We start from the raw sequence: 285,169 nt of genomic DNA on the forward strand, positions 1-285,169 counted from the left end.
AAAATAATCAGTGCCTAAATTCTTTTTATTAATAAGCTTAATAACAACTTTTGAGGCACTTTTAAATATTTTTTATTTAAGAACTTCTTTCTTCACCCTTAAGGCTGGCTTCAGACCTAAGGCTCAGCCCAGTTCCCGATGGTCTCGAGATTCAAAATTGTAACCAATTTTTGTTTTACAAAATTTAATGAATTACTTGTCTACGTTGTCCATTCTTAAGTGATAATTTTTCAAAAAATCTTGATTGATAAGAAATTAATTAGAGAAGTTAAGCCATATGGCTAAGCCTTAGGTCTGAAGTCCGTATAAGGGTTACATGGGTTAAGTAGACTAAAAAATAGGATATTTTCTTAATGTATTTTTGTTCAGTATAATAAAAAAATTAATTTAAAAATTTTATGAGCACATAAAAGTACGACTTTTGAACTATAGGGGAGAGTGGGCCCGGTTCGCACATAGTGAGCCTTCAAACGATGCGAATTTTCTCTTTGTTTGCAAAGAACTGGTTTACCATTTCTCATCTCGCCTTATGACGTTAAATTATCTATCTTATGGCTGAGAAAATACGAACTTACTCTTTGAAAACAAAGGTGAAAATTCGCATCGTCCGAAGGTGCACTGTGTGCGAACCATACTTACATTCCCCTACTTTCTGACATTTTCAATAAGAAATTTTAAATTTTAAATTCAGCCATTGAAACCGGATTTTTGAAAAACCTTTTTTGAAAAAAAGAATGCGATAGACAAGCTTCAAGATTACTAAAAGTAGGTTCATCTGAAGTAAAAGAAACCGAAATATTTCCGATTATTTCGATATTTAAAGTCATACTGGAACAGAGATATTTTTATTCTTAACTATCTTACATGTTCTTATAAAGCTTTACACGTTTTTCAAAATTGTCTAATTCTGTACTTATTTTGATGTACTGGTCTCTTTTTGCCATTTTGTAACATATTTATTACCTGGGAACAACGTTTCGCGTAAAATGTCCATTCAAACGCATCAATCATTCTTCATACCGGATAGGATCAAAAATATATTTAACACTAAACCTACCAAAACCCGGTCAAATTGACCGGTTTCAAATTAACACATATTTAAATGGTACAATGTCGCTATCAAACTTTATCAATTTCTTAAATGTAATAAATTTTTAGTGTTTAAATTTTAATGTTTACCGATCCTACCCTAACGCGGTTTGTCATTTGACCGAAAAACGAGCAAAAACGTGCGGTAGGTTTAGTGTTAGGAAATAATAAAAGAACTTAATAAATATTTAATAAATTGAAATTAAAATTCAAATTTAATATCTTGTTTTTTATGATGAAGTGCCCTGAAACGGTCTGCCTTGAATCATCTAGCCCTCAATAGGGGTTGTTGAGCAGATACATAGTGGGAAGGGGCTCAAATGGAGGCCTAGGTAAAACGATCTCGTATAAGAAACCGCTTCCACTGTAGTCTACCTCTAGTCTCACCAATCTCACTATTAGCCGTACTTTTCTTTATAAGAAATCGAAAGATTTCTTCATTAAAGTTAATTTCTTCATTAGAATAGGGTAAGTGTGCCAAATTCCGACCAGTTTGCAATTTCGGCCCTTTTTTTGTTCCTCGAATTTCCATGAACTTTTAGATTTTACGTACTCTAGAGATTATAAAATGCAAAAGAATAACAAAAAATGTAGTTTCGACAAACGAGATTACGTGAAAAAGATATTGGAAGAATTCCCGAAGGGCAAGGAACTATGAGAATGAAGGTGGCCGAAATAGGTCATCAAAGCTATGTCTATATTTTTATTCATTTTAAAATGTGTTAAGAATGAATGTAGGGTAAATGAAGACGGAAAACTCTTTACAAGGTTCCAAATACCACTCTTTCCGAAGAAAGAATAAAAAAATCAATTTGTATTTAAAATATTACATTTTAAACTTGAGACTTTGACGCCTGCATGCAACTACAGTAGAGTCTCGCTATAGGCCATCGCTCTATAGTCCACAATTTATCGACCGTTGATTTCAAAACACTGATTTTAAGTTAGGTTATGTTTTTTAGTATGCGACATGCATAATTATTTTAATATTTTTGGCAAACTTTATTAAGTAGTTGTGATAATTGTGATCCACAATGAAGAGAGCAAGGACAAGTACCACAATCGCAAAGAAAGTGGAAGCCGTCGACCAATTTCAATACTAAAAATCGTTGATAATTTTAAAAAATTACATGGACTATAGTGCGACCCAAGTGTCAAATTTCAAACCAAATATGGACTATAGCGAGACTCTACTGTATGCCGAATTTTGGCACACGTACCCTAAATTTCTCCAGTATTTAGAGAACAGGTTAAACCAGAGATAAGAGCTTTTCTTTAAATAACAAACCACTACACTACTAAACAATTTTCATTGCTTTTTTTTTTAATAAAATTATTTTAAGTTTTTCCGTAAAAGCTCGAGTTTATAGGACACATTGTGTTTTATACTCCTCAATTTTTGTTTTAACAATTAAAATTTTAAATTAATATTTTTTCAATTCCTGATGGTATTTTCTTATTGCCTTCTTTCGAATCTTACTAATAATCTGTTAACTGTTTGTAGCAAAAGAGGTGATCTTGGATCTATTTCAACTGGTTTGCAATTTGGCGATTCCAAGATTTTGAAATTTTTGATAATGCTCGCTATTCCAAATTTGAACTGCATCACGCCCAAGTTTTTTCCAACGCAAAGTCTAGGACCTTCGCCGAAAGGTAGATATGCGCACCTTGGTCGGTTTTTACGCTCTTCTTCGGTAAATCTCAATGGATTGAAGACGTACGGATCAGGGTAGAATTCTGGGTCACTGGTAGGAAATTATTTTAAAACTATTTACTGTCTTGATCGTATAGATTAAGAATTAAAAAAAAAACTTACTGATGGATGGCATAAACTGGAATAAGAACTGGTGTTCCGGGCTGAATGACAAACGGTTTTTCTTGTCCTGGCAATTGTGGCAAAGTATAGGGCTTCCTACACTTTCTATGCATTGACAGTATTATTGTATTAAGACGCATAGTCTCTTGCATTACCATATTGAGATACTCCATTTCATTGATTGCTTCATACGAAAACTCATTCCCATGCTTCTGCAAAACTTCCGAAATGTCTTCGTAGAGCCTCTCTTGGATATCTGGATTACGGGCTAAATGCCACATTGCAAAGGACATGGACGTACTTGATGTTTCATATCCATCTACAAAAGATCCTAGAGTATGACCTGTGAGCTGTTTCATGGACAATTTGTATTTTTTCTGAGAATTTAGTAAAACTTGGAACATATCGAGGTTTTCGACTGCCTTATTTTGACGGATTTCTGTAATATCTTTCACTAATTTTTCGATCCAATCTACTACTTCATCTGCAACTATTGATATGGCAAAAAGTTCGACGATATAGGGAAAATAGAATAGTAGAGTAAATCGTATTCCTGACCAAAATGATGCTTGAAATACTTTCCGGCCTATTTTTCGGAATTTCGAATTTGGATCATCGAAACAATTTGCTTCTACACTGAACAAGCACGCTGTAACATTTTCCGCAGAGTATTTTGAAGCTACCTGAAAAATAAATAAATATAATTAATTATTTTGATAAAAAGAAAATAATTTTTTAAGACAAGCGTACACTTTTAGCGTCAACATCGGTTTTAAGGTGTTGGTCAATATATTTAACGAGTTTATCACACGGTTTCAACATTTGCGGAAATAATGACTTTATCTGAAAAATAAAACATTTAATTAAGCTAAAATTATATCCGATGAATGATATTAATGTTAGATCATACTTTGCTTGCTGAGAATAATGAAGCCATTGCAGCACGACCTGTTTTCCATTTTTGCTCATCTTGCTGAGTGAAAGGATTACCCGATCCAATGTCTTGAGGATCATCAGACCCACTTATATCATTTGAATAGAATGATCCAAAATCATTGATTAATATATTCTTCACTAGTTCAGTATCATTAACCATAATTGCAGGTTTGAAAACTTTGTAGTACCCAACGTAGGGGAGGGTTCGAAATTTTCTGATTTTGAGAAAAACAGAATTTAAATAAAATTTTCAAAAATTGATGTCTCTGAAAATTTAAGAGTACTTACTTGTACCATTTGTTAGCCAAAAGTCCTATATGCTGTTTCTGGAAAATCACTGAACCAAGATTGCCCACTAAGAATGATGGATTTGGTCCTGGAACATTGCACCTTCGCCAAAATGAATATTTCCAATTTTTCCACAAATACACCACATTTACAAGAAGTAATATTACAATCAGAATCATGTTTAGTTCTGTATAATTGCGAAATAACTGAGAGTCTGTACCACGAAGTCTTTCCATTAAATATATAAGATTTATTTAAGAATGAAAAAAGCTAAGTAATTAAATAAGCGAAATTAGTAATAACTTAATCTTTTAGTTTATGCAGTAATGTGCAAAAATTGGTTCATATTTAATTGCTCGAAATAAAGTATGAGAATAGTCCATTAGTAAGACAAAAACGTTTGTGAGAAGTAGAATATTCTACATGGATCATTAAAATACTCAGTTCTTGCCAGTAAAATGTAAATTTAATCAGAAATATCATGACCGGTAGCAGCCAAAATCCCAAAAGCAAAAATTCCGAAAGCCAAAATCCCGAAAGCCGAAATCCCGAATTTTCAAAATCCTGAAAGGGATGAAATTATATGGAGGAAAATGTTTAGAATAATTTCCTAAGACACAGAAGATTTCAGACACAGAGTAGCTGTGACACTTTAAGAATTCGGGATTTTGGCTTTTGGGATTTTGGCGTTCGGGATTTTGGCTTTCGGGATTTTAGTGTTCGGGATTTTGACCGGGACCCAAACTAATATTATTGGTTTATCTGAATCTAACAAGTCATTTGCCTTTAATAACCCAATCCTACGCCACAATTTTTCAATAAATCTTGATTTATAAGAAATTAGAGAAGTTACGTCATATAGCTAAGACCCTAGCAGACTTAATTTTTAAGCCAAGAGTCGGTTTAGTGGGAAACTGATGAGAATGTAGTTTAATCATTATTTTGTTGATAATTACGTGAAGGCGTTTCTTGACTTAAGACGTAGGTCTGTTCAGTCCAGCTTATGCCCTAGACACACTTACGACTTAAGCCGAGAGACGACTTACACAGAAAAAAATATTTTGTAAAAATGTTCGTAATTATTTGTGAATTCTTATGGGGAAGTTACAAAATACTCGTGAATCGTATAACCCACAAACAAGTTTGTAAAAGTTTGTACATTTTTCACAAAAATTGTTCGTAACATTATCACTTGATGAGCATTTTTTGTACATTTACGAATATTTGTTTGTAAATGTTCGTAAACACACAAAAAATGTTGGTAAAATTTTATCATTTGCTCGTAAATGTTTGTTTTCCTGTCGAACATTTTATGAATATTTACGAACAAATGACAAAATTGTACGAACATTTTTTGTATGTTTACGAAAATTTACGAGCAAATGTTTGTAAAAGTACAAAAAATGTTCATCAAATGATCATGTTACGAACAATGTTTGTGAAAAAGGTATAAACTTTTACGAACTTGATTGTGGGTTATACGATTCACGAGCTTTTTGTAACTCCCGCATGGGAATTCACAAACATTTACGAACATTTTTACAAAATATTTTTTCTGTGTATTGGAAAATTATGGAAATGTAGTTTAATCATTATTTCGAATTGAATTATGCTAAACCGTCTCTCGGCTAATGCATAAGTCTGTCAAGACCCTTAGATCCGAAACCCGTATAAGGCTAACTTTTACTACTCGAACTCCACAAAGAGAGCAGTCATTCCTCAATTTGGAGATAAATTTTGACCCTTTACCCCTTAGGGGATTGCATTTTTGTAGAGTTTTGGAAATCTAAAATTTTGATTCTTTTGACGACATGCTTTCTGTTTAGAGAAAATTAACATCGTTTGAAGGTTCACTCTGTGCGAACCGTTCCTACGTTCCCCTACCAATTTATTGACTTTTTTCTATAATGTGAAATTAATTTAAAGTTCAAATTTTTATCAGTTTTTCAATAAGTTTAAAATGGAAAATGGATATCAATTTTCACAAAAAGTTGTTGATGTTCGAAAAATTCAAATTCAGTTTCGAATTTCCGAACTAAATTTTCGGACAAGACGGGGAACTATTGCATTAAGGAGCTGTTTGAAAGATTGTTGCTCTAATTTTTCTCACAACAATGCAAACACAGATACATTTCGACACACGAGACATTTCGAACTTCAAACAGGAGGTGTTTCAGCCACCATGCGGACGAATCGACAAGTTAAAATGTGTTTTCTTTGACTTTCGAAACCGATATTCGAATTTTGAATAAATAGTTTTTCGAAAAAGAAAACAGATTACAAAAGATAAAATAAAATCTATTTGAACCGTTTATGAATTCGCGATGTATCGGTGGATTATTTTTAACCGAAATTAAATCCTAAATAACTTACGCCGTTTTACGTATTAATCGAGGTGAAAAAAGGTGGAAAATGTAGTGTTTGTGCTGATTTATGGGTCATATAAGTCAGTTATGGACCTTTGCAGAATGCTAGTGGGATTGAAGTTATGACTTTGAGCATTTAGCGAAGACTGGGTCACTTGGCCACCTTGTTTTTGGTTATAAGAATTTACAAAAAGTAAAAATAAAGTAAAAATTTTTATGTACGTAATTTAGTATTACCAGCACTTGGCTATTAAGGAGATATATGATACATTTTATACGTAGAAACAAATATAATTATAGTAATATCCCATAAAATAAAATTAATATTAAAATGTTTTTGCTAGAGATTGCTTATAGTCATATTTATTTTAAACATAAAATTTCAAGTAAAATCTCATTTGGATTTTTATGCTTTTTGGCTGAGGATTGCGAATTCTGCCTTCAAGAGAACAATAGAAACCTCATGGAAGAGTTGAATGAAATATTTCTCAATTTTCTTCAGAAATCGACATTTTACTGTGATCATAAATTAAGTTTGAATTTATGCAAAGCAAAAGACAAAAAAAAATCTTGTGCGGGATTCTTTGACTGGAGAGTCATCAAATGGTCAGGCTATTGTACAATAAGGCTTTGATTTTTTTCTTCGTGCTATCAGGGTATATCGAATGAAACCAAATGGTTGGTATGTGGATTCTTGAGATGCCTCTCCCTCTCGTTTGAGAGTTTTCTTTGGACATGGGGAAGAAAAGCAGCGAAAGGAAGCATAGTGTATTGGTATTTTGCTAATAATTCAGCGTTTAATAGGTTTATAGATTGCATTTCATTGTTGTTTGTATTTTAACAACAATATGTTGTTTTTAATTGTTTTATGCTGTAAGTTGTTGGAGGGGCAAAAAAACATGATACAGATTGTAATGGTAATGCAATATTGCAAGTTGGAGGGCACCTTTTTGCATTGGCTCTTCAGAAAATATTTCAGTGTGGGCTTCATGTCAGAGTTATTGCATTCAGGGCACCAAGAGACTGGAATAAATATAGATTCACTCTGAGTGAGTGCAAATATCAAGACAAAATTGCACAAATTTGATTGTTAATGCCCATATCTTTTCCGGCATCTCTGGTGATTGCTTCAAGTGCAAGAATCTGTTGATCTTTCTTCCAGCAGCTTATGTTTTTCCTGCCATATACTCTCACCAATAATCCCCACCGTAGATTAAGGTATTTTTGCTGTAAAATTCATAGTTGGTAATTGGTCTTTTATAGCGTTTTCAGCAATTTCACATCAATTTCATATTACATATTATTGAATTATCACCATATTTAGATCATTGAGCAGCAATTGCCACAAATCTCCTCGACCTCCATATAGAGTGCTTCAATCGAGAATAATTTGCATAATCTGGCGGAATGAGTCTCTTGCAAATAGTCTCTACATATTACTGCAGTGATGCCCTCTCTGCAAATGTTTGCTCCAGAATATCTGCCAACTCCAATATCATGCCATCCAACACACAAAGAATGAGAAATGGTTGAGATGTAGAGAGTTGGAGAAGCTAAATGGAGCTCCCTGATTCGGTCGCGAACCTCTGGAATTTGCAAAAAGACCAACTCAATCGAATTGCAAAATATTCTTCTCTTTTTCATGATTCTCCTCACTTCACCAGCTAAATTCCTAGACACTGAGCAAGCCTTTTGGACCTTTTCATTATCCCACTAACGTAGAGTTGTGTATTGAGAATCATATTCAATGACAAGGATAATATCCAGGCTTGTAAACTTTTTATTCTATTTATTCTTAAAGACTAGCAAATAACATACCCAAGAAATTCAAAAAAATGGATCTAGGTTAGATAAGACGAGTGGCATAACCCATCCATTTTTCATACATCTAGAATAAAGGTTTCTATTTTTTCGGATTTCTATCACGAGGACATTTCATCCTTATACGAAAATCCCGTTGAATCATTCCTAATAACGATTTTTCAAGGTCAAAGGTTCAAAAGGCCCTAGAAAACGCATTACTCATCCGAATGGTATCATGTTTAGGCTCGTTGGAAAGGTCTTGGAATTTCTGACAATCCTGAACCGATTACAATCCAGTAATGAACTAATTCATAACTGATAAATACTTTTTATCTGAAATACAGTTAGGGGAAACTGGGGCACCACCAACACTGCGATTTTTTAATCGGATATTCGACTTCAGAGGATAAGACCTATAGGAATTTATAGGCACTGTAGGGATGCTTGTCCACTGAAGGAATGGTCGAGATAGTCCAAGTAGTTTAGAAATAAAAATTAGTGTTTGTTGGTACCCCGTGTTTGGTGGTGCCCCAGTTTCCCCTATACTATTTCTAATATATCTTGGGCCAACGTTTTGAGTGATTTATGATACGGTTCAAATCGGTTGTGAACCGATAAGTAATTTCTGGGCAATAAACTTATTTTAAATTCAAAGAACAAATTTTTCTTTCGTCGAGTGGGAGGAAGTTCACCCCAGAATAAAAATTCTTATCTTTGTCAGACGATCACCGTATTGGTTCTTTGAATCAATATCAACGACGGTTTCCTACATTCTTATTTTTAAACCTCAATTCCATTATCTATTTTTAATCCGATATGTGAAGTCTTTTGATCGATTTAAGAATTGGTTCAAATCGTTTGAGAATTGGTAAACCGTAAATGATGTGAAAGTAATTTAGAGGTGTAGCATCTAAGTTACGAGTTCGATTCTGTTCGAAATACTATTCTAAACTAGGGTATTAAGATAGCAGACTGCGACGAAAATTTTTAATATTTGGGTCTAAAAAAGACGAAAATAGGAACTTTCTAACGCTATGTATATAAAAACATCACCTAATGTCCTTTCTTTGACAATTTCGTTACAACTTTCCTTACGCAACGACAACTAACTGATTGAAATTGTAAAACTGCATAAATCCTGGCATATACGATCTATGATTCAGGGTTTCTGTCGTTTACCTGATGAGATCGGTCGTGGTAAGTCGGCGGCAAACACAACCAAGCATTAATTGAGAAGAAATATATAAATTGAATTGAAAAAAAAATTGAGTTTCATTCTAAAAAAACAAGACATTTTGAAACCTTGTAAGTTGCGTAGAATATCAATTTAGGAGAAAAGATAAAAATTAAAATTTTAGGCTAGTTCTAACCTCAAAAATCTAGGTCTATGAAAAATTTTCTTAATTGCCTTAAAAAACACTTAAAAGTCTGAAGTGACATTTTACACCAATCCACTTTTTATATTTTACTATAGCGAATAACGTATACTTAGCAAATTTTATTATATGGAGAGAATTTATTTGGCATTATTTTCCTATTTTAAAGAATGTTAAGTAATTTTTATTTAAATGTGAAATAGTGATAAAATAACATTTTTTGTCAGACTGTTAAGTGTAAAAATATTTTGATGAGCAACTACTAAAAACGACTAAACTACTAAACTATTAAAACGACCTAGGACATGGTGGCTGAATGACATTCAGGATCTTGCCTTGGAGCGACTTGTGATCGAACCGAAACGTCTTCCTGAAGTGACGGAGGGTCGACAGTCGTGAGCTGTTAATCTTGATGTCATGGGCCTGCGACCCCAATGGATGATAATGATGAATAATTTTTATTTTTCTCTTTGCAATTTAGTACTTAGGGAACGACCCCAATAGGGATAACTGGTTGAAAAATATGATGACGAACTACTAAAAACTGACATTATAAATTACTAAAAAATTGCATATATGTATAACTACTAGGTCAGATTAAGATCTATAAAATAAATATGAGAAAAAATATAAAACGTTTGAAGCCAGAGTGTATATGAACCCTAAAAGCCTTCTCCTATATATGTTTTTCAAACTTAGTAAGATGTATTGTCTACGAGTTTGCAATCCAGAGCAACACTGCAAGAATCCGGAAAGTAGGAGAAGGCTTTCAGACTTCGAACACATTCTGGTTTCGAATACTTCATATTTTTCTCATATTGATTTAATAAATCCTGCCTCGATTAATGTAAATTTCTTTTATATTTCTTGAGAGACTTACACATAATTATTAATAATTGATAATAAGCTAAGTAATATAGGTCTCTTAAAAAAAATTAAAGAAATTCGTATCAAATCGAAGGCGTGAGCTTTCTAAGGGGGAGTACTTGGCCCCATGGAAATATGTTTCAATAATTTGTCTTAAGTCACACAATTCCTGACAAAAATACTTCAGACTCATTAAAAGAATATGGGAAAAATATGAAATTAAATATATGGCAGTATTCGAAACCAGAGTGTGTACGAAATCTGAATGCTTTTCCCTACTCATTTGATGCGTCGACAGTAAATTTCAGAGTAATTCTTACGCAAAATTATATCTCTCTTAATATTGATATATTATACCTGTATTCACCCTAATCTTGAACTATGACAACTGACTGCTAAATAAACATTAACATATCTATATTGCAAGATTTTCAAATTCATTTTTAAACTTATGTTTTTTAACAATAAAATAAAATCATTTGAAATGTTAAATTTGTTAATATTTTGATTTTTCCTTAAGGGGTTACATGGGTTTCTCAGGTCAAAAAAGTCATTTTTAATTTTTTTATTTTATAGTATAACATTTGACAAATATTTTCTGAAAATTTCAAGTCAATCGGAGTAAAACTTTTGGAAGTAGAGCAGTTCTAGTTATGCATTCCGCTCGCGCGCGCGCATATTGTTGTAAAACTTTAAACGCTTTTTTTTTTCAAAACACCGTTTTACAATGCAGTAGTCAAGATTACTCAGAGTCTACTGAACCGATCTTTCTGAAATTTTTCATACTTATTTTGAGAAGTATTATCTAGTGTTTGAACGAAGGACTTTCACTTTCTTTAATCAGAACCATTTTTACAATACAAAATGTCTTGAAAAATAGGGTAAAATTCATACTTTTTTACAAAACTTTTGCCAAAAATCCAAATTTTGTTTTTTTCAAAAAATCCTTCATTCATTCAGAGGTCCAACTAATCCTATACCAGAGTATATTTGGTTTTTTTTTTTTTGATTTCAGATGAACCTCCTGGGAGAAATCCTGCCTACCGCAAGGTCTGTTTTTCGAGGAATGGTTCCGAAAATCAGCTACCAATGGTTGAATTTTCAAAATTTTTCAAATTTTCTTTTAAAATTTTGTTCTAAAGTTACTCTTTCATATCCCAAAAGTTGGAATTTCTAAAATATTTTCGACACAATAAATTATTATCAGAAAAAAGGCTTATTTTTTGACCTGAGATACCCATGTAACCCCTTAATGTAATATCCATTTTGAAAAGGATTGGGTGAATTTTATTTTTATATCAATTGTCCTTTAAGCATTTCACAATCTTCTTGTTATGATAGGTACTCGAGGGACGTTTTGTGTATTAATCATCAAGATTTCACCAAATTCAATTGTGAAAAGTAACAAGGTGACGTGAATCAAGATTATTTATGGGCGAAGATTACTTAGAGAATACTTTACCCAAGCAAGAAAAAACGTTAAAAACATGTATACCTACCAGTTTAGTAAAGAAAAAATATTAGCAGAAAAAATAATTAAGAAGTAGAACAGGACGATTGTTCAAGATCAAAGCCTCTTTTTTTAAATTGTCTTACCTAAAGAGGGATCAGGGTAGATGGATCATTTAATTCAATCTACCCTAGGGGGAAGTAGGGCACCAATGAATTGGGGCATCTTTGAAATATTAGGCTTTTTCCTCCTATTTTTAAATGAAACTGGATCTTATTATGATATAATTCAGCTCAGCAAACCAATTGCGAAGCTAAATTATATCGTGATAAGGCTTTATCCATATAAAAATAGGAGAAAAAAGCCCAAATTCAAAGGTACCTTAATTTAAAGGTGCCCCACTTCGCTCTACACTTCGTTGGTCGCCTGTATCATGTTTAACTTATTAGTAGTCGTTTCTTTACTTTTCATTGCTATCAAATAAAATCTTATAAATTAATTAATATGCCCAGAACATGATTTTCAAACAGTTCTTCCGTGTTCTTCTTTTGGCTGAGAAATATCACCGGAATATCCACCAAAAATTCAGACAGCTGATTGTAACAGAATCCATGTGAGTTCCAATAATGCAAATTGTGACCTAAAATCTTTTGCGATTCTTGCCAATTACTTGTCCAATTAATTCAGAAATCGCTAATTAAAGACAACAAATTTAGCTGCGAGGCTTTTTATATCCACACCATCCACATTCACTTTTGGCGCCAAAGTACTTCCACAATTATCTCTGCTCTATTCTCTAGCAGTTGGCAGTCGAATCGCGTAGCTGTTGATTTTGAATTCAAAACAGTTGGTGAAAATATTTGAGAAAATTATGCCGCTTAGGAAAAAACCTCGGAAGAAAACCAAAAAGAAGGTGGGAACTATTAAATTCAATGTTGAGGAATTTGCTGGTACTGTTGCTAGAGAAATTGGTTACTTGAGCAGTGAGAAAAATCGAGAAAGTGATGAGAAGTGGAGAAAATTCTTTGAAGAAATTCAACTTGATGAAATGAAGAAGGAAGTTGAAGAACTTCATGAGGATTTTCAGAGGATTTCGGCCAAGAAACTGTCGGATTGTGTGAAGGAGGTTGAGAAGTTGATCACTAGAAAATCCTTTGCTCCGGAAGTAATACCCAAAATTGCAGAATCCTTTGAGGAATCAATGAAAGAAATGAAAGAAATTTTTTTGAAGGAAAGAGAAGATATTTTGAGAGATATTGAGGCAATTCTTAAACTTCCTGATTTGAGAGAATCATTGGAGAAGGATAATCACAGATTAACAGAGGAAATTGCTATTCAAAATGAGACACTAAATCAGAACTTTGAATCTAAGTTAAATAAAATTTTACAAGAAAGAGACACATTGAATCAGAATCTGAAAATCGTAGCTGAAAAAAATTCAAACTGCTACAAAGCAGAAATTTCCAATCTTCTGATTGCTTTTGAAAATTCCCAAGAAAGAGCTAAAAAACTCGAATATATTGACAAAATCGAAGAAAAAAGAGTTCAGTTGAAGAATATTATTAATAATCGTCGAAAAAAGGATTTTCTTTTTGTTATTTACAAGGAATATTTTAAGAAAATCAAAGGAGATAATGAAAAGAAGTTAGACGCTGTTAGAACGAAACGTTCTGATCTTAGAGTAAAGCTTAACTCCATTAGAGAGCTTTTGGATAAAAAGACAGAACAAGAAAAGAAATATCTTGAGACCCTCACAGTCATTTCTACAGAAGAAATTGCAAAATTACGAAAAATTTTGTGTTTTGGGAACAAACTTAAGAAGATTCTAGAGAGCATCTTGAAGCCCAATCCTCATTTTTCTGAAAGCCCTCCTGAAAAATCTTTGATGAATAGAATTTGTGATTTAAAAGCAGATGTTATCTTTCTGCAGAGTGACAAAGATAATCTCCTGAGAGAAAATAATGAACTCTGTCAGTGCCTGAAAAATTACTGCAACAATAAAATTATTGACAACTGATAATCCGAAAAGTGCTTCCTTATCTGCACGCTTGACTTATTACAGAAGTACACAGCTGATAGAGGCGAAATTGTTGAGATATCGCGTGTGAAATAACTTAAATAACAGCTTCCAACTCAGTCGATCTCAGATATTCCTTCTCAAAAGACTGCTATTTCCAGTAGCAACCCCTGTTCCACATCCCTTATCACAGAAAAATGGCCAGTACTCCCGAAGTGAAAATTCCTGATAAAAATACCGAAATTAGGTGAATTGGTTTTGTGATATCTCCCAAAATTCCAATAAAAATCTTCAAATTTTTCAGTCAAGTCGAAAGATTAGAAGATGCTAAAATACCTTTCTGGAGGAAACGACGCTATCACGTCGTCATAATGATCTTTCTCGGATTTCTAAATCTCTACACTTTGCGAATAAATCTCAGTGTGGCTATTGTGGCAATGACAGAGAAAAACAACGTAACCCTCGATAATGGAACCATCGTCGAAGAACAAGAATTCGATTGGGACTCTAAACAACAAGGACTCATCCTAAGTTCCTTCTTCTACGGCTACATTTCGACGCAACTCATAGGAGGAATTCTGGGAGCTCGATTCGGTGGTCACTTGGTAAGGTGGATTAATCTAGATTTAATTGAATAGGAACTGCACGCGTGGCCTCTATTGAATTGTTATCACGATCCAAAATTTCAAGTGTCAATTGTTTAAATGTGAAACAGATTAAGTTGACTAACTAAATAACAACAAAACCTAAAGGACTGACTAATACGGAAAAACCCACGGCAATTTCCCGAAGAACATTTTTCAAAATTCAAAAAAAATTAAAAATGTTTCGCAAATTATTTTAAATCTAAAGAATAGAAAAAAATCTTATGAGAAATCCAAAAAAAAAGTTTCGCGAAATTCGGCAAACATATAAAATCTTTTTTTTTTTAAATATTTAAAATATTACCGGTTTTACGAAAGGGAGGCTTATACCGGCTTGAGGCTGGAGGTTTAGCTTAGTTCCCGAAGGTCTTTAAAATCTTAATACCAAGCAATTTTATTGATTTTTCAAAATCTAATAAATCATTTACCTTTAATATTCAATCCTAAACAACAATTTCCTAAAAAATCGTGCTTGACGAAGAATTAGAGGAGTTAAGCCAGATAGCTAAGCCTTAGGTCTGAAGCCCGTATTAAATGTTAGCAAATGATATGCAAAAGTGAAAGCCTTTTCATATAGATTATGGCAAAATTGAGGAAGCTTTAGAAGTTAGTTCTTTCCATAGGGTAAAATGGGGTAATTTAGAATCAGTTTTAATTTGGAATTTTGAAATTTCCTCACTGTATCGGAATAGGAGAAGAAGACCACAAAATAGAATAAAAGGAGCAACATTTCTTTTTCTTTTCTTTTTTTTCTTTTGACCATCTAAAGCCAGTGATAAGCCTAGATCAGTTTATAGAGGTGCGATTCCTTCATTGTAAATTTGGATTGTGGCAAACTCGAACGATATTTATACATAAATAATGCAAATTCCGTTTAATAATTCTTAAAGGAATGAAAAAAATTGGATGAGAGATGCATAGAAGTATCTGAAAATCTTTAAAGTCGATTATCTCGGAAACTATGTGAGATAGAGGCCTCAAACTTTACATCCGTTTGGAGCCTCTTTTAGGCTTGATATGTGCAAAATTTCACTGGAAAATTAAGAAAATTGGACGAGAAATGCATAAAAGTGTCTGAAAATCTTTAAAGTCGATTATTTCGGAACTTATGAGAGATAGAGGCCTCAAACTTGACATCACACTAGAGTTTCGTTTAGGCTTAAGAAGTGCAAAATCCGCGAAAATTTTAACGACCTGCGAAAATTCGCGAAAAATTTCGCGTCACTTGAAAATCCGCGAAAAATTTCGCAACCCGCGAAAATTCGCGAAATTTTTCACGACCCGCGAAAATTCGCGAAAAATTTGGTGGCTCGCGAAAAATTTCTTCGAGCAAAATTTCTTAAAATTGCAATCTTCAACTTGAAATATCTCGAGAAATCATGGAGCAATCCCCAAAACTTTTTCTCTAAATTGGTCTACTCAAGTAGGGCTACAACATGAACATAAAATGGTTCAAATTAAATAGGCCAATTTCGAGAAAACCTAGAAAAATCGGTTTTAAACCGGTTTAGAACTGGGTTTTCAAAAAACTAATAGCATAGAAATCGTCGTACGCGAAAGTTATGAAGATATCTCTTACCAATCCGGAGATATTGCGTACTACGGACGGCCAGACGGACGGCCGGCCGGACCCGAAAATGGCGGACTACCATTTTCGGCATCAGGGATGTTCAAAACATACACCCTGTGAATTTCAGCTCGATCGGAGAACTTTTAGCAAATCGGAGTATCACAACAGGTGTGATTATGAAGGAATCACAACTAATGACCTATGCCTAAAAAATTTTTTTTGATGCCAACTTTGGGGGGTCTATCTCTTCTAGTTTACGAGATATTCGCGATTAAAAATTTGCATACAAAATATGCCTAAAAATTTTTTTTGATGCCAACTTTGGGGGGTCTATCTCTTCTAGTTTACAAGATATTCGCGATTAAAGATTTGCATACAAAATATGCCTAAACAATTTTTTTGCACAACTTTATATCCGTTTAAAACCTCTAACAGCGACCCATGAAAATCCGCGAAGATATTCACAACCCACGAAAAATACGCAAGAATCCGCGAAAAAATTCGCGCCCCGCGAAAATCCGCGAAAAATTACGACCCGCGTAAATCCACGAAGAAATTCGCGACCCGCGAAGATCCGCGAAAAAAATCGCGGATCGCGAATTGTATATGCCACCTTACAAATCTTCGAATATAGGCTCACTTTGTAGAGAGAGAGAGAGAGAGAGAGAGAAAGGGAGAGTGAGGGAGTGCTATATACAGGGTGGCTGAAAAAATGCAGCAACTTTCAGAGCGCATAGCTGTCAAACCACAGGTGACAGCAGTTTCATATTTTGCGTAGTGGTAGTTCATTTTATTGGCTAAAAGCCTATAAAAGCATTTTCGACAATATTTTGTAAAACTTTTTAAAATCGTAATGGAACACAAACGTGACAATTTAATGTCGCTATATTTTGCAGGAAATGCGAAAGCAACTATCGTTAGGGCTCTTCAAAACCCTGAATGGAACTAAACTTTCCGTTTTTCGAAACATAACTTGGTACAGAGATACTAATAACATTTTAAAATGCTTTGGTGGTAAAGCTAAGTATTTGAATTATCTATTTCTTTATTTTTTGAAAATTATAAAATACATATGCACATTCCCTGATGGTACGTGTAAAACCCATTTTTTCCATGATCGATATTACAAGCATCGATTGATCGATATCTTTCCGTACAGAAGTAGATCTTGAAAAATTCGAAAATCTATTTGAAGATCCAAAAAAGAGACTTTCTTACTTTTAGATAATTCCGCAAGGTGGCTGAGATACATCCTGTTCGAATTTCGAAGTGCTCAAGTGTCAAAATGTGACGGTCTTCACATTTTTGTGAGGAATAAAACAGAACAACGACCCTTACTGTTCTTGTACCATTACTTAATCACTCCATAATCACTGAGTAACTCTTTTGCGAGCTTTTTAGTGTGATATTTGATAAATTTTCCCCACATTGTTCGAAAATTTAGTATGAAAATTCGAAATTAAATTTGAATTCTTCGAACTTCAACGACTTTTTGTGCAAATAGAGTTCCATTTACCTCTCATCCAAGACACTATTGGATAATCAAAATCTACTTGTGATCGGGCTCATTACATGCAAATGCACTATTGTAAGACGCAGAAATACAACTTTAGCTTTCTCCCAATATTTTTGGTGCTTACGCACCTCTCCCCAATGCCAAGTGGTGTTCTGCGTGGTATCTACCTCATAATTATAGCGGTTAGACACAGAAGTTTGAAATTAAATTTCAAATTCCAGTCGAGTCATCGATTCAACACTTCGTGTTGAATCGATCGATATACGCCAGTGATCGCCTGATGTCAGTCAGTGTGTGATCATGGCGCTGTGAGGTGGGCCACACAGTTCGGCCAGTGCAAAATCTTGGCCCCATAAGTGCTTTTCCTCATATAAGACTCCTCAAGTCTTATACTATGAAAAGTTTTTCGTCTTAAAACCACTCCAAAATATATGTATCAAGAATGTGAGTGGTCGATCTTGTAGAGGACATCTGCAAGATTGACTATAACAAGTTTTCACTTCAAAAATACGAATATATAAATGGTTTTTTGTTTGTTAAAGTTGATCATTTCCTTAACTGATCGATAATACCCCAGTCTACCTTAAGTTTAATAAAAATTAAGTGAAACAGAAATATTATTTTTCTAATTTCTAACATAATTTTATTGACTTCTAATGGTGAAATGTTTAGGGAAGTAGTACCTATAAGAAGCATCAGTAACTTTTAACTCGGAGTCTAAAATCTTTAATTTTAAAACTTAGTGAATAATAGTATGAGAATTTAAAGACACGTTTATATTATCTTTAATTTATCTGAAAATGTCTGGGAAAATCTTTACTATTTAAATAATATACTTTTAGGAACTCATGAATGAGTAAAACTGTCCCACTCTCCCTTAATAAAGTGTATAATAATGAATTTAAGTTGTCACAATTTTGCTTGAAATCTTAAAACACGCACAGGAAGACATTGTAAGACACCGCTGACATACAAATTGATTATTCATGAATTTAATGCAACCTTACTATTGAATTATTATCAAATTAATTATCGTCTAGGAAATATAATAACTTTAGCACTAACATCATCCTATAATAAAAAATTAAAAGAAATTTCTGAAATATTACTGAAATTCAAAACAGGATTTAATTTGTATATTTTAAAGATTAATTAATTTTTTATTATTATTTTATTTTTATTTTCCCGTTATAGATTTTCGGACTTGGAATAGGAATAACAGCTGTTTTGGGTCTTTTAACACCTATTGCTGCAAAAGCTCATTTAGCTCTGTTTCTCACCATAAGAATACTTCAGGGTTTCTTTGGCGTAAGATTATAGCAATTGTTTGAAAGTTTATGATTCTAATCACAAATTTTTACTAGGGAGTTGTTTTTCCTTCAGTGTTAGCCATTTGGTCACAATGGGCGCCTATTTTCGAACGATCCATTATGGGAAATGTAGCATATACTGGAACCTATGTTGGAACCATAACTGCAATGCTTCTCTCTGGAGTCTTGAGCGTTGCTTGGGGCTGGGAGAGTATTTTTTATGTTTTTGGTAAGTCCTTTTTGGGCTTATCATACGGCTTGATTTTATTTTCTTCCCTTATTTAGGTACAATCGGATGCATTTGGTATATCTGTTGGATTTTTATAATAAAAGCCAATCCAGGAGTTGATCCTTTTATAACAGAAGCTGAACAGAATTACATTTTGTCTAGTATTGGTGATCGAACCAAAGGCAAAACCATTAATCATCCTTGGAAGGATATATTGACGTCTTTGCCAGTCTGGTCAATTGTAGCAGGAAATTTTACAGCCATGTGGGGCTTATACACACTTCTGACTCAATTACCAATGTTCTTAAACGGTAAACATAAAATTTGATAAGGTTTATTGCACTTCTGTAAATTTTTTTATCCCAATGATTCCAGACGTTTTCGACTTCAATTTGGACACTACCGGATTTATGGCTGCTATCCCCTATATGGCGATGGTTGTATTGCTTTTTGTCTCTGGATATTTAGCTGATTGGCTTCAGATCAAGGGATACCTTAGAACAGGACAAGTTCGTCGATACTTCAACAGTGTTGCCTTCATAGTGCAAATGGCATTTATGCTACTGACTACTTTCACAGCAGATCCTGCTATAAGTATCGTTTTCATCACACTTGCAGTAGGAGCAGGTGCCTTTCCTTGGTCAGGATATGTTGTCAATGGATTGGATTTGGCACCAAGTCATGCATCAGTGATAATTGGGCTCTCTAATACTTTTGGAACTCTTTCCGGAATATTGAGTCCCATCGTTATGGGATACATTGTTACTGATAAGACCCGTGAACAGTGGCAAATTGTCTTTTATATCGCGGCTGGGGTTTATCTGTTTGGTGCGGTGTTTTGCTGGTTCTTTGTTAGTGGGAAACTTCAGGACTGGGCCAAAATAGATCGTGAAGAATTGGCTGCAAAACATGCCAAATACGATAGCGATAAAACAACTTCAAATAAATTATAGATTTTAACTTTTTCCTCGAGTTTTTGTATGATGACATTCATTGTCTATAGTTCTAGTGTAAATGAAGCACGAGAATGAACCAAGAACTGGATCAATTCAACGGAAGCCCGACACCGTTGCCTCTATCCGGACGAAGCAACTGAGTTGACTCGGTCATATGCACCGAGTGTCAGATGATAGAATCCCTAAGAAGCTACTGAATGCATAAATCCGGTAGAAGTTCGTTTGAGAGGACGCCTCCAAAGGAGCTGGCTGGAGATTGTGGAGGAGCGAGGAGGTCCTTAAAGCTTAAATAACTGTGTGTGTTGAGGCGTTTGGAGGGTTAACGCTTTGAATCACGGCAAATGGCGAAAGCTAGTGCAAGATGCCACGCTTCTCAATAGGACATAGGGCCACCTAAGTAATAATAATAATAATAATAATGCTGGCGCAACATTCCATGAAGGAACTAGGCCTTCCCACAAGGGGATTTCTAGACACGCATTATTATTTTTTCTTGTACGGGATGAGGTTGTCAGTCCCATGCCCGTGGAATCAAGTACAGTGAGGCTCACTGGATGCAATCCGAACACCTTTAACGCCAGAAAAATTCCTGGTGACCTAAAGGGGATTCGAACCCGGGACACTTGCATCATAGAGCGAGTGTTCTACCACTTGACCCATTGAGTGCCCTCCACCTAAGTAAGCAAGTAAGTAATTGACCAACTTTTTCCTAATTTTAAATGGATCTTTTCAAAGGTCCACTTCTATTTAAAAATAGACGAAAAAGCCTTATTTCAAAAGTGTCTTAATTCAAAGTTGCCCCGGTTCTCCCTATGGGTCTCGGTCAAAATCTCGAAAACCAAAATCCCGAAAGCCAAAATCCCAAATTCTTTAAAGAGTCACAGCTACGCTCACGATTGCACCCGTACTTGCTGGAGGCAAAGAGAATTTTTTTGTGCCTTGGGAAATTATTCTACAAATTATCTTCATTATAATTACATCCTTTTCAGTATTTTGAACATTCGGGATTTTGGCTTTCGGGATTTTGGCTGCCTCTGCTGAAGACTTGTAGCATTTCAGAAGACTTCTACACAGAAAAAAATATTTTTTAAAATTGTTCGTAAATGTTTGTGAAATCCTATGTAGGACTTACTAAATGATCGTGAATCATATAACCCACAAACAAGTTCGTAAAAGTTTGTACTTTTTTCACAAACATTGTTCGTGGCTTGATCATTTGACGAACATTTTTTGTACTTTTACAAACATTTGTTCGTAAATGTTCGTAAACACACAAAAAAAATATTCGTAAAATTTTGTCATTTGTTGGTATTTGTTCGTAAATTTTTGTTTGTCTGGCAAAATTTTACGAACAAATGACAAAATTTTACGAATATTTTTTGTGTGTTTACGAACATTTACGAACAAATGTTTGTAAAAGTTCAAAAATGTTCGTCAAATGATCATTTTACGAAAAATGTTTGTGAAAAAAGTACAAACTTTTACGAACTTGTTTGTGGGTTATACGATTCATGAGCATTTCGTGAGTCTGCCATAGGAATTTACAAACATTTACGAACATTTTTACAAAATATTTTTTCTGTGTAGATAGAATAGCGCCCCCGTATAATTTTGAATAAAAATATTTACAAAAGGTTACTTCTAATTTGTATTGCTCCTAATTTGCAATCGTTTTTTTTTTGACTTTGTATTTAACTTGATGAGATGTTGCTTAGCTTTACGGACTGAAAGCTCAGAACTGTTTCATTAAATCCATCTTTAAAAATTTAGGGGGAGTGGGACACATTCGGGATTTAGGCTTTCGGGATTTTGGCCCTTTCATGATTTTGGCGTTCGTGATTTTGGCTTTCAGGATTTTGGTTGCCTCCGCTCTCTATAAATATGCCATAATTTGAATTTTTGAATTTCCATCTTATCTTTTCGTTTTAAAGCTCAAAACTCTTGTAATTTTTCAAAAATTTGTGAAGATATTTACATTTTTATACACTTATGCTTGCACTTAAGCTTTAGTGAATTGAAAACCGAATATAAGAAATTAGTGCAGTTCGTTAGTGTTGAAAAAGGGAGAAGTTCCAGACACTTCAATAAAAATAAAACATATTTGCCAAATATAATGTTAAGGATCTAATGAACAATATTGAATCTAACTAATTTCGGCTTGTTTCCTTTGGATCAAAATTTTTATATGTAATATTTTGGAAAGTCATGTTGGTCTCAAACAGCCCCGCTTTGCTCTATAATAAATTCAGTTTGACCGGTGGTAACTTTTCTAATATTTTTCATAATGTAGATTTGTACGATAGCAGCAAATTTAGCAATAGGTGGATTGGTAAGAATAGTGAATAGTAAGAATGAATATTAGAGAATAGTGAAGTGTTTCCAAAGTAAAATTTACAAAATTGTGATTCATATTGAAATCTCATATTTTTGTGATTTATTATTTAACTGATCATTTTTTTTGGCTTTTGTAAAACTGGTTAAACACATTGCGGAAAGAATATCGTTTGAATATCCTTTATTATATACAAAGATTATTTACAAAGAAGAAAATGGAATCTTGATCTTGGGTAGTGAAAGGAGAAAATTTTAATAGGTTTAATAATCGAGAAATTCTATATTGTTCATATTATGTGAGATTCTCAACAACCTCATTTATATCCTACCAAAATTTCATGTCCTCCGATCGGGCCCAAACTTTTTCATAATGTGTGTTTCGCAACTTTCTGATCACGATTGTATTGGTGGCCAAGTTAATAAGGTTCAAAAGAGAATCCTTACAAAATTCGATCATTCTGTGATATTGCTGTAATTTGTCACATGGACAAAATGCCCGCTGTTTTCAAAAAACGTGTTCCATAACAAAGAGGTTGCATTATCTCGGCTACCGAACAACCGATAAGAGCAAGTTGAGGCCTAAATTATAATTCCATTATTATCTTTCTATCAGTTCATTTACATCCTAGATATTTTGATTTAAATAAAAAGTTTGCAATTTTTCAGAAATTTGATTTTAAATTGCTGAATACTATCTCTCATCTTTAGTTCCAAATCGAATTTTCATGCAATCCAGTTTTGGTCACGTTAAAAATATAATCTACAATAAGATGATCTGGGCTTATCACTAGTTTTTCTATCTGTGCATGCATAACAATAGGGGGTGGCGCTTTGAAGTGTAAAGTAATCGAATAGATAACAGATCATGCTCTTTAAGCAATAAAACATAACTGTTCAGATGTTTCTTGTATAGTGGGATAACAAAAATTCTCTTTTTTTGCTTACTTTATCTCGTTATCTTGACGTGTATAAAGATGATTACAAGGTGCACTGTAAAAGGTTCTAGTAACCTTATGGTAGCGAGATTTTTCAATAATGTCTTCCAATACATTTCAATTGGAAAATGTAGAACCCAAGTGACGTATCGAGAAGAGTGAAAGGCAGAGTTTGGGAGGTGACTGACTATAAATTTATTTGACCCGAGGCTTATATTACAAATGTCCTCAACGGGACCCTACCGTTACATGACATTCATCGAATATACTTCACTTCCCCCCTCTAAGATCTTCAAAACTTTTTATAAAATAATACTTAATTCTTTACAAATAATTCTCTACTAAAATTCCCATATTATTTTTATTTTAATAAACAAACTATCATCAAATTAATTCATGCAAAATTTAATTTTTTCTTAATCCTCTCACTGCGTCTTGGTATTGGTGTATCCTCCCTTAACTTTGCTCGTTTCCTCTTCTTACACTCTGGTTCGGTAGGCTGCGGTGGCGTGCAGAACTCTTCTTCCTCTGGTGAAGGCTGTTGTGGAGATCCTGCTGGCGATGACAGTTGAGAAGCATTCCTATCGACGATTACCTCCCGCCGCACAAATTTTTTTAATTGGTCGCGATGAGCCTTTTTTTTGGATCCATTAATATCGATTAAATATACAGTTGAAGTGAGTTGTTTGACCACTTTAGCTTTCGTCCATATAAGACCCAATGTGTCATAGTACAAAACCTCCTGGCCCGCGCGCAGCTCCTCCCTCACCTCGCTAAAAATCTCCTTCGAAGCAGCTCTGATTTTTCGCTCCTGAGGCACCTTCTCCTTCCGATTCAACAAGGTCGTCAGGGTCCGTGCGGTATAATTCATCATTATCGCATTCGGAGGTAACCCTGTCACTGTTGATGGGGTATTGTTGTGCCTGAATAAAAAATGAGATATCTTATTATTCAATGACCAATTCTTTTTCTTCTCATCGATCATATATTTCTTTAGAGCTTTTTTTACTGTGTGCACAGATTTCTCAGCGGAGCCGTTGGATTGAGGGTGATAAGGTGGAGCTGTTTTATGAACAATTCTATGAACCTTACAAAAATTTGCGAATTCTTTAGACTGGAAAGGGCTGCCATTGTCCGAAACTATTGCGTAAGGCAGTCCATATATAGCAAAATTTCGCTGTAGGGCTTCAAGAGTCACCCACACGTTATTCTTTTGAACCTGCCTAACATCGATCAATTTGGAAAAATCGTCTACGATTACCAAGAATGTCTTTGAATCCCAAAAGAAAAAGTCTATGTGGATTCTCTCATATGGGTAAACTGTATCTGTCCACTTTTTCAATGACATATTTCTTGGACGTGGAGCCAATAACTGGCATGTTTCACATGACTTTGCTGTCCTTTCCAATTCGCTCTCCAACCCTGGCCACCATACACAACCCCTCGCGATCGCCTTCATCCGCACCATTCCATCGTGCCCATCATGAATCAGATCTAGCACTCTTTTATGCAGTTGCTTAGGAACTACCACCCTGTGTCCTAAATATAAGATACCGTTTTCTACTGTCAAGGAGTTTTTAAATTTCAAAAAAGGACTTAACATAGGCCACTTAGACAACACACACTTATCCGAAGGAAAACCTTCTTTTATAAAATCAATTAAAACTTTTAAGTCATGATCTTTTTCCGTTTCCTCACGAATTTGCGATTCATCTAAGGCTACATCTCCCTTAATGTCTACGAACTTCACGATTTCATCGTTTACTCCAGTATCACACCGTAATGAAAATCGTGAAAGAAAATCCGCATTTCCATTATGCACACCCCTTTTGTAAACTATGTTGAGATTATACATGCCTAAAAATACGGCCCATCTCTGTATCCGAGCTGCCGCAATTGCCGAACTTTTACGTCCATCACCAAATAACTCCCTTAAGCATTGATGATCCGTATAGACTGTAACCGAACGTCCATATATATATTGGTGAAACTTTCTTACGGCAAATACCAAAGCAAGAGCTTCTCTCTCAACTATCGAATATTTTTTTTCACTCGCTGAAAGTGTGGATGATACCATGAGGATCGGTTTTTCTATTCCGTCTTTTAAATGGCTTAAAACTGCCCCTACGCCATCCCCACTCGCATCCGTCGCGATCACTAGTGGCAATTTAGGGTCATAATGGGTCAGCATATCACTCTCTGATAGCCATTTTTTACTTTCCCGGAAAACCGAATCACGCTCCTCATTCCAAACAAATGGTTCATCCGACTTTAAAAGCTGGTATAAAGGAGAAAGTCTGCTAGATAAATTTTTAATAAATTTGCCATAATAAGTTAACAGTCCTAAATATGCTTTTAATGACGTAAGATCATGCGGTTGCTTAGCTCTTTCAATCTCCAACAGCTTACTTTTCAAAGGTCGGATTCCATCACCGTTCAAGACATGCCCCAGAAAATCAACCTCTTCACGGAAAAAGACACATTTTTGTTTATTAACTTTAACATTAAAATCACTCAACTTTTGTAAAACTTTAAATAAATTTTCTTGGCACTCCTCTTTAGTAGCCCCTCCTACAATTATATCGTCTATATACGCTGCTGTTTTGGGAATTCCTCTTAATATACCATCAATTGTTTTCTGAAATATTGCAGGGGAAGAGGACAATCCAAACACTAATCTTGTGTATTGATAAAGACCAACATGCGTATTTATGGTTAGGAATTTTCGACATTCTGGTGCCACTTCTAACTGTTGATAGGCTCCAGTAAGATCTAATACACAAAAGAAACGCGATCCTATCAATTTATTAAAGATTTCCTGCAGAGTGGGAAGAGGATAGTGCGCGATTTTCACCACCTTATTCACGGTTACCTTACAATCAACACACATACGAATTGACCCATCTTTTTTTGGTACTACAACAATAGGACTCGCCCACTCTGAATGATCTACTGGAACTAAAATCTTAGCCTCAACTAAACGCTTAAGTTCAGCTTCCACTTTATCCCTTATTCCATACGGCACAGCATATGCTTTATGAAAAATTGGCACGCAGTTTTCTTTAACCACAATCACAGCTCTCAAATCCCTAATACACGCATTTTCATTGTTCTTAAACACATCTGGAAATTTCTCAATTACTTGCTTTGCTTCAAACAGGTGATAAATTCCCTTTTCTACACATGAAATTCCATGAAACATCTTTCTCCACCTTGGAAAAATCTCATCCAGCCAATCGCGGCCACACAAAGGTGGGAGAATTTTTGGTCCACTAAATATCACAATTCTCATTTTGTTAAATTCTCTCAGATTCCCATTAATAAGAACACCTATTGACACTACTATACATCCTAACACGCACAATTTATTTCCCGTGACAACACTCAAATTTAACTCACATCTCAACAATCTCTGATGAGGAAAAATTTTGCGAAATAATTTCTCGTGCATACAACTTACACAAGCCCCTGTGTCTATTTCAAACTTGATTCTCTTGTTATCGATAACAGTAATTAAATATTCAGCTGATACACTTTTTGTCTCATACTTACAATCCATACTCACCACGTTACCAATTGGCGCACTATCTCTTTTCGGCATATATGGCGCACAATCTCCAAGCTCTTTCTCATCCCTCACAGCATTCAAGAACATTGCACTCAACATACCAGGCATCTCGTCATCCTCCTCTGTCTCAGAGCTTTCCTGGTTGTAATCTGTGAACTGCACTCTTTTGTCACGTCCTCGATGCTTTTTCATGGGACAGTCATAGGCGTAGTGGTACCCCCATTGTTTGCACTTGTAACACTGGATCTTCCTCCTTTTGGCTTCACGCCCTTGATCCCAATGAACAGACTCTGACCCAGTCCTTTCTCTCTGACGTCGCTTCAATGAGGTCGATGACCCAAAGTCCCGTTGACGTCCTCTCCTCAGTGCATCAACTCTGGGCTTCATTGCGTCTACTGAATTGCTCGCCAACTCACTAGCCATGGCCACTTTCACCGATTCCTCAAATCCCTGATCCAATGAGAGTAACTTTATCTGGACATGGGAGTCTTGTAGCCCCATCACGAACTTGTCTCTGAGCGCACTGGATAGAAAGTCCCCAAATTCGCACGTCTCTGCCAAAATTTGGAGCCCAACCACATAGTCTCTGATCGATTCACCGTTTTCCTGCTCTCTCTTGTAGAACTTGAACCTTTCAGCAATGACGCTCTTTTCTGGCGCGTACTTGGCTTTTAACACCTCCACCAATTGTTCATAAGTTCTACTGTCCACGGTGTGCGGGTGTAGCGTTGACTTAAGAACCTTGTACGCTTCCTGGCCAATAAACCCGACCAAGTACCCATGCTTCAGCCGCTCACTCTCCACTTGGTTTATCAAGAAAATTTTCTCCAGCCGCTCAATGTAAATGACGAAATCATCTCCAGGAACATAGGGCTCAATATGGCCCACAAATCCTGTTGGCCCACTTCTCTCAGTACTTCCCGTACTTGTCATGGAAAAACTCACTTTTTCTCACTGCACACTTTACAAAGAACTTTATTCTCGTCGCCAATAATGACGTATCGAGAAGAGTGAAAGGCAGAGTTTGGGAGGTGACTGACTATAAATTTATTTGACCCGAGGCTTATATTACAAATGTCCTCAACGGGACCCTACCGTTACATGACATTCATCGAATATACTTCACCAAGTTGAAAATCGAAATGTCAAAATGTTCAGTTTCGAAATTTTGGAAATAGTAATATCAATTTAGACTTGTAGGAAAGAGTGACCATGCTTCATAAGATCCCAAGCTTCGTAATGACTAAATTTTTCCCATGTTTCTGAATAAATGTGACTCCGCAATATATTTTAAAAACTTACCGTACGCTTTCCCCCCTAGTTTGAAAAAATGGTTACAATGAGTTACATTTTAAGAAAAGTAGGAAAAATTTAGTCATTAAAAAGCTTAGGATCGTACGAAGCATGGACACTGGACACTTTCCCATATAATCTTTGAAAGGTCTCAGAGGACCTAAATAGACTCAGGCTGATCCTTGAGAATATTTAACCTGTAAATTTTGGCAGTAATGGATTAGGTATGGATTAGGATGACCCTATTATTGTGAATTAAATAAACTATTATTATTATTATTATTATTAATTAGTGATCCTAAGACCTCAGTGTATAACAGTTTGGAATAATTCTTTATTGCCAAATTTTACAAGCTTCATATTCTCGGGGATCAACCTGAGTCCATCTTAATCGGGATAGAGAAAACAATTTTTACAACTTTTAAAAATATGTTCTATCAAAATTTTGGTTTGATCAGACAATGTTACTATTCATCCCTGGCCACATAAGTTGTGATTCTTTATTATAATAGCAACGCCACAAAAGTGCGATTACGAAAAGTTTTTAGTACCGGTAACAAAGAGTATTCAGTTGACCAAAAGCTTTTCGAAGAAGGCGAGTGTTATCTTATTAGGCATTTATTTAAAAAAAATTGTTAAATAACTTAAAATAGACTAGAAAAAAATGACTAAAGATGTAGATTCAAAAAGAGAAGAGGTGAATGATGATGAAAGTGCTAAACTTAATAATTGCAGACCATCTGAAGACAGGTTCTAATTACTTATTCATATTTAAAATTTTAATGTGTTTTATTACAAAAAATGCTGAAATAGAATTTAAAAAAATCTAGAAACTCAGAAAAAATGAATTGTAGTCATATGATATGAGTTTATCAATCTAAGAAAAGAACACTTATGCTAGTAAAGCCTTGTTCTATTTAATAGTTATGCCTTTGAAGAGAGTCTCCTTGATAGGATCGTTCTAGAATACACCGATTATACTTATATAAGATCCGAATGAGATGTGTAAATAAAATACAATAGTTTTGAAGTTTATTGGAATATCTTTTGCACATAGCTAAGAGTAGTACACTGGGAGCTCTTTATCAATACTAATCATTTAATAAATGCAGAAGATTCTGTTTGTCATTCGCTTAAGACTGTTAACGAAAGAATCTTATCTCGAGCGTTATGTGTAGGTATTAGTAAAAATGGAGAAAGTAATCATCTAATTACACAAGAAACAGTGAAATCGCTAATTCAGTCGATCAGTGTCTTTTCCCGAAATTAGGTAGATTTTAAAGTACTCCTTTTATACAATTTACAAAAGTTTTAAGAAAATGTCTAGTGATCTTGAAGTGAAGTGCAAAGATGGGGATGACGAATTAAGGTGATTATCTCTTAGTTAGAAGCCTCAAATTTATTGAAATTATCCAGAATCTTTCCTGCAGAAGAAAACAACTGGAAGATGCAAAAATACCATTTTGGAAAAAGCGTAGATTTCACGTTATCGTTATGATCTTCTTTGGTTTGTTCAATTTAATAAATCTTCGGATGAATCTCAGTGTTACGATAGTTGCCATGACACAGAAAGTAAATGAGACCCTCAGTGATGGAACTACAATTGAGAAACAAGATTTTGATTGGGATTCGAAGACACAGGGCCTCATTCTAAGTTCCTTCTTTTATGGCTACATTGCAACACAGCTTTTGGGAGGATTTTTGTCAGCTAAATTTGGAGGACATATGGTAAGATCATTTTAAAATTTCTTAAAATTGAAAGTACACGAAGAGTAGGATTGTGGATCTTGAGTTCCCTAGAGTCAAGCATGAAGTATATCTACTTTTAATTCAGCAATTATGCACTTCTACAGTACTGTAAAGATTATTTATCAAGGTTTAAAAGTGCTGTCCATACTATAATTTGTTTTTGGAGATTCCGTATTGTCTGAAATACCAAGTGTTACACTTCCACTTAAGCAGGGTAATACACATTTTATGGTTCACTGATAAGTAAATGATACCAAATTGCACAGATGATAGGGTAAAGTGGTACAAGTTGGACAGGGCTTTTTTCTTGATAAATTTAGTACTTCATTTGTATTTGTATATTTTTAATGTTTTAGTTTTATAATTTGGTTTCTTTTGCTTAAAAAAGTTAGTACTGAATTTATCAAGAAAAAATCCCTGTTCAACTTGTACCGACGAATTGTCCAACTTTTACCACTTTACCTTAATTATTTTCGAAATACAAAATTGAAAATTTAGGGCAGAATCACATAGACAGTAAAATGCTCACCGTATTTCGTTAATTTACGCATTTTCATTGCAATTCTTACACAAACTCTCAATTATCGTATTACCTTATCTCATACTCGGTGGCACTAGGTGAAAATAATATAAGAAAATTGAAAAAAAGAAATGAAACGAAAATGCGATGGTGGGCAAAAAAACAACTGTACGAGAAATTAATCGTACAGTTTTTTACTCACCGTTTATCGTATTTTCGTCTTTTTTCTTCAAATTTATTACATTATTTTCACATAGTGCCACCGAGTATGAGATAAGGTAATACGATAATTGAGAATTTGCGTAAGAATTGCGATCAAAATACGTAAATTAACGAAATACTGTGAGCATTTTATTGTGAATGTGATTCTGCCTTTAACACTAAACCTACCGACCCTACCGACCGTTTCTGATCGTTTTTTCTATCGCGCTCGATTAAATGAGAGACTGCGGTAGATAGGAAACTCAACAATTTTTCTTGGAAAAGAGAAAAAGTTAAAACTTAAACACTGAAAAATATATTGCATGCATATTTTAAGAAATTCATAAAGTTTGATAGCGACATTGTAGCGTTTAAATATGTGTGAATTTTAAAAAAAAAAGTTTTTAAACCAGTCAATGTGATCGGTCTTGGTAGAATTTTAGTGTTAAGATCATACCAAAATTTTATATAGGGTCGGAGGAACGTCTGTTCGACAGGGAACCCCTATTGACACTTTTGTCAAAATGTTGAAAATTATTTAATGTATCTAGTAAAATATAAATAATATAAGTTTTTTTCTGTAATATACCTTTTACTATAAACAGAGATGTTCAAATTTCGTATCCCAAATGGTATAGAGTAGGGGGTCAATAGGTGCTGACACGACTTCTTAAAGTGTTAATAGACGTTCCTTTCACCCTAATAATTTTCATAAATTTAGTAATCTTATTAATTTAGGTATTTGGAATCGGACTTGGAGTAACTTCTCTCTTGGCTTTGTTAACACCAATAGCTGCTAAGACCCACCTAGGTTTATTTCTTACCACGAGAGTTCTTCAGGGTGTTTTTGAAGTAAGCCTAAATTTAGGTGAAGAATGTACGTCACCTAATTGCTTTTTAATAAAATTTAGGGAGGTAGCTTTCCTGCTATTATAGCAATTTATAGTGAATGGATACCTATCTACGAAAGGTCTTTTATGGCAAACACAGCACATACAGGAAATTATGTGGGGATCATTGGGGCCATGCTTATTTCTGGTATCGTATCTGTAGCTCTAGGTTGGGAAAACGTCTTTTATATATTCGGTAAGTTCATTTAGAAGAACTTTTAAGCTTCAACCACAAATTTAATTTTTTCCTTTGTCAAGGTGGTCTTGGATGTTTCAGCTACGTATGCTGGATAATCCTGGTCAGAGCTAATCCAAAAGTGGATCCATTTATAACAGATGCGGAAAAGAACTACATATTGTCAAGTTTAGGAGATCGAACTAAGAATAAAAATATTAAACATCCCTGGAAAGAGATCTTTACATCAACAGCAGTATGGGCTATTGCAGTAGGTAATTTAACAGGTAGATGGAGCGCCCTTACTTTTCAGACTCAACTACCAACATATTTAAGTGGTCAGTTCTTAGATTCAAACATGCTTGTTTGAAATGAATTTTATATAAAAGAATAACGTCTTTCAGATACCCTTGATTATAACCTGGACGTAACCGGTATTATATCAGCTATCCCCTATATGGTTATTATTTGCCTGCTTTTCGTATCTGGATATCTGGCTGATTGGCTGCTTAACAAGAGATATTTAAGAACTGGTCAAGTTCGTCGATATTTTACCTGTTTCGGAATGATTGTTCAAATGATCTTCCTGCTGCTTATCACATTTACGACTAGTCCAATTGTCATTATTGTGTCCATATGTTTTGCTATTGGCTTTGGAGCTTTCCAATGGTCAGGATATGTAATTAATTCTTTGGATTTAGCTCCAAGTCATGCATCTGTGATTAATGGTGCAGCTTTTACTCTTGGGACCCTGGCTGGTATTATCAGCCCAATTGTAGCAGGGAGCATAGTCACGGATAAAAGTCGAGAACAGTGGCAAATAGTCTTCTACATTGCAGCAGGAATTTATTTAGCAGGTGCTTTGTTCTGTTGGACATTCATAAGAGGAAATATTCAGCCTTGGGCAAAAATTGATCTCGATCGCTTGGAAGCTAAAAAGTCTAAAAATGAAAGTGAAATATGCACAAAAGTTTTATAACTTGCTAAATGAAAACAACAACTGGAATGATTTTCGTATTCAGCTTCAAATTAATCAGTTTTTTCAACAACTAAATTGAGTCGGGAGTAGCTCTTCTTATAATCTTAAAATGTTACACTGCACTATATGAAATTATAGAACTTTGTATTGTGTTCAATAAAAATTATGAGGGAAAGATGATATAATCTCATTTAAGCCATGCTGAAAGTTAGCTTAACATATTGAAAGTTAGGGTAATATCAAAAAAGTTCAGGTAAACTTATATACCGCTTTCAGACCTAAGGGCCTCGACAGACCTGAGGATTAGCCGAGAGACGGCTTAGCGTAAATATATTCGAAATAATGATTAAACTACATTTCCATAATTTTCCACTAAGTCGACTCTCGGCTTAAGTCGTAGTGTATCTAGAACCACCTTCAGACCTAAGGTTTAGCCCAGTTCCCGATGATTTCGAAATTCAAAATAGAAACCAATTTGATTGCTTTTTCAAAATTTAATGGATCTCTTGCCCATGTTGTCCAATCTTATGTGATAATTTTCCAAAAAATCTTGATTTATAAGAAATTAGAGTAGTTAAGCCATATGACTAAGCCTTAGGTCTGAAGCCCGTATAGGACATAAGGCTTGATCATATGGCTTAACTATTCTATTTTTTATCAATCAAGATATTTTGGAGAAGTCTAACATAGGAATTAATTTTTAAAGACAAATGATCTATTAAATTATAAAAGAGCATTAAAATTGGTTGCTATTTAGGGTTTTGAGACCTTCAGGAAGTGGGCTAAATCTCAGCCTAAAGACCGCTTTAAGCAGTGCACGGAAAAAAAATTTAACATCAAATTTATGTCACTTTAAACATAATTTATTTGTTCTTCTCGTTATTAAGCTTTATTAAAACCGTTAACGGAAGAATCTTATCTTGAAGGTAATGAGTGGGAATTAGGAAGACTAAGAAAGACGTCTACTTACAGATGATCAACATGATTTAACAGATAAGCACTGTAATAGATGAAGAGGACTTGAGACCGCAGACTTACAATTCAGTCGATTATCGTCTTTACTCTAAATTAGATCGTAAAGTATTAGTTTTATGCGACTTTCCATGTGATTAAGAAAATGTCCAGTGATCATGAAGTGAAGAGCAGAGATCGAGATGCCGAAATAAGGTGATTATCTCTAAGTTAGAAGCCTCCAATTTGTTGAAATTAACCAGAATACTTCCTGCAGAAGAGAACAACTGGAAGATGCAAAAATACCATTTTGGAAGAAGCGTAGATATCACGTTATCGTTATGATCTTCTTTGGTTTGTTCAATTTAATAAATCTTCGGATGAATCTCAGTGTTACGATAGTTGCCATGACACAGAAAGTAAATGAGACCCTCAGTGATGGAACTACAATTGAGAAACAAGATTTTGATTGGGATTCGAAGACACAGGGCCTCATTCTAAGTTCCTTCTTTTATGGCTACATTGCAACACAGCTTTTGGGAGGATTTTTGTCAGCTAAATTTGGAGGCCATTTGGTAAGGTTATCTGAATTTAAAGTGATTGCCTAAACGCAAACATACACTTAAGTAGGAAAGTTCGAATTTTATGATCCACTGATAAGTAAATGATAGTGAAGTTGTACAGACGACTACATATTTTGAAGATAGAGATATCAAGATCAAGATTATCTTTGTACTGACTTGCAATCAAGGTTCTAACTAACTAAAACAATTCAGGTATTTGGAATCGGACTTGGAGTAACTTCTGTCTTGGCCTTGTTGATACCAATGGCTGCTAAGACCCATCTGGGTTTATTTCTTGCGGCAAGGATTCTTCAGGGAATTTTTGAAGTAAGCTTAGACTATTAGACCGGCTTCAGACCTAAGGTTTAGCCCAGTCCCCGATGATCTCAAAATTCAAAATTGTAATCAATTTTATTTCCTTTTCAAAATTTAATAAATCACTTGCCTATGTTGTCTAATCTTTAGTGATAATTTTCTAATTAATCTTAATTGAGAAGAAATTAGAGAAGTTAAGCCATATGGCTAAGCCTTAGGTCTGAAGCCCGTATTAGTCTAATAACGTACCGTATATGCGGATGACTTTTCCTTTCGGGGGCCAACCTTTGCCACCCTGCTTCTCATAAGCTTTTCTTTAATTATAGTATCTTAATTCTTAGAATTAAAGAAAAGCTTATGAACAGCAGCCTGGCAAAGCAACCCACAACTGGTAGGTCAGCTAACTGTTTTAAATTTACATTTAGGGCGGTACCTTTCCTTCAATTATTGCAATTTGGGGAGAATGGGCACCGATCTACGAAAGGTCCTTTATGGCAAACATAGCTTATACGGGAAATTATCTTGGAATCATTGGGGCCATGCTCCTTTCTGGTATAGTGACTGTGGCTCTAGGTTGGGAATATGTCTTCTATATATTTGGTAAGTACACCTTTGAAGGATTTCAAAATGACTTTAAGTAACGGTTTTTCGTATTAAGGTGCTCTGGGATGCTTTTGCTACATATGCTGGATCATCATAGTTAAAGCTGATCCCAATACGGATCCATTTATAACAGATGCGGAAAAGAACTATATTTTGTCAAGTTTAGGAGATCGAACTAAGGATAAAAATATTAAACATCCCTGGAAAGATATTTTGACATCAACGGCAGTTTGGGCTGTTGCAATAGGGAACTTTACATCAATGTGGGGTACCCTTACACTTCAGACTCAACTACCAACATTTCTAAGTGGTTGGTCCTTAGATTTTGAAAAAAAAATTTTGAAAAAGAATTTTGTAACAGAGTAATATCTTTCAGATACCCTCGATTACAACTTGGACGTAACCGGTATTATAGCAGCTGCCCCATATATGGTTATTATTTGCCTGCTTTTCGTATCTGGATTTCTAGCTGATTGGTTCCATGTCAAAGGATATCTGAGAACTGGCCAAGTTCGTCGATATTTCAACTGTTTTGCCTTTATTATGCAAATGATTTTCTTACTCCTCATAACTTTCACAACCAGTCCAGTTGTTATTATTTCATCCTTATGTTTTGCTGTTGGATTTGGAGCCTTTTCTTGGTCTGGATATGCGATCAATGCCTTGGACTTAGCACCAAGTCATGCATCGGTGATAAAAGGTGTGGCTAGCACAGTGGGAACCCTGGCTGGTATTATCAGTCCGATTGCGGCAGGGAATATAGTCATGGATAAAAGTCGAGAACAGTGGCGGATAGTCTTTTACATTGCAGCAGGAGTTTATTTAGCAGGTGCTGTATTTTGTTGGATATTTGTCAGAGGAAATATTCAGTCATGGGCAAAAATTGATCTCGATCGTTTGGCAGCTAAAAAGGCTGAAAGCGAAAATGAAAGAAACACGAGAAATTTATAATTTAGGAATAAACATTTTGAAATTAATTTATTTTTTCATAACGTTGTTTATTTTTATAAAAATTATTTAGAGATTGTGGGGCCTATTTGACAATTATTGGTCCAGTAGATTGTCGAACCCAAGCAGATCGTATAATCTCCTTTGCCCCCTCCCGCCTGTTCAGAAAATGATGTATTTTTTAGATGAGCTTCAATAGGGCCAATGATTGTCGTTTTATAGTCAAGTGTGCTAATCCGGGCGCTTCGCTATCTGGATCGTTTATGACTAAACCACTTTAAATATTACTTTTATTTTTATTTCCGTTATATAGTCACTACAGTAACATAAAATATAATTAGGGGAAAGTACTCTCCCTTCGAACGTTCATGCTTTCGAATAATGTGAATTTTCTTTTATTTTTCATAACACACTTACACATTTCTATTAACTATTAGTTGGCTTGTCATCAATTATTGATAATTATGTGACAATCATGTAGAAATGTCTTAGGAAACGTAACAGAAATTCACATTATTCGAAGGCATGAACGTTCGAAAGGAGAGTACTTTCCCCTATTCAAGTTTGAGAAAAAGCAAAAATAATATTTTTATCTATTAAATAAGTGAATGTAATCGACTCATTTCAATCTTGTGCCATCTGGGTTCTTCACTAAAAATTTTCTATCAGTGATATTTTCGCTAATGACAGCTGGTTGATTGAAAACATTTATTTTTCTTTTCTTGTGAAAAAAGAATTTTAAATCCAAAGATTTAATTAAAAGTGAATTAGCGAAAAGGCGACCCAGTTAGGTCATGCTGACTTATTTCAGTATTATCATTATTTTATAAATTTTCTTTAATATTTTTGATATATTTTTTTAATATTATGTTTCTGAATGAAACAGTGAATAATTCTATGGATTTAGAAGAAGTAAAAAAGAATTTCATCAGTCCAAAAACAAGTGTTTAAGTAGCACTCTTCGGAAAACGAACCAGTTACCGCACCTTACTATGCAAAGTAATTAACTTTTGCTGATTCAACTATTTTCTTTTTCTCTGTGTTTAATGTACGTTAACTCACCGGTATATATTAAAGTTGGAAAAACCTGTCGTTTTGCTACACACCAAGATAATGTCTGAAAAGCAGGATTGAATGGTGTTACATACGCATATTTTAGATATATATATATTAAGTGTCTCATTGGTTTAGTTATTGATACTGGTTAATGGTTAGTCAGTCGGCTACAAACTATACAAGACATAAGTTCAACTTTGGCAACATTAAAGTAAATCAGAATATTAATCTCTTAAAGATTTTAACACGTGCGAACATTCCCTTTCTGCGACTGTTGAGTATATAATCAAATAACTAATCATCGAAGATAGAAAACCAGTCTTTTCCCAAAAGAGCCAGTGGTATAAGTAATTTAGGAATTTTAAAACTTACAGAGGAGTTATTAGTGGACAGTTTAGTAATGCCTAATACAAATATTGCATAGAGTTTTTCGCTGTGTATCATCAAGACTGGAATGATTAAACAAATTATGTGGAACTTGGCTATAAAATATTGCCTTCCAATTTAGTTGATCGTAGTCTCTTGAAGTCTTCACATACATCTGAAAAGACATTCTCAGTTTCGCGAATATGTGTAAAGTCTCTGAAATAAAGTGTGGAGATAAAAATGCAGATATTAGGTGATAGTTTAATCAATTATTATTATGAACTTTCGACTAAATGTTTTGCAATATTTCAGACCGATAGAACAACAGGAAGATGCAAAACTTCAATTTTGGAAAAAACGTCGTTATCATGTCGTCTGTATGGTTTTCTTTGGATTGTTCAATTTAATAAATCTGCGAATGAACCTCAGTGTTGTGATTGTGGCAATGACACAGAAGGTGAACATGACTATCGATGATGGAACAATTGTTGAAAAGCAAGATTTTGATTGGGATTCGAAAACACAGGGCCTCATACTAAGTTCCTTCTTCTACGGCTACATCACAACGCAATTTTTGGGAGGATTCTTGGCTGCCCAATTCGGAGGACATTTGGTAGGGTCAACGAAATACCTCTTCAACAGGCAACCTCTATTGACACTTCCGTCTGCATAGTTACTTGAACGGTGTCAATAGGGCATAGCACAAGTTCTTAAAGTGTCAATAGGTGTTCTGTGTTCATTTAACCCTATCCACTTCTTATTTAAAAATTCCGCAAATGTATTTCTTTTTTTTTTTGCAATGCAGACGTTTGGAACAGGCCTTGCAGTTACTTCAGTCCTGGCTATTTTTACGCCTATTGCTGCTAAAACGCACTTGGGTCTATTTCTCGCTGCCAGAATTCTCCAAGGCTTATTTGGAGTAAGATTACACAAATGTAAAACGGGCTTCAGACTACAGGCAGGGGCCTCTCGACATTTCATTTTCCCATACGATTTTGCATAGAGGCACTGAAGACTATTGGAAAGTTTTTTCCTAAAGTGAATTGACTTATCAGTCTGATATATTTCGAAAACGTGCATTAAAACCTATCTTAAAATACATATTTCATAATGTTCGCCAAAATTAGGGGAAAGTACTCTCCCTTCGAACGTTCATGCCTTCGAATAGTGTGAATTTCTTTTATCTTCCCTGATACATTTATACATAATTATCACGTAATATCAATAATTTACTATATAAGCTAACTAATATTTAATGGCATTGAATAAATGAGCAGTAAAAAGTTAAAATTGATCAGTAACAAAAAAATTTGAAACAGTGATATTATCGTCCAAATTTTGGCAAAGGGAAAATAAATGGCTTTTCACTCTATATGGAAATATTTTAATTGTTAAATATATAAATTAGGCCCAGTTTTGTAAAAATTTAAGTTTTTTACTGACCATAATTAGACATTTTACTGCTCATTTTTAATTTTTTACTGCCCATTTAGAATTTTTTACTGATCGTTTGGTTTTTGCCATATTTAATATTAATGTCTAAGTGTAAGTCTCTTAGGAAAAAATAATGTAAATTCACAATATTCCAAAGCATGAACGTTCGAAGGAAGAGTACTTTCCCCTATACAAGAACTACAAGCAAATTTGTTTAAGTAGCGGTGCAATAGCTGCAAAATTTTTACAAGAAAAGTGAAAAATAGCCTCACTTTTTATTAGGCTTGATGGGCCCCTGCTACGGGCCTAGCCTAGTTACTGAAGATCTAGATTTTTTTTAAAAAAAAACAAGCAATTGCAATAATTTTTCAATATATATTAAGTTAATTGCAATAAATGTACATTGTACAATATTCAGTAAAAAAATCCTAAAAATATTATATACTGAGAAGTTACAGTAGTTAAGCCATAAAGCTAAGCCTTATACGGGCTTCAGACCGGAGGCTTAACCATATGGCTTAACTGCTGTAATTTTTTATAATTCACGATTTTTTGGAAAAATCTACCTGAGGATTAGATTATTAAAGACAAATGATCTCTTAGGCTATCAAAAAGAATAAAATTGCTCGCTATTTAAGATTTTGAACCCTTCGGGAACTGGGCTTAGCCTCTAGTCTGAAGACCGCTTTACGTCTGAAGTCCGTATAATACCCTAAATATTGTTTTATTAATTTTTTCTTTAAATACATCCAGGGTGCCACTTTTCCATCTATAATAGCAATCCTAGGCAAATGGACTCCTGTCTATGAGAGATCCTTCTTGGCCAGCATCGCTTACATGGGAAATTATGCAGGAACAATTGGTGCAATGCTCCTTTCAGGCGTCGTAAGTGTGGCTCTAGGTTGGGAAAGCGTCTTTTATATTTTTGGTAAGTCAACAGCTTCCAAAATTACAAATCTGCTCAATTCGGAGATAAATTTTGAATTTTTAAATCGACCTTCAATAGGGAATTTGTTTTTCTGACAAAGATCTTTAATTTTAAACTAATTTTAAATTTCTAACTAGGTCTAAATGATATTTTTGACATTTCTTTATCTCATAATTTAGTGATTAGACTAACTTTGATTGTGTAATAATTTATTTGATTGCTATAGTTTAGTCAGGAAGATATTTTGCATATCCCTAAATCTATTTAACGAAAAATGCCTTGATGGTAAAACCATTCTAGTCAATAAGTCTTATTATCTCATTACAGTCTTTGACCTAAAATTTATCCATATGACTACTATTATAGTTTCTTATCAAACAACATTTTAGAATCTTAGGTATGACATTTTAAGCAAATATACCTATCAACTTTGAAAAATTTCCTCATACCTTCGGAAATTGTGCGAAACATTTAGTCAAAAGACCAGTTATAGACTTGATTTGGAAACGGATTAGTGTCATACCTAATCAGTCATTCCTGACTTTAGCATATGGGCTTAAAATTAGAACATTGTTTACTGTTTTTTTTATTTTTTTCTTTTTCCGATGATATTTAGGAAATTTCATATTAATTAGCCCGGTATACTCAAAGATGTACTCCTGTTTTTGGAGTCTGACGAAAACCTTGTGCCGTCCTCAATTCTGCCGCTGTTCGTCCGAAAATTTTCCTCTTTCAAAATAAAAGATTCAGGCTTTTCTCCAAAGCTTTCGACCCTTGGTGTGAGTCCTCTTCAGTTGGTCAATTTAGAAATTTTTAAAACGTTTTTCAAATAAATAAATGTCTCTAAATTGATGTAATGAAGGAGGCTCACACCAAGTGACCAAAGCTTTGGAAAATCCCTTGATTCTTTTATTTTGAAAAAGCATTTTTTTAGTTCGGTATTGTCATTCTAAAATGCATCAAAACTTACCCAATTAACCTAGTAATGAAATTAAGTAAAAACTGACAAAAACTTTATAAATCATCACGAACTTGATCAAATTTTGGTATTTCGCTGTATTTTTTGTGGTTACAAATTAATTAACTTATATTAAATTAACTTTATAAGATTATAAATTTAATAAAAAGTCTAGTGCTTGTATAGCAATCTTCTTAAGAGCCTCAGTGGATCAGTTGGTAGAGTAGTGTCTCTATTAGGCTATTTACACCGCCGTATTAGATTGGAATTGAACTGTTCTAAAATGGGATTTCGGATCATTAAGTCTCAATCTAAGGCCGCAATCTAAACGGTGTCATTCAGGTTATTTAGACTATAGCATTAGATTCAGACTGACCTGTCCCAAAATCCGATTTTGGGACAATTCAATCTCAATCCAATGCGGCGGTGTAAATGGCCTCTATGGCTGTAAGGTCTCGGGTTCGAAACTCTGCAGCTGCAGATTTTTCAGCAGCCGTATCGAATTAGTCCAGTGAATGGATGAAAAAGTAATGCTTAATGCATTGACTATGAATCGCCTAAAGAAGAGAGGCTGGTACAGAAACGAGTTCGTCCTAAAGAGATCTGTCGATAGAAATACACATTCACTGCAACTGATCCAAACAAGGCAGGTTTGCCCCAATATAGAAACGGCACTGTGTGTGTTCCTCAGGCATACAGAAGCCGGGATATGTAGCTAGAGGACCGCCTTGGGGCCCTTGGTGGTTAAGATAGAATGGAGTAATGGGGAGTGCATAATGGGCCCAAATAAGTGGCCTGGATGCAGCGGAACCGACAAAGGTTTAAGCCGACCCATCGAAAAATATCAATCTCAAATTGCAATCTTCTTGCGTCTATTGACAACATAACATATTGATCTAGGTTTGTGATGGTACCAGTACACATAACACTTTTCCTAAACTTATTGAATCCCTTATTTTTAAATAAATTAATGTTCGTTATCCGATAAATTGAATATCTAGCGAAAGAATCACAACACATAGGGTAAGTGTGCCAAATTTCGGCATAGTTGCATGCAAGCGTCAAAGTCTCAAGTTTGAAATGTAATATTTTAAATACAAATTGATTTCTTTTATTCTTTCCTCTGAAAAAGTGTTGCTTGGAACCTTGTAAAGAGTTTACCGTCTTTATTTACTCTAAAATCATTCTTAATACATTTTAAAATGAATAAAAATATAGACATAGCTTTAGTGCCCTATTTCGGCCATCTTCATTCTCATAGTTCCTTGCCCTTCGGGAATTCTTCCAATGTCTTTTTAACGTCATCCCGTTTGTCGAAGCTACATTCTTTGCTATTCTTTTGCATTGTATAATCTCTAGAGTACGTAAAATATAAAAGTTCATGGAAATTCGAGGGACAAAAAAGATTGCCGAAATTGCAATCTGGCCGGAATTTGGTACACTTACCCTAGCAAAGTTTTTAATTTGTTTTTAATGATTAAAATAATTTTTCCTCGTATTCAGGTTCTCTGGGATGTGTATGCTACATTTGTTTTATCTTCATTGTGAGAGCTAATCCCCAAGTTGATCCTTTTATAACGGAAGCCGAACAAAAGTATATTTTGTCAAGTCTTGGCGATCAGTCTAAAGACAAAAATATCAAACATCCCTGGAAAGACATCCTAACATCAACAGCGGTTTGGGCAATTACAGTAGGATGTATTACAGCAATGTGGGGTTCATTCACATTTCAAACTCAATTACCGAAATTTTTAAGCGGTAAGTTAATCAATATTTAATTTAAATATCCTGGCTGTAATATATTTCCACTTGCAGATACATATGAACAAAATTTGGATGTAACGGGTATAATTGCTGCAGTGCCCTATATTCTAGTTGTCGGTATGCTTTTGCTATCCGGCTACCTGGCAGATTGGGTTCGTGTTAAGGGATACCTAACAACTGGTCAAGTTCGTCGATATTTTACGTGTTTTGCCTACCTCGCCCAGATGATTTTCCTGCTACTCATTATTTACACAATTGATCCTATTTGGAATACAGTCTTCATTTGCTTAGCTGTTGGATTTGGTGCTTTTCCTTGGAGTGGATATGCTATCAATTCCTTGGATTTGGCACCAAGTCATGCATCGGTGATAAAAGGTTTAGCTACAACAATTGGAACTTTCTCCGGAATTATCAGTCCCATCGTCGCAGGATACATTGTTACTGATAAAAGTCGGGAACAGTGGGAACTAGTGTTTTACATTTCAGCTGGTGTTTATTTCATTGGTTCTCTTTTCTGTTGGATTTTTATAAGAGGAAACATTCAACCTTGGGCTAAAATTGATCTTGAAAAGTTAGAAACTAAGAAGGCCCAAGATGAACCTGAGAAATATATTACAAAATTGTAAAATCTTAGAATAAAAGATTTGTAAAAAAATTTATAATGTACTTTACTAAAAAAAGATTAATGATCGAAAGTCTGAATGATAATGAATATTGTCTGAAACTCTCAAGAGCTTAAAGAGCGGTTGTGTTCATTTATTAGCATAGATAATACACATATGGTTTCTTATCATCCTTCAATATAAATTGCTCATCTAGATCAACTTGAATTATCAGCTTCCAGGTCAGTTGATTGCAGTCTCTTCTCCTTTAAGCAACTATCCATACCTAATACTTACATTTAAAAAAAAACTAAGATTTTTCATAAATGATTAGTGATCAAGAGGTAAAAAATGATATCCATAATATCCATATTAGGTAATAAAATAAGTTTTATTTTTCAAATCAAACTCGTGCAAATTTATTTGATTCATTTTTAAATTTTAAAGATATAGAGAATATCAAGAAGATGCCAAAGTTCCTTTTTGGAGAAAACGGCGGTATCATGTAGTAGTTATGGTTTTCTTTGGATTGTTCAATCTCCTGAATCTTCGGATAAATCTTAGTGTTGGAATTGTTGCCATGACACAGAAAATGAATGTGACCTTAGAGAATGGAACGATCATTGAGGAGCAAGAATTTGATTGGGATTCCAAAGAACAAGGATTCATCCTGAGTTCTTTCTTCTACGGATACATCACAACCCAAATACTTGGCGGATATCTTGCATCTCGCTTTGGAGGACATTTGGTAATTCTTATTAATTGTTATCTTTCAATGCAATCCATAAGCAAAGCTTACTGACTATAAGCTTACTGAATACTGATAGCAAAGCTCTTGTACTCATACGTATATAATGAGTATTTGATTAGTGATAAAAGCGCAGCTTACCAGGCTAATTTTCAGTGATATCGGTCAATTACTTATCTGAAACATTGCTTTTAATCGGCACTTCAAAATTTTATTGACTGATATCAGTATATAGTAAAGTTTTTAATTCCGTAGAGTAAGCTTCATGAATATTTTCCCTACTTCTTCAGGTATTTGGAATGGGAATCGGTCTTACAGCAGCTCTAGCTTTATTAATACCAATAGCAGCTAAGACTCACATTGCCCTGTTTTATGCTACAAGAATTCTTCAAGGAATTGTTGGAGTAAGAATTGAAGAACAAAAACAACTGACGGTGGAAAGTTTAAAAATTTAATAATTCCAGGGAACGGCATATCCATCAGTATTAGTTATTTGGGCACAATGGGCACCAGTCTATGAACGGTCCTTCATGGGAAACGTCGCCTATACAGGAAATTTTGTTGGTATCATTGCTGCAATGCTTGTATCCGGCCTTATTAGTGTGGCTTGGGGATGGGAGAATATCTTTTACTTTTTCGGTAAGGCAATATATATCTTACACTTTAAAAATTTTGTATTTGGTCCTATAATTTAATTTTTCCAACTTTAATAAAATCTTTTATTTGCAAGAGTCAAAACTCAAAACTAAAAATTAAATTAAAAGACTCATTCATTTATTCATTCATTTTCAACCGCTTATCCCTATTGGGTTCGCGGGCCCATGGCATCCAAATTAGCAGGCCACGCTTGTCGATCCTCCGCCACTTCAGTTAGATGTTCGGGTTCGGTCCCAAGGCGTTCCAAGGCAAGATTCTGAATTTGATTCAGCCACCTTGTCCTAGGCCTTCCTCGAGGTCGACGCCTTCTCACAATGGCTTGCATAGCTTTTCTGGGGAATCTTAAATTAGAAGACTTAGTTTTAAAATTATGATAAAACCAAGTACCGTAGATTCCGGTCTTCCGTGGGTGATTTTTCCCCCTACTATTCGTAAACTTTTCTTTAATTGTAATGTTTAAGAATGATCCACACCGATCAGACATGGGAGATCGGATCGGTAAAAATCACACTTAAGTGTTAGAATTAAAGAAAAGCTACGAAAAGAAGGAGGGCACAGTTACCCACGTAGGGCAGTCATCTGCATTTACGGTACTTTATTATATATTAATTAATATATTTGACCCATAGCCCTATTCTGTAAATAAAGAGATATATAGACTTAGGCTGATCCTTGAGATTTTTTAACTCGTAAAATTTGGCTGTAAAAAACAGCCAAATCTAACATACACTGATTGTATTGGTTCAGGAATTAGAGATTCTTTTGGATGAATTATCATAGCTTGGTATCCCTTTTACCGCTAAAATTTGTATTAAGGTTTGTTTATAACGGTCTTTAACCTAGTGTTTCAGCCCAGTTCCCGAATGTTAAATCCTAAATAGCAACCAATTTCATTGGTTTTTCAGAATCTAATAGATCATTTGCTTTTTCATTCAAAATTTGAATTTTTCAAAAAAATCTTGACTGATAGGAAAGTAAAGGAATTAAGCCATATGGCTAAGATTTAGGATTGAAGCTCATGTAAGGGTCAGCTTAATCCTTTATTGGTTCCGCTCCCCATTTTTCCACTCTATCTTAATCCCCAAGCCGGTTCTCCAACTCTATATTTCGACTTCTGCGTGCCTGAGATACACAGTACACACACAGTACCAATTCTATAATACGGAAGACCAGCCTTGATTGGATCAGTTGCAGTGAATGTGTATTTGTACCGACAGATCTCTTAATGTCGAACTCTTTTCTGTACTAGCCTCTCTCTTGGTTAGGCTTGCTCATTGTTAATGCATTGGCATTACTTCGCATTCGGGTTTCGAAACCGAGGACTCACAGTGATAGAAACACTACTCTAATGCCGGCTTCAGACTGGAGGTTTAGCCCAGTTCCCGAAGGTCTCAAAAATCTAGATAACAAGCAATTTTATTGATTTTTCAAAATCTAATGGATCATTTGCGCTTAATATCCAATTCTAAACAACAATTTCCTAAAAAAATCACACCTCATAAGGAATTAGAGGAGTTAAGCCAGATGGCTAAGCCTTAGGTCTGAAGCCCGTATAACTCATCCACTGAGGCTCTTCCTCTACTACTAAATTCTACACGATAAATATTTTCAAGCATCAGCCTGAGTCAACTTGGTCCTTATGCTTACTTACTTACTTAACCGGCGCTACAACCAATTGCTGGTCTTGGCCTGACTCAGAACCCGTCGCCACTCGAGCCTATTACGCGCCACTGTTCTCCAGTGCCGCACCCATAATAACCTGGCGTCCTGATCCACGCCGTCGGTCCATCGGAGTCTGGGTCGGCCTCGTCTCCTCGAGGCATAGCCTGAGTCAACTTGGTCCTTATGATTGAGTTTGAAAATAAAATTCTAACCTATTTTGTGATCCTCTGTTCTAGGTACATTTGGATGTATCTGGTATATTGTTTGGCTCCTTGTTATGAGAGAAAGTCCAGAAGCGGATCCTTTCATCGCGGAAGCAGAGAAGAAATACATCTTATCAAGTATTGGTGATCGTTCCAAGGGTAAGGATATCACACACCCATGGAAGGACATCTTCACATCACCAGCTGTCTGGGCTGTCGTTGTGGCAAACTTTACGGCAATGTGGGGATCCTACACTTTATTAACTCAACTACCAATGTTTTTAAATGGTATTTCCCTCATTCAGGACCTAGTCCAGGACAAATTGCTTGATTTACTAATATGATGTATTTGTCATGTGTTTGCAGACACCCTCAACTATAACCTGGATACTACTGGAATCATGGCCGCTATCCCCTATGTCGTAATGGTATGTCTACTTTTTGTATCCGGTTATTTGGCCGATTGGGTCCAAGTCAAGGGATACTTAAGAACTGGTCAAGTTCGCCGATATTTTAATTGTGGTGCCTTTATTGGTCAGATGATCTTCTTACTCTTGACCACTTTTACAACCAATCCCGCATTGAGTATTATCTTCATAAGTTTTGGAGTAGGTGCTGGTGCTTTTGCCTGGTCAGGGTATATTGTCAATGGCCTCGATCTGGCGCCCAGTCATGCGTCCATCATAATTGGTCTATCAAATACTTTCGGAACTCTTTCCGGAATTATCAGTCCAATTATTACGGGATACATTGTGAATGATAAGAGCCGTGAGCAGTGGCAAATTGTCTTTTATATAGCGGCCAGTGTTTACTTAGCTGGATCAATATTTTGTTGGTTTTTTGTTAGGGGAAATCTTCAACCCTGGGCCAAAATTGACCTTGAAGAATTAACAACTAGAAATGTATCAAGAATGAATGAAAAAACACTTACTCCGCCAACACAATAAATTTTGAAGTTAAGGTGAAAAAGTTTAATTGCTCATGTTTTTGTACTGAGAAATTGTCGAGTGACGCTAATCTATCTGATTATGCTACTCCCTCTTTGTCCACCAATTCAGTCTGAAGAGTGATTTCAAGCGTAAAGCATGAGTTCTAGTGATAGTCCTGATGGGAAATTTGAGGTGTCTACTCAAGAATTGTCTCCAAGAGCGACACTGAGCCACGAGGCGTGAGTGATTTTGTGAATTTGTGGCTAAAAATAATTAATTCAGAGAGCCATTGACATTCTGCATATATATTTAGATACCCAAAAATGAAATTCAGTTGGAAATTGTGGAAATCTCGACGGTACATCGTCACTGTTATGAGCCTTTTGGGATTCTTCAATGTCTATGCTTTGAGAGTGAGTCTTAGCGTTGCCATTGTTGCAATGACTCAAAAAGTTAATGTTACCCTTGAAAATGGAACCATTGTTGAAGAACAAGAATTTGACTGGGATTCCAAACAGCAAGGACTAGTCCTTAGTTCATTCTTCTACGGGTATATCTGGACCCAGCTTGTTGGTGGGATTTTGGCTGCTCGTTTTGGGGGACACATTGTGAGTTTCGAAATAGATTTTAACAACTTCAAAGAAAAATGAGTATGTTTTTAGGTTTTTGGTGTTGGAACAGGAGTGAGTTCGATTTTGATGATGCTTTCACCAGTTGCAGCCAAGCAAGGGGTCATACCGTTGATAATTACAAGAGTGTTAATAGGTTTATTTGAAGTAATTAGTATTACAGTTGCAGGTTTCTTAGAGTAATTGTATTTGATTATTCTAGGGTGTATCGTATCCTAGTATTCAGGATGTATACGCTCATTGGGCACCGATTTACGAAAGGACTACCATTACTGGAATAGTACATAGTGGAAGTCAAATAGGAACTTTTACATCCTTCCTTGTATCTGGACTGTTTGCCCAATATCTCGGTTGGGAAAGCATCTTCTATGTCTTTGGTAAGTTAAGCTTGACCTAGGGAAAATACTGATTTCAAGTTTTCTGTCTTTGGTTTTATACCAGGGGGCATAGGTTGTCTTTGGTTTATCATGTGGATGATCTTCATAAAGAGAGATCCAGCAAGTGATCCACGAATTTCTCCCGAAGAAAGAGCCTATATTGAATCAAATCTTGAGGAACCGAATCCCAATAAAAATGTTCGACGGCCTTGGAAGTCAATTTTCACATCTTCAGCTGTTATAGCTCTCGTTACTACTAACGTCTGTGATACTTGGTCCACTTACACCTTCTTAACGCAAATTCCGACGTTCCTGAACGATGTATTAAAGTACGATCTTGGAACTACGGGTATTCTAGCAGCAGCTCCGTATTTAATGTTCATCATCATGGTCTTCATAGTTAGTCCACTCAGTGATTTTCTTCGGACCAGGAAATTTCTCACCACTCAACAAGTACGGAAAACCTTTATTGGTTTCGGTTTTCTCGTTACCGGAGCCTTCCTTGCAATTATGTCCAATTTGGACAATGTTACTGCTATTAGTGCCTGCCTTATACTAGCAGTTGGAATAACTGCATTTTCGAAAACATCGTATTTGTAAGTAGTAGTCAAATACTGAAAACCAAATTTCGGATTTGAGGTAATTTTATTTTTCAGCGCAAATCCTCTGGACTTTGCTCCCAATTACGCTTCAGTTATTATGGGGATCTCTAATACTTTTGGAACCGTTCCTGGAATCGTTGCTCCAACATTCGCAGGATTTATGGTTCAGAATGGAACTCAAGAAGAATGGAGAGTCGTATTCTACATTGCAGTTGGATTTTGTGTCTTCGGGACTATAGTATTCGGGATCTTTGGGAAAGGAACAGTTCAACCCTGGGCTCAGACCGATATTACATCAAAAACGAAACCATCAGAAGAAGTCCAAACATCCCAAGTGTCTAAAACGTTATGAAGAGAATAAAACTAAATATTTAATGGCTTGTTTAATGTATGTTTAATGTAATTCAAACGCCATGGCGTATTATTACGAAAGAAAAGAACAACTTTTTTTTTTGTAAAAACGGAATTACCAGTTCACAGCTAGTTTAAACCGGTTTAAATTTATTTGGGATTAGATGAAAACCTATTATTATTGTTCAAGATATTTAAAAGCGGACACGGCTAAAATATCGAAAGGCGAAATCCCTAACGCCAAAATCCTAAAAGCCAAAATCCCGAAAGCCATCCCTAATGTTCAAAATCCTAAAGAATATGAAATTATATGAAGGATAATGTGTAGAATAATTTCTCAAGACACAGAAAATTTTCTTTTGCCTCCAGTAAGCACGGGTGCAATCCTTGGAGTAGCGACACTTTTAAGAATTCGGATTTTGGATTTCGGGTTTTTGGCTTTCGGGATTTTGGCTTTTCGGGATTTTGGTTTCGGGATTTTGACTTTCGAGATTTTGACCGAGACCCTTTCTAAAGAATGTGTTTCTAATGAGAAAAGGTGATGAAGTACCGTAGATAAGGGTTCCTTGGTCTTCGAAGATGACTACCACCTTTCTGTTAATAAACTTAAAGAGTTTTGTTCAATAACAAAGAAAACCTTGATCCTAAACAAAGAAAAGTTTACGAACAACAGCGCAGTAGAACAGTAGCAACCTGCATCTACGGTATATAAAAAAACGAAGAGTTCCTTATAGGAAGGCACTAAGGTAAGACCTCGCTGTTTGGCATGTTATTTTTAAATTCAGCAAAACTTTTTAGAGCACGTAACACATGGACAAATAAAAAACATTGTGTATTTTTAACTTTTTAAATACGAAAACGTATCCCAGATTTGGACCTGGAAATTGCTGAAGAGGATATAATAGAGGGGTCCCGGTCAAAATCCCGAAAGCCAAAATCCCGAAAGCCAAAATCCCGAACGCCAAAATCCCGAAAACCAAAATCCCGAATGGGCCAAAATCCCGAAAGCCAAAATCCCGAATTCTTAAAAGTATCATAGCTACTCCCACGATTGCACTCGCGTTTCCTGGAGGCAAAGGGAAATCTTCTGTGTCTTGGGAAATTATTCTAAACATTTTCCTCCATATAATTTCATCCCTTTCAGGGTTTTAAAAATTCGGGATTTTGGCTTTCGGGATTTTGGCCCATTCGGGATTTTGGCTTTCGGGATTTTGGCCCATTCGAAATTTTGGCTTTCGGGATTTTGGCTGCCACCGATAATAGAAATATCGCAGAATACACACTATATATACAATTCCTTTCTATACAAGTATGAGTAATTAAAAATTGCAATTTATATAAAATGAGGAAGGGTCATCGAAGACCGGAAGTCGATATCTCTTACCGTTTAAGCTCCAGAACAGTGAAAAGTTGAAAAAATAGTCGATTATTATAACTGCTCTCTCTTTGAGTTCGAGCAGTAAAAAGTCAAAGGTAAATAAATATTTAACTAAAGTAAACAAAAACGTGCACACTTTTGTAAATACTAACAGGTCTTTAAACTTTGTGTTGAGTATTTGATCAACAATTTACAATCCTTTTTTAGTCATTGAATTTTGGGGAGAAAAAGTGCGAAATAGAGATTATATGACAGGGAAACACTATACTTTTAATGATTAATTAAAGTAACTAGTCATTTTAAGAATAAATTTAATTTTGTATCTGGTTCACTGAGTTAGTGTATAGACTGTTGTTGATGTTGAAGCATGGATAGAGACCGTCTTAAGAATACTTCTGAAAGATTTGAGTTGTCAGTTCAGGACGAAATACCACAGAATAGGAATGCAGCTTACACAGAAACGTAAGTGGAACAACAACTCAGACTTCCTAATTATTATTTATTTTATTAAATAAAGATCGTCAAACAAATATCAACTGAGCTGGAAGGTATGGAAATTTCGTCGAAGTATTGTGACATTTATGGGTTTTCTGGGCTTCTTTACGATCTACGCCGTAAGAGTAAGTCTCAGCGTTGCAATCGTTGCGATGACTCAAAAAATTAACGTGACCTCTGAGAATAGTACCATTGTGGAAGAACAAGAGTTCAATTGGGACTCTACAGAACAGGGATTACTACTCAGTTCCTTCGCCTATGGTTACATCTGGACTCAGCTTCTTGGTGGAATTTTAGCTGCTAAATATGGAGGTCATATTGTGAGTAAAAAAGTTTACTTCATTTAGCTTTTTTTTTCACGAATACGCTTACAGGTGTTCGGAATCGGAATAGCGTTGAGCTCTATTACTGCAATGCTATCACCATTTGCGGCTAAACTAGGACTATATTCATTGATTTTTACTAGGGTCTTGATTGGTCTTTTTGAGGTAAAAAATGCAACAAATTTGTTTTTGCAACTTTTCATGCTATGGGTGTTTAGGGGGTGTCGTATCCTAGTATCCAGGACGTATATTCTCGTTGGGCTCCTATCTATGAAAGAACAATAATGTCTGGAATAGTCCATATGGGTAGTCACACTGGTACTTTTGCATCCTTTCTTCTATCTGGACACTTTGCTCAGCATTTCGGTTGGGAGAGTGTCTTCTATATTTTTGGTATGTTAAGCTTGACCTAGGGAAAACACTTATTTCAAGTTTTCTGTCTTTGGTTTTATACCAGGGGGCATAGGTTGCCTTTGGTTTATCTTATGGATGACATTCATTAAGAGAGATCCAGGAAGTGATCCACGAATTTCACTAGAAGAACGTAACTATATTGAATCCAACTTAGAACGACGGAATCCCAACAACGTTCGACGTCCTTGGAAGGCCATCTTCACTTCATCGGCAGTCTATGCTCACATGACTGCAAACTTCTGTGATTCTTGGACCAATTATACTTTTACCTCACAAATTCCGACTTTCTTGAGCGATGTGTTGAAGTACAATTTAGGTACGACAGGAATGTTGGCAGCAGCTCCCTATTTAGTTTACATCATAGTTGCAGTAGTTGTTAGTACTCTGAGTGATTACATAAGATCGAAAAAAGTTCTATCAACTCAAAAAGTAAGGAAGATAATGATTGGTTCAGGTTTTATCATAAGTGGAAGCTTCCTGGTTCTTATGTCCAACTTGGTAAACATTGTTGCTGTCTTTATCTGCTTGATAATTGCAATTAGTGCAACGGCTTTAACCAGGACATATTTGTAAGAGTTCAATCGTTAATTTCCAAAAACAAATTTATTATAAAACATATTGTTTTAGCTCGAATCCCTTGGACATTGCTCCTAACCATGCTTCCCTCGTGATGGGCATATCCAACACTGTGGGCGTTATTTCGGGAATTCTGGCTCCTATGACTGCAGGATTAATTGCCCAGAATGGAACGCAAGATGAATGGAGAGTTATCTTCTATATTTCAGTTGGATTTTGTGTCATCGGATGCATGGTGTTTGCAATTTTTGGGAAAGGAAGTATCCAGAAGTGGGCAGAAAGCGACACATTATCACTTCCAAAATGTTCAGAAACAATTAAAGCTACTAAAGTTACAGAGACTTGAGCTACCGAGTCACCGAAAAAAGACTTTTTTATTTGCTGAGACAATACTACCATTAAGTTTTATGATTATTTACTTACAACTTTAATATTACGTCTGTCTTTATCAGTTAAACCGTGTTTTTCTCTTCTTTGGTGAAACCTGTGGTGGCTCATTATGTCTTAACTAAATGCTTTAATGGCCGTGAATATTCAAATCATCTCAAGATTGCTAAAATTGGGTTATTTAGAGTTTAAAGATTCGTGCCCTTGCTCAAATCTCAAAAACGCCTTACAGATACCGTGATTTTTCTATTATTTAAAATTTAAATAAAGGGTTTTAACCCTTTAACGACGAGACACTTCTTACGGACTGAAAATCAACAATAAAAATTAAACTGAGAAACATAATCAATGATAAGTTTTACATCTAACCTTGGAAAGTCCAATAGAGTCTTATTCGGTGTATTTTGTGTCTCTATGAATGATAGGGACAAAAATAGCCCAAAAATTTAAGTAATTTTTCTGACAATACCAATGAATAATATTTTACGCTTTAGTGAAAAATATTACGTGTGAGTATTTTAGTTTTTATTGCCAAAATAGTTTTGCTTAAAAAATATTAAAAGTATACAAAATAAATAAAATCAATTATGAATTTGAGAATTTAAAAATTCGTCATTTTTAGCTTAAATATTTATCATATAACAAATAGGTGAAGGCTTGCAAAAAATATCCTAGATTCCTTCAACCTTTTACTTTGCAATTACGTACAAACATTAGAAAAATAAATAACTTTAGGTAGTCGGGAAAAATTATTTTCTTTATGGGACACCGGTGTTTCAATCGTCCTTAAAGGGTTAAACAAAGGGGTCAGATTTTTATTTAATTTTATGAGCTTGATACTTCGTGAACGGTGGCAGCCAAAATCCCGAACGCCAAAATCCCGAACGCCAAAATCCCAAAAACGCCAAAATCTCGAAAGTCAAAATCCCGAAAGCCAAAATCCCGACACTTTTAAGAATTCGGGATTTTGGCTTTCGGGATCTAGGTATTCGGGATTTTGACCAGAATCATTCGTGAAGTGTGGCGTTATACGGGTTACAGACCTAATACGGGTGTCAGACCTAAGGCTTAGCCATATGGCGTAACTTCTCTAATATCATATCAGTAAAGATTTTTTGAAAACATTTGATTTAGGATTGGATTATAAGGGCAAATGGCATATTAAATTTTAAAAAATCAATAAAATCGGTTGCTGTATAAGGTTTTGAGACCCTCGGGAACTGGGCTAAACCTTTAGTCTAAAGACGATCTAAGGCTTAGTCAAATGGCTTAAGGCTGGCTTCAGAGCTAAGACTTAGCCATATGGCTTAATTGTTCTAAATTATTATCAATCAAGATTTATTGAAAAAAAGCTTAGCATAGCATTATATTAAAGACAAATGACCTATTAAATTCTGAAAAAGCAATAAAATTAATTGCTTTTTTGGATTTTTAGACCTTCAGGACCTTCAGGAACTGGGCAAAACCTCTAGTCCGACGACCGTTTAACTGCTCTAATTTTTTATCAATCACGATGATTAGGAAAACTTTAACTTAGGATTGGATTATTAAAGATGAATGACTTATTAGGCTCTCAAAAAGCAATGAAATTACTCGCTATTTAGAACTTTGAGAACTTTGGGAACTGGACTATACCTTCAGTCTGAAGATCGCTTTATATGAGCTTCAGATATAACGCTTAGTCTCATGGCCTAGACTCTCTAAATTCTTATTAGACAATATTTTTTGTCAAATTTTAATATAGGAGTACCTAGATAATATTAAAAGCAGATTATCCATTAGATTTAAAAACTAATAGTTGCTATTTAGGTTTTTATGACTTTCAGGAAATGAGTTAAACCTCTAGTCTGAAGACTGTTTTACAATTACTGTCTTTATACTTCCCTTCTTAATAGAATTTAGAAGCCAAACGGTTAGAGATAGCAACCTAAGGTTCTTACGAACCCCTCATAACTCCACTTTAACGCAATCTTCGTTCTTTTCAAATTAAAATCACAAAAGAATTTTATTGTTTACATTATAAATTTGTAAATAAAAACATTTCCCCATTGGTTTTGTTCACATTCAGACGGTGATAATTAAGTAACAATAAAAATGTGCGTTATCCGAATTGAAGTCGTACGATCATTTGTCGTTAATCTCAATTGGTGGTATATTAACTCATAAATACTTTCGTAAATTGTTTTGTGCTCGTATATAATGTGCATGGAAATAAAACTCACGAATGGAGAGTCTTTCTGCCACTTTTATCAAAACCTCTCCTCAGTTCATTCTCGACCGTTGTGAGAAGCAGTACAGCTTTCGAACAATTAACAATCTCATCTATTAGTTTGATAGAAATAATAATTTTTTTTGTGCTAAATGTTTAGATTTATAGTGTTTTCACTGCTGAATGAGGTGTTTTGATTGCTGCTGCGCAGACCATCATCTCTTCGGCATAAAACTGCCCACGGGATTTACCTGGATTCACGTGACGAAGTGCTAGATAATGAAGGAAGATCAAGTTGCTGAAATTCAGAAATCCACAGCCCAATTGGTGAATTCTCAATCAACAGACACTGTCAACAGGTGATCAAGATTAGAAGCATTTATTGCCATACCTATCATTTCAATGATAACGAATTTTTCAAAAAAAGAGAAAAAAGGTGTACTTACTCAATGCCACTTTGAGGCCACGATCATTTCATTATTTCCCTCTCTTCTGCTCTCAAGCTGAGAGATGAGGCAGAAAGTGTTTCACCTGGAAGTGCAATTAGGGCGAAACAATATACAAACTCTTTATACGAAATTTTACACAGAGACAATGTCGAGAGTGACGTCACATGGAAGTTTTGGAAGACCAGGCGATACATCGTGGTCCTTATGGCCTTCCTGGGTTTCTTCAATGTCTACGGTTTGAGGGTGAATCTCAGTGTAGCAATAGTGGCAATGACTGAGAAGTTCAATGTAACTCTCGAAAATGGAACAATCATTGAGGATCAGCACTTTGACTGGGACTCTAAGCAGCAAGGGCTAATCCTCTCCTCCTTCTTCTATGGCTACATCTGGACCCAGCTTCTTGGCGGGTATCTTGGTTCAAAGTTTGGAGGACACTATGTGAGTTTATTATTTGTAAATTCCTCAATTTCACTAAAAAGATCGCACGCAAACCTCACTTAATCACTGCGATCGTTGCGTTCGTATAATTTTGTATCTAATTATTGCATAATCAAATAAATTTCTCAAATATTCAATCATTATCTCTGGCGACCTAATCACCTGCCCCATTAAGATATGGTTTGATACAAAAGTGTTCCTGTTGCCCAAGGTAACCAAACGTGACTTTAAAAATTATAAATTTCAAGTCTACAATCTCCGACACGTGAATTTAAATAAAACAAAACGACGAAGAAACTTGGAATTTCGCGATCTTGATCTTCAAACCATATGTAAATTTCTTCCGAATTTGAAGTTCTGGTTTTAAATCTAAAATCCAATTGGAGAAAATTATTTTATATCAATTTTCTATCAAACTAGAGAAGGTTGGGGCATTTTCACGTAATATGTAAACATGATTTTTTTTGAATTGTTATTTTTTATAAAAACTATTTAGAGTAAGTGTGCCAAATTCCGGCCAGCTTGCAATTTTGGCCCTTTTTTGTTCCTCGAATTTCCATGAATTTTTAGTTTTTACATACTCTAGAAATTATACAATGAAAAAGAATAACAAAGAATGTAACTTTGACAAATTAGATGACGTGAAAAAGATATTGGAAGAATTCCCGAAGGGCAAGGAACTATGAGAATGAAGGTGGCCGAAATAGGACACCAAAGCTATGTCTATATTTTTATTCGTTTTAAAATGTATTAAGAATGATTTTAGAGTAAATGAAGACGGTAAACTCTTTACAAGGTTCCAAGCAAAACTCTTTCAGAAGAAGGAATAAAAAAAATCAATTTGTCTTTAAAATATTAGATTTTTCAAACTTGAGACTTTAACGTTTGCATGCAACTATGCCGAAATTTGGCGCACTTTTACTCTATACCTTAATTAGTTCTGTTTAGAATTTTCCATCTGAAAACAAATTGCATAAGTGAATTGCGTGTCATACGTTTCCTTCACAATTTTTGTATTAAAATTAGTAAAATCTAACATACTGATTTATCGAAAAGGTTTAGTCAAATCAGAGTATAAATTACGGTTTTTAAAATGGTTTAGCTTGGATTTATTCCATTATAAGCTTCCTACAGCGTATTTGTAGATGTGATTCCTTCTAATCACACATATTTCCACTTTCTTCAACATAATAAAATAAATTTACTTCTTGGGAACATAAAAGTGTAAAATTTTAACTATATTTTCTGAAACTATCATTTAAATTTTTTTTTAAATTCAGCCGTCTTCAACTTTACGACATATTTTCATAGGAAATTTATTCTGCGAGAAAAGGGAGAAAAGCGAGAAATGCGAGAAAAGCGCATTTTAAGCTTTTTTACAAAAAAAACAAACAAAAGACTGCAAATCGTTTCACCAATGCAAATAAAAAGCGGCGATACATGACATTGACGTTTCTTTTCACCGTGGGACATCAGAAATTGTTTCGGTTTTTGTTACTTTTGCTCCATAGGTTTGTTACTTTTTACCCCAAGTGGTCATTTTTAGTAAAAGGATTTCTGGAGAAAAGGATCATTGGAAAATACTCAAACGGATAGCGGATTTGTATTCAAAGAATATCCGGATAATTTGGGAAATATTCACCAGAGCATCAAATTTAAAATAAGTAGCTAATAATTGATATATTCTGCACGGAATATATTTCAAAAATAGGGCTAAAAATTTCTTGTTCAAATTCTAACAAACTTACGACATTGAAGAAGACCTATGGAGGCTATCTATGGAAAAAATTTTAAGCCGCTATCTTATTTATCTAGGAAGATATTGAATTTTAAAATTTTCGATTTGTGACTTTTTGCCCCAGTCTCCCCTAGATTAAGATTTCCATTTTGCAAAAAAAAATATTAGCATTAGACGGGTAGATATTTGAGTAACTAGGAGTTACTTTTGCTATTTAACTTTGGAGCTCCAGTAAGGCCTAATGAATTTTGGTTACAGCCAAAAAAAGACAATTGAGATGATATCTTTTTTTTAATTTTTTTATTTATTTCAACAATACATCCTATAAAATTTGGAATCCACTTATGCTGTAAACTGTGCCTAATTTAGAACATTTACAACAATTTAAATTTCGTAAACATGTCAATATTTAGTGACGTGATGGAACATCTTGTTCTATTCATTCTTGAAAGATTTTCTGATCTTAAACCTATTCGAACAGCTTAATTTCTTTAATTTCTCAACAGAAGAGATTTAAAACCTAATACAAGTCAAGGGAGAATTTGAGCTGACTTACGTTCTTCAATTTTTTCTTACAGTTAACGTACGAGAATTAGTAAAAAGTATAGTGATCCCAATATTAGATTTATTTAGATACAGTAGACTCTCACTCAATCGGCTCTTTTTCAATCGGGCGACAAATTTTGTTGACAATTTTCATGTTTAATTATGAAAATAATTCGCTCAAATTCGTTGTAGTTCTTCCTATTTTATCGTGATTATTTATAATTGAGTGCTTTTTGTGGAATTTACAAAGGCTTTGACGCTCAATTCTATCGCTAAACCGGATGACATTTTGCCCCATATTCCCGATTGAGAGAGAGTCTACTATAGATTGATACTTTATTCATCGAAAATTTTTAAAAACTGCAACAATATACACAAACGGTAATTGCTTTTCTTTCTATTGCGTCCACCACCGTCTTCGTTGGTGACCAACCTCCAGAGGCAAAGGAAGGAAAACCTTCTTCACAAGCTATATAAGTCGATTTATTTCCTTGATCTTTGTTCTCCTAGATTTTTGATATGAGTAAAACGAAACCCCTCAAAACTAATTAATTCAATATATAGTAAAATATTAATTTTTAAATTGTATTTAGAACCTGAAGAATGAGGCTATTTACACCGTCGCATTGGATTGAGATTGAATTGTCCCAAAATCGGTTTTTTAGACAATTCAGTCAAAATTTAATACGACAATCTAAATGATCTCAATGAAATCGTTTAGATTGCAGCCTTAGATTAAGACTTAATTATCCGAAATCCGATTTTGGAACAATTCAATTCCAATCCAATGCGGCGGTGTAAATAGCCTCAATGTCTCATCTAGGATTCACATATTTACCAAAAAAAAAAAATGAATGAAAGAACGTAAACCGAACCGAACTCCCTATTAACTGGTATTGAACGGCACATAGTCGACATACAGAGAAAAGTTATTTAATTTTAAAATGGCTTAATGTTAAAGGCAGATATTGTTTGAATACCTTTTAAATGACAAAATTTCGGATATAACTTTATTAATAAATTTTGAATAAAAGCTAAACCATAGGTCTGAAGCTCAAAATATAAATCGCTCTGAGCAAGATTGAGCTATTTCAAGGGAAATGTAAATACTTTAGACCTCTTTTGCTGTGGCTTATATAGTAAGACATATGTTGAAATTCATATGACTATTGTCTATATCGCTTTACGTTATCTATCTACAAAAGAGCTAACGATAGACAGTCGGTCGACGCAAAAGAACTTTTTATCGCGTTTATCTGCTAGGATCGAGAGAGAACAAACTCATATTCTCTACCTATATTAAAGTCTATCCAATAACATTTCTGTGTCTTTTGTAATCATTCAAGATCGGATTGATAGAATCATATTTAAATAAGAATTGAAAAAAGTGCAATGTGGTACAAATTTGCGCATCACTGTAATGATGATGGAATCTTACACGCAAAAGAAATAAAGTAAAAGTCTTTAGTGAAATGATATGATGATGCTTTTTGCGGTAATTGCAGGTGTTTGGAGCCGGAATTGGCATGACAGCCTTCCTCACTCTTCTCACGCCCGTTGCAGCTAATGCCAGCATTTACGTGATGGTGGCCATTCGTGTAATTGAGGGCATATTCGAAGGGGTTACTTATCCGTGTATTCACGCAATTTGGGCTCGTTGGGCTCCAGTCTATGAGAGATCCCGGATGTCCAGTATAGCTTATGCAGGAAGCTATGCTGGAACCGTGATTGCAATGCCCCTGTCTGGACTCCTTGCACAATACTGGGGTTGGGAAAGTGTCTTCTACGTCTCAGGTGAGTTATTTCTTCACAATTTCACTATTTATTTTAATTGCAAAATTTGCAAACAACTCAATTCAGTTCAATTGTATTTGATTTGTTGATGATAATGAGTAAACAGATTACTCGAGAGATTTTCGAGATAATAAAAAAATCAGAGCATTACTTCAAAGAACTCAATAAATTAGTTGCAATTTTTTGTTGCACAATTTTTTTTATTCTTGAAAATGTTTAATAAAGTTCTCAATAAAACTCTGGCATGATTTTCTAGGAGCTATAGGCTGTTTGTGGTGCTTAGCGTGGCTATTGATCGTTAAAGCTAGTCCTGGGCGAGACCCTTACATTTCTGAGAATGAGAAGAGGTACATCCAGAGCAGTATTGGAGATCTGGCCAGTCAAAAAATCCATCATCCTTGGAAATCTATTGTTACATCTACCGGAGTTTGGGCAATTGTTGCAGCAAACTTTGCAGAAACTTGGGGAGCTTATACTTACCTAACTCAATTACCTACGTTCCTTAGAGGTTAGATTCTGAATACTTAAAAACTAAGTATTATTGCGCATTTCTATAGAGAATCAATTATTTCGATTTCATAACAATTTTTTTAATAGCTATTGGCTATATTTTATTTTTTAAAAATATGAGTAATTTATTACAAAATGAGCTTAGGGTAAGATGGGGTAATTTGGAACACTGAAATTTCGTAACAGTTTTAGGTAGTAAAAGGAAAAAAAAACGAAGAAGTACTCTCGAATGCATCGTCTTGTACTTCTTTGTGGTTTCTCTTTTCTCTTTAAGGACCTGAAACAGTGATAAAATCTCAAAATCTTAAAAGAGACATTCTGAGTTACCCTATCTTCCCCTATGTCCAGTTTTATCTCTTCTTATCTTACAAGCGGAAGTAACTACCTATAACTTTTCAAGAAGTTTAAAGTATTTCGAAATATTTTTTTATAGAGCTTATTGTTGATAAGAAACTGAAGTCTTTTTTATTGTTTACTTCTACTTCAGACACTCTAAACTTTGATCTGGGATCTACCGGATTTCTAGCTGCCCTGCCCTATCTAATGATGATTTGCCTTATGGGACTATCCGGTTATGCAGCCGATACTCTCCAGGAAAGGCAAATCCTCAGGACTCGCCAAGTAAGGAGGTACTTCATCTGTTTCGGTTTTGTCATCCAGATAGCCTTCTTAATGCTCACGGCTTATCTGGTGAACCCTAATGGCGTTGTGGCTTGTATTGTGATTGCTGTTGGGCTCAGTGCCCTCACTATGTCCGGATTTTTGTGAGTGCAACTAAATTCGTCGTGGGAATTGTATTCAATTATTGATTCTTTCTTGATTTCCAGAGCGAATCCCCTTGATTTAGCGCCAAATCACGCATCAGTAATTTTGGGCTTCTCGAACACAATGGGCACCGTTCCGGGTATCGTTAGTCCCCTACTCACGGGATATATCGTCACTGATAAGACTAAAGAACAGTGGCGAATAGTTTTCTTCATCACGAGTGGAGTCTTTGCCACGGGATGTGTTCTGTATTGGCTACTGGCCAAGGGTGAACTGCAGCCATGGGCACAGCAGACCCATAAATTGTCCCACGTGGAAAATCAATCATCCAAGGAGGATGCAAATGAGACAGTAACAAAAAACGGAAGTGTTGAAGTGAATCACGCTTGAAATGAGAGGAAATAGAAGAACAATTGAGACTGATGTTGGTGTTATTTTCTCATAATTCAGAGCAGACTATTGTCTCATGATATGAAGTTATGTAGGGGATAATCCCCAAATTTCCATAAAAAATCTGAACTATACCTTGCAATACTTAGTATTTGCAAATTCATTATTTAAAACTAAGTTGTAATCAAATATTAAAAATAAAGTACAAAAGTTTATTTCTATTTTTTTTTTATTTTTTTTTTTGTTTTATGAGAAGACTAATAGAGAAGAAAATGGAGAAAAAGATTTCTTAGTTAGGAAGAACCTTGAAAAATAATTTACGATTAAATTTTATGACTGTTGTACAGTAAATGTTAGTAAGTACGTTAGGTTTTTATTAAATGTCAGCTGCTAAGGAATTTTGAGTAATTAAAATTAGTTTTCTACAGGCCATTTTACAATTGATTTTTTGCAAATAAAGTGAGGTACATTGTAGTCACTCATTCGCAGTTACGGAGATACAAGGGCATAACTCTAGTCATAAAGTTTCCAATGGTTAAATCAGCTCTAAAAGTATTTAGGGGGATATTTCCCCATGCCATTCATAAGATGTTCTTCAATTCTAGCGTTTAACACTTTAAGGACGATTGGAACATTGGTGTCCCATAAAGAAAATTATTTATCCTGACTATATAAAGTTTTTTTTTCTAATGTTTTACGTAATTGCAAAGTAGAAGATTGAAGGAATCTATGATATTTTTTGCAAGTTTCAAGCTATTTGCTCTACATTAAAAATTAAGGTCAACAATGACGAATTTTTAAATTCTCATAATAAAAATTGATTTTAATTATTTTTTTATACTTCCAATTTTTTATAACGTCCAAAATGGACGCTAATAAAGAATTATATATACTTCCATTTTTTTAAGTAAAACCGTTTTGGAAAAGGAAACTACAATACTCAAACATAACATTTTTCTTTAGAGTAAAAAGTATCATTCATTAGTATTGCCAGAAAAATTACTTAAATTTTTAGACTATTTCTGCCTCTATCGCTCATAATATATTAAAAAAAAAAATACACCGTATCAGACTCTGTTAGATTTTCTAGGGTTAGATATAAGACCTTTTACTGATATTGTTTATATGTTTCATTTTTATTGCTGATTTTCGGTCAGCGAAAACTGTCTCGTCGTTAACCCTTTAAGGACGATTGGAACACCGGTGTCCCATAAAGAAAATAATTTTTCCTAACTACCAAAAGTTATTTTTTTCTTATGTCTGTACATAATTGTAAAGTATAAAAGGTTTGAAGGAATCTAGAACTTTTTTGCTAGTCTCTAGCTACTTGCTATGTAGTAAATATTTAAGCTCAAAGATGGCGAATTTTTAAATCCTCAAATTCATAATTGATTTTATTTATTTTTTTATACTTCTAATTTTTTTTAAGCAAAACCCTTTTGGCAATAAAAACTACAATACTCATACGTAATATTTTTCATTAAAGCTAAAATTGCTATTCATTGGTATTGTCAGAAAAATTACTTCAATTTTTAGGCTATTTTTGTCCCTATCGTTCATAGAAGCACAAAATACACTGAATCAGACTCTGTTGAACTTTTCAAGGTTAGATGTAAGACTTATCATTGATTAGGGTGGAATAACCGGCTATCGCCATGTTTAGGAAAAAATTAAATTCATTTAATCATAACTTTTGAGTCCTTGCTACAAGATAAGTCAAATTTGACACAAAGTTACTTAGATGTATTGGCTCTAGATACGTGAAAACAATAATCCTAGAACATAACGCTGGACTACTTAAAAAACTGATTTTTATTAATAATGCAAAAATAACCATTTCGTCGCCACTTTTTACCACTTTTCGCCAGTTTTGTAAAATTTGTAACCACTTCTCGCCACCCACTTGAAAAGAACCACACTCGGTTATTTTAGGCAATGCTATGAAAAGAATACATTCACCATTTCTCTTTCCTTGTGATCACTTTATTATTACTCTCTTTAAATGATTTTTCTTCACTTTTATTTGAGAACTCAAATTATGGGGCTTTTGCAGAAAGTAAACAATGCAGATTTGACAACTGAGAATGTACGAAGTGAAGTTAGCGTCGCCTATTGAAAAGATATGGCGACAGGTGGTAAAATCAATTCCAGAATATTACCACTTCTCGCCATGCCTCATTTTTATACAAAAATAATATAAAATGAAATATTAATTGACTAAATATAAATTTTATGTATTCCACAAGTGCAATTAAATATTCAATAGACAAATTATTTACCCAAATAGGTATTTTTGGCCTGATGAAAATTTGACGACACTTAGTACATTTGATAAGAGATGTTGGATTCGATGCACTTGCTTAAAATATTGCTCTAAAAAGTGATCAAAATCGTGAATCCAAAACGAATAATTATTATTTTTCGATTCTATGCGTAGAAGCAGAAACAATACAAAAAAATTGCGACTTATTTATTTCATAAATTGCGAAAAATAGCGATTTCAATGTAAGTGGCGAGAAGTGGGGCACTGGCGAGAACTGGTGATTCCACCCTATGTTTCTCAGTTTAATTTTCATTGTTGATTTTCAGTCCGTAAAAAGTGTCTCGTCGTTAAAGGGTTAAAGGGTTAACCCGGTTTAATAATTTGGATCAAAATATTAGAAATAGTCCCAGTCCTGTGCATTATGCGCACTATTTTTGAAAAGTTCCACAAAATCATTCTTCAAGAAATGACTTGAAGAGCCTATTTCCTTTTGGACGATTTAGCAGTCAGTTGTTCTAAGCTATCATGAAGAAATAGAATACTAGTATTGTCGCATTTTCTTCCAAGTTCCCCTGAAAATTAATTTGTTTGTAATTTTGATTTGTTTTTGGTCATGCTTTTATTTTAGCACTACTTTGGAAATATTTATTTATTAGGACAATTTAAAACTGATTAAAACAGCAAAAATATGTGACTTGATATTTCTCGACCCAAGAACCCCTGATTCATAGTCATCGTGCTATCGTCAAGATTTGTTCTATAGCACGATAACACGATTCGCGAAACGTGCTTTCTGCGTAAGTTTACAAATAAGAGTGCTCTTACAAACAAGAGTTTAAAACACAATTAACTAGATAGTAGTAATAAATAGTGGTCAATAACAATTTATCGCTGCTTGATTAGTTCAGGAGAATCTGAGGATGCTCAAAGAATTTTATGAGATATTGTTTTTCTGAAATCTTTATCAATATTGTGCCACTTCTCATTGAATTCCTACACTTTATCGCCAGATAGCTTTCTTTTATCTGTGCCCTCTAGAAATCTCTCAAACGCCACTGGAACCGGCTAGGTTTACCACATAAACGAGTCAAAACACAAATACATAACTAACTATTTAATATTCTTTAACAAAAATAAATATTAACACACACCATCCAACTGGCTTCTATGAATGATGGCTTTTTCATTATTGGGAATCAGTTGGTTCTCAGCATTGCTCGTGTGAACATCTAAAATACCTGGGATCGAGGAGGAGTAATTTGTGAACAATGAGAAATGAAGAAAGTGATACGATCAGTGCTGATAACATTAATTTAAATTCAACAGCCACTTTGCATAGGTAAGATGATTTTGGATTTAGATTTGGATCATTGCTGACAATTATTTCATGATCAAGGCATGAGGATACGGGTCCACAAGATGAGTTGACGTGGAAATTTTGGCAAAAAAGACGGTACATCTTGGTTTTTATGGCATTCCTGGGATTTATCAATGTATACGCACTGAGAGTCAATTTAAGTGTTGGGATTGTAGCGATGACCGAAGTGAAGAATGTGACCCTAGAGAACGGAACAGTGGTTGAGCAGGCAGAGTTTGACTGGGATTCCAAACAGCAGGGTCTCGTTCTCAGTTCCTTCTTCTACGGCTATATCTGGACTCCAGTAATAGGAGGGATAATCGCTTCAAAAATTGGCGGGCACTATGTAAGTTATCATTAAATTTTTCAAACAATGCCTAACCCTGCTCTTCTTCTCAGCTGTTTGCGATGGGAATCGGGGTCACGGCTCTTCTGACTCTTCTCACACCGCTGGCGGCTGGACTTGATATCTATGTGCTCGTTGCTGTACGAATTATTGAGGGACTTTTTGAAGTACGTCTCAATATGATTAATCGCTGATTGTCAAACTCATAGTATTCTTATTTTAGGGAGTAACATTCCCATGCATACATGCTATCTTCAGTCGCTGGGCTCCTATTTATGAACGTTCCCGAATGGCAAGTTTCGCCTTTGCCGGTAGTTACGTTGGCACGGTGATAGCCCTACCGCTGTCAGGAGTTTTGGCTGTTAGTTGGGGATGGGAGAGTGTATTCTACTTCTTCGGAGCTGTAGGCTGTGCTTGGTGTATTGCTTGGTTGATAATAATCAAAGCCAGTCCTGAGGCTGACCCGTTCATCTCAGAAGAAGAGAAATTGTACATCATCCGTAGTGTAGGTTCTAGTGAAAAGAAAAAGATAAAGCATCCTTGGAAGGCAATATTAACTTCAACTGCGGTTTGGGCTATTGTTTCATCACATTTTGCCGAAAATTGGGGATTCTACACTCTTATGACTCAGCTTCCAACATTCCTGAAAGGTATTTAGTACTTAATCAAATTAAGAATTAGGTTTAGTAACTAGGATCTTGTTGTAGATTCTCTTGGCTTTGATCTTGGCGAAAGCGGTTTCCTTTCGGGAGTGCCATATCTTACTATGAGTTGTTTGTTGGCTGTCGGTGGATATCTGGCTGATTGGACTCAAGTTAAGGGATACCTAACCACTAGACAGGTTCGACGGTACTTCAATTGTACAGCCTTCCTAGGGCAAACAATCTTCATGATGCTGGCTGCGTACCTTCTGCACCCAGCTTGGAGTGTCGTCTCCATAAGCTTAGCCGTTGGTCTCGGAGCCTTTGCCATTTGTGGATATATGTAAGGAATACTAAACCGACTGAACCCATATCCTTAAGCCTTGAATCCATAAATCAAACTCTCAACATTTTCAGGGTGAATCCTCTGGACCTGGCACCTAATCATGCATCTGTGATATTTGGTTTTTCAAACACATTTGCTACCATTCCAGGAATAGTTAGTCCCCTACTTACAGGATTTATTGTAGTCAACAAAAGTGAAAGTGAATGGCAGATAGTTTTCTATATAACAGCAGCTATCTATCTGTTTGGATGTACGATATATTGGATTTTTTGCAAAGGAGAACTCCAACCATGGGCTCAAACATTTTCGTTGAATCAACCAATTGATTCATCGAAAACTAGTGTGAAAAATCCAGAAAATACCGTGTGATATTGTAAATCAAGTGCGACACTAATTAGGTTGACTCAATGACTTAGTGTGATAATGTTAAGCTGCAATTGAGTACTCCATAAATTGATATGGTTATCAAATGTGAAGTACTGCAGAGATAAAATTAGACACATTCCGATAAAGTCAATTAGATTACTAATGTGTGTTTTTGTTTTTTGTTTTTTGTTTTTTTTTTGTAATTCGTATCTACTACAAGGCTCATCCTATATCTCTCCGATTTTAATCGTCATGACCAATGAAGTAGAACCACTTGTTAAAGAAGAACAGTTAGAGATATGGACTTGTGGATTTTATTGACTAGATGTCTTAATCTATTCGGAAAGGATTTTAATTTAATTTCGCTAGATCTTATTTATAGCGAGGATCGGGTACAAATTTTAATATATTTGAACGTAAGATTATGTTGTATTTGGGAGTAGCTCTGGGAATGAATAATACCTTTTTGATTTCAAAAAACTTCCTTATAATGCTCAAACTTTGATAATGAAGATTTTTCGTGTAGCACGGTTTTTGGGACCATCACAACTTCATAAGTTCGTCTCTAATAACGCTAAAGTCTAAGTAATTTTGATGAAATCTTACACTACTACACTAAAAATTTAAAATCTTTTAATTAAAGTGCAATGATGTTGAACATTTGTAGTTCATCAGAGTAAAGCTAGAAGCACTTTACTTGCGAGAATTGTTTCTCTTATCATATTTTTCGTAATAGTGGAGGCGCTTGAAAACTAATTTTCATTCATTTTCCAGTGAATTTACATAAGTTATTCACTTCGAAAAGATACGCTCTAATTCATGAATTTAACCTGTATTTCAAGTTGTAGATCTTCAGGCGTAAACTTTCTTTTACAATATTTTGAGTGAACGACATAAGACATTCTCAAATTGATAAAATGAATTAGCTCGTCGGGGCATACTCAAACAATACCTGATTAGTTTAATTGTGTATCTGAGGAAATCCACAATGGCATTAGAAAGTGTGACCGATTCGCAAGATGAAGATGAAGTTAAGAACACGTAAGTATAGTTTTCACTGTTCTAAGCTATCAGCAACAACTTGTCCCTCTATTTCCAGGAATATCGGTTGGAAGTTTCTGGAACCGGTTCATTCCTGATTCAAAATCGATTGGAACCGGTTCAGTTTTATTCTAAAATCCAACACCTTTACAACGAGGCCAATCATGATAATATTCGGATAAGAGATACGCTGTATAGAACGTTTTCAATCTTTGAACTTGAAAACCCGTTATTATGAATGATACAACGATATTGTCGTATCAGGGCGAAATGTCCGTGTGGATAATCTCTAAAACATATTCAAAAATTAAAAAAAAAATCGCACGACGCATTCTCAAGTAATCCCGAATAAAATATAGTTTTGGAGGGGTAAGGCAGAGATTGTATGCAAAATAATAGGAATATGTCAACGATAATAATAATAATAATAATATTTATTGCTTTTATAGACTTTAACATTCCTATTATTTTGCATGCAATCTCTCCCTTACGCCTCCAAAACTATATTTTATTCGGGATTACTTGAGAATGCGTCGTGCGATTTTTTTTTAAATTTTTGAATATGTTTTAGAGATTATCCACACGGACATTTCGCCCTGATACGAAAATATCGATTTGAAAATATCTGATTCTTTGATCGAATTATGTGGGGTGGGTCCTCCGGAAATACTGAATCTCTATCTCTAAGCGTTTGGCCTCCAAAGCTGGCGACAGATGACCGAACAAACAGCATGACGCCATTTCTCAGAAATCGTCTGAAACGCGAAGATTTGTTGAGAGATGTGGTCTCTAGGCTTGAGCTAAAAGAAAAGCCGAAGTGAATTTGGTGGTGCCAGTTGGGATTTTTCGAAATGCCGCGAAAATTCACGTAGAAAAAATGAGAGGTTTTTAATGTGAAAATTGTTTAATTCTTTAGAGTTAAGTCATTTTCACAAGAAAATCCTTTTAATAATTTAGTTGAATATAGTTATTTGGGTTAATTGTAAAAAATTGTCGAGATTACAACAAAAACATTGGGATGAAATTTTAAGCTGGAAGACTGATATTCTTTTGAGCTGTCACAAAATTCAGGATAGGTTTGAGAAAAAACCTTTTTCTACAACACTATTTTGGTTAATAAGGAATGCAAAAGTACATATTACAAGAAGGGACTAGACCTGCTAATAAGGATAAAATAGAGAAGAAAATATTTTGTGGCATTTTAGAGATTTTTTGAAACCGCAGCGCCGCCAGAAGTGAGTTATTTGTGTCTCTATCTCTCTCTCACAGTTGAATTGCGCGCGATTTAGGAAGCTTGTCATTTGATATGATATTTTCTTTAAATTTCTTCATATTTTCGTAAGATTCAAGAAAAAGGATATGTAGTGAACAGCTATCCGTCTTCCGACAAAGATATCAAGAGGACAATTTCTTTCCACCACGGCTATCTGTAATTTCCATTAAAATTATCAACACAAAATTTCCGATATTACACGACTTTTAACGAGCACAGGTCTGCTCTAGGGGATAGAAGGTGTATAATTTAATTCAAAAATTTTGGGGGACTATATCGCTCTCTCTGTGGAGTTCAAGTGGTAAAATAGTCCCATCCTGTCTATTATGCCCAGCATTTTTGAAGAGTTCCCATAAAATCAATTATCAAAAAAATTCTTGAAGATCATATCTCGTTTTGAACGATACTACCATCCAATTGAGTTTTATGAATGGGTTTTCCATAACTGAGGAACAGTTGATTCTCAGCATTGTTCGTGCGAGCATCTAAAATACCTGGGATCGAAGAAGAGTAATTTGTGAACAATGAGAAATGAAGAAAGTGATACGATCAGTGCTGATAACATTAATTTAAATTCAACAGCCACTTTGCATAGGTAGGATCTTTTTGGATTTAGATTTGGATCATTGCTGATAATTATTTTATGCTAGGCGTGAGGATACGGGTACGCAAGATGAGTTGACGTGGAAATTTTGGCAAAAGAGACGGTACATCTTGGTTTTTATGGCATTCCTGGGATTTATCAATGTATACGCATTGAGACTCAATTTAAGTGTTGGGATCGTAGCGATGACCGAACTGAAGAATGTGACTCTAGAGAACGGGACAGTGGTTGAGCAGGCAGAGTTTGACTGGGACTCAAAACAGCAGGGTCTCGTTCTCAGTTCCTTCTTCTACGGCTATATCTGGACTCCAGTAATAGGAGGGATAATCGCTTCAAAAATTGGCGGGCACTATGTAAGTGATCATTAAATTTTTCAAATAATATCTAACCCTGCTCTTCTTTTCAGCTGTTTGGGATGGGAATCGGAGTTACGGCTTTTCTGACCCTTCTCACACCGCTGGCGGCTGGACTTAATATCTATGTTCTCGTTGCTGTACGAATTATTGAGGGAATTTTTGAAGTAGGTCAATATTGTTATCGCTGCTTGTTATATATATAATATTTTTATTTTAGGGAGTAACATACCCATGCATACATGCTATCTTCAGCCTCTGGGCCCCTATTTATGAACGATCCCGAATGGCAAGTTTCACCTTTGCCGGTAGTTACGTTGGCACGGTGATAGCCCTACCGCTGTCAGGAGTCTTGGCTGTTAGTTGGGGATGGGAGAGTGTGTTCTACTTCTTCGGAGCTGTAGGCTGTGTTTGGTGTATAGCTTGGTTGATAATAATCAAAGCCAGTCCTGAGGCTGATCCGTTCATCTCAGAAGAAGAGAAACTGCACATCCTCCGTAGTATAGGTTCTAGCGAAAAGAAAAAGATAAAACACCCTTGGAAGGCAATATTAACTTCAACTGCGGTTTGGGCTATTATTTCATCACATTTTGCCGAAAATTGGGGATTCTACACTCTTATGACTCAGCTTCCAACATTTCTGAAAGGTATTTAATACTTGATTAAATTAAGGCTAAGGTTTAATTACTAGTATGTTGTTGTAGATTCTCTTGGCTTTGATCTTGGAGAAAGCGGTTTCCTTTCGGGAGTACCATATCTTACCATGAGTTGCTTGATGGCTGTCGGTGGGTATCTGGCTGATTGGACTCAAGTCAAGGGATACCTAACCACTAGACAGGTGCGACGGTACTTCAATTGTACAGCCTTCCTAGGGCAAACAGTTTTCATGATGCTGGCTGCTTACCTTCTACATCCAGCTTGGAGTGTCGTTTGCATAAGCTTAGCCGTTGGTCTCGGGGGTTTTGCACTTTGTGGATTTCTGTAAGGAGTTCTGAAACAACTCAACCGGTATCCTTAAGCCCTAAATTCATAAATCAAACTCTCAACATTTTCAGGGTGAATCCTCTGGACCTGGCACCTAATCATGCATCTGTGATATTTGGTTTCTCAAACACATTTGCTACCATTCCAGGGATAGTTAGTCCCCTACTTACAGGATTTATTGTATCCAGCAAAAGTGAAAGTGAATGGCAGATAGTTTTCTATATAACAGCAGCTATCTACCTATTTGGATGTACAATGTATTGGTTTTTTTGCAAAGCAGAACTTCAACCATGGGCTCAAACATTCTCATTGGATCAACCAATTGATTCACCGAAAACTTGTGTGAAAAATCCAGATAATACCGTGTGATACTGTAAAGCAGGTGCGACACTAATTAGGTATACTAAATGACTTAGTGCTTTAAAAAAAATATAAATATTGATATGGTTATCAAATGTGAAGTACTGCAGAGATAAAATTAGACACATTCCGATAATGCCAATTAGATTATTAATGTGTGTTTTTGTTTTCTTGTAAATTCCTATCTACTACAAGGCTCATCCCATATCTCTCCGATTCCAATTGCCATAACAAATGAAGTAGAACCACTTGTTGAAGAAATACGCTCAGGGATATGGATTTGTACACTTTGAAATAAATCATAATGGTGACTAGATATCTTATTCTAATCAGAAAGGATAGGAAGTCATATCAATTTTCAAAGTTATTTAAATTTAGTTTTGCTGAATCTTACATTTACAACTAAAATGTATGAGACAAAGATGGGTCCAATGTACCATCCATTGGAGAACACCCACAAAGAGGTGGCAAAGTCCATCAGGACTATGAAGTAGCGGTCGTGATTTTAGGATCAGAATTGTATATAAACCCAGGAAGAAATAAACGTTTAGTTCAGTTCACCCCAAACCAACCATCAAATTACTTCCACTCGGATGCCACAACAACGAGGATCTGGTTGAAATTTTAAAATGGAACAGTTTTCATTGTTAAAGTTTGACAATTATAATGATTTTTTTTAAATTAAAAATGTATTATTCATACGCTGTGCTACGTTATCTTATGCCCTGGATACGCTTAGGACTTAAAGCGAGAATCGGTTTAACGTAATTATAATCAACAATTATCAGATACTATTTCCATCAGATTTTGACCAATTTGTCTCTTGGTTTAAGCCGAGAAACGGTTTAGTTAGTGGAAAAAACTGATGAAAATTTCGTCAAAACCTTATTTTTATCATAATTACGTTAAGCCGTCCCTCAGCTTAAGTCGTAAGTGCGTCTGGTGCATAAGATGATGTTGTATTTGGGTATAGCTTTGGAAATAAATAATACCTTTTTAGTTTCAAAAAAAATCGTTTTAACTATCAGATTTTATTAATGAAGATTTTTCGTGTAGCATGATTTTCGCACAGAGAAAAAAGAGGATGCGAATAACTTTTTTTCCTCAGAACTTTAACACTTTTTAGGTGTAAAAATACATCAACATTTTTTAATGTTAATTTTACACCTCTTTAAGGATAAAATTAACATGAAATAGAGTTACTTTAACCCCTAATATACCTAAAAAGGGTAATATTTACACCGATTTTGGATCAATACTGCAGGGTTAAATTAACGTTTCCGGAATGTTATTTTAACTTTTTCGGATTTCTCTCAGTGCGGGAACATCAGAGCTCCATGAGTTCATTTCTAACTATGCTAAAGTCTAAAGGACTTTGATAAAATTTTGTAGTACTACAAAAAACATTAACATCTTTTATTTAAAGTGGTATAATGTTGTTGAACATTTGTAGTTCATTGGAGTAAAGCAAGAAATACTTTATTTGTGAGAATTATTTCCCTTATCATATTTTTCGTAATAGTGATAGCACTTGAATACTAATTTCCATGCATTTTCCAGTAAAATATAATAAGTTGTTCACTTCTAAAAGATACGCTCCAATTCATAAATTAAATCCGTTTTCTTTGAGTTGTAGAATTTTAGGTGTTAAATTGATTCTTTGAATCTTTTGAGTGAACAAGATAAGACATCCTCAAATTGATAAAATGAATTAGCTCGTCGTGGCATACTCAAATAATACCTGATTAGTTTAATTGTGTATCTGAGGAAATCCACAATGGCATTAGAAAGTGTGACCGATGCCCAAGATCAAGAAGATCAAGTTAAGAACACGTCAGTATAGTTTTCATTGTTCTAAGCTATCAGTAACAACTTGTCCTTTTATTTCTAGGAACGTTGGTTGGAAGTTTTGGAAGACTAGACGATATACCGTAGTCTTAATGATCTTCCTTGGTTTCTTCAGTATCTATTCAATAAGAGTCTGCCTGAGCGTAGCTATAGTAGCGATGACTGAGAAATTCAATACAACTTTAGCAAATGGGACAATAATTGAGGATCAGCATTTTGACTGGAATTCTAAGGAACAGGGACTAATCCTTAGTTCATTCTTCTACGGATACATCTTCACTCAAGTTCTAGGGGGTGTATTGGCTTCGAAGTTTGGTGGTTATTATGTGAGGCTGGCATTCCGTAGATAAGCCATTTATGATAAAGTGTAATCTTCAAGTTCAAAATCTAATTTGAATTCTTCATTCAGATATACGTGTGCGGCGTTGGAGGATCATCTCTCATGGCACTTCTAATGCCAGTTGCTGCATCTTTCAGTATTTACATGTTAATGGCTGTTCGCATTCTAGAAGGATTGTTCGAAGGCATAAACTTTCCAGCGATGCATGCCTTGCTTAGTCGTTGGGCTCCGGTTTCCGAACGATCTCGTATGGCTAGTCTCTGTATATCTGGTTGTTATGCCGGAACTGTTGTAGCTATGCCTCTATCAGGAGTCTTAGCATCAACTCTTGGCTGGAAAAGTGTCTTCTATTTTTATGGATGCTTTGGGGCTTTGTGGAGTATTGTGTGGATTTTATTGATAAGATCATCTCCAGAAAATGATCGCTTCATCTCTAAAGAGGAAAGTCTGTACATCGTCAAGAGTTTGGGCAATGAAGATGAAAATAAGGAGATCTCACACCCTTGGAAGATGATTTTGACATCAACTGCCGTTTGGGCAATTGTGATATCGCATTTTGCAGAAAACTGGGGATTTGATACTCTCCTCACTCAAATGCCAACATTCTTTGCAGATATTCTCGAGTTCAACGTGCAAGCATCGGGGATCGTTTCGGCCATCCCTTACCTGACTATGAGCTGCCTTTTGGCAGTTGGAGGATATCTTGCAGATTGGTTACAAATCAGGGGATTTTTGAACACAACTCAAGTACGGAAATACTTTACTTCTGGAGCACTCCTTGCTCAAGGTGCCTTTATCCTTTTGGCTGCGTTTATTGTTAGTCCAATAGGGATTATTATTTGTCTGACACTAACAATTGGGTTGGGTGGCCTGGCAAATGTTGGTTATATGTGAGTCATTATCTTGTTTAATCGTCTTCGTGATCTAATACCATGTTAATTATTCAGGATCAACCCCCTGGACTTAGCTCCCCAACATGCTTCGGTCATCTTTGGGATTTCTAACACAATAGCCAATATTCCAGGAAACATCAGTCCCTTCCTCACAGGCCTAATTGTGACCGATAAATCGAAAGAGCAGTGGCAGATTGTATTCTTTATCATAGTAGGAATTAATGTGGTAGGATGCCTCTTCTACTGGTTCTTCGCTAAAGGAGATTTGCAACCCTGGGCTGTTACGTCATCAACCGCTCCTAGAAAATCTTCCCAAGACAATAACTCTGAGAAAAGAGATGCAATTACAGCAAAAACTTTATAATGCTATTAATTGTTTTTAATGTTATTATCAAACACATAAAGAACACGTCAGCTTAATAATTTTTATTTAGTTTTTGCACTATACTTCTAGACATGATATTCAGTATTTAATTTATTTAATACTTAGTGCTGTGAAAGACTGCTAAATATCAACTTCAGATGCTGTGGAAGTCGTGTCTTGATTTAGTTAGGCGGACGTCAACATCTCCATCAGTACAAAAGTGATAAAATTTGTTTAAAATAATAGTTTTGTAATTTGAAATATATAGCTAGATATTGGTATTGATATTTAGATTAATTTCGTAGGAAAAAAAATTAGAATTGACGTAGGGTAAAGTGATATAATTTGGAATTAGTGTTACAAGTTGAACAATTTGCCGGTACAAATTGGACATGGCTTTTTTTCTTGATAAATACAGTACAAAATTTGTTTTTAAGCACAAGGAACCAAGTTATAAAACTAAGGCATTAAAAATATACAAATAAAAATGAAGTACTAAATTTATCAAGACAAAGAGCCGTGTACAAATTGTACCGTTGTTCAACTTGTACAACTTTACCCTATAGTTTAGATATAAGAGTGTCTTTTCTCATTCAATAACTTAACTACTTAATCTACATTTATTTTCAGTCATATTGAATGTGATGAGTATTGTGATGTTCCTTTTTGGAAAAGAAAGAGATATTTGGTATTCATTCTAACATGTTTCGGATTCCTAAATATTGCCTTCATGAGAAACTGCTTTAGTGTGGTTATTCTGGAAATGACTGCGGAGAAAAACATTCAACTTGAGAATGGCACCTGGACGTTGAAACGGGAATTTGAATGGGATTCTAAGATGCAGGGCTACATTCTCAGCATTTTTTCCTACGGATTCATAATAACTCAATTCCTAGGAGGACTAATTTGTGCGAAATTCGGAGGGATTAGGGTACTTTCAGCAGGTGTTGGTATGACTTCGATTATGACTCTGGCTACACCTGTAGTATCCCAATATGGATACAAATGGGTCATGGCGTTACGTTTTCTTCAGGGACTTTTGGAGGTAAAATCGTAAAATTAATTATAGTATCGATGATGAGTTACCCTTGAGTGTGATATAACAGTTTGCAAGTAATATTTTAATATATACAAAATTGCTTTTTCTCTTAATATCCTTCCTAAATCATAATTTTTCCAAAAAATTTACCCAATAAGAAAATAAAACCATATGGCTGAACCTTGAGTAAGACCGGTTTAGGGGAAACGCGCTACCTTCGGACGTTTCAAACTTCGAACAATTAATTTTTTTCAGTGTGTTTTAAATGAATTTGGCCCATTATAGTATTATATTCTAATAGCTAGTCCAATGCTTCAAATTTTAAGAAAAAAACTAGGGTAAATGTCCTAATTCAAAACCATTTCCAGACGCTTTAACTTTGACAGAAGATTCAACACATTAAGTTCTTATTTTTTCTGAAGAGAATTACATAAATTTGCTCCTTGACTCTTCTAAAATGTTACTGCTTAGTGAAAATTTTTTAGATATCATTTGAAAACTTCTTAAATACAAGAAAAATACACGAGTGTAAAATGCTTCTATTGGAAACAAATTAATCCAAATGGAGACAAGGGAAAGTTTCTAATTGGAGACAAACAGTGTAAGTGAAACCGCGACGAAAGGCTTCCAAAACCTTGTTGAGTGGCTCTTGAGTGCAGGATTTGTTCTTATTCCTAGTCTTTTCTCCTTTCCCATCTAAAACAATGAAAAAATCTCTCCAAAAAATCATATTTCCGGGGTTTCCTCTTGAAGCATTTGCAGACACTTCAGAAAACCCTTTTTGTTCACGAAATAGGTAATTATTTCATCTGAAAACTTTACGTACCGTTAACAATAAAGATTAGCACTTAATTTAACTAAAATTAGCCAGAAATGTGACATAAATGTTAAACAAACGCGAAAAAACGAATAAACAACAGTCACCTCATTGTGTTTTTCATTAGAAAACATAGTCGATCGATAAAAAATTCGATGTTGAAAAGGTACACTTTTAATTTTTTGAGAAATTAACAAATTAAAATTTGTGTATATGAATGGATTTTCGCTGTATTTGGAGCAAAATTAAGTAAATAATGAAATTGTAGTATAGAAAATATATAAAAATAATAATTTGGTACTGTATTTATCATGAAAACAGTGACGTTTCCATTTGGAGTACCGAAAAATTTCCATTTAGAGCAGGTTTTGAATTAGCTTATTTACCCTATGGGTGGAATCTATAAGGAACATAGAGAAAAAATAGAATTGTCCGGAGCTTGAATCGTCCGAAGATCGCGCGGTTTCCCCTACTTTAATTTTTCGGTTACCGAGATGGAACTGTCTTAAAACTCATTTGGACCAGGTTATCACCGTATTACCCTTATATAAACTATCATTATCATTAATAAAATTTAAAAACTTCTAAATGATTAGATTTCTGACAAAATTTTATATTCCAGGGACCAGGCTACCCCTGTATTTTGTACCTGGTTGTGCGATGGGCCTGTATTGAGGAGCGTAGCAGAATGACTTCCATTGCTCTATCCGGAGTTTACGTTGGCAATGTTCTGAACCTTCCAGTAACGGGTGCCATTGTCGTCAACTATGGCTGGCGTGCAGCTTTCTACATTTTTGGATCATTAGGCTTCATATGGGCAGTATTGTTCGTGATTGTTGTGAAATCTAGTCCAGAAGTTGATCCGTTCATCTCTTTGAAGGAAAAAATCTTCATTCAACAGAGCCTCAGTAGCATCTCACACACATCAAGTACTAACTATAAAATTCCATTAAGGGCCATTCTGACTTCTTCAGCCGTTTGGTCAATTGCTTTAATCAGTTATTCAACTGCATGGGGAGGCACGATATTCTTCAATCAACTTCCCAGATTCTTCACAGGTTAGGACCAATATATTTTAATTTATTAAAATGTTAAGACTAATTTAAAATTTCTTCAAGATAAAATGAATTTAAGTATCGATGAAGCTGGCTACGTATCTGCTATACCCTTCATCTTTGGAAGTTTATCCTTTATCTCTTCGGGACTACTTTTGGACACACTCATACAAAAAAAGATCCTTACCGTCTATCAGTGTCGTCGACATCTTTCTTTCTTGGCTGTCTTCGTCGAATCAATCTTCATAGTTATTGCTGCGCAAATGACAAATTTTTGGAGCTTTATTGTATTACTGACATTAGGCGTACTTTTGGAACCTATAGCTATCCTGAATTATACGTAAGTTGCCAAAAAAAGACACTTAAGAATATTTTAGTCAAGTATATATGTTCAATTTTAGAGTGAACATAGCAGAACTGTGTCCTGTCTCTGCACCAACAATATTGTCAATTGCAACAAGTTTTACAGCAACTGCTGGAATGGTTACACCAATCTTTGTTGGATACGTTACTCAAAATAAGGAATATTTAGAATGGCAAATTGTGTTTTACACAATTTCTGCATGGTGCTTAGTTTCATCGTCAATTTACTGGATCTTCTGCAGGACAGATATTCAACCTTGGTCACCTATCAAAAACAATGATAATGGGAGCACTGTAAATCCTTGAAAATTTTAATACAGCTTCTCTTAAAGAGAATTTTGCCATAAAAGCTTAATTATTGAGTAATGAGGCTCATAATTTTTTTTGCTTTATGAAAATTAAAAAACGAATGTTTCTACTCTTAAATTTAATATACAAAAGAATACAAAAAATGCAATTTTTACTATTTTCTTGTAGAAAGCCTTAAACGATATGGTTAAAACATTAGGGGAGAGCGCCCATGCTTTGCTAGATTTTTCCTATGTTTTTCAATAAATGTGACTCATCGCACTCACTTTTTAAAAACTAGGAGAAAGTGTGCTGTTTTTAAAATATATTGCGGAGTCACAATTACTCAGAAACATATAGTCAAGCATGCTAATCCGGGCGCTTCGCTATCTGGATCGTTTATGACTAATCCACTTAAAATAATTTTTTTTTATTTTTATTTCCGTAATATAGCCACTACAGCAACATAATATTACTATTCAAGTTTGACAAAAAGCAAAAATAATATTTTTTATCCATTAAATAAGTGAATGTAATCAACTCATTTCAATCTTGTACCAGCTGGGTTCTTCACTAAAAATTTTCTAGCAGTGATATTTTCGATAATGACAACTGGTAGATTGAAAACATTTATTGTTTTTTTCCTTGTGAAAAAAGTATTTTAAATCCAAAGGTTTAATTAAAAGTGAATTACCAAAAAGGCGACCCAGTTACTGTAAACTGACTTATTTCAGTATTATCAATATTTTATAAATTTTCTTTAATATTTTTGATATTTTTTTAATATTATGTTTCTGAATGAAACAGTGAATAATTCTATGGATTTAAAAGAAGTAAAAAAGAATTTCATCAGTTCAAAAATAAGCGTTTGAGTTGCACTCTTCGGAAAACGATCCAGTTACCCCACCTTACTATATAGAAAAAAATGTAGTCATTATGAAGCTTGGGACAGTGCAAAGTATGGGCACTTTCTCCTATAGCATTTATTAAACAATAATATCATAAAAAGAAAAAAAAATTAAGTATTCTTGTTTATAAGGTAAATCTTCACGAGGCCCGTGTTGCATGCCCTGTAAGTTTACCTGAAGAGAATCTCAGCTGCCGTAAGCTTAATTGAGCTTATCATTGGTCATTTCGTCGACTGAGATAAGATTTTCTCAAACTGATAAAATGGTTTACCTTGGCGTTGTACGTTCAAATAATGTTTCATTAGTCTAATTGTGCATCTCAGATAATCAACAATGACCATAGAAAATGTTCCCGGTACCGAAGCAGGGGCAGTCAAGGATAGGTCAGTTACTCTTCTTGCTCAAAACTATATTTAATAACTACACTTCTTTAGAGACGCCGGGTGGAAGTTCTGGAAAACAAGGCGTTACATGGTAGTCTTGATGACCCTACTTGGCTTTCTCGGCTGCTATTCAATAAGAGTCTGCCTGAGTGTAGCTATAGTAGCGATGACTGAGAAATTCAATACAACCTTAGAAAATGGGACAATAATCGAGGATCAGCATTTTGACTGGAATTCCAAGGAACAGGGACTAATCCTTAGTTCATTCTTCTACGGCTACGTCTTCACTCAAGTTCTGGGAGGTGTATTGGCTTCGAAGTTTGGTGGTTACTATGTGAGGCTGATATTCCGTAGATAAGACTGATTTACGATTGAATGAAATTGTGAAGTTCAAGATCTAAAATTTAAACTCTTCATTCAGATTTTCGTTTCTGGCGTTGGAGGATCATCTCTCATGGCTCTCCTAATCCCAGTTGCTGCATCTTTCAGTATTTACATGTTAATGACTGTTCGCATCCTGGAAGGATTGTTTGAAGGCGTAACTTTTCCAGCGATGCATGCCTTGCTTAGTCGTTGGGCCCCTGTTTGTGAACGTTCCCGTATGGTTAGTCTCTGTATTTTGGGTTGTCATGGGGGAACAGTTATTGCTATGCCTCTATCAGGAGTCTTAGCAGCATCCCTTGGATGGAAAAGTGTATTCTATTTCTACGGATGCTTCGGAACTCTATGGTGCATAATCTGGTTTCTATTGATAAGATCATCTCCAGAAAATGATCGCTTCATCTCCAAAGAGGAAAGTCTGTACATCGCCAAGAGTTTAGGAAACGAAAACGGACCTAAAGAAAAGATCAAACATCCTTGGAATAAGATTTTGACATCAACTGCCGTTTGGGCAATTGTGATATCGCATATTGCAGGAAACTTCGGATTCACAGTGTTCCTTACTCAAATGCCGACATTCTTTGCGGATATTCTCGAGTTCAATGTACAGGATTCAGGGATCATCTCAGCCATCCCTTACCTGACTATGAGCTGCCTTTTGGTATTTGGAGGATATCTTGCAGATTGGTTGCAAATCAGGGGATTTTTGAACACAACTCATGTACGAAAATACTTCACTTCTGGAGCACTTCTAGCACAATGCGCCTTTATCCTTTTAGTTGCGTTTATTGTTAGTCCAGCAGGGATTATTACTTTCCTGACATTGACCGTAGGTTTTGCAGGCCTAGCCAATGTTGGTTATATGTAAGATGAAACAATTTTTTTGTAATCTCAAGGTCTAAGATCATATTTTTTTAGGATAAACCCTCTGGACTTGGCCCCCAAACATGCTTCTGTAATCATGGGAATTTCTAACACAATAGCTAACATTCCTGGTTTCATCAGCCCTTCCGTAGTAGGACTAATTGTGACCGATAAGTCGAAAGAGCAGTGGCAGATTGTATTCTTCATCGTAGTTGGAATTAATGTAATAGGATGCCTTTTCTACTGGTTTTTCGCTAAAGGAGATTTGCAACCCTGGGCTGTTTCATCATCAACTGATCCAGCGGAATCCGTCAATGTCAACGACTCTGAGAAAAATATTGCTGGAAAAACTTTATGATGCCGTTTAAAACTTTAAGAGTCTAAGGCAAAGATACATGCATCATCGTTATCGTGGACTTTTTTTTTCAATCTCAGTTTTTGTAGCCCTAAAAGAAATTGAACTTGATGTGATCGAATCCAAACTTTGGAGGAATGCGTTTTGACACTCATAAATTAAGAATATGATAGTCGTAAAAATTTATTTTCATGATTCTTGTTCATCAGTAATATACAGTATTTGATAAAAAAAATCGAATATGGTTTGTGTAGTAAAATAATGATGTTAATATTCTTCTTCCCCTGTTTCCTCTCCAAGTATCGTGTCGTCATAATCAATAGATCAATTAGCAAAAACAAGAATACCAAATAGTATGTTGGGATTTATATTTTGAACTAAATATAAAGAATGTCTCTTAACATTCCGATCCGTAGTCTTCCTTCCGTACTTGATATTCATCCTAACATATTTCCGATTCCTATAAATATTTCCTAAACTGACTTGGCCTGCAGAGCAATACATCCAGGAATTTTATTGGGATTCTAGGATGCAAGCCTATATTCTCAGAGGTAAAGTGGCGCACTTTTAAGGGTCTTAAATACTTCTACACTGAAAAAAATATTTCGTGATTTGGTTTGTAAATGTTTGTGAAATCCTATTGGGGACTTATGAAAATCAACAATAAAAAAATAAAACTGGGAAACATAATCAATGATAAGTTTTACATCTAACCTTGGAAAGTCCAACAGAGTCTGATTCGGTGTATTTTGTGCTTCTATGAACGATAGTGAGACAAAAATAGCCTAAAAATTTAAGTAATTTTTCTGACAATACCAATGAATAATATTTTTCGCTTTAATGAAAAATATTACGTATGAGTATTGTAGTTTTTATTGCCAAAAGGGTTTAGCTTAAAAAAAAAGTTGGAAGTATAAAAAATAAATAAAATCAATTATGAATTTGAAAATTTAAAAATTCGCTATTTTTGAGCTTAAATATTTACTACATATCCAATACTACATTTCAACCTTCTACTTTACAATTATGTATAGACATAAGAAAAAAAAATAACTTTGGGTAGTCAGGAAAAATGTTTTCTTTGTGGGACACCGGTGTTCCAATCGTCCTTAAAGGGTTAACGAACATTGTTTGTAAAATGAGCACATTACGAGCATTTTTTTCCTTTAGAAACATTTGTTCGTACATTTTTGTTGGTATTACAAAATTTTACGAACATATGACGAAATTTTACGAACATTTTGCGGGTGTAAAAATACAAAAAATTGTCATTAAGTGATCATATCACGAATAATGTCTGTGAAAAAGTACAAACTTTTACGAACTTTTTGGATGGTTATACGATTTACGAGCACTTCGTAACTACCCAGTAGGATTTCACAAATATAATATTTAAGAACAATTTCACAAGATATTTCTTCTTTACATAGGAATTTGAACATAAATTTACTAGAAGGGAACCGGAATTCGTCGGGGGAATAGTCACTCTTGGAAAAACGACAATCCTTTTCCTAACGTAAACCCCTAACGTAAAGTAAATTTCCCTAACGTCGATTTTTTCAAAATAATGTTTGAACATAAAATTCCCATTATAAAACTTTTAAAGATGCATTAACATTAAACATACCATGACCCGGTCAAATTGGCCGGTTCAAAATTAACATATATTTAAACGGTACAATGTCACTATAAAACTTTATGAATTTCTTAAAATATGCATGTAATATGTTTTTCAGTGTTTAAATTTTAATTTTTTGCTCTTTTCCAAGACAATTTTGTTGAGTATCCTACCCTACCGCCGTTTGTCCTTTGACCGAAAAACAACCAAAATCGGTCGGTAGGTTTAGTGTTAAACGACTTGTCAAAGTCTTACTTCTATAAAATAGCTGTTCTGCTTCTTGGTAAAGTACCTATTGAATATCAAATGATAGGGGAGACCGGGGCAGAATTATCCATGGATATATACTATATATAATACTATACGTGTAGGTATAGTATTAGATAGTGGTATCTTTTATAGTTTGCCTTGGAAGGAATATTGAGGAAACCACTCTTTATTCTAAATAATATACACTCTATCTCGGTATTATGCACATTTTCGGGATCGAAAAAACGCGCGAAATGGCTTTATGCATCGAGAAAATTTGCATACCCGTAGGCGATTTCTTTTGAATGAATCGGCCGTAGAACGAATTTCTCGCGGAGTAAAAGTAGTCAAAACAAAAAGATTCAATTTTTTTTTATTAGAAATTAACAAACAGTACCTTTTGGCCAGAGTTCGTCAATAGATGGTTAAAATATTTAAAAAATTTACCTTAATAAAAGAAACTAAAGTTTTATTCTGAAAAAGTAGCAAAATGTTTTCAAATTTCCCGCGTCGCAACATGGTATGCATTCAAGCGTATTTCAAAAATGTTTTCATAAATTAACTACTAATGGTAAGCAAACTTGCATAATTGTATGTGAATAATTCCGTCAGGTGCATAATCCTGAAGTACTTAATGCCGGGACTGAGTGTACTTCCCTTACTATTCATTCAAATATTTATTAGCGTCATACAAATATTTTTTGTACAAATTATACGCAATGTAAAATTTCATTTGGTGGCTAATTCTACCCCGGTCTCCCTTAAGTGTTATAAATTCAATTGGAAATCCAATTCTTTACATACTTCTGTTAAATTTTTTAATTGATTTTTTTTCATATTATCTTTTGGTGTTCTTTGGGTATTGCGAAAATTTTCCTAGGTTCTATTGAACAGTTTCCAACGATGGAAATGTACTTGGTAAAAAAAACATTTTATAAAGTCAACATTTATTCCTAGTAAAACTGATTCTGTATTGTTGACATTGTCTAAAATAGTCAATCTTCAAATACTTCCTGTTCCATCGCGATTTTTTTTAATGAATAACTAATGAAATTCTCTCTGAATACATGTCCAATTTACATTCAATTCATCCACCGAAGTGGTAAAAACCGGAGAACAAATATTTAAAAAAAAATGCGTTCTTTTCATCTTTTGAGGTACGAATTTGCAAAAAGAGAATTTTTTATTTGGTTCTGATCAAGCACACGCTAGAAATATGTTATAAAATTTTCTGTTTGGACGTTTATCTAATTATTTTACTTAATAGAAATAGCATTTTCGTTATAATATTATAAAAGCTCAGGTGAGTGAAGCTTTTGATCAACAAGTGGATAAACCTATCTCGGCTATGGATTGCACTGTGACCTAATGGGCTGAAATTTGATGTTCAAAAGACTCACACCATGGCAGAAATACCTGGTGGAAGGAGAAGAATCAGGTGAGAGTGGGAATATCTCGCAGTAGATCGTGTTTCACATGCAATTTTCGGAGGGGGCCAGGTGAATGGTACCCCAAACACAAACTTCTTGGTTGGAAACATAAGAGTTGGCTTGACGATGTGTTTTAGTATGAATCCGGCATTCGAGCGCGAAAGTTGAAATGAGTCCCAATACTACAAATTCCACCGTTGAATTAGTTTTACGCGACACACAATCCACTGACACCATCAATCGGCAAGTTTAAACCACTCTTCCTCTCTCAAATGCACACGAGCCTCCCATTAAAATTATTCACGTGATTTTCAGTGGAGTTTCGCAAGCTGAAGACAAGATAGGATGGCAGTTTTGGAAGAAAAGACGCTACCTTCTGGTCTTCCTGATTTCCTTTGGCTTCTTCAATGCCTACGCCATGAGGGTGAATCTAAGTGTGGCAATTGTGGCCATGACTGAGGTCCGAACTGTCTCCCTGGACAATGGTACAATCATTGAAGAGCAGGACTTCTCCTGGGACTCCAAGGATCAAGGTCTCGTCCTCAGCTCCTTCTATTACGGATACATATGGACACAGATACTGGGAGGAGTTCTAGCATCGAAATTCGGTGGACATCACGTAAATATTGATTTAGCTTAATTATAAACATAATTCTCTAATCTCAGCTCAGAAATTTCAGAACAATTGTGCGCGATTATTGTGATCATTGAAAGTATTTTATAACCACGCTGAATATTCGTTGTGCAACAAAAGAAGAGAGGGACAAATAGTGCTAAGTTCAAGTGTACACCGCATCTCTTAAATTAAGAGATTAGTTTGATCTGAGTATTTATTCCAAATTTTTGTTCTAATTCATTTTAAAGACCTTCCACGGAGGTTATCTACTGCACAACAAAATTAATTGTAGTTTTTTGATATCAACTAAGCAGAAAACAGAAATAGTTTATTTGCAAATTTTGTTTTAGTGATAATGATAAGACCATAAACTTTTAGAAATATTTTTGCATAAAACCCAGTGACGCACAATGAATAAAAATACAACACAAAGAAATTAAAATTAAATTACAGAAATAGCATGGAAAATACAAAAACGCCCATAAAAATGGTGCAAGTTTAACTGGAAGCTCATTTCATGCTTACACACAAATAAAATGTTAAATAAAAATTTTATTGATCATTTATTAATGAAAGCAAAAACATTAGAAAGAAAACGTACTTAGTTTATTTAAAAGGAAAATTTAATTATTTAAAATCCCAAGAATTGAATGTAATAAAAATAGAATTGAGTTCACTCCATGTCAGTTAAAACATTGCCAAAATATAAAATTAAAGACGAGGTAAAGCATCCCAGTTATGCAAAATATACTTGAATTTGTAGCTTTAATACAATACATTCGCAATATGGTTACTGTTTAATGGTTTCGATGGTTCCAATGTACAAGAAACATGAGTACTTGAATCACAACTTAATGAAACCAAATATTTTTAACGAAAAATGTTTGTCAAAATGATTTTCTTCCATATAAAATATGAGAAAATGTTTTGTCATATTGACAAACAACATCCTTTTGAAAAAAATTTAATAAGATCCTATTAACGAAGCTTCTCATTCAGACATAGCGATATTAGTCTGGGATATTAAAACCGTTCAAATTTCAAATTATTCCATTCGGTTGATAAATACTCCCTCCAAGAGCTTTTTAGTGTTTGACTTTGAGGAGCCATAAGAAGGTGTATTTCAAGGTTATTATTTTAAAGAGAAAAATATCGGTTTAAGAAATTTTCCAAGAAAAACCCTGGTGTGACAGGATAACTTATTTTCGATTATAAACTATCGATTCTGAAAATTTTAAACATGGGCTGCACTTCCTATATCAACCTGTTCCTTATCAACAATCTCATTCTTTTAACCCTTTAACAATGACACACTTTTTACGGACTGTAAATCAACAATAAAAATTAAACTGAGAAACATAATCAATAAGTCTTATATCTAACTTTGGAAAGTCCAACAGAGTCTGATTCTGTGTATTTTGTGCTTCTATGAACGATAGGGACAAAAATAGCCCAAAAATTTAAGTAATTTTTCTGTGAATGAATAATAGTTTTCGCTTTAATGAAAAATATTACGTATGAGTATTGTAGTTTTTATTGCCAAAAAGGCCTTGCTAAAAAAAATTGGAAGTATAAAAAATAATTAAAATCAAATATGAATTTGAGAATTTTAAAATTCCCCATTTTGAGCTTAAATATTTACTATGTAGCAAATAGCTAGAGACTTGCAAAAAATATTCTAACTTCCTTCAACCTTCTACTTTACAATTATGTACAGACATAAGAAAAAATGACTTTAGGTAGTCAGGAAAAATTATTTTCTTTATGGGACACCGGTGTTCCAATCGTCCTTAAAGAGATAAGCATAATGAATGGCCCAGTAATAAGTAAAAGGTCGACATTCACTTATTCTGACAGATATAAATTTATCGATACTATTGATTCGACACACTGAGAAAAAAACGAGAGTGCGATTAACTTTTTTTCTTCATAACTTTAACCCTTTTTAGGTGTAAAAATATATCAACATTTTTTAATGTTAATTTTACACCTTTTTAAGGGTAAAATTAACATGAAAAAGAGTAACTTTAACCCATAATACACCTAAAAATCTTAATATTAACACCGATTTCGGATCAATACTGCAGGGTAAAATTAACATTTCCGGAATGTTATTTTAACTTTTTCGGATTTCTCTCAGTGACAGTGTCACAAAGTTATCATTTCACTAAAATGTTCGTAACCATTGATACATTTCCACAAACATTTATGATAAAATTATCTATTTATTAGTTTTCTTCTTATATGCTACGCACAATAACTCTTGTTTCTAAACATATTTTTAAAATTTACTATGTGAAAGAGTGAGATGACTAGATCTCTATCTCACTCACTCTCATTGAAATGTTAAAAAAAACATATTTACAAAACAATATTGGTTGTATATTGGGCATTAACCCTCTAACGGTGTTTTCTTTAATATGCGAAAAAAGTTCTAAAACAATGTTTTCTAGGATAATTAAGTTTTTTTTAATTACAAATTTTTGCGAACTTGTTTGTGAGTTATACCATTTATAAGTATTTCGTAAGCCCTCAACAAGAGTTCACAAATATTTACCAGCAATTTTACAAAATAGTTTTTTCTGTGTATATAAAAATTTGAAATACTAAATTTTGGAATAAGTACAACTTGGTGTAATTTCAATTTTTTTGACAAAAATTTATGAAAAATTGTGAAGTAAATTCACAAAAAAATAGTACAGGCAATTGACAACAAATCTGTTAACACAGTAGACTCTCGCTCAATCATCTCTTTTTCAATTGAGCGAAAAATTTTGTTGACAATTTTCACGTTTAATTATGAAGCTAATTTATTCAAATTCGCTGTAGTTCTTCTTATTTTATTGTAATTCATTATAATTGATCGCCTTTTGTGAAATTTACAAAGACTTTAACGTCCGAATCTATCGATAAACCGGATGACATTTTGCCCCAAATGCCCAATTGAGAGAGTGTCTACTGTAGAATATTATCGAAAAGGATTTACGAACATTTACAAAACAACATTTCCTGTAAAACTTTAGTTCAATCTTAAAACAATTTACCACTTTGATCAATTTAAGAATTATAAAAGAGGAATTTAGTAATTATTCTAATTTTACTAATTGGTAATCTTTCTTGGTGACCACGAAAAATCTTCTAAATTAAGAAGAAGAATTTGATTGATTTTTGGTTGAATTTCTGTATAATTCCATCTCGTTTTCACTACTTGATCTACCTTGAACATCTCCAAAGTGAAAAGCGCTAAATTTGAATACCTTGAACTTACTGGTGATTCATAGTTTATTTATGTGTCTCTATCTTTCAGGTTCTTGGCTTTGGAATAGGCGCTACAGCTATCCTAACTCTATTAACTCCCTTAGCAACAAATATCAGCATCACTGGACTTGTAGTAGTTCGAATTCTTGAAGGTTTTTTCGAGGTATGCTTTATGATACCGGGAGCTTCTGCTTAAGCTTATAATTTCCAGTTAACGAGTGAAATAATTTATGGAAGCATAAGAAAAATTAATTTATTTTCTAGGGAACAACATACCCTGCAGTCCAGTCCTTGCTGTCTCGATGGGCTCCAGTTTATGAGAGATCCCGTATGTCTTCAATTGGTTACATCGGAAACTACGTAGGGGTGTTTGTATCCCTTCCAGTGTCCGGATACCTCACAGTCCAATTCGGCTGGGAAAGTGTATTTTATTTCTTTGGAGTAATTGGATGTATTTGGCTGGTGATGTGGATGTGTATTGTTAGGGCTGGTCCTGAACTAGATCCCTACATTTCTGAAAAGGAGAAGAACTACATACAACAGAGTATAGGGGAGGCTACCAGTGAAAGGGATCGTATGGATATTCCATGGAAAGCTTTATTTACTTCATCTGCTGTTTGGGCAATTGTTGCATCGAATAGTGGAGAGACTTGGGGTACTTACACCCTACTTACTCAACTACCCACCTTCCTTAAAGGTTGGTATATTTGTCCTTATAATTAAACATTACTAAATCCGAAAACTTTTAGATGCTATGAACTTCCACGTTGGAGCTACAGGATTCATCTCAGCTCTGCCGTATTTGGCCATGAGCTGCACACTTGTCTTCTCAGGGTTCCTTGCTGACAAACTTCAAGAGAGGGGTATCCTGACCACAGTTCAAGTTCGACGGTACTTTAACTGTTCGGCCTACATCCTCGAAATGATCTTCATTCTCCTCACTGCACACATCCTCAATCCAATTGCTTGCATAGCTTGTGTAACCATTGCAGTGGGATTCAATGCATTTGCTCTTTCCGGATTTCCGTAGGATTCCTGCAAAAAAATATTTCCTTTCCAACAATCTTAAATCCATTTCTTTTAATTTCCAGGGTGAATCCTTTGGACCTAGCTCCAAACTACGCTTCAATTATCTGGGGAATTTCTAATACAATCTCCACAATTCCTGGGATCCTTAGTCCCCTTATCACAGGATTCATCGTAACAGATAAAAGCCGAGAACAATGGCAAATTGTCTTCTACATCGCAGCAGGAGTTTACTTGACATCAAGCCTGATTTATTGGTTTTTCGCAAAGGCGGAATTGCAGCCCTGGGCTCATAAGAACTCTTCAGATAATTCCGAAGATAAAGCTCCCCAGTCCGCTGATTTGTCAAGGAAATTTTAAAATAATTGTACAGCATATTTATCAATTAAATTCGTGTTGTTTCCAAGGAACTTTGCTGATGTAACGTTTAATTAAATTCAAACTCGAATTAGTGAGGGGGGAAACCACTTCAGATAACGACATTTTCCCGCCAAAAACGGAATAGCGACAGCACAAACGACTCGCGCAGTCCACTAAAAAGCCTTATACGTGCTTCTTTCTTTGTCACAAGCCACAAGTTCTATTTGCGTGACTTCACTAGTCACAAAAAGTCTCTCGTGCAGATAACAAGTGATTGTACTTCAAAAATATGCAAAAAACATACATTTGGCTTTTAATATTGATATCTACAGTTCAATTTTTCACCCACTCATTATTACTTTCCTTTCAGCAAATCATTCATATTTCATTCTGCAAATTATGATGAAATATAAGCCTTGTTTGGTACTTATCAAGTTCCAGATTATGCTTTTTCTTTGTTTTAATTCTATTGTTTTTCTTTTTTTTTTAGCATCTCAAGTAAAATATTTTTAGACAGTTAACCTGTTGAAAAGTTTCAGCAAAAATTTAATTTTTGATTAAAGAAAAATTATAAAGTAAATAATAAATAAGTAAATAAAACAATAGAGGAATTAGAATAAATTGTTTATTAAATACCATTAGGGGAAAGTGACCATGCTTGATACTGTAAAATGATGTACAAGGTTTGTGATTATTTTCTGATTAACACACAAACCGAAGCGATTCTTGCACAATGACAAAAAAATGTTTCACTTATTAGGTTCATAATCCAACCTCAAATAGTTCCTGGAAATCCTTAGATTTTCCTATAGAAGAAAATGGAAATTCAGTGGCGATTTTTATACAAGTTGGGTCCGGGGCCTTCCTGTATAATAATTGATTCGACAATTCGGAGGCCCATTTTCACTGCAAAAAATGCACCGGGTACAAAAAATTGCACATCAATATTTAGATTAGACGGAACTCTAATCTAGCTGCTTAAATCGTTTGTACGACTGGTTATTAGTTTTAAAATCACTTTTATCTAATTTTTCTAAGCCATGTTTTTATGACATTAGGGCGCTAGCGAAAACCATTTTTTCACTTTGAGTCCATGAAAATGTCATTCTGCAACCTTAAAATTCAGGCAACAGAGTTGAAGATTATGTCAATTGTCAATAAAATTGGCGGATTGCAATATGTGTAATTATGAAATAATCACATCTAATGATATAGTTGCCACATTAAAATTATCATTCATGGACCCTTCTTAGAATATAGGATGGACACAAGTAGAATTTATGAATTTGTTACCACCCACAAAAACAGTGTCCACCAATTAAAAATATTTTTACATAAATATTAGTACTGATGAACCCTCTATGTGCCTATGATAGTATTTTTCCTGAACAGCGACATTAATTAAGAAATACTTATGAAATATCATGTATCGAAATTACAGTTTTGGGCCTATTTTTGATTTTTGCTTCCTGAAACTAGGAAAAAAGATCTAGGATCCTAATTTTTTTAGGAAATGTGAGGCTTAGCACCAGCTATTGAAATATATTGCGATGAGTCATAAATATTGATTAACATAGGAAAAAAATAGTTATTATCAAGCTTGGATCGTATCAAGCATGGTCACTTTCCCCTACAACTTTCAATTAAAATTAAAGCATGAAAATTATTATTAATTTTTGTCCAATTCTGCATTATTTATTAACCATAAAAAATTTCTCAGCTCGTCTTTTCAAATTATTTCAATATATTTTCTATGGTTTTATTTTTTGCCGACTAAAATGAATTTTTCAGTGTTCAAAATGCTTTTTGCCATTTGGTCAGTAGCTTTCTTTTGTAAATTTTATTGATGGTGCATTGTGAGCAATTCCCACTTTTTGTCTCACTTCTGTATTGTGATATGTTGCTTTAGTCAGCAATTTGAAGCACGTAAAATATCGTCTTTTAAACTAAGCCATGTTAACCCATTAAGGCCGTAATGAATAATTTGTCATAATACAGAATTATTCAGTTTAAATCATATATTAATTTTTACTTTGAAAATAAGTAAATGTATTTAATCGACCCAAATACAATATTTCAACAAGTTTATCTTCTTTAGAGTAGACGCATTTTGAAGATATTGATATAAGGTTGAGAAAAATGCCGGGACCCAGGACGATAAACGCCGGGAGTCCTTGTATAAAAGGCCTTTATCCTTCCGAAAAATCGTTGTTTTGACTACGAATTATACAAGAACTGCTTAACTGATCTTGATGACATTCGGTATAGGGTCACTGTATGTTTTATACTTCTTATTTATGCATATCACCCCCTCCCTCCACCCTCCGTTCTGGTAGCCCTCATACAAAATGGGAGCACTTTACCTTATAACTCCTTTCTAAGACGATGTAGAAAGCTGATATTCAACAAGGGAACAAAACTTATGGAAGACTTTTCAACCATGCATGTTAACCCGCTCCTACACCACCCCTTATAGTAATCCTATACAAAATGAGAGCATTTTGACCTCCTTTCTGAGAAGAAGTAGTTAGAAATAGTAGTAGTAGTTAAAAATGAAAAAAAATAATAACTAATAACGTTAACAATAATTTTCTAGATTTTATATGCATTTATAGACATCTAGTCGAATTACAACTTTCTGCCTCCTCTTAGAAAGGAGTTATAAGGTAAAATAGTCTTATTTTGTATGGGGGCTACCAGAAGGGGTGATGGACGAAGAGTTTGGTCAGTATGGTTAAAGAGTCTTCTTTAAGCCTTGTTCCCATGCTGTATTTCAACTTTCTATCTTTTCTCAGAAAGGAGTTATAAGGTGAAATGCTCTCATTTTGTATGAGGGCTACCAGAAAAGGGGACAGAGGATGGAGATATTATACATGGTTTAAAAGTATTCCCTAAGCTTTGTTCCCTTGTCGAATTTCAGCTTTCTACCTCCTCTCAGAAATGAGTTATAAGGTAAAACGCCCCCATTTTGTATGGGGGCTATCAGAATGGAGGGTGGGGGAGGGGGTGATGTACATGGACAAAAACTTTAAGTCATACAGTGACCCTATACCGAATTTCATCAAGATCGCTTTAGTCGTTCTTGAGTAATTCGTTATCAAAACAGCGATATTTCGGAAGGATAAACGCTTTTTTACAAGGACTCCCATCGTTTATCGTCCTGGGTCTCGGCTATTTTTCAATCTTATATCAGTACCTACAAAATGCGCCTACTCTCTTTTGTGGCGATTCCGGGACCAGCGCCCATATAGTTTTGACCATTCTCCTTTCTACGTTTGGGTTTGCCATTACGTTTGCCTTTAAGGACGGGAAGATCGAAAATTCAGGACCAGAAAAACATTTTTTCTGACATCTCTAAAGCAAAATATATCATTTGGCTCACCGGTGTTCCAATCCTCATTAAAAAAAATAAATAAATAAATAATTAAAGAAACAAATAAATAACAAAATTCATGTGATATTAATTACTTAGAGATTATTAAATAGATAAAAGTGCATTTTCCACCATATACATCTTTGACTTTTCCATCCCACTATTCTTGACTTTCCAACACTGAACCTCCTGGACCTCATTCATAGCCTTTTCTGCTACCATTTCCAGGGATTTTACTTTTTCTAGAAGTGCTCAATTGTACATATTTTCTCACAAATGTTTATTCTGACGTTCTTTCTTTTTAATTCATACTTATAATATCCAATAAGCAACAAAGAATAATGATTCGTATTCATAAATCGAATCTGCGAAACTTTACATTTCTTCACTTGACCTTAGAAAAAAACATTTTTAATTATTATATTAATACTCTTTAACTCGTAGTGAGATTTCTTTACTTATACTCTCTCACAAAGTAATAAGAAAAACTTATTATAGCAATGGTTCAATTTAATAAACATTTCTAAAGTAATATCTTTGCAAAAACTTAACAAAATGGAGCAAAAGAGGGATCTAAAGAGGAGACGACCTGAAACGTAATTAAAGTTTTATAAGAAAAATATCTAATACACGGAAAGAAGGAAGAAAAGAAGAGCGAAAAATAAAAAAAATATTATTTTAAAAAACCAAAAAAACGGAAAATAGAAAAAATCAATTCCAGAAGCCTAATAGAAAATAGCTGAGATGGCTGAGATGATGGACGAGACATAATTCTCATGAGAAGAATTGCATAATCGAATTCAATAATCATTTTTCGAATTTGAGGAATTCATAATTCAGCAACTTGACTGTATTAGATACTAAAATATTTTCAGTTACACTACATTGTATCGGCATCGGTGATAAAGGTTTCAGATCTAAGATCTATCCATATGGCTTAACTACTGAAAATTTTTAATATATATAGTAAGGTGGGGTAAATGGATCGTTTTCCGAAGAGTGCTATTTAAACGCTTGTTTTTGGACTGATGAAAGTCAAATTCATAGAATTATTCACTGTTTCATTTAGAAACATAATATAAAAAAAAATATCAAAAATATTAAAGAAAATGTATAAAATAATGATAATACCGAAAAAGTCAGCATGCACTAACTGGGTCGCGTGTTCGCTAATTCACTTTTAATTAAACCTTTGGATTTAAAATATTTTTTCACAAGGAAAAAACAATAAATGTTTTCAATCAACCAGCTATCATTAGCGAAAATATCACTGCTAGAAAATTTTTAGTGAAGAACCCAGCTGGTACAAGATTGAAATGAGTCGATTACACTCACTATGGATAAAAAATATTATTTTTGCTTTTTGTCAAACTTGAATAGTAATATTATGTTACTGTAGTGACTATATTACGGAAATAAAAATTAAAATATTATTTTAAGTGAATTAGTCATAAACGATACAGATAGCGAAGCGCCCGGATTAGCACACTTGACTATATCTTGATTCTTTCAAATTATGATTTGGATCAAAAAACAATCTGACGGATTTCACGTCGGACTACAAAATTATCTAAACAACTAGTACTTAACATAAATGTTTTTATGTAATCATTGTCGACTTCCGGGCCTTAATAGTCATCAGGTGAAAAAGTACACTATCGACCGAAGATAAAGCAGTTTCTCTAATACCGGCTTCAGAGGAGGCTTAACTAAATAACAAACAATTTTGTCAATTTTTCAAAATCTAATGGGTAATTTTGACATATAGTATCTAATCCGAACAAAAATTTCCTTAATAATCTTGCCTGATAAGGAATTAGAGGTTTTAAGCCATATGGCTAAGATCGTCTTCAGACTAGAGGTTTAGCCTAATTTCCGAAGGACTCAAAATCCTAAATAGCAACAAATTTAATTTGTGTATTTGATTTAAATAGATTAATTCACCTTATTAGTCCATTTCTAAGTCAAAGAAAGTCTGAAGCCCGTATAAGACTATCATTCTCCTCTGAGTACCCCATCACACGAACTAAGAAACTTCAAAGAGGCCACAACTAACCAGAAAAATGTGTGTTTTGTTCTGTACTTCAAATAACGAGAAGCATTACAGTGCAACTCCAATAGTGTCAACGAGTAAAATTTATAAATATTAGAACCTAAGGTAATATTTACCAAAACAGATATTAATTTTTTAAACAAGCTTTCAGAATATTTTATCGATTTATTAAGAACATACTCGTATAGAAAACTTATTGCTTTTCAACAATTTTCTAAAAGTTCATTTTGTGTAGATTTTATAAGTCTAATCCACTCTCTCGGTCTCAAAATTGGACTGAACTAAATTTAATTTGGACTGATGTTCAAAAGAAGAAGAAGAAGAGTGCGAAAGAGTAGGATGGGCTAATGCAAAGCTTGTAAGAAAGAGAGAGATTCAAATTTCGCCTTTATGAAATTTTCTTGATCTAAAAGGTGTGACAGGGCCATAATGGTCAGTAAAAATGAAGTTTGGTTAGTGTATGAACTAAAAATGCTATTGAAAAAGGTAAAATTAGTAAGTTACGGCTCTGGCACACCTTTTAGATCAGTAAAATTTCATGTAATCGAAATTCACACCTCTTTCTTTCTTAAACGTTTTGCACATGTCTATCTCATTTTTTCGGACTCTTCTTCTTCTTTTAAATGTCAGGCCAAATTAAATTTAGTTCAATCTTGAGTGAGAGGAGTGGATTTTAAGAAAGAAAAACCCGCGAATTTTGATTTCATGAAATTTTACACATCTAAAAGGTGTGCCGGAGGAATTATTAACAATATTGATATTGTGGCTTTGATTTAATCTTTAATGGACAAGTGGGAGTAGGATACCTGTGTCTCAAAACAAAAATAATTTTTTTGACTATAGAAAGTTTATTTTGTCCTCTAAATTGTCCGAAAAATCAGTTTTTACGTTTGGGACTCCGGTGTCCCATTCATCCTTGAAGGGTTAAAGGGATTTCCCATTATTTTTTAAGTTTTGTTAATCGACCAAATTGCTAATTTATTGATCATAAATAACAATGTTAACTTATACAGTAAGTGCATTCTAAGAAGAATTTCTAAGAAGAATTCAGATAACAAATTGCTATTGCGAAATACGCCAACAGACTATGGAAATGACGACATTCTGCCCCGAGTAACCTATTCTAAGAACTGATTCCTTTTTGAGATTAATTTAAATAAAGAATCTCAGCTTAAAACAAGTTTATTTAATTATTTTTGAACTTTCTCAGCTGAGCTATTAAAAGTGTTCATGTCTGAAAATGCGAAAGTTCTAGTTTTGAAAAACTTTTTCTGCGAATTGCCATTAATCATCCAATGTAGAAATTTACATACTTGAATAGCACACAACTATATTAACAACTTCATGATTTTACTTCATATGCATATTGGGCATATTGGAAAGTCTTTATCACGACAATCATTTTAGAATGTTTCATTTGGAGAATTTGTAAATTTAATCTAGCGCAAATGTGAAGATTTTTTTAGACTGTTAGCCACCAGTGATAAGATTCAGTGAAGGTATTAGGCAAAATGGGTCGAAATGGTTGAAATGAAGAAGAAAATTTGGGAAATTTGAAAATAATTTAATTTTAATGAAGTCATTTGGTATATTATTACCACTCATTGCCTGGCACGAAGTTTCTGTGGGACGTTTAGCTTTATTTTTGCTTTCAGAGGGAATTTCGCACTTTTTGCTTTGGAGGATTAATCAAACAAGAAATGCTGGATTGTTGTTTGGGGAATTCATTCTGTTTCGATGACGTTTACTAACCACTACCATCTCATCAAAAGCTTATAATACTTTTCTGACTAAGTTGTGTCGGTTTTCTGTGCACGAAACTTCACGCTCAGTGTCGGATCAGCCATTGGATTTACAAGACGTACTAGTTCTATCGCCTCTGCTTAAACCGAGTTAAACATAATCACATTGCTGTGAAATTTTTTTGTGTGAAAAAGTGTGAAAATTTTGAGAGTTCCTACCTGAAAGTTGTTAAATAGTGTTCTAAAGGAATATTTCTTGACCTTTTGCCATCTCCAAAACAAGTAAGTACAATAAAAGTCCAAAAAATCTGACCTCAATGTTGGCCCTCGAAGAAAAAAGTGATACATTATGAGAGGAATTTGTGACTACGCAGTTTATAAATGATTCTCTCATATGAGATTATTTTAGTGCAAGCAACATAGAGACGTTTTTCTTATAATGTAAATAAGTTTATGTAATTCCATCAGCTTCACTGACTTTTTCAATCGACAAGAGAGAGGAATATTTAGAATTTCTCTATTGCAAAATCTCTATTTGATTAACTATTGCATAACCTGCCTCTTTGCTGTTGTTCGAGGAATAGTAAATTGCTAAAAATATCATTTTGAGGAAGGTTAGTGAATGAATCTTGATAGAGAGCTTCCGTAGACTCTTGTAAATTGTCACGAAGATAGATAAGAACAGTACAGTAAATATAAAAAGAAGACTTAAGACCTGTATATACCTGTTTGTTTTATTTAGCTGACATTCTTTACAATCTCATTATAAATCACAGAGATGATACCCTTCTATCGCAAGATTAAAATGATTTTTTGAAAGCTCAATTTCTCAAAATTTAAAAATTTGGAGCTTTAAAGAAATTGTATAAACATTTCATGTATAGTCTGTTCATCTGAAACCCGGAGTTAAAAACTCGGCTCGTGTCAGGATCCAATTGATAAGAGAAATTAGACAGGAAGTTTCTTGATAAGAAATGGTCTTGAATTGGTTCATTCAGAGAAACATTGCTCTCAATGGAAACTTCACTATAACAATAATAATTTTATATTTTTTCAGGTGTTACCAAATTTCAGTTTGAGTAAATAACCTTAAATGCCAATATTTAGGACCAAATATCAATGATATTATATTACTTATAATGATGAAATTTAACATTATAACATTAAATACAATGACATTGGATTCTCGCTTTAATTTTCATGTATTGCGTATTATTTCACAATCCATTAATCTGTTGATTAATTTAATATTAGTCACTTAACAATCAAAAGTACAGAAACATTGGATTTGGAAAATAAATTTCTAAAATTCAATATGGTCCTAAAATGAAATATCTTGAAATTATTCTCTCAATTTTAATTACATATAAAACAAGGTATTTTATCAATACCAAAATAAACTGCAATGATGATTCATATTCTGGGATAAAAGATCTTTAACGTAAATATTCTTGGATGACGACTAGTTAACAGCTGAATTGGCAATTTTCTTCTAATTTTTCTGCTTCTATTTTAATCTACTACTAGTCACCTGAGTTCTGTAAGTGCTTTGAATATTTAGCAAAGACTTAATATGAAAAAAAGACAGAACACTAATTTCACCTCAATGAAACGCCCCTCAAAAGACTTTTTTAAGTTAGTATTACGTTGCAAAATAGCGAAAATTATTAAAGTCATAAAAATCATGTGATTTGAGAAAATTTATTTCAACTAGCTCTTTAGTAGCTTCTAATCTCACCAAATTATAATAATGCCTGCAATTATTATATTTTATTTTAGTACTTTGTATATGTACATCACTGCGGTTTTAGAACAAAGTCAATAAAGTTGCATTTTGTGCTATTGAAAAAGTCTCATAAATAAAATATAATCGTTTTACTTCTACCCAATTATTAGCTGTAATTAATGCTTTTTTTTAGCATGCAGCGTAAGTGTGCCAAATTCCGGCCAGCTTGCAATTTCGGCCACTTTTTTTGTTCCTCGAATTTCCATCAACTTTTAGATTTTACATACTCTAGAGATTATACAATGCAAAAGAATAACAAAAAATGTAGCTTCGACAAACGAGATGACATGAAAAAGATATTTGAAGAATTCCCCAAGGGCAAGGAACTATGAGAATAAAGGTGGCCGAAATAGAACACCAAAACTATGTCTATATTTTTATTCGTTTTAAAATGTATTAAGAATGATTTTAGAGTAAATAAACACGGTAAACTCTTTACAAGGTTCCAAGAAACACTCTTTCAGAAGAAAGAATAAAAAAAATCAATTTGAATTTAAAATATTACATTTCAAACTTGAGACTTTGATGCTTGCATGCAACTATGCCGAAATTTGGCACACTTACCCTACTAACAATTTAATTGAACTATGAACTATGAACCATGGCTTTGCTGACATATAAGCCTTTTCGTCAAAGATTTCCACGACGTTTTTGCACAAATGCGGCTAAATTTCGGTTATAGCGTAAAGTGATATAATTTGGAATTAGTGTTACAAGTTGGACAAATCGCCAGTACAAGTTGGACATGGCTTTTTTTCTTGATAAATGCAGTACAAAATTTGTTTTTAAGCACAAGGAACCAAATTATAAAACAAAAGCATTAAAAATATACAAATAAAAATGAAGTACTAAATTTATCAAGACAAAAAGCCCTGTCCAAATTGTGTACCATTGTCCAACTTGTATCACTTTACCCTACAGTGTTAAAATCCCTCTTTAAATGCACAGAGGTGGATGTAGGTCTGTTGACTTAGGCTTCGAATAACCGCTTAAAAAACATATAATAGTGTAAAATTACATGATCTATGGGACCAATTCTGTTCATCAAAAAGAGAAAATCACGACTTGTAGGGGCATTCTGTAACGATATGACAATGCCATATGAAAAATTTACGTGGTAAATTCGAAAGCAGAACAACCTTAAAGCCCAATGAGATTCGAATGGCCATTGCAAGATCTATTGAGCTTTTAGTAACTCTAAATGAGTGTGATTGTTGATTAATTTTTCCGAATTTATCATATTAAAATTTTTAAATTGTCATATGAAATTGTCATACCGTTACAGAATTCCTCCACAGGAAATCTATTAGGCAGGAATTGCAATGTTTTATAGGCTATATGACATGTCGTACTATCAACGGATATACTCGTACGGACATCAATAGTATCAACTTAGACCTAAATTGTCTCCGATTGTGTCAACTTTTTTTTTATTATTGAACTAAAAATGATGATCTTTTCAAAATTAGAATGACGATTTTTGTGTACTAACATTATCGTTAATATATAAAAAAAACATTTATATAAGGATATCGTAATTTTATGATAAAATTCGTATCTTAACCGTATGATCATTTAACAAATAAAAATTTATTTTTGTGATTTAAGGCCTTTTGATCGATTGAAATATCTTTTGTCTTTCCGAAACAATTATAATTTAATTAAAATACTAAAAATAGCCTGATACAACTCGTAAACTCCTACAACTCTTTCTACTTTCTAATTCGACATCTATTAAATTATTTTCATTTTTTTAAATTTAGTTAGTATCTTTGATATTCTTATGCTAAGAAAATCTTTGAATTTATGAGATCTTTTTAAATTGTCAACTGTAAGAAAATGTGCTTTCGAAATTGTTAGTAGGGGAGACCGGAGTACAATTAGCCAGGGGTAAAAGTAGACAGTGGATTTTTCTCGTTTTTCTTAAAATGTACATCGAGCAAAGTATTTTTTAATGAAAGTAGGAACACATCCCCATATTCCCAGAAATATTTATAAGTCTGATCCTGTTATCCTACAATTTAGAAGCATTTTTATAAAATGGGTATAAAACTGCAGTTTTGATGTTTCAGTTTTTGGACCAGCATTTGGTTTTCTGAGTTTGTAGTCAAGATTTCATAGTTTTACCTCGTTTCTGGTTTCATAAACCTAATTAAAGAATATTTTTCACTTGGATAATAATTATCCAATTTTTTATATAAGATGAAAAACACTAAAACAGCCCTCGGGGCAGTTGTAGCCACTCTTCCGTGGCCGGATAAAACTATCAATGATTTTTCACTAATACATGGATAATTGTTAGATGAAAGAGTACTATTGATATTCCAAGCAATATTGCCATTCGGATGAAAAATTTGTGAAATAGATTTTTTCAGGATATTTTCATCAATTTTGCCGCAATTACAAAAATGTCATAAAAAAGTCGGCTAAAGTCTTTTTCATTAGGTTTAAGTTACATATTTAGTTTCAGTTGGCTTCAGTGGATCAAGTGAAATAACACTTGGTATTTCCAGTTTTAAAATTTCGTCTGGAAAACTGGTGGCAAATAGCACCCCGAAAGTGGCTAAATCTACCCAGGCCGGGGCAGGTGTAGCCAATGTGTCATACTTTTTTCATTATCCTCTCTAGAAAAAGCCAAGGATTTGAGAGCTCTGAACTATACGGTTTTATACAGCCAATATCTTAATGCTACTTATGAAACATAAAAACATTAGACAAACTTTATCATTTTTTCACAAATCATGCGCGAAAAAAAAGCTTCATTTGCTGGCTAATTCTACCCCTGTCTCCCCTACCGGAAATATTTTACCGTGTTAAAGAGTTGATCCATAATTTTAATGGTTTTATATGTTCTATAATATTATACTTTTATTGAAGATTTTTCAATTAAGCCTATAATCACGATTCGAGGTATTTTGAACCATCATTAATTTGAAAGTGAGTATAAATAGTCAAGTGTGCTAATCAAGGCGCTTCGCTATGTGGATCGTTTATGACTAATCGACTTAAAATATTATTTTTAATTTTATTTCATTTTTATTTTATTTTATTTATATTATTTTGAATATAGCTTAGTAAAAAAACTTTTCCTAAATTGATTGGAACTTGTCAAAAAATTTATTTCTTTAAAAAGCATAAATGATAGGCGATCGTAAGAATGAACTTTCAAAAGAAAATGTGCAAATGAACTTTTTAATTTGAAAGATAAGTATTTTAAAAGAAAAGCTGGATCAAAAACAAATAAGCAATAAAAAATTAAATTTGGCCAGCAAAAAATTAAAATAGGTCAGTGAAAATTTCAGTCTAGTTAGGAAATTATTGAATTTTGATCAATAGGTTCTAAATCTTCACAAAATAAGTCCAATTTATATAAATGACATCGAATATGGTTATCGATAAAGTTTATTCATTGCTTTTAAAGTTATAGATTAAATACTGTTAAAAACTTTTTTTTGCTGATAACATTTAATTTTTTAACAGTTATTTGTAGAACTTCATAAAATTTTGAACCAAAATTAAATGAAAATTCAATGTTATTCGAGAATAATATACTTATCGATCTCTCTTTAACTTGAGCCAATGAAAGTTCAAAAAATGAGCTACTAACAATAATATCAGAAACGGTCATTTAAGGGTCTCAAATCTAAAATCCGTTTGTCCAGGTTACGTCTAGTATAAATACGCATTTTTAATTTTTTGCTGTGTTTTAAAATTCAAAATTTTATATCTCCGTTCCTAATTATCCGGTGTTAGTCACATACAGTAGACTCTCACTCAATCGGCTCTTTTTCAATCGGGCTACAAATTTTGTTGACTATTTTCACGTTTAATTATGAAGCTAATTCGCTGTAGTTCTTCTTATTTTATCGTGATTCTTTATAATTGAGTACTTTTTGTGGAATTTACAAAGGCTTTGACGCTCAATTCTATCGCTGAACCGGATGACATTTCGCCCCATATTCCCGATTGAGAGAGAGTCTACTGTAAAGCTAAAATAACGCTTAATTTCCTGTATGACTCTTGTGAACATATCAAGATCCTAGATGAAAATGAAGTTTTTTTTTAATTTAAGAAAGTGCACCCAAAATTGTGCATATTTCTGTGTTTTTTTTTTCGATCTTATAATAATTCTCCCAATTAAATAGAACATTTTAGTAAATTATACTCGTATATATCGAGACCAGAATTAAATATTTTTTAATAATATTCTTAGAACACAAATAATGTTCCTTAAAATTGTTATATTAAATATGTTGTTACGCTGTAATTTAAGTTAAAATGGAATTAAACCCTTGATTAAACCAAAACATTTACAAATTGGTTGTTAGTCTCAAATCTCTAATTCCTTTTAGTTTAGCGGCTATTATTAAAATTGTGCGTTATACATGTTACTCAATCGCCCAGAACAAGACATCATAATTGTTTCCTTTTTATGCAAATTCCGTCTGTAAGTGTTTGATGGGCTAGCCCATGACGAGACAAAAGTCCACGAACTGAAAGCAAGTTTGGGAGAATAATCTGCTAAAATTTCCCGGAAAAATCTCCAAAAAAAAGGTATTTTCACCTTCAAAAATCACATTATAAAAGCGTGTTGCGGCTTTTTTGTGGGCAGAATTCCTCGTTCAAGGTTAGAAGTCACTAGCTTTTTGTTGGATCTCTCCAACCGGTGTTTCCCAAGCAAAAACACAACCTGATGAGCACACAGATTTGCTCTTTGAACGTGATTTTTTCCCATCTCGGAGCTCAACTCCTAAGAACTTTCCATATCATTTGGCGTACTTTGTGAATGGTGCAAATTGAAAATGCGTGTTTGAACCATTAGAGAGTATCTCAAAGAGTGTTCCGATTCAATGTGCCCAATTCTCAGACCTTGTTTTGCAGCAATAGAGTCTCGCGCTCATTTCCAAAGTGTAATCCAACTCTTAAATTGCTTAATTTAGTTGACTATTGTCTCATAAAGACACGCTTCTTTCGTTCCAGGAAAATCACAAGATGCCTTATCTGCGGAAGTGCTGTTGCTGCTTCTCCCTTAAGACTGGAGGAGTCATTCTGGGATGGCTGGGAGCTGTTACTAGCTTTCTTGTGCTCGTAGTTACCATCATTGCGCTGTGCAATGTCGATGTTTTAGTTAAAATGATCATGGAACATGCTCAAGATAATGAAGTTACATCAGATGCCATCAAAGCCTGTAAGTTTTGAAGATTTTATTTCTAGGGGAGAGCCGGAATGTTTGAGACACTTTTTATCTTTTGATTTTAAAGCATTATTTCCAAAACTCAGAAAATTGTCTTGAAATTTTGTATAACGCTTATAATCGTACACTGAGAAAATAAAGAGGGTGCGATTAACTTTTTTTCCTCAGAACTTTAACACTTTTCAGGTGTAAAAATATATCAACATTTTTTAATGTTAATTTTACACCTTTATAAGTGTAAAATTAGCATGAAAAAGGATAACTTTAACCCCTAATACACCTAAAAAGGGTAATATTTACACCGATTTTGGATCAATACTGAAGGGTAAAATTAACATTTCCGGAATGTTATTTTAACTTTTCCGGATTTCTCTCAGTGCACTGAGAAAAATCCGAAAAAGTCAAAATAACATTCCGGAATGCTAATTTTACCCTGTAATTGATCCTAAAATGGTGTAAATATTACCCTTTTTAGATGTATTATGGGTTAAAGTTACCATTCTTTCATGTTGATTTTACCCTTAAAAGGTGTAAAATGAACATTAAAAATGTTGATATATTTTTACACTCAAAAAGTGTTAAAGTTATGACGAAAAAAAGTTAATCGCAGCCTCTTTTTTTCTCAGTGTGTATATACTCGCTTCTCAAACATGCAAGCCCTCCACCATATAACTGAGGAAAATTGTAGGGGAAAGTAGAGCCATTCAGACATGAATTTCGAATAGGAATTTTAATTTTTTTGGGAAAGAACCTGGAAGATTTTTTTCTTAAACCCGACTGAGTTTTTTCTATTTTCAAGCAAATAACTTACTTCCATTTTTACAAGAATATCTGTTTTTTTGGGTTTCGCAAAATATTTTTCGGAACGAGGGCTTCTCTATTTGAATTTTTGCATTACACAGTAAGAAATTTTAGAAGTTTCACAAGGAAAAATTAATTTTATTAAAAAGCCCAAGGAAACGTAACTGGTTAGTCTATTGGACCAATCCCCTTTGTTTGGTAAAGCTGTATTTTATCCAGGGGGTGACATTAGCTCTGAAAAATGCGACCAGTTTTAGTGTAAAATTTTTCCGGTTTTCGTACATATTTCACGAGATATCTTCAAAACTACGTAAGTTGACAATTTGGGGTTTTCGGTTGCCTCTTCGTTATTAAATTGGCTTTTATTTTGTATTACTATTTTTTGCTAATTCATTCTACAATGACAGATAACAGCTAATATACTCAAAAGTTTTTTCAGCGCGCTAGAAACATATAGGAAACATAGAGTGTCTTTTTTAGCACTTCCTGGACATCCCACAAGATACTGGTCAATAATTCACCTTGTTTTAGTTATCAACATCGTACAGGAGTCCTTTGACACGCACAAACAGTTTACAAAATCGATAATATTGGCTTTGGGAAAATTGAAGTTTGTATCCTTTGCGTTCTTTAGGGGACGAGAGTTCCCATGAGTTTTCCAATTTCCCAGAGGCGGAGAAAATTCTTTCTCTACAAAAGTATCATATTTGACCACTAACTAAGACTTACAATAAAGTGAGTTTTACTGAAATTCGTTCGCTGAATATGTTGTGGTCCGGAAAGAGTTAAGACATGTTTTTGACAGGAATTACATTTATTCGAAATTGGTACTTTTAGGAGTAATAAAGCCTAACAAAGAGCTACTAGGAAGTAAAAAAAATAGTTCATGAAGAGCATTCAGATAACAAGATACGGATTTAAACCTAGATCCTTCTCTTCCTTTATTTCTAATACAATGTTTTGGATCATGTTAACTCCTTCTTCAAGTATCCAAGCATACAAGGTATAACATTCGACATACTTTGTAGATCTGCTGAAGGAACCAACAAGATCTGAATCGTTGTATTAGTAGTAAAGAGAGAGAAGAATCTATATCTAAATCCGTGTCTTTTTCTAAATTTATTCATCTTCCGACCGAGCATCAAATTATAAAGGAAGGCTTTAGATATGAAGGGAACACATTCAAAGTCATGGTTTCTAGACCTGTTATATTTGCGCTTAGGGTTAGTTTTTGTTTCGATTTTGCCAAATTTACAGGGAACAAGAGTCCGTCTCCAAATCAAGACGATAAGACTGATTGCTTAAAAAAATCTACAATTTTTCATTCAAACTTTCATGTTTCTCTCAATCCTTCAGTTCTTCAGAAAGATATTCGAAGCCAACTCTGAAGCGTTCTAAGGAAAGATTCAATATAACCATAATTGTCTTGAACTTCTTTGTCTTCAGACCCGAAATTGATGCCACGTTCCTTCATAATGGATTGCAAAATGGCTTTGCACAATTTATCTCACGTTTGCTAAATATGATCGTAACTGTACGGCTCTCAGATCATTGTGAACGGAAACGTTCTCTACTGAATCACTATTGATAATTCCTTTAATTGCTCGGAGAAGCTGTATCTTGGCATTCAAGACCTAATTTTGTTGATCAGCAATTTGACCGATTTGGATCGTAATTTAACCGATGAACCAGCTTTTCTCCATCTTGTGTTTCAGCCAAACTCTCCCATTACTGAAGAGGGTTGATCAATTCACGCCGAAGTTTCACGCATCCTAGAATAGTACTCCCTCTGTCCCGAAATAAGTCGTACGTTCTTTCATATAAAATGTACTAGCAAACGTACGACATATTTCGGGACAGAGAGAGTACTACAGTTTTCTCTTGTAAGCTCTTCGAAATTCTCAGGTTCTTAGTGTTGTTCCTTCATGTGAATTTTTGGTTCTCAAATATCCCCTGTAGGGGAATTCTGTAATTATCGTGGCATTGTCACGCGTGAGTTCGAAACCTGACAATGCCATTCGTGCTTTTTTTGTCATATCATGACATCAGAATCGCATTTTCGGAAAAGCTCTCCTAAGACTCCTAAGATTCGAACCCAATTTGTCATGGCATTGCCAGAGCATTAGGGGAATTCTGTAATGGTCTGGCAATGCCATATGACAAATTGGGTTCGAATCCTAGGAGAGATTTTTCGAAAATGCGATTCTGTAGCCGTGACATTGCCATTTCAGCTCACGTGGCATTGTCAGAAATCACATATTTGAAATTTCTGGCAATTCAAATGACAATGAATTTTGTGAAACAAATCAACCAAGATGTACTGTATTTTCATAAAATCATCAAGTAAAGGGATTTCATAAAAAATTCAATGAATTGCATTTTCGAACTCATATGATATGACAAAAAAGTTTGAATGGAATTGTCAGGTTTCGAACTCACGCGTGACAATGTCACGAAAATTACAGAATTCCCCTACTGATCAGGTTTGAAAAGGGAAAATCTTCCTCCTGAACATGTGTTTAGTACTTTACTGTTCTAAAATGCCTCTATATTATCGACTTTTCTTTGTTTTGGTTCCTGTCTTGACTGTTATCTCGAGTCCTGGCTGTATTGTAATCCACCAAACAGTCGTGAAAGGAACCAACACAAGAAAAGTCGATTATGTAGAAGCACTTGAGAACAGTAAAAAGCTAAAAAAGTAATTTACTAAATGTAAATTACTTAAATGCAGTATAAATTGCATAAATACAGTAAATGCTAATTTACTCCAGAGAAGGGAAGGATATTTTCTTAGGCGGGGTTTAATACGACGATCTTTGTTAAAAAATCTCCTCAATTCTTCCGGTGTTCGTCAGAAAATTTTCCTCTTTCAAATTAAAAGAATCAGGTTGTTTCTCCAAAGCTTTCGACTTTTAATTTGAAAGAGGAAAATTTTCTAACGAACACCGGAAGAATTGAGGAGATAGTTTGCCGTCAGACTCCAGAAAAAGAAGATTTGTTCAAAAATCTCCTCGATCTTTGTCCCGATATTATCCGCGAAGATTATCAAAATTACTGGATTTTTTTTTTTCAAAAAGAAAAAGAAGAATTTAATTTTCCAATTTATATTTTCAGACCTTCAAATTGGCCTCGGGGTGTACATTGCAATGTCCTTGGTTGCATTGATATCAGCATCCCTGCTAATCGCTGGTGCAGTTCGACGCAATCGCTATCTTCTCCTGCCGTGGCTCATCTCAGGAGCCATCAATCTCGCCGTGGGTCTCATCATTACCATGGTCCAGGTGGCTATGACAATGTCAGAGAACGTTGCAGAAGGCTTCATCACGCTCGTCTTCATGTTGGTGATGTACGGCTTTGGGGTCTATATCTGGCTGGCCATCATGTCCCTCTTCCAGGAATTGCGCCAGGAAGAATGCAACGGAGTTGGTGCTGCAGCTCTTATCTACAAAGCTCCACCAGCCAATGATGGACTACCAGCATACTCAGGCCTTGCCTAAATATCTCTAGCCACTAGCTCCTGAATCCTTTATACACCTTTCCCACTCTGTATATCAAAAACAAATCTTTTTGTATATCTCTATAACTTGTGAAAAAAAGTACACGGCTATTTTTGTAGATTAATTAAGTGAGTACGATGGGAAAGAAGTTAAACAAAGCTGTGAATTATTCGATATAATTATATTTTCATTCACGACTTCTGTTGAATAAGTGCCGCAAAGGCTTCGTGTTCTTTCCATAAGAATACGCAAAGTTTCTCAGTTTTTTTTCTATAAATTTAAAATTGGAATATTGAATGTGTGTGAAATAAGGTTTTTACAGCATTATGATAACGAATTTATATAAATGGAGAAATATATGATTCAAGAAGATGTGAGAGAGAAACACTTGCTCTCATTGAGAAGCAAGTGGTATATTTTTGAATTTTGTTTTATTTTTTATCTCACAGTTTTATAAATAAAAATTCAGTCTTAATATATACAAAATTTTCGTTTTATTTCTGCAATGTCGTTTTTGTCTGTAATTCTGAGACTTGGTTTTGCTCAAGAGTTTTTGCTAAAAAAAACTAATTAACAGATTGCGGCTTAAATTGACCATAACTGTGACACTTAAAATGATAAAAATTAGTCTAGAAATAATTTACAGTAGGGTGGAATGAACACCTCTTCAACAGGGAACCCTTATTGACACTTTAGTCAAAATATTGAAATTTATTTAATGTATCTTATAAAATGTAAGTAATATGTCGTTTTTTCATTAATCTACGTTTTTCGATAAGGGTAAGTGATCAAATTTCGTATTCCAAATAGGTTTTTCTTTCACCCTAATTGCTTTAAATAAATTCTAAGAATAAAATGTTTGTCCACAAAACACCGTTGGAGAGTATCCATCAAACTCACAGAATGTTTCGGAGAGAGGCAGTCCATAATGAATCCGTAATGAGTTAAAGAAATCCTTAATTAGTGCTAATCACGCGATTATATCAATCTCTTTGTCTTTTGGCGACATAAAAGGTGATATGTCACCTCAGACTTTTAATACTACTACCCCTATTACCAATAGCGTAACTTGGAAGACGTTTGCGTTGTATCTCGACCTAAAGCCTATTTTCCACATTTCCAAAAAAAAGATAGGGGAGACCGGGGAGGTTTGGGACAGGGGTAGTGTGAGACAAGGCGATTTTTTCAATTAATTTTTGAAATAAATGGGATTTAACCATTACTGTATCGTAGGCAATATTAAGATGTATCTTGCTTGACTAAAAAAATGGATAACATCAGTTTTATTGTTTTAATCCTATGAACATTTTTTTTAAAAATAGATAAAAATCGTATATTTTGACGTCTCAGTTTTCCTCTTTGTATTTTATATCAGAGATATATAATCAAAAATTTTTTTTATCTCATTAGGTAGCAGTGTAATCTGGGAACATATTTCTATAAAAGTTTCAGAGATTATACGCTCTTGTTTTTTATATAAAGATTTTAAATACCAAAATTACACGTGGGGATGTTTGGGACACCTGAAAGGGGATGAATGGGACGTTGATTTTCGACAATATTGTAGGTGGTATGCAATTGTTTATTGTCAAAATGAAGAGTAATGCCCAGTTTCTACTGGAAATCTCCCTCCTCTCGTGCAAAGTTTACCAGTGGAGTAGATTTCTCTAACTACAGGGACAATTAAACTATCAATGTCTTGGGAATCAATAATTCCTTCTCAGATGATATTCGATCTTTGCCCAATCTAGTTAAAAACTATTTTTTTCGAAAATTTCTCGAACAAGTTCTCCAGAAAAGGCAAGACGAGAGATAATTCAGAGAAATAATGTGAAAACAGGTACCATGCAGTTGTCGTAAAATCAAACAGGAATCCATCAATGAGTTCAAAACTAAGAGTTGCAAGAAAATCTACTCGCCTGAGGAATTTGATAATCATGATTGCAATATTTAGAATAAAAAAGCAAAAAAAGGTAGATGGAAAATAATAAGAAAATACTTTAAATAACTGAATGACAATAAATGACACTACTGTGCAAATAAAATTGATATTAATTTCTAAGTATGAAAAAAAGATTAAACATTTTTATTTCGATTAGAAATATTTTTAATCTAGTACTTAAATTAATTAACGTGCTCCAATAATGCAAATTATGCGAGAGAAACGCATCCCAAACATCCCCTTTTGCGTCCCGTACTGCCCCATATCGGGGAGGTTTGGGACAAAGCGTCAAGTAAAATGTTTTATCTTCTCCAAGAAAATTCAGTTGTTTTCCAAGTTCTATCGAGTACTTTTTATAAAGTCAATACCCATAAGTATCATATAGACCGCATAAAATTGTAATACATTAACGTGGTTTTTTGAAATAGTGTCTCAAAGTCAGAACATGAAAAAGTGTCCCAACCTCCCCGGTCTCCCCTACAGCTTTTGATGTCTTAGATTAGAAGTTTAATCTTAAGAAACGCGATAGGTATCAAAAAATTCAGGATGATTTTTTTTAGGTCTAGGTCAAGAAAATAATACTTGAACACTTCTATTTGACCCCTCCTCAAATAACACTATCTCGAACCCAACCTCTTTATTTTTCCCCCTTCGCCTTTCATGTGTTCCCTATCCACAAAAATAGGTAAAAAATTAGGATTTTCTAATTTTGGAAAATATTAGCCCTGATGATATCGTTCATTTTTGGAAATGTTTTGGAGGTAGTCCAGCTGAACATTTCATCCTTTGACACCTATCACCGGAAAAATCGCCATCTTGAAATATTAAAGGTCAAATGCCTCATTTTCACCCGATTCGGTCAATTAAATAATTAAAAGGTTAATGACTTTTTGAAACTCTCCTCTTGAACAATTTTTTACTTCAAGATGGTTTTGTGGTGATTTATAGACAAATTTAATTCGAAAATAATTTTAAATGCATCAGAAAAATTTGCGAAAAGGAATATAAGGCAGTGCTCCTTCTCGGGAGTTCGAGCAGCTCGCAAAGCCTTGGACGCTTTGCAACCCCTATTAAGGGCCTATTTTTCAACTGATTTAATTAAATTGGAATTTCAGGGAGAGGTCTTGAAATCAGTCATGAATAGGCTGTATCCGTAAATGACTTATCTTTCTCTTATTTACATTTCTTGTTTGTCCGTATCCTTGTAACTCTTGCCAGAAGATTCTAGAATGATAACATTTTTTTTTCACAAATTTTCGATTTTAAAATCATTCTTAATACATTTTAAAATGAATAAAAATGTAGATATAGCATTGGTAGCCTATTTCGGCCACCTCATTCTCTATAGTTCCTTTCCCTTTCGGAATTCCTCCAAAGCCTTTTTCAGATCATCTTGCTCGTCAAAGCGATATTTTTTTTTGTTATTTTTTGCGTTGTATAATCTGTAGAGTATGCAAAAACTAAAAATTCATGAAAATTTGAATAACAAAAAATGTGGCCGGTATTGTAAGCTGGCCGGAATTTGGTACATTTACCCTAATTAAAGTTTAATATTTGATCATCAAATCCTTACTTACCTTTTTCTAATTTTTTCTACCAATTAATTCCGAAAGAACCCAAGAGAAACCTTATCTGAAAGCTCAAGAAATCCAAGTAAAACAAACTAAAGTTTTTGTCTTTTTAAACATTTAATAAAATCTCACTTTTTTTTCAATATAATTTAAATATTGTTAATACAATGTTTCAGAGGTGAAGCTTCCCATTGGTCTCCAAACTCTTTCACAATTAAAACTTGTTGAGAGAATATTTACTTGCGCCAATAGTTGGTAGAAGTACGCAAAGCGCATTAGAGAAATAAATACAAAAGTTCATGGTAAAGATTTTTATCAAGCTCTTTCTCCCGCTTTTCCACTGAAAAACCCCTTTTTTCCTTCACTAAAATATAGTTATTTACACTAAAGAGCAGATACAGGGGAGTGATTTAAATTGCATTTTTTATCGATTGCACTCACATGATTTTTTATGGGATTGTTTGCTTTACTTCTTTTTTTTTGCTTTTAGTATTATCACACAAAGTACGGAGAATAGGAAAATTCCAGTTGAGACTGGACATCATTTCACCTTGCAATCGATTGGGGCATCTTCTCTAGAAAGTCCGCCGCAAGGATACTTTCAATTTCTGCCAGGCAAGTTGCTACTTCTCTGTCCACATCTGCCCCAAATTGATACGGTGGCCAGGTGACACTCAAAGTAGAGAAGAATCCGTAGAGATCCTGCAGATTGGCAATACTCTGGCAAGTCAGAACTAAATGATTCTTCCTCGAACAAGCAGGTCTCTGCCGAACAAAAAACAGAAACCTCAAATTATTATTTTCTGGAATTATTGCAATTTCACAATTTTCCCATTAATTTCATCGTCATTTAACAACGATGTTGTCTGTCGTCTCATTCGTTCATTGAGATATAAACAACTGCTGTTAATCTATAAATAAACCTTGAGCAATGTCTTTGTGATCGCTCCAAGCAATCTTCCCGGGAAAATATTTACGTTCAATATGGGAAAACTTTTTCTTCCATGCCAAATGAAAAATTCAAAAAGTACATCTTTTTATGATAATTCAGGGCATTAAAGGAATTCTTTGCATTTCTAAAAGTAAAAGTTTACTATTTAATGCCAAAAGAGAATGAAAACACAACATGAAACATTCAAAGTCTTGTTAATAGCCTAATTAACCTAATTGAAGAGAAGTTTACAGAATTTACACGAATATAAAATAGTCTGCTACATTCTAATAATCGTAATTCTAATAGGCAATTAATTTAAAAGTGATTAAATGTGTTTCTAATGGTATTAAATCCAACCAAATCTATTTGATGTTCTAACCATCCCGTAGAAAAATAGTGTTTGCAGTAGGGTAAAATGTGGAAAGCGAGACAGTTTGGAAAGTTGGACAAAGCAGTGTGAAATGTGGGACACCTCCCTAAAAACTTGATAATAAATCAATTAAGTAGGGGAGACCGGGGAGGTTTGGGGCACTTTTTCATGTTTTGACTTTGAGACACTATTCCAAAAAACCAGGATAGGGTATTACAATTTTATGCGGTCTATAGGATATTTATGGGTATTGACTTTATAAAAAGTACTCGATAGAACTTGGAAAACAACTGAATTTTCTTGGAGAAGATAAAACATTTTACTTGACGCTTTGTCCCAAACCTCCCCGACGTGGGGCAGTATGGGACGCAAAAGGTGATGTTTGGGACGCGTTTGTCTCGCATAATTTGCATTATTGGAGCACATTAATTAATTTAAGTACTAGATTAAAAATATTTCTAATCGAAATAAAAATGTTTAATCTTTTTTTCATACTTAGAAATTAATATCAATTTTATTTGTACAGTAGAGTCATTTATTGTCAATCAATTATTTAAAGTATTTTCTTCTTAATTTCCATCTACCTTTCTTTTCTTTTTTTATTCTAAATATTGCAATCATGATTATCAAATTCCTCAGGCAAGTAGATTTTCTTGCAACTCTTAGTTTTGAACTCATTGATGGATTCCTGTTTGATTTTACGACAACTGCATTGTACCTGTTTTCTCATTATTTCTCTGAATTAGCTCTCGCCTTGCCTTTTCTGGAAAATTGTTCGAAAAATTTTCGAAAAAAATAGTTTTTAACTAGATTGGGCAAAGATCGAATATCATCTGAGAAGGAATTATTGATTCCCAAGACATTGATAGTTTAATTGTCCCTGTAGTTAGAGAAATCTACTCCACTGGTAAACTTTGCACGAGAGGAGGGAGATTTCCAGTAGAAACTGGGCATTACTCTTCATTTTGACAATAAACAATTGCATACCACCTACAATATTGTCGAAAATCAACGTCCCATTCATCCCCTTTCAGGTGTCCCAAACATCCCCACGTGTAATTTTGGTATTTAAAATCTTTATATAAAAAACAAGAGCGTATAATCTCTGAAACTTTTATAAAAATATGTTCCAAGATTACACTGCTAGCTAATGGGATAAAAAAGTTTTGATTATTTATTGCTGATATAAAATACAAAGAGGAAAACTGAGACGTCAAAATATACAATTTTTATCAATTTTTAAAAAAATGTTCATAGAATTAAAACAATAAAACTGAGGTTATCCATTTTTTTTAGTCAAGATACATCTTAATATTGCCTACGATACAGTAATGGTTAAATCCCATTTATTTCAAAAATTAATTGAAAAAATCGCCTTGTCCCACACTACCCTTGTCCCAAACCTATCCGGTCTCCCCTATTTCAATTTTCGATAAAAAGATTATTAAACCTAATTTTATGATTATTTGAGAAGTTATAAATGCCAAAGTCATTATTAAACAATCAAAGGGTGACTTGCAAGAAAAATTAAAAAAAAAATTGTATTGCATGCGTGATATTCATAACCTATTGACATGGTAGTTGTCATTTTCTCTGTTTCTTATGAAAATTGCTAGAAAAATATCAAAATGTTTTGTTTGATTTTTTCGGCATAATTTGTGAAATATTAGGGTAAGTGTGCCAAATTTCGGTTAGCTTCTAATTTCGGCCACTTTGAGTGTAATTTCGGCCATTGAAATAAATAAATTAAAATTATGTATGTAATCTTCGAATAGTCAATGAATTCATTTTGCTTTTAAATATTTATTCATTTTAGGATGTATGAACACATAGACCGTTAAATTTTAGGTATAATTTGAATTTAAATTGCGTTGTAAAAACTCAGTGTGGAAAAAGTCTTATGCCCTAGACAGACTAACGACTAAAGTCCGAAGATGACTAAGCTCGTTCATAGCTAAGTCAGTTCCTGACACACTACAAACGAGGCTTAGCATTCACTGGTGTCCACAAAACGTGGGATTTTTGTGCAGATATTCTTATTGCAATGTACATGTACTTTATTTAAAATGAAACTACTTGTAAATTCATATCTCGGTTAATACGTAATAATCAATATCAATTACAATTATTTGTGAGTTAGAATCTATATCGCGATTTAGCCAATTTAGGTGATATTAGTGATAAATTCTTGTTGTTACACGTGAATTGTGAAGTAAATTTACAATTATTTTCATTTACGAAGTAGTATTAGTGTGTTTCAGTGGAAATATCTGCATAAAAACCCACGAAAGTTGTGTTTTGTGAGTACCAGTAAATATTAAGCCTCGTTTTTAGAGTGTCAGGAACTGGCTTGACTATGAACGAACTTAGCCATCTCTGTACTTTAGTCGTAAGTGTGTCTAGGGCATTACAAAAAATGTGACAGATTGACGGATCGATTGTGTTTCTATCGTCTTACGATTTGTCGTGATGTGTAAAAGGTTTTCCTTCCGTGTTTTTCATGAAAATTGATTAGTTTTCATTAAAGATTGTTTCTGTTTATGTTAATAGTGAATCAATCTTTAAATTTCGGGTGAAATTTCCCAGCTGGATCCTGTATTTCGCGTAAAAAAGTATATACTTTGTGAGCGTGTCTCCGGTGAGGTAGTGTTGCCTATTCCGGCAACATCTTTTGCTTTCCTATATTTCTTATTCATTTTGTGTTCTTTTTTTCAATTTCTGAGTTCTACAATGTCCAGAGAAAAAAAAACCATCGTTTCTATGAAAAAGATGATGTGGAAAAGGCCTAAGAAAAGTTCAGGAAGGGCAAATTGCTACGGGAATCTGCGCGTAAATTTGAGATGCTACTCTTCAGGTCTTCAAGACAAATTCCACGGAAGATCTCAGGGCTTGTGGGTCATATAAAAGTATTAAAGTAAATTTTAAACACGTTCCGTTTGACGTTTTAAAATTTTCTATCCGTTGCGTCACAAAAGGTGGCCAGAAAAAAGGTGGCCGGAATTTCACTCAAAGTGGCCGAAATACTACCCAAAGCAATGTCCATATTATTATTAATTTTTAATATTTTAGAAAGTGATTTAAAGAAAACAAAGATGATAAACTAGTTTTCAGGTTCCACAAAACCTTTCTGAATAAGAAGTAACAAAAAATATCAATATGAATTAAAAATATTGTATTTCAAACTTAGGACTTCGGTGCTTATATACAACTATGCCGAAACTTACCCTATCAGTCAATTTTCACCATAAAAGGTGGGCGTGTATATCGATGGCTTCGGGAATTTTTTTCTCTCTCTACTTTGTTAGGGGATTTAGTACTAAGAATTTTTACTTTATAAAACAGAGAAAATTGGAGAATAAACGCCTTTAAAATTTGTCTTCTTGAAAGATCAATTGCTCGTGCATATTAGGCTCTAGAAGGTGATGCAACAGGGAAGAAAAAGTAAGTTTAACTCAACTGACGTGTTTTAACCCATTCAGTCAATGTACCAGAAATACTTGAGATAGAATGTTCATATTTTGGGATTAGTTTCCTACAGATTAATAGATGAATTTTTTGAAAAGGAAAATTTTTTATCCATTATGGGGACGCGGGGAGCTGCCATCAAACACGCGTCTTAACGGTCACTGAATTTAAATTTTGTACATTAATTCAATACGAACTCTTTTGATTTAGATAGAGTAACTATCCGAGAAAACACATTGGCAACCAGAATTTAAATCAGAGAAGACGATGAAGGTCATTTTTAACAAATTCGACGGGATGTCGAATTTTCCGTCCGCCATTTTGAGCAAAATTTTCGAATGAGTTCACGCGAAGCGAGGAAAGGACAACAAAATGTATTCCCATTTCTGTCGGGCTATTTTTTCCAACTAAATGAAGGACTAAAGTAAATAAAATTCCATTCCTGAAAACAATTCGGATAACAATAGCCTAGGAATACATCATCTAAAATCACTCAATTTCCGTATGATGTATAATACCATGGTAAGGAATGGGTTAATAGATGTTTCAGAGTTCCAGTTCTAGTTAATCTTTCCAAGGGATCTATCTACGAGCGCGGTGCGCTCGAGATAAATCTCTTTTCTTCAATACTTCAATTGCTGATAAGACGGTAGCGCTCGCCAGTTGAAGTGAAATCCCTTGGTCTCAATTACCTCAAAATTATGCAATTTCGCGGTTCTCTGCCAACCCCGAGCAATCAAGCCACCCTCATTGACCATTACATTGTTCCTTTGAGAACCTCTTGTTATTTCTCCTGTCTTTAGGAGAACATTCAGTCAGAATTTAAAAAGTGAGGTCGCTTTGGAGAGCTCTCATGAAATGTCACTTGCCATCACACTTAACATCACAAGTTCATAAAATCACCGCTAGGGGCGCTATTATTAAAAATAAAATGTTTCAATTTTCTAAGTTAAATAACTCGACAACCCCACTGTGCATTAGGCTCAAATTTTAGTATGTTGTAGCTGAACATTATACCTATCAAACAAAAAAAAAAACTTAAGTCGCCCGATAACCCCTGACCCGAGCTAGAAGGGGTCAAAATTCGAAAATTACCGCCCTCTATCTCCGGTTCTAATTAACATCTTGACCTAAATTTTCGGTTTTTGGTTTCGTCTCGATGAGCACTTTCAGATGGAAGTTCAAAAAGTCACCACAGGTGGCGCTGTGATACCGTCAAAATTCAAACTCATTTTTCTCAAAAAAGCTATTTGGCATTTTGGTCAAATTCTAGGGTGTTGTAGCCTAGGCTATGAAGTTTCCAAAAAGTGGCGTGGGTTCCCTGTGGTTAAAATAGAACCGGAAATATGAGGCGTCAAAGCTCACGAAATTCAAAACATCATATCTCCGGTTCTATTTAACCGATTTTGACGAGTGAGGACGGAAATTAAAGGTGTCACAAATGCTATGACTTTCTAGAATATTTTAACTTTTTAGGACCAACACTAGGTTCGCCATAGTCGAAAAACCAATGTTCATATTACATAAATTCAATTATTTGGACTCATGCTCAAGCTCAATTGATTTTATAATTATTTTGGCATAAATTGTAAAGGACATTTATTTCTACATTTCGTCCAAACATCATTTTTTTCGCTCAGATTATGCCATAGATGCCATATGTGCGATTTTGTCGATTACAGTGTACAAAAAAAAATGTTTTCAGATAATAACGCTGTGAAAGTACGCAGGGTCTAATATGACCGCTTTTATTGGACTGCGTTATTAAAATAAAGGTTTAAAAAAAATCCTCACAAAATTCAATCATTCTTTGATATTGCTGTAGTTCGTCACATGGACAAAATGCCCGTTGTGGTCAAAAGACGAGTTGCAAAACAAATAAATTGAATTACTTTGACTACTAAGCAACCGATGAGATCAAGTTTTAGGGCATAATTATAGAGGAGATTCTGGTCTCTATTCCACTATCATCTTTCCGTCAGTTCATTTACATCCTAGATATTTTGATTTAATTAAAAAGTTTGCATTTTTCAGAAATTTTATTCCAAATTGTTGTACAATATCTCTCATTCTTAGTTCCACATCAAATTTTTATGCAATCCGAGTTCGCTCACGTTAAGAATATCACGTGCAATAAGTTGATCAAGAGTTATCACTAGTTTTAATAATCTTAAGTCAGATAATGTTACCCAAAAAAATAAGAGAATTAGTACAACCATATCGCTAAACCACAAATCTGAAGCCCGTTTAAAGATTGTAGATCTAACGTCCTTATCGTTTTACATTTTGCAAAATCAGGACAAATTCTGAGAAATTTCTTTATCAGAAAGTTCTATATACTAATATTTTTGTTTTTGTTTGATTTTATAAGCCATCACATTACAATATTCTACCCTTTGATCTCCTGAAACGTGTCTTCTGCGCATATCAAGTTCATCTATTATGACTTAATGAACTTGAACCAAGTCTCTATGATATTCAGAAAATTATTAAATCTAAAAAAATCTACTGAAATCTTTTGAAATCTATTGCGTGCCAATAAATTACAAAGGCTATCCTTCTCAAAAAATCATAAATTTCCTCCTCAATTCCTATTGTCCCATTAATTCATTAAATTGCTGATGTTCTTGCTCTTTATGAATCAACAAAAGAATAAAAAATAATAATATTTGATTTAGAATAAAAAAACTTACCGGCGAATGGCTTGTGTATCGATAGTCCATGAGACGAGCAATTCTCGTGACATGTGGAATAAATACTGAGGAAGGTGTTGGAACTCCTGGCTTCACATTCACATCTCCATTGAGCGAATCCGCTGCGTAATCATTGAGACCAGCCACAAAGGCCCAACGATACCTATTACAAAAAAAAAAAGAAATCCCCCACGGAAGGTCAATAATCTCCCAAGAAATTCTAAAGAACTCTTTCATTCTTACATTTGGAAATGTGGCAAATTGGTGGCGGGAAGAACACATCCCAATTCAAGGAGTTTTGCCGTTTCTAATTGAACCATTCGCCACTGTGGATGTCCATTGGAATGAAGCCCATTGCTGGTATTTGTCACCCAAGTGCTATCCAAGCCCGACAGCACGCGAATATGTTGACTAAATTCACGCAAAAAAACGTCATTTCAAGATAAATTAATGGTTTTATTCGATTTAAACAGCTTAAAAAAAACTTTATCAATATAATCGTGTTTTGCAAAACCAAAACAAAAAAGCAGAAAAAACAGCAGAAGTAATTTGCTGATCAATTGCGCAACAGTGAATAATTAGAAGCGTGAAAAAACATTGGGTAAAAAAAAGAAAACAGTGCAGATGAGAAAAAGATTGTCCGGAAAGTTCTTCCTCCCAAAAACCTTTCACTGACTGAGAGGTAGTATCCATCACTAACATCAATGGATAACCTTGATAAGTGATAAAGGGGAAAATATCTGGTAAGTTTGCTTTTAAACACTGCAACATAATTTAAATAATTACTTTTTTTTATAGACTTGTAAGTTACGACAATTACTGATTCAAGCGACGAATTGTCGCGTATGGAAAGAAAATTTAGAATATGATTTTAGATTTTTTAGATCTTTAAAGATAATGAATTTCTTTTTGACAAAATGAATCAAACAAATGATTAAGCTACATTTTACTGCTCGAAGTCCTCAGAGAAAGCAGTAATGCCCAAGACATACTTACGACTTAGGGCAGAATCACATTGACAATAAAATGCTCGCCGCAGCCTCACCGTATTTCGTTAATTTACGGATTTTCATTGCAATTCTCACGCAAATTTTCCATTACCGTATTACCTTATCTCATACTCGGTGACACTAGGTGAAAATATTGTAAAAAAATTGAATAAATAAAACGAAAATTCGATAAACGGTTATCAAAAATAACTGAACGATAAATTCTCTTACAGTTTTATTTTGCTAACCGTTTATCGAATTTTCGTTTTATTTCTTCAATTTTTTTACAATATTTTCACCTACACTGAGAGAAATCCGAAAATGTTAATATAACATTCCTGTAATGTTAATTTTACCCTTACGGTAATGATCTGAAATCGGTGTAAATATTACTTTTTTAAGTGTATTAGGGGTAGCAGTTACTCCTATGGAGAAAAATCGAAAATGTTAAAATAACATTCCAGTAAAGTTAATTTTACCCACATGGTATTGATCTGAAATCGGTGTAAATGCAACATTTTTAAGTGTTTTAGGGGTAATAGTTACACCCACGGAAAAAAATCGAAAATGTTAAAATAACATTCAGATAATGTTAATTTTACCCCTACAGCACTAATCTGAAATCGGTGTAAATATTAACTTTTTTGGGTGTATTATGAGTCATAGTTACACTGACGGAAAAAATGGAAAATTTACCTCGATGCAAATAAACTGATATCGGAGTAAAATTTATCTTTTTTAGGTGTATTAGGTGTAAAAGTTATCTTCTGAAACAAGTATAAAAAGTTTAAAAACTTGAAAATAATATTCCAGGCATTATTTTTTCGAAATGGTACAAAGAAAATGATGAAAATTCTTGGCATCATGGCTCAGAAAATGTTAATTAGAAAAAAAAAGTTATTTTTCTTTTTTTTTTTTGAATTAAAAAGCGCGCTGAGGTTGCGTCAGTCAGTCTGCGCATGCGCTCACAATAGTGGACAAATGAAGCTATGCTTCTCTCTTTCTTACTTGCATTGTAAGACAGAGTGAAAAACAAGACAGTTGCGATCACGCCACGCGAAGAATCCATTGGTGTCTCCATTTTAATAGAATTCGGTGATATTTTTTTTTATTTTCTGGTTCTACTGTGATTACTAGAGTGGTTTTTTTCGAAGAAACTTAAAAGTTCTTAGTGCTTAGAAGTTATAAGTGATGAGTGAGGAGGTAGGCGAGAATTCTGGGAGTGTGGAGAACACCGAAACTGAAAATTTGTTCTCGGAATGGAAAATTTCTGAGGATGGAAAAGTACGTCTACGGCATTGTGGAGTGATAAATCTAGCACATTTGGCATCTATGACTGCAGAGTCAATTTCCAAAATCTTTGCGGATGATTGCTTCATCGGAGACAGTATCATCTTTCGCCAAAATTTGAAGAATTGGCAAAAGGAAAACAAGGTATTTTTTTTTAAACTGCTGCTTAACCACATACGCACTTATTATACATCATACGCGAATTTAGTGATTTTAGATGATTTATTCCTGGGAAATTTTTATCCGAATTGCTGTCGGAAGTGGTTTTTTAATAACGTTAGTTATTCAGTTACTTGGGAAAAATAGTCCGACGGAGATGAAAGTACGTTTTCTTATTGTTTTCTTACTTCGTTCAAGGTCATGCAAAATTTTTGCTCAAAATGGCGGACAGAAAATACGACATCCCGTCAAATTTGTTAAAATTGACTTCTTTCCTCTTTCCTGATTTGAATTCTAGTTGCCAATTTGTTTGTTTGGATAGTTACTCTATCTAAAGAAATAGAGTTTTTTATGAATTAATGTACAGAATTTAAATTCAGTGACCGTTAAGACGTATGTTTGACAGGGGCTCCCCGCGCCCCCATAATAGATCATTTTTTTTTCTCTTCAAAAAAATCATCTATTAATCTGTCGAAAACTAATCCCAAAATATGACCATTATATCTCAAGTATTTCTGGTACACTGACTGAATGGATTAAGAAGTATTTGCTTAAAATCATCTCTCATTTTCCAGGAAAAGTTACCAGCAAATGATGACGAAGGTGAAGAAGTGATGGATGTTGGAATGTCCCTTCGAAAACCACAGTCTCTCGAAAATCTTCTCCAAGAAAGCTTTCTAGGGCGGGCAATTCTCGACAAGGGGAAAAAGAATCGAAGCCTTAGCAACCGAGAAAGAAATATTCTCGTCACCATTATTATAGAAGATAACCTTAAACATGAATTGCACATGTCGCCCAAAGACTTCACAACGCATGCAGAGGCTATCCTTAGATTGTTTCCGTCAGAAAACCCAGTAAGTCTTTACTTCCGAAATTTTACGTCGTTTAAAATGAGTAATAAAAGTGCTTTACAATTAGGTAGATCTTATTGGACTTCTTTGACTTTTTTTTTTTAAATTATGAGCACTTTGAAATATTGAAAAAAATATTTAATTATTATTCAATTATTTTAAATTTCAACATTTAAGATACTTTAGCAACAATTAAAATATTATATGATATAAATATAGTCCAGAAAGGTATAAAATCAGAGGAAATTATCATCTTTACTCTATATTTGTGTAGATTGATTTTGCTGAGTCATCGATTGATATTCTGCATAAGTCATTTCATTTTTTTTTAAATTTAAGCTGATGTATTATAAACCAAGACTTCGTAAATCAGAGAAGAAGGACGACCAGACAACCCAAAAAAATCCGTCAGGAAAGCTCTTCAACAAGTACAAAAACTTAAAGAGGAAGTATTCTGTTAAGAAGACCAGTGATTCTACATCCAGCGATGCAATGGAAGTTTCACAAGTTTCAGAAACTGGAGACGAAAATGCTTCAAGTAAAATATAAACATTATTTATCCTACTTTTTTTACTTTCGTACAACGTCTTATACAATTGTATTCCTTTTGCAGATATTTTGATGGAGCAGATCCAATGGTTGAAAGAAAACAAGGAACCTTGGCTAGAAGTATTAGAAAAATGGCAGGCAACTTCAGAGTGGAGACTAAGAGAGCAATCTGTCTTCTCATCACAATATTTCTTGGATATTTGTCCTGGATTGAAAGACGAACGTGGGTTTGAATTGGTAAGATTCTTTTAGCATTTATAATTTTGTCAAAAAGGGTTCAATTCAAACATGCAAGGTCGAATATTATATAAAAAAAACTTTTAATACTTCCGAAAGAAAATATTATTTTTATTTCTTTTAAACAAAATATAAGCTCTTCAGCTCTAAAATCGGGATAATTATTGATGGTTTGATAAATTAAAATCAAGAATTTTTAACATATTTGATCTTCGAAAATAGAAATATATTTCGATTCTCCAAATTTTCCTAAAAATTAATTTTTTTTATCATTTTTTTATCTTGCATGCTAATAATCTCTTTAACTCATTAACAATAAAGTATTTTATTTCAGATCGATATTGACTTCTTCCAAAAATTTCCTCAATTGCAACAAAAGTCAATGGAGAGCTTCAAAGACTTGCAAAAAAAACTGTCTCCGATTTTCTCAATTGAAATCAAGGACAAATACAACAAGAGCCTTTTCAATAAACTTTCTGGCTGCAATGAAGGTAAGATGATTATTTTTTTCGTGTTTTTATTTTTTAACACTTGAATTATTTTTTTTATAATTACACATTTAATTTGCATTGTTTACATGATTGAAAAAAGAGGTTATATTTCACATTTGTTTTCTAGATTCTCAGCTTTACATCACGAGCATGTTGATAAACGCAATCATTCCTCCTGGTAACATGCGTGGAAATAAGAAAGTTTCTATAAGTACTGCTCAGCACGATATGATTGTCAGATTGGATGTTTCTGCCCAAATTGATTCAACAGTAAAGGATTGTCAAAAAGAAGCAGCCAGTAAGGGAAGTCCTCAGATGAAAATTATTGTTACAGGCGAATTGGAGGAATTGAAGGAAAGTTACGTATGTTGTGGAGAGTTTTTGTTTAAGTTGCCTTCGTTTGCAAAGGCTTTGGAAGTTTACATGAAAATGAGCATCTTTTTTGGAATTGAATATTCTCGCAAATGCAAGTATGCTTGGGAGCTATTGGAGGGCTTTTATTTTGAATTCATGCCCTCGAGGTCTTATGACCCAAAAGTTGAAAACATTCTGAAACAGATTCTTTAATTCACAAACATGCATCTCTTGTGCTGTATTAGCATTTGCAAAAAACGATTTCAAAAAGATACTCAGTTATTCAATCACCTTCGAAAGCATCATAAGACTCCCGTTGATTTTGAATATACTTGCATGGACTCTAAATGTGGTCAAATTTATCAAAACTATTACAATTACCGATCACATATTCAAAAGCACAACCAACAGACAGCAAAACTCTCAAAACAAAAATCTGATATATCCACTATAAAAAATACATATGATTCAAACCAGTCTACATCAGGCCCCCAAAAATTGACTAAAGAAAATATTTTTGAAGAAAATGATAATTATTCATACCTCTCCGCATCTTCGTCATTGAGTAATATATCAGAATTTTTTTTCGATACTCCCATGGAAATGGATAATGATGTTGAAGCCAGTCAATCCATATTGACACAGTCCGATTCCAATTTATTTACTATCACACCAAATGCAAATAGAGAAGAATCCGAAACACGATCTGGATTGCAAAATTCCTTATTAAGGTTCTCATTGTCACTACAGTCAAAGCCTAATATTACAAGAAAGAATGTGATAGATATCCAAAAGGAAGTAAGAGAAAATGTGATTAAACCAATTGTAACCGATTTCAAATCATTCCTTCAATTTTTACCGGAAAATAAGCAAGCAGAATTTAGGTCTTGCCTTGATGAAATTGAAAATGCAGCTGAAATCACTAAAACTGAATACAGATTAACAAAATATATGGAAAGACAGTTACTTTTTAAAAAACCAATTCATTTTTTTTCAAACAATGAAATAGCTGAAGAAGTGATAATTGCGCGTTCATTAGATTTGACTAAGTTTCAGGGTAGTTTACATGATATGAGTTTTCAGTTGAAAAGATTTTTCGAATGTGGTGATAATCTAAAAATAACTTTAAATAATATTGAAACACTAAAAACGGGCCCAATTTTAAGTCATTTTATAAACGCGTTTTATTGGAATAGAAAATGTCAACATTTTGGAAATAAAATAGTTTTACCCATATTTCTTTATGCCGACAGCTTTGAAATCAATAATAATCAGGGACCCCATAGTGAACAAGTATGCGGAATATATTATAGCATCCCGGTCATTCCCAATTATTGTCTCAGTTCAGAAAAGAATATCTTTGTAGCAGGATTCATAAAAGCAAAAGACTTGTCATCTTTCGGTAATCACATTGGCTTGTCAAAACTTATTGAAATGTTAAACCATTTAGAAGAGGAGGGAATACTGATACAAACTAAGACACAATCCACACGCATTTATTTTTCTCTTGGACAAGTATTAGGCGACAACTTAGCTCTAAAAGAACTACTGGGATTTTCAAAGTCATTTAACATTAATATGCTTTGCAGATTTTGTTTAATGAATAAAGGGGAAACCCAAACAGCAACAAGAGAAATTCCTAGTAAACTGAGAGATCGCTCCAATTACAATGAATGTATACAAGAAGATACTTTAAAAGAATCAGGGATCCGAGAAAATTCTGTATTTAATTCGCTAAATTCTTTTCATGTTACGGATAACATTTCAAATGATATTATGCATGACTTGTACCTAGGTGTCTGTAAATACGATCTTTGCCATGTACTTAACTATTTCATTTTCGAAAAAAAGTATTTTACACTGGATGAGCTCAATGATCGAAAACAGAACTTTCCATATGGAACTTATTTTTCCAATAACAAAAGTAGCCCAATTCGAAAGAACGATATTACGAAGAAAAATCTGAAAATGAATGCAGCCGAAGTCAAGACCTTTACACACTTCATATTGTTAATGATTGGTAATTTCGTTAAGGCATCAGATCCAGTTCACAAATTTTTAGTTGTCTTGATTAAAATATTAGACATTGTTCATCTTTCTAAATTTGATGAGGTTACACTTGATAAATTGGCCAACCTGATCGCTGATCATAACCAAATGTACATTGACTTATTTAATGATACTCTTAAACCGAAGCACCATCATCTTTTGCATTATGTCAATATTATTAAAAATTCTGGTCCACTCACAGCTCTGTGGTGCTTCCGATTCGAAGCAAAACATCAAGTGTTTAAGAAGTATGCGCAAAGTGTAACGTCAAGAATAAACATATGTTATACATTGGCCATAAAAACCGGAATGATTTTTGCAAATTCTCTTTTAAATAATGATTTTTTTCATTTGGAAATAAATTATGAAAATCATCTAAAAGTCACTACAAAAGCACAGAACTATTATGATTATTTGCCATACAGTGTAAGAGATATATGCGAAATTCAGACCATAAGGAAACTGTCTTATAAAAATTTAAAATTCGACGTTTACAATTATATTTCACACGAAAACAAAATATTCAGAATTGAAGAAATGATAATGGAAACTGGCAAGCCTCTATTAATTACACGTCAAATCAGAGTATTTTTTTCACAAAAATATCAATCATATAAATATTTAAGTGATTATGAAGGATTTAAAATTGTTTATCCTGATGAAATTCAAAATTATTCAACAGAAGAAGTGAAATTAAATGATGAAATTTATATAAGATTTATACAAAATTAATTAGTATAAATAGTTATTAGTTTTAAGTTTGTAAAAATAAATGTTGAATGAAAAAGAAGTGTAATGTGTTTTAATTTTATCCTCAAAGGTTAACTTATACCCTTTTCAGGATATATGTGAGCTTTTTCGGATTATCCGCATTCGGGTAATAATTATCTGAAAAAATGTATTTTTTACTCGTCTACTTGGTTCATATAGAATGATTAAAAAGATCCTGGTTACCCTGAAAAAGATTAAAATAACCCTTAAATATGTACCCCAAAAAAATTATTTTTACCATAAGAAAGGTAAATTTGACTCCTGTTTTTTCAGCATATCTTATGACGAAAAGAGGTAAAATTTATCCGAAAATGTTAATTTAACATTCCTCTATTTTTCCCCTAAAAACTGATTTTCATCATAAAAAGGGTAAATTTGACTCCATTTTTTCAGCATATCTTATGACGAAAAGAGATAAAATTTATCCGAAAATGTTAAATTAACTTTCCTCTATTTTACCCCTAAAAAGTTGTAAAATTAACATGAAAAAAATGTTGATATATTTTTACACCTAAAAAGTGTAACCGTTATGACGAAAAAAAGTTAATTCTACCCTCTTTTTTTTCTGAGTGTAGTACCACCGAGTATAAGATAAGGTAATACGGTAATCGAGAATTTGCGTAAAAATTGTAATAAAAATGCGTAAATTAACGAAATACGGTGAGCATTTTACTGTCAATGTGATTCTGCCCTTAAGCCGAGAGACGGCTTAGTGGAAAATGATAGAAATGCTGTTTAACCATTATTTCGAATATAATTACGCTAAGCCGTCTCTCGGCTAATCCTCTGGTCCGTCAAGGCCCTATAGTAAGATGAGGTTAATTCGGAATCATGTCTATTTTGGAATTTTGTGATATTCTCACTGTTTCAGATGGTCAAAGAGAAAAAGAAAACCACCAAGATGTACAAGAATATACATTCATTTGAGAGCACTTCTTCGTTGTTTTTTAACTTTTGCCATCTAAAACTGTAAGGAAGTCTCACTGTTCCAAATTAGAGATGATTGCAAATTACCCCATCTCATCCTCTACAGGGTGTCCCAATTGAAGGGTAACTAACTTTAGGTCTTTATAACATTCATACCACTGGTCCCAGTGCCTTCATATTTTTGTTTTATAGTGAAGAAGCCAATTGAACGAAAACTGCGTCTAAGCTACAGAAAAATTGTCCGTGAGGTGCACATATCACGAACAACCATGAAACGAAGATCGGAAGAGACCGTCTATGAGAAAGATTCAAAAATTCCAGAAAGAACATTCAAAAAAAACTCATGCTCGATGAGCGAAGGAGTTGTTTCGCTTAGCCGTTAGTGACCAGTTCCTGGACATCGGCTTCTTCAATAAAACGAAATGATCGTACTTAGATAGGGGACACTCCGGTGACGGCCAGTAGAATTTGAATTACCTCACAAAGAAAAACACTTCTTCAATCTTGCCCAGAGCTTTCGGTCCTGAATATAGATCTTCTTCAGTGGTCGACTAAACTATGTTTCTCCAGAGGATAAAAAAAAATGTAGTTTAGTCGACCACTGAAGAAGGTCCATATCCAGGACCGAAAGCTCAGGGGGCAAATTCTGCTATTCGGGATTTCTCATGTGAGTACAAAATTCGAGAAACACACTAAATCTGCTAAGGAAAAATCGAGTCAACCACTCTCAAATAATGTGTATTTCTCAATTTTTCTACTTCCGCGAAAAACTCCCGAATAAAGGAATTTGCCCCCAGGGCAAGATTGAAGAAATGTTTTTCTTTATGAGGTGACTTGAATTCCACTGGCCGTAACAGAAGAGTGCCATATCTATGTGGGAATGAATTTGGAATTTGGAATGATTTCACTGGGAACGTGGTACCCGATCAGTAGAACAAATATTATAGAGTTCTGTTCAAGGGAGGAGACGTACTTTTTCATTATGAAGTTACATACTATTGAATTAAACCATTTATTAAATAAAAAGGAGAGTTTTCTCTCAATATCCCCCTTTCCCAAATCTTACATCTATACGTATTGTATAGATTCAGTTCATCGTCCAATTGATCATGTCTATTTGAGTGAAAGTTTATACGAAAACTTGGACATTCGAATGATCACTGGAATTCCAAGGACCATCGTTTTTTTTATGATATGGACTTCCGTAATAGGCAGATAATCAATTTTCACTGGAGTTTTTGGACTGGTTCGTTAAAATTAGTAGCAATGCGTGTCGGAAAACTATCCTGGAAAGAATTACAGTTTTCAACCTAAGATAAAAAACTATACCTTTTCTCCAGAGCTTTCGACACGCTACGTATCTTCCTCAGTGGTCGAGTATTGTCAAAGATCTGTGGATTTCGTTGGGATGGGGCTGTTTTGTATTGGCGTGAAAATTCCAGGATTTTCACAAGAGATCTCAACGGATGCACCAGACACTCTTCAATCATTCGCGGACAACTGAAGGTTTGGGACAATGAGGGAGATCTTTTGTAAAAATCCTGGAATTTTCCCGCCAATGCAAAATAGCCCTTATCCAATCAAACCCACAGATCGGCAAAAGACACAGGGATTCTTTAGAAAACTCGTAAGCGTCTCAGAAATAATGTGCGAAATAAGATTGGACGACAAGTTACGTTTCCTTGTCCATGTCGAATACACAGTGACCTCTACGGTCATCAAACGCAAGTTCGCACGGCTTTTCCTTTTGGGACATTTTGTTGGCCAATATCCGGACTAATCGTGAATGGTGAATAAATACTAATGGTAAATATGGTAAATAAATGGTAAATAAATTCCGGAAGCTCAGGTTCGGGCAGCGTGTGCCGTACGATACATTCATCAGCAGACTTGAAACTGCAGTCCGTGCCAAAGATGGTTAGGATCGTTAGGATGAAAACTTTAGACAGATGATTCTCAAATATTTAAAGATGTATGACCTTCTTCTCGTTCACACTAATAAAATTCATTTTGAAATAAGAAACTTTCGAAATAGTCCCTTCAAAGTGGTTAAACTTTGACCTTCGAAAATTCGATATCGAAATGTTTTTCGAACATAGGCGCCAAAAGACGAAATATTGGCTTGACTACCTCTAAAACCGTCGTTTTGGAAGCAAATAAAAAAAGCATGGTTTGAAAAGAGATGGGAAAAATAAAAAAATACGGTCCTAGATAATATTGACTTATGGGGGGGTCGTCGAAGACCAGTAATCAATATCTCTTACCGTTTGGGCTTTATTCATATCACAAGTTGAAAAAAAAATGGATAAAAAAAACTGCTTTCCCTTTTAGTTCGAGCAGTAAGAAACTGAGAAAAAATGAGGCAGCTATTAACTTTTTGTCCTCATAACTTTAACACTTTTTAGGTGTAAAAATACATCAAAATTTTTTAATGTTAATTTTACACCTTTTTAAGGGTAAAATTAACATGAAAAAGGGTAACTTTAACCCCTAATACACCTAAAAAGCATAATATTTACACCGATTTCGGATCGGATAAAATAAACTTTTCCGGAATGTTATTTTAACTTTTTCGGTTTTCTATCAGTGGATGGATTTAAAAATAAATTAAATGAAATTCTAGAATAAAATCCTAGGAATTTTGTTTTAAATTAAAAATTTGCAATTATTTCAGAAATTTGAGTCAAAATTACTGCATAATATCTCCCAATTTCAGCTATAAATTGAATTTCAGCTCAAGTAAGCTAATCCAGTCTATAGCCAATACAGTTCATAAACTTTGCCAAATGTGTCTTGAAAAAGACTTCAGCTACTTGAAACTGTCCCATCATTTTTTATGAAAAACATAAACTTGCTGATAATACATCAATTTGTCCATCACTAAGAAAAAAAAGAGGGTGCGATTAACTTTTTTCCTCATAACTTTAACACTTTTTAGGTGTAAAAATATATCAACATTTTTTAATGTTAATTTTACACCTTTTGAGGGTAAAATTAACACGAAAAATGGTAACTTTAACCCCCAATACACCTAAAAAGCGTAATATTTACACCGATTTTGGATCAATACTGCAGGGTAAAATTAATATTTCCGGAATATTAATTTAAATTTTTCGGATTTCTCTCAGTAATCAGATATTTTCCCCTTTTGATCGATAGTTGTAGATGTAAATAGAAGGGTGATTTATTAATGATTTTTTTTGCACACCCACCTAGACTGCTTCCTGTCTCATCCCCAATCGACAATGATGCACAAGAAAAAGTGTAGGAGAGAAAAAAAAACATAAATTTGTTTCCATTAGTAAATCAGATTCAATGATTTTTTTTTTGCTGTTGGATGATTTGTTAATTCACCACGCAATTTTCTTTTTCCTCTTTAACACCAGCCCAGCGGTGATTTCCCTGTGAGCTATCTTTTTTTTAAAATGGTGTTTAAACTAAAACCCACACAAACAAAAACGAACCCATCCTGAAAAGTCAGAAAAAACTGGCAAGAATAGAAGAAGATAAAAAGGAAACTCACCTAAACTCCTCCGTGTCAGTCTTGAGTTCTTGTTCTATGGACAGAAGAACTTGCACCATTTCAGCGATGATTATTGGCCAGAGTGATGTCACATGATCCGGGGACATTCGCAGCAGGAGAACGCGGAAGCAGAGAAAGACAGCAGCCTGAACAGATGGAACCACTTTCTCCAGTCTCAAACTATTTGCCAGTTGTTCTACATGGAAATTCAGGGCAAATAGTAAGAGGTATATTAACAAATCTCTAGATCTACAGATGATATTTTTAGAGTTCATAAAGTTAAAAGACGCTTCCCGTAAGATAAGAAATGGTTAGCCAAGATACATACCAACTAGCTATAAAACGGTCATGTACGTTTTACTCGTCTTTCTTTCTGTTATTTCAGTTACATACTCATTTTTTGTCAAAGGAGACTTTGAAAAAATACAAAAAAAAAGTATAATTAACTTATCCAATTATACTCTGCACTAAATTGTTTTATGGTGTGTGTCTTGGCTAATAAAAAAACAGTTCAATTTTAAGATGATTAAGTAACACGATGAACCAATAATGATTTACTTAACCCGTTTTCATGATCAAATCTGAAAAAATACGACTTCTAAAGATATTTCCAGGAGCATTTGAAGGGTTTAACTTGAGGAAATTCAAGGGCTTTCAGCTTTTACTGAACTTTATAAAGTGAGAAAAAGTAAAGAACGCGAAATAATCAACGAGATTGGGAACATGTGTGCAATATAATCGGCGTTTCCTATCTATTGAACTATAATGATGCACTCGTAGACGGTGTTCAGTTTTCCCAGAAGTGTCTTTGCTAAAAGGTAAATTACATTCTTTCTGCACAAAATTTCGCTAATTTTCGAAAAATTAATTTCGAATTTTCAAGTTACATTTTCGCAAAAGGCGGTAAAACTTCATAAGACATTTTAGACTAAAAAACTGTTAAATTAGTTAAATGAGTAATTGATGAACCACTTAAAAAACCGAACACAAAATAACTTCAGCCACAAAGCGGACGAAATGCGAAGTAAAAATATCTGTCTTTTGGTTTTTTAAAACCGATTTTCGAATGCATTTTCTCTTATGAAAATTCCGACTGTGAACGCTCGGTAAACATCATGATCATTCATTACAAATTCTGATTGTGACAAAACAGGAACGATGTTCATATATAAATAATTCAAATTTCGTTTAACAATTATAAAAATGAATATAAAATGTTTTGTAATTTCCGTGACAATCGACTGTTCAAAAAATAGTGTGTCTGAATAATGAGCACAAAAAATACCGTGGCCCGCGAATATCTGCGAATAATAATCCGTGGAAAATTTCGCGACCTGCAAGATTCCGCAGAAATTTTCACAGAAGAAATTCCGCAGAAATTTCAAAAATACCAGTGAAAATTCGAAAAAAATTTAGTAGCCCATGAATCTCTAAAAATTTCGTGCTCTGCGAAACACTCCGAAAAAATTAATTGGCCTGTGTAAATTCGCGAAAAATGTAGTGGCCCTCGAGAATCCGTGGAAAATATCGTGCCCACGAAAATCCGCGAAAAATTTTGCAGCCCACGAAAATGTTCTAAAAATTCGTGTTTCATGAAAATACCTGAAAATTGTAGTGGTCCTCAAAAATCCGCAAAAAAAATCTATGCCTCGCAAAACTCTTCTAAATAATTCGTATCCCGTAAAAATCCGCGAAAAATTTCGTAGCCCGGGAAAATTTTCTAAAAAATTCATGTCCTGTGAAAATCCGCGAAAAATTTTGCAGCCCGTGAAAATTCCCTCAAAATTTCGTGCCCTGCGAAAATCTCCGAAAAAATTAAGTGGCCTGCGTATATTCGGAAAAAATATAATGGCCCTCGAGAGTCCGCGAAAAATATCTTGCCCACGAAAATCCGCGAAAAATTTCGCAAGCCACGAAAATGTTCTAAAAATTCATGTCCTGTGAAAATCCGTGAAAAATTGTGTGCCTACGAAAATCTGCGAAAAATTTCGCAGCCCACGAAAATCTTTTAAAAGATTCGTGTCACGTGAAAATCCGCCAAAACTTTCATACTCATGAAAATTCGTGAAAAACTTCGTGCCCACGAAAATTCTCGAATTATTTCGGAAGCCACGAAAATGTTCTAAAAATTTCGTGTTCTATGAAAATCCGCGAAAAATGTGGTCCTCAAAAGTCCGCGAAAAATTTCATGGCCCGCAAAAATCTTCTAAAAAATTCGTGTCCTGTGAAAATCCGTGAAAAATTTTGTGATTACGAAAATCCGCGAAAAATTTCGCAGCCCACGAAAATCTTTTAAAAGATTCGTATCACCTGAAAATCCGCGAAAAATTTTGTGCTCATGAAAATCCGTGAAAAAATTTCGTGCCCACGAAAATTCTCGAATTATTTCGAAAGCCCCGAAAAACAGCACAAAAATCATCCAAAAAAATGTTCTAAAAATTTCGTGACCTGCGTAAATCCGTGAAAAATTTCGTGCTCACGAAAATCCGCGAAATATTTCGCAAGCCACGAAAATGTTGAAAGTCGCGAAAATCCGCGAGAAATGTGGCCCTTGAAAGTCCGCGAAAATCTTTTAAAAGATTCGTGTCACGTGAAAATCCACGGAAAAGTTCGTGCTCACGGATTTTCGGAAAAATTTCTTGTCCACGAAAATCCGCGAGAAAATTTGTAGCCCACGAAAATCTTTTAAAAAATTCGAGTCATGTGAGAATCCGCGAAAAATTTCGCTTACGAAAATTCGTGAAAAAAAATCTTGTTCACGAAAATCCGCGAAAAATTTCGCAGCCTGCCAAAAATCTCTTAAAAATTCAGGGCTAGCGAAGATCAGCGAGAAATTAAAGGCCCTTGAAAATTCTCGAAAAATTTCGTGCTTACAAAAATCCGCTATAAATTCCTTGATCCTCGAAACATTTAGCGGCCTGCGAAAATTATCTTGGCGTGCAAGAATCCGCGAAAAATTTCATGTTCCGCTAAAATTCAAGAAAAATTTCCCGACTCGCAATAAGAGGTTCTACGCCACTATTCCCGTTTAGTTTTCCGTCTGACGCTATCAGCAAAATTTCTTAAAATTGCAATCTTTAACTTGACATATTTCGAGAAATCATTGAGCAATCTACAATTTTCTTTTAAATTAGTCAGTTCAAGCAGCTTTATACATAAAAAATGGTCGAAATTGCATAATCAGATTTTTGGAAAATCCGCAAAACCGGTTTTAAACTCGTTTTTAGAAAAAATTAAAGAATAGAAAATGAATAAAGAACGAACAACCGCACGGACCCGAAAAAACCAGCTTCTCATTTTCGCCTTAATGGCCTCTACACACTAGAGAAATTTATGTCCATATTGTAGAGTTTTTCCTAAACAAGCGTAGGAATTTGCTTTAATATGGACATAAATTTCTCTAGTGTGTAGAGGTCATAAGGGTGTTCAGAATATATTCCCTAAGAAGGCCAGACAGATCGGAGCACTTTGAAAAAATTGGAGTATCACAAGAGGCATCAAAATTGCAAAGCCTACCTTGAATTTCCGGCATGTATTTGTGATACTGATCCAATTCACTGCAGAAGATCACAAAAGCCAGACGTTTCAGGAGAGCCGCTCTCTGTTCATATTCTTGCTCCTTGGACGTAAAAATGTTCAATCCTCCCGTTTGTGTCAGAGAAACACGATCTGCAAACAAAGTGTCCCTTTTTTAGGAAAAATTCAGAGAAAAATAAACTGAAGATAACTCACTCATCAATTCCCTAAAAGTTGTATTGTCGTACGTCATTAGGCTGTCAAGGATGGACTTCCAGAAAGGCAAGCACGACAGATCCATCTGAAAGAAGGAATTGTCTAGAAGAAGATCCAGAACATCCTTCCTCCAGGCCTTCCTTGTGTACTGATAAGTGGACAAACTGGCCAGGAGACTCGAACATGCATAGAACGACGGAATATTGCGGATGGTGTGATTCTTGAGATAGGGCGTAATGTTGTACATTAGCGTAGTGACAATGGTGACAATCTTATCCTTCTCCTGTGATCCATAAGCCACATCCAGCAGATTGGCCAGGACCGATGCCAGAACCGATTGAGCCTGAACACTGTAGAGTTGATTGCCAATGAGAGAAGTTGTGGACTCCTTGATATTCCCATCAATGGGCAAAGTGCCCAAATCTTCCTTCACGGCCAAATTTCGGCGGAGCCACGTGGTCTGCTCGAGACACGCTCCCGCCACCGTCGACAGAGCCTCCACGAGGCGCGATGTGATATCGTGCAGATCCCGCTGATCCTTCTTATCCTGGAACGGTAGCTGTGGACACCTCTGGACGAATTCACTGAGAATGGCCAGAAGAACAAATTGAGCCGGTGGCGAAAGTGCCAAACCATCCCTCAGTAGAGCCAGAAGTGAACTCCAACAATCCGTCAATTGACTATTTCCAGCATTTTTCATGTAGAAGTAAAACAGTTCCAGAGCACTCACGTCCAGACTCAATCCCGCCGGGGGATGATGAATTGGCGGCGGAGACTTCACCACTTGATGCAGTGTCTGTACAAATGAATCCATCGGCATTATCCGGATACCACTGACCAACTTAACCAAACTCAGCTGTTCCGGACATGCCTGAGGCAGGGATTTTGCTGTGATTGTCAGAGAATTCTTCCTACTTTCTCCCTCCTCCTGATTCTGCTGAATCCTCCTGAATTGATCACCACGTTGCTGCCATGCCACAGCCACAGCAGCCAGAAAATTCACTCCATGATGCAGAGAAATTGGACTGAGGAATTCTAGCAATTGCTTATTGACCAATCTCGTCTGCCCGATCTCATTGTCCCAGAGAGCCGCTACACTTGCCACAATTCGCGGCAAATGGCTCAGGACGGCATTCCGGGCAGCCATATGCTGGGAATTCTTAGCCTGGGACAGATCTGACGCCACTGGCGTGGACAGGAACACATGGACGAGATTATTGAAGATCTGTCCGGGATTAGAAGCGTGTGTGGTGGAATTTGTGGGTGGGTAAGCTTGGTTGAAGACATGGGACAGAGTCATTTGCTGTGTGTTATCTAGAAGAGGATCAAATGAATTCCTCAGCTTAGCTAAATGCATAAATGTGGTCAATGATTGCCTTATAGCTTCTGATTTTTATTTCAAATTCTTTAGCTTATCAATATTATCAGTTTTATCAAGGATTTTTTACCGTTTATAAACACAAGTAAGGTTAACTTAAGAGCTCTGATGACTAAAAAGAAAGTTTAGAAACCCATATGCTTCAATAATTAAGGATTAAAGCATGTTTAATGTTCAACTCGTTGGAAAGGTTTTGGGATTTCTGATAAGAATGAATCGGTTCCAATCGGTTCTGAACCGGTAATGTATTGATATCACGGCAAAAAATTTCGGCACATATTCGTCGGTTCCGAAGAAGACTATTGTAAGTCTACTTACAATATTATAAAAAAAATGGTATCATTGGATGCAGAAACCTTAGATCTATATCCCCACAAAATTTTATATTGATTAAGATATTCCTGCAAAAGTTACAAGAAAAAAACTTAAAGTCAGCGTGCCCAATTATTGAGTTTTTTGCCCACAATTTTGCTATAATTAATTTAAAAGTAGTGTTAACTAGAAGACATTCAATTCGTAAGTATGATGAAATAGTTTCAAAAGCTGAAAGTATACTAATTGCAGTGAAATTAATGAAAATAAATTTTAGCTGTCAAACTTTAAACATCTTTCCTGTAAAGTTTACATTTTCGACTTACAATAGCCTTCTTCGGAACCGACAATATTTGTTCCAAAAATTAGCTCGTCCACGGACACCGAAAATTTCTGGAATAAATTTGTATCTTCTAGGAGAAACTAAAAGATAACCAATAATAGTAGCGAATTTGTTCCAAAAAAAAAATAGCTCGTCTAGTATAAAATCATATGCCACCTCCCACACTTCAGTCACTTGTCACCGAAGCGAGGAGGACGCCAAATCTATGGCAATTTTCGTCCTACATGGCTTCACTTTCTTAATTTGAGATTTCGTTCCCCTCCTGCTGCCAGCACTCGCATATGATTTCGTCATGCACACGTCTGTATAAAACACTCTCAATTTGATTTTTATTTGATATTCCTTATGAACTTTCGCCACCGAAATCCATTTCGACTGAAGTATAGGCATTAACTGTAAGACGAAAACACTTACACGAATTTGTTCCCGTCAATCGGAACAAAAGGATTCCCCATATGAGTAACAATTTCGTTTCAAAAATTACCTTGTCAACGGACACCGAAAATTTTTGGAACAAATATGTTACAGATGTATGAATAAATTATATTGTTTTAAAGAAAATGTACCAATTTGTTCCTCACACTGTAAAGAAAACTTTGGAACAAACACTCTAGGTACAAATTATTTTCAATAAAATTTGTTCCAAGGAAAACTTGTTCCAATATTTTGGTCAGTGTCCAAAAGTTTTTACCGTGTAGGGCACCCGGGATAGCAGAACACACCTCCAGGATCCTCCGCCACTTCAGGAAAACTTTCTCGGTCGAACCCAAAGCGCTCCAAGGCAAGATCCTGAATTTAATTCAGCCACCTTAACCTAGGTCCGCCCCGAGGTCGAGGGCTCCTCACAACGGCTTGCATAGCTTTTCTGAGGAGTCTTTATTCAGTCATGTACGGAAAATAACCAGGACCGTACCATCGCAGTTGTAATCTCTCAAATCGAAAAAAAGCAACTCCTTAATTCTTAGCTGCTCACAAACGACTTCGTCGTGAGGAGATTTCGTTAAGTTAATTCTTCAACCGTCCAGAGGCAACTCATCTCGGTTGCGTGTACTCGCGGTTTTACCTTTTACGTCATTATACCAATCTCACTACTCAGACTTTGCGATAAAAAAAATGATCCCTCCCTCGAACACCTTGACCTCACGAGACCCGAGCTATAACCTTTTACCGGTGTCACCGGTGACCCAAATACGAAATTTTTCTTACGGTCATCTAAAGTTATGTTTTGCTCTAAAAAGGTAGAAAAACTGATTTTTTCTGACCCCCGATTTTTGACCTTCTCGTCCTTAAAGGGATAAGGGGTCAAAATAATCCCAAAATGTCTATTCTATAAGTCTGCTTTTGATCATAAAAATTTGATTACGATTATCTTGGACGCTTTGGAAAGGTCTCGCGAAATACAACTTACTTGACCATTGAAACTTTATACGATCTCTCCTTAAACGTTCGATTTTCAAAAATTCAATAGATATAAATTATTTCGAAAACTAGACGATGCATTTCTTAGAAATTATGTGGGTTCCGGTCAAAATCCTCAAAGCCAAAACCCAGAAAGCTGAATGTCAAAAGTCTGGAAACCAAAATCCTGAAAATCTTAATATCCAGAAAATCTAAAATCCCGAAAAGCCAAAATCCTGATAGCTAAGATTTCGAATTCTTAAACGTGGCATAGCTATTCCCACGATGCTTGATGGAGGTAAGGGGAAATTGCATGTGCTTTGGGAAATTATTCCACGTATTATTATCTGATTAATTTCGTCCCTTTCGGGATTTTGACCATTCGAGAATTTGGCTTTCTGGATGACGACCTACTTGGGTTTTGGCTTTATGAAATTTTGACTTTAGAGATTTCGACCTATTCGGGTTTTCGATCCATTCAGGATTTTGGCTTTCGAGATTTCAACCCATTCGGGATTTTGCCTATCAAGATCTCGACCTATTCGGGATTTCGACTCATTCAGGATTTTAGTTTTCAGGATTTCGAATTGGTTTTTAGAATTTTGGCTTTCGAGATTTCAACCATTCGGGATTTTGTCTTTTCGGGTTTTCGATCCATTCAGGATTTTGGCTTTTGGGATTTCAATCCAATCGGGACTGCGGTTATTAGGAATTTTGGCTTTTTGAAATCTTGACTTTCGGGATTTCGACCCATCCAGAATTTTGATTTTCAGGATTTCGACCCAATCAAAATTTTGGCTTTCAAGACTTCAACCCATTCATGATTTTGTCTTTTCGGTATTTTTTCTTTCGGCATTTCGACCTATTCGGGATTTCGATCCATACAGGATTTTAGTTTTCAGGATTTCGAATTGGTTTTCAGAATTTTGGCTTTTGAGATTTAAACCCATTCGGGATTTTGTCTTTTCGGTATTTTGGCTTTCGGGATTTCGATCCAATCGGGATTGCGGTTTTTAGGAATTTTGGCTTTTTGAAATCTTGACTTTAGGGATTTCGACCCATTCAGGATTTTCATTTTCACGATTTCGATCTAATCAGAATTTTGGCTTTGAGATTTCGACTCATTCGGGATTTTGTCTTTTTGGAATTTTATCTTTCGGGATCTCGATCTATTCGGGACTTCGATCCATTGGAGATTTTGGTTTTATGGAATTTTGATTTTTTGATATCTCGACTTTCGGGACTTCGACTCATCCAAGATTTTGGCTTTCAGGATTTTCACCTAATCAGAATTTTGGCTTTCGGGATTTCGACCTGTTCGGGATCTTGGCTTTTGGGATTTGAACCCATTCGGCATAAGGTTTCTTCGAGATTTTGGATATTTGATAGGCTACACCTTTCTCCCTTTCACTGTACTCTTATTCGAGGTAAACTTAACCAGACTCTATCTCTGATATTTATTAACCGATTCCAATGAATATTTCTAACCTGAGTTTCTTTACTTCCTTTTGTAAATCTTATATTATCATCCTTTTATAACAGACAATAATCACTGATAAGCTTCAATAAGCTTATTACGGTAACTGTGATTTTTGTACAATCATTCTCGGGACCTTTGTAACTTGAGAACCTTACAATTCGGAATGCATGTAAATTCGATTGTGAGTTGGATTTCAAGCATTTCAAGAATAAAAAAATACATAAAGAAATATATATCGACATTTTGAACAATTTTCTTTTGGATCGTAACCAATCTAAAAGCAAAAGGGACTCACCTAGAAGACAGTAATGGGATAGGACAGTCATTGCCTCCAGCTGAGCCAAAATGTAATCCGGAGGAAGAATAATCTTCCCAGTTCTGGTCACCTTATCCAGATTTGTGCAAATCTGATGGACAACACTGATCACAATGTTTGTCAGGCTGCCAAAGACGTAGCATCCCAGCGATGACGTCACTACATCTGTCCAGTTTTTGTGCAAATGGCGCAAATGATCAGCCTGAAGAGCATTCAAAATGGCTGAGAGGAACATTGGTTGCTGACTAACTGGACAATTGGGCAGATATTTGACATTTGTGGGAGTACTAGAAGCTGGACGAGTTGGAGACTGTGATCCCGAACTTTCACCCTGACTCCGACTATCACTGTCACCCTTTTGCACAGTCACCTCATACTCCAACTTAATCACGGCCAGAAGTAGCCGCAGAGATTCAATTTGAAAAGACTCCAAATGGAGCTTTTCATCGTCCGGATCATTAAATCGCAGAATGTCATCGGTAAATGTTACTGGATCCTTGAATGTGAAACTATGGACTGACGTCAGGATACAATGAAGAACAATCTGCAAAGTCATTGAGGAAATATTGACTCAATACATTTCTCGGAGCTCTTGTGTTTGAATTGACTTATCAATCAATCATTGTTTGCCTGAATGTGCTTTTAGGCCCGAACACGTGATCTGAATCCCATATTGAGTCACTATCTAATACCCTCCAATTGAAAGATCAATGGCCTTTCTAGTGAATTCAATTAAGCATTGCGCCATGGTTTGCATAGTAAAATTGAACGTAAACATAAGAAATGCGATAAGCGTTAATTATTTTATAGTTAGATCAACAATTTTGTTTTGGCTTGACCGAAAATGTGCTTAGTTTTTGTGGTTGAGTGTCTAACCTTGATATTTATCGTGCCTCAATCTGCTCTCACTTAAATAGGTTAAATCAGAAGTTTTAGGTTATGTTCATCCTGACTTATAAAATTCCAGAGATTTTTGTCATGCAACCACTTAATATTTCATGTGGAAGAAATTGTTCTCTCAATTAAATATTTAAATTCAAAATGTATCAAATTTTAACCTTAAAAACATGAAAACGGCGGAACATTTAATATGTTTCCGAAGTGTTTACTCAATTCCGGAGGAATAGAATTCAAGATTTTTCTATTATAAGAAAGAAATAGCATACATGTTACATGATTTTTAAGGTTAAATGAATCATAACCTCAAATTTTTGAATATATCGATCTTACACAAAAAACAGGATAATTATTGGGAAGTAAAAGAAATTGCGTGTAACAATGAATAGATAACTTACTTTTCTGAGGTTAGGTAATACATAACCTCAAATTATAGTACAATATATATCAAATAATGGCATAGGTATAAGGCTTATTTAAAAAAAAATAAGGGGGTTAGGTTGAAACCCTCCTGGATATTTTCACTTAATATAAATTTATTGAAGATCATTTGATAAAAATCAGGAGTTCTGTTATCCAAATATTGTATTTGAGGTTAATTGAACCCTAAATAACAAACCAGTGATAAGCCTAGATCAGCTTATAGGGGTGTGATTCCTTCACTGTAAATTTGGATTGTGGCTAACTCGAACAATATTTATACATAAATAATGCAAATTTCGTTTAATAATTCTTAAACTGTATGTAACATTATCGTTATTAATAAGGAAAATTGGATGAAAAATTCATGAAAGTGTCTGAAAATCTTTAAAGTCGATTATTTTGGAAACTATGAAAGATAGAGGCCTCAACTTTACATCCGTTTAAAACCTCTGTCAGCGACTCGTGAGAATCCGCGAAGATATTCATTACCCACGAAAAATACGCGCACCGTGAAAATCTGCGATCAAATTCGCGACCCTCGAAAATCCGCAAAATAATACACGCCCACGAAAATCCGCGAAAAAATACACGCCCCGCGAAAATCCGCGAAAAAATTCTCGTCCTGCGAAAATGAACGAAAAAAATCGTGCCCTGCGAAAATCCGCGAAAAAATACACGCTCACGAAAATCCGCGATAAAATATGCGCCCGCGAATATCCGCGCAAAAATACGCATCCAGTGAAAATTCGCGAGAAAGTAGGCAACCCACGAAAATCCATGAAAAAATTCGCGCCCTGCGAGAAAATACGCGAAAAAAATACGCCCAGTGAAAATCCGCGAAAAAAAGTTGTCACGCAAAAATCCTCGATAAAAATCGCGGCCCGCGAAATTCCGCTAAAAAATTCGCGTCTCGCGAAAATAGCGAAAAAAATTCTCGACCCTCGAAAATCCGCGAAAAATACACGCCCCGTGAAAATCCGCGGAAAAAACTCGTCACGCAAAAATCCTCGAAAAAATTCCTGCCCCGCGAAAATCCGCGGAAATTTTCGGACCCCGCGAATGTCGGTGAAAAAATACGCGCTCCGCGAAAATCCGCGAGAAAAATCGTGAATCACGAATTGTATATGTCACTTTACAAATCTTCGAATATAAGCTCACTATGTAGAGAGGGAGCGAGAGAAAGTAAGTGAGAGAGTGCTATATGGGAAAAGCTTGTCCGACGACGCCGCTTCTCCCGCTTTTTTTCCCGCCTGAGGCTATTAGAAAATTTTCTTAAAATTGAAATCTTTAAAGTGAAATATCTCGAGAACTGCTCGACGAATGTTTTAAGTTTGTTTTGCAAATTGGTCTAAATTTTCTGGGCTACAACATAAACATAAAATTTTCAAAATCGTATGCTTAGATTTCGAGATAAACTACAAAACGTGATTTTTAACCGGTTTAGAACCGGTTTTTCAAAAAACTAATAGCTCAGAAATCGTCGTACGCTCGAGTAGATATATTTTTTAAAAAAATTATGAAGATATCTCTTTCCAAACCACAGATATTGCTTACTACGGACGGACGGACCCGAAATTGCCGGCTTATGATTTTCGGAATCAGGGATGTTCAAAACATAAACAAAAAATCCGAGGATTACAATAAAGGAATCACACTCAATTAAAATGATGGTTGTCAGTTCTATACGCCATGGTCTTAAAAGCCGTATAGCGCAGTGGATGTAATTTGAAAAATTTCAGTATTCTTATATGGAGCAGTATTTCATTTGATCTCTTTCTTTAACCCAACCTCCGTGCGGCCATCGTCGTCTTAGAATCAAGACCAACCTTCAGGACAAAATGATGGAACATCCCTTCCCAGGTTGTATATTTTTGTAACCCAGTATCAGTTTTGCAAGGTTACCAGAAGAGGGTACTTAGGTATACTCAGACGAAGCTTCGCTATTTTAAAGCGCAACTAAGTTACGGGTATCCCTTATTATATTCCCCATGGCCTATAACTTAGGTAATTGGATAAAAAATATCTTTCAACTGACCTTTTGTAGTTTGCATCGTCCAATCATATCAGCAATGAAGCTAGCCAGTCCCTTGCCCATCTCCTTTACAATGGTGATCAGTTCGGTGCATAGAAGCGTTAGAAGTTCAATACTGGCCAGCTGAATTCTACAATTTCCTCTGATATCTTCTGAACTAGGAAGTTTGTTCCCTTCGCAGACGCTCTTCTGGAAGTAACTCCTGAGGTAGTACAGACAGATGGTAACCAGAGCTTCCAAGTACATGCATCCTCTGTAAACATGACTGTACTCTGTATTTGCAATGACACCAGAAAATCCCTTTCCGAAGATACTTTTCCTGTGACGAATCAGGAGGCTCTTGATCTGAGTATCTGACAGAGTTGTAGTCATAGCCAAGCAAAGAAAAGTTCTGAAATCACTCCCAATGATATTTCTGATTGTCTGGAGGGAGTAGAGAACCTGCTTGGTGTCAAAGACTCCGTAGTACAGAAGCATATGAGTATGAAGTGGATGGAGTTTATCAAAGAAAGCTTTCCTAATCTCATCCTTCCTCTTCTTACTGCCAACTGTATTCTGCCTGAGAATCTCAACGTTCTGTTTGCTCCTCCTGAAAGTCTCTTGAGCCATTTCCCAATTGAACTTACTGCTAAGTTTGCTTCCGGAATCTTTCTCTTCAGATTCCCTGGAAGTCTTTGAAACAGGTGGATTTTTGGAACTTTCCTGAGATTTACGCTTGTCATTTTCACTGTTTTCACTATCATATCCACTGTAGGAATCTGTACTCTCTGTCTTCTCCTTCGATTCTGACCAATTGCTCTCTAAAGAGTTCTTTGAAGTTCCACTGTTTCTCTTGTTGTCTTCCACTTCAACATTTTCGACTGCCTGTGAAATGATTTCATTGAGAACCCTTTCCACAGTTTCTTCATCATTAGATCCTGCAGATGAACTAAAGTACTCCTCAGCTGCTGCTGATTCCTCCAAGTATCCAATCCCTTCAGTGATGTCCGTAAAGGACAGCTCCAACTTCTCCATAACATGACTTCCACTCTTGGTCACCTGATACGTCTTTCGGTTCTTCGTGCGATCATGCTCGGTCAGGATATCCGCAACTTGATTGCAATCCCCTACGAATCTTTTGACACAGACTGCATTCTCAGCCACCGAAACATCTTTCTCCACGCTCGTTTCTCTACCCTCGGAATCCGAATCCGTCGAACTTTCACCATCTTCTTCATCGCACGATGAGAAGCACGATTCATCCTTTACCGATGCCTCCGGAACATCCGTTGCACTCTCAGTAATCATCTTCGTTGGTGCACTGCTACTGAGTGAAGTTATGTCAGAATCAACATTTTCTGCATCAGACGAATTGTCCAGCGGATTGACGATCAAAGAAATGTTACTATTGTGCTCTGAACTATTTTTCTCAGTGATATAATTTGAAGGCTTCCCACCTTTCGTTGCAGTAGCATTCCCAATCGTCACTCCGAAGAATTTCTTCTGAAGCGACCGTATAGGGCTTCTCTTCTGTTTGGCCCCTTCGAGATGGTACCTAATGTTTCCATCTTCGGAACTTATAGCGTATACATCCCTTTCGATGATTTCTGTATCATCTCCTGGACGATCTGGATTATACCAGATATCTTGACTATCTGCACCATCTCGCTTTAGTAAATGAGCATTCACCACGCCAATCCTCTTTGTATTTGACGCTAAGACAATTGACAGAAGAGGTTGAAGGACACGAGGAAGATCTCCTCTCAGGAGAGCCTCTCTCAGCCATTTAGTAACAAAAGTTCTCATAGCCATATGCTGCGGCAGTGTCAAATGGTCGAACATCTTAAGAACGGTCTTGTCAAACCCCCTTAAACCTCGATCTCTGCCCAAATGCCACAGCAATTCGAACTTTCCAAATGTGACTGAGGGTCCCTCTGACAGGACATCTCCACACTCTACCAAGGATTGCGTAGGTGGTGGACACATAATTTTAACGTCGGACAGTCTCGTTGTCTTATATTCCAACAACCTATTGGTCTTTATCCTGGAATTTTCATTGACATCCAGGACAAATTGATTCGTTAGGGCTTTGGAATCTTCTCCATCAAGCCATTCCCGATGCGTATTGAGCATCCTATGTCCAATGACTGTTTCAACAACGCCACTATCTAGGCAGTTGTGTAGCTGATACAGGAGGGAACTGATTTGACTTCTATCAACACCTTGATCTGCCAAATAGTCCCACAGAATTGACGTTAGAACTTGAAAAATTCGGGTTTGATTCTCTAGGAAGGTTACATGACCAATCTTCATAACTGGCAACATGATGACGAAAGTAACTCCAGGACTTGTTGCGTGTTCAATTTGTGACTTCAGTAAACTTATCATTTCAAAAAGTGTCGTTATGGCTGACACTTGAAGATCCTTATCTGTTTTGAAGTAGCTCGCAACGAGGCAGAGAACCTTGAGCCAACTGGGAATGCTCATATCTCGTTTATCAACTGTTAAACTTTGATTGTAGTTAGGGAATGTTGAAAGGTCCACGAGTAAACTCGATGCAAGTTTGACAGCATTCCTCAGTGATTCACTGAGTTTGATCCCCATCAAACTGCAAACGCTCTTCTCAGCTGCTTCTAGATCCAAGTCTGCCATTTCTGCTTGATCAATACTGAAGGATACGGATTTTTCTCCTGCCTGTCGAACACTTTCAACTTCTTCGACGTCTGACTTCAAGAGGGTTCTGTATAGTAAATTCTGAAGTCTGGTGATGCGGCAATGCACGTTAACCTTGAGCGTATTAAACATTCGATCGATTTCTTTGATTCTATCAACACTGTCACCCTCCACAATGTCCTCACTGATCAGTGGACTTCGTCCCTGAACCTCGGGACTGACAGTTATGCGACAGGGAGTTGCTTTGCCATCCTTTCCATGAATCTTCAGCACTTCCTTAGAAACATAGATCTGATAGAAAATCTCATACTGCCTGATACACTGCTCAAGGATCGAGTATTCCTTCATGCTTGTCTCTCTAGGTTCAACCCTAACTTCGTCGTCGGCACAGCTAGTTCCGCTCTCGCTGACAATTGACGTTGGTTCCGGAGTGGTTTCATGAGTAGAGTCCTCAGCGATGGTGGGATCGGGAGTCTTCGACTTACTCCTCAACTTAGCAATTGGCGACTTTTTCTTTCCCTTCTTCCCCGAATTGTTCTGAAACTCCAAGTTTGGTGTCGAAAGTGCCGATGGGATGATCAATTGACCAGTATCTGTGCAAATCTCCTTATCCAACTCCTGCAACTTTGAGTAAGATTTTGATTTCTTCGTCTTCTTTGGACTCTTCTTGGACATGCTGTGATTGGAATTTGAACGAGTCATTCCAGCTTCATCCAGGAGGCTTTGATTCAACTTCGAATCGGATTTACTCTTTTCCAACGCATTCCCACTCTCCTCCTTCGACAGAGCCTCTTCGGCTCCTTCAACAGATCGATTAGAAGGATTGTGCCGCGCAGGACTGGTAATCATTGGTTGAACACGCGATACAATCTTCATACAGAGCTTCAGGGATGCCCTAACTTCGTCATGGGTCAAATTTTCCGAATAAATAGTCAACATTTGTGTTATAGCGAGGAAAACTTTGGGCAAGTGAATCCTTGTTGTCTCATTGTAAGTCTCTAGGGAGATGGTTTCCAGCAGGAATTCTGTCAAGTAGCAAACTTCTGTCAAACATGGTGGTCCAGAATCAACTTCAGGTACAACAGGTTGACCAAATTCTGCACGTTCCTGTCGTAGATTTAGTGTTAGTTTGGATTGTCCCGAAGCTGGAGCCTTGCAGGCCTTTTCGTACAAACCAGACATGTAGGTCCAGATGTAGGCTGGATCGAAAGTTGCAAAGAGTAAATTGGCTGACTTTCCAACCTCTGAATTTCCTCCCAACAGAGACATTGTCCTAATAACATCACACAGAACTTCATCCAAGATCACAGGTCCAATTTCGATTTTATCCAGAAGAGAAATCAAGATCCTATAGGGCCTAAGGTCAACGGGATCACAATTCAGACTGTTCTTTAGGGTTTGATTTAGCGCCTTGATCAGAATTGCTTGGGAGTATCTCTGGAAGTAGGACTGATTCGGATCTTCAGGAACTGGAGGAGGTTCCTCAACTGGACTTCGTCCATTGGTCACCTCAGTCCCCAGTAACCAAGAATACAGACGCCTATTTAGCGACATGTCTCTCCTGAGGATGGTATTGAGACCATTTGTTACCAGCCTTATTAGATCCACCCTTCCCACTAAGTTCGTATGCATTGGGAATCCCAACAGAAGAAACTCCAGTGTATTTCTCTGAACCAGAATGACATTGTCATTCAAACAAGCGCACAATCCCGCCATCAGAACATCATGATTCCTACCTAAGAAGTACTTTTGTTCTTCCATGGGAATTTTCTTGTGGAAATGATCTAGGATGTAGGAGACAGCAGGTAACCTAATGGATGCATTTGTTGCTACACATTCCCACAGGCAAGTGTAGAAACAGAACGGATTGACAGCGGCACAAACTAAATTGAGCAGAGAATTCGTTCGATCAAAATGATCCAATCCTGACTCATACCCGGGCAACACTCCACTGAGAAACCCACTCAAAGCAGGTCTCAGTCGCTCACCCAATGGTACAAAGTACTTTTCATAGATTCCCAGCAGAGTTGGCCGCACATTCATTGCAGCATATCCCAGCAATGGGAACAACCCAGCGCTGTAGATAAACAACTCTGTGGCGAGCCTTTCAGTACCTGTATTACTAAAAATCACATCATAGGTCTCAAGGGCCTTCAAATGAACCCCCGATGGCAGAGCCGGATGCATACACTGTGCTAAGCGTTTGGAAATCTTAATTCTCCGCGGAATTATCTGGTACTGCGGATAACTCGATATCACCTATACACAAAAAATATCCAAGATTAAAAACAAGACAATGCAAATCCCTATCAATTGAAAATATCTTATCACCACAAGCAAAAAAAAAACCTTACTTTATTTAACTTTCCCAGTGCTGATATCAAATCAGCCCATTCGCTGGAGTATTCGAAATTTTTCAGTGCTTTATCAATGTTGGACATATAAATTCGATACTTATGCTGATTCATCAGCTCATACTCCTCCATCAATGCACCCGGCGATGAATCCATCTTCCACACAAATTTCTCCTCAACTTGTTCCAACTGTAATCCAATAGTGATTTAAATAACACTGAATTAATTGATTGAAAACTCACAGTGTTATATATACACAACAGAAAACTCTACGGAAAACTGATTCATAAAGTTCCTATCATGTGCCTCAATTTCACTGGAAATTTCATTATCTCACTCCTACCCCTCTCTGGGCTCTCTTCTTTTCTCGATAAACACACTAAGAAGACCTACGTATCAATATCCAAACAAACACAGGATTGTTCAATAACTTGGCAAATTACGAAACTTAATAATAATAATGCTGGCACAACAAGGAAGGAACAAGGCCTTCCTGCAAGGAAATTTCTATACATGCATTATTATTTTTTCTTGTACAGGATGAGGTTGTCAGTCCTATGCCCGTGGAATCAAGTGCAGTGAAGCTCATTGGATGCAATTCGACCACCTTTAACGTCAGAAAAATTCCTGGTGACTTAAAAAGGATTCGAACCCGGGACACTTGCATCATAGAGTGAGTGCTCTACCACTTGACCCATTGAGTGCTCCTTACGAAACTTAGGGCTCTTTAAAATTTCCAGGATTAAAGTTAAACAATTTTCGAAATTATACTTGTGGAACTTTTTAAATATGCTCCACCTAGAATAGTTGATGCCACTCCCCTTTTATGAACATGATCAGTAGGAGAATTCTGTAATTTTTGTGGCATTGTCACACGTTGCATTGTCACCTAACATTGCCTTTCGAGCTGTTTTTAGTCATATCATATGAGTTCGAAAATGCAATTCATTGAATTTTCAATTAAAACCCTTTACTTAATGATTTTATGAGAATACAGTACATCTTGGTTGATTTGTTTAACAAAATTCATTGTCATTTGAATTGCCAGAAATCTCTCAAATGAGCCCAAACAGAAGTAGATTTTGATTCTCCAATAGTGTCTTGGATAAAAGGTAAATGGAACTCTATTTGCAAAAAAAGTCGTTGAAGTTCGAAGAATTCAAATTCAATTTCGAATTTTCATACTAAATTTTCGAACAATGTGGGGAAAATTTATCAAATATCACACTAAAAAGCTGGCAAAACTCAGTGATTATGGAGTGATTAAATACTGAGGCAAGAACAGTAAACATCGTTGTTCTGTTTTTTTCCTCACAATCACAACAATGTGAAGACTGTCACATTTTGATACTTCAGCACTTCGAAATTCTAACAGGATGTAAATTCTGCCAATTTGCGAAAGTATTAAGAATTAAGAAAGTCTCTTTTTTGGATCTTCAAATAGATTTTCGAATTTTTCAAGATCTAGTTCTGTACGGAAAGATTATGTGACTTCTGACCCTTCTGACAATGCCACGTGAGCTGAAATGGCAATGTGACGGCTACAGAATCGAATTTTCGAAAAAGCTCTCCTAAGATTCGAACTCAATTTGTCATATGGCATTGGCAGAGCGTTACAGAATTCCACTCCAGTATATTTTGTCCATTTGAAACCTTATAGTGATTTATAGAATAGTGATGTAACTTCTAGCTTCCAATAAAATTTGCAACCGTGGTCACCACAACTTCATCGATAGTTAGAGATGAACGGATCTTCCTTACTTATCATTAGACCACGGCCAAAAACAAAATGACTTTAAAGGCCCAATTAGGAGAAAGTACTCGCCCTTCCAACGTTCATGCCTTCGCATAATGTGAATCTTTTTTTTCCTAAAATACTTACACATTTCTATTAAACGTTAATTAGCTTATTCGTATTGTCAATTATTGATAATTATGTTTAAGTTTTTTTTAAGAAAAATAAAAGAAATTCACATTATTCAAAGGCATGAACGCTCGAAGGTATAGTACTTTCCCCTACTTAAAGCTAAAACAGTTAAAAATAAATAAAATAAAACCTAAAGGAATCTTTGAAAACTCTTTAATTGATTCTCCTTACAAACAACTATTTAGGTTTTTCGTTTCTGAGGGTGATTTTGTAGAGTTCGAGCAGTATTAATTTATGCCAAAGTTTGTAGTTAGTGTCGGTTTTACATCATTAGCAATATTATAAGTAGTTCAGACCCAATGCCCTAGACTAGGAGTGTGCAAGAACCATTTGAAACAGAATAAACGTCAAAATACGTTTGTTCAGGTAGCGTTTTGACCATTGACGTACAAGTTTCATTTGACGTCTGTTCGGTTTCAAACGGTTCTTGCACACCTCTGCCCTTGACGGCTTACACAGAAAAAAATATTTTGTAAAAATGTTCGTAAATGTTTGTGAATTCCTATGGGGGATTTACGAAATGCTCGTGAATCGTATAACCCACAAACAAGTTCGTAAAAGTTTGTACTTTTTTCACAAACATTGTTCGTAACATGATTATTTGACGAACATTTTTTGTACTTTTACAAACATTTGTTCGTAAATGTTCGTAAACACACAAAAAATGTTCGTAACTTTTTGTCATTTGTTCGTAAATGTTTGTGTTCCTGTCGAATATTTTACGAACATTTACGAACAAATGACAAAATGTTACGAACATTTTTTGTGTGTTTACGAACAAATGTTTGTAAAGGCACAAAAAATGTTCGTCAAATTATCAAGTTACGAACAATGTTTGTGAAAAAAGTACAAACTTTTACGAACTTGTTTGTGGGTTATACGATTCACGAGCATTTTGTAACTCCCCCATAGGAATTCACAAAAATTTAGTAACATTTTTACAAAATATTTTTTTCTGTGTAGTGAGAACTAAAAAAAAAGTAGTCTAATCATTGTATATTGATTGTAATTACGTTAATCGTTCTCTAGGCTTAAGCTGTAAGTGTGTAAAGAACATAAATCTGTCTAGGCCATAAGACTTTGTCATAGTCTGGCTCAATTTTTCTAATTTCTTATCACTTTTGTCTAAACTAAAAATTTTATTAGGATTAGATAGATATTAAAGACAAAGGATCAATTAGATTATAAAATTGATTACTTTAAGATTTTGATACCTGCAGGAGATGGGCTAAACTTCAAGTCCAAAAATCATTACTAAATGTTTTTTTTAACCCTTGGATCATGATTTATTATTATTCGGTTAAAAAGAATATTATTGCAGCACAACAACCAATAGACAATAGAGGAAGAACTATGTCTTTTTCCAAACGTGACTTTAAGATAAGCGTTTATTATTTATTCACTGAGAGAAATCCGAAAAAGTTAAACTGACATTCTGGAAATGTTAATTTTACCCTCAAATCGTTGTAAATATTACCCCTTTTAGGTGTATTAGGGGTTAAAGGTACCCTTTTTCATGTTAATTTTACCCTTAAAAATGTGTAAAATTAACATTAAAAAATGTTGATATATTTTTACACCTAAAAAGTGTTAAAGTTCTGAGGAAAAAATGTTAATCGCACCCTCTTTTTTTTCTCAGTGTTTATTTGTACATAAACTGGGATTGCCAGTCACATGCCCCATAGAATGATATGCAGTGAAAATCACTGAATCTGATATGAAATATGTTTACTGCCAGGAAATTTCTAGTGACCTAAAGTGGATTCGAACCCGTTACACTTGCATTGAACTTGGTTCTACCACTTAATCCATTGCGTGTTCTATTGCTCTATTAAATTACTTTAATAGTGTAAACTGCAATTTTAGTCATACAAATAGAAAAACCTTCATCTTGTTTTGTTATTCTATTTATAATTGTGAATTAAAAAAGCAATACACGGGAATTACAAGCAATTTGATAAATAAAATCATAATTTTAAAATTATATCTTTCTTTTGATTGCAAACTCAACGAGTGACCCTGTGCAACGTGTTATCAATTCCACAAAACTGCTAATATTGCCAGCCCACAGAAATACCTAAAGAATTTTTGGATGTGTTAACAAAATTGAGGCAGTGGCACAAGAGTCTCAAAAAAAAGCGCGCGATTTCACGCACATACAAATGCTTTAATTAACTTCAACCGGGAAATCCCTCATACTTGTTGCCTTGCACACAAATCTGCTGGACTTTTGCTATGAAACACTTTTAGCATAAACATATTTCAATTATTCAGCACGAACAGTTGAGAAAAAAAAAATTTGCAACAAGATAGTTAACATGAGATAAAATTGTGATATGAGAATACGAATTGTTTAAAAATAAAAAAAAGTGCGCATTTTTATGATTTCATCATGTACACATCTCAATGCTTCCCTCACAAAACTCATTCTCAATGAATTAGCCTCTGTTTTAAAGTTCTCAAATTTACATTTCAATTGATTTGTAATGGATGTTATACATCTTGAGATGCTTCAATGCTAAAATGACAAACAGAAACTTTGAACTATATTTCTGATATTTTATCACGCAAGTTTCTAAAAACTAAATGATTATTTTCTTTTCTAAAGTTGCTTTTGTAAAAATTATTACGACATTTTGAACACACAACATTAAAATATTCACATGATAAAATTGTCGCAAGTTGATCTTCAACCATTTCCACTTAATAACCACAGCTATTAAAGACATTTTATTTCTCAGAGAGAATGGCAAGAAGCTATTCAATTTAATTCCGTCTTCGATGGAGTTTTTCCTCAGAGTTGTAAAAGTTCAACAATGAGTCAGTCTTTCTTTTATTTTCTTCTTATATGTATTTTTGTATACTATTTTAACAGCTGAGAAATTAAAACAATTTTTAAACAGATTTTAATGATGAAAAATTTAAGAACAGAAATTCTACTACACTGAGAAAAAAAGACGATGCGATTAACTTTTTTCCTCATAACTTTAACACTTTTTAGGTGTAAAAATATATCAACATTTTTTAATGTTAATTTTACACCTTTTTAAGGGTAAAATTAACATGAAAAAGGGTAACTTTAACCCCTAATACACCTAAAAAGGGTAATATTTACACAGATTTTGAATCAGTACTGCAGGGAACAATTAACATTTCCGTAATGTTATTTTAACTTTCGGATTTCTCTCAGTGTAGAATTATTGTTCTTGTAAACATTTATGAAATCACTAAATGTTGCAAATTCTTTGATCAATTAGTAATTCTACTATTTTTTTTAATGAATTTCCTATCAGAATTCCAATACAAATAAACAAACCCAATGCAGAAATGTGTGAAAGTTGTTTGACCATAATAAATCTTCACCGAATATAATTCTCTAATATTTAAATTCGCTATCGGACATTCAATCTTTAAACAACAACCACGCAGTCTAAATAAAATAAACTCTGTTTACTTCATCAAATATAAAAATCGCAAATTCTGCTAATAAGATTCGAACATATTAGAATTAGCAAAGTTGAGAGAGAGAGAGAGTGACTTCTCAAATAGCAAAAAATAATGTCCATTTCAGTAAATTAGAACTGTTTAGACAACCTCAATTTGAACATGCTAATATCTTAATAGAGAAAACCAAACAAAGTTTATTTTTATAATTATCACATATATACTATAGTTGGAAAATTTTCAATTTAAACCAATGTGTAATTGCGTAAAACATTATTTGTGTTACCTCCCACACATTGTAACATTGTACACATATTCATCAAACCCCGAAAGGGGAACCAATCAATTAATTCGATAAATCGTCACTACAAACACATTTTTCCTTTTAAAATAGTTTTCATTATAAATTTCCTTTACTTTTTCCTTCTTTTTCATTCACTTTCCAAACATTTTGCACGCAACTTCATTTAAATGTTTGTTTACCAAATAAAATGAATGAAAAAAAAATCCTTTGATAAGTTATATTCACACGAAAATAGAATGAATTTCGCAGATCGAAACAATGTATTCTCAACACAGACACTAGACTATCTGATATGCCGTTTTTACGGTGAATTCTAACGAAGAATATACACAAAATAGATAAGATTGTGGGAGCTTTTTTTATATTACGGAATACTTAATATCAAGAGAACCGTGCTTTTTGGTAAGCATGGCGCAAAATAATGGAAGTTATTTCACCGCAATGCAATGAGGGAATAGAACGGAAAGAATCATACCACTTTCGTGGGGTATTTCAATATTTCAAAATAAAAAAATCAATGTTTTGAATAAAAATATTAACGTTGGTATGCAACATTCCATTTATGATTTTTAAAATTAGTAGTTGACATTTTTTTTAATTATTTTCTTTTTTATTATCTGAGATTCTTTACCATCTCATTAAAAACCCAAACACGGTATTATAAAATTTCTTGTTGATTTTGAAAAACCTAAAACGTGAAATTCAATAGGTCACAAGATATATTTAATAATCTTTTCACTCATTTTGCAGGTTTTTACATCAGCTCAAAAAAACACTCCGACAATTTTAAATTTCTTAGATTTATTCGAATTGATAAAAACTATCAAATAATAAGGGAGACTGGGGTAAAAAGTCACAAATTGAAAATTTGAAAATTCATTATCTTCCAAGATAAAAGAGATAGTGGTTTAAATTTTTTTCCATAGATGGCCACCATAGACCTTCTTCAAAGTCGTAAGTTTCTTAGAATTCGAGCAAGGAATTCAGAAAATAAAAAATATTGAAATTTTTAGTCCTATTTTTGAAATATTTTCCTTATGGCTCTGGCCCACCTTTTAGCTCGGTATAATTTCATAAAATCAAAATTCGCGTCCCGTTTTCTCTCAAAAGATTTGCATAAGTCTATCTCACTCATTTGATCCGAAATTCGAATTGAACTAAATTTAATTTGGTCTGATGTTCAAAAGAAGAAGAGGATGAAAAAGTAGGATAGACATATACAAAGTTTTAAAAAAAGAAAGGGATGTGAATTTCGACTTTATGAATTTTTGTTTGTTTTTGTTTGCATTGGTCAAACGACTAGCAGTCTTTTGTGTGTGTTTTTTTTTCTAAAATAGCTTGAAAAGTGCTTTTCTCGTTCAGATAGAGAAAACTGTGTTTTAAAAAGGTGTAGAGGAATAAATTCCCTATGAAAGTATGTCACCTAGCCATTTTTTAAAATTTACGAAAAAAAAATGTGATAATATCCCATCGTGGTACCATTTGTCCTAGCATTTTTGAGAATGGTCACAAAATTACCTTTTAGCTTTTAGAAAACAGCTCGATAAATGTATTTCCTTACAAAATGGAAGAAAATGACTTTCATAAAGTGTTAAAAAAATAAAATACCCGTTTTGTTACTTTTTGCCCCAGTATCCCGTATTCTCTTAATGGAAATGCTCCTTATGGCCTCTACACATTGGGAGAATTTTTTGTCAAAAATTTCTTTTTTGAAGGAAATTCCCTGCAGCGTTGTAGGAGGAAACGTCAAATTTCTGTCAAAAACGCAATTTTTGACGAAAATTGCTCCCAATGTGTAGCCGCCTTTATACGTATTTCCCATGGTAAATTTTATTAACACTGTATTTCCTATTAAAAGTCTTAATCTATTGCCCTATTTCCGAAGATCTCAAATTTTCAAACCAATAGTTAATTGCATTTATTTTTCAAAAGATACTAAATTAGTAAATCTTAACAATTCTACGTAAAAATGTTCCTGGAAGTTTCGTTTGTTAGGAGCTTAAAGTAACTAAGCCATATATGCATGAAAAATTTAAGTCAAAACTGTTTTATGATAACGATACTTAAATGAAGCCCAACTTCTTTAAAGGCCGTAATAATTTATGATATCACAGGTATGATCCTATCAACATTTTCAGAATTTAAAGTTTAAAATACTTCTCGCGATCGGCTTTAATATTAGAGAGAACTTCTGGTCTCTACACACTAGAGATATTTATGTCCATATTGAAGGGTTTTCCTACACAAGCGTAGGCAATTTGCTTCAATATGGACATAAATTTCTCTATAGGCCATAAGTTGCCTCTAATATTAAAGCTGATCGCGAGAAGTCCTATAACCTTTAAACTCTGAAAACTTTGATATGAGCACATGTGATATCGAAAATTATTTAATGCTTAGACTTAAGGGTTTATGTAGGTCAAAATAGACAAAAAACAGCATTTTTTTAATTTTTTGAAAAAAGAGTTTAAAAAAGTTTTTTATTGAAAAGGATATAACTTTTCGGTGGACAAAATTTCTCGAAATTGGTTAATCTGGAATTTAAAAACCAAGTATTTTCTGCTAGCTGACTACTTAATCTAGTCCTTGATCGAAAGATTTTTGAAAAAAAGAAATAAAATTTGAATTTTTGGGACAATCATACAAATGACCGTTTTTGACGAGTTTCATCTTGAAGAATAAGTTGTGATCAAGTAAACCAAAAAAACTTCGTTCAAGAATTAGTGTAACTTAACAGTTAACAGGAAATACTTGGTTTTTGGATTTCAGATGAATCAATTCTGAGAAATCTTGTTCAACAAAAAGTATGTTTTTTTCAAAAAAAAATCTCCAAAAATCAGGTCTCAATGGGTGAATTTTTAAAAATTTTAAATTAAAATTTAAAAAAATAGTTTATATTATATATTGTACTTTTTTATGCTTAAGAGCTTGAATTAAATAAGTTTTTTTTATTATGCTGAAAAAATTAGAGAACATATTATGTTTTTGGGGAGACTGGGGAAAAACTTGTCAAAACGCATATTATTCTTCCACGAGCTCTAAAAAAATTTAAACTTTTTATAATGAGCATATTCTTATGGGAAATTTACTGTTCTATTTGAAAATTTCGAAGCCGGAAACTCGGAGGAGTGTATAGAAACGATGTACGAGTACATATACAAAAGGTAAAAAGAGAGAAATTCACTCTCTTACAGAGGTAGGAAATGTGATTGTCGCAAATCAGGGTATCATTGAAAATTATTACAAATTTCACAGAATAATCCTTTAATTCAAAAATAAATTTTTAAGCGTAAATATTTAAATCGGCATTTCAAAGTTGATTCGAACACTCTGAAAGATCTTTAAATTGTAAAGTTACAAATTTCTTTAGGCTTTAGAATTGACACACTTCCTTCCCTTTCTAAAGCTGTTCGGAAGATCTTTTTTTTACTTTTAAAAACGAAAAATTTTGAAGTAAGTAATAAATTAAGGATGAACACTAGCCTTTAATTCACACTAAGAAATACTTTTGTATCAAAAAAAATATTTAAATATCTTCAAGATTTCTTTATTTAAGAATAGAAAGGTAAATTTAATAATTTATCTTAAATATTTGAGCTATGCTCTCTTAATTGGAGAGATTTTTTTTTCTAAAAAATCAACTCTAACGCCTTCAAAAAGAAAAACTAAAGTAGAAGGAATAAAATATTAAAAATAACTCTTAGAACGTCTTTAGTGTTTGATAGAATACATTCTACTCTACATCCATAATCCATTGAAAATTTCCGATAAATTGCTTTAAAATCTAGCACGTTTTTATTCCACAACAATAAATAAAAGCCACTTCTTTTTGTGAAATTGAGACACCCTTAAGGTCCATGAATAATTATGAATACCGTGTGGTTGACTAGCAAAAAGATAGTATACAGAATGTCAATTGACATTATTATTTTTTATGAGAGGAAAAATTTTCTCATTTCTCACACAATTGCAAAACAATCTTTACCACATTTTGCTTTTCTTTCAGACTCTTCTTGATCTTCCGAATAGTTCTCTTCATTGTGGCACTTCACATCTGGAAAATCCAACACTGTCTCCCCCCAAAAAAAGTGGGACAATTTTTTAGGACAAGATTTTTGTCACTTCAAACAAGGTCTTGTACACAGAGACACATTTCTTTAAACAAAAGCACTACGCGAGCCAAACGAGTGCGAGCCCTTTCTGAGCTTTCAACCTAAACTGAATTCTATGTTACGATTTTTCTCCTTCGCACTTCCACTGGGAATTTTGAGGGATTTCTCCTGGCCAAGAGACACGAAAATGAGGAAGTGGCCTCACTCAGCAAAAATATAAAATAATTGCAAGGCAAAAAAAAAATATTTCTCTGAATGCTCCGATCGACGAGATTTCGGATCTGAGATTTATTTGACCTCATTGGGCCTGCGGAGACTTTTAGCGCGTTTTTCCTCCGAGTCGTAGCACCAGACAATTGATCTCACTCTCGGTACGAGTCTGGGTGACGTGGGAGAATGATTGTTCGGGCTCAATTTCACAATACAGAAGTGAGCTTTTTTCGCCAGAGATCACGCACAGAGCCACAGCTATTGCTAGTCTACTAGTTGATCTTATAAATGGAATGACAAAGAACTTCCAAAGTTCTTAAAACAAAAAGCTCATTTTTAAGAATTTTTCTCGATCTGCTTGAGATATAATTAAAATGCTTTTAAATTCCAATAAATTTAGATAGATTTAAAGACTCTATATTTAAAGTATTTGAGAGGATTTGATATCCTGTTTAAATGTAAGTGTAGGTGACCTGTAAAAATATCCAATGCTTTTTGATGTGGAATTGTGTGACACATCAAAAGCTTCAGCAAAAATCAATTCGAAAAGCGTGGGTAAAAGCCAATAAAGTTCCAATTAAATACCCCAACCTCTGCTTTATTTATTTTAGACCTTTAACATAAAAAAGAAAATTCTAATTATAAAAGTATTTACAAAGCCAATGTTTTGCGTTACAATTCAAAGATACAACATTTGCCGCCAAGGAAATATTTCGTCAAAGAAACATCAATTGCTCCCTGATTGATATTCAAAAGTTCACAAATATTGCAATCAACATTAAATGTTATGTTTTTAAAAATTAGGTCAATAAATAAAATTATAACATTTGAAGACATCAAAAAAAATTCATAGCCTGAAATTTTTATTTTAAAATCTAAATAAAACGTAATTTTAAACGTAAACGTAACCACTCCAAAACCATGCTTTATGGGATTGCTTTTTTTATTTTTGGATAGGCTTAAGAGGCTACCCAGGCGAACATCACATTCATATACGAAAACACCCTTGAATCACTCCTAATAACTGTTTGTCAAGGTCAAAAGTCAAAAGGCTCTAAAGAGTGCATTTATCAACCGAATAGTATCATTTTTGGGCTCATTGTAAAGGTTTTAGAATTTCTGACAAATCTGAGGGGCAATTCACAAAATATCCAGACAAAATTGACGGCAATATGGTGGAGAAATATTTGATGCGGCGAAAAGTGAAATAACACTAAATAATGCATTCTTCAGTTCGTTTTATTCGCCGAAAAGTAGGAAAAACGCAATTGACAGGTTATTTATTAAGGCGCGTATTTAAAATAGGAAAATATGAATCGTTGTAATAATTTAGGAATTTAAAGCATTCTAAGATAGAGAAAATTTTTAACCAATTTTTTTCAAAATCGCTTTGATCTCCTTTTAAATTCGAAACACACTTTTCAGGGATACGAGTGAAAATGACGATGATGATACAATTTCAATATTAGAAGGTTATAAAATTATTTGGGTTTTAATCAAGATGCCTTCACATAATATTTTCTGAGAATAATAAAAATAAATGTTGTAAATCTGTAAAGACCAAACACCTCACAGAAGTAGCAACGAAAAATTGCATTTATTTCTTGATTTATTCTCATAATAAAAGATTTTATAAATTTTGTAGATAATCGTGGTAAATGTTATTTTAAACGCTGAAAATATGTTATTTTTGATGAATGTACTGATTGACACGTGGTAATCTTTACAGGGTTAATTTGATATTAAAAATAATAATCTAATCTTGATGAAAATTTTGATCCGAAATAAATCCTATGTAAATTTTAACAACAACAAAAAATTCTGAAACTTATAATCCCCAATAATAATTCCTTCCCTGAACTTACCCAAAACCTATTTTTTCAGAACGCAGGGAAAACTTTTATAGTTTTAAAACCCACTAATTTCTTATAATTTTTATGTCTGGGCATCTTTATTGAAATAAAATAATGCAAATAAATAATTTTTTTATAAGATTTTGGTAAAAAAAATCGTACCCTCCAGTCTCGAGCTGGAGGGTAAAATTGTCTGTATACATTTCGAAATTCCAGCAGGTACAACACCCAAAACCTTGCACCCTTCATTTTTAACAAGGACCTTTAACCTTTTAATAGCACCTTTTAACGGGATGATGAAGTTCGCTTCACAGAAAACAGACAGTAACCAGCCAAAAATTTTGTCTGGATACTTTCGTGAAGTGCCCCTCTGAACCTGTTTCAAACGGTTATGAACCGATAATAAACCGGTCAAGAAGCGCTAAGTAAATTTTAGATTTTTTGTAAGTGCCTTTAATTTTTTAATTATTAATCAGTTGAAATTTGGTAAATGACGTGAAAGTACTTTTAAGAAGGTATAGCATCTAAGTCACGAAATCGAGCATTCCGCAAAATATGGGTAGGTTTCCCACTGCTTTTTTTAACTCTTGCTTTTATTATTTCCGTTCCTAGTGAATAGAAGATCAGATCTTTTCCTTTTTAAATTATTTTTTGAATATCTTGTTTACTTTAAAATTTTGCATATTTGAGAAAGTTTTGGAAGGCAATCAATCAATGGTAAAAATTTTAATACTCGGTCACTTTCATCTTGGAGAATATCGTATTTTAAAATTTAAGGGTGGTCTGATTTTATAGGAAGATGTGTAGAAATAAGTATTCAGAAGAAATCTGTATAGGGGAAATCTTTCAGGTTTCGTACATACTCTGGTTTCAAACATTTAATGTCTTCCCCATATTGCTTTAATGAAACTGACCTAGTGAAAATAGATATTTAATAACTAGTCTTAAGTCACACATTTTCGGAAAAAAAATATGGGAAATATCTTATATTACTTCTTTGAAGCCAAAACATATGTGCAAAACCTAAGACTTCTTCTACAATTTGATTTATCTACAAGATGCACCTAAAAACAATCATTTCGAAATATTGAGAATAGAACTTTTAAAAAATGTTAATAGCTAGATTTAAGCGATAGATCGGTATTTGGCAAATATCCAGAGAGAGTATTATTTGCTATTTTATTGTTCTCTGTTTAATGACGAAATGCAAATAATATAATGGTAATAAAGATAAGACATATGAACGAGACAACTTACCAGTATTTTAAAAAAAATAAAACATTATATCATTGTAGGAGGAAGTGGGGCACTTTTGAATTGGGACAGGTTTGAAGTTGGGCTTGTTTCTCTTATTTTTACATGGAAATGAGCCTTATCATAATGTAATTTAGGTTTACAATTGCTTTGTGGAGCTAAATTATATCACGGTAAGGTTTAGTTTCATTTACAATTAGAAAAAAAGAGCCCAATTTCAAAACTGTTCCAATTCAAAGGTGCCCCACCCCGACTTCCCCCTAAGGTTACAAAATTAAATTACAATCCAGAAAAATACCATTATTATAGTCCTCTAGTTCGTGTAAACTAGTCAAAATTGAAAAATTTTAGTAAGGATCAAACGCGATATTTCAAATTATTATGTACTCATCTAACAAAAAAGAAGATATTCTATTCCAATTAGTAAAATATTTGCCTGCTTTCAAGGCTTTTGTTTATTTATTTTTTAATGATTTTTTTCAGGTAATTAACTTTAATATAATATCGTATTTTGGACATAATGAACCCGGACAAGTTTATACTTTCAATTGTCTCTTTATCACCAATATTACTCGCATTTTGACAAATTTAAAGAGACATTACAAGCGTTAATATTTTCCTGTATTTATGATTTTTTTTAATTGCGTGCATATATATAGATACAGTTGAAATTACACTATTAACATTTCCTGTAGATAAAATTTGCATTTTTTTTAATAATTGCCGCATTCTTCAGACATATAAAACTGTCTGGAGTTTGATTAAGGATATTACTTTTTCTCATGTTTCTTGGAAGTTATTAATATCGTCTATCGATACATTCCGTATAATTTTTATTATTAAGCATATTTGTGATGAACTTAAATATTCCTAGAGCATAGTCATGATGAGATAGATTTTTCCAGTCTTTCCTTTAGTTCTTAGACCTTTGAACCCTCCTAAGTTGCACAATAATGGAAAATTAGTTTTCCATAAAAGCGTTCTTTGTGCTACGAAAATTGCTCATCTTTAATGCAAAGTGCTTTAGCCTAACTCTACGGCTGTCTTCCCTGAGACTTTTCCCTCTCCCACGGCATTTCCATCCGGAGGGAGAGTATTAGATCGGAGTCAGGGTGGCGGATGGGTAAAAATAGCATCGTATATTGTAGGAAAATTGTGGGTGGTGGGAGGTGAATTTTCCTCAATATGATGCGTCTGTCGTGAGCCACGAAGGTCACGCCTGGAAATTGCAAATTCGCTTCCAGGGACACTCAAATCAGTGCCCTGGAACATGCGTCTGACCAAAAGGGTCAATTTGAGCCACAGAGAGGGTGAATTTGACCAGAGATTTGAGGAGGAAATGACCCAGAAAGGCAGGAAAGTGTCTTCCGTAGTACAAAACATGCATTTCTTCTCCAGCAGACATTGCTCTACTTACATAACGTCTACAGACGGGGAAATTCCACTGGTTTTACCAGGTGTGCATCTCAGGGCAATCAAGAGGGTCTTCTGCAGATTTTGAGAATCACAGCAGAAGTTTTACCACGTCATTTCAGGCAAAATTTCCAGCATAAAAGTCGCGGATCAGCTGACTTTTTCTTCTGTCTATGCAATGGAATTCACATTCCCGTTAGACATATTTTTTCATGTTTTTCACCACAATTCCACCAATTTTCACAGGGTTTTCACTAAAATTTTATGCCACAGTTGTTTATTTTCACTTTTTCAATAGTTTTACACCCAGAAAATCGCGTAATATTGCATAAATTTGATGAAAATACTGCACTACAATTCCACCAAAAAATAATACTTTGACAGCACTGCTATTTATCTGACAGCATACTCACAGCATATTAAAGCTTTTAGTTTTTTCCGCAAGGGTCGCTCGGAGTTGAGGAGCGCGCAATTTGTACAAAACAAGAAAAATTGAGGTTAGAAGCATCGGAAGCTTTTTTTCGAAGACAATTTCTGGCAAATTTTTACAATACGAGTTGAGTTCTCGCCGGATGATTGGAAGGTTGTATGTTGTGTCCATCCGAAATTCTTTGTGAAAACACTTGAATCCTCCTACCAAACGCAAAAATCTCCAAACCCAACGAAATGCAAAAATCACCAAAGTCGATCACTGAGGAAACACGGAGTAGCCGGATGGAGATTCTCTCCGAACAACTAGAATTGCTGAAAACAATCCATAATTCCACCGGATCAATCAACATAAAAGGGTGAGGATATCGAGGGAACCCTGAAGTCGACGTATGCTTAGTGTTTCATACTGTGTCTATAAACAAGTGTTTTAACCGTTTCAATCCATTGAACTTTTACGTGCTATGCAAGAAGCCAAACAGCCTTTATGGCTAGGTTTTCTTTAATTTCTCTCTGTGAGCATACCCATTTTCCCATGTAGTGTGACCTACGTCATTATGTATGGTCGCAAAATATACAACCAATGAAGAGACCTTCCATTGTTTTCGTTCTGGAGATTGGAATCGACGTTAAGACGGCGATGGCCGTATGGGGGGTGAGACAAAAAACAGAGATGACAATAAACCAAGAGCCTGACACGAATTGCTACTGATCTTTGAGAGACGAATTTTGAGATAAATCTATGATCCAGCGAGGAAGGATGTTTTCGGAGCGAGCACGTCCTGGAAAACAAAGAGCTGAAATGAAAGCCCTATACCTCGAACCGGATATTATAATTATAATTACCGGTGGCAGCCAAAATCTCGAAAGCCAAAATCCCGAAAGCCAAAATCCCGAACGCCAAAATCCCGAATTTTTAAAATCCTGAAAGCGATGAAATTATATGAAGGAAAATGTTTAAAATAATTTTCCAATACACAGAAGATTTCCCTTTGCCTCCAGCAAGCGCGAGTGAAATCGCGGGAGTAGCTATGGCACTTCTAAGAATTCGGGATTTTGGCTTTCGGGATTTTGACGTTCGGGATTTTGGCTTTCGGGATTTTGGCTTTCGGGATTTTGACCGGGACCCATAATTACTATCATAGTGCACTAAATTAGGAATCTGAGTGGCGCAATAGGCAAGACCATTGGCTCTTGGCTTGACTCACATTGCAAAGATCTGAATCTGAATGTCTGATTTAGACCAATTGCTTGCGCTCAACAACTCTGGGAGCATGGAAGAAGCATCCATTCTGCGGGAAGGTGAGACTAGGCGATCTACAATGTAATTAGCAGATTCATCCAATACGACAGGATACCAAATCAGCTGGCCCCACTGGTTTGCTTAACTTTGCATAATGCCAACTGGGGAATCAGTGGCGCAATAGGCAAGACCGTTGGTTCTTGGGCAGATCGATTCCCCAACTCGACTTACTGTTGTGAGCTCGAGTCCCGCCCGGTGTAAAGATCTGAATGTCTAATTTAGGCAATTTTCATATGTTAATAACGTAATATAATGAAGCGCCTACGCCCAACAACAAACGGACTAGCAGATTCTTCTAACACAGGATATGGACATTGTAAAAATTATTACCTTTGTAGTGAATATACCTCGATACGATTAATAATAATAATGCCAGCTGACATAATGTTTAGGAAGCTACTAAACAATAAACTCAATAGACGAAAATGAGGGATGTCTAAGACGCTCAGGGAAGTCATGGAAGAAGTGAACAGTGTTCTAAACCTAAAGCACCTAACAGCATTGGAGACACTGGAGTGAGCTGCATGAAAATCACTAGGACTGGATAAATATGGTGCGAGTGGTCCAGTTCCTTGGAGGACACTTGCATGAAAGTCTTTTATCGAGATTAAAGTTGGTCAGAAAGGTTATCAATAGGAAATCACAATTTTGAAAATTTCGATTCCTTGGTGAAACTGCCACAGCCACACAACATCTAAACTAAACAGAAGTCCTCATATCACGGCACCTGAAATCTAACAAAAACTTTTTTTAGGTCTGCGAACAGTGTTCCGGAGAACATGTGGACTAATAAGAATACGGATGACTCAGTATTAAAGAGAAAGTATTACAGGGTAAGTACCACGCTTGAGCAAAACACATCAGAATGTTAGCTCCACAGGGAAGCAGATATAAAAGATAAGTATGTAACAGATCCAAACAGCTAAGAGTTCCTGCTTAGTGAGATTGCGATGGGTTGAGACAAGTATTTGGTTGTATATTATTACTGAATAAAGAGGTAAGTAAATTGCTCCAGACCGAGGCGATTTAACTGGGATTCAATATCAACGAAGGAAAAACGAAGTATATGGGCACAGGTAACGTAGCACCTAGATACTGACAGAAAATTACCACGGACGTATAAAGTTTTGAGGTGGTTAAACACTTCAAATAAGGCGAACGGATCACTGTCACGAGAGTTTTGTGTAAACAACGGACACAGACAGGGGGACGGACTATCGTGCGTTCTCTTTAACCTGGCACTGGAGAAAGCGATCCGTGATTCCGGCGTGAGCATGAGAAGGGTCATACTCAATAAGTCCACGCAGCTCCTAGCCTATGCTGACGATATTGATATTATGGGACGCAATCCCACAGCTGTACAAGAGGCCTTCATCCAGATTGAACATGCGGCACGAAATCTGGGGTTACAGATAAATGAAGGCAAAACGAAGTACATGGTGGCCTCGTCAGCAGCAACTCCGGCAACATCTACGGAGAGCATCGGTCAAACAGGGTTCCCGATGGGGGACTACAACTTTGAAGTTGTCAACTCCTTCGTGTACCTTGGGTCAACAATCACAGCCGACAAGAACATCTCAACAGAAGTCTGCGCACGGCTGCTGAAAGGCAACAAGACCTATTTCAGTCTATCAAGAGTGTTCCGGTCCAGAAACTTAAGCATAAAGTCTAAGCTACTGCTGTATAGGACTATGATCCTGACAGTCCTCACGTATTCATCTGAGACGTGGGTCCTCAGCAAATAGAATTGCGAACTCTTGGCCGCGTTTGCGAGGAGGATCCTACGACGGATTTTTGGCCACATACGTGAGGAGGGACGATTCCGGAGCCTATACAACCATGACGTGTATGAGCGCTACCGAGAGGTAACTGTCGTCAAGCAAATACGCCTCAATAGGCTCCGGTGGGCTGGTCATCTGCTTCGCAAGGATGAGGACGACCCAGCCTGGAAAGTCTTTAGAGGCGGACTCTATGCTACGAGGAGACGAGGTCGACTCAACCTCAGATGGACCGACGATGTGGACCATGACGCAAGCTCATTAGGGGTGCGGAATTAGAGAACAGTGGCGCGTAACAAGCTCAAGTGGCGACGGGTCCTGAGTCAGGCCAAGGCCAGTAACTGGTTGTAGCGCCAAATAAGTAAGTAAGTAGTAAACACTTCAAATACTTTGGTTCGGTTTGGACTGAGGACAATGAAGTCAAGATAGAGGTAACCGAGAGACTGGTTGCGGAAAGCAGGTGTTTTAACACGCTCTCATCAGTGCTCCGTTCAAGGGACGTCTTCTGGTCATCGAATACCAAAATATACAATAACATTGAGCAACTCATTGTCACACTGATAATTCGCACCAGAAGAGAGATCACTACTACTTTTCAAGAGCCGGATCCTACGTAGGATTCTTAAGTTCGTGAAAAATGATATAAGAGGAGATTGGCGACAATGCAGAGGTATGGTGACGTCGACCTTGTCCCTCAAAGGGACTAGTGCTACTTAAGCAAGTAAAAGGTGACTTAACCAGAGACCGAAAAAGGTTCTTTTTAGTTGTGTAAGCGGCTCTAATGAATGTTTAAAACAGACTATCAACTTGGAAAACGGGCATAGACGCACGTCTTGTGAGGGTGGTCCGGGTATTCCGTTAAATCTCTTAGGAATGGATGGCCACGGTCAATCGACAGACGCTGCGTTAGAAAGTACATAAAATACGTTATACTTTAATAGTATATCATAGATTCTCGATAATACACCTCCGCAAAATAACTAACTCAAAAGACAGACAGCATTATCAACCGAATAACTCAATCAGTAAATTGGAAATTATTACCCGCAAGCCTTCTATCATGAAACCGATTAAAATGAATTGGTTTAAATTGACCAAAGAATGACATAAAAACCTTATAAGTATTTACAAAAACTTTTATTTCAATGATAAATTGTAATTTTTCGGCTGTTTTTGTTAAAGATTCACTTTCACAAAAAATATCTGTTTTCTGTAGCCACGGAAAAAAAGGTTTGAAAAAAAAAATGAAAAGATGCGTAAGACATTACACTTCAATGCACAGAGAATTTAAGTAATTATATTGTAAAAAAAAACAGACATAAATAAACAAATAAAATATGAATAGTGATATTAATTTATAAATTAAGCTAAAAATCTACTGATATTTCATTGATTTTCCCGTTTTCTCTTCACCAGCAAATTTAGAAGAGATATTGAAATTTCCTCTTTCAAAACTGCAAGATTGTATTTTTGCTTCTTTTTTTTCAGAAAAATAGTTTTATCTCTCATTTCTGTGTCCCCCTAAATTTGTATAATGCATTTTATATCTCAACCCCGTGCACCCTTTTCATTCCTACTGTGGGTAGTTTTGTCAAAATACTATAAACTCCCATCTGTATGGAGTGTTGGTTGTCGTGTATCCTCCTCATCAGCCTTATCGGGCACATTTTGATTGGCTCGATCATTTTCATACTCGACAAAGTCATCAAAGAGACTGGGCCACGCTTCCTCGTCATTATAGGACGTGATATCACAAGTTTCCGCGAAATTTAGAAACATATTCCACGTATCCTTAGGCACACCACGGATTTGGGCGTGTTGTGCCAGAAAATACAGCCATCTGTCCAGGAGCTTTGGCGTATGCACCGTAAACACTAGACGCCACAATATGATCGCCATATCAAGAGAGAGTGTTCGATGTCCTGGCTCCAGTCCAAATCTGTGAAAGACATAAACCCAAATATCTTCCAAGCTCAGATCAAGCCAAACCATCCAAACTCACCCAAAAGTGAACCTATAGAGTTGCTTGAAGAGCTCAGAGTCATCTTTGAGCTTCTCAACTGTCTGCTCCAGGCGTAAGCGGATACCATCGACGGAATCTGCATTGAGGTTTCTCAGTCCCTGAATGAATTCCTGGCGTGTAAAGCGACACATCTGTGAAGCATCGAGACGCCAGGCCAGCACCAATATCGCAAAGTCATCAGGCTTGTAGCGCAAGTCACAGCAGAGGCGCTCAATGCCCTCAGACAGAATGGCATCCTCCTGAGGATCCTTGTAGCGCTGATACAGGGTTAAGAGTGTGTGGTCCGATATTTGTTGGGAGTCTTTTACTGGAAAATCATTTATTTTTACCCACTTTAATTCAAGGAACATGGCCTAACTGTGTTATCACACTTGCACATTAAAATTTTAATATGATTCACATTAATTGTCGCTAGTGAGAGTCCAAATGTGTAATTTGTGTCTTTGAATCATTTTATATTCAAAATTTGATCTATTTGTTGATAAAAAGGTAGACTTGGCCCGCAAAATTTGATATAAACTGATTTATAGCATTAATGCGAAAAATTAATGCGATTTTCTCTTTAATTTTTTAATGTGAAAAATATCTATGCTTTAGGTAAATTTAAACTTATTTTTGCAGGCCAAGTCCACTTCTTTATCAATAAATAGAAAAACCCCAAATATTAAGTAACGCAAAGACACAAATAACATATTTGGATGCTCACAAGCGACAATTAATGTGAATCACATTAAAATTTTAATGTGCAAGTGTGATAACGCCGTAACAATTGATTTAAGTCATTCTTAAAGTTTAAACCGGATAATTTTTAGTATTTGTCTAATTAAACATGGCGATCTTGTTTTATGTCGGAATTCATGAAATGTTCGAAGCTTCAAAGACATTTTAATTTTAATAAAAAAAATATATTTCCATTTCTTCTAAGAAGGAGTTTTCTAGGGCCTCCTAGGATAACACAGGATCAACAAAATAAAATTGTAAAAGCCAGACTGTGACGGCCTAGTATCGGATACAAGAGAGATAAAAACGATCACTATCTTAACAAAGAGTTTCCACGGCAACTGGTTCTAGTGAACCAGTGGAACTATACGGTACCGTGTACCCCTCGTATTGTGGTCGAGACCTTGACAGTCGGGAATGAAACTAAGAATTCCGTACTTTCATAAGTAACAGCCAGAATAGAAACATTACAGCTGTAGATCACTAACTAGGACATTATGTTACACGGTTATGGAACGTAACTGACAACTAGCTAACCGACGTAACTGGTTCCATTAACTCAGACCGTATTCAAGAACGAGAGATAATTTTGTTGGTTTATCAAAGCACATTCCCATTGTGATATCAATTATATGCAGTCCTTTGCGTCGATCGTTTTAGTATCTGCACTGCGTATGATGCAAATGAAATGACGACATTGGCATCGTCGTTTACATTAAACTCAGACACAAAAACACATATGAAAACTGTCGATGAAAAGGGCGGCATAATGTGCAAGAGACTGATAACTGATTCAGGGTTCATTTTTAAGGAATTTCTACAGATTTCGGTCCTCGTCAGAACACGTTGGCCTCTAACCATATTATTTACGATGTTCTATTTACGTAAAATTGTTCGTAAATGTTTGTGAATTCTTGTTGTGAACTTACGAAATACTCTGAAATCGTATAACCCACCAAAACGTTCAAGAAAGTTTGTATGTTTTTCCACAAATATTGGTCGCTACATGATCACCTGACAATCATTACTTTTTTTTAAAAACATTTGTACGTGCATTTTTGTTACAAACAAATTACAAATTTTTGCAAAGATATTTCTACATGTTTACTAACATTTACGAATAATGTATGTAAAAGAACACAAAATTTACGAACTTTTTTGGAAGTTATAGACTTACGAGCATTCCGTAAAAGTGCCCAGAATGGAAATTCACAGAATTTACAAACATTTACAAAAAAATTTACGAAATATACAGAGATAGAGAAATTAAACATGGTGTACTAAAAACTAAAGAAAATCAAAACTGTCACAAATTACCCCATGATTGTCAATAATTGACTCGAACGATTTTGAAGATCCTCTATTTAAAAAAAAAACTTCGAAAAAGCACATTTGCCTTCGAAATGCAGGAAAATGATCTTCGGCAAATTTATAGAATGGTAAATTCACTATAAGGTTTCCAGATAATAAATTTTCCGACTTTTGCACCTTGTTAAAAGAAAATATCTGCTTGTGTCGGTATTGTCATATTTTGTTACGAAGAAAGGTCGATTTCTGAGTATGATAATTTTATAAAATATAAATATTTTAGAATGTTCAAAATTGAAGAATATTTTTTTTAAATCAAAAACCCGAACGTTACTTTACGGTGCTATCACACTAGGATTTTCACGTTTTAATTTTAAATTCAATTGAGCTAATTGAGCATTAAGATTTCTAGAATTTACTTGAAAACTCTCACAGCCAAGACACATTTTGCAAGAAATTTGCTCAATTTTAAATAGTGCCTCGAGATTTTTGATTGTGAATGACTCCGGAAAATGTGTGATAAGTACTTAAAATGTCTTATAAGTCACTTATCTGTTATGCAAAAGAATCCCCAAAGCTAGAAAAAGGGTTGTAGGCAATGGGGCTCGTGAAGAGACTCCCAACTGCAATTTTTTGACACAACAATTTCCTTTTAATTGTTTTGGATGAACTCAGCAAATTACTCCCGATACTGAAGCTTCAATCGCGTACAAGTTTATCACTAATCATTGTATTTATTTCATTTTTTTTTTGGTCTCAAATAATAAATTAATTACGAGTGAATAAATTTAATAAGAACAATTTTGTTCAAAAGGCTACTTGTGTAACTGTAATAAAATTGAAATTAATGACCAATTTTAGCATTTTAATTTGCTGAATTCAAATTTAATTGAGCAAACACATATACATATGTTATTTTAGCATGTTTAAACATGTTTTGGTGGGCCAAGTATTAGTTTATATCAATAACTAAGCGAAAATCTTTCAATTCAAATGATTTTTAATGCAAAATAACGCATAGGAACAATTCATCTGATAATTAAATTGAATTTACAAAATTGAAAAAATCCTAGTGTGGTGTTATCACACTAGGATTTTTCACAATTTAATTTTAAATTGAATTCAGCAAACTGAGCATTAAAATTGCTAGAACCACTTGAAATTTTTCATAGCCATGACACATTTTTGTGAGAAATTTGCTAAATTCAAAAAAACCGCGCAGATTGCCAGTTGTTTTATTTCGTAATTTGTGATTTTGTTTTATTAGAAAAATGAGTGAGTCCAGTGATAAGGAAGAAATTTTCCTACTTTATGTAGGATACATGTTCAATAAAAATGTGTCTTAAGGTAAAAGGAAGAGATTGTGGGCCAGAAAATGGATACAAGAGAGATCTGCCCACGGATTCATTGAAAAAATGTATGATGATATCGCAACTGGTGATTTTTTTGGACACAACAATTTTCTTCGTATGGCTCCTGAAGAATTTGAGGAACTACTTCACATAGTTGGACCTCATTTGCAGAAAGAAACAATGAAAATGAGGGTGCCTAAATCGCCTAAGTCCCAGCTTATCTGGAATTGTTGAGCAATTTTAACATTTTAATTTGCTGAGTTGAAATTAATTTGAGCAACTACATTTATGCTATTTTAGCATATTTAAACATGTTTTGGTGGACCAAGTATTAGTTTATATCAATAAATGAGCGAAAATCTATTAATTCAAATGATTTATAATGCAAAATAATGCGTAGGAATAATTCATTTGAAAATTAAATTGAATTTACAAATTGAAAAAATCCTAGTGTAATAGTACGGTGATAGCACGGTTAGTCAATTGAAATACAATAGTTGTAATGGGTCTAGCATTAGTCTGGGCTTTTCAACAAATTTATCCGTCATTAAAACAGAAAGAGCTTTTTTCTATTGAAATAATTTGCATAAATATCTTACTCGTTCCAATGATGTCTCCCATTGTGTTGGCGTTTCCATTCAAGAGAGCCACTGGCCTTGTGAGGAATCCTGAGCTCGAGTGCAAATTTGTCATGTGAACAGGGCTGTTGGAGATCAACAGCTCGTCGGTTTCTACAACAAAATATCCTTTGAATCAATACCTATGAGGCAGAAAAGAAATCCCAAAAAGTTCTTACCACCGCGTTCAGAAGCATCGCGATTGTCGTTTGCAGTCCTCTCGGCAGTGTTTGTGGCATAATCCGTTGAATTTTCCGTGGGTGTCTTGAAGCATGTCCAGCAATTCCCCATTTCGCCCACTAAATCTCACTCAATTTGTTCTCTTCTGACACCCTCCACTTTGTGCAATGTTCATCCTCGTGATATGCCCTCGTAATACGCCAATTTACCCTAGAAATCCTCCACTTTGCCCACCAGGATTCCCTTCTAAATTTTACCTAACTAATCAACACCTAAAAATAACGTGTCTGCGAATTATGTGCAATTGAAAATTTGTGTTAATCTAATTGATAAAATGTTTGCATTGTCCACTCTTTTTTTCATTTATTTTTCTCGTAAAATTTAGTGTTTGTTGTTATCTTTTTTTGTGAGTGAATTTGGCACAAGATTTCCGCTTAGATGAAAATTCCTTCCACTTTTTACTGCTTTTTTCCAGGTAAATTTTATTGGCACATTGAGATAGACTTTTACTGGTCTCACTGATTGATTTCCGTGGTCTGGAAATAGAGGAAGGCCCAGAAATACAATGTGAATCGTGTTAAGTATGTTGTCCGGAAGGTGTGAGAAACATATCAAAATTAACGATCCCTGAAATGTCAGCAAGTCTACCTGAGGAAGTCCAAGGGGCTTCTTATTTGAAGGTTTCAGAGGAATATGGGAAATATAATATAATTTCTCTTTCGTCAAATTCTACAAATTTAATATTATATGTGTTTCAAATTAAAATAATGAATATTAATAAAAAAATATCACATTGCAATCTAGGTTTACCATACAGAAAATCTTTGAAGAATTAAAAAAAAAGATAGAGGAAGATTTTCAGGCTCCGCACACACACTGGTTTCGCACATTTCAAATTTTTCATATTCTTTTAATGAATGTAGGGGGAATTGCGCTATCTTCGGACAACTCAAGCTTCGGACAATTCAATTTTTTCTCTATGTCCCATATGGATTTCACTCATACCTCTTTTCTGAAAATTTAAGGCATTGGACTAGCTATTAACCCATTCAGTCAATGTACTAGAAATACTTGAGATAGGATGTTCGTATATTTGAATTAGTTTAATACAGATTAATAGATGATTTTTTGAAAAGAAAGAATTTTTATCTATTATGGGAACGCGGGGAGCCGCTGTCAAACACACGTCTTAACGATCACACAATTTAAATTCTTTAGATTAATACCTGACAGACTCTATTGATTTAGATAGAATAACTATCCAAGAAAGCAAATTGGTAATCAGAATGCAAATCAGGAAAGAGGGAAAAGGCTAATTTTGACATATTTGACGGGATGTCGAATTTTCCGTTCGCCATTTTGATCAAAAATTTTGCATTACCTTCCGCGAAGCAAGAAAACAATAAGAAAATGTATTTTCATCTCTGTCGGGCTAATATTTCCAAGTAATTTAAGGACTAAAGTTACTAAAATTCCATTCCCGAAAACAATTCTGATAACAATAGCCCAGGAATAAGTCATCTAAAATCACTCAATTTGCGTATGATGTATAATACCATGGTAAGGAATGGGTTAAAATACTATATTATAATGGGCCAAATTCATTCAGAAGAAGGTAGCGCGCTCGTAACCTATTTATGGCAATATATTTTAATTTAATAGCTAGTCTTAAGCCACACATTTCTTGAAAAAATAAGTCTAAAAGTAATTAAACAAATATTGGAAAAATATAAAAAGAGTTCGAAGCCAGAATGTGTGTGAAGCCTGAAAGCCTTTCCCTATCCTAATTCTGAGATAAGCCTTATTTTTTTCAAATTCGAATTTTCTGCATTTTTGTTTTTTAGTAAGAATTAGAATTCGAAATTCGATTCAAATTATTGAAAACTAATAATATATTAGTACTAGCTTCTTGGTATTTGAATTGACATCATGTCTTTCGGATTAGCCTTAAGTTACCCCTTCAGGAGGGATATAGTAGAGAGGATTAGTATTGGGAGTTAGTTCTTGTTGAATTGCCGTAGGGGATTGATCGTTAGGAGGAGCACTAAGGGTGAAGAAACCTCTGGCGGCTAAGGTGCTCATCCACGCGATTGCCTTAAGAGCTCCGCCCGTACCGATTCCCTGACAGATTTACCATATTATGACAAAATTTATTTTTATTGACAGTTCATTACTACAAATTTCCCGTTTTCGAAATTAAGTACTCGAAAACTGTTCAAAACTTCATCAACAACCAATCAAATCTCGTTACAAAAAAAAAAACACAGCCGAATTTTTCATGTATACTGTCAAAAACTTATTTAAATAATACTAAATATTAACACTAAAAAATACTCATGAATAATCTGAAAGATATAGTTTTCGAAAACCTACAAGCTGAGGACATGATCTGCTATTAGGCAATACAATTGTCATAATGACATATTATTGAATTATTCGAAAAGCAACCATAAACACGGCTAATAAATTTATTTTCTTTTAGCATTTAAGCTAGAATTCAACAAAACTCAAAATGACTAAATATTGAACTGAAATAGGAACGTCAACCTTCCAAGTTTTCTTTAATTTTTTGGCTCTTTGCTATAGAGTCTTCCTAATACGAATACTCTCGAGTGTATGAATAATAAAACTCGCCTTCAAAATTCGAAATTTGCTAGAATTTGAAAGATTAACATTTTAGAAACGTTACTGTATATTTTAAACTTATAAATATTAAAAAGTTTTGAGTTTAGCTCGAAATATATAATATGATCTGTCAAAGTAAATAAAAGTATACTTTTGTCTTGGTTTTCTACAATGATACGAAAAATTTTCTTTAAAAAAAGCATTTTTTTTTACTAAACTTGCTCCCAATATGTAGAACCCGCTTTTTGTTTGTGTTTTACAAGTCAAAATTTAAAAATATTTGTTAAGACTTTTCATATGTGGTTCCTTTATTCCAGAATACCATTTGTCATCCTTATTTTTTTGTTTTTTTTGCTGTCAAATAGGACATCCTAATTACTGTCATGCTAATTTTATGTTACATTGATGACAATTAGTAGAGTTCAAAACAAAATGTTTTACAACAATGACAGAGACGATAAACTGTTTTAAGACTTAAAAACACTTGAAGATTTTAATTATATATTAATGTCTTCACCCGCTGCAGACATTTACAAGGTTTTTCAAGCACAGGGTCATCATTTTCATCTTGAAAGCGGATCACGAAGATTTATTCTTTTCAGGAGGTCATCCTTTTATAGGATGACTTATCTGTTAATTCAAGTTCGAGGTTGTTCGGGTCTTGCTTAATTCTTATTTTATTGAAGGCTTATTTTCTGGATTTCTTGACTGATCATATTTATTTGCAAGTCTTTATAAATTACTTGGTTCCTGACATATCACAGAGTACATGCTAGTTGTCTCAATATCCTGAACTGAAGACCCTACAGCACATTGAGGATTAAATCACTGGTAGATTCTTATAATTGAATTCCTTAACTTTTCTTAATTCTGATCTCTATGTTAGCCTTAGTTAGAGGATTCTACATCGGTCTTTCAATCTTTCCCAGAGCTTTAGAAGTGTCCTCTTGTATATTAATTGCGCTAGTCTAATATCCATACGTAAAGAACCTTTAATACTTTATCCTAACTCTCAGTGTATGACTTTAGGTGATAATTTTCCACTAAATTTAACAGGCTAAATATTTTCTAAAGTCAGTCTAAGTTTATTTAGAACTTTAATATCAAAACTGAATGCTTTATCATTTCTATAAAGAATGTATTTATCCACAGATAGTTTTACAGACATACCTAGTCCGTAAATTATTATATTTATAGTATATAACAATTCTTTTCTTAAATTTCTCTTGTTACTTTTCACATTGAATAAAACTTTACCAAATATTCACAAACTAAGACGTTCTTCGAATTTCAGTTAGTTGTTTAGTTCTTAGATGTTGTGTCAATGATTCTTAGATGTTAATGACCTGTGATTTCACATATAAGAAACCCTCTCAAAAAAACATCACTATAATTATTATTAAACAATAAAACGGATAGATATTTTTTGTGTAAGAATCAACAGCTGAAATGAGTCATTCACTTTATCCAAATACCAATATCTCGAAAAACAATTTCTTCCCCAGAAATTCTCTTTGTTTACCCAAAATTGCAAACATATTGCAAGTCTCGCAAAAGATTACATGACCCAAGACTAGGGGAGGTAATTGGAAACAATCGCCATGTTGAAAGTGTAATCTTTATCTTTTAATTTTTTCCATCCTAACACAATATATCCTCAGGCAATTGCCACAAAACTATATTAAAATGTTTCTCAAATAAATAAAGAATCTGGATGGGGTAGCAAATTAAATGGCAAGAGTAATTGATGATGGATACAAGGGTGGAAACATTGAGCTTACATTGTTCGATGTGTACACAAATTGTGTGTCTTCTCTCTCAATTATTTCACTAATTACTCAGATAGAAACTATATGATGTGATAAAACTAAATGTAATCTATCGGTGCGTGAACATAAAGTGCTTTTTACGATCATAATTCTGATTTAAAATGACACTTTTTTCAATTCCCAACAATTCACAATCTGCACACTCTGCCCAAAGAGGAGGGGAACTGGATTGACAGAACTTGCTATTTCCATTGACAAAACACCACTGGCATGCAAGTTTCAGGCTATGACGTCAGGTATTAGTCATGTGAACTCTACATGTCAACTATTATTTCATAAGGGAAAACATGACAAAGTCAAGTAAGTCAAGCATACAAAGTTATATATATGTATGTAAGTTCCTCAAGTATGAACATTTTGGGGGTATATAGGGGACAGTACTCTCCCTTCGAACGTTCATGCCTTCGAATAATGTAAATTTTCTTTTATTTTTCCTAGAGACTTATACACAATTATCACATAGTTATCAATAGGGGAAGTGAGGGATGCTTCGCACGCGCGAGCCTTCGAACAATCCGAGTTTTCTCTTTGTTTGAAAAGTGCTAGTTGCTCATTTCTTAGACATTAAATAGATAATCATAAACCTCATCTTCACTGCAAAAATAGGCAACCTAGCCCTTCTTTCTTAGGTTCTAGGATCACAAATGCAAAAATGGCCTTAAATGGGAAAATTGGTGACTCACATTTCGTGTGATTTCTCACAGTTAAATAGATTTTCAGAAATAATCACTTACACCAATGGATGAAGAGTTAATCTGGGTTGATATTTACGTAATATTTTTTGCATCGGAGGAAAATTATTTTCCGAGTGGCGAAAAAATCCTAAATACTACACTGCGTATTGGTTCAACCACTGAAAGTGTTATGGTTCGCCAACTCATCAGGTAACTCCAGCAGCTTAAAATCACAACATAACCTCAAAGAGGAGAACAAAGGAAAAGGAAAATGAAGAAAAGACAGCTGATAAATTTTTAGGGTTGTCACATTTGAAATTTTCACATTTCAGTCGATTTTTCGACATAAATTTGCAAGAAAAACAGTGCTTCAGAAAAATTAGAAGAAAACTGTTTTAGATACCTTCTTTTAGTGAAATAATGGTTTCCGTGGATTCGTGGAACTTGAATCTAAAAATTGGTAAATAATTTTTAATTGTGAGCAATTGTTATTCCAGGAAAAAAATGCAATAACGAACCGTAACAACCCATCGTGCGAATCTTTCCTCCACAGGCAAGGTTCGCACAAATCACCATACATTTTTCATTTTCCTGTCCAGGAAAAAGAACAGATTTTACGGCAGTGAATGAGGCACGCATAGAAACTTAAAAGACCAGAGATTCCTGTGGTATAGCGCAATTGATTGTCCATTTTACCGTTCAGCCAGAAAAAAATCTTGAATATTGACTTCGAAAAAGCGTGCAAACCATCCCTCACTTCCCCTAATTGATAAAAAGCTAACTAATATTTAATAAAAATGTGTAAATCCTTTTGTGTGTTTTTATGGACATTTATGAACAAATGTTTGCTAAAGTACAAAAAATGCTCATCAAGTGATCATGTTACGAACAATGTTTGTGAAAAGTACACACTTTTCCAAACTTATTTGTGGGTTATACGATTTACGAGTATTTCGTAAGTCCCCAAAAGGAATTCACAAACATTTACGAACAATTTTATTTATTTTTTTTTGTGCAGGGGAAAGTGTCCATGCTTGTACGATCTCAAGCTTCGTAATGACTAATTTTTTCCCATGTTTCCATCCAAGAATTAGTTTATAAATTTATTCACTAGGAAAAGTACCCATGCTTCGTACGATTTTAAGCTTCGCAGTAACTAATTGGGTGCGATTCTTACAAAATCATACCAATTTTTCCTATGTTTCTCAATAAATATGACTCCGCAATATAATTTAATAACTAGGAATTTTTCCTTTATAGTTTTTAAAATATGGGTGCGATGAGTCATATTTATTGAGAAACATAAGAAAAATTTAGTCATTACAAAGATTGAGATAGTAAGAAGCATACTCCCTTTCCTCTATATTTGTAATAAATAAAATTAGTAATTTTTAATAAAATCGAAAACCTAGATTGAGTTCAATTTTTTAATATTTATAAAATTTATTAAACTTGACTGATTTGTTTTCAACATTTTAAACATTTTAATTTTTAATTTTTAATTTTGATCAGTTAAATTCTTTTCAGGTTCACAAATTCAATTTAGATTGTAATCAATGAAAAATATAAGCTGTGTATCATGTTAATAAATTGACCGAAATCTTAGCTCACTTGAGTTGTCCCTAGGCATAAGTATTTACCAACAAAATACGACTCATATTATTAAATTTCGGTAACAATTGACTTTACTTAGATTTTTTAATTACAAATTGCCTAATTGATAAAATATTTATCTCAAATAATTCATTACATTTTTTTCTCGATTGTAGAGAAAGATTGTCTACATGTAATGATTTGTAATTCATTCATTACATACATTCGGGCGCTAACAGAGTAGTTCTTCCCGCCTTTTTTGCCCTCTGTACAGAAAAACTAATTTAATACTCATTATTCATTTTGTTTTCTTTAGATTTTCAAAGTAAAATCTTCAATTTGTTCCCTGATAATCTTTCAAACCTATTACAAAACTCCTGTGAGCAGAATTTATGAACAAAATTGATGTATTACTTCCCATTTTCTCTCGTATCTTATCTCTTGCAGTATCATGTCTTTCGCCCTCAACACACTCCATTGAGATCGATAATGGTTGGAATTGTTTCAATTATACTCGGTATCCACTAAAGTAATCAGAGGCGACAAGTTTTAGTTGACTAATAAAGTCCTCCTCTTACCTCTTCTATACCCCTCCTTGCACACCTGAGAGACCAGGCAACGAGCCGCGAGAGTCTGCCGCCCAACAGACGAGTGTTAGTGAAAGAAGGGGGAAATGACTCTATGGTTAGGTGCCTTGGTAGCCAAACACCCAACATTCAGCTCATCTGAGTTACATTTCCAGGCACGAACACTCATTCAATTTCGGAAAAGTCGAACAACAGTGTTAGTGCAGAGTCAAAAGGGGTAATCATTGCAAAAGAGTACTCGGAAAGATATCAGAAACCAAAATGACAAATGTCAATGTTCCTCTCATTCTTGATCCAAATTGAAAATTCCTTAATTTAATTTAATTTTCTTTTCTTCTATTTGATTTTTTCCATTATAATTTGTTATTTAAAAATTTCACACTAAAAAAACAATTTAATGTGTTTTGATTCTTTAATCGTGTCTTATACGATAATTTATTTAGATATAATTTTTATTTTATCTAGTAAATAAGGTAAAATTGATCAAAAATCACTTTAATCCTCATTCTGGAAGGGCAATAATGGTTTATGACTTCTTAATTTTTTCATGGTAAAGAATATTTTTTTAAATTTTAAACGTATTAAACGTTTACTTTTATTGTGTAAAATAGGTTCCTGCCTTCCCGGAATTCTTCCGAAGTCCTTTCCGCATTAACTCCTTCGTCGAAACGATATTTTTGTTTTTTTTTATAGTATAATGTCTCAATGGGCCAAGTGGTAGAACACTCGCTCTGTGATGCAAGTGTCCCGGCTTCGAATCCCCTTTAGGTCACCAGGAATTTTTCTGGCGTTAAAGGTGTTCGGATTGCATCTAGTGAGCTTCACTTCACTTGATTCCACGGGCATGGGACTGACAACCTCATCCCGTACAAGAAAAAAATAATAATGCAGGTATAGAAATTCCCTTGCGGGAAGGCCTAGTTCCTTCATGGAATGTTGTGCCAGCATTATTATTATTATTATGTCTAGGATATGCAAAAACTAAAACTTTATAGAAATTTTAAGAACAAAAGATGTGGCCGAAATTTCAAGCTGGCCGAAATTTGGTACAGCTACCCTATAAGAACAATTTCTGTTATACAGACCTACATTATATAAAAAAATCTAGGCTGATTGGACCTCTATCCACTTCATGGTACACTATTAATTAAATTTCGTTCTATGTATATAAAAATGATAAGGATTAGGTAAATAAAGTGCAAAGGACCTCTAATGGATGATCCTAAGTCTTCAGTGTATAACAGTTTCGAACAAATCATTGCAGCTAAATTACAGGCTAAATATACTCGACGCGACGATCAGCTTGATGACCATGTCACATATAAGATTAATATTAAGATTAATACTTTCTGAACTGCGAGAATGGCAAAAAAAGATAGCAAGTGTTTTATCATGCCTCTCTCTTGTGTTTCGCTCGAAAACTAACCGAATCACAGTTGTCACGAATGGAAAAAATTGCTCGAATTGCCTGTAATACGACTCAGAAAGCAATTAATACGAACAGTAATATCTCACTCATCGTATTACTCCACTAGAGTGTACTCTTTCTAGCACATTCTCTTTCCGGCTTTTCTTAATATTAATATTAATCTTATATGTGACACCACGGTGAGTCTATTTGAACACTCTCATAGATAGTTTGTTTTATTTACCAATCCATTGAAAACGATATTTACAGCCAAGGGGTATTTCATATTGAGAAACCCTCGTCAATTGTCCGAGAAACGCTTCGCGAAACCCGAGAAACCCACTGTCTGCATCGCGAAACCCGAGAAACCCAAAAATTGCATCGCGAAACCCGAGAAACCCATTGTCTGCATCGCGAAACCCGAGAAACCCATTCTCTGCATCGCGAAACCCATTTCCTGCATCGCGAAACCCGAGAATCCCATTCTCTGCATCGCGAAACCCGAGAAACCCAAAAATTGCATCGCGAAACCCGAGAAACCCAAAAATTGCATCGCGAAACTCGAGAAACCAGAAACCCTTGTCAGAAAAAATGGAAATGAGTTACCCCTTGTTTACAGCACAGAGGTTGAAATGTACATAAAAATATTCTGAACTTTAGAAACCCAACTAACAAGACCCTCACCTGTGGAATGAAGCGCCCCTTTCGCCCGAGTTCTTCGTGCAGCGCTTACACCGGTTTTTCAGTTCATCGCGATCGTCTACCTCTAGTACTTCCAGTCAGTCTTTCTCGAGTAACGGTACGAGTGAGATCGCACAGGAGTAGTTCCCCGGAAAGTGTTGTGGTCAAAGGTAGGCCGAAAAGAGTGCCCTATTTCCCAAATTCATCCTTCACGACCACGACGACCGCCAAATTGTACGGAACCAATCGCTAAACTGATCAATGAGCCCGATCGTGTTCCAAAGCGGAATTGCGCGAATTAGTCTTTGTCTGGCGATGCGTGTTGTGCAAAATTTTCACCTGAAAATTCCAAGAATCATTCTTGCAATTGTTGCGCGTGCTTTCGATGATGTCACATTAGAAACGAGTGTTGATGGAATAATTTTTATGTTGAGCCACTTCTTGGACTTGAAGAATTAGCTGAAAGTAATTTTTTTTCCATCATGTATGTGAGATATTTTCATTTTTCAACCTTTGCTGGTTCTTGGGAAAAAATTCCACAAACAAGAAATTTTTGCACCAAAAATTCTCACACGATCTCATGGTTCTTTCTTTTGCACTAAATATAATAATCTCTTAATTGTTTATTGTGTTGCAAATGTAGTTTAGCTCTCTGGCAGTGTTTTGTCGAGATAGAGAAAACTTGAGTTGGGTCTTTTTTTTGTGACTTGTTTCTTTGGTCGGATGTGAACATACCACGACCGGAGTTTAATGGATCTCTCTCCGCGGCGCGGTTTAAATGTGAATCTGTGACGATCGCGAAGAACTCACGCGCGCCTGGTCTTTGATCGCGATCGAGGAGGATGGAAAAGGGCGGGGAAGTTGATTGAAATGCCACTGAGAACATCTTTGCAGGAAAACCACGATCAGGTGCATCAGCAGAGAAAGAAGTGATAGCTGGGTGAAGATCGAGTGATCGAGTGCAGTGGAATAAATTTTGCCTCAGACATTTTTTGGATATTCGCGAAAGCTGATGGGATAGAAGCTAAGTCATGTCGTCGGATCGTTTTCACAAGTGAGTCCACATTTCATCTCTCTCTTTCACCTCAATAAACCATATCATTAATTGCCATTCATTATTTCCGGCAAAGAGTGGAAATTAGACTCTGTAAATTATTGTATGGCATTCAGATTGTTCCCCTCTATATTGATACAAAAAAAAAACAAACAAAATAAAACACGTGTGAATAGAAAGAAGATTATTTTTACTGAATGAAAAAAAGAAATTAAAGTGAATGGATAAAAATATTTACAAATTCTATAAAAAGTAGCACAAAATTGTAGTGGAAATTATTTAAAAAAAATTATCAGAAAAAGCAAATAAAATGATTCTCTTTTGAAAATAAACGGGAACTTTTGTTACTTAAATTTTTTAAAATAGGTTTCGGTCAATAACCTATCGCCAAAAAGATCATTAAGAACTTTATACACAGACAATTAAAAAAAAAATAGGATTGATGCTACAGGAAAAGAAAACACTTTTTTAAGTGAATCAAGGTAATTCTATTTTCTCAAAATTATTATTTTGATACTTTGCCAACAGATTCACTTAGTACTTTGAGAAATATCAATTAAATAAATATCGTAGAAATATGCGATAAACTTTAAGAGGAACAAAACAATTATTATATTGTTTGCTTTTAACATTCAATCAATCGTGGTGAAGAAAGCTTACCACGTGAAACTGCCTCGTGATCCTCTACTTACAAATAAATCCCTTTGACAAACACTTCAAGTGGATCAAATGGAACTTTTAAAATGATTTTTTTTTAACAATATTTTCTGTTACAAAGATTTTTAGAGCCTTAATTAGCTTTTACAGATTGAACATAGAGTTTTTTTTTTAATAAAAAAGGGAAATCTGTGTGGAAGATATTTTTATAAATCTTTTGACTTCAATCGTTCTTTTATTTTTATTTCAATATCGAGTAAGAAGATCTTGCCAAATTTGCACTAATTTCTGTAAAAATCTATATTTTTTAAAATTAAAATATACAAAGATATATATTGTGTTACATAGCTTAAAGCTTGATCTGAAGCTCACAAATTTCAAAGAATTTTTTTTAACCATTTTCTAGTACCTATTGGATGATTTCTAAACGTGTGATCCAATCGATATTGTTTTAGCAGTGAAATTATTGGCAAATTATACAGTGTTTAGCGAAATTGTATCATTGTTTCGACATTTTCTGTAAGAAATATTACACTTTATGACTTAATTCTTACATCACCTTCAACTCTTTTTCCTTAGAGAGCCTTATATACTGCTTAATCTACCCTACTAGGATTTTTTGATAAAAGCACAAAGTTTTTTTTCACATCTTTAGAAAAAGTGGTGCATTGATACAATTTTGCCGGTTCTGTTCAAACGCAATGTTCTGGTTATAAATTTTATTTAACGGATAATTAATCTGAATTGTATTGCCGTTTAACATAGTTCCGGATAATACAAGTGAATTCTGCATGATAATTTCTATGTCCTTTCTTTTTCCCACAAAATAGTTATCCGTATCCATCTCTTCGAGGCCATCTCTGAAGAGTTTTTCCTCTCAAAAATTTCCAGATCCGGAAAATTTGTATTGTTTACTAATAATATGGGAAGATGAAGCAGTTTTTGGTCATTGCACAATTTCAAAATCATAAGTTGTTGTTTTATTTAAATTATTGATCAAATTAGTCCAAAGGATATACCCAGAGGCCTTAAGTCTATGAAAATACTCAATTGCGTTATGTCTTATTAATTCCAATAACTTAACAGAGTCATTTATGACCTTCCTGATAATTCCAAGTTTCCGAAATACCAAAAGCTTCACAACAAAACAACAAAACACTTTCCCATGCTTTCGTCTTTGCAAAATTTTACTTGTTACTGGGTCGACCCTCAATTCACTACTAATAAACATTAAATACTACCCACTACCCACTACTCAGAGGCACTATTTCTACTTGAATTGTCGCCAATGTATACATTACAATTTTGCCAAATATTGTAGAACCAAGGAATTTTGTTAAGAAATTTATTATTCAATGATCCAGACACTAATACAATATAATTGATAAAGAGCTTTTGGAAAATGAAAATTACTTGACAAATAGGTTTTTTAGCCTAAAATTTACTTTCCAATATAATTTTCCTTTTTGCAATAATTTTACTGCATAGACATTAATTTAAATTTAAATTTAAATTAATTTAAATTAATAGCATTAATTTGATGCAAAAGATTAAGTTTGTATCGTGATTTGAATCATACAAAAACGGTTGTATTCTATATTATTCTAATTCAGAATGACAACTTTTCAGTCAACAGTCACTTTTCTTAAACAGTAGATGTTACCGACTATGTTGTCATTGTTTAGTAGTTTACCGTCTACGGTTTTGTAGATCGTTTACCGATTATATACAAATTCAAACTGCACAAGATGACAAAACATCCATTTTTCGCACAAGTTTTACTGCTCGAATTCAAAAAGAGAGCAGTTATATAATCGACTTTTTCCGACTTGTCACCGTTCCGAAGCTTAAACGATAAAAGGTATAAACTTCCAGTCTTCGGCGACCCCCAATAAAGTAATATTATCACAAGACGTTTTTTCCTTTTCCCTTTATCGCCTTCCTGACGCACCAACACTATGTCTTTTCGGTTTTTCTCAAAATTTGCCCAAGCTTTTTTAATTATTTTCAGATATGTTTTTGGATATGGTTTTAGACAGGGGCATGACATTTCTTATGTTTCCCATATGTTTCAAGTGCGCCGAAAAAACTTTTGAGTTTATCAGCTGTTTTCTGTCATTGTGGAATGAATTTGCAAAAAATACTAATACAAGATCAAAGGCAATTTATTAACGGAAAGGCAACTGAAAACCCCAAATTGGCAACCTACGTAGTTTTGAAGATGTCTTATGAAATGTGTACGAAAACAGGAAAAAATTTACACTAAAACTAGTCGCATTCTTCAGTCCAAAGATACCTATGACCGGAAAATTCACCATTTTGAAATACTGAAGGTCAAAGGGCAATCAAATACTTTGGAGGGCTAATTTTTTATTTTATTTGGTTCAATTTAAATTTTTTTGGGAAGATCTGTGAACTTTTCTTATCAATTCAATTTCTTATCAGCTCTTTGTAATTGGTCAAGTAATCATAATTGATTTATTTTTCTCGATTATCCCGTTTTATTTGCGTGTAACTTCTTATTTATTTTAATTAAAGTAAAATTATTTTTTGACTTGCTGATGAATTTAATTGGTAGTAAACCGGTATACACTTTAAAAAAAAAACATGCAAAAAGATAATTAATGGATAGCACGGATAGCATCTCATGAGATCGAGTATTCCACAAAGCTAGAACTAGGACGCTTTGTTTAAGTTCAAATAGATTTCTCTTTTTTCGATGTAACCTTTCGTATTAGAATTTCTACATTTTTTCATTCAGAAGTAAAAACGATAAACAATTTTTTTGCAATAGTGCAATGGGCTTAAGATTTATTGAAATCAGGATTCAAGGAAAAGTTACTTTTGGAATTGAAATTAAATATTATTCATAAATTTAAATTTTTGATTGACTGACGAAGGGGGACTAATTAATACACTCAGAAAAATAATCGAGTAAAACTTACTCGAATTGATGTTGAATTAACTCTTTTTCGTTGTGATTTTCGTTAAACTATATTTTAGAGTTGATTTTACTTCTATTTAGGTGTAATATTCGGAAGAGTTGTTTTTAACTTTTTTTCCTAAAATTTACATGACAAAATAGTGTAAATAACTCTTTTTAAAAACGAAAATAATTCGTTTTAGGAGTTAAAATAACTCGTTTCAAGAGTTAAAAAAATATTTTTTAGAGTTAAAATAACTTTTTCAAATCCCAATATGAATATTTTTTGCAATTTTATGTTTTTTTTTATTTTATCATTTTCTTTATTAATATTTTCTTGACTTCAAGTTCTCTATGTTCGGAGCGAAATATCATGTATGATGCACGCATGTCTTCATGAAACACTATTAGGCATATTTCTAATTGATGTTCCTTATGAACTTTGTCATATGAAAATCTTCTTGTCTGAAGTATATTCTTAAAACGAAAACACCTAAGCATATACTTCAGTCGAGATGAAATTTTGTGAAATTTTACATCGAAAAAGAGTAATAATTACATCGATATCCGACGAATTAATTCAACTCGCACGAAGAGTTGTTTCAACTCTATTTACTAAAATTTGCAACGAAAAAGAGTAACAATTACATCGATATTCGTAGAGTTAATTCAACTCTGCCATAAAGTTGTTTTAACTTTTTAGGTTTTTTCTCAGTGTAGATAGGGAGGCCAAGAACTCATTATATCCTTGTTCTTGTGCTATATACATACTTTTAATTTAAATTATTAATCTTATGTTACTGATGTTACCACTGTAGTTTTGGAGATACAACTCCGAAATGTTTTAGAGAAGCAAAAATTAACACCTAAAAGTTATCGAATTATTAGAGATATTGTCACCACTTTCTTTGGATCACTTTTCTATAAAACAATGTTTTACGAGTAATTAAATCATAAATTTATTCTTTAAATTCTATTTCAATATAAATTTGTGAGTAGCGTAAAATTATTTTAGAATATTAGTACTGTTACTCTTTTCACGACTCGATTGTTTCTAATTGAAGACAATTTTATATACTTATTCCAGTATTTCAAACTATCTGAATTGTCATCTAGCATTTTGGGAGGCTAAAATTGGGAATATTTAAATAAAGTAAATATTGTCTTTTGCGAATTTAATTGGTTGTAAATTTATCAATATAATGTTTTAAAGACAAATGTTAAAAAGAGATTATTACATGACTTATTAAGACAGTTTAAGAGGTGATTTCATAATTCTTATCAAGAATATAAAGTCAAGAGCCCTCAATCTACGATTGATAATGACGCAATTAATATCTGTAAAACATTTTGATTAATATGAAATTTGATTTTATATTTTATACTACGAAATTATAAGAGTAATTAAAATGGATTGCAGTTCTAAACCCAATGCCTTGGAACATGTGCCTTTGCCTGAGGGGTAACACCCAGAAACAAGTGCGACTTGTACGTGATACGTGATTGTTAACAATAGGGGTCAATAATGTTCTTTGCCGAGGGGACATTAGTCCGTTTTCGACCCTCTGTTTATTAGGTGAGATTCTTAACAATCTCACCTACTATAATCCTAACAAAATTTCATGTCGTCCGATCGACCTCAAATTTGGCCAAAATGTGTTTCGCCACTTCCTGATTCCGAATATATATGTGGCTAAATTACGTTCCCGGCCGGCCGGCCGGCCGGCCGGCCGGCCGGCCGCTCTTTGGAGCTTAATAGCTCCTAAACTAAAAAAGATATCGACTTGCGGTTTTCGGCAAAGGTTATATATCGGGTGAAAATTGCAACTTGGTGCATAGACCCCCCACCCCCCACCCCTCCTTCCGCCATTTTGAAGACCCCCCTTTTTTTGTTTTCTCAATAGCTCCGCCCCTATGGCATTCAGCGGACTCAAATTTTAGTATGTTATAGCTGGGCCTTAGAGCTTTCCATCAATACCAAACTTAAGGTCCCCCGACCCCCCTGACCCGAGCTATAAGGGTCCAAAAAAAATTTCTTAAAATGGCCATAACTCCGGTTCTAATTGTCAGAATTTAAAAAGTGAGGGCTTTTTGGAAAGCTCTCGTAAAATGCCACTTCCCCTTCTAACATCGCAAGTTCATAAAACCACCGCTAGGGGCGCTTTTTTTAAAAAGAAAATTTTTAAATCTTAAAAGTTAAATAACTCAAAAATTCCATTGTGCATCGGGCTGAAAATTTAGTATGTTGTAGCCGTTGATTATACCTATCAAACAAAAAAAACCTTAAGTCGATCCATAACCCCTGACCCGAGCTATAAGGGGTCAAAGTTCGAACATTGACCGGCCTCTATCTCCGGTTCTAATTAACATAGCGGCCTAAATTTTACCTTTTTGGTTTCGTCTCGATGAGCACTTTCAGATGGAAGTTCAAAAAGTCACCACAGGTGGCGCTGTGATAGCGTCAAAATTCATCGAAATTCAAAGTCACTTTTCTCAAAAACGGCATTGTGCAAGTTAATGAAATTTTAGTATGTTGTAGTCCAGTCTAGGACGTTTCCAAAATGGTGCGTATGCGCGCTGTGGTTAAAACAGAACCGGAGATATGAGGGGTCAAAGTTCACAAAATTCAAAAAATCATATCTCCGGTTCTATGTGACCGATTTTGATGAGTGAGGGCTTAAACGAAAGATCTCACCAAATGCTACAACTTTCTAGAATATTTGAACTTCGTGGGACCAACACCAGGGGCGCCACAGTCGAAAAACCAATTTCAATATCACATAACCTCAATTATCTCGACTGTCGCTGAACCGATTTTGATGATTACTTCAACATAATTGTAGAGGACATTTGTCTCTACATTTCGTCCATACATCATTTTCCGCTCAGACTACGCTATCACTCCGATTTTGCCGTTTAAGTGTGAAAAAATTGATTTTTCCCATAAAAACGCTTTGAAATCACTCAGATGCCAATTTGACTGCCTCTACTCCACCAAGACACTTAAAATAGGGTTTTAAATGGAAAGTCCCACAAAATACAACAATTCTTTGAAATAGTTGAAGCTCAACAAATGACTACTTGGGGCACTCTGGATGAAAAAACGAGTTAAGAAACAAAAAACCTCGCTTATCTTGGCTTCTGAGTAATCGATGAGATCATGTTCTATGGGAAAATTATAGAGAACATTCTGGTCTACATTTCACCCATATATCACTTTTCTGCCAGTTCATCCAAATCCTTGATATTTTGGTTTAAATACAAAATTTGCATAATTTCACGAATTTGATTCAAGATAACTGAATGGCGTCTCCCAACTTCAGCTCTAAATCGAATTTGCATGCACTCCGAGCTAGCTCACGTTAAGAATCTCACCTACATAAGCCGGTTAGGATTATCTGTCCTTTTTAACGTTGTGAGATTCACCCTGGGCACAGCCCTTTGAATTGCCAATAGAGACAAGTATTGAAATAATATTTTTTTTGCTCGTATGACTTCCGTGTTTCATATGACGAATAGATAAGGTTTCATTCGATGGTGGTTTTATCAGAGCAATATTTCTACGAAAAAAATACTTTAGTGTGACACAAAAGAGCACGAGAGAGCTCAATATCAGACACTTTCTTTTTTTTCCAATTCCACCAAAATACATCTACATTTTCCACGGTTATTTCATTTTTCAACATCAGCAGATTGTTTGTGGTGTCTTCCGCAGTTACGGCAAAAATCCACTCAAATTCCACATTGTTGAATGGTGTGACTTGGCAATGAAGACAATCTGCGTGATTTTTTAGTTTAGTGACACACGCAGAGGAAGGAAAGTGAAGAAGGTTGAAAGGAAAGCACCAGCTGATGAAAGATCTCATAATTGACAATCACGCAAAAGAGAAACAAATATAGGAGAAGTGCTAAGAAAAGCGAAATTACAACAATTGTCTCGTAAAATTAGCTTAAAGTGCAGTTTTTCAGACTCAACAATTTCTGTATGGAAGAAAATTTCCTAATATCTGCCTCTGAATCACCATATAACTTTTCATTAAAGTTCATCAAATGGAAGAAAAGAAAAACTTCATTCATTCATTTTAATAGCTCTGTTGATTATTTTATTGGTACTGTTTAATGATGGTAGTTTTCCTCCCAATTTCTCTCGAGACAGATTACAGATGTTCATTAAAAACCGAGAGCATTGTTGTCTCTGTTGTAAATAATATTATCTCGGAAATTGTTTTTGGTATCATAAACAAGTAATACAAAAACTGGTGATTTTCCGCTAAAATATATATTTTATCAAATCTTACGTGACGAGATATAAGGAAATAATTTAGACGAATTTATCATCCATATTAAAGAAATATTTAATTTTATTATTTTATTTCAACAAAAAAAATGGTATAAAGTTTAGGATTTTTTCATCAATGAAAATACTAATGCAATGTTTTAATAAATAGGCGGTAAAAATATTTTTTTTTAAATCACTAACAATGGCCTTATTTTGAAATTGAAAAAAAAACAGGGGTCGAATGATAACTTTTCGATACTATCGAATCGATAATATCGATAATTCTGTAACTGTTAGATTTAATAAATGACGCATTTTGAAACATTATTAATCGATTTATTGTACCATTTTTAAAAGAATGTGACTGGTTATAACTATTTATATTAGCTACAAAAAGTGGAGCTTATCGTTTAAATTTTTCAGAATCTACAGTCGATAGTATCGAAAAGAAGTTGTCACCCCAGATTACAAATAGAAAAATTTTAAACATTTGATACAATAGGACCTACAGTGCCGGACAAAATTGTACCAATGTTTCAAAATTCTCTATAAATTATTTAATATCTCAAGATCTAATTTATATTTTGACTGAAACTTTTTTTTCTTAGAAAGCTTTATAATAAAGTTGCAAATTGTGCCTTATTAGAATTTTTTATGAGAAGGACTAATATTTTTGTAGAGTTGTTTTGTATCTAGACGTAATCCAGTGGTAAGATTATCAAATCCGGAATCCAGTTACGGTTTTTTACCATTTATTATTGTATTTGGGCAAAAAATCGCGTTCGGCGAGGTCTAAACTATTGACTAGCCTTTCAAACTAATCAAAATCGATATCCTAAGTCCGTCTTCAGACCAGAGGTTTAGCCTAGTTTCCGAAGCTCTCAAAATCCTAAATAGCAACCAATTTAATTTGTTCTTTTGACTCAAATAGTTTAATTCCCCTTAATAATCCATTTCAAAGTCAAAATTTTCCAAAAATTTTCGACTGATAAGAATTTAAATAAGTTAACCCTTATGGCTAAGCCTTAAGTCTGAAGCCCATATAAGCAACATCAGCTTCGGGACATAATAACTGAGCCACCGGGCTGAAAAACCTATATACCCCTGTATAGGCAAAAAAGCAGCGAATTATAAATATTTTACGAATTTATGTAGTATCATAAAGTATAATACCAAAATCGGACGATAGGGCTGTAAGACAATAGAAATATTTAATATAGCGCAAAAATATGTAAAATAGCCACCTGGGATCAAAAAGAAATTGAAAAATCTTAAGAAATATCGGTTTAATTGACAAATTGTTAAATTAGTTGAAAACTGTTTCAGTTTCTTTTACATTTCGTACCCTTTCTCTGCTTTACCGGTGACTCAGCTAAGTATTTTATGATTCAGTTATCATACCCTGAAGCTTATGTTGCTTAAGATATCGATTTTGACTAGTTTGAAAGGCTAGTCAATAGTTTAGACCTCGCCGAACGCGACTTTTTCGCCCAAAATAAATGGTAAAAACCGCGACTTGATTCCGGATTTGATAGTCTTGCCACTGGATCACGTCTAGATACGTAGTCTGCTCTGTGATATGGCCTGCGTCATGTTTTGCAGCCTTTCTGTTGAACAAAAATCCGTTATTAATACACTTTTTCATATAAGAGCGTATTTTACTCAAATATACCATTACTTAGGTTGTAAGTGAAAAAATTTCGGAAATGTTCATGCAAAATGCATTAATAACAGCCGAAAGTCATTATATTAAATTCCTTTTACGTAAATAGTTCATAAAATAAAATTTTAGAACAAAAAGTAGCGTTTAGGTACAAGTGACAAAATTGTATCAATGCATCCGTTTTTTAAAAGGCTCTACAAAAATATTAGTCCTCATAAAAAATTCTAATAAGGCACAATTTGTATCTTTATAATAAAGCTTTCTAAAAAAAAACGGTTTCAGTCAAAATATAAAGTAGATCTTGAGATATTAAATCCTGTATAGAGAATTTTGAAACATTGGTACAATTTTGTCCGGCACTGTAAATACTTAAATAGCGTTAAATGCCTTTTTTATGACAAGAAAGGGTAATTTATTTCGGGGGATTCGACCTAACCTGGCCAGAGTACTCATGGGAAACCTGGGGAATTCATGGGTAATTTTAAGGGAACGCAAGGTATTCAGGAAACCCTTGGGATCATATTTGATTAAAGGCCAAATAGTTAGAGATATTTTCTTCACATTTTTGTTGACCCCTTATAAAGTAAACAAGAGGCTAATAAGAATTTTTCGATTTTTAATGTGTTTTGATCGAATTTCAATCCGAAAGATGTGAAAGCATTGCTTTTATTTCCAAGGGAATTTGCACATTATAATATATTATTATTTTATATTATAAAAAAACCTAACTGCTATAAACGTTACTATTCAAATCCGTTCTTGGGCCGCTTCTAAACCACTGCGGTGTCATTAGAAAGGTAAAAGAAGATGTTTTTCGAGATTTTTTTTGGAGGACAAAGAAACGACCAATCCTCTTGAAATCTTTTGTATAATTTTATACGCATTTAAAGAGATTAAGTAATTTTAAAAAAATCTAAAATGGCAGGGTAATGAATAATTTACTGGAGCGCTACGTCTTTATTAGCAAGAGATCCCCAGTCCGTAATTCTTATCTGAGAAAAATCAACTAAAAAAATTATTTCTTACAAGTAAGTATATTTCATATTTAAACCAAGAAAACCCGAAGAAAATCTTGAAATCGTAACTTTTTTTTTCAATGTTTTACACAAAAGTTGCATTTTTACGAGAAAATTTTGACTTTAACATGCTGCAAAAGATAGAAACATAGGTTTACAACAATACTTTTAGTTCAAATAGAAGAGCGTTTAATATTTAACCCTTTAACGACGAGATACTTTTTGCGCACTGAATGATAAGTCTTACATCTAACCTTGGAAAGTCCAACAGAGTCTGATTCGGTATGTTTTTTGCCTCTATGAACGATTGGAACGAAAATAGCCTAAAAATTTAAGTAATTTTTCTGACAATACCAATGAATATTATTTTTCGCTTTAATGAAAAATATTACGTATGAGTATTGTAGTTTTCATTGCCAAAAGGGTTTTTCTTAGAAAAAATTGGAAGTATAAAAAATAAATAAAATCTATTATGAATTTGAGAATTTAAAAATTCGACATTTTTGAGCTTTAATATTTACTACATAGCAAATAGCTAAAGACTTGCAAAAAAAATTCTAGATTCCTTCAACCTTCTACTTTACAATTACGTACAGACATAAGAACAAAATAACTCTAGGTAGTCAGGAAAAATTATTTTCTTTATGGGACACCGGTGTTCCAATCGTCCTTAAAGGGTTAAGGGAATAAGTCTTCATTCCTTTTATTCAGTCAACAATTTTTTTTCTTAATCTTCCTCGCTAATTTAACAAGGGCACAATTTATGCAAATTGTTCCCCTATTATTTTATATTTTTAAAAGGATATGAGGCATAAATTCTATGTTTTACAGATAAAAACACATTTTTAAAGGAAAAATCGTGAATCTCTCTATAATTTGAATAGTGACGAAAAATAATCAAAAAATAGTTATTAATTATTCTTGAAATATTATTATTTATAACAAATAAGGTCTTTCTTTAACCCTTTAAGGAACAGAGGGTTTAAAAATAGGGATCGGAAAAAATATTTCTTTCTTCCTTTTTAGAGCGAAACATGACTTTAGATGGTCCTAGGTAAAATTGCATTTTTGGGTCACTGGTGACCCAATTGTCCTTAAAGGGTTAAATGTGTTGGTCCTCTGAAATTTCAAAGAAACAAGAAGAAATTTGAAGCAATTTAGATACATTTTTGTTAAGATTATTTTACTTTTGAAAGTCTCTTTTAACAATGTTTTTTCTTATATGTATACAGAGCTGCTAGAGATGGCCTTCTGGACGTCCTTAAGGAAGGTACAGCCAAAGAACTCAACACAAGAGATGCCACCGGGATGACCCCAGTCCATTGTGCTGCCTTTGTAGGTCGCTTAGATGTTCTTCGACTGCTCGTTGGAAGAGGGTAATTTCTCAAGCTCTAGAAATATTGAACAATCTTATCGCATTCTTTTGATTCTGGCCAATTGATGGTCAAAACAATTGTATAGCACTTGATAAGTTCAAATTCAGTTCATATATAGGCAATATCGAATATTTGCTGATAAGCCCATTCCTTCAACTGATAATTTCAGCCACATTGGGAAATTCCTTATCACTTCCATTTTACGCAACACTATGATGCTTGCCTCTAAAAATCCCAAGTATTTTTTAAAGAAATTCAAAAATATAGTTGTTTTTTTAGAAAGTGTTAAAAAAATCAATTTGGTCTCAAAAGAAAATATTTTTTGAGCGAATAAGTCATTAATTTACGCCTAATTGGTAATGCGTGAGGTGGCGTGAGGTGTCTCTTAAATTAAGAGATTAGTTCCATTGCTTAATACCGTCTGAGTTTATTCATATGGTTAATGGTGCGTATTGTTATGGCTGTTTTCAGAGGAAATCCAGACAAAACGGATTACTATGGGAATACAGCACTTCATATTGCAGCTGCCAAAGGTCATATGCAATGTGTGGATTTTTTGGTGAAATTTGGCGTTAATCTCTACGCGAAAGATATTGAAAGACACAATGCAAAGGTAGATGATAAGTTTTTTTTTCTTATCTATTAATGACCATAGTAAATCTTTCTTTTATTGACTTGATATTTAGCATTTGGCGTGCTTGAACAATAGAGAGGATATCCTTATCTATCTCGATAGCGCAATTGCTAATTTGGAACTGACGGACAGGAAGAAAGCGAAAGCCCTGCAGGAGACAGCAGAGAAAGACTGTGTGAAGGTGATTGCCAAGTACAACAAGTATCAGCAACGGATGAATCAGGAGAATGACGATGATGTCCATACAATGCCCCATCGCACGTCCACTGTTCTCAGAGCAATGCGCAAACTTCCGCTGGGCGGAAGTAAGCGTGATGCATCAGCCACCGAAGCGAGTCAGCAGAACAATAGGGCCAACTACAGTTCCCACGTGCGTGGTACTTTCTCGCGATCGCGTGGTGTTCAGCGACACATTCCCCAGTGGATGCGCCATGCACCCAAGGACGCCGTTGCGGATGACTTCCGGGTGAGGAAGATGGATCAATCGGGGAAGCTTACGGTGAGCTCTCTCCAAGGAACACGGAGAGGCTCAGAGGTGCTCTACGTGGGCACACATACCTCAACAAATGGGGCCAAGGGGGAACGTGGTCGCATCAGGGATGTCTTTGAAGTTGGCACAATCAGCAATGACGAAGATGACACAGAGTCTCTTCAAAATTCCTACGGAAATCTCTCCAGATCCGTTAGTCAACCGGATTTCCTTGCTGCTGTAACCAATGGGGATGATCTCAGTGAGGAAGTCACTATGCAGAGACCTTCAGGACTTTTCAATAGGCCCTCACTAGGAACTCTAGCCTTCAGGTAAAGAATCACATAAACTCTACATCCTTATCAATAACACGGGAAAATTCGCACGATGCTTGAATTTTTGAACAATTCAAAATTTTTCCTTTAACTCTTTCGTCTCCTTTGGGACTCTGGGTACCCATGGAAACAACAATTTTTTTAGACTATCTAGAATCGATAAAAATCCGATTCTTCTGGATAAGTATACACTATAAGGATGTCCAAATCTAGGATATTTTTTGCAGGATCCCAATTAACTCCTGAGCTAAGATATTCTTGGTCAAAAATCGTGAATTTTCGATTTTCTGCTTCCTTGCAGATATTGTGACTTTTTTTTGATATTTCTAGACCAGAATAAGGAAAAACCTCTCGGGGTCAGTAAGTATGATAACTAACAATTACAGATTGCATAAATTCGAAAAATATTTTTTCCTTAAATTTACAAAAAACTTGTTCAAACTTTATGGGTACTCTCGTCCACAAAAATTTAGAGGTCAAATGCAAGGTTATCCCGCCAATGCCCGCCATTTGCTTTTTGACACCAACCTTGTAAGAAAATTCCAAGCGGGAGCGAAATTTTTGCCAATATGGCCGATAATTTTGACATTTGGCAGCGAGAGAGATTGCTTTCGGGGAAGTGTTTCCTATTCTTCCAGATTTTGGTGAATTCTGATTGCCCAGGAAGTGTTTTTCTGGCTTTTGAGAAAGCTTAATGTGTCTGCAATAACATCGTGTTGAGAGAAATGTGTTTTAAAGTGTTTTTGTGTGAAATATTTTGAGGAATCTGTTGGCAAGCAGGAGCTGGGTGTCCTTTTTACCACTTCCTGGATATCCCACAAGATACTGGTCAATAATTCACCTTGTTTTAGTTATCAACATCGTACAGGAGTCCTTTGACGCACAAATAGTTTACAAAATCGATAATATTGGCTTTGGGAAAATTGAAGTTTGTGTCCTTTTCGTTCTTTTGGGGACGAGAGTACCCATGAGTTTTCCAATTTCCCAGAGGCGGAAAAAATTCTCTCTATACAAAAGTATCATATTTGACCACTAAGGCTTACAATAAAGTGAGTTTTACTGGAATTCGTTCGCTGGATATGTTATGGTCCGGAAAGAGTTAACATTATAGGAGAGCACTTGTTCTTGACAAATTCTTCCATGGGAAATATTCTTTATTCTTCAAATAATACCGTATCAAAGTCTATGTGAACGAAAGGAACGTGCGAATGAACGAATGTATGAAATGTGCGAACGATTTAAGGGGTGATCAGCCATTGAACATCTAACCTATCTTTTTCTTTCTTTACCTGAGCGTTCAAAGGTGCCCTCTTAAATCTCCCTTAATTCCTGCTCACTTTTTTATCCTAATTGCCTATAAATAGAGATCCCTAAAACTTCTATTACAATATTTCTTGGATTTTCTACTTACAGGTAATTATGTTCATCAACTTTTCAAAGATATATCCTGCTCGTGTTCGTCCTTCAGAAATCTTTGTCTCTATTTTCTATCAAAATCTCTCAATTTCTGCAATCTATCTCTTAGCGTCCTTTGCAGCAGAATTCCCTCTAAAAAACTGACACTTCCAAGCTTCTTTTCTATCTGGCAACTCCTAACCACAAAAGCAACTGTAATCTATAAAGGCTGACCCCCATAATTATTTAAATTCAAATTAAGAATGTGCAACAGCACTGATATTTAAAACATTTAAAACTGTTTTCGGCTAGAACACATTTAAAACTTTGAAAATTAAAAAAATAAATAAAAATGGCAAAGCGTCCCAGGCTTTGCGAAATGCTCGAACTCGTGACTTTGATGCTATACCGCTAAAGTACTTTCGCATCATTTACCGTTTACCGGTTCCCAACCGATTTGAACTGATTCATAAATCACTGAAAAGATCCCCCAAAATAGTTTTAAAAGTAATAGAATTGATTTTAGGATAAAAATTAGTTATCTATTGTGAATTGGTTCATTACCGGTTCAAAACCGATTGGAACCGATTCAGATTTGTCGGAAATTCCAAGACCTTTCCAACGACCCCAAATATGACCCCATTCGCTTGATAAATGCCCTCTATAGGGACTTTTTAACTTTTGAACTTGAAAAACCGTTATTAGGAATGATTTAAGGGTCTTTTCGTATAAGGTCGAAATGTCTGCCTGGGTAATTCCTAAAACATATCCAAAAATGAAAAAAATCGCACAACGCGTTTTCGATTCTGCTGTTTCAAGACAAAATTGTCCTTCCGGTGAACGTCGGTGAGGTGGTTTAATCCAAAATTAAAACACTCAAGGTTCCAGAGCATTCGACACTATATCGTGTCTTCTTCAGTGGTTCTTGGTTAGTATATTATCTTGGATATTGTCACTATTTCTGTCTAATTTTTCACTGATCAGATTGGAAACAACAGGTGGGAGCTATTAATGAACAAATCACAAATATTATCACAAACAATTTTTCTGTCTTTTTTCTCTGCAAACGGCTTGGTACTCGAAGCTTGGTACGCGTTTTCGAACAATCCCAAAAAAACATGGTTTTGGAGTGGTAGGGGAGGGGTGGGGGGAAAATTAGGGGCATGTTAACGATCCTTGAGTCGACTTATGGAGGGGTCCTCCGAAGATCCCAAGTCGCTATCTCTTACCGTTTGGCCTCTAGAGCTGGCAACAGTTGGACGTACAGACGGACAGACGGACAGTGAAAAAATCGAGGGATTATATACTGCTCTCTCCGTGCAGTTCGAGCAGTAAAAGCTCTTAGAGTCACAGCAACTTAATTATAATAAATCAAACTTCTTTTCAGACGCTCTGTAACTGCAACACTGTCTCAGATTGCCCCAGATGTCTCGTCCATTGACTCTAATGACTCCCGGAAAAGAAAGCCACAGAAGATAAAGCCAAGGAATCAGTTTGTTCTCTCTGACAGTGACACAGATGTAGCAAGTTCCAGTGACACAGATGATCAAGAAGACGGTCAAACTCCCTTAGAACGATTTCTACTGGCTTTCGGTCTGCAAGAGTACTACCCAATGTAGGTACCCCGTGAATTAATCAAAACACTCAATTCTAAAATATTTTCATTCCATTTTCAGCTTCGAGAAGGAAAAAATCACACTAGATATCTTAATGATTCTTAAGGAAGTCGACATTGAGAAGCTTCAACTGCCACTGGGACCATTCAGAAAGCTCATGAATGCTATTGAGGACCGCAGGAATGCCCTAAGTAATCCAGGAGCAATCACAGATAGTCGTTTGTAAAGCAAAGGTTGCCGTTAGAGTATCTTTATTGTCCAACTGATCTTGAATAAAGAATTGTCGCAGGGAAAATTAAAACTAACATTGTTTCATAACTGATAGTCCAACTCTCCGGAATTTATGATTTCATCATAAGTACCCATCTTGACGATCTGTCCTCGTTCTATAACACAAATTAAATCAGCATTTTGAATAGTGGAGAGTCTATGAGCAATTACGATGCAAGTACGATTTTTACTAGCCCTATCTAGAGCGGTTTGGACCGATTTTTCACACTCTGCATCCAAAGCTGAAGTTGGCTCATCCAAGAGGAGGATTTTAGGCTTTCGAACTAACGCCCTGGCAATGGCGATTCTTTGTTTCTGTCCACCAGAAAGCTGAGTTCCTCTAGGACCTAAAGGGGTGTCGTAGCCCTAATAAGATTGAAAGTGATTAACCTGGTTTACTTTAACGTAACAGATTAGATTAGATACTCACTAAAGGCAGCTTTGTAATAAATTCTGAATGAATTTGAGCTTCCTTGGCTGCTTCAATGATCTCTTCCATGGACACTTTCTTTGAATTATCACCGTAAGCGATGTTTTCAGCTATGGTTCTATCGAAGAGAATAGGCTCTTGAGAAACCAAGGCGAGCTGTGATCGAAGATGTTTTAAAGAGATATCGCAGATTGATGCTCCGTCGAAATCTATTCTTCCCTGATTTGGATTATAGAATCTAAGAAGAAGCTGGATACATGTAGATTTCCCACATCCAGAAGGCCCTACTAAGGCTATAGTCTTTCCTTGGGGAATTTGTAGGCTAAATCCTCTAAGAACTTTAGCTGTAGGCCGGCTAGGATAGTGGAATACAACTTTATCCATATTGACATTACCAGTGATGTCCTTTTGAGGAAACAATTAAGATTAGCCGTAATATATAAACGTAATCTTAGACTTGTTACTTCACTTACAGGCTGATCATTCGGGTCATTGATACTGGGCAAACGGTCAATTAAGTTAAATATGTTTGCAGCAGACGAAATTGCCAAGTTCACATTTGGAGCATTCATTAGAATAATTCCAGTCATCCATGCACCAAAACTGATAACTTCTATGATCCTTTGGATGAAGGAATATCAGTATAGAATTATTCTTATAAGTTAATATTTGTTACTTACACAACTGCATCTACAAAATCAACCTCTCCATCGGATATCAGCGATACGGCGTACAGGAAAGCTATCGCATAAGTACAGAAATTCATAGATATATTCAAACTATAGGCTAAACCTCGAAATCTTATACTTTTCTCTACTTCAATTTCGGCTATTGCCAATTCTTTATTGAATCTATCGAGAACATGTTGTTCTTGACCTAAACTTGCTACAGTTCGTACGTTATTGATAGCTTCAACTGCAATCCTCGAAGCGTTTTCCATCGACTTTTTGACTTTTTCCATACTCGCTTTCGCATAGTGTGAGTCAAAGACTGCCACAAATAGAAGCAAGGGTAAGGTAGCCGATACCACTAAAGCAAGTTTCCAGCAGAGACATAGCCCTATCAGGACCCCAACTGAAACAGAAGCCATAGCTTGCAAGTTCCCAGCTAGGCGACTACCAGTAGCTCCTTGTACATTTGTACAATCCGTTGCAAGTCTGGTACAGAGGGCTCCAACAGAATTTTCCGGAATATCAAACCAAGCGATTTCTTGCTTCAATGCTGCGCTGAAAGACAACTTTCTCAGCATTGATGTGATACGAACTCCTGCTTTTCCCAGTGAAAAATTCTGAACAAAAGTAGCTGATCCAATTAAAACTGCTGTTATTATCAAGAAAGTGACATTGGAAAGGGTTACGCTATAAATCTCATCTATATCGTTGAATTGAAACGCTTTCAATAGCCTTGCATAGAAGAATGAACTTATGGGGAAACAAACTCCCATAATTAGAGAACTGACTATACCGATAGACATTAACTTCCATTCGCTGAAAGCAAGCTTCAGAGTACGATTCATAGTACTCTTTGTAAGTTCAGGATCAGGAGATACAATTCCTTCACTTTTCTTTCTGTTTTGATTAATGTGTTCCACTGTAAGACTATCAGTGGTTAACAGAGATTCTGACATCCCTCTGTTAAGAGTATGCTTATCACTGACCTTCTTATTAGCCATATACAGCTTGAAAAACGCTCCTTTCTTACTCATAAGTTCCTCATGGGTTCCTTTTTCGACAATCTGGCCTTGATCGAAAACAATGATCTGGTTAGCTTTTCGGATACTTGAAAGTCTGTGTGAGATGATCAAAGTGGTTCGACCTTCTGATGCCTTATCCAGGGCTTTCTGAACTATGCTTTCAGAGTCTGCGTCTAAAGCTGAAGTGGCTTCATCTAAAAGGAGGATTTTCGGATTCCTAACAATGGCTCTTGCTATAGCGATCCTCTGTTTTTGACCCCCTGATAACTGGGCTCCATTTTCCCCCAGCATGGTATTATATCCATCCGGAAGTGTCTCGATAAATCTATGGCAATATGAAATATTGGCCGCGTTTATAATTTCCTCCATGCTAGCTTTAGGATTCCCGAATCGGATGTTCTCAGCAATCGTTCCTGAGAACAAAACTGGTTCTTGCTGTACAACTCCAATCTGAGATCTCAGATAGCCAATGTTGAGTTGTTTCATATCAACCCCATCAATTGTAATCTTTCCCTGAAAGAATAGTCTTAAGGGTAATTTTAAATACTTTAAACGGGGTCCCGGTGAAAATGCCGAGAACCTAAATCCCGAACGCCAAAATTCCGAAAACCAAAATCCCGAAAACCAAAATCCCAAACGCCAAAATCCCGAATACCAAAATCCCGAAAACCATAATCCTGAAAACCAAAATCCCGAAAACCAAAATCCCGAAAACCAAAATCCCAAACGCCAAAATCCCGAAAGTCAAAATTCTGAAAGCCAAAATCCCGAAAGTCAAAATTCTGAAAGCCAAAATCCCGAATTCTTAAAAGTGTCATAGCTACTCCCACGATTGGGCCCGTGCTTGCTGGAGGCAAAGGGAAATCTTCTGTATCTTGGGAAATTATTCTAAACATTTTCATCCATATAATTTCATCCCTTTCAGGATTTTGAAAATTCGGGATTTTGGCTTTCGGGATTTTGGCTTTCGGAATTTTGGCTTTCGGGATTTTGGCTTTCAGGATTTTGAAAATTCGGGATTTTGGCTTTCGGGATTTTGGCTTTCGGAATTTTGGCTTTCGGGATTTTGGCTTTCAGGATTTTGAGAATTCAGGATTTTGGCTTTCGGGATTTTGGCTTTCAGGATTTTGGCCTTTTCGGGATTTTGGCTTTCGGTATTTTGGCTTTTTGGATTTTTGCCTTTTCGGGATTTTGGCGTTCGGTATTTTGGCTTTCGGGATTTTTGCCTTTTCGGGATTTTGGCGTTCGGGATTTTGGCTTTCAGGATTTTGAAAATTCGGGATTTTGGCTTTCGGGATTTTGACTTTCGGAATTTTGGCTTTCGGGATTTTGGCTTTCAGGATTTTGAAAATTCGGGATTTTGGCTTTCGGGATTTTGGCTTTCAGGATTTTGGCCTTTTCGGGATTTTGGCGTTCGGGATTTTGGCTTTCAGGATTTTGGCTTTCGGGATTTTGGCTGCCACCGCTTTAAACTATATTTATCTTTACCTTTGAAGGATCATAGAGCCGTTGAAGGAGTTGTATGCATGTGGATTTACCACACCCTGAATGACCAACTAGTGCAATAGTTTGTTGCGTTTGTAATGTAAAGCTAACACCCTTCAGGACTTCTACGGTTGGTCTCGAAGGATATCGAAATGCAACGTTATCAAATCTAATATTCCCTTTAAAATTCTCGTCTAACATAATACCATCCATACTGAAAGGATCAAGCCCTGACTTTTGATCGATAACTTGGTAAACTGCTTTAAAAACGCTTCTTGCTGTAGATATTATATCTAAACTCGGAATTGTTAGTGTTAGTAATTGCGAGTTATGTATTAAACTTGAAACAATTGTCAGAATGGAGATAGCGTTGTATGTTCTCATATCATCGGGTAGATCTAGTTCTTTAGCCATAAAATGAATACCAAGAAACATACCAAAAGCCCATCCTAAAAATGATAGAAACCACATAATACCATTCTGAAGCCCAGAGTAGAAGCTTTTTTTAATCCCTGATTTTTCTGCTATCTTGAGATTTTCTGCATATCTTTTGGTTTCCATTTCTGCTCCTCCAAATGCTGTAACAGTCCGAATAGAATTAAAAACCTCTTCAGCGATAGATCCGGCATTTGTATAGCTTTCTATTTCTTGTTCAGTAAAGCGATTTTCGGATTTCCCGACGAAAATCGAAAAAGCCACATTAATCGAAGTAAAGGTAATACACATAATGATAGTTAACTTCCAGCCCATGAGTAGAGAAAAAAGAACTCCAAAGCCAAAGGCAAAGACTAAGAACAGTACTGTCACTATCTTCTCGCCAATGGCATCCCTAATTATATCGATGCTACTGGTAATTTTTGTAGCACAATCGAGACCACTTTTGCAATCAAACCATGCCATATCTTGACTAAGAACGGATTTTAGGAAAATCTTTCTCATTCTCATTGTCTGCTTTAGAGCAATAAGGTTCATCATGTATATCACAAAAGCCGTTATTGGAACCATCATAAGAAACATTCCTATACTCAGATACGCGTTAGTCCAAACATTTTCTTTAAGAACTTCAGCAACTTCTACGGTCGTTGCGTTTTCCGGATATCCTCTACCTCCAAAAAGAGCTACTAAGAAAACTTTATCACTTGTCCCATTCAAAGTGGATCGATCAACAATCATTCCAGTTGCTGTAGAATATATCACTTGCGATAAAGGGATAGACATTGAGACTAAAGATATAAGAAAAAGCATTCCAATGATGATTCGCCTTTCTGACACAGTTGAGAACTGATACTATAATCAAATTAAAAGTACTCAGAAGACAAGTACAATAGAGTTAGAAGTAATTCACACTCACTAAGTTCAGAAAATCCCTGACTACAGTCCGAAACTCCGATTTATGCTTCAAGAATGCCATTTGCAACTTCAGATTTAACTTTGAAATTTCCCAAGAAGAAACACTTTTACTTAATCTAAAAATTAAGCTAAAGAATAGGTGCTAGCACAGTCCTGTTTGAATTAAAACTAAACATTTTTCCATAATCCAAGTAATATAAATACTAAAGTATCCAGTCTCTCTTACCCCATAAATTAAGTAATTAAGTTTTTCTTCCTAAAAATACACATGGATCAGCATTAAAATGACCCTTAACTTTAATTTCCTTTTTCATAAGTCAGATTATTCGCGTTTGGGTAATTTATTAGAAAAAAAGAAGTAAAAGTAATTTGCTACAAATTTAACAACTCAAACTTAATTCAACAAAGTCTGATAATTGTCTCAATAAAATAATGCCCATTAACTGCCAAGTGTTAATATTGTGACAAGTTATTTTAGAAAAATTTCTACACATCTAGGAAGGAAAAGCCCAACATAGCAACATTAATGAACAATTAAAAAGTAAGAAAGAACTAAAATAATTGCTTATATTGTCTGCTTAGCAAAATTTGTACAGTGCTCGAATTATTTTTGTGCATGAATTTTAATTTAACTAATATAACTTCAACCTTTATTGAAATTGCATTGAAAAAAGAATCTTCAGCAAAAGTTCAATTGCTGCGTTTTGAATGATATTTATAGTTGATTAACCAGAATTTTCTAATCGTATCCGGCTTGGAAACTATTGAATAGAAAATAAACATTTTTAAGGTCTGTAACCTTTGACACTGAAAGTCATTAAAGAAAAGTAATAAAGTCATTAATGGTAAATGAAATTTGTTATGTTCGTCAAGTAACTATCACAGAGGATTGATACATTTTGTAATAAATTCCATTCAAAGACATGAGGTCATTGTGAGTTCCCATTTCGGCGATTTGCCCTTTATCGATAACACAAATCAGATCAGCATTCCGGATAGTGGAGAGTCTGTGTGCAATTACGATGCAAGTACGATTCTCACTTGCTCTTTCCAGAGCGTTCTGGACCGTCTTTTCACTCTCTGCATCCAAGGCTGAAGTGGCCTCATCAAGGAGAAGGACTTTTGGATTCCGAATGAGGGCTCTAGCAATGGCAATCCTCTGCTTCTGTCCACCTGATAACTGAGTTCCTCTTGAACCCAAAGGTGTATCGTAGCCCTGAATAATTAAAGGTACCATAACAGATTTAACTAAAATCATTAGTAATTAAGACTTACCAAAGGAAGTTTCGTGATAAATTCCGAATGAATTTGAGCCTCTTTCGCTGCTTCGATGATCTCTTCCATTGATACCACCCTCGAGTTATCCCCGTAAGCGATGTTCTCAGCAATAGTTCGATCGAAAAGAACAGGTTCCTGAGAAACAAGGCCAAGATGCGATCTAAGATTTCGAATTGAGAAATCTACTGTCGATACACCATCAAGCTTAACCTCTCCCTGATCCGGGTTATAAAATCTGAGAAGGAGTTGGATACAAGTTGTCTTTCCACATCCCGAAGGCCCAACCAAGGCTATGGTTTTCCCTTCTGGAACTTGTAGACTAAGTCCTTTTAAAACTTCTATCTGCGATCGAGTTGGATAACTGAACCTAATGTTTTCGTAATCGACATTACTCGAAGTAAGCTTGAAGGAACAATAGGGGATTAAAATAAATAAAAAGGAATACATAAAAAGATATGTTTAACAAACTTGGTCATTTTCTTCAGCATTTCCGTATTCTAGTCGGTTGAGTTTCGGTTGACTGCTGAGGAATGACATGATATTTTGAGCTGATGTAATAGCTGAATTCACATTAAGGGCACCTGCTAATGCAAACCCAACAAACCATACTCCAGTTATAATAACCTCAATGAGCCTGTAAAACAACATAAAAATAAATGCTTTTCTCAAGGCAATTTTAAAGTCATACCTACATAAATGTATTTATGTAATCAATTTCTCCACTCGATATTAAAGGCTCGGCATACACTAAAGGTGCTACAAATGCAATGAGACCTAAAGTATGACTAAAATTGAAAACCAATCCTCGAAGTCTAGTACTCTTCAGTGCTTCTTTTTCAGCTATTTTAAGTTCCTGATCAAATCTCTCAAGAACGTGTTTCTCCAGGCCTAAACTTGCTACAGTTCGGATATTAGATATGGCTTCTACAGCGATTCGTGAAACATTCTCCATAGCTTTTTTCTCTTTCACAGCACTCGATTTTGAATACTGAGAATCGAAAGCTGCTATTGCAATTTGTATAGGAATTAAAGACAGAATCATAAAGGTTAATTTCCAAAGTATTACAAATCCGATCGCACCCCCGACAATGATTGAAGTAATGGCCTGAAGAATTGCTGAAATACGGATTCCAGTGGCTCCTTGAACATTTGCACAATCTTTTGAGAGCCTAGCTAAGAGAGCTCCAACGGAATTACTAGGATCATCGTACCATCTAATTTCCTGTTGAAGAGCTTTCTCTAAATACATTACCCTCAGTTTAGTGGTCAAATGAATACCAGCCTTTCCAAAACTGTATGTTAAAGCAAGTGCTGCAATTCCTGCTGAGAAAGCCAGTGCAATACATTTTAGTAAGTTAGATAGAGCTATGCTTCGCATTACATCCAATTCTTCGGTTTGAAATACTTCAAAGTAATAACCAAAAAGTAAACCATTAACTGGGAATGATGCTCCCACGATCAATGAACAGATGCATCCTATTGCAAGTAGTTTCCAGTCCATTAAACTCATTTTAAATATTTTTATCATATGATTGTTTGTCTCTTCCAATTTTGGTTGCTCTTTATCTGGATCATCATTGGAGAAATATTCATCTACTTCATCGCTTTGGTTAGTCTTTCTTTCACATTCAGGTTGATCGGTGTCTTCTACTGAACTGGCACATGAATCGGAATTTACGGAATCTTTTCCGGCCATTCTTAGTTTATAGTAGTCTCCTTTCTGTTGGATTAGTTCTTCATGAGATCCTGTCTCAACGATTTCTCCTTGGTTAAACACGACAATGTAGTTTGCATTTTGAATGCTTGAAAGTCGATGGGAGACGATCAACGTAGTTCGACCCTCGGAAGCTTTGTCTAATGCTTTTTGAACTATTCTCTCAGATTCATTATCAAGGGCTGAAGTGGCTTCGTCCAAGAGCAGGATTCTAGGATTCCTAACAATAGCCCTTGCAATAGCAATCCTCTGTTTCTGGCCGCCTGACAACTGGGCTCCGTTCTCTCCCAACAAAGTCTCGTATCCTTGTGGCAATTTTTCAATAAAACTGTGAATATTCGCTGTCTTCGCTGAATTAATTATTTCATCCTGAGTGGCTTTTGGATTCCCGAATCGAATATTCTCTGTAATTGTTCCTGAGAAGAGCACTGGTTCCTGACCAACAACTCCGATTTGAGATCGTAAAAAGGCAGTATTGATTTTCTTGATATCCACTCCATCGATAACGACTTCTCCCTGAAATGTATTGAATTTTGTAAAACTACTTTGGTCTTATGATTATATTTCTTACCTCTGTTGGATCGTAAAGTCTTTGAAGAAGTTGAAGGCATGTTGATTTCCCAGATCCTGAACTACCAACTAAAGCTATTGTTTGACCATTCTTAATTTGAAAATTTATATTTTTGAGAACTTTCACTTCATTTCTCGAGGGATATTTAAAATGTACATTTCGAAATTCAATATTTCCTTTTAGATCGTTAAAAGTCATTCCATCCTTACTGAATGGATCAATTCTTGATTTTTGGTCGATAATATTATAGATTTCTTTAGATACTCCCTTGGCTGTTATTATTGTTTCTAAGCTTGGAATACTAAGAGTTAGAAATTGTGCTGACGTTAACATGCAAAAGAGAATTACTAATATACTTCCTGCATTGTATGTATTAATGTCCTCCGATAATTCACGGTCTCGGATCATTAAGTGTATCCCGTAGTAAAAACAAAAACCATAAATACCAAAAACGAGAAACCACATCAAACCGCTTTGAAGGCCAGAATAGAAATTCTTCCTTATACCCGATTCTTCTGCCAATCTAAGACTTTCTTGGTATCTTTTACATTCTTTATCTTCTCCACCAAAAGCCACAACAGTCCGAATAGAATTGAAGACTTCTTCAGCAATTGATCCAGCAACCGAGTAACTTTCTGCTTCCCTTTCAGTAAGACGAATTTCCTGTTTCCCAATGACGATAGTAAGGCTAACCATCCAAATAGTGTACACTGAAGTCACTACAAGTGTTAATTCCCATCCGATTAACATTGAAATTGCCACTGAAATGATGAATTCCACGAAGAAATAAACTACTGTTACCAATTTCTCTCCGATAGCATCCTTTATCAAGTCCAGATTGCTTGTGATTTTAGTGGCAAGATCTAAATTATGATTCAAATCGAACCAAGTCATATCCTGACTCAGAATAGATTTTAGAAAAAGTCTTCTAATCCTCATAGTCTGGTTTATCGCTATGTTATTCATCCCGTAGATAACAGAACATGTTATAACTGTCATAAGTGCGACTAGTAATAAAGTCAGCCAAAATCCTGACCAAATATCTTCACTAATGGCCAAGGCTCTTTCTTCAGTAGTAGAATTTTCAAGTAGCCTTCCTCCGCCGAAAATTCCAAGAGTGTAGACGATCGTTTTTGTAGTATTAGTAGTCATTCTATCCACAGTAATGCCCATAACTTCACCGTAGGCTATTTCCGAACACGGAAAACCAAAAGCAGCAATAATCAGCATAAAAAGCATTACCACAATGACGTATCTTTCAGTCTGCGTTGCGAACCTAAACTGAAATCCAATGAAAACTATAATCAATCTGCAGTCATTAATTTTGTTTAATCACTCACTAAATCAGAAACGCCCCAAAGGCCCCAAACAGACTTGAGTAATTCAGTTATGCGATTAACTATTATTTTCTTCATTTTAAGTATAAAAGACAGCACGAAATACTGTGAGATATTTTAAAAAATTAAGACTAGTATTCACTTCAAACTGACTACTTAGTCTAGTTCCTCAGACTTAAATAGCATTTAAGACGTTTTATTACATCCAGAATGTTACTAAATTACTAATAAAGGTATTCGTCAGTTATATGAGTCGTAAAAATCATATAAATCTAAGCACTGTAAATGTATCTTAATTGAATCAACTTGGATGATAGTGATAATGTTTTGAGTTCACTACGGTGGAGTTACTTTTTAATGCTCAGAGCAAAGGCTTGTTCTAGTAATCTTACAAGTAGCACAATGCATCGAAACTTTTCACATGAAGAACATAATTTTAGTTCAATGTTAAACCTTTAACTGTTCGAACGCACAGAAATATAATATACTAAATTTTCGTTTTATTGAGCTTAAGGTAAAACGATTTCAGATATCAATCTTAATAACCCCACCATAAGTGAACGGGATACAAACTGGTACCCCTCTCTCCTCGTCCAAAATCCAAATTTTTTTTTACAGTTTTAAAATTTTCTTGTAATACATTGAAAATTATTATTACTATAATTAAACCCTTAAAAAGCTTAATTTCTTTCTTCAATGTACTATTATATAATACAAGTTAACAAGCAAAAAGAAATCCATAAAAAGATATAATATAATACATTTAATGTTTCTGTGCTCGAGTAACTTCATTCAAGTCTACTCATCGTAATGACGACTGGTACATTTTGTAATAAATTCCATTCAAAGACGTGAGGTCATTGTGAGTTCCCATTTCGGCGATTTGCCCTTTATCGATAACACAAATCAGATCAGCATTCCGGATAGTGGAGAGTCTGTGTGCAATTACAATGCAAGTACGATTCTCACTTGCTCTTTCCAGAGCGTTCTGGACCGTTTTTTCACTCTCTGCATCCAAGGCTGAAGTAGCCTCATCAAGGAGAAGGACTTTTGGATTCCGAATGAGGGCTCTAGCAATGGCAATCCTCTGCTTCTGTCCGCCTGATAACTGAGTTCCTCTTGAACCCAAAGGTGTATCGTAGCCCTTAATATTTAAAGGTATCATAACAGATTTAACTAAAATCATTAGTAATTAAGACTTACCAAAGGAAGTTTCGTGATAAATTCCGAATGAATTTGAGCCTCTTTTGCTGCTTCGATGATCTCTTCCATTGATACCACCCTCGAGTTATCCCCGTAAGCGATGTTCTCAGCAATAGTTCGATCGAAAAGAACAGGTTCCTGAGAAACAAGGCCAAGATGCGATCTAAGATTTCGAATTGAGAAATCTACTGTCGATACTCCATCAAGCTTGACTTTTCCTTGATCCGGATCATAGAATCTGAGGAGGAGTTGGATACAAGTTGACTTTCCACATCCCGAAGGCCCAACCAAGGCTATGGTTTTCCCTTCTGGAACTTGTAGACTAAGTCCTTTTAAAACTTCTGTCTGAGATCGAGTTGGATAACTGAACCTAATGTTTTCGTAATCGACATTACTCGAAGTAAGCTTGAAAGAACAAAAGGGAATTAAAATAAATAAAAAGGAATACATAAAAAGATATGTTTAACAAACTTGGTCGTTTTCTTCAGCATTTCGGTATTCTAGTCGGTTGAGTTTCGGTTGACTGCTGAGGAATGACATGATATTCTGAGCTGATGTAATAGCCAAGTTCACATTAGGAGCACTTGCTAATGCAAATCCAACCATCCATGCCCCATTTAATATCGCCTCAATGACTCTAGGAAGCGTTACAGCCATAAATATTAAGAATAAGACGTTTTTAAAGCAAACTCACATAACGACTTTCGTAAAATCAATTTCTCCACTCGATATTAAAGGTCCGGCATAAAAAAGAGGCACTGTAAATACTACAAAACTCATAGTAAGATTCAAACTATAAGCCAGTCCTCGAAGTCTAGTACTCTTCAGTGCTTCTCTTTCAGCTATTTCAAGTTCCTGATCAAATCTCTCAAGAACGTGTTTCTGCAGGCCTAAACTTGCCACAGTTCGGATATTAGATATGGCTTCTACAGCAATCCGTGAAACGTTCTCCATAGCTCTTTTCTCTTTCACAGCACCCGATTTTGAATACTGAGAATCGAAAGCTGCTACGGAAAAAAGTAAAGGAACCATAACAAGAATGATCAAGGCATATTTCCAAAATATTAGCAATCCAATAGCACCCCCGATAACAATTGAAGTAATGGCCTGAAGAATTGCTGAAATACGTATTCCAGTGGCTCCTTGAACATTTGCACAATCTTTTGAGAGCCTAGCTAAGAGACCTCCAACGGAATTGTTAGGATCATCGTACCATCTGATTTCTTGTTGAAGAGCTTTCTCTAAATACATTACCCTCAGTTTAGTGGTCAAATGAACTCCAGCCTTTCCAAAACTGTATGTTAAAGCAAGTGCTGCAATTCCTGCTGAGAAAGCTAGTGCAATACATCTTAGTAAGTTAGATAGAGCTATGCTTCGCATTACATCCAATTCTTCGGTTTGAAATACTTCAAAGTAATAACCAAAAAGTAAACCATTAACTGGGAATGATGCTCCCACGATCAATGAACAGATGCATCCTATTGCAAGTAGTTTCCAGTCCATCAAACTCATTTTAAATATTTTTATCATATGATTGTTTGCTTCTTCTATTTTTGGTTGCTCTTTATCTGGATCATCATTGGAGAAATATTCATCTACTTCATCGCTTTGGTTAGTCTTTCTTTCACTTTCAGGTTGATCGGTGTCTTCTACTGAACTGGAACATGAATCGGAATTTACGGAATCTTTTCCGGCCATTCTTAGTTTAAAGTAGTGTCCTTTCTGTTGGATTAGTTCTTCATGAGATCCTGTCTCAACGATTTCTCCTTGGTTAAACACGATAATGTAGTTTGCATTTTGAATGCTTGAAAGTCGATGGGAGACGATCAACGTGGTTCGACCCTCGGAAGCTTTGTCTAATGCTTTTTGAACTATTCTCTCAGATTCATTATCAAGGGCCGAAGTGGCTTCGTCCAAGAGCAGGATTCTAGGATTCCTAACAATAGCCCTTGCAATAGCAATCCTCTGTTTCTGGCCGCCTGACAACTGGGCTCCGTTCTCTCCCAACAAAGTCTCGTATCCGTGTGGCAATTTTTCAATAAAACTGTGAATATTCGCTGTCTTCGCTGAATTAATTATTTCATCCTGAGTGGCTTTTGGATTCCCGAATCGAATATTCTCTGCAATTGTTCCTGAGAAGAGCACTGGTTCCTGACCAACAACTCCGATTTGAGATCGTAAAAAGGCAGTATTGATTTTCTTGATATCCACTCCATCGATGACGACTTCTCCCTGAAATGTATTGAATTTTGTAAAACTACTTTGGTCTTATGATTATATTTCTTACCTCTGTTGGATCGTAAAGTCTTTGAAGAAGTTGAAGGCATGTTGATTTCCCAGATCCTGAACTACCAACCAAAGCTATTGTTTGACCTTTCTTAATTTGAAAATTTATATTTTTGAGAACTTTTACTTCATTTCTCGAGGGATATTTAAAATGTACATTTCGAAATTCAATATTTCCTTTTAGATCGTTAAAAGTTATTCCATCCTTACTGAATGGATCAATCCCTGGTTTTATATCAATAAGTTTATAGATTTTTTTAGACACCCCTTTGGCTGTTATTATTGTTTCTAAGCTTGGAATACTAAGAGTTAGAAATTGTGCTGACGTTAACATACAAAAGAGAATTGCTAAAATACTTCCTGCATTGTATGTATTAATTTCCTCCGATAATTCACGGTCTCGGATCATTAAGTGTATCCCGTAGTAAAAACAAAAACCATAAACACCAAAAATGAGAAACCACATAAAACCGCTTTGAAGGCCAGAATAGAAATTCTTCCTTATACCCGATTCTTCTGCCAATCTAAGACTTTCTTGGTATCTTTTACATTCTTTATCTTCCCCACCAAAAGCCACAACAGTCCGAATAGAATTGAAGACTTCTTCAGCAATTGATCCAGCAACCGAGTAACTTTCTGCTTCCCTTTCAGTAAGACGAATTTCCTGTTTCCCAATGACGATAGTAAGGCTAACCATCCAAATAGTGTACACTGAAGTCACTACAAGTGTTAATTCCCATCCGATTAACATTGAAATTGTTATCGCAGAAAAGAATTCCATGAAGAAATAAACTGCTGTAACCAATTGCTCTCCGATAGCATCCTTTATCAAGTCCATATTGCTTGTGATTTTAGTGGCAAGATCTAAATTATGATTCAAATCGAACCACGTCATATCCTGACTCAGAATAGATTTTAGAAAAATTCTTCTAATCCTCATAGTATGCTTCATTGCTATGAAATTCATTCCATAGATAACAGAACATATTATAACTGTCATAAGTGCGACTAGTAATAAAGTCAGCCAAAATCCTGACCAAATATCTTCACTAATGGCCAAGGCTCTTTCTTCAGTAGTAGAATTTTCAAGTAGCCTTCCTCCGCCGAAAAGACCAAGAGTGTAAACGATTGTTTTTGTAGTATTAGTGGTCATTCTGTCTACAATCATGCCCATAACTTCGGAAAAAACTAATGTAGAAAATGGAAAACAAAAAGCAGCAACAGCTAGCATAAGAAGCATTACCACAATGACGTATCTTTCAGTCTCCGTTGCGAATCTAAACTGAAATTGACACAAAAATATGTTTAAACCGCAAACAATGTTGTTCTTTAATCACTCACTAAATTGGAAATACTCCAAAGAGTCTTAAAGAATTTGGTTGTGGGACTGATTATTATATCTCTCATTTTAATTATTTGATTTTGAGGACAATGCAAAATTTAGAATATTGTTAAAGACACTATGAGATACTTCATAAGATTAACACTAAGGTTCACTTCATACTGACTACTTATTCTAGTTATTCAGACCTATCATTAAAGAATTTTTATTACATTAAGAATGACGCTAAATTACTAATAAAAAGATTTTTCGTCACTTAAATTGTAATAAAAATCTAAATTAAACTTGTAAGGAACACTCTAGAGAACTATCATAAAATTGAATCAACCAAGGGGGAGATATTAGGGTGAAAATGTGTATACCACTTCCAGACACTTCCACAATATATATATATATATATATATATATATATATATATATATATATATATATATATATATATATATATGGAAGAGCCCTTTACACTTCCAGCATTTTGGAAGGCTCCTGAAAATGCTGCTATACTTCCAGCACTTCTTGCACTTCTCATACTTAAGAAGCAGTAATTAATTTAATATTATGAAAAGTCTAATAAGGCAAATTTAAAAAATTCTGAAGAAATTTTGCTTATATTCTTGCTTACTAACGATATTTTAATATTATCTGTATTTTACGACCAACAGAATTTCTTTCTATGGATTTTTTAAGACACTAGTGAAGCTAGGTACTTTTGGAAAAGAGAGTTTCTAAAAATTGTATTGTAGTTTCTAATTTATTGAAACTGTGTTGAAAAGTCTGTCTGGTTTTAGACAGCTCTCAAGGAGTCCATATTTTTGCGTACCAAATTATTTTATAGGTATTGAAGCAAATGATAGTTTGAAAGGACAATACCTGAAAAATATTCTGGGTTCTGGAGAATTTTCCATTGCAATTTCAATAAGATTTAGTGTTGTCGCCTTATCTTGCAAGATTATGTCCTTTATTTTGCCCAAAATCGTACGTTTTTTATTAAGAAATAAGGGCATTGAATCTACTGAATTAATCACAATTTTTTCAAAGACCTTTTCCGCTGTTGTTGTATTAGATCATTTTTCAACAACATCTGTCACAAATCGATCCTGAAAAGTTCTTTATCGCAACATTATCAGGAAGGAAATCGCTACCACTGCAAAATATCTTGTAATTTGTTTTTTTTTACTCTTTCTTGCGCCGAGTTAGATTTACTTCTTGGAAAAAATTGTTGCTTTATTGAACGGTCTAATTCTAATTGCGTTGGGCTATAAACAATACTAATTTGCTTATTGTTCGTCATTTAGAGATCACACATCTATCTTTCGATATAAGAGGCTCTAGCTAAGCATTCTAACCTTGACATCGTTACATTTAACCGGTCCGCTAGATTGGCGGAAGGGTTTTTTTCAGTTAGGCATCGACCAATCGAGCCGTTAAACAACTCTTTTTCGTCATTATCAGTTCGGACCAGCATATATCACAACTATCAAAAGATGGGAATTCTCAATGTTTTTATCATCAATACGAGCATTAATTTAGTATCTACTATCTCATCAAAACCGACAACCCAGCCAATTCCTTTCTCAATATTGGCTTTTAAAGGCGGCGACCATTAGAGAACCCATCCCGGTCTGCCCGTTTAACCTGGACTGGTCATAGGCCAGGGTGTACTTCGAACCTGTCCTAAAGGCCGGTAACACCAAAACAAGCTCTTTCATGCTTCCCTATACATCTTCCAGACTCCGAAGGTTTCAAGCCCGTTGCCCAGCGTGGTAGTAGTCTCATTACAATATCTGTATAGATTTCCCAGTTATTTCATTATCATAACCGAACTTGGAAAATGTCAAAAAACTTTTTCAAATTATAGGGTAACGTGTGGTATTTCGGGACACTTTTTAGCACTTTCAAGTTTCAAACAGCTTAACGACTTCTCAAATAATTTTTTTCTTTGTTGATACAAATATTTATGTTCCTTATGCTATCCAGAATAAGATTTTTATCGAAAATTGTTGAAAAATGCATCATTTTTCATACAAAATAGTAAAAAATGGAAAGAAGTAAGAGTGGTGCATTTCGGGACAGTTGGGTATTTCGGGACAGAAAAAAGTCGCTATTATGCAAATAAATTTCACCGAGTCTGATTACTTACCTTTAAATAGAAGTTCTAAACTTCACTCTTTCATAAAAATTTTGTTTAAATTTCACTTTTAAAGTGACTTAAATCGAAAAAAACTAAGCACTGTTTGTGTTGATATCTGCAAAATAGACCACACTGAAGGTTTTCAGAAATTTTATATTTATCTGATATGTAAAGAGCTTAATATTTCATATAGAACTTAAAAATAATTAGAAAAAAATATTTAAAGGATTTTTGATGTGTCCTAAATTATTATGTCCCGAAAAGCACCTTGTACAGAAATACCACACGTTACCCTACAGCCACTTGAATTAAAAATCTGAGCTAAAAGTAGCGTTAGCGTATAGTCTGCAAAATTCGAAATTAGCCAGAGAAGACTTTATTTTCGGGCACTCTCACTTCCTAACACTTCCAAGCACTTCATTTTCAGGTGTACACCACTTCCGACCATATAATATCTCCCCCTTGGAATCAACTTGAATGATAGTAAAGAATTTATGTTCACTATGAAGGAATATCTTTTCTGACGTTCATTTTGTAGCGATAAGAGAAACAGTCCTGCTTCTGATCGACTAATGTGGGCTCTATACGGGGGGTAAGCAGGTCCGCCATTCACGGTTCACTTTGGGTGCCGATCAAAGTGATCCTGGAAATCCACAGCGCGATCCTGGAGACTGATCTCGAAATCTGCGCGATCACAAGTCACGAGCAATAATCGCGCGATCAGCATGATCTTAGTGACTGATTGAGCAATCATCGCGATCTTGGAGACTGATTACCCAATCAGCGCGATATTAATAACGATTTGAATAATGTAAACGGCTCATCCTTTACATTGTTCCAACTTTGCTAGTTTATTCGTAAATACATAGTTGTTTCAAGTTTTTATGTATTTCTTTCTAAAATTAACTTAAAAAAATGAAATTTCTAGACTTTTGTGCTTTTAAATTTAAAGACACATTGTGTAAGTATAGTTAAATGATCAAATTAGTACGACAATATATAAATAAATTAAGAAAAGTACTTTTTCATTCCATTATATTTCACATTAACACTCAACAAAAATGGAAAAAGTATAGGGTAAGTGTGCCAAATTCCGGCCAGATTGCAATTCCGGCCACATTTTTTGTTCCTCGAATTTCCATGAATTTTTGGTTTTACATACTCTAGAGATTATACAGTGCAAAAGAATAACAAAAAATGTAGCCTCCACAAACAAGATGACGTGAAAGAGACATTTGAAGAATTCCCGAAGGGCAAAGAACTATGAGAATGACGGTGGCCGAAATAGGGTACCAAAGCTATGTCAACACTTTTATTTATTTTAAAATGTATTGAGGATGATTTTAAAGTAAATTAAGACGATAAACTGTCTACAAGGTTCTAAGCAACACTCCTTAAGAAGAAGTAATATAAATATTCAATTTGTATTAATAATATAGCATTTAAAACTTGAGACCTTGGCGCTTGCATGCAACTATGCCGAAATTTGGCACACTTACCTTACCCTCGCTAAAGCAACTTCCAAAGTTATTCATTGTAAAGACGACTGGTACATTTTAGAATAAATTCCATTCAAAGACATGAGATCATTGTGAGTTCCCATTTCGGCGATTTGCCCTTTATCGATAACGCAAATCAGATCAGCATTCCGGATAGTGGAGAGTCTGTGTGCAATTACGATGCAAGTACGATTCTCACTTGCTCTTTCCAGAGCGTTCTGGACCGTCTTTTCACTCTCTGCGTCCAAGGCTGAAGTAGCCTCATCAAGTAGAAGTACTTTTGGATTCCGAATGAGGGCTCTAGCAATGGCAATCCTCTGCTTCTGTCCACCTGATAACTGAGTTCCTCTTGAACCCAAAGGTGTATCGTAGCCCTGAATAATTAAAGGTACCATAACAGATTTAACTAAAATCATTAATAATCAAGACTAACCAAAGGAAGTTTCGTGATGAATTCCGAATGAATTTGAGCCTCTTTCGCTGCTTCGATGATCTCTTCCATTGATACCACCCTCGAGTTATCCCCGTAAGCGATGTTCTCAGCAATAGTTCGATCGAAAAGAACAGGTTCCTGAGAAACAAGGCCAAGATGCGATCTAAGATTTCGAATTGAGAAATCTACTGTCGATACTCCATCAAGCTTGACCTCTCCCTGATCCGGATCATAGAATCTGAGAAGGAGTTGGATACATGTTGACTTTCCACATCCCGAAGGCCCAACCAAGGCTATGGTTTTCCCTTCTGGAACTTGTAGACTAAGTCCTTTCAAAACCTCTGTCTGAGATCGAGTTGGATAACTGAACCTAATGTTTTCGTAATCGACATTACTCGAAGTAAGCTTGAAAGAACAAAAGGGAATTAAAATAAATAAAAAGGAATACATAGGGTGGCGTCATTACTTGTGGCCACTGTCTTTACTTATGGCCTCCCCGCAAAAAAACTTTACAATGTCATAAAATGATTTCGGAAAACCTCAAAATTAAAAATATTTGATGTGTTTTAATAGCAAATCACATTTTTTCGATTTTCGGAATCATTTTCTGACAAAAATTGCGACATGGCCATAAGTAAAGACAGGCCAGAAGTAATGTCGCCACCCTAGAAAGATATGTTTAACAAACTTGGTCGTTTTCTTCGGCATTTCGGTATTCTAGTCGGTTGAGTTTCGGTTGACTCCTGAGGAATGACATGATATTTCGAGCTGATGTAATAGCCAAGTTCACATTAGGAGCACTTGCTAATGCAAATCCAACCATCCATGACCCATTTATTATCGCTTCGGTAACCCTTTAATAAATATAAAATCATTTAACATTTCGATTGGAACCTCTTCTGAAAAAGCACTCACATAACGACTTTAGTAAAGTCAATTTCTCCACTTGATATTAAAGGTCCGGCATATAAAAGAGGCGCTACAAATACCAGAATATTCATAGTAAGATTTAAACTGTAAGCCAGTCCTCGAAGTCTAGTACTTTTCAGTGCTTCTTTTTCAGCTATTTCAAGTTCCTGATCAAATCTCTCAAGAACGTGTTTCTCCAGGCCTAAACTTGCCACAGTTCGGATATTAGATATGGCTTCTACAGCAATCCGTGAAACGTTCTCCATAGCTCTTTTCTCTTTCACAGCACTCGATTTTGAATACTGAGAATCGAAAGCTGCTACGGAAAAAAGTAAAGGAACCATAACGAGAATGATCAAGGCATATTTCCAAAATATTAGCAATCCAATAGCACCCCCGATAACAATTGAAGTAATGGCCTGAAGAATTGCTGAAATACGGATTCCAGTGGCTCCTTGAACATTTGCACAATCTTTTGAGAGTCTGGCTGATAGAGCTCCAACGGAATTGCCAGGATCGTCGTACCATCTGATTTCCTGTTGAAGAGCTTTCTCTAAATACATTACCCTCAGTTTAGTGGTCAAATGAATACCAGCCTTTCCAAAACTGTATGTTAAAGCAAGTGCTGCAATTCCTGCTGAGAAAGCTAGTGCAATACATCTTAGTAAGTTAGATAGAGCTATGCTTCGCATTACATCCAATTCTTCGGTTTGAAAAACTTCGAAGAAATAACCAAAAAGTAAACCATTAACTGGGAATGATGCTCCCACGATCAATGAACAGAAGCATCCTATTGCAAGTAGTTTCCAGTCCATTAAACTCATTTTAAATATTTTTATCATATGATTGTTTGCTTCTTCTATTTTTAAATGCTCTTTATCTGGATCATCATTGGAGAAATATTCATCTACTTCATCGCTTTGGTTAGTCTTTCTTTCACTTTCAGGTTGGTCGGTGTCTTCTACTGAACTGGAACATGAATCGGAATTTACGGAATCCTTTCCGGCCATTCTTAGTTTAAAGTAGTGTCCTTTCTGTTGGATTAGTTCTTCATGAGATCCTGTCTCAACGATTTCTCCTTGGTTAAACACGATAATGTAGTTTGCATTTTGAATGCTTGAAAGTCGATGGGAGACGATCAACGTGGTTCGACCCTCGGAAGCTTTGTCTAATGCTTTTTGAACTATTCTCTCAGATTCATTATCAAGGGCCGAAGTGGCTTCGTCCAAGAGCAGGATTCTAGGATTCCTAACAATAGCCCTTGCAATAGCAATCCTCTGTTTCTGGCCGCCTGACAACTGTGCTCCGTTCTCTCCCAACAAAGTCTCGTATCCGTGTGGCAATTTTTCAATAAAACTGTGAATATTTGCTATCTTCGCTGAATTAATTATTTCATCCTGAGTGGCTTTTGGATTCCCGAATCGAATATTCTCTGCAATTGTTCCTGAGAAGAGCACTGGTTCCTGACCAACAACTCCGATTTGAGATCGTAAAAAGGCAGTATTGATTTTCTTGATATCCACTCCATCGATGACGACTTCTCCCTGAAATGTATTGAATTTTGTAAAACTACTTTGGTCTTATGATTATATTTCTTACCTCTGTTGGATCGTAAAGTCTTTGAAGAAGTTGAAGGCATGTTGATTTCCCAGATCCTGAACTACCAACTAAAGCTATTGTTTGACCATTCTTGATTTGAAAATTTATATTTTTGAGAACTTTTACTTCATTTCTCGAGGGATATTGAAAATGTACATTTCGAAATTCAATATTTCCTTTTAGATCGTTAAAAGTCATTCCATCCTTACTGAATGGATCAATTCTTGATTTTTGGTCTATAATATTATAGATTTGTTTTGAGACTCCCTTGGCTGTTATTATTGTCTCTAAGCTTGGGACACTGAGTGATAGAAATTGTGATGCATTCATTGTACAAAGGACAATAATCACTAAGCTGGCTGCATTATATGTATTTATATCTTCCGATAATTCACGGTCTCGGATCATTAAGTGTATCCCGTAGAAAAAAGAAAATCCAAAACCACCAAAAACGAGAAACCACATAAAACCGCTTTGAAGGCCAGAATAGAAATTCTTCCTTATACCCGATTCTTCTGCCAATCTAAGACTTTCTTGGTATCTTTTACATTCTTTATCTTCCCCACCAAAAGCCACAACAGTCCGAATAGAATTGAAGACTTCTTCAGCAATTGATCCAGCAACCGAGTAACTCTCTGCTTCCCTTTCTGTAAGACGAATTTCCTGCTTTCCAAGGATGATAGTAATACTAGTCATCCAAATAGTGTACACTGAAGCCACTACAAGTGTTAGTTCCCATCCAAATAATATTGCAAGAAGCATTTCAAAGAAAAAATCAGAAAAGAAATAAACTACTGTTACCAATTTCTCTCCAATAGCATCCTTTATCAAGTCCAGATTGCTTGTGATTTTAGTGGCAAAATCCAAATTATGATTCGAATCGAACCAAGTCATATCCTGACTCAGAATAGATTTTAGAAAAATTCTTCTAATCCTCATAGTATGCTTCATTGCTATGAAATTCATTCCATAGATAACAGAACATATTATAACTGTCATAAGTGCGACTAGTAATAAAGTCAGCCAAAATCCTGACCAAATATCTTCACTAATGGCCAAGGCTCTTTCTTCAGTAGTAGAATTTTCAAGTAGCCTTCCTCCGCCGAAAAGTCCAAGGGTGTAAACGATTGTTTTTGTAGTATTAGTGGTCATTCTATCCACAATCATGCCCGTAATTTCAGCATAAATTACAGTCGAACATGGCAAACAAAAAGCGGCAACAGTTAGCATAAGAAACATTACCACAATGACGTATCTTTCAGTCAATGTTGCGAATCGAAACTGAAATATACACAAAAATATGTTTAAACCGCAAACAACGTTGTTGTTCAATCACTCACTAAATCGGAAACACCCCAGAAAGACTTGGAGAATTCAGTTATGTAATTCACTATTAATTTCTTCATTTTAAATAAGGTACAAAATTTAAAATTAGTTTCTAAACTTCGGAAGCTTCCAAATTTTACTTGTGACTGACTTTATTATTTTAGTTGCCTAAACTTAAATACTCTCCCAAGTAACTATTTTACGAGTTAACTCTTTAAAAAATTTATAGATTTAGGTTATGAGTGTCACAAGGAAATTTGATAGTCTAATAATCTAACACTGTAAAATAATATTAATTTAAATAATTAAGAATTTACATACAGACAGTAATTACCTAAAGATGATGGCCAGGCTTTCACACATTTTAGAAGTTCTGAATAAGGGAGAATGAGGCAAAATTTGTCAAAACGAAAATTTCAATATTCACTATTTTCTAAAATAAAAGAGAATGAGGCTTGAAATTTTTATTATAGATAGGCTTCATGAACCTTCTTAAACTTACAAAGTTTCAAGGGATTCGAGAAAGGATTGTGTAAAATAAAAAATAATTAAATTTTCGAGCCCTATTTTTCGAATATTTGGTTTACAGAAAATATCAATACTGATCAATACAATTTAAGCACATTTTTCGTTAAGATAGAGACAAATTATCTTTGACAAAGTTGTAGAGGAATAAATATCCTATAAAAACATGTCTATTTGATATTTTTAACGTTTGCGAGAGTAAAACGTTCCAAATTATCCGAAGACTGACAAAATTTGCCCAAGCAATTTTGAGAATCTCTACAAAATCGACTTTTTGAAAATTACAGTAGTCTCCTAAATTCGAACGATCGGGGGGTATTTTTGACATTTCTCACCTCCCAAATTCGGACGATTTTTTCAAAACTAACGAAAATTATGTGAGATTAAATTGTACTTTGAATCAAATTCCCATACTTTCCCCCAAGTCTTAGTGGTAACGTACTTCCTTTTCATTTTATACTATCATAATGTATGTAAACATTCAGGAAGAAGCACATAAATATGATTTTCATTCATCCAGAATACGAACTTTTTAACATAACCTCACAATTGACATTTTGAATTCAAACGGCGTTCGAATTTAAGAGATTCAGATTTGAGAGACTCTACTGTATTCGAAAATCACATTTCTTTCGAAATAGAGGAAAATAGTCTTCTGCAATGTTGTAGAGCAGTAAATTTCCTATAAGAATATGCTCATTATAAAACTTTTAAGTTTTCTCAGAGCTCGTGAAAGAATTAAATATTCGTTTTGACAAGTTTTGCCCCAGTCTCCCCTACTGATCCCAAAGACTGGTAGGGGGAAGTGGGGCACCTTTGAAAGTGGGGTACCTTTGAAATTGAGAAATTTCACCTATTTTTCAATAAAATCGAGCTTTATCGTGATAAAATTTAGCTGCACAAACAGATAAAGAAACTAAATTACATTATTATATGGCTCACTTCCAATTGAACATAGAACAATAATCTCAATTTCAAAAGTGTCCCACTTTCAAAGATGCCCTACTTCCCCCTAAGTTGAAAATGTAAATAAAAGTGTAATTTAATCAGTAAAATGTAAAATACATAAAGTACAAAAATTTTATTGAATCATCTCACATAAATTCTGTTCTCTGTGATATAACATTTCTAGAATAGCCCCTAATAATAAGTATAACATCTATAGTAACAAAAACTATAATGTCTGTCTATAAAATAAACATAACAAGGATGCGATATTGAACTAATCAATTTCTTTGTAGTTTAATCGTTACCGTCTTTAGAAAAAACCCATAACTTTTATTGCCTTTTAGGACTTTTTATTGGAACTCACAGACAAATTTCCTAGTGTTATAGGGTAATTTCTTATAAAAAACTTAAGTATTGCATAAAAGTAAATATGAGAAAAAGAAGATATAAAATAAAATTGTAATTAATAATGAACAAAAAAATTAAGCTTATAATCGTAAAAAAATTTACTCACAATTTACCATAATTTCGTTTATTATTTTGCTGTTTTATCAAGCTTTCACGATTATGATAATTCGTCTTTTACCATTTTATTAATTACGATGAGGCGTTTTCATATTGTAGGTTTAACGGTACACGAAAGTCCCCTATTTCTAAATAACAGTCAAGAGCACTCAATTTTTACAGTCAAAAGGGTTAATCCTTTTTATTAAACCTCGAACGTTTTAAAAAAAAAATTAGAAAAAAAACCCTAACAAGTGGAAAAGCATCTGATGCTTTGCAAATTGTTTAAACTCATGACTTAGATACTATTTTTATACTGCAGATTTGAAAATCACTCAAAAGATAGCCGGTTCAAGACTAGTTTATTACCATATTTAGAATTCTCTGAAATTCCAAGACCTTTCCAATGAGTATGACCCAATTCGTTTGAGAAATTTGCTATTCTAGATTTTTCACTTTTATCTTGAAAAGATTGTTAAAACTGCTCTCTCATGGAGTTCGAGCAGTTAAAACATTACTAAGAATAATCCAATAGGATTTTCGCATATGGACGAAATTTCCGCTTGGACAACATAAAACATATCCAAAAAAAATGAATAAATCGAAAGATGCATTTTCGAGAAATCCTAGGGGGGGCAATTCTGGGGGGGGGTGTCCCGAAGATCCAAACTATCAAGTAACATCCGGACAAATAGTCAAGGAAAGTGCTCCTCAGATGGTGGAAAGTGAAAATTTTGGGGGAGAAAAAATTGAGGGAATATTAGATATCATCAGTTAAATCAGCATTTGTCGTAAGTTCCTTTTGACAACTTTTCAGGAGACGAAATTTTCAGTTCAGCATTATTTTTCTTAAAAATGAGCCCCGAATGCGATACTTTTGAGTCAAAATAATAAAAGTGGCACTAATAAACTGTAAGTTAACTTGAGAAAATCTTTATAAAATGATTTAAAAGCTGCACAGTAAAAACAAGATGAATTTTTCTAGTTGAATTCCCGACATTAAACCGATAATCGTAGTAATATTAGAACAAAAAGTTGAAATTACAAACGATTATTGCTGTAAAATTCAACTTTTACTTGAAAATTAAACTATCAGTTGAATATTTAACTTTAGTTGAATATTCAACTGAAAGTTAAAATTTTCATCTGATTATTGTGGCAATTTTAAACCTTGAGTTGAGCTTTTCAACGATTATCGTTGTAAAATTCAACTTTACCTGAATTTTCAACCAATTATCGTTGTAATGAAAAGCCCATTGCCGCGGCGGCGTTAGAAGTTCACAAAGGTGTCATTGTGCAGCACAAGTGCAAAAGGAAGCTGACAATCTCAACAGTTTTTCACTATTTTACGGAAAGTTTTTGACAATTTTCCTAAACCCAGGGACACAGGAAGTCAGATAGATTTCCAGAAAATTGAGAAATTCACGAATTTCTCAAAAGCTGAGGATTTCTTTGAATCATTCGACATCAATCAGCTCCACGCATGGAAATCTGAATCTGACTGTCTGAGCTCCCAAAATAAACAAATCCAGCCAAAAGAAAACTCTAGTGCTCCAAACATATCTCCCTTAAGCCTCAAAATGGAATTAAGGGAGACAAAAAGTATGCAAAACATATTTTTTTCCTGAGAGAGCAAAACAGGGAAACAAAGCGTTCTAGCTTTGCGAAATGCTTGACCTCGTGTCTTATATAAAAAAAATTTAAGAATTAAAGTTATTGTGAAAAGTTCTCTCAGGTTTATCCATTTTTAAATTTCAACCAAATTTAATTAATTGCCATCCAAAATTTTTTTACTGCTCTTTGTTGTTTTTTGCAATTTAATAATTAATTCAATCTGTATTAAGTCGGTATGTATCAAGCCATGTAAAATGAAAATATTCAAGGAAATATGTATTTCGCGAATCGAGCATTCCGCAAATCTAGAACGCTTTGCCATCCATATTTTATTATTCAGATATCAACATAGGGTATTAGTTTTATTTTTTTTTAATTTATTTTAATTCACAGGCGGGGACAGATATTAAAAATATTTATCTTTAGGAGTGAGCCACCATCCAGACAAATATTAGGTAAGTTTGCAGAATCAAAATTTTACAAGAATTGTGGTTGTAGAGATATGAGTTATTGATATGAATTAATTTAAATTTGTGTATAATTTTTCCTTGGTATTAAAATCGTTTTGAGACATAAGTAATCACTGAATTTTGCTTTATAAGAATCGTAAATGCATTTTAGTAGTATGACACTGTTAATTTTAAAAATTTCACGTAAAATTCCAAACACAGACATAAATTATGCTAACAATCTGCTAATATTACACTTAAGAGAGTAGATGAGTCAAAAAGATTAGAAAATACCATATTTTCTGTAATTTTTTTCAATATTATTATAATTTAAGTTGTTAAGCATATAAAATTACAACATTTAAACAATATTTTCTGGAATTTTAAATTAAAAATCTTTAAAATTCCGCTGTTGAGACCAGATTTCTGGATACTTATTTTGAAAAAAAACATGCTTTTCCGTGGACAAGATTTCTCAGAGTGTATTTATCAGAAATCAAAAAGATAAATATTTCCTATTAGCTGACGAGTAAACGCGTACTTAAATGGTAGATTTTTTAAAATAAAATTTGTATTGTTGGTAGAATTTTAGAAAAAAAAAATACAATTTTTGTCGTATTTTATACCACGTTTTCTCTTGTAAAATAAGTTGTGATCAAGATGAAAAATACTACCGTTCAAGTACGAGCTTAACTCATAAGCTAACAGGAAATATTTAGTTTTTTTTTTTATTTCTGATGAATATACTCTGAGAAATCTTGTCCACGGAAAAGCACGTTTTTTCAAAATAAGTCTCCGAAAATCAGGTCCCAATAGGTGAATTTTAAAGATTTTTAATTGCAAATTTCAGAAAATATAGATAAAATGTTATACATTTTTATGCTTATGAGCTCGAATTATTTTTCTGTATTCTTCTTATTCAACTAGAGATATTCAGCGAAAACTACTACGATAATCGATTTACTCCCATTACACGCGATAATCGTAGTAATTATTTTTTACTGTGTGAGATATTGAGATTTATGTTAGGAGAAACACAATAATATTTTATCGTAACTTCCATCGTTTATAAAACCGTAACTTCTAATGTATGGAGATCTTGGAAGTTACGACAATTTTCAAAAACACATTATATCAATTTTAATTACTCTAGGGATAATGAGTGCCTTTATTTCACTAAATTAGTCAATTAAACTGTGGTCCCTGACCCTAAAAGCTTTTATTTCATAAATTTTATTTAATAAATTTTGTGCGCCGCATCGCTTGTTTTGTTTTGAAATAATGACAGATGGGCAGGGATTTTTCCTCATTTTTTTCTCACAAATATCGAATTAAAATGATTTAATGTAGCGATATTCGCACTGTCTTTGAATATTTGGAAGAGTTTGTGAACATTTTAATGAGAAATATTAAATTTTTGCTGCAAATTACAAGCCACGCAAGCGAGCTAAACAAGTTACGGCAAATTCTGATTACTGAAAATTTTGTATGGAAATTTGTCGTAACTTCCCCAAAAATGGAAGTTACGACAAATTCTGATAAATTTTTATTAATTAAGGGCACTTACGATAATTTTTGTTTAAAATAATTTTTAATGGGCTTATAAATGTTTCTTTTTCTCAAGTGAGTTTAATAAACAAAATTACGCCGATTCTAAATATGTATATATCCCAAAATCGCAAAAATGAAGTTACGACAAATGCTGATTAAACTGACGAAGTGTATCCAAGTACAAAAATGAAAATACGAATGATCTGTACACTATGTAAATTGAAGTAAATTAGCAAAATTAATGTTCCTGGTCAAATAAGTGTTCTCCTATGCATTTTGCACTTCCTGACGACGACTTCCTTAACTGACGATATTACTTTCTATGTAGAGTTCGAGCAGTAAAATTATTAAAGTTAAGCTATCTGTAGCTAAACTTCAGGTTTCAGGCCCGAATAAATATTATGCAATGACTATGATTCTATATTCTAGAATTGTCAACTGTTTTTACATAGCAAAATAATATTTAAAAAAATTTACATTATAGTAATCTGTAGCCAACTAATACTGAATCCTAGTAAAGCATTCGTTTCGCTATACAAGTTTTCAAGAACGATCATTTGAGTAAAGCATTATTGAAAACAAGACTAATGATTTCAATATTTCCAACAAATTCTTTAAAAAAAAAACTAATTTATTAAAAAAATATTGGAAGTTGGTATATCACTACCTGCATCAAGAAACTTTCAAATTTAATTTACTTATCACAGAGACGATTGGTACAGTTTATAGTAAATTCCACTTAAACTCATGAGGTCATTGTGAGTTCCCATTTCGGCGATTTGTCCTTTATCAATAACGCAGATCAGATCAGCATTCCGGATAGTGGAGAGTCTGTGTGCAATTACGATGCAAGTACGATTCTCACTTGCTCTTTCCAGAGCGTTCTGGACCGTCTTTTCACTCTCTGCGTCCAAGGCTGAAGTGGCTTCATCAAGGAGAAGGACCTTTGGATTCCGAATGAGGGCTCTAGCAATGGCAATCCTCTGCTTCTGTCCACCTGATAACTGAGTTCCTCTTGAACCCAAAGGTGTATCGTAGCCCTGAATATTTAAAGGTACCATAACAGATTTAACTAAAATCATTAATAATCAAGACTAACCAAAGGAAGTTTCGTGATGAATTCCGAATGAATTTGAGCCTCTTTCGCTGCTTCGATGATCTCTTCCATTGATACCACCCTCGAGTTATCCCCGTAAGCGATGTTCTCAGCAATAGTTCGATCGAAAAGAACAGGTTCCTGAGAAACAAGGCCAAGATGCGATCTAAGATTTCGAATTGAGAAATCTACTGTCGATACACCATCAAGCTTGACCTTTCCTTGATCCGGATCATAGAATCTGAGGAGGAGTTGGATACATGTTGACTTTCCACATCCCGAAGGCCCAACAAGGGCTACAGTTTTCCCTTGCGTCATACGAAGACTAAGTCCTCTTAGAATTTCAGATTTAGGTCGAGTTGGGTATCGAAATCTTACGTTTTTAAGACTGACGTTACCCAGTATGTTCTAAAACAATTTTTAATTGAATAAGCTATAGATTAATCGTGGAAAAATTGCCGTTCAGCTTCTGTGGGAATTTTCTGAGGTAAGCTCCGTCCGGACGCGGCAGCACAAGGTGTGGAGTCCTCAACCCAAAAGATCAAAAAACTCATTCTTCGACACGCTTTCGACACGCTCCGTGTCTTCCTCAGTGGTCGAGTGATGTCAAAGATCACTGGGTTTCGTTATTTTGGGGATCCTACAACATTGGAGGGAGGGTTCCAGGGTGCTCATACAAATATCTTGGAGACACAGCACCAAACACTCTTCAATCATCAGAAGACAACCCAGATCAGAAGTTGTCTTCTGATGTTTGAAGAGTGTTTGGTGCTGTGTCTTCGTGATATTTGTATGAGCACCCTGGAACCCTTCCTCCAATGTTGTAGGATCCCCCAAATAACGAAACCCAGTGATCTTTGACATCACTCGACCACTAAGGAAGACACGGAGCGTGTCGAAAGCTCTGGAGAAGAGTGAGTTTTTTGATCTTTTGGGTTAAAGACTCCACAGCTTGTGCTGCCGTGTCCGGACGGAGCTTCCCTCTGAAAATTTCCACTAAAGATTAATTGTGAATGACTTACAGGCTTATCTAATGGGTTGGGAGGATCTTCAATTTTTGGTTTCCTATCCAGTAAATTAAGTATATTCTCTGCAGATATAAGAGCCATATTAACATTTGGGGAATATATTAAAACTACACCCATCATCCAAGCACCATAGAGCATCGATTCAATTACGCTGTAAGATAGAGTAAAACCATTGGAAATAAATTGGTAATTATGATTGTAATTACTTACGTTATCACTTGAACATAGTTAGCACTTCCATCCGCAATTAGGTATCCGCCAGCTAAAAAAGATAGGCCGTATGTAAAAATGTTCATCGTCATATTCAAACTATAGGCCAGTCCTCTGAACTTTGAACTCCGGATGGCTTCACGAGATGCCAAATCTATTTCTGTATTAAACCTCTGAAGAATATAATGCTCCTGACCTAGGCTTGCTACCGTTCGGATATTAGAAATCGCTTCAACAGCAATTCTTGAAGCACTTTCCATTGCAGTTTTCTCTTTGATTGCACTCGATTTTGCGTATTGGGATTCAATAACAGCTACAGCTAGAAGAATTGGAATTGTAATGGCAACAATCAACGCCAGCTTCCATGAAGCAATAAGCCCAATTATGAACCCAATAGCTACTGCCGCAGTAGCTTGAAGTATCCCAGCTAATCGACTACCGGTCGCTCCCTGAACATTGGCACAATCGGATGAAAGTCTAGCCGAAAGTGCTCCAACGGAATTCTCTGGAACATCATACCAAGTCATCTCTTGTCGCATTGCTGAACTGAATGACCATTTTCTCAGCAGTGATGTCAGATGAACTCCGGCTTTCCCGAATGCAAATGTTTGTAGTAGAGCGGACAATCCTGCTAGGGTTGCCAGCAGAAGCGTCCACAAAGTATATTTAAGTCCAATTTCATAGATGAGATTGCTCTCCGTTATATCAAATACTTCAAAATACTTTGCATAGAGTATGCCACTTAACGGAAATGCCGATCCTACAACAACAGCACATAAGCATCCAGATATCATCAACTTCCACTCATTGAAGCTTAACTTCAATATGCGTTTCATTGTGCTCTGCTTTCTCTTATCTTCATTATCTGTTTGCACTTTCAATTTTTTTGCGTCAACAAACGACTCTTCCTCTTTTAAGATGTAGTTAGAAATGTTAGTATCTACTTTAGCATCATGAGTATTATCTTCTTCGTCAGATAATGTAGCGTCTTGATTTGCTGTCTCAAGATGGTAATAGACTCCCTTGAGATCCATAAGCTCAGTACGAGTACCTTTCTCTACAATTACACCTTGATTGAAAACAATAATTTCATTGGCATTTCGGATACTTGAGAGTCTGTGGGAGACAATCAAGGTTGTTCGACCTTCAGATGCCTTGTCCAGAGCCTTTTGAACTTCTCTTTCGGATTCCGTGTCAAGAGCCGAAGTGGCCTCGTCCAAGAGGAGAATCTTAGGATTTCTAACTATGGCCCTTGCAATTGCAATCCTCTGCTTCTGTCCTCCGGATAGCTGGGTACTGTTCTCAGCTAACATAGTATTGTATTCAAGTGGAAGCTTTTCGATGAAATTGTGGCAATTTGCGATTTTAGCTGCAGCGATAATTTCTTCATGGGTCGCTTCCGGATTCCCATATCGAATGTTCTCAGCAATCGTGGCTGAGAAGAGAACAGGTTCCTGACCTACAACTCCAATTCGAGACCTTAGAAATGCTATATTGAGTTCCTTAATATTGACCTCGTCTATGGAGACAATTCCCTGCGATAAATGATACAATTTATAGACTACGAAAAATGAGAAAATAATACTTTATCCCTACCTCAATTGGATCGTAAAGCCTCTGAATTAGCTGAAGGCATGTAGATTTACCGGATCCCGAACTGCCTACCAAAGCAACAGTTTGTCCTTTATGTACCTTAAAACTGATCCCTTTCAGGACTTTCACATCACTTCTTGATGGGTATTCGAAACGGATATTCTTAAATTCAACGTCTCCTCTGAAATTTTCTATCTTTTTGCCAACTGGACTGAAGGGATCAATCTTTGATCTACGGTTAATGACTTCATAGATAGAAGTTGAACTACCTTTAGCTGCAATTATTGTCTCCAAGCTGGGAATGGTGAATGTAACGAATTGTGCTCCGTTTATCATGCACAAAACAATCAGAAGAATGGTCTTCACTGTGTATGTCCTGTCTTCAGGGGGTAAGTCAAAGTCCAAGACCATAAGGTGTATCCCGTAGTAGAAAGCACATCCAAAGCCACCGAAAACTAGGAACCACATTACACCGCTCTGGAGACCGGAATAGAAACTCTTGAGAATGCCAGTCTTTTCGGCCTTTCGGAGACTTTCTGCATATCTCTGAGATTCTTTTTCTTCCCCACCGAATGCTGCAACAGTTCTGATTGAATTGAAAACTTCTTCAGCAATAGATCCTGCAACTGAGTAACTTTCTACTTCTCTTTCTGCCAATCGAGCTTCTGATTTTCCCACAAATATTGAACAACCAACAATGAGGACTGTATAGACACCCCCTATGACTATGGTCAATTGCCATCCTGTTACAAAACTCAAAGTCATGTGGCAGGTGAAGGCTGATAGTAGTAATACTGTTGTCACGAGCTTCTCTCCAATGGCATCTTTGAGTAAATCGAGATTGGATGTTATTTTGGTTGCAAAGTCCAAACTACTTTTGGAATCGTACCAAGTCATATCTTGACTGAGGACTGACTTCAGGAAAAGCTTTCTAATCCTCGTTGTCTGCCTCAGAGCAATGAGATTCATAATGTAGATGGCAATGCTTATACCAAATACCATCACAAGTATCAGTAAAGTACTGATAATGAAGCATGCAAATGCATCTTCACGTAGAGCTTCTCGTCTCTCCGAAATTGTTGCATTCACAAGGATCCTTCCTCCGCCAAAGATGGGCAGAAGCACTGTGGAAATGTCCGTAGTGTTGGACACTGACCTATCAACCAGCATAGACAGAGTTTCAGAATAGATCAATGTGGACATTGGATGACCCGCAGACATAACAAAGATCATCGAGAGCATCCCCAAAGTGACGCAGATTTCTGTTTTGGTTGCGAAACGAAACTGAAGAAGAGTCCAAAGTTTGTATTAAGAAAAAAAATATCGGCTTTTTCCATCATCCCAATTAATTTATTTGTGATGCCCAGAGATCAATTTGTGTTACTCACCAAATCATATAATGAACTTGATGGTGTCTCCCTTTTCTTCGATGCTTTGTCTGCCAATAAATCATGCTTAATTGTTGCCTTCATATTTTTTTCTGTAATACTTATCACATGAATTTTTTCATCAAGTTTTCAATTTCTGAAAGTAGGAAAACAAGGTTCTAACTGGGGCACTATTCTGATTAAATTAAATTGTGAGAATTCTTGTGAAAATTCGCACTAATTCAGAGTGTTTTCCTCAAAGAAAATAACTAAACATTTGATCAAACAATTCAATGAGAAATCATAAGCAGATGTTTAGATTCAGTGTACTTCAATTAAATATTTTTTTATATCTCTGAATAAGACAAAATTATCATTTTCGCGCCAAGAATTCTCCCCTGCTGAGATGACTACTCACGATTTGCACGATTATCGTATGAATTTATTGCACCTTAAAATCACGTCTTTGAGAGTGTCTTGAGCACTAGTAGAACATTGAGATGAATTTTCCTAAGACTGCACAAGCAATCCTCTCACAATGAAGACTCACAAGATACTGATATTAATAGCCAAATCATCAGCAACACACTCCCTCGAAGACGCTGATATGACGTGATCATTATCTTGGCAATAGAGTGACAATTTATTTTTTATCTTTCTGAGGCATTTCGTCTCGTGTCGTCAGGCTGCTGGGTATGCTCTTTTTCGCATGGTTGATTTTAATTCATTGAGTATGAGTTCTAAGAACATTATCAAATTGTGAGATCATAAAGTGATAATAAAAACTTGTCCTTAGAATGTAAGTGATCCCAATTGCATCTTAATCAATTACATTTGATATTTTATTGATTTTATGACAAATTCCAAAGTTATTCAGTCAGAAATGAATTTTAATCAGTTAATTAGTACAATGAATATTTGTAGTAAGACCAATTATGGAAAATTAACATTAAAAAACATAATCAAATAAAAGGTATTCAAGTAAAATACGGCCAATACAGTTAGCAAAAATAAAATATAAAATATTCTAAAACATTCGTATAGAAAGATTCCTTATGAGAGACTATAAATCTATCTAAACTAATTATTCCGCTCCTTCACTGATAAATAACTGCGATTAACTTTTTCCTCGTAATTTTAACACCTTTTAGGTGTAAAAATATATCAACATTTTTTAATGTTAATTTTACACCTTTTTAAGGGTAAAATTAACATGAAAAAGAGTAACTTTAACCCATAATATACTTAAAAAGACCATAATATACTTAAAAAGCATAATATTTACACCGATTTCGGATCAATAATTCAGGGTAAAATTAACATTTTCAGAATTTTATTTTAACTTTTTCGGATTTCTCTCAGTCTTGCATCAGCAACTGTACTGATATCATATTTTATGTAATATCTCAAAATATTTCTATTTTAATAAAAAAAATACTCTTCTTTCGTTTTTCTTGCGCCAGGTTGCAGATTTTATATTCTTCCGGTACTTATAATTCTAATTAGGGCAAACTTTTGAATTTCAGTCAGCACTGAAAGTCACACCAAGTAGGATTAAAAATCATCAATTTCTCTTAAAGCTCCATAAAGAATCAATTATATACTTTATCTTTCCATCAAAAAGTTACTAATCCTGTGTTTGTGATTATTTGATAAGTCTAAAAAGCAAAAGCCTTTATTTTATAAACAGGGTGATTTGCCAGAGTCGCCAAAGTTGATACATTCTCTGTTTCTTATGGAACTTGATTACTTGGCCATAAAATTCAAAAATAGTTTAAAGTATATTTTACTTGGATTTTCAGCATAATTTGTGAGTTATTAATGAGTGCGCAGCGAAAATCGAAAAATATACAGCCATTTACAGAAGGTGAATAAAAATATATGTGAAAGATATGAAATAGTGAAGGCAATAGGAGAGAAAATTGATTTAATATCGTGTTGCACTCGAAACAACTTTTATGAAATATAGGACAAATATTGTTTCTGTGAATTATTTACATTTTGGTTTTTTTGTACAGTAAAATCATGTCAACGAGGAAAATAGATCTCGAATTACCTGGAGGAACCTGTTTCAATGTCAGTAGTAAATCAAGAGAGAATGCCCTAGAAAGAAGCTTTCAAAAATTCTGAAGACCACATTGTCCAACGATATTGGTAAAAACAGTAAAAACACATAAAAAAATACAGAATGCAGCACCTGGTACTTCATAAAATTGGCGGAACAGGATCTGATTGATTTGGTATTGGAATGTATAGAAAAATTGCATCCTCTTACAAAACTGCAATTGCTATACAGCGCGGAGCTTTTGTGTAAAATTGCTGGTAACTTTCTTTGTAAGACATTCAGGAAGTTTTTAGTTTTTAGTAACTTATGATTTCTCAAGTGTTACAGGGAGATTAAGGATAGAACAGCATAACAATCCAACGTGCAAGTATTACGCAGAACAAGTTTTCTATGCATTTCCATTTCTTATTATTCACTAATGTACGATCTTCCAACTGCTTTGGATATTGTGCTGTTCTTTAATTTAAGACATTTTTTCTATTTCAATCGACATTTTTCATAAAAAACTGTAAGGAATCTGTTAAAATATTTCTCAAGGTCTATCATGATACCACGAGGAGAATGACTTCAAACATTTATTTAGCCTGAAAAAGCATTTTTCAAAGTGTTCGACTTTTTACAGATTTTACCCTTTCGCATTTTGAGTTGTTTTTTTTTTACATTTGTAAAGACAGCAATGTACATTGTAAGATAAAACTAAAATAGTCTAACTATCTATCTATTAATTAAAGGTAACTAATATCGTTTAATCACTTCATACAAAAAAAGAATAAAGGGTGACGAAACGTATTCACAAGTTTTGACGAATGCTCAAACTTAGAGTAAATTAAGCTAATTCAAAACCTGCTCCAAATGGAAATTTTTCGCTACTCCAATTGGAAACGTCATTGTTTTCACGATAAATACAGTACTTAATTATTATATTTTCATATTTTCTATACCAAAGTTTCATTATTTAGTTAATTTTGCTTCAAATAAAGCGAAAATCCATTCATATTCACAAATTTTGATTTGTTAATTTCTCAGAAAAATTAAAAGTGTACCTTTTCACCATCGAATTTTTCATTGAAAACATGGTTCCAATGGAAAACACAATGAGGTGACTGTTATTTATTCGTTTTGTTTAACATTTATGTCATATTTCATATTTTCCTGGCTAAATTTAGTTAAATTAAGTGATAATCTTTATTGTTAACGGTACGTGAAGTTTTCAAATGAAATAATTACCTATTTCGTGAACAAAAAGTGTTTTTCTAAAGTGTCTACAAATGCTTCAATAGGAAACCCCGGAAATATGATTTTTTTTAGAAAGTTTTTTTTTATTATTTTAGATGGGAAAGGAGAAAAGACCAGGAATAAGAACAAATCCTGCACTCCGGAGTAACTAAACACAAGGTTTTGGAAGCCTTTCGTCGTGGTTTCACTTACACTCTTTGTCTCCAATTAGAACATTTCCCTTGTCTCCATTTGGATTAATATATTTCCAATAGAAGCATTTTACGCTCGCGTATTTTTCTTGTATTTAAAAAGTTTTCAAATTGTATCTAAAGAATTTTTACTAAACAGTAACATTCTAGAAGAGTCAAGGTGCAAATTTATGTAATTCTCTTCAGAAAAAATATGAACTTAATGTGTTGAATATCTTCTGTCAAAGTTCAAGCGTCTGGAAATGGTTTTGAATTAGGACGTTTACCCTATACCTTAAAAGTACTTTCGCAAACTTTAACCGTTTATCAGTTCTCAATCGATTTATTGAAAATTGATTGAACGTCGTGTTTTCAAGCAATCCCATCCCAATTAACTTCGTTGTGGTGGGGAAGGGTGGGGCTGTAAAAAAATGAGGGACATTTTAGATCTTTAAGTCGACTCATATGGTTCCCTAAAAGTCCTAAACCACTATCCTTAATAATTTGACCTCTAGAACTGGCGATAGCCAGATGGACAGATGGACAAACGGAAAAACAGCGTGGCATCATTTCTCAGAAATCGTCTGAAACGCAAAGATATGTTCAGAAGAAAAGTTCCCGGGGGGTGGAAAGTGGAAATTTTGGGGGTGAAAAAATACATACTGCAGTCTCTGTGCACTGGTAAAAATAAAAGGATCAAATTGATCCAAATTTGATCCTTTTGCAAAGGATGGATCAAATTTCAAACTCTGAATGGACATTTATCACAATAGAACATATTAATTTGATCTATCCTTTGCAAAAGGTTCAAATTTGGATAAATTTGATCCTTTTATTTTTACCAGTAGTGTGAAATTCGAGTAGTAATCAGTCTCGTAGCACTTCCTGATTGGCTAAACATCAGAAAGTTTTCATACTCTAGTCAAAAGAAAATAAAATATTGACATTTTATAGGGATTGGGAAGTAAGATCACTTAATATTTAGTTACTATTGCTATCTCTCATTTATTACAAACCTTACAAACCAATTTAAATCGGTAGTAAGTCAAGAATCCAAAAACACTACGAAAAGATCATGGAGATCTCTCTCTTTCGTGAATTCGAATATTCTGAAAAAGTGGGACGTTTACGGATAATGTGTACTTTGTAAAAATTTTATGCACCTATACTGAATTATTTTTGATTTTAAGCTTTTTTTATAGGTCAAGTATAAGCCCTAATGGACCTCACCTGTATAATATTATTACAAACTTATGAAAGAAAACTGGAGAATCGGATCAACCCATTTAAAGCGTCCACAGCGACTGATGCTCATTCACTCATGAGGACAGTTACCTAACAATAAGAGTCCTAAATGCAATCTTTTAGCACCAAACGATGATAGGGGTTGAGCGTATCAAAATTGGCGTGTCAGGATTTCTGGGAATCGGCCATCCGACTGGGTTGCCATGTGTCGAATAGGCCGTATGCTCTAAGCAAGATAAGAAAGATTTCTTTCTGTTCTCTGATCTCTTTAAAACACAAATTATATTGGGAAATTGTATACTTACTAGCAAACGAATCATTTCTTACCTTTTCTGTAATATGATTTGTTTCTGTATTGTTATTTTAAGAAATGATAGAGTCAAAGGAACACTTGTTCGGCAGGGAATACTTATTGGTAATTTCGTCAAACTATTGAAATTTTTTAACGTGTCTATAAAATGCAAGTTTTTTCTTTAATCTGCAAATGGCACAAAATAGGGTACCAATAAGTCATGTATAATTTCTTAAAGTGCAAATAGGTGTTTCTTTAACCCTATATTTTCAAATATTTTTTTCTGTAAGTTATGCAAATATTTTGACAAGTAAATTCCCTCCGTCTCGAAAAAAGTCCTATGTTTTCTAGTACATTTTATATAGCTTAATTTTTTCGTCAAATTCTACGAAGTATAGGTCATATACATAATCAGTTTATAAAGTCTTTAAGAAACCGTGTTACGGAAATTTATTTACATTAACAAGCAAATAACACAAGAACGGCTATCAACTTGAGAGAAAATGCTCTTTTAATCAAAGCCATAAAAACTTGGTCTTCATACTAAACCTTACGGAAATATTTTGAGGAAATTAGTATTTAAATAAGAATTAGTAAATTGACTCCTCATCACATTACCAGGATAATTACTTTATTGTTCTCTGACGGCCCCAGATTCTTATCAATGCTATTTTTTGAGCTATAAATGGTTTATCAACAATATAAATATTTAAAGAAAATAATAAATTTAAAGAAAAAAAACATCTGTAAATAGAAGGGTATCAATTTTGTTGATATTATTGCATTTTATTTATCATTACCCTTTCTTTGTAAATTCCGTAAAATTAACAAGGATTAAAAGATCTTATAGTGTAGACAAATTTCATAATTATCCAGGAACTTTGTAGCATTTGAAACTATTTGTTTTGCTAAAAAGTTGTTATCATCTCGCAGCTGAGTGTTACCTGAGATAACAGCTTTATAAGACTCCCATCATCTCACATAAATCGCCCGTGAATTAAGCGTACTTTCCCAAGGTCTTACTGTTAGCTTAGAAAATAAATTTGAAGAATTCCACCCAATATGCAAATGATATAGTAAAATATTCCTTGACTCTTGCTGAATCTTCATCTGCTTCATTCACCTCTAATGCGATAATTTATGTAGAGCAGTAGTACTCAAGGCGATAAGAGCTTTTCAATAAATATTGATATGAAATATATATGTGGTTGAATTCATACACTTTACGCATACGCATTTCTTTCAGTTATAAATCTTTATTCACAATTCTTTCTTTAACGATGATTACACAGTCATCTACTTAATGAATTTGCAAATAGTTTTCTAGTTTTCAATCAATACTTCATAGTTCTTGAACGGGATCTCAGCTCCTCCGTAAGGAATGTACAATGAACCGTGACTTGGATGAATCTTTAAAAAGTGAAAGGAAATATTTAATAAAATATAAGTCATGAATTGAATTTAAAATATTTACCTTTCCGGGAGTTAAACTGCCCTGATAGAAAGTACGTCCGACGTAGAGAGGCTCCCCTGTAGAGGTATTTCCAGCCCTAACAGCATTAGGGGGCACACTTCCATGTCCTGAAGACACCCAGGAGACGCTCGTGTGACAAAATACCTCGAAATGGTGTTTGGGAATCTCCTGACCATTGTAACTCACGTAGGCGATTTGCTTACTGGGAATAACTTTGGCTGGAATTTGATCTCCCTCATGGAATGCGCGTCCTACGTAAATTGGAGCTCCATCACTGTCATGGCCACCCAAAACAGCATCTGGAGGAACGCCAGCATGAGCAGAAGTAGGGGCCCAACGAGCTGCAAAGCCATAATCAATCCATTAAAACATTGAACAGAAGTTTAATGTTGAAAATTCTGTACGTGATATTCTACTATTATTATTAGGATAAGTGTGCCAAATTTCGGTATAGTTGCATGCAAGCGTCAAAGTCTCAAGTTTTAAATATAATATTTTAAATACAAATTGATTTCTTTTATTCTTTCTTCTGAAATAGTGTTGCTTAGAACCTTGTAAAGAGTTTACCGTCTTTATTTACTCTAAAATCATTCTTAATACATTTTAAAATGAATAAAAATATAAACAAAGCTTTGGTGCCCTATTTCGGCCACCTTCATTCTTATAGTTCCTTGCCCTTCGGGAATTCTTCCAATATCTTTATCACGTCATCTCGGAATTTGGCACACTTACCATATGTGTCATATTTTCTTAGAAATAAAATAAGGTAAGATTCAGGATTTTGCCTTGAAACCCTTTTGAATCGACTTCGAATACATTCATGAAGTTTCGATGATCAAAAGATGTTAAAACCGGTTTAATCTCTTTTGCATAGATAACAGGCTTAAGAGTAAATTGGCATAAAAACGAATATAACTATATTTTTGTTAATCACTAAACCCGAAAAGGATGACAATGCTTCTCAGCTTTACGGAATGCTTGAAAACACGAGAACTTTCCTGATTTTTTTTGGATATCTTTTGGGTATATATATACCGGTTTATTAACGATTAAATTCATTTACAAATCGGAAAATAATTCCGAAGTAGGAAATTAACTACACTTAGAAAAATAATCGAGTAAAATTTACTAGAATCGATATTAAATTAACTCTTTTTCGATGTGATTTTCGATTACCTATATTTTAGAGTTGATTTTACTTTATTTAGGTGTAATATTCGGAAGAGTTGTTTTTGAAAATTAACATGACAAAAGACTGTAAATAACTCTTTTTTAAGATTTAAACTAACTCGTTTCAAGAGTTAAAAAAATATTTTTTAGAGTTTAATTGTTTTAAATCCTAAAATGGATAGATTTTGCAATTTTATGCTTTTTTTATTTTATCATTTTCTTTATAATTATTTTCTTGACCTTGAGTTCCCTATGCTCCGAGCGAAATGTCTTCATGAAACACTGTTAGGCATATTTCTAGTTGATGTTCCATATGAACTTTGTCACACGAAAATCTTCTTGACTGAAGTATATTCTTAAAACGAAAACACTTAAGCATATCGCTCCTTGGAGATTACAAGGGGCCAACTCACTTTTTGGCGATTTTGAGGTTTTAATGCACTCAGATAGAGAATTCAATAAAATTTCAGATAATATGAGTCAATAAATTTCGTTATTAGAAAAGTTTTTCAAAATTTTACTCTTTATGATTGCTTGCGCGGTTTGGTTTGAATTCAAGGGGCACAAAATAGATTTATCGTTCAAATTTTTTGTGAAACAAGGGATTAACTCAAGCAAGTTGATCCCGTGTCATTCTAATTTCATGAAAATTTGCGCATCATTTAGAATGACAAAGAGCTAACTCATAAAAATGAGATAATTAAAACATAAATGAGATAATTATTTATACAAAGTTGAATCTTTCATGCTGTCTCCTGAAAAATGGCTCAGATTGAGTTGGCCCCTTGTAATTTCCAAGGAGCGATATACTTCAGTCGAGATGAAATTTTACATCGAAAACGAGTAATAATTACATCGATATCCGACGAGTTAATTCAACTCGCACGAAGTGTTGTTCCAACTCTATTTACTAAAATTTACAACGAAAAAGATTAACAATTACACCGATATTCGTAGAGTTAATTCAACTCGGCGATAGAGTTATCTCAACTTCACAGTTTTTTTCTTCGTGTAAGAATTGCGCATTCTTTGTTCTTTGTCATTAGTAACATGCATACGCGCGAATAAAAAATAGATATTCGAGAGAAACAAATCAATTACGATTACTTTAACCATTTCATAACCGAATGGGAATTGGCACTGATATAGCCAAATAAGAGATGTCAAGATCTTTCCAAAAAATCTAAAATTAACCAAATAGGTTAAAAAATCGCGATTTTCCGGTCATATTTATGTTTGAACGAAGTGTTCGCCTAGACTACGTTTAAAACATATCTGAAAATAAAAGAAATCGATAGAACAGTTTTCGAAATAAACCAAAAGCATAAGGAACAACAGGAAAGAAAAACGTCTGGAGATAATGTTATATTGTGGGTCACCGAAGAAGACCGGAAGTCGATATTTTTTACGGTTTACGCTCCGGAGCGGTGACAAGTTGAAAAAAAAACGGATTATATAACTGCTCTCTCTTTGAGTTCGCGCCGTAAAAGTTGTACACATAGCACAGGATCCTAAACATAAAAGCATCGTTTCGTAGAGTTATTAAATCAGATAATTCATATAATATCGACCGCGACAAAGCGTAACTTTCATTTACTGGTAAAAGCCAATTCATTTGGATTCCGATAAAGTGTTATCGTGAAAAGTGATTAACGCAATTCTAAAGAAACTTTCGGTAAATTACTGAACAGACTTCCTGCTGATAAATTGCAGAAAGATTTGATCAATCTCGTTTTGTATTTATGTTTAATGTCTAAAATATTTCTCAAAAAATTAATACGTGAACTCTTATCTTACTTTTGTATGTTAATTTTAGCGTATAAATATTCCGATGAGATTTTTTCATTCTTCTCAAATATTAGCAAACCACAGACTTAAGAATCTTCAAATAAAATTTAAGAATCCAAATTTTGCACTATTATTTACCTACGTATAGTCAACAAAAAATTTTTTTTTGGAATCTTACAAGAGAATTTATAGACTTTAATAGAGAATTGAAATAAAATTCTGTCTGAAGCTTTCAGTATTGACGGAAGTTCTTAGAAGAGCAATTTAAGAAAAAACAGAATAAGCCATATGCAATGATTCAGAAACCACATTTTTTTATCTAAATATTTAATTCCGTAAATTTTAATTGCAATGCATTCTCATGCTTGAATGAATTAAAAAAAAGCAATTAAAAAAACCGCATACCGTTGTAGAATTGAACTTATGTTCGGTTTAATTTGGGTAAGATTAATTTAAGAAGTTATAGGAGCTATGTCGGGTTATGAGTTAAATCTTCTTAAGGAATCACATAGAGAGGGAAGTGGGGCACTTTTGAATTGGGGCACTTTTGAATTGAGCTTTTCCTACTATTTTAAGTGGCAATAAATATTATTGTGATAAGATTTATGTCCACTAAACAATTCTAGGGGGAAGTGGGACACCTTTGAAATTGGGAGTTTTTGCCTATTTTAAAATAAAATTGAGCCTTATCGTAAGATAATTTAGCTGCACAAACAGATTTAAAAACTAAATTAAATTATTATGATATGGCTCAGTTTCACTTTAACATAGGGAAAAATCCCAATTTCAAAAGTGCCCAACTTTCAAAGATGCCCCACTTCCCCCTAAGGCTTAATTTGGGGGAAGTGGTGCACCTTTCAAGGTGGGGCACCTCTGAAATCGGAATTTTTTCCTGTTTAAATAGAACTGACCCATCATAATGTAATTTAACTTCTTTATCTTTATGCAACTTAATTATATCACGATAAGGCTCAATTTTATTTAGAAATAGGTGAAAATCTCAATTTCTAAGCTGTCCCACATTCAAAGGTGTCCCACTGGCCCCTACACTAAAATAAGCCTCAATTAATTTTAATAATAGGAGAAAAAGGGATGGCAAAGCGTCCCAGACTTTGCGAAGTACTCGAACTTGTGACTTAGATGCTATACCTCAAAAGTACTGTCGTATCATTTAACGCTTCCTGGTACTCAACCGATTTGAATCGATTCTTAAATTACTCAATAGATTCCACAATATAGTTTAAAGAGTAATAAAAATTATATTCGAAGAAAAATTACTTATCGGTAAATAACCGGTTCATTACCGGTTCACAACCGATTTGAATCGACTTATAAATCACTCAGAATATTTCCCAAAATACATCTGAGGAGTAATTTAATTGAATTTCGTATAAAAATTATTTATCGGTTATGAACCGGTTCAGTTTTATAGGAAATTCCAAGACCTTTCCAACGAGCCCAAAACATGACCCCATTCGCTTGATAAATGCGCTTTCTAGTGTCTTTTTAACCTTTGATCTTGAAAAAGGAAGTTTAGGAAATCTCGAAAGGAAGTGCCGGAAGGACACATATTTTCCCATAAGGTCTCCTTCTCAATTGGTTTGGAAGTTCTAAAAGCGGAATATTCCCCATATAATCCAGGTATCATGCGATGGAAAGATTGGAGGTGAGCAAGTGTTCTTTAGTGCATAGTCACTAAATCTGAACTGATAAGGGGGAATCACACTTACAGGTTGGCTGACCACACAAAACTTCATACTGCAATGAACTCTGCTCAGCGCCACCGTATGGGAAGTAGAGACATCCGTGTTGAGCATGGATTTTTCCTGGAGTAAGGCTACCCTCATGATGAGTTCGTCCAACATATAGGGGATGCCCATGGACAGTCTGACCTGCTCTTACGGCATTTGGTGGGACGTGTCCGTTGCCAGAATGAATCCAGGTGAAGCCAGTTCCAACCAGCACTTCGACGTGATGCTTGAGGATCTCCTGGCCATTGTGGCTGACATAGGCAGCCTGCTTGCTCGGGATCACCTTGGCTGGAAGTTGATCTCCTTCGTGGAATGTGCGTCCAACATAGATTGGGGAACTGTCTGAGTCAGTTCCGGCAAAGACAGCATTTGGCGGCATAGCGCCATAAACGGACGTTGGAACCCAGGTGAAATCTGCTAAAGAACATTACACAATGAATCCGCGGTAAATCAAGGTGGTTTTGCTGTTGAGTTGACCAGTTAGTGATTCAAAGACACTTATCAGTTTTCAATTATAGCACTGAAATCATTTTCTGATAAGTATGAGCTCTTTTCAGGGAAATTTCAGGGCGTTTACCAATAGTTCTGCACACTCGATATGATAAAATGAAATAAATGTATTACATAATATCGAGAAAAAATTATACAATTAATAAATTTTAATCACAATTAAACAGAAACACAAATGCCTATCGTCATTTTGACGTCATTTTAAAAGACTAATCCAAAATAAATTGATAAAAATCATTCAGACACCTGATCTTTCGCACGAATTACCCAAAAAATTCTTTAAAAATAAATATCTTATGATATTTATTGTACAAGTTGATACTATACTCACTCATTCTGTCTGATTTTTGCTCCACGAACTGAAACCAGTGAAATTCCAAAAGCAACTGATAGGAACACGGGTATGGCAATAAATTCAGCAGTTGTTATCTTTCATTTTGGTGGAATGTTCTAAGTCTTTATATGTAAGCTCGATTACTCATTACTTATCACGTTGATAAAACTTTCACTTACTTAATTTGGTTCGTCACAGGAATTATTGTTTATTCAATTATTCACACACTTTGGAAAATAAAGAGATTATAATGTACTTTATTTTATTTATTCAGATGCTTCTCGACCTCGGCATATCAGAAATTAATGAATTTCTTAAGAAATATTATTGTTCTCTTTAATCTTTCGGATACTGACAGAAAGTTTTTTGTTGAACTTAGAGGAAATGTAGTAACATTTCTTAGCGACTTTATCAAAAAGTTATTTAAAGAAAGATAAAAAAATAGTTTCCTTTTATCTTTATATGTGGAAAATGCAATAAAAAATTTGTTAGGTATTAATAAAAATTGAACTTGTTGTTGTAAATGGAATAAACAAGCTTTGATGCTTAATAAATCCTTACTTTTTTTTTTTTTTTTTTTTTTTAAACTGCAAGTGCATTTATTTACTCTCTGTCTAAATTCAATGTGTGACAATTAGTAAATTCAACAAAATTTTCCATTCATGACACGACAATGAAGAACTCGGCCAGTGCCTCATTCTTGCAAACCAAACGATCCGCCTTTACATAGCAGGGGAAACTGTCTCCCAGCGATGAGGGAGATTGATAGGGTCGACTCTTTTGAGTCTTCTATATCTTGGAGCATCGGACAGCCGCCTGGCTAACTGGTTAGGATGTATGGTAATCCTTGACTGATATCTGGTGCTTAGGGACGAGATTTCATCATATACTGAGGGAACTCCCAACTCTCTCTCAATAATTTCGTTGCGAACGTACCAAGGGGCATTTGAAATTTTTCGTAACAGTTTGCATTGAAACCTTTGTAGAATGCTTAAATTTGATTTGCTAGCAGAACCCCATATTTGGACACCATACGTCCAGATTGGTTTAATTATTGCCTTGTAGACTAAGACTTTGGAGCTAAGCGGTAGCTTTGAATGTCGGCCAAGAAGCCAATGCATTTTAGATGTACGGATTTTGAGCTGGGCCAACTTAGACACAATGTGGTTCTTCCAAGTCAATCGCCTATCCAAATGGATACCAAGGTATTTCACATGATCTTGTTGAGGAATTTTGCTTCCATTAAGGGTAATTGCGGGACAAGTTCTCTTGTTTAGCGTAAACGTGACGTGAGTGGACTTTGACTCATTCACTTTAATTCGCCAGCGCTGGAGCCATGCTTGTATTTCCAGGATATGATTCTGCAGTTCACGAGAGGCAGTATTGGGGTTCACGTGAGAGCAGAGGATGGCTGTGTCGTCTACAAAAGTTGCTGTTGTGACATAGTCTGACGTGGGTAAATCCCCAGTAAAAATTTGGTATAAAATAGGTCCCAGAACACTGCCCTGTGGAACCCCTGACTCGATCTCTTTCACCACAGAGAAGGCTGACTGGAATCTGACTCTAAACTTACGGCCAGAGAGATACGATTTCAGGATCTGGAAGAACTGAGGGGTTGCAATGCGTTGAATTTTGTACAGGAGCCCTTCATGCCAGACTTTGTCAAAAGCCTGGGCAACATCAAGAAAGACTGCTGAGCAGTATTTCCGTCCTTCTAGAGCTGTTTGGATTTCAGACGAAATTCTGTGGACTTGCTCTACTGTCGCATGGCCGTGCCGGCAACCGAACTGGCAATTGACAATTGTGTCAGGCAAGTGTCACCATACAAAAATCTGTTACTGAGTAAGAAAATCCAAGAAATAATTAGATTTTGTTGCTTGAGCCCAACGGGCAAATATATTTTAGGCTTCTGGGGCCACGGTGATGGTCAATTGACTGCGAAATTTTCCCGTGGTATCTAGAATCCGACGAAAAAAGCTAAAATCCCCCAAGGTTAGAAAGGCGTCTCTGGTGGCTTGTCAGACTGGCGACATTGGTAGTCTTGACAGCCCCAAATGGCCCACCTAATTGGAATGGACACTGACGGAGATTTGTCTCCAAATGAAAACAATGCGTCCCCCGCACCTACGCAGGTATCATGCAGTGCTGAACAGCCCCCTGTGCCTACTGGAGCTGACATCTATAAATACTTCCAGACGGTGAAAAGAAAGAGAAGTCCCGGTAAGGTAAGCACCGTAAGCACCCCTACCGCGGGACCAATCCCGACCCAGAATCGCTTCAAAGCCTTAGACAACCCAACTCAGGGACCTTCAAATCAAGCTCATGTGTCTCAGGGTGAAAGCCAAGAGAAACCCACGCCCCTTTACGTGAGGGGAAGCAACCATATCAAAGATCTTCCGCAGTATATGAAGAAACTTGCAATTGATCGTTTCGATATAAAACTTTTAAAGTTGGGCCAAGAGGCGAAACTACAGCTGTACAGTGTGCCGGACTACCGTAAAGTGCAGGAAGGGTTTGTTAGGGGTGATGTCCCTTTTTTTACATTCCAATTGAAAAGCGAAAAACCGTTGAGAGTGGCTCTTAAGGGTCTGCATCCTGAGACAAATCCAGAAGAAGTTGCGCGTGAGCTTGTCGCATTGAAGTTCAATGTAACAAAGGTTACTAACCTCAAAAATCGCCACGGTCAGAAATCTGGCATTTTTATAGTTGATTTGATCCCAAGTCAAACTAACTCTCGAGGGCCCCATCCCATTTATAGTCTTAACCGATTAATGCATGTGGTTGTCAGCGTTGAAGAGCCTTACAAGAAGAAACAACCCTTAAGGTGCTATAACTGTCAAGAATATAACCACACAAAAAATAGGTGCCATTTGGCCCCAATTTGTGCCCTTTGTGCCCTCCGGCACCCTACAGAAAATTGCACTGTGGTAAGGGATGATCCTGCATCCAGGAAGTGTAATAATTGTGGTGGTAATCATGCAGCCAGTTGGAAGGGGTGTGTGGTTTACAAAGAATTTCTCGAGAGAGTTAATCCTAGGCAAAGACGAGAGCTTAGAGATGCGAAAAAGAGGCTTCCTCCAGGCCCTGAGATCCGTGATGTTCCTGCCCAAGAAAAGGTAGATAGTTCTGGGGAATCATTAGCTCAGATTCTTTCTAAAAAACTAAGTAATCAAGGACAAGGGCCCAGTACTCCAAAACCAAAACAAGTCAATCCTCTCAGTGACAGTAATGACATGATAAAATTGCTTATTCTCATGCAAACTAATATGAATACCATGCAAGCTAATATGGCCGAAATGATTAAAAAACAAACAGCGCTGGAAGAGAGTGTTATGACTCTCAGAAAACAAATGAATCTCTTACTCAGTAAGAAATAAGCGTTGTCTTCTTTCAAACTTCCCTTTTAATGAAGATGATGAACTTAAAAATTGCTGTATGGAACGCGAATGGGCTTTCCCAGCACAAGCTGGAGCTTCACAAATTCCTCACGCAGGAAAGCATCGACCTTATGGTAATCTCTGAAACACATTTCACTTCTAAAAACTTCTTTGTTATTCGCAACTATATAACGTACGACACTAAACACCCTGATGGAAAGGCTCACGGGGGCACAGCGATTCTGGTTCGCAGAGGGATCAATCATTGTGAATTATCCAAATGGTCTCAAAAAGATATTCAAGCTACAAATATTGAAGTGCTCACTGAATCTGGTGCTTTCACACTATCAGCTGTGTATTGTCCCCCGAGATTCACTGTGAAAGAAGAGAAATTCTTAGAATTTTTCACATCATTGGGAGACTGTTTTATTGCTGCTGGCGATTATAATGCCAAACATACATTCTGGGGCTCACGATTAAATAATCCAAAAGGCACTCAATTGATGCAATCTATTAATATTAATAATTTGACATGCTTATCCACTGGACAACCAACTTATTGGCCAAGTGATAGAAGAAAAACACCTGATTTGATTGATTTTGCTGTAACAAAGGGATTTAACTTAAATTGCGTAGATGTCACTCCATGTTTTGATTTATCATCAGATCACTCTCCCATTATCATCACTCTCTCCAAAAAACCTATCACTGCGGATAGACCTTGGAAGCTCACGAACACTTCTACTGACTGGAAAGCTTATAAAGCCTATTTAGATAAAAATTGTAATTTAAATATATCGTTGAAAACCGACAAAGAAATTGAAAATGCTGTACATGACTTCACCCAGCTTTTGGTGGATGCTGCTAGAGTAGCTACACCAGTGACTTCTTCCAGATGCAGTTCCGCGGCCATCTCCAATAGGATTAAAAATCTTTTAAGGGAAAAAAGAGCTTTAAGGAAGGAATACCAGCAAACAAGGGCACCCAAAACGAAAACTGCGCTTAATAAGATTACAAAGACGTTGAAAATCGAACTGGAGAGAGAAAGACAAGAAGATTTTGATCATTTCCTAATTAATTTATCTCCTTTTGCTGAAAAGGATTATTCTTTGTGGAGAGCCACTAAGTCTGCTAAGAAGCCGAAACTTACGCAGCCGCCACTACGTAAAAGTGATGGAACCTGGGCTAGACGTCATGATGAGAAAGCAAATCTTTTTGCAGAGCACCTTAGAGAGGTTTTCACCCCTTATAATCAAGACCAGTCAGCGGAATTACCAAGTGATTCATTAATGGTTGATCATGCGCAAACAGTGTTTATTAAACCTAAAGAAGTAATCGCTACTATTAAAAATATTAACCACAAGAAAGCTCCTGGATGGGACTTAGTGAATGGTCGGATGATCAAAGAAATGCCTAAGCGTTGTGTGATGGTGCTCACATTTATTGTTAATTCAGTTTTGAGACTGGGCTACTTTCCTCAAAGTTGGAAGCTATCTACCATAACTATGATCCCGAAACCTGGAAAGGACGAAAATCTAGTGACATCCTACCGACCGATCAGCCTTTTGCCAGTTTTATCAAAGGTGTGCGAAAAATTAATCCTATCTAAGCTCTCTCCCTTATTAGCACAAAAAGGTGTTATCCCAAATCCTTACTTAGGGGGAAGTGGGGCACCTATGAAACTGGAGTACCTCTGAAAGTGGGACTTTTCTCCTGTCTTTAAGTGAAACTGAGCCATATAATAATGTAATTTAGCTTCTCAATATGTTTGTACAGCTAAATTATATCACGATAAGGCTCAATTTTATTTAAAAATAGACGAAAATCCCAATTTCAAAGGTGCCCCTCTTTCAAAGGTGCCCTACTTTCTCCTATGTCTCCCGGAAAACCTTTTAGATCAGAAATACTGCATGAAATCGAAATTCACATCCCTTCCTTTCTCAAACGTATTGAATATATACAGTGGACTCTCTCTCAATCGGGAATATGGGGAAAATGTCACCCAAATTATCGAGAGATTTGGGTATCAATGTCATTGTAAGTTCCACAAAAAGCGCTCAACTATACGAAATCACGATAAAACAAGGGGAACTACAACGAATTTGCACAAATTTGCTTTAAAATCAAACGTAAAAACAACAAAATTTTGCGCGCGATTGAAAAACAGTCGATTGAGCGAGAATCTACTGAAAATTGCTTAAATTTGATGTTTACGTTCCATACTGTGTTATCACACTTGCATATTAAAATTTTAATATTATTCACATTAATTGTCGCTGATGAGAGTCCAAATGTGTAATTTGTGTGTTTGAATCATTTTATATTCAAAATTTGATCTATTTGTTGATAAAAAGGTAGACTTGGCCCGCAATATTTGATATAAATTGATTTATAGCATTAATGCGAAAAATTAATGCGATTTTCTCTTTAACTTTTTAATGTGAAAAATATTTTTGCTTTAGGTAAATTTAAACTTATTTTTGCAGGCCAAGTCCACTTTTTTTATCAATAAATAGAAAAACCCTAAATATTAAGTGACTCAAAAACACAAATAACATATTTGGACGCTCACAAGCGACAATTAATGTGAATCACATTAAAATTTTAATGTGCAAGTGTGATAACGCCAATACAGGATTTTGACCATTCGGGATTTTGGTTGCCACAGTTTATAGTAATATTAATCATTGAATTGTTCATCAGTATCAATGAACACACAAAACAAGCTTAACAATTATATTTGAGTGAAAAATGAAAATTTTTAAGAAGTTCCTGTACCTTTAATAACTCTTGTTCTCTTATTGAAGAAAAATTAAAGTTCATCCTGATTTTAAACTAATAATGGGGAACAGAAATTAACAGATCAGAATTGACTTTCATTTACTGACAGACAATTTACCAATGTTCAAATTAAAATCCACTAAATCGAAAATGTGTCCGAGCACCATTACTAAATTAAAATTATTTTTAATCTACCACAACATCAGACATTATTTGGAGAGTAAAATAATTTTCACGATTTATAATTTTGTCTCTCGTTTACTTTCTTAAATTTCATATAATTCTATTCATGTAGATTTTTTACTTTAGTTTTTTTATCAAAATTTATTTAAAATAAAATTTTTGAAAAAATAAAGTTTAATTTTTATTGATCATTATCATAAATCTATTGATACAGGCATTTTCAACTCGTTGCAGTGAAACTCGGTCTTGGAGTGACCCACCAATGGGAGACGTTAAAATTACTTAAGAAAAACTGAGAGCTCATATAGGGTAAATGTCTTAATTAAAAACCATTTCTAGATCCTTTACCTTTGACAGAAGATTCAACACTTTAAGTTCAATTTTTTCTGAAGAGAATTACATAAATTTGTTCCTTGACCCTTCTAGAATGTTACTGTTTACTGAAAATTCCTTAGGTATAATTTGAAAACTTCTTAAATACAAGAAAAACACACAAGTGCAAAATGCTTCTATTGGAAACAAATTAATCCAAATGGAGACAAAGGAAATTTTACAATTGGAGACAAACAGTGTAAATGAAACCGCGACGAAAGGCTTCCAAAACCTTGTTGAGTTGCTCTTGAGTGCAGGATTTGTACTTATTCCTGGTCTTTTCTCCTTTCCTATCTAAAACAATAAGAAAATCTCTCCAAAAAAATAATATTTCCGGTGTTTCCTATTGAAGCATTTGCAGACATTTCAGAAAAACCCTTTTTGTTCACGAAATAGGTAATTATTTCATTTTAAAACTTCACGTACTGTTAACAATAAAGATTAGCACTTAATTTAACTAAAATTATCCAGAAATATGACATAAATATTAAACAAAACGAATAAACAACAGTCACCTAATTGTGTTTTTCATTAGAAAACATGGTCGATTGATAAAAAATTCGATGGTGAAAAGGTATACTTTTAATTTTTCTGAGAAATTAACAAATTAAAATTTGTGAATATGAATCGATTTTGGCTTTATTTGGTGCAAAATTAACTAAATAATGAGACTGTGGTATAGAAAATATAAAAATATAATAATTTAGTCCTGTTTATTTGGAGTAGCGAAAAATTTCCATTTGGAGCAAGTTTTGAATTAGCTTAGTTTACCCTATTTGCACCTCTTCTTTTTGCCAAGCAATTTTAAAACTGCTCGAGAAGTTCAATAATTCCACCCTATGAAAATCAGCATCATGTTTCAAATTTTGACCGTTGGCGCCGAAGTCGACAAATTCTGATTCAAATTCAGTCTCATATCCAACGTATTTCACTTCTATTATTTATTTCAGACAACTTCAACAGGAGATATTCACTACGAAACCACTGATGAAGTACCAGTTAGTATCAACTCATCACTACTCTCACTGCGACCAGAGCCATAAAATAATCCATCGTGCAATAGCAGAACTAATTTAGCGCGGGGAATAAGCAACAGAGGCCAGTTGTGCTATCACATTTTGCTTCACCTCGAATTCCAAATCAATAAATACATGGGAGTTGTTTTATATTTATTGCCTTGTCCATTTATGGAGAGATGGGAGTCGAAGATAAGAGCCCAAGAGCTTCCAGCGATGTTGTATGGCGAATTGAGGCGCATGGGTTAATTAAGAACAGGCAGAAGTGCTTAATCTTTCTTTTTCGTGTTGAGAATCTCGTGGTCTTCCTGAGTAATTTCTGCGTTTGGGCGGGAAAATCGATAAAACGCAATATGTTTTTTTTTTAAATTTTTCTTAATTGATAATCCAAGAAAAAAAGTATGGTTTTTTCAGATAACCAAAATGACGAGAAACTTCGGATGACTGACTTTTGTAAAAGGACAAACATGCTTCGAAGGACAAGGAAAATTCAAAAGGGGAGAAACCGACCCTAAGGAAAGGTTAATTTGATGGAGGGTAAAGTTCCCTTCGAGTTTTCAGAGGGTGAAACACCTTGGAGGAAGATTTTTCTCTCTTCGGACGTAATTCTCTGAGTGACTATTTGGTGGTGAATGATCCAAGGAGCGCACTTGCGCTCTTTCATCCATTTCTCCGCACTTTTCACAAATTTTCCATCAGTCGCTTGGAAAGATGATGTTGAAATTGAGCTAAAATTTATTGGCAAAACATGCTAGAAATAGCCGATGAGGTTTATTTCGCATTAGAAAAGGTAGCCTCATGCAAAAGAAGATTGTTGAATTTACAAAAAAATGATGAAACCATCAAATTAATGTAGTTTATTTTGATGTCTATCTCTATTTTGGGATAAAAAGCAACTGTGTGGAAAAAACCTCTCCAGATTTTAGAATATTGAATCAATGAATTAAAAATCACTTTTTAGGACAAAGTATTTAAATTTTCCTAACGATTTATGTCGATTTAAAGCGGTTATAGTTAAGCTAAAAATGTTTTATAATTGTTTTGCATTCTATACTATTGGCATCTTTTTCTTTTTAATTAATCCTACCCAAGTAGCATTGCATGACTAGAGGTCCGACATTGCCATGAAAATGTAACTTAGCCGTTTTTAATTAGTTCACTAGAATGACTAAAATGTGACTAATTTGACAGTAATAAAAATGGGTGTAAGTTTTGTGTCGAAGTGCTGACGTCAGGGTGACCCTGCTTTTCTGACCATTAATAAGAAAGACCAAGAGACTGACCAATGACTATTGTGATACCAACCAGCATTAAAATATTTCTTCTTCGATTATGTATTTCTTCTCTTTTTTACATTTGAATTCGTTCGTGAAGTAATAATACAGAAAGAAAATGCTCGAAAAAATTAATAATTTGAAAAAATATATCAAAATTTCATCTAAAAAGACTTATTGTAATACCGTTTTTTATATTTGTATACTGAAATTCTCTCTTTGGGAAAAGAAATTAGACAATTCTAATTGATTAACACAGATTAGATATTAAGACTATCGTTCGCAAAGATTCTACTTGACATAATCTCTTGACACAATTAACCATTTGTTGCTTCGATCAGCGAATATAGAAATTCACTTCAAACTAGAAATTCTAAGTATTTTCATATCGTTACAAAAATTACTGATGTAAGTGATGAGGAAGTTACAACAATTGCTGTTCCGATCGATGTAATATTGCCAAAATTTTGTCAAAAAATGATCATCGGATGGCTCAAGCTTCGAACAACTCATTTTTTCAATATACTTTTAATGCATTTGAACCAGTATAAAATTTATTTTTTAATAGATAATCCAATGCCTCAAATTTCCTGAAAAGAGCTGTGGGTCAAATCCATTGGGAACTTAGAAAAAATTGAGTTGTCCGAAGTTTGAGTCGTCCGAATATAGCATGCTTTCTTCTAAGTCTGATGTTGTATTTCTTCTTAATGGTTTTCCACTGTTTGTCTTCTAGAGCCTTAAGTATAGCCAATGCGTCACATTTATTAAAACATTTCATCATAAGGGACAGTTTTTGCTACTTGGGTAGTAAACCCTGAAATTGTAATGTATTGGAATGTATTCTTGAGGATAATAGTTATTATTTTCAATAAAAGTTTTTAATTTTAAAACAGCTACACTAAAATCGAAGAGATAAAATTTATCTTTAGAACTTAAAAAAAGGTGTTAAGGGTGTAACTAATTGTAAGGCAGAACGAACTAGAATATTTATTTAATCACAAAATAGAGTTCATCCCTCTCACAATTGTGATAAAGGGAAAAATAAAAAAGAAAAATAATAGAAGAAAATAAAGAGCTAACAAGAAAAAAAACAAGAGGCATAAAAAGAAATAAAAGGATAAAATGATGCTTCTTTAAGATTCATTCAGCCTGAACCTGAAAAAACCGACGAATCCCATCCGCGGACTTACGCATTCAGATCTGGTGTTTGGATTTTCAGATTTGGTTTAGATTGTTTAGCCTAAAGCGTGTTCACGATGCACCCAAGACAAATATTTCAAAATTTTTAAAACTAGTACGTAATATTAAAAAAAAGAAAACAATTTTTGAACCTTTACTTCAGAGGTATGCAAGTGGTTTGAATCCTAACAAACGTCAAATATAACGTAAATGGTCAAAACGCTACCTAAACAAATTTATTTTGACGTTTATTCGTTATGGCTCTTGTAGATTATTTCGATAAGGTAAAATGTCCTCAACTCGGCCGGTTCCTCAACTCAGTTGGTGAAATTATTTAACCTAATTTTTTAGTTAGACGATATTATAGCAAATATAAGTAAATTGAATAAATAACCCCACTGGTTGAGTTGAGAAAACGGCCGACTACAGGTAACTTTACGATATGGCGTCTACACACTGGAGTAATTTATGTCCATATTGAAGAGTTTTTCCTACACAAGCGTAGAGACTTTGCTTTAATATGGACATAAATTTCACAAGTGTATAGAAGCCATTACATTAGATTTTTTTATTTAAGTTTTTGATTAACAAAATCTCGCAGCTTCTTTTTGATACTTCTCATCAAGCCCTTCACAGGATCATCGGATAATTTTGTTCTATTTTGTCTTGAAGTCCTTGAAACAATTACCAGAACAGTAAAATTACATCGCAAAGTCTTGCACTGGATGTGACACAAAGTATAGATTTGAAACCTATGACAAATTTCCAACAAAGTTGATGGTTTTGGTGGCGATATGTGGACGTCAGAACAAGACGTTTATGTAAGACATCATGAACTTGTCCATTTACGTCAAGGAGTGTCTCCAAAAATGCCTTTTGTCTCCGTACAGACCCATGACATACCCCCGAACTTCTGGCCACATTTGGCATTGTATCATTACTGAAAGGCAATTAATGAATGGTACGAGGAGGATGATGTCCGTTACGTAATCAAGAAGATGAACATACCAAAAAGACATAATATCCGTCCCATTGAAAGATATTGAACTATTTATCTAAAAGGACCTAAGAAAAACAAACAAACAAACTTGTCCAGAATATCGAGGATTTCAAAGACCGGGGTATCTTATCACAGCCTTGAGGGGAGGAATCAAGAAAAAACTGCGAAATTTGCTAATTGAAAACAGTAATTGAAAAAATCTAATCTAATCTCTAATGAAGTAAAGTTTAAAAAATATATTTTTCTTTTTTTTTGTAAATATAATGCAGTTTTTGATTTTGAAACATTTTCCTTGGGTACAATCTTATTGTGGATGTGGACACGCCTTATGCCGACACACTTACGACTTAAGCCGAGATACGGCTTAACGCAATTATAACGTAATTATCCGTTTCTCAGCTTAAACCGTAAGTCTGTCCAGGGCATTAGTTCTAAAAGTCTCTATATGTTAATAAAACAATTACAAAGCCAATTACAGTGTTTTTTAGAACCTATTACTCCAAATACACCTAAAACATTATCCTAAATGAAAATTTTACAAAAAAATGCCTGCTGAGAAATTAAAGTAGTTAAGTCATATGAATGAGCCGGTCTAAAGACTGTATATAACCTAACAGACCTTAAATTTTAATCATTAATTTTATAGGTAACATTCTAAAGCAAACATTTAACTATATTTAGAGAACAGAACAACAAAATCTCCTGATTAAGTTTTTTTGTTTTTACATTAAGAATGTTTTTCGTGAACGTTTTTAATTGATTCAGATTTTTTTTCTGTTGATTTGAGCCAGATATTTTTTTCTGCGGGCGAAGAAAATTTTCTTCCTGAGCCTCTTCACTAAAACGATGAAGATGTTGTCTGTAAAAATAAACGCGAGACGCGCCAACTTTCCACAAAAACTCTTTGATCGTGAACAGCCGAATTTTATGAATGGTTATTAAGTCGGAAGCATTTCAACACGAACCGCTTGTTCCCAATTTGATGATGCTTCTTTTTTCTCCTTTTCAACTCCCATCCATCTCATTTTGAGCCCTATGGGAAACTTCGCCTTGTTTCTAATTCCGATTTAGACGAGAAAAAAAACAACTAAAAGTGCTTGAGAATTGTCAGTAAAAAAAAATCCTCCAACTCAAAATCCCCCTCATTTAGCGGAAAGTCACACAATTTTTAAGTAGCATTTTGATCAAAAGAAATCCCACTCTTAACGACCTGCTCGAGACGACAAAAACAGGTCATGGACAAAAGACGCAATTGCTTAGAGTTTTGAGATAAGAAAACAAATTTCAGATAAAGTTGAGCTACGCTAATTTTCCCGCCAAGAAAACAGCGTACATTGGGATGAAATGTGAGACGATGTAAGCTTGATGCCCCGACATAAATTATCGCCGGATGAAGCTTGAAACACCAGCGAAAATTTTTCTCCATACGGCGAAATTTATGGAAAACTAATGCAGAGATGACTATCTCATAAATTCACCATCTGTGGGAGTGTCTGGTGTTCTTTCTGGCTAAACTCTCCAACGCGTGCTGCTTGAGATATTTTTGAAATTTCCACTGTTTTACATTTTCAGAGAGGTTCAGCACTTTATCAATGATCGCTTGTTTGGGTGTTATTAATCGTAAAACTTGTTATTACCTTGTACTTCACATTAAATGTTTTCTCAGAATTTTTGCTGCTATCGCAAAAAGTTTTGCTTTAGAAATGCAAAAAGTTCTCAATAGTTCTTGTTTTTACTGAAAGTCATAATATTGCCATTATTCCGATGTGGTGTATCTAAAAAAGAGAGACATGAAATTGTTGGTGTTTTCCGACAAGTAACATGTATTTATCAGATCCGGTAATCGTCGGGGGTAGGGGCAGCTAAAACTGTTTCTAGCTGCCCTTTCTCCCAGTGCTTACCGGATCTGAGGTCGATTCCTCATCCATTAAAGAAAAATATCTTTATCTTTCAATGTTGCAGAAGGTCATAGGTGAAAAGCGGAAAACAATTTTCAAAGAAAATTCTTTAATTTCGAGTTGACTATTAAGTCCGACCTTCGGTGTCGATTATACTTGCTTCACTTTACCCTCGGGAAGCTTTGATTCAGTATGAAAAATCTTTATTTTTCTTTAAGATATTCTAGACCGAAAAATCTTTTATAAAACTCTAAGTCCAATAACTTCCATTTAGCATAAATGTCCTACCTGGACCAAGCATTATTTTTCAAACAACTTCTAAGGGAAGCTTGACCTACCCTGGTCTTGGGTAAAATCCTGAACGCCAAAATCCCGAGAGTACCAAAATCCCTAACTCCAAAATCCTGAAAACTAAAATTCCGGAAAGCCAAAATCCTGAAATCCAAAATCCCAAAAACGCCAAAATCCCAATCGCCAAAATACTGAAAGCCAAAGTTCCGAAAATCCAAAATTCCGAAAGTCTCAAAATCCAGATAAGGCAAAATTCCGAAAAAGTAAATTCATGAATGAGCCAAAATACCAAAAAAGCCCAAATCCTGAATTTTTAAGAGTGTCATAGCTATCGCTACGATTGTACTCGCGCTTGTTGGAGATAAGGGAAATTGTCGATGTTTTGGAAAATTATTCTGCACATTACGGTCCGTATAATTTTTTCCCTTTGAGGATTGTGATCATTAGAGATTTTGGCTTTCAGCATTCTATTTTTTTTTGGATTTGGACTTTCAGAATTTTGGTTCTCGGGATTTTGGCTATTAGTGATTTTGGCAGTTGGGATTTTGGCTTTCGGGATTTTGGTTTTCGAGACTTAGGCGTTCGGGTTTTGACCGGCACCAGGCGTGGCAGCTAGTTGCCTTAAGACTCTTAAGAAATCTCTTGATCCTTTCCGGTTCTAGTTTTAAGAAATGATCTGCCATTAACCTATGTATAAAATTCGATTGAGATAAGGCCTAGGTAATCTACGCCTTTAAGTGATGCTGTGCTGCAATATTATTACAAATTTTGAAACCATAGTTTTAAAATTTGTGTTACCAAAATTGAATACCGTAATTGAATAATGAATTTACTTTATTCAATTGTGATAAGTTCGCTCATTTTACTGTTATCCCTCATTTCGAAAGCTGTGTTTTTTGTCATTAATGAGATTAGATCAATTGTGTATAAAACGTTTAAAAACTTGTGGTACATTTGAACTTTTCACATGAAAATTCTCGCAATGTGATAAATCCGCCCTCAGGAATCGACTACAAAATCGACAAATGGATAGTCTGTTAGAAGGTTCTCAGATTGTAAGTGACCGATTTTTAGAACTCATAAAACTAGTTTCACAATATTCATTGCTTTTATCATCAAATACACATCAGAACCGTCCTCAGAAATATCAAAAATTTTTGAATTTGAGAAACCGATACAACGCCAATGCCTCTTGTAATCTTCAAGTTACTTGATCACAAGATCACTGAAGAAATTTAAATGTAACCTCAATTTTCTTCACTTGGCCATACTGTCCTCAGACTTTTTTTTAAGAATACCTGAAGAATCAAACAAGTAATCATTTTCGTAGGTAATGAACATAGGTAGGGGAAGATTGGGATTCTTTGAACTGTAAGGCTACATTAATATGCTATTTTTCGCACACTTCTATAGGAAACTTGGCTTAATATTGTAGAGCGTGTGGCCTATTCGACACATGTCAACCCAGTCGACGCCCATAACCCACCAATACTAATCCTTCATTCCTTTGACACACCCAACCCCTACCATCCTTATGGGTGCTGAAAGGTTGATTTGGGGCTTTTATTGTTAGGTAAATGTCCTCAGTCTTGAGTGAGTGAGCATCAGTCGCCGTGGACGGTTCACTCTCATGAAGTGAAAAATGGATGGCACCTTCAGTTCTCCAATTTCCCTCTATAAGTTTGTAATTCTATTTAGGTGAGCCCCATCTGGGCTTACAACATAATGTAATTTAGCTCTATAGAAGAATTCTGGAACTAAATGTATTAATTGTAAGTCTCAACTTTCTTTAAAATTATGCGAAAAGTCGTATATCTATGTATCCCTACCTCCCCCTAAATGAAGTGAATACATTTCGTAGGTAAATGAAGTAAGAGAAGGTGGAGCTACAATGAAAACGCTATTTCTCCGCGTATTTCTAAAGGAACCTGGATCTATTTATAACCACAATTTAATCTATAGATCCACGATCGCTTCGTTTATCTAAATTATATTAGTTAAAAACCAGCTTCTCTTAGAAATATTTAAAAAATGCGTTTTCAGTGTAGCCCCAGCTCAGTGTTGCCCGACCTTCCCCTAAGTACGCTTTGAGTGCATTGCTCACACTATTTCTTCCTCTATCTCACTTTCATGTTTTTATCTTTGTTCTCTTTTCATTAGAATAAAAAAAAAAGAAAAACACTAAATTCTTTCACTCATTAATGGCTAGAACTGTGCCCCTGTAATATTGAGTCCATTGAGTCAGAGACATATTTCAGTTCATATAATTTTTGAAATGTTATTCATTTTGAATTTTAGAAAAAAGTGATTTCTTGGTAAGGTTTTGCTTATGTATATTTTCAACTTGCAGCCAAACGATCAGAGTTATCGACTTCTGGTTTTCAGTGACCCCCTGCTCTTGGGATCCCCTACCTCTATGATTTTGGATTTTCCAAAATGGTTCCAGCAATTTGTTTCATATTCATACATATTTTAGAAATACCCCAAACAATCCGTATCATTGACAAGAAAAGTCTCCATTTTGATTTTTTTGACACGATAATTAAGTCAGTTTAAGGGGTTATTTCTCAACAGATTTGGCCAATATTGTATTTAACCGAAAGGTTTTGAAATTTTTAACCCTTCTGCATCGGTCCCAATCAGTGAAGTACTGATAAATTGATTAGTTTTGCTTGATATAATTTTAGTGATTAAAATGAATAATGGTGTATCAAAACGAGTATTTTTCTTTTTCAATACGGCGATGGTTAAAAGTAACATAATTGTTCTGAGTGTAGCTAAATAAACAGAGACAATAGCCCCAAAAAAATCCATTAAAAAAGAAAAGAAATTAGAATTGAATGAAGAAAGGTGGCAACTTCCGCAATTGCTAGAAGTGCCTGTGAGGCTGTGTAGAAGATAAAATGAGAATTAATGCGATAATCATCTGAAATATTATGACCTAATATCCCCTTCATTCTCCCCAACAATTCACCCAGAGTCTCCGTGCTTTGAGGAAATGAACGCGTAATTTCTCAAGACGTGCTCATGGAGCGGAACAATAAATGATTCTCGTTCTTTTGTGGCTACATTCACAGAATGATTGCTGAAACGGAAGCCCAGAACACAGAATACCCATAGACTCAGCAAAAACACTCCCGACCACCTCGAACTCTGATGGAGATTTATGGAGCCCCCATGGATGAATTATTGACAATTTACCGAGAGATTTTCCACACACATTGGAGCTATCGTGATTTTCCCCATCATTTCACTTCAACGGTCGTAATTCAATTCGATATTCTATGGCAAAGACGAAGGTGAAATCGATAGAAAACACCGCGAAGAAACATCCAATCGCGTGAGAAGGCATCCGACCTCGCGCCCTTCGCAATTCCCAACAGTTTCTTGACCCATCATCCCATCCAGGAAGTCTCAAGAGGGAGTAACAATCGAAAATCATTCAACTAATTGATATTCAATTGAAAACACTCCAACAGACCCAAAACGATCTTTCACCGGTAAATGGATTATTGTGTTGAGCACAATGATCTTTACATAATCTATTGTGTAAGGTTTGACTCTCTCGAAGAATCATATTTTATTCGCTACGGCTTCTTTTTACAAAATGTGACGAGGAAATATTGGAGACATTAATTTTTCGAAAGTTCCATTCATACACTAAATTTCATTCACCCAAGAAAGTCACTCTTTATGCAAGTTTCTTTCTGAGGGAGGGGATAAGTTATGCTTCAAAAGCTCCCATACCGAATAATCAGTGGAAAATAGGATTTCTCTTATTGTTTGTTTCTTTTTTTTTTGGTCAAAGTCGAAATATTTGGAAATTGGTTGTCTTCTTCTTTTTGGAGACCGTAAAATTTAATCCGCTTGATTAATGTATTGATATCTAACACTTAAAATTAATATTCAATTTAGGGTTTTTGATAGTTTTGCGCTTTTCGCAATGGACTATTATATTTCTTTATATGTGTATAGCTCAAGGCCGAGAATATAACAGCTCAATAGAATTATAGGAAAGGATGAGATAATGCCACGCACGCATTGCTTCTGAAAATACACATTTTTGGGATAATAAATGATTATCTAGAAATTGAGCTATATATTTTTCGATAGCCAATACCAAAAAGCAGCCAAAAAAGTGTTAATCATGTGAATAAGATTCATAATTTTCATCAAATTGGTCTTGAAAAAAAGTTCAAGTGCGTGAACTGCCCCACCCTCCCTTACAGGGGTGCAACTATATTTTACGGTGCTATCACATTAGGATTTTTCACGTTTTAATTTTAAATTCAATTGAGCCAATTGAGCATTAAGATTTCTTGAATTTACTTGAAAATTCTCACAGCCAGGACACATTTTGCAAGAAATTTGCTCAATTTTAAATAGTGCCGCGAGATTTTGATTGTGAATGACTCCGCAAAATATGTCATAGTAGGGTAAAGTGATATAATTTGGAATTAGTGTTACAAGTTGGACAATTCGCTGGTACAAGTTTGACATGGCTTTTTTCTTGATAAATACAGTACAAAATTTGTTTTTAAGCACAAGGAACCAAATTATAAAACTAAAGCAATAAAGATATACAAATAAAAATGAAGTACTAAATTTATGAAGACAAAAAGCCCTGTCCAAATTGTACCATTATTGTCCAACTTGTACCACTGTCCAACTTGTACCACTTTACCCTACTTAAAATGTTTTATAAGTCACTTATCTATTATTCAAAAGGACCACCAAAGCCAGAAAAAAGATTTGTAGGCAAAGGGCTATTGCAGCGACTCTGAGATAGTCTTATTGAAAATCTGTATGAAGTCGTCTCAACTCCCAACTGAGATTTCTTAACACAACAATTTCCTTCGAATGGCATTGGAAGAACTTAATAAATTACTCCCGATATTTAAGCTTCACTTCGTGCAAATTTATCATTAAAACACTATTCCTCAATTTAATTAAATCTGGTTCTGAAAATCAGCTAACAACGATCGAATTTTCAAAATTTTTCTATTGTTTTTTTTTTAATTTTGTTCTAAAGTTACTCTTTCATATCCCAAAAGTTAGAATTTCTAAAATATTTCTACACAATAAATTATTATCAGAGAAAAGGCCTATTTTTTACCCTGAGAGAACCATGTAACCCCTTAATTAATTTCAAAATAAAAGGTGAATTAGGCTTTAAATAAATAGCTTATTTCATAAATCGATTTAGATAAGTTTGAGTTTTAAAAATCTCTAACAAATATGCTCAGCTTCTAATTGGATATAAATCGGTTCTGAAACGATAAAACTTTATATCTGAAAATAAAAATAAATTATATTTCACGTTCTTTAAGTGAGTTTTATATCGTTTCAAATCAATTGTGACCCGAACTAATCGTAAAACATTTGAAAGTGACAAAGTGCAGTGCCAAAAAATTTTAGAAAAACTTCAAATATTTTACACAGGAATTTATTAATCTAAAATATTTTATTTATCAAGACAAATTATTCAAAACTACTTTTTACTTCATAACTGCTATTCTTTGAACTCATTTGTCAAACGTTTATAAATTATTATTTAAGCTAAGTAAGTCCAGCTTTCTCTTGAATGTTGGCTATTTGCAAATATATCGTACGTTTCGCAAACATTAATTTATTATTCCAAAATTTTATATTTTCGAAAGTCATGTATGCTTGAAACTGCCCTATACTCCTCTATAACATCTAAGTTGCGAGTTTAAATACTTAAAGCACTTAAAAAGGCTAAAGAGCCTTGGAATAGACTCTTTAAACTATTTTGGTTGACCATTTGAGTGATTTTTGAATCGATTTAAGATTTGAGAATCGCTAAACAGTAAATGATGCGAAGGTACTTTTAAGGGATATTATCTAAGTCACGAGTTCGAGCACTTCGCAAAGACTGGGATACTTTGCCACCCTTTTCTTAGGAAAACCAAGTAAATGAAATACACAACGTTCAACTTCTATTCTCCATCTTGTTCTCCAGACAACCATTGATAAGACTTTAGCACTTTTTATTCAATAATATTGTGTTTTCAATTTTTAATCGAATCGATTCCAAAAACAAAAGGCTAACAAAACTATTCCTACGACTTAGCAGGATTTATTAAATAAGAATTTATAAAACAGATATTTATCTTTACTTGGAAAGGTTACGAAAAATGGTGCGTGACTGTTACTGCACTATAGTCAAGTGTGCTAATCCGGGCGCTCCGCTATCTGGATCGTTTATGACTAATCCACTTAAAATAATATTTTTATTCTTATTTCCGTAATATAGTCACTACAGTAACATAACTATTCAAGTTTGAGAAGCAAAAATAATATTTTTATCCATTAAATAAGTGAATGTAATCGACTCATTTCAGTCTTGTGCCAGCTGGGTTCTTCACTAAAAAATTTTCTAGACAGTGATATTTTCGCTAATGACAATTGGTTGATTGAAAACAGATATTGTTTTTTCCTTGAGAAAAAAGTATTTTAAATCCAAAGGTTTAATTAAAAGTGAATTAGCGAAAAGGCGACCCAGTTAGTGCATACTGATTTATTTCAGTATTATCATTATTTTATAAATTTTCTTTAATATTTTTGATATTTTTTTTTATATTATGTTTCTGAATGAAACAGTGAATAATTCTAAGGATTTAGAAGAAGTAAAAAAGAATTTCATCAGTCCAAAAACAAGCGTTTAAGTAGCACTCTTCGGAAAATGATCCTGTTACCCCACCTTACTATACTCTCCCCTGCACGTGGTTGAACTCAATATATTCGATATAAAATAATATAAGGATCAATAAGAGTTCTTTGTGACTTTGAAATTTGATGGTTAAGAATTAAGATCTTAAATGATAAAGGTACTGGTACGCCACCATATTCAAAAATCCTAGAGGGCGCTGTAATAATTACACCGAGAAAAATGTGGATGGTAAAATTTACCATCCTCCATACAAAATTCTAATGGCCGGATAGTAAAAAAGTCACCCAGCAAACGCGATATTAAATTGGACTGTCAAAAATTGTAGAATCTATTGCATGGATAGTAAATTCTAATAGCCGGATGGTAAATTCTAATATCCCCGGATATTAGATTTTACTATCCGGATGGTAAATTTTACTGGCAGGATAGTAAATTTTACTAGCCGGATATTAGAATGAAAAATGTCGGAAAAATTTATTTTTCCTTATTTTCATTGATTTTTGGCCATTGTTTGAGGACTTGGGGCCCTTCCTGGATGACATTCTCTGTATTTCAAGCCATTTTGATGCGTGAAAATCTTTTTCCAACATTGACAACTCAGCCGAGATTTGAACACGCGACCTTTGTGATGACAGTCCAGCATCTTCCAGCTGCGCCACGAATTGCTATAATGTATTCAAAGCATATCGGGAACCGTTGCATCGGCACACACGATATTCCAAAATGACATTCTAACAGCAGGATGGCAAATTTTACTGGCTTAGATAGTAATTTCAATCCAAATTACTATCCTCCGTTAAAATTTACTGTCTTCCAGTTAAATTCTAATATCTAATATGCGGCCAGTAAAATTTACTACCCGGATATTAGAATCTAAGGGAGGTCAAGGTAAAATCTAAATGAGGATAGTAGATTTTACCATCCGGCTATTAGAATTTACTATCCATAGGATAGTAAATTTTAAAATCTTCAGATGGTAGATTCTAAAGGAAAGTTTCTATGGAGGATGGTATTTTCTACTATCTTTTGAGATAGTAGAATTTAAAGACACGATTTGTAGAAAATACCATCCAAATTTTTCTCGGTGTAGCGTATTAAGCGCGGTATGCGAGTTCCTGGTACATACAAAAATTTTAGCTTAGATTGAGCCCTAATAATCTTCAATTAGTGAAAATCTAACCTTAGTCTTTTAACTCTTTCCGGACCGCAGAATATGCTCCAAGCCAAATTCACAATTTTTTAATCAAAAATATCTATGCTTAAGAATTAATTGAGGTCCTACAAAAAATATCTTACATTTGGACATCCTTATAATTTGTGATCATCAACAAGAATCGGATTTTTATCAGTTCTGAATAATTAAAAAACATTGTTTTTCATAGAATATTCATATGCTTCTTTGGGTACTCAGAGTCCCAAAAGAGACGAAAGAGTTAAATATTGGAAATCAAAGAAAGCTCTCTGCAAAAATGAAATATTTCCCCATTCTCATTTCCAACATTCTCGAACCCTAATCGAAATTGATGGGCAGACGGAGTCGGAAAGCCGTCTTGCTGGGAATCTCTGTGTCGGCTTCACCGCCTCTCTTCCATCATCGCATGGACATCGGCAACAATAGCAAATTGTGCAGAGAAGAGCACAATAGAAAGACGGTCTGAGAACCCCATTTTCCAAAATCGATCCCTTTGTTCCGACAGCGGTGCAGCATTTATTGGTAGAATTTTTTTGTATGAACCACGCCTCAGTTCCATGCAGATGTTGGTTTTTCTTTTTGACAATGTCCGGAAAATACAGATGAGCTGCAAATTCCACAAATTTTTTACCATATTTCTCTGGAGAGGAAATATCATGTGCAGAAAAAATTTAATAAACTTCTTGTGGCATGTGTCCTGGAAGAAAATCAAATCCCCCCAAAAGAAGGAAGAAAAAAATGCAGAGTGGCGGAAAAAGCGCGCTCAGGAGGAAAAATGTCAAAAAGAGGCAGATGGTGATGTCATAAAAAGCAATTGTGCGGTTTTACTCATACCCCACTGTGATGACGCCACTTGGCCCCTTTTTTGTGATACCCACCACCCAACCCCAACCTTCTCCGTGGCAATGTCCTCGGAGTCTCCTTGGTTCCTCTGGAGGCGCACGAATCAATATCCCGTCGGGCTGACGATTGCGCAGTTCGGTTTTCTGTAAATTTTCCACAACGAAAAATTTCACATTCTGAATTCCAAGCAACAAACACAAAATTGAGAGAATTTTCACACCGAAGCTGCTGTCGAAAGCGTCCGTCCGAACAGACACCGGAACATCTCCGAGACATTCCGAAAAATCACGATGTTACCCGAATGCTCCCGAACAAACTCACACCTCAACAAATTTTCCACACGAGGGGAATCAACAACATTATAGCTCGGGGGTGCTACAAATTTATGGGGATCCGACAGTGACGATATCGAAAAGCCATCAGGGTGGAAATTGAACCCTTCTCGGCCAAAAACACCACCCACTCAATTTCTTAGGGTGAGATTTTTGTCACATACACCCTGAAGGAAAAAAAGCTCCCAAATTGACAAAGTCGTAAAATGAAACAGCATCGCACATGGAAATTGTGTCGGAAAAAAAGGGCGATAAAATGAAATCTAACTTTTTTATCCATTCCCATAAAAGTTTATATGAATCTCTTTACACACTCACCACAGTAATGATCTCGAAATATCCACTCATGCAATTAGGGAGAAAAGTTCCACTCACTTCGGCATTAATTGATTTATCTCAACAACCAATCTAAATTACTTTGCCGTGATCGAAAATTTTGTGGTGGACTACATTGGGTCTTTATTTTTCTTTATCACCATCGACACCTCATGGGGATTAATCTGCTGATTGGTGTCATAAATTGATGAAATTGACACCTTTCATTTCAACTAAATTGACTGATTATTTCTTTCGCTAACGAACTCATGGTGAACGAATATGCTTCAATCTTAATTATTGAGGTTTATCTATCAGTTAAATTTTGCGGTTAATATCAAAGAGGTCATTATGGAAAAGCAACAACAATACTAATTAGAGTTTCCTAACCTCAAATATTATATAATCAGGGGCCCATCAAGCCTAATAAAAAGTGAAGCTATTTTTCAGTTTTCCTTGTAAAAATTTTGCAGATATTGCACCGCGACTTAAACAAATTTGCTCGTAGTTCTTGTATTATTTCGGCGAACATTATGAAATATGTACTTTTAGATAGCTTTTAACGAACAATTTCGAAATATATCAGACTGATAAGTCAATTCTCTTTAGGAAAAAACTTGCCAATAGTCTTCAGTGCCTCTATGCAAAAACGTATGGAAAAATGAAATGTCGAGAGGCCCCTGATATAAACTTAATTTTAATTTTTGATCTAAAAAGGGCGCTTCGTTCTGAAATTTATCAGTCTTATCTGAAGTTCTCAGAGATCAATCAATGCAAAAAATGTAAAACAAGAAATTTTTAAAGGTAGCTTTATGTAAAACATAACCTAAAAATTGTTTTGATACAGTAGAGTCTCGCTATAGTCCATATTTGGTTTCAAATTTGACACTTGGGTCGCAATATAGTCCATGTAATTTTTTAAAATTATCAACGATTTTTAGTATTGAAATTGCTCGACGGCTTCCACTTTCTTTGCGATTGTGGTACTTGTCCTTGCTCTCTTCATTGTGGATCACAATTATCACAACTACTTAATAAAGTTTGCCAAAAATATTAAAATAATTATGCATGTCGAATACTAAAAAACATAACCTAACTTAAAATCAGTGTTTTGAAATCAACGGTCGATAAATTATGGACTATAGAGCGATGGCCTATAGCGAGACTCTACTGTAATACAAAAAATTATTTAACAGTATAGAAAATTGTTATTAAGAAAACGAAAAGAATTAGTTCGACGCTTTTCTGCAGTTATTTAGAGTATCGTGAAATTGGATATAATTGCATAAATTAAGGAATGTTTTTTCAACGTCCTTAAATTTTTGTCTTTGTGAAAAATCTTTTACAAAATTATTCAAAGTAGGTATGTTTGGATGAAATATCCACTTGGATATTTCGGAAAATATTTTGGAAATAAAAGACATTGCAGGAGCCGTTTTCGAAATAAACCAAAAACATGATTTTGATAGGGATGACGATGGTTAGAGGAAATTAAAAATCATAACAATGAACCTTAGGTCGATTTTTAGGGGGAGGGGGGGGGGGGTTACCGAAGACCGAAAGTTCGTATCTGTTACGCTTTGGCCTCTAGATGGGTATCAAGTTTACGGAGAGAAAACTGGAATATTTAGAAAAGATTGGTCATTTACGGGTACTTTACCGACTCATAATCAATTGTGACCAATGCAGTCGGATTGCAATTTTCAAGACCTTTCCAAGAAATCCTAATTTAACAAAATTGATTGAGAAACAGACCATCTAAAATAGTTAAATGGCATTTTTTTTTTTAGGTCATGGGTATGTTTGGACGAAATGTTCCTTGAACTAGCTTCAAAACATATCCAAAAATAAAATAAAAAATCGGAGCCATTTTCGAAATAAACAAAAATAAACATAGTTTTGGGGGGGATGGAGCGGGGTAAAGGGAAATTAAAAAAACGTCTGGAAATCTTGTTTTTTTATTAGCGGACACTGATGGCCAGAAGTTAATATATTTTACCACTTAGCTGACCGAATCAAAATTTATCTCATAGTTGTATTGTTAAAATATTTTACAATATTTTATTGCTGGAATTCTACCAATAGAACAATATCTCTATTAATTAACGGCTGCAGCAGAAAAAATGAAAATTGAAAAAATTAAAAATGAAAAAATCGGCTCAATAAACGTATTTCCTCACAAAATAGAGGAATATTACTTTCACAAAGTTGTAGATCGGTAAATTTCCTATAAAACTGCGCTATTTAGAAATTTTTGAAGCGCTAGAGCAGCTTGTAAAAAAATAAAATATCCGCTTTGTGACTTTTTGCCCCAGTCTCCCCTACGCCCAGTGCACAATAACTTTTGTATTGTAAATATGTTTTTGAAATTTGAATAAGAGTGAATGAACTAGAGATCTAGTTACCTCGCATTCTTTCATAGGAAATTTTGAAAACATTCTTACAAACAAAAGTTATTGTGCGGTGGTCATTACTCCTACCTCCAAATGTTTACTTTTTGGATATCTCAGAATTGCGCGATTTTGTTTAGTTTTGTTCTTCTTGTTGTCCTTGCTTGTCTCCCTTGTCTCTTATGAAATTGCATACCAAAGAGGGAACAGAGGCTAAATTGGAGAATGGAATATTCTATACTGTATTTAAAGAAATACAGTGGGACCTCGATAGAGTCAACCCCCGATAGAGTCAACAGCTATTTTTTTTACTCTGGACTCCGTTACAGTCAACTTAGACCCAAATAGGGTCCCGATAGAGACAACTTTTCCTTTATTATTGAACTAATAATATTATATAGTTTTTTTTATGATTTTTTCGAAATTAAAATCAGTGTTTTGGTGTATCAATATAACGTTTTTAACACAAGAAAAATATTTATGTAAATACATGGTAATATTATGATAAAATTCGTGTATTAATGTAATATTCATGTAATCATTTTCGAACAAAATAATTTTCTTTTCGTGGTTTTAAACTTTTTGACCATTTTTGTCCGATTGAAAGTTCTTTTGTCTTTTTCCTCTTATAAATTTAAAAGCAATATAAGGAACTTTGAGACATAGTTAGTTTGGAAGTGAATAATATTATTCCACAAACAAAAAATATGAACTTAAATTACGTAAAAAGAACGTACAAGATGTTAAATTTTTTGAGGATAACACAATGAAGAAACTATTTTTTAAACCTATTCAAACTTTTTGAAGAACTTACTTGTTTAAAATAAAATGTACATGATAAACGATCATAAAAATTGTGAAAATAAAAATAAAAAAAATAAGAAAATGTGTAAATTTACTTTAAGATACATTTTAATTTAAAAGATTGTATCTCAAAATAAAATTTGGATCAAAAACAAAAATAAGCAACAGAAAATTAAAATTTGTAAGCAAAAAACGGTTAAAACTTCCTTTTTTGTACACTTAAGATTTAAGTGCTGAATGGTTAAAGATATTGACTTGGAGTCTTCGGACGACCCACCATAAGTCAACTAGAGGATTATCAATACGTCCCTAATTTCCACCCCATCTCTACTCTTCATCTCCTAAAAAAAAAACGCGTAATGCCATGTTTTCTCACAAAAATACGATTTTGGATGATGAAAGGGAGGGGTGGGGAGGAAAATGAGAGTCATATTAATAATCCTCAGGTGGACTTATTAGAGGGTCATCTGAAGACTTCAAGTCGATATCTGTAATTATTTAGCGCCCACATTAGAGAACATGAAAAAATGAGAAAAAAGTGGTTTTATTGCTCTTTTTGTGGAGCTTAAAGCTATTGTTATGGCATAACGACAATCTCTTCTTTTATACGCTAAATGTTTAAAAGAAATTCTAGTTGCTACCGTTAATTGCATTAGAATTTTCAATTATTAAATATCTACCGGAGCTTTTATAAAAAAAGTAAAAAAAAAAGAAATCTTTAAACACCATTTCCTTGTCTTAACATCGTGGGTAGACCTCAATATTCCCACATGAGGAGAAGTTTATACTTAAGATATTTACTATCTTAAGTATAATAAGTATAAATATTCCGTAAAATCATTCCTTAATCTCTCAAGTTTTGCCCAAACATACGACTTCATTAGGCCAAAGGGTGTAGAAAGTATGGATTAATAAATAAAATATTCTACTATCGTGTTTAAGTTATCAATGATCTAGTACAAACATAAAATAATATCCCTTTCTTTCAAATTTCACATTTTAATTGATTTTTTCGAACTCCGATAGTCACGGAATCCAATGGAGTCAACAGGCCTGGGAGGGAATTCTGTAACTCGATGAACGCTTCACTAGTGAACGATTCACTAGTGAAAGGTTCACGGGCTTCTCTTCACGACTGCTAGAAAAGTTATTCTGTAATTTTGCGTGAAGCAGAGAGGGGAAATGTGTTGAAAATTTTATTAAATTTAAGATTTTCATCAAAATTTGAACTGAATAACTATGGAAAACACTAGAATTGAGTATTAGAAATGATGTAGTGCTGTTTTTCAAGCTGATTATGAAAAAAAATTTCATTGGCTTCACCGAGTGATAACATCATCTTCACCGAAAACTTGACAAGTGAAAAACATAACCTAAAAGTGATCCTTTCACGTGAAGCTATATCGCAGTTACAGAATCTCTTTTGCGATCACTTTAGTGAAGCGTTCACCCATTTTGACAGATGATCACTTCACAAGGGTTACAGAATTCCCCCCTGGAAATAATTAGTTGTCTCTATCGAGGTCCCACTGTATTGACAAAGGCTCTTCTTCAATAAAATATTTTAAATTAAATTAAATCTCTGGTCGAATATTAGCAGTTTTCACTAAATTATAAGCGACAAAACCTTAATTAGAGGAAGGCTATCAAGCTTTGTATATTACTTTGGCTTCGTATACTTTCTACAATATTTTTCAAATATTTCTTTAACGAATCTGACCCATTTATGAGATTTTTAATTAACTAGTCTAAAGTCACACATTTCCTGAAAAAAAAATGTCAGGTTCTTTAAAGGAAAATGGAAAATATATAAAGTATTCGAAAGCTAGAGTATATGTCAAGCCTGAAAGCTTTCCCCTACCTCCGATCTCCATACTTAAATTTGTAAATGAATTGTAATGGTTCACTAAATGTGGAAAAATTAAAGAGTTTTATGGAGTAGAGGACAAAGGATAAAAGGAAGAGTGCAGTAATGAAAATTGATTAACTTACCGATGACATTTATATTTCTCCAAAGTACTTTCAAATAAATACGAAATTTTATTTTTGTTTACCTAAAATTTACAATTGACCTTAATTTTTGGCCTCTCAATTGGAATTCGATGTGAAACCTCTTAAATTGTTGCCAAATATGGTGCAATTTCATGCATATAAAATGCTCATTCCACCCAAAGTTATTTTATAAATTTTATTTTCAAATTCTCCACACGCTCCCACTAAATTGTATGCAAAATTGCACACCAAACTTGTCAATATTTAAATATTCAGCATGAAGTTTACGTTATGATTTTGCTCTCTATTTGTCCACTTAACGAAAGAACAATAAATAATTCAAAATATCAGTTTCCATCCGTGTCACTTCCACATTGTTTGTGACAAGATGAATTGATTTTTACCTTTTGGGGATTCACTTTTATTGTCCCCCATTTTTTTCTTGGCGATATTTCGAAGCATTTTTTTTATGAAAATGGAGGAGTACATGAGGAAATATCGATTCGAAGCGGCAATTTGTCATGAGAACTCACGCGACTGAGGATTATCTATTCTTAGTGCCAAATCTGACGCTGCAGACGACAAAAAGCTTTTTAGATAAAGCACAAGATGATGTTTTCATACTTGAATTAATTTAGCAACATAAATCAGTATCATTACTGACTTTCTCTGGAGGATTATACCAAAATACAGAACTGCATCGTATTTTGTGGGGCATGGAAAATAGGGGTTTATATTCCACTAAATATTTGGTTTAATCCATTTAACTAATTTATGAAATATTTCACAATAAAGTTGCTTAATTTTTGTGTTATGTAATAACCTAGTCGTAAAGCTGAATTTTCAGTGCGTCTCTGAGATGAAATATTTGTGCTATGATTAAATCCCCCACAGAGTGTTTTAGTTTTATTTACTTGAAGAAATTTCATTTCATTTACTTCAAGAAGTAAAACGTATTCTATGAAGAGAAATAAAGAAAGTAATTTAATATTTCTGATGATGAAAATTTGAGACAGGAGAAAAAATTTAATCTTCCCATTCAAAGCTGGAATTTGGTTCTCGAAAAGTGTCTTAGATAAAAGCCAAATGGAACTCTATTAGCACAATAAGTCGTTGATGTTCGAAAAATCAAATTAAAGCTCTGTTTCGAATTTCGAAACTAGATTTTCGAATAAGGTTTAGGTAATTTATTAAATTTATCATACTAAGAAGCTGCTAAAAGTAATTATGAGGAAAATTACAATAAAATGATCATTGTTTCTTTAATTTTCCTCATAATAAAACAAAAGCAGATACATTTCGACATTCGAGACACTTCGAATTCGGAAGAACTTTAGCCACCATTCGAACGAAACGAGTAGAAAAAAACCGGCTAATATAAGGTAAGCTGTTACTAGCGTAATATGTCCTTAATAAGTACTTATTAAGTCCTTAATTAAGGCGTTATTTGGGCGACATTAACAATGGTGACAAAAGTGGAAACTAGAATAGAGAATGTTATGGATGCGCATTAACCATTATATAAAAAGAGATGGAACAATTTGACGTTTTAAAAAAAAGCACCTAGGGTAACGTATGGTATTTCTGGACAAGATGCTTTCCGGGACATAATATGGGTATTTTGGGACACATCAAAAATCCTATAAATGTTTGTTTTCTAATTATTTTTAAGTTCTATATGAAATATCAAGCTTTTTACGCATCAGATAAACATAAGGCTTCTGAAATTTAATTTAATTTAAAGTGTGAAATACGTGTGAATTGTGAGTATCACAATTCACTTTTCACAAAACCTCCAATGTGGTCAATTTTCCAGATGTCAACACAAACAGTGCTTAGTTTTTTTCGATTTAAGTTACTTTAAAATTTAAACAAAATTTTTATGAAAAAGTGAAGTTTAAAAACTTCTACTTAAAGGTAAGTAATCAGGCTCGGTAAAATTTATTTGCATAATAGCGACTTTAGTCTGTCCCGAAATACCCAACTGTCCCGAAATATACCACTCTTACTTCTTCACATTTTTTACTATTTTGTATGAAAAATGATGCATTTTTCAAAATTTTTTGATAAGAATCTTATTCTGGATAGCATAAGGAACATAAATATTTGTATCAAGAAAGAAAAAAAATATTTGAGAAGTCGTTAAGCTGTTTGAAACTTGAAAGTGCTAAAAAGTGTCCCGAAATACCACACGTTACCCTAGGACTACAAAAGCTGAGATTGTAAAGAATCTTAACTAAAACATAACCACAAAACGTTATTAGTGCGTGAAATGCTTTCATAAGTTTCTTTCTTTTAGTGATAAATTTATAAAAAGAGAAAATTAGTGATATATCAATGAAGTTTAATTCAACATTCTTGTTTGAATTTTGATTTGGTAAGTATAGCGCAAAGCTCCTCCTTTATTCCCAGCGGTTTGTAATCTGGCAACGTTATCTTTAGCCTAAAAGTATCCCAAAACCTATTAAATTTTCTCTTGCATGCACTCTACTTGCAATACGGAAACGTAAATTTCAAACAATTTTACCATATTCTGTTGAATCTTCCCTTTAGCGCGTGATCCGGTTCACAATTTTTTATGAATCATCTCTTTGGTTCTCTATAATCCCACCAGCGAATAATCCGAAAGCCTAGAGTGCATACGTTGAGTCCCAGAAACTCATATTCTGGGAGTCTACCAATATTCTAATTCTTTAATCGACCGTCTCTTTGATTTCTTGTTCGAGAATGTATCTGCAAAACTTTTGTCCGGCAACAGTTGCAACCAGCAAAAAAGTATTGTGCAGTACATAATAATAGAGCTGATAGCAAAGGTTGCGCTATGTCAATTTGGCAAAAGTACGTTTTTTGTGTTTTTTTTTTTAAATAAAAAAAAAAGAAAAATAATAAATATGTTTTATATGCATCAGGGTAACTATTTAAGAATTTTTTAGTCGGTTTTGTCGAAAGTCTTTAATTAAGAACATAGTGAAAATACTTTTCATGTCCTTAATACTAACTACTTAATTAAGGACTTTTACAAAGGCTTTAATTAAGCGCTTAGTGTTAAAGCTAAGTCATATCTTAGTAGTTTCACTATTCGTCGCAAAGTTCTGATGTTTGTCTCATTTTCATATCTTTTTTTAAGTAGTTGAATGATCTACAACTCCTTAAAATTAAGTCATTGAGTTAAGAACATATTAAATACTTAATAGGTACTAAATATATTATCCAGGAATGTCGTTTCTTTGGTTTTCTAAACCTATCTTCTAATTCTAAAAGCAAGTGATAGTTTTCTGCCATCGCGGGATTTTATCCTTATTTCATTAATGGATGCAGTAATAGTAAAGAAATATCGATTATGGGTACAAACCAAAAGTCAGAAATTTTTAATGGCTGCCAATAAATGAACTGTAAAAAATTAAATTTGGTTAGTAAATAATTTCGTATTAGAATGAACTAACGACTTGGAGTAATTCTATGAACAGCCCGGCATTACTGATACCACTCGGGCGAAACAAATGGCTCGGTCATGTGCATCGTATGTCAAATGATAGAATACCCAAAAAGCTACTGAATGCGAAGCCAGAAGGAGTTCGTTCGAGAGGACACCTTTGAAGGAGATAGCAGGAAGTAGTGGATGACGTCCTTAAACCACTGGGTGTATTAAGGCGCTGTAAGATTGTCGCTTTGAATCACGCAGCGATCTTATAGTGATGAAATCTTTATTTCGTCCCTTAAGTGGGTCCTTATAGTCCTTATAGTTTAATATTCCCTAATCAGTTATTTCTATCAATACTTCCCTTACATATAAGTCACAGCATGGTAAAATCAACTATTTTTGTTGTTGAAGTGTAATAATTTCCATTTCTCTGTGTGTATTGTTAATTGTATTTTTTTTTACTTTACTTTTGGATTGGTTCCGAGAAAATTGTATAGTTGGATTGTTAAAACAAGAAAAATATAAGTTGGTTATTTCTCGGTGATTTTTCTGTGACTCCCTACAGTCAATGAAAAATTTATAATTGCAATATTTCACTCAGTAAATACAAGAAATTAACCTTCCACTGTCCAATGTCTCTCTTCTCTGTAAGTGGCTCTTTTTCTTCAATTTCTGCGGTTTTTTTACGCCGCGTGGCGTCGATGCAGACGAAAAAGAATTACGGGGCCGTGTCGTGAGGTCAATTTATGCGTGATTTTTTGTCCAGAAGAACCTAAAAATCTTGTTAAAGCTTATCTTCAGCCCATCCGAGGGGTCTCTACTGAATGATTTTTTTCATATAATACGTGAATATGCGGTTTATTAACATTTGCTGGGTTAAGTGACTTGAAACGCAAATCAACCTTTAAAAGAAAAAGAAGCAGAAATTCGTGTGAGATACAATTGCTTATGGAGTGTCTGGTGAGACATTCAATTCATCTTGCGCCCGAGAATGCGAAAAGTTGCTCAATCCTCTCGCCTTTCATGTAGGGCATTGATATGTTAATTGGCAATTGAGAGAGTGACATAACCATAACCCAATTCAATAAGTCGTAAATTTTGCATGAGCCTTGTAAATTATTAAACTTTTAAATAAATACCTCCGCAGTGTTCGATGTTTTTTTTTTCTTTCTTTTTAATATATTTCACTATGGTGATCTCTTTAAGTTTAAATTGTTTAAATGCAAACACCGCGATATGAAAACCAGATTGGATGTTTTGTAAATGCAGAATATGTACGACAATTCTTTTACATCAATCTGACTTTATATGTGCCTTTTCTGGGTGAAACAATTGAGCGGCAAAATTGAGTTTCTTTCCTAAAGAAAAGGCAACATGTCTGAAAATACTACTTGCACACGAAAAAATCAATATCATATAGAGAAAAAATTCCGCAATTCTAGATAAATTTATTAAAAGTTCAATTTAGTTTCACCGGAAGAAGATTTGATTAAAGTAAAGAATCACATTCATTGCTCCTATCTTACGTTCCTTGAAAATTTAATTTTGCATTTTCGAGGTTGGAGTTGGAATACATTTACAAAGGCAAGATGAATTTAGCGAAAAATAATTTAATATCTAAAATAAACTAAACCACTAATTTGATAGTTTGGGATTTGAATTGGGAGTCGAAGGCCCTAGACACACTTACGACTTAAGCCGAGAGACGACTTAGTGGAAAATAATGGAAATGCACTTTAACCTTTATTTCTAATATAATTACGCTAAGCCGTTTCTCGACTAATCCTTAAGTCTGTCGAGGCCCTAAAGCAGTCTTCAGACTAGAGATTTAGCCCAGTTCTCGTAAGTCTCAAAATCCTATATAGCGTGCAATTCAATTGCATTTTGAGAGCCTAATAGGTTATTTATCTTTAATAATCCAATCCTAAGTTAAATTTTCCCAAAAAATCGTGATCGATAAGAAATTAGAGCAGTTAAGACATTTGGTTAAGCCTCTGAAGCCCGTATGATGTGCTTGGTAGACCTACAACTTAAGCCGAGAGACGGCTTAACGTAATTACAATCAAGATGATGATTAGACTACATTAAAATCAGTTTACGATTCAGCCGTTTCTCGGTTTAAGCCGTAAGTCCATCTAGGGTACAAGCTTATTCAAGAGTGCTTATAACGTTTAATCTAACGTACAGCTTCAAGTTACAGTCTTATTTTGTTAGTTTTCTGCGTTCGTGTTTAATTGTTTTTCCTTGAAACTTGTATCAGGACTATAATCAATGGATTTGGAAGTTCAGCCCTTTTTCCACAAAGTTTACAGTTGTTTTAAATTAAAATTTTAATTTGAAATAAAAGTGAATAGGTAAATTGAGCTTTGGAAAAAACTATACGCCTTGAGGAAATGTCAACTTATGGAGGAGGCTCCGAGTTCCATAAGTCGATATTTCTTATCGTTTTGGCTACAGGTCGGTAACTAACAGAAAAATCTGTGGACTAAATAAATTTACATTTCTTTGAATTCAACCAACAAGAGAAAGCTCCATATTTTCTCTATGAGTAGGAGGAAAGTGCACAGCACATGCTTTGCACGGTCCAAAGCTTTATAATGGCTAAATTTTTCCTATGTTTTTCAATTAATATTACTCATAGCACCCAAATTTTAAAAACTAGCGGAAAGGGTCCTGTGTTTAAAATATATTGTAGAGTCACATTTATTCAGAAATATAGGAAAAGATTCAGTCATTATAAAGCTTGGGACTGTGCAAAGCATGAGCACTTTCTCCTACTACCGTTACTAATGTTAAACTTTGTGGTTAAGTTCGCATGCAATTCTAAACTTGAAGCCAAGCCAACCCTATATACGCTTTACTAAGATATTAAATGGGCAAAATTGCAGTGAACTTATTAGGGGAGGATGAGGTAGTTTAACAGGTTCCGGTCAAAATCCCGAACGCCAAAATCCCGAAAGCCAAAATCCCGAACACCAAAATCCCGAATGGGCCAAAATCTCGAAAGCCAAAATCCCGAATTCTTAAAAGTGTCATAGCTACTCCCACGATTGGACCCGCGCTTGCTGGAGGCAAAGGGAAATCTTCTGTGTCTTAGGAAATTATTCTAAACATTTTCCTCCATATAATTTCATTCTTTTCAGGATTTAGAAAATTCGGGATTTTGGCTTTCGGGATTTTGGTGTTCCAGATTTTGGCTTTCGGGATTTTGGCTTTCGGCATTTTGGCTGCCACTGAGTTTAACGTATTCGTTACTTTCGAAAATCTAGATTTTAAGGACGCAAAATAATTATTTAGGAATTATCCTGTGTATTTTCAGATAGTCAATACTCAACAAAAATTTACATTTACGGTACATTTTTATTTTTATTTTCTTTTAATATTTTTTGTTTTTAATTTCAATATGGTTTATATTCGTTTATAACAACTGGTTCATATCGTTATGACAATAGAGTCCTGAAAAAAATGCTCAGCTGTGTGAAATTGCCACACCCTCCCCTTATTTTAATTTTGCTAAATACTTTGAAGCTGTTTTGTTTTTCTTAGTTTAAGGAAAAGTCTCAGAGGAATAATATTTCTTCTAATAAAAGTATTCGAATGATGTTAAAAAAAATTATAAGTTTTCTCACAGGTCTTTTTTTCTTTTTCGTAAATTAAAAAACAGCTAAAAATTAATTTATGTTGCTGAATTATTTATTAAACATTAATACTGTGTAGCTGTAACAGCCTCGAATTTGTGCCTTAATTTTATTGAGGGCCAAGGCTTAGAGATAACAACGTAGGGCTGCTTTCGGGAGACCTCCTATAAATAATCTAAATTACATTAACCCCAGATCATTCAGTAACCATGTCGAAAATGTATCGTGCAAATTTTTAATATACTTCAGAAGTTATATAGATGAACTATTTAGTCTATAAACTTTAAGTCCAAAAATCTGTAACGAAAGTAATGCTTCGCCGATTACCGGAAAAAACACCGGCCAGAAATGTATGGGAGCTAGTCCAACCCTTCTCCAGAGATGAGACTAGGCCCATTTGTAGATGTTGATATATGATTTAAAAATGACTAAACCGAAGTCAAAAAAGACTGTCATGCTTGAGAAACTAACGATATACCTGTAAAAAATTTACAATTGCCATTTTTTCTCATAAACGACTTAACTGATCTTAATGAATTTCGGTTCACAGCCGACGACGTATGACGGCGTATGACTTAAGCTTTAAATATTTTTAGATTTTCCTTCTGACAGCTCTATCTTGTAGTTCCCAGACAAACCAATCGCTAGAGCTTTTCCTAAATACATTTGGGGTTGGTCCACAAATTGTTACCTTTACTTATTCGATGGTATAAGGATAGGGTCTCATTCGCATTGAACCGTTTTACCTATTTTCCTTTGGATACTCTGAAAAAGTCTTTGAATCGCTAATAAATATAAAATGGAATTTCTAATCGGTTATAAACAAGCATTAAACCAATCAAGATCTGATACCAATGGAACTTAATTTCATGCATTAACCCTTTAAAGACGAGAGAGTCAAAATTTAAGGGTCAGATAAAAGATTTATTCTCGCATTTTAGATATACACGTAACTTCAGATGGCCGTAAGGAAAAAATTGGATTACCGATAAACCTATCGTTCTCAAAGAATTAAAGGGTTAATAATATTAATAATAATAATGCTGGCACAACATTCCATGGAGGAACTAGGCCTTCCCAAAAGGGGATTTCTAGACATGCATTATTATTTTTTTCTTGTACGGGATGAGGTTGTCAGCCTCATTCTCGTGGAATCAAGTGCAGTGAAGCTCACTGGATGCAATCCGAACACCTTTAACGTTTGAAAAATTCCTGGTGACCTAAAGGGGATTCGAACCCGGGACACTTGCATCATAGAGCGAGTGCTCTACCACTTGACCCATTGAGTGCCCATTAAGGGTTAATATATCATTTTAAATATCTTTTATCCAAATTCGGTTTCTATTGGCCTTTAAAAAAAGCCTGAGTTATCTTCTAACATATATCGGTCTAAAAACAAGAATGGTGTCTCGGATAAAGACAAAGTGGTGTGGTGTCGGAGATAAATGATATTATTCTTAGCTATAAGTAGCCTGTTCTGTTTATTTTATAACGATATTTTAAAGTTTCAGTATGCTCTTTATTAATGCTAACAAGGAAAAATTATTAGGTAAATCCCCAAATTATGATCAATTTGATCTAAATTAGTGAAAATTCCAAAGTTACTCAGAAGTAGCAATAAATTTGTCTGAGTGCACGTTTTCCCCCTCAAACAAACAGTGGATCAAAGAGAAATTCTCGGTGCTTCCCCCACAAGAAAAATTCCTCATCTCATCTCAATGAGAAGTTTCTCAAGACGAATTTTGTGGCCCTCACCATTCCAAACGCCAGAGTAATCTCCGTCGAGAGAATTCATTAGGATTGGTTGCAGCATTCTTCACGGAGAAACCTGCCTTCCCTTTGTGGACGCCACAAGCGATTGATACTGCCCAAAGTAATCTCTTAGCCAGGTATTTTTCCACTCACAATCCCAAACGCATTTTATTATCGTTTCTTCTTGCCTTCATCATTCGCCTATTTTCTTCATCTCTTATGTCGTTTTCTTTGTGTTTTTTTTTGCCTTCTCTTGGCGTCTATTTTTAGGTAAAACTCGCCTTTCCACGAAATCCCGCGTGCAAGAAACCAATAGAGAGAATCACGCTGTTTGATTTTCTATCTGTAAAGTGCTAATTGCAAAAACTAACACGGCATTACCTTCTCATTTACTTTAATGCTCCTTTTATCACAATTATTTTTTCGAAAGAGCTTTGAACGCCAAAGTAACACTTTGTCCAACATCACGAAGCACTCACCGTAATTGCCATTCTGCTTAGAAAGACGTGAGATAACATTTTTCTACCATTCGAACTTCATTTTTCAATGCTAGAAGTTAATTTATGAAATGTTGTTTTTTGTGCATTTGAGAATCGAATGAAAAAATCTTAAAAACTGATTCAATTTCATCTAAATTCTTAAAACGCAAATTTGAATCTTATCTAGAGTTTTGATATATACATTTTACAGTTTAAATATTTTAATCTTAATCTTAAAAACATAGGTACTTGAAGACGATAATAATCGTCCATCGCAACGCTTTAAAAGGTTTACATAAAAACATTTAATATAATTAGTTTCTTTTCAAACAATAAAAGGAAAATTATTGCATCACTTTGTCGTAAAACTACATTTATAGAAGAATATACTTAATTCTTTTTTAAATGAAACAGCATACATTATTCAGTACACATGTCAATTATATAGTTTGAGAATATAGCAAATGAATAAATGAATTGAAGAAATTTTGTTAAATGTGTCAATTTGTATTTTGATCACTACTATTTTAAATTTTATGGTTCTTTTATATGAAATAATTTAACCATATTTTTAAAATTTGGGGGCGATGACTCACTTTTATTTGATAAACATAGGAAAAATTTAGTTATTAGGAAGCTTGGGATCGTATACGAAACATGGGCACTTAACCTTAATATACTTTTTAAATTTATTTTAGCTGAGTTATTTTTTAATCAAATTTAGGATCTTGCCTTGGAGCATTTTGGGATCGACCATGAAGATTTTCCTGAAGTTACGGAAAGCGACAGCCATAATCTGCTAATATAGGTATCCTACGACCGCAACCCCAATTGGGATAAGCAATTAAAAATAAATGATCGAAAGTTCTGCACTGAAATACTTTTAGACCACGCCCTATTAGAACTTAAAAGTTTTTTTTTATTATTAATAGAGCGACCGAGGCAATGGAAAAAATACCATCTTGTGGACAAACCACTCTCCCCAGAAAAAGGACACAGAAATGGCCCAAAAATACTTCAGGAGGAATAATAGGCCACACCCACTGAAGGACTACCTATTGTAAATTTAAAACTATGCCCTGAGAAGTACTTTGAGAAGGGAAAATAAAGTTTTTAAATATTGTTGTCCTTGTGCAATGTCAGACAATATCAATCAGCCATATAATTGCTGATGAGCGATGTAATTGATAAAGTTTAAAGCAAAAAATAAATTACCTAACCAGTTAATTGATTTCAGATAAAACATAAATATCGGTTATAAACCGGTTCATTACCGGTTCAGACCCGATTGAAATCGGCTCAAGTTTGTTAAAAATTCCAAGACCTTTCCAACGAGCACAAATTATGTATCTCTATTCAATATTAAAACTTCAACAAATATTTGTAATTCTGGGATTTTGTAAATCAGTTGGCAAGAGCTGCTACTCTGGCAGTGAGATCTCTAACTTGATTCTCTCAGTCGTGAAATATATTCCCGACTGGTTAAAGAAAAGAACTCGCCATTGATTTTTTATTTCAGTGAGTGGAGAAGAGTCTTGAAAACTCGTCCTATCTCTCTGTGCATCTCCCGGATTATCTACAGATTGAGTTTAATTTCCTCTTCAAATTCATGGGCAATTATCGGGCTATGCTTCCCTGTTCAGTAAATCGGTCTTCAGACTAGAGGTTTAGCCCAGTTCACGAAGGTCTCAAAATTGTAAATAGCAAGCAATTTTATTGCTTTTTAAGAACATAACAGGACATTTAACTCTTTCGCGTCCATAGGGTCATATATGACCCGGGGAAAAAAGTTTCTTTTTGGCTATTTACATTAATTGAAATCTAACTGGAGTCTTGAGAAAATGAGCCAAGAATCTTACATCCTTCTATTATGATGT

The 285,169-nt window shown here is 34.6% G+C and overlaps 26 protein-coding genes across 31 annotated transcripts in view; 17 read left to right on the plus strand and 9 right to left on the minus strand.

Moving 5' to 3' along the window:
- LOC129801087 (cytochrome P450 6j1-like) overlaps positions 1–7,994 on the minus strand; it is a 9,341-nt gene extending 1,347 nt beyond the window's left edge. The window contains exons 1-5 of the mRNA XM_055845846.1: positions 7,936–7,994; positions 4,130–4,231; positions 3,816–4,056; positions 2,906–3,255; positions 2,570–2,834 (exon numbers count right to left, since the gene is read on the minus strand). Coding sequence (XP_055701821.1) covers positions 2,570–2,834; positions 2,906–3,255; positions 3,816–4,056; positions 4,130–4,231; positions 7,936–7,994 — 1,017 coding nt within the window. The remainder of the gene's footprint in view (positions 1–2,569; positions 2,835–2,905; positions 3,256–3,815; positions 4,057–4,129; positions 4,232–7,935) is intronic.
- A 6,020-nt stretch (positions 7,995–14,014) lies between these two features.
- Positions 14,015–20,241, plus strand: LOC129802550 (sialin-like). Its single transcript, XM_055848473.1, has 6 exons — positions 14,015–14,255; positions 14,313–14,613; positions 18,933–19,046; positions 19,103–19,277; positions 19,334–19,588; positions 19,653–20,241. Exons 1-6 carry the CDS (start codon positions 14,206–14,208, stop codon positions 20,228–20,230), a joined length of 1,473 nt encoding a protein of 490 aa, XP_055704448.1. The 5' UTR covers positions 14,015–14,205; the 3' UTR covers positions 20,231–20,241.
- Positions 20,242–29,604: 9,363 nt separating this feature from the next.
- LOC129802554 (vesicular glutamate transporter 1-like) lies at positions 29,605–33,052 on the plus strand. The gene is made up of 6 exons (XM_055848478.1): positions 29,605–29,732; positions 29,794–30,091; positions 31,572–31,685; positions 31,745–31,919; positions 31,982–32,236; positions 32,303–33,052. The coding sequence occupies exons 1-6, from the start codon at positions 29,683–29,685 to the stop codon at positions 32,875–32,877; spliced, it is 1,467 nt and encodes a 488-aa protein (XP_055704453.1). The 5' UTR covers positions 29,605–29,682; the 3' UTR covers positions 32,878–33,052.
- Positions 33,053–33,920: 868 nt separating this feature from the next.
- LOC129802552 (vesicular glutamate transporter 1-like) lies at positions 33,921–36,286 on the plus strand. Its single transcript, XM_055848476.1, has 6 exons — positions 33,921–34,044; positions 34,106–34,403; positions 34,605–34,718; positions 35,132–35,306; positions 35,365–35,619; positions 35,686–36,286. The coding sequence occupies exons 1-6, from the start codon at positions 33,995–33,997 to the stop codon at positions 36,258–36,260; spliced, it is 1,467 nt and encodes a 488-aa protein (XP_055704451.1). The 5' UTR covers positions 33,921–33,994; the 3' UTR covers positions 36,261–36,286.
- A 1,186-nt stretch (positions 36,287–37,472) lies between these two features.
- Positions 37,473–43,422, plus strand: LOC129802551 (vesicular glutamate transporter 1-like). Its single transcript, XM_055848475.1, has 6 exons — positions 37,473–37,932; positions 37,992–38,292; positions 38,485–38,598; positions 39,867–40,041; positions 42,503–42,757; positions 42,815–43,422. Exons 1-6 carry the CDS (start codon positions 37,883–37,885, stop codon positions 43,387–43,389), a joined length of 1,470 nt encoding a protein of 489 aa, XP_055704450.1. The 5' UTR covers positions 37,473–37,882; the 3' UTR covers positions 43,390–43,422.
- A 188-nt stretch (positions 43,423–43,610) lies between these two features.
- On the plus strand, positions 43,611–47,608 carry LOC129802549 (vesicular glutamate transporter 1-like). Its single transcript, XM_055848472.1, has 6 exons — positions 43,611–43,741; positions 43,813–44,113; positions 44,404–44,517; positions 44,578–44,752; positions 46,669–46,923; positions 47,002–47,608. Exons 1-6 carry the CDS (start codon positions 43,692–43,694, stop codon positions 47,580–47,582), a joined length of 1,476 nt encoding a protein of 491 aa, XP_055704447.1. The 5' UTR covers positions 43,611–43,691; the 3' UTR covers positions 47,583–47,608.
- Positions 47,597–49,559, plus strand: LOC129802546 (vesicular glutamate transporter 1-like). Its single transcript, XM_055848469.1, has 6 exons — positions 47,597–47,803; positions 47,878–48,172; positions 48,227–48,340; positions 48,396–48,570; positions 48,635–49,166; positions 49,227–49,559. The coding sequence occupies exons 1-6, from the start codon at positions 47,721–47,723 to the stop codon at positions 49,522–49,524; spliced, it is 1,497 nt and encodes a 498-aa protein (XP_055704444.1). The 5' UTR covers positions 47,597–47,720; the 3' UTR covers positions 49,525–49,559.
- Positions 49,560–51,268: 1,709 nt separating this feature from the next.
- LOC129801088 (vesicular glutamate transporter 1-like) lies at positions 51,269–53,055 on the plus strand. The gene is made up of 4 exons (XM_055845847.1): positions 51,269–51,363; positions 51,419–51,716; positions 52,224–52,702; positions 52,761–53,055. The coding sequence occupies exons 1-4, from the start codon at positions 51,269–51,271 to the stop codon at positions 53,053–53,055; spliced, it is 1,167 nt and encodes a 388-aa protein (XP_055701822.1).
- Positions 53,056–55,187: 2,132 nt separating this feature from the next.
- On the plus strand, positions 55,188–62,156 carry LOC129802545 (vesicular glutamate transporter 1-like). The gene is made up of 6 exons (XM_055848468.1): positions 55,188–55,664; positions 55,895–56,192; positions 59,982–60,270; positions 60,527–60,778; positions 61,268–61,544; positions 61,608–62,156. The coding sequence occupies exons 1-6, from the start codon at positions 55,585–55,587 to the stop codon at positions 61,933–61,935; spliced, it is 1,524 nt and encodes a 507-aa protein (XP_055704443.1). The 5' UTR covers positions 55,188–55,584; the 3' UTR covers positions 61,936–62,156.
- Positions 62,157–65,379: 3,223 nt separating this feature from the next.
- On the plus strand, positions 65,380–67,417 carry LOC129802547 (sialin-like). The gene is made up of 6 exons (XM_055848470.1): positions 65,380–65,537; positions 65,595–65,901; positions 65,955–66,068; positions 66,125–66,551; positions 66,609–66,885; positions 66,960–67,417. The coding sequence occupies exons 1-6, from the start codon at positions 65,467–65,469 to the stop codon at positions 67,255–67,257; spliced, it is 1,494 nt and encodes a 497-aa protein (XP_055704445.1). The 5' UTR covers positions 65,380–65,466; the 3' UTR covers positions 67,258–67,417.
- A 739-nt stretch (positions 67,418–68,156) lies between these two features.
- On the plus strand, positions 68,157–75,373 carry LOC129802553 (sialin-like). The gene is made up of 4 exons (XM_055848477.1): positions 68,157–68,295; positions 73,761–74,043; positions 74,127–74,947; positions 75,005–75,373. The coding sequence occupies exons 1-4, from the start codon at positions 68,243–68,245 to the stop codon at positions 75,312–75,314; spliced, it is 1,467 nt and encodes a 488-aa protein (XP_055704452.1). The 5' UTR covers positions 68,157–68,242; the 3' UTR covers positions 75,315–75,373.
- On the plus strand, positions 69,799–72,433 carry LOC129802548 (sialin-like). Its single transcript, XM_055848471.1, has 6 exons — positions 69,799–70,163; positions 70,219–70,525; positions 70,579–70,692; positions 70,746–71,172; positions 71,230–71,506; positions 71,581–72,433. The coding sequence occupies exons 1-6, from the start codon at positions 70,093–70,095 to the stop codon at positions 71,876–71,878; spliced, it is 1,494 nt and encodes a 497-aa protein (XP_055704446.1). The 5' UTR covers positions 69,799–70,092; the 3' UTR covers positions 71,879–72,433.
- A 59-nt stretch (positions 75,374–75,432) lies between the features above and the next one.
- On the plus strand, positions 75,433–78,937 carry LOC129802556 (sialin-like). 2 transcript variants are annotated; one of them, XM_055848480.1, is made up of 5 exons: positions 75,433–75,534; positions 75,945–76,359; positions 77,793–78,228; positions 78,289–78,565; positions 78,627–78,937. In XM_055848480.1, exons 1-5 carry the CDS (start codon positions 75,473–75,475, stop codon positions 78,892–78,894), a joined length of 1,458 nt encoding a protein of 485 aa, XP_055704455.1. In that variant the 5' UTR covers positions 75,433–75,472; the 3' UTR covers positions 78,895–78,937. The 2 variants fall into 2 exon arrangements, with proteins under 2 accessions (XP_055704455.1, XP_055704456.1); XM_055848481.1 differs by lacking the exon at positions 75,433–75,534 and having other exon boundaries at positions 75,818–76,359.
- A 916-nt stretch (positions 78,938–79,853) lies between these two features.
- LOC129802555 (vesicular glutamate transporter 1-like) lies at positions 79,854–82,457 on the plus strand. The gene is made up of 4 exons (XM_055848479.1): positions 79,854–80,167; positions 80,219–80,501; positions 80,589–81,412; positions 81,467–82,457. The coding sequence occupies exons 1-4, from the start codon at positions 80,118–80,120 to the stop codon at positions 81,768–81,770; spliced, it is 1,461 nt and encodes a 486-aa protein (XP_055704454.1). The 5' UTR covers positions 79,854–80,117; the 3' UTR covers positions 81,771–82,457.
- Positions 82,458–84,078: 1,621 nt separating this feature from the next.
- Positions 84,079–90,370, plus strand: LOC129802559 (vesicular glutamate transporter 1-like). Its single transcript, XM_055848485.1, has 5 exons — positions 84,079–85,683; positions 88,988–89,101; positions 89,203–89,635; positions 89,688–89,964; positions 90,030–90,370. The coding sequence occupies exons 1-5, from the start codon at positions 85,483–85,485 to the stop codon at positions 90,322–90,324; spliced, it is 1,320 nt and encodes a 439-aa protein (XP_055704460.1). The 5' UTR covers positions 84,079–85,482; the 3' UTR covers positions 90,325–90,370.
- A 7,185-nt stretch (positions 90,371–97,555) lies between these two features.
- Positions 97,556–109,256, plus strand: LOC129802565 (uncharacterized). The gene is made up of 3 exons (XM_055848493.1): positions 97,556–97,774; positions 104,259–104,466; positions 108,388–109,256. The coding sequence occupies exons 2-3, from the start codon at positions 104,271–104,273 to the stop codon at positions 108,768–108,770; spliced, it is 579 nt and encodes a 192-aa protein (XP_055704468.1). The 5' UTR covers positions 97,556–97,774; positions 104,259–104,270; the 3' UTR covers positions 108,771–109,256.
- A 3,125-nt stretch (positions 109,257–112,381) lies between these two features.
- On the minus strand, positions 112,382–164,174 carry LOC129802535 (protein dopey-1 homolog). Of its 2 annotated transcripts, XM_055848440.1 has the most exons (11): positions 163,774–164,174; positions 149,253–149,441; positions 144,250–149,157; positions 140,874–141,438; positions 135,668–136,981; positions 135,452–135,604; positions 131,936–132,131; positions 131,625–131,636; positions 119,989–120,156; positions 119,746–119,908; positions 112,382–113,048 (listed from the first exon to the last, which is right to left on the minus strand). In XM_055848440.1, exons 2-11 carry the CDS (start codon positions 149,406–149,408, stop codon positions 112,830–112,832), a joined length of 7,854 nt encoding a protein of 2,617 aa, XP_055704415.1. In that variant the 5' UTR covers positions 149,409–149,441; positions 163,774–164,174; the 3' UTR covers positions 112,382–112,829. The 2 variants fall into 2 exon arrangements, with proteins under 2 accessions (XP_055704415.1, XP_055704416.1); XM_055848441.1 differs by lacking the exon at positions 131,625–131,636.
- LOC129802539 (uncharacterized) lies at positions 121,656–127,501 on the plus strand. 3 transcript variants are annotated; one of them, XM_055848447.1, is made up of 6 exons: positions 121,656–122,168; positions 122,759–123,037; positions 123,374–123,572; positions 123,648–123,820; positions 124,155–124,311; positions 124,439–127,501. In XM_055848447.1, exon 6 carries the CDS (start codon positions 124,888–124,890, stop codon positions 127,444–127,446), a length of 2,559 nt encoding a protein of 852 aa, XP_055704422.1. In that variant the 5' UTR covers positions 121,656–122,168; positions 122,759–123,037; positions 123,374–123,572; positions 123,648–123,820; positions 124,155–124,311; positions 124,439–124,887; the 3' UTR covers positions 127,447–127,501. The 3 variants fall into 2 exon arrangements, with proteins under 3 accessions (XP_055704422.1, XP_055704424.1, XP_055704423.1); XM_055848448.1 differs by lacking the exons at positions 121,656–122,168; positions 122,759–123,037; positions 123,374–123,572; positions 123,648–123,820 and having other exon boundaries at positions 124,088–124,311.
- A 4,223-nt stretch (positions 164,175–168,397) lies between the features above and the next one.
- On the minus strand, positions 168,398–178,129 carry LOC129802562 (DCN1-like protein 3). Its single transcript, XM_055848488.1, has 5 exons — positions 177,886–178,129; positions 173,479–174,015; positions 173,282–173,413; positions 169,282–169,609; positions 168,398–169,218 (listed from the first exon to the last, which is right to left on the minus strand). Exons 2-5 carry the CDS (start codon positions 173,588–173,590, stop codon positions 168,879–168,881), a joined length of 912 nt encoding a protein of 303 aa, XP_055704463.1. The 5' UTR covers positions 173,591–174,015; positions 177,886–178,129; the 3' UTR covers positions 168,398–168,878.
- A 4,815-nt stretch (positions 178,130–182,944) lies between these two features.
- Positions 182,945–200,594, plus strand: LOC129802557 (pre-mRNA splicing regulator USH1G). The gene is made up of 7 exons (XM_055848483.1): positions 182,945–183,046; positions 183,771–183,930; positions 195,701–195,844; positions 196,316–196,457; positions 196,531–197,279; positions 200,065–200,292; positions 200,354–200,594. Exons 2-7 carry the CDS (start codon positions 183,908–183,910, stop codon positions 200,517–200,519), a joined length of 1,452 nt encoding a protein of 483 aa, XP_055704458.1. The 5' UTR covers positions 182,945–183,046; positions 183,771–183,907; the 3' UTR covers positions 200,520–200,594.
- Positions 200,595–200,605: 11 nt separating this feature from the next.
- LOC129801089 (multidrug resistance protein homolog 49-like) lies at positions 200,606–205,176 on the minus strand. Its single transcript, XM_055845849.1, has 7 exons — positions 204,175–205,176; positions 202,673–203,199; positions 202,607–202,638; positions 201,674–202,364; positions 201,458–201,614; positions 200,994–201,398; positions 200,606–200,929 (listed from the first exon to the last, which is right to left on the minus strand). Exons 1-7 carry the CDS (start codon positions 205,174–205,176, stop codon positions 200,606–200,608), a joined length of 3,138 nt encoding a protein of 1,045 aa, XP_055701824.1.
- Positions 205,177–206,389: 1,213 nt separating this feature from the next.
- LOC129801090 (multidrug resistance protein homolog 49-like) lies at positions 206,390–210,050 on the minus strand. Its single transcript, XM_055845850.1, has 5 exons — positions 209,085–210,050; positions 207,492–209,029; positions 207,268–207,433; positions 206,797–207,201; positions 206,390–206,737 (listed from the first exon to the last, which is right to left on the minus strand). The coding sequence occupies exons 1-5, from the start codon at positions 210,048–210,050 to the stop codon at positions 206,390–206,392; spliced, it is 3,423 nt and encodes a 1,140-aa protein (XP_055701825.1).
- Positions 210,051–211,223: 1,173 nt separating this feature from the next.
- Positions 211,224–214,748, minus strand: LOC129801091 (multidrug resistance protein homolog 65-like). Its single transcript, XM_055845851.1, has 7 exons — positions 214,460–214,748; positions 213,912–214,231; positions 212,707–213,856; positions 212,319–212,631; positions 212,096–212,261; positions 211,625–212,029; positions 211,224–211,565 (listed from the first exon to the last, which is right to left on the minus strand). The coding sequence occupies exons 1-7, from the start codon at positions 214,746–214,748 to the stop codon at positions 211,224–211,226; spliced, it is 2,985 nt and encodes a 994-aa protein (XP_055701826.1).
- Positions 214,749–218,909: 4,161 nt separating this feature from the next.
- Positions 218,910–223,229, minus strand: LOC129801092 (multidrug resistance protein homolog 49-like). Its single transcript, XM_055845852.1, has 6 exons — positions 223,164–223,229; positions 221,824–223,104; positions 220,231–221,768; positions 220,004–220,169; positions 219,316–219,720; positions 218,910–219,256 (listed from the first exon to the last, which is right to left on the minus strand). The coding sequence occupies exons 1-6, from the start codon at positions 223,227–223,229 to the stop codon at positions 218,915–218,917; spliced, it is 3,798 nt and encodes a 1,265-aa protein (XP_055701827.1). The 3' UTR covers positions 218,910–218,914.
- A 1,467-nt stretch (positions 223,230–224,696) lies between these two features.
- LOC129802536 (multidrug resistance protein homolog 49-like) lies at positions 224,697–234,592 on the minus strand. Its single transcript, XM_055848442.1, has 7 exons — positions 234,453–234,592; positions 234,056–234,191; positions 232,671–233,951; positions 231,075–232,609; positions 230,859–231,015; positions 229,840–230,244; positions 224,697–229,780 (listed from the first exon to the last, which is right to left on the minus strand). The coding sequence occupies exons 2-7, from the start codon at positions 234,137–234,139 to the stop codon at positions 229,442–229,444; spliced, it is 3,801 nt and encodes a 1,266-aa protein (XP_055704417.1). The 5' UTR covers positions 234,140–234,191; positions 234,453–234,592; the 3' UTR covers positions 224,697–229,441.
- A 5,686-nt stretch (positions 234,593–240,278) lies between these two features.
- LOC129802563 (uncharacterized) lies at positions 240,279–246,296 on the minus strand. Of its 2 annotated transcripts, none has more exons than XM_055848489.1 (4): positions 246,067–246,296; positions 245,205–245,642; positions 240,517–240,857; positions 240,279–240,452 (listed from the first exon to the last, which is right to left on the minus strand). In XM_055848489.1, exons 1-4 carry the CDS (start codon positions 246,068–246,070, stop codon positions 240,366–240,368), a joined length of 870 nt encoding a protein of 289 aa, XP_055704464.1. In that variant the 5' UTR covers positions 246,071–246,296; the 3' UTR covers positions 240,279–240,365. The 2 variants fall into 2 exon arrangements, with proteins under 2 accessions (XP_055704464.1, XP_055704466.1); XM_055848491.1 differs by having other exon boundaries at positions 245,205–245,639; positions 246,067–246,164.
- Positions 246,297–285,169: the final 38,873 nt, after the last annotated feature.

The sequence above is a fragment of the Phlebotomus papatasi genome, chromosome 2 (genome assembly GCF_024763615.1).
Source record: "Phlebotomus papatasi isolate M1 chromosome 2, Ppap_2.1, whole genome shotgun sequence".
Classification (NCBI taxonomy): domain Eukaryota; kingdom Metazoa; phylum Arthropoda; class Insecta; order Diptera; family Psychodidae; genus Phlebotomus; species Phlebotomus papatasi.

Excerpts from the sequence above, each read along its gene's own strand:
- LOC129802550 (XM_055848473.1), top strand. The coding sequence starts at position 14,206 with ATGGCCAGTACTCCCGAAGTGAAAATTCCTGATAAAAATACCGAAATT. Across the intron at positions 14,256-14,312 it reads GATAAAAATACCGAAATTAG|TCAAGTCGAAAGATTAGAAG; the intron begins GTGAATTGGTTT and ends CAAATTTTTCAG. Across the intron at positions 19,047-19,102 it reads TACTTCAGGGTTTCTTTGGC|GGAGTTGTTTTTCCTTCAGT; the intron begins GTAAGATTATAG and ends AATTTTTACTAG.
- LOC129802554 (XM_055848478.1), top strand. The coding sequence starts at position 29,683 with ATGTCTAGTGATCTTGAAGTGAAGTGCAAAGATGGGGATGACGAATTA. Across the intron at positions 30,092-31,571 it reads CTAAATTTGGAGGACATATG|GTATTTGGAATCGGACTTGG; the intron begins GTAAGATCATTT and ends TTATTAATTTAG. Across the intron at positions 32,237-32,302 it reads ACTACCAACATATTTAAGTG|ATACCCTTGATTATAACCTG; the intron begins GTCAGTTCTTAG and ends AACGTCTTTCAG.
- LOC129802552 (XM_055848476.1), top strand. The coding sequence starts at position 33,995 with ATGTCCAGTGATCATGAAGTGAAGAGCAGAGATCGAGATGCCGAAATA. Across the intron at positions 34,045-34,105 it reads GATCGAGATGCCGAAATAAG|AAGAGAACAACTGGAAGATG; the intron begins GTGATTATCTCT and ends TACTTCCTGCAG. Across the intron at positions 35,620-35,685 it reads ACTACCAACATTTCTAAGTG|ATACCCTCGATTACAACTTG; the intron begins GTTGGTCCTTAG and ends AATATCTTTCAG.
- LOC129802551 (XM_055848475.1), top strand. The coding sequence starts at position 37,883 with ATGTGTAAAGTCTCTGAAATAAAGTGTGGAGATAAAAATGCAGATATT. Across the intron at positions 40,042-42,502 it reads AAGCGTCTTTTATATTTTTG|GTTCTCTGGGATGTGTATGC; the intron begins GTAAGTCAACAG and ends CCTCGTATTCAG. Across the intron at positions 42,758-42,814 it reads ATTACCGAAATTTTTAAGCG|ATACATATGAACAAAATTTG; the intron begins GTAAGTTAATCA and ends TTCCACTTGCAG.
- LOC129802549 (XM_055848472.1), top strand. The coding sequence starts at position 43,692 with ATGATTAGTGATCAAGAGGTAAAAAATGATATCCATAATATCCATATT. Across the intron at positions 44,114-44,403 it reads CTCGCTTTGGAGGACATTTG|GTATTTGGAATGGGAATCGG; the intron begins GTAATTCTTATT and ends CTACTTCTTCAG. Across the intron at positions 44,518-44,577 it reads TTCTTCAAGGAATTGTTGGA|GGAACGGCATATCCATCAGT; the intron begins GTAAGAATTGAA and ends TAATAATTCCAG.
- LOC129802546 (XM_055848469.1), top strand. The coding sequence starts at position 47,721 with ATGAGTTCTAGTGATAGTCCTGATGGGAAATTTGAGGTGTCTACTCAA. Across the intron at positions 47,804-47,877 it reads GCGACACTGAGCCACGAGGC|ATACCCAAAAATGAAATTCA; the intron begins GTGAGTGATTTT and ends ATATATATTTAG. Across the intron at positions 48,571-48,634 it reads AAGCATCTTCTATGTCTTTG|GGGGCATAGGTTGTCTTTGG; the intron begins GTAAGTTAAGCT and ends GTTTTATACCAG.
- LOC129801088 (XM_055845847.1), top strand. The coding sequence starts at position 51,269 with ATGGATAGAGACCGTCTTAAGAATACTTCTGAAAGATTTGAGTTGTCA. Across the intron at positions 51,364-51,418 it reads AATGCAGCTTACACAGAAAC|ATCGTCAAACAAATATCAAC; the intron begins GTAAGTGGAACA and ends TATTAAATAAAG. Across the intron at positions 51,717-52,223 it reads CTAAATATGGAGGTCATATT|AGAGATCCAGGAAGTGATCC; the intron begins GTGAGTAAAAAA and ends ACATTCATTAAG.
- LOC129802545 (XM_055848468.1), top strand. The coding sequence starts at position 55,585 with ATGAAGGAAGATCAAGTTGCTGAAATTCAGAAATCCACAGCCCAATTG. Across the intron at positions 55,665-55,894 it reads TCAACAGACACTGTCAACAG|AGACAATGTCGAGAGTGACG; the intron begins GTGATCAAGATT and ends AATTTTACACAG. Across the intron at positions 60,271-60,526 it reads AAGTGTCTTCTACGTCTCAG|GAGCTATAGGCTGTTTGTGG; the intron begins GTGAGTTATTTC and ends ATGATTTTCTAG.
- LOC129802547 (XM_055848470.1), top strand. The coding sequence starts at position 65,467 with ATGAGAAATGAAGAAAGTGATACGATCAGTGCTGATAACATTAATTTA. Across the intron at positions 65,538-65,594 it reads TCAACAGCCACTTTGCATAG|GCATGAGGATACGGGTCCAC; the intron begins GTAAGATGATTT and ends TTCATGATCAAG. Across the intron at positions 65,902-65,954 it reads CAAAAATTGGCGGGCACTAT|CTGTTTGCGATGGGAATCGG; the intron begins GTAAGTTATCAT and ends TCTTCTTCTCAG.
- LOC129802553 (XM_055848477.1), top strand. The coding sequence starts at position 68,243 with ATGGCATTAGAAAGTGTGACCGATTCGCAAGATGAAGATGAAGTTAAG. Across the intron at positions 68,296-73,760 it reads GAAGATGAAGTTAAGAACAC|GAACGTTGGTTGGAAGTTTT; the intron begins GTAAGTATAGTT and ends TTTTATTTCTAG. Across the intron at positions 74,044-74,126 it reads CGAAGTTTGGTGGTTATTAT|ATATACGTGTGCGGCGTTGG; the intron begins GTGAGGCTGGCA and ends TTCTTCATTCAG.
- LOC129802548 (XM_055848471.1), top strand. The coding sequence starts at position 70,093 with ATGAGAAATGAAGAAAGTGATACGATCAGTGCTGATAACATTAATTTA. Across the intron at positions 71,173-71,229 it reads GCTTCCAACATTTCTGAAAG|ATTCTCTTGGCTTTGATCTT; the intron begins GTATTTAATACT and ends ATGTTGTTGTAG. Across the intron at positions 71,507-71,580 it reads TTTGCACTTTGTGGATTTCT|GGTGAATCCTCTGGACCTGG; the intron begins GTAAGGAGTTCT and ends CAACATTTTCAG.
- LOC129802556 (XM_055848480.1), top strand. The coding sequence starts at position 75,473 with ATGCTGTGGAAGTCGTGTCTTGATTTAGTTAGGCGGACGTCAACATCT. Across the intron at positions 75,535-75,944 it reads ACATCTCCATCAGTACAAAA|TCATATTGAATGTGATGAGT; the intron begins GTGATAAAATTT and ends ATTTATTTTCAG. Across the intron at positions 78,566-78,626 it reads ATAGCTATCCTGAATTATAC|AGTGAACATAGCAGAACTGT; the intron begins GTAAGTTGCCAA and ends GTTCAATTTTAG.
- LOC129802555 (XM_055848479.1), top strand. The coding sequence starts at position 80,118 with ATGACCATAGAAAATGTTCCCGGTACCGAAGCAGGGGCAGTCAAGGAT. Across the intron at positions 80,168-80,218 it reads GCAGGGGCAGTCAAGGATAG|AGACGCCGGGTGGAAGTTCT; the intron begins GTCAGTTACTCT and ends ACACTTCTTTAG. Across the intron at positions 81,413-81,466 it reads CTAGCCAATGTTGGTTATAT|GATAAACCCTCTGGACTTGG; the intron begins GTAAGATGAAAC and ends ATATTTTTTTAG.
- LOC129802559 (XM_055848485.1), top strand. The coding sequence starts at position 85,483 with ATGAGGGTGAATCTAAGTGTGGCAATTGTGGCCATGACTGAGGTCCGA. Across the intron at positions 89,636-89,687 it reads ACTACCCACCTTCCTTAAAG|ATGCTATGAACTTCCACGTT; the intron begins GTTGGTATATTT and ends GAAAACTTTTAG. Across the intron at positions 89,965-90,029 it reads TTTGCTCTTTCCGGATTTCC|GGTGAATCCTTTGGACCTAG; the intron begins GTAGGATTCCTG and ends TTTAATTTCCAG.
- LOC129802565 (XM_055848493.1), top strand. The coding sequence starts at position 104,271 with ATGCCTTATCTGCGGAAGTGCTGTTGCTGCTTCTCCCTTAAGACTGGA. Across the intron at positions 104,467-108,387 it reads ATCAGATGCCATCAAAGCCT|ACCTTCAAATTGGCCTCGGG; the intron begins GTAAGTTTTGAA and ends TTATATTTTCAG.
- LOC129802539 (XM_055848447.1), top strand. The coding sequence starts at position 124,888 with ATGCATCTCTTGTGCTGTATTAGCATTTGCAAAAAACGATTTCAAAAA.
- LOC129802535 (XM_055848440.1), bottom strand. The coding sequence starts at position 149,408 with ATGGATTCATCGCCGGGTGCATTGATGGAGGAGTATGAGCTGATGAAT. Across the intron at positions 149,158-149,252 it reads CACTGGGAAAGTTAAATAAA|GTGATATCGAGTTATCCGCA; the intron begins GTAAGGTTTTTT and ends TTTTGTGTATAG. Across the intron at positions 113,049-119,745 it reads GATACACAAGCCATTCGCCG|AGACCTGCTTGTTCGAGGAA; the intron begins GTAAGTTTTTTT and ends TTTGTTCGGCAG.
- LOC129802562 (XM_055848488.1), bottom strand. The coding sequence starts at position 173,590 with ATGGGGAATTGCTGGACATGCTTCAAGACACCCACGGAAAATTCAACG. Across the intron at positions 169,610-173,281 it reads GGGAGACATCATTGGAACGA|TAAAAGACTCCCAACAAATA; the intron begins GTAAGATATTTA and ends ATGATTTTCCAG. Across the intron at positions 169,219-169,281 it reads CTCTATAGGTTCACTTTTGG|ATTTGGACTGGAGCCAGGAC; the intron begins GTGAGTTTGGAT and ends TGTCTTTCACAG.
- LOC129802557 (XM_055848483.1), top strand. The coding sequence starts at position 183,908 with ATGTCGTCGGATCGTTTTCACAA. Across the intron at positions 183,931-195,700 it reads TCGTCGGATCGTTTTCACAA|AGCTGCTAGAGATGGCCTTC; the intron begins GTGAGTCCACAT and ends ATATGTATACAG. Across the intron at positions 200,293-200,353 it reads CTGCAAGAGTACTACCCAAT|CTTCGAGAAGGAAAAAATCA; the intron begins GTAGGTACCCCG and ends TTCCATTTTCAG.
- LOC129801089 (XM_055845849.1), bottom strand. The coding sequence starts at position 205,176 with ATGGTTCCAATAACGGCTTTTGTGATATACATGATGAACCTTATTGCT. Across the intron at positions 202,639-202,672 it reads AAGAAAGGAGCGTTTTTCAA|CATACTCTTAACAGAGGGAT; the intron begins GCTGTATATGGC and ends GTCAGTGATAAG. Across the intron at positions 202,365-202,606 it reads AGAGGGATGTCAGAATCTCT|ATGAGATTTATAGCGTAACC; the intron begins GTTAACCACTGA and ends TCAACGATATAG.
- LOC129801090 (XM_055845850.1), bottom strand. The coding sequence starts at position 210,050 with ATGAATAACATAGCGATAAACCAGACTATGAGGATTAGAAGACTTTTT. Across the intron at positions 207,434-207,491 it reads GATTACATAAATACATTTAT|GCTCATTGAGGTTATTATAA; the intron begins GTAGGTATGACT and ends GTTGTTTTACAG. Across the intron at positions 206,738-206,796 it reads TTATCACGAAACTTCCTTTG|GGCTACGATACACCTTTGGG; the intron begins GTAAGTCTTAAT and ends TTAATTATTCAG.
- LOC129801091 (XM_055845851.1), bottom strand. The coding sequence starts at position 214,748 with ATGGACTTGATAAAGGATGCTATCGGAGAGCAATTGGTTACAGCAGTT. Across the intron at positions 213,857-213,911 it reads GACTTTACGATCCAACAGAG|GGAGAAGTCGTCATCGATGG; the intron begins GTAAGAAATATA and ends AATACATTTCAG. Across the intron at positions 212,262-212,318 it reads GATTTTACGAAAGTCGTTAT|AGTCATTGAGGCGATATTAA; the intron begins GTGAGTTTGCTT and ends AACGCTTCCTAG.
- LOC129801092 (XM_055845852.1), bottom strand. The coding sequence starts at position 223,229 with ATGAAGAAATTAATAGTGAATTACATAACTGAATTCTCCAAGTCTTTC. Across the intron at positions 221,769-221,823 it reads GACTTTACGATCCAACAGAG|GGAGAAGTCGTCATCGATGG; the intron begins GTAAGAAATATA and ends AATACATTTCAG. Across the intron at positions 220,170-220,230 it reads GACTTTACTAAAGTCGTTAT|GGTTACCGAAGCGATAATAA; the intron begins GTGAGTGCTTTT and ends TATTTATTAAAG.
- LOC129802536 (XM_055848442.1), bottom strand. The coding sequence starts at position 234,139 with ATGAAGGCAACAATTAAGCATGATTTATTGGCAGACAAAGCATCGAAG. Across the intron at positions 232,610-232,670 it reads GGCTTTACGATCCAATTGAG|GGAATTGTCTCCATAGACGA; the intron begins GTAGGGATAAAG and ends CATTTATCGCAG. Across the intron at positions 231,016-231,074 it reads AACTATGTTCAAGTGATAAC|CGTAATTGAATCGATGCTCT; the intron begins GTAAGTAATTAC and ends TCTATCTTACAG.
- LOC129802563 (XM_055848489.1), bottom strand. Across the intron at positions 240,858-245,204 it reads TTTGTGTGGTCAGCCAACCT|CTCGTTGGGCCCCTACTTCT; the intron begins GTAAGTGTGATT and ends ATGGCTTTGCAG. Across the intron at positions 240,453-240,516 it reads GCAGTTTAACTCCCGGAAAG|ATTCATCCAAGTCACGGTTC; the intron begins GTAAATATTTTA and ends CACTTTTTAAAG.